General features: G+C 60.0%; 5 protein-coding genes, 2 long non-coding RNA genes and 1 other non-coding gene across 19 annotated transcripts; 2 read left to right on the forward strand and 6 right to left on the reverse strand.

The window, feature by feature from the left end:
* Positions 1–11,057: 11,057 nt before the first annotated feature.
* On the reverse strand, positions 11,058–67,591 carry CLIP2 (CAP-Gly domain containing linker protein 2). Of its 4 annotated transcripts, none has more exons than XM_051835426.2 (17): positions 67,348–67,591; positions 54,791–55,002; positions 43,180–43,736; positions 35,299–35,423; positions 33,553–33,766; positions 32,837–33,034; positions 31,995–32,098; positions 30,871–30,931; positions 25,081–25,185; positions 22,357–23,280; positions 20,880–20,937; positions 18,963–19,046; positions 18,127–18,283; positions 16,010–16,169; positions 15,450–15,632; positions 15,188–15,250; positions 11,058–12,275 (listed from the first exon to the last, which is right to left on the reverse strand). In XM_051835426.2, the coding sequence occupies exons 2-17, from the start codon at positions 54,933–54,935 to the stop codon at positions 12,264–12,266; spliced, it is 3,150 nt and encodes a 1,049-aa protein (XP_051691386.1). In that variant the 5' UTR covers positions 54,936–55,002; positions 67,348–67,591; the 3' UTR covers positions 11,058–12,263. The 4 variants fall into 4 exon arrangements, with proteins under 4 accessions (XP_051691386.1, XP_051691387.1, XP_069920620.1 ...); XM_070064519.1 differs by lacking the exon at positions 11,058–12,275 and adding an exon at positions 14,512–14,556; XM_051835427.2 differs by lacking the exon at positions 15,188–15,250.
* Positions 67,592–100,221: 32,630 nt separating this feature from the next.
* On the forward strand, positions 100,222–113,540 carry RFC2 (replication factor C subunit 2). The gene is made up of 11 exons (XM_008249083.4): positions 100,222–100,377; positions 103,143–103,212; positions 103,925–103,966; positions 104,131–104,237; positions 106,964–107,065; positions 108,140–108,240; positions 108,699–108,856; positions 108,978–109,043; positions 109,991–110,071; positions 111,230–111,343; positions 113,237–113,540. Exons 1-11 carry the CDS (start codon positions 100,247–100,249, stop codon positions 113,345–113,347), a joined length of 1,083 nt encoding a protein of 360 aa, XP_008247305.3. The 5' UTR covers positions 100,222–100,246; the 3' UTR covers positions 113,348–113,540.
* A 938-nt stretch (positions 113,541–114,478) lies between these two features.
* On the reverse strand, positions 114,479–124,206 carry LAT2 (linker for activation of T cells family member 2). 2 transcript variants are annotated; one of them, XR_007915419.2, is made up of 13 exons: positions 124,050–124,206; positions 121,270–121,386; positions 120,873–120,912; positions 120,120–120,163; positions 119,893–119,953; positions 119,649–119,686; positions 119,358–119,393; positions 119,240–119,270; positions 118,848–118,903; positions 118,489–118,551; positions 118,075–118,143; positions 117,729–117,840; positions 114,479–115,712 (listed from the first exon to the last, which is right to left on the reverse strand). It is a non-coding gene; the product is annotated as a linker for activation of T cells family member 2 (long non-coding RNA). The 2 variants fall into 2 exon arrangements; XR_007915417.2 differs by lacking the exon at positions 124,050–124,206 and adding an exon at positions 123,205–123,330.
* Positions 124,207–129,683: 5,477 nt separating this feature from the next.
* On the reverse strand, positions 129,684–155,767 carry EIF4H (eukaryotic translation initiation factor 4H). The gene is made up of 6 exons (XM_051835444.2): positions 155,635–155,767; positions 137,209–137,396; positions 135,640–135,704; positions 135,460–135,556; positions 131,225–131,362; positions 129,684–131,135 (listed from the first exon to the last, which is right to left on the reverse strand). Exons 1-6 carry the CDS (start codon positions 155,691–155,693, stop codon positions 130,996–130,998), a joined length of 687 nt encoding a protein of 228 aa, XP_051691404.1. The 5' UTR covers positions 155,694–155,767; the 3' UTR covers positions 129,684–130,995.
* MIR590 (microRNA mir-590) lies at positions 133,313–133,373 on the reverse strand. The gene has a single exon (NR_162686.1). It is a non-coding gene; the product is annotated as a microRNA mir-590 (primary transcript).
* An 83-nt stretch (positions 155,768–155,850) lies between the features above and the next one.
* On the forward strand, positions 155,851–159,057 carry LOC103345300 (uncharacterized). 2 transcript variants are annotated; one of them, XR_007915427.2, is made up of 3 exons: positions 155,851–156,108; positions 157,295–157,461; positions 158,249–159,057. It is a non-coding gene; the product is annotated as an uncharacterized lncRNA (long non-coding RNA). The 2 variants fall into 2 exon arrangements; XR_515247.4 differs by having other exon boundaries at positions 155,852–156,108; positions 158,840–159,057.
* A 20,130-nt stretch (positions 159,058–179,187) lies between these two features.
* On the reverse strand, positions 179,188–203,380 carry LIMK1 (LIM domain kinase 1). 4 transcript variants are annotated; one of them, XM_070064522.1, is made up of 16 exons: positions 203,132–203,380; positions 201,567–201,663; positions 194,728–194,866; positions 194,378–194,487; positions 193,014–193,220; positions 188,528–188,633; positions 188,271–188,440; positions 187,188–187,371; positions 186,649–186,735; positions 186,298–186,429; positions 184,645–184,704; positions 184,168–184,233; positions 181,841–181,997; positions 180,616–180,671; positions 180,352–180,509; positions 179,188–180,258 (listed from the first exon to the last, which is right to left on the reverse strand). In XM_070064522.1, the coding sequence occupies exons 1-16, from the start codon at positions 203,184–203,186 to the stop codon at positions 180,096–180,098; spliced, it is 1,947 nt and encodes a 648-aa protein (XP_069920623.1). In that variant the 5' UTR covers positions 203,187–203,380; the 3' UTR covers positions 179,188–180,095. The 4 variants fall into 4 exon arrangements, with proteins under 4 accessions (XP_069920623.1, XP_069920622.1, XP_008247308.3 ...); XM_070064521.1 differs by lacking the exon at positions 203,132–203,380 and adding an exon at positions 202,954–203,064; XM_008249086.4 differs by lacking the exon at positions 203,132–203,380 and adding an exon at positions 202,045–202,198.
* A 4,680-nt stretch (positions 203,381–208,060) lies between these two features.
* ELN (elastin) lies at positions 208,061–235,458 on the reverse strand. 4 transcript variants are annotated; one of them, XM_070063933.1, is made up of 37 exons: positions 235,300–235,458; positions 230,699–230,773; positions 230,240–230,269; positions 229,816–229,848; positions 227,796–227,825; positions 226,675–226,710; positions 226,267–226,359; positions 226,032–226,100; positions 225,873–225,947; positions 225,148–225,195; positions 224,466–224,537; positions 224,219–224,248; positions 223,762–223,833; positions 223,125–223,166; positions 222,726–222,785; positions 222,387–222,431; positions 220,430–220,510; positions 220,285–220,341; positions 219,707–219,817; positions 218,328–218,381; positions 217,864–217,980; positions 217,641–217,679; positions 217,244–217,330; positions 216,028–216,087; positions 215,233–215,355; positions 215,089–215,148; positions 214,455–214,586; positions 213,765–213,803; positions 212,388–212,495; positions 212,228–212,287; positions 211,937–212,014; positions 211,366–211,404; positions 211,190–211,240; positions 210,600–210,644; positions 210,213–210,242; positions 209,723–209,773; positions 208,061–209,054 (listed from the first exon to the last, which is right to left on the reverse strand). In XM_070063933.1, exons 1-37 carry the CDS (start codon positions 235,382–235,384, stop codon positions 209,011–209,013), a joined length of 2,361 nt encoding a protein of 786 aa, XP_069920034.1. In that variant the 5' UTR covers positions 235,385–235,458; the 3' UTR covers positions 208,061–209,010. The 4 variants fall into 4 exon arrangements, with proteins under 4 accessions (XP_069920034.1, XP_069920033.1, XP_069920036.1 ...); XM_070063932.1 differs by having other exon boundaries at positions 217,641–217,682; XM_070063935.1 differs by lacking the exon at positions 223,762–223,833 and having other exon boundaries at positions 217,641–217,682.
* Positions 235,459–252,510: the final 17,052 nt, after the last annotated feature.

Consider the following 252,510-nt stretch of genomic DNA (forward strand, 5'->3'; position numbering starts at 1 on the left):
CTGGTTCGAGTCCCGGCTGCTCCACTTCCAATTCAGCTTCCTGCTAATACGCCAGGGAAAACAGTGGAAGATGATCCCACACTGGGCCCCTGCTGTACGTGTGGGAAACCCACATGGGGTCCCAGGCTCCTGGCTTCAGTCTAACCCAGCCTAACTGTTGTGAGCATTTTGGAGGCAACCCAGTGAATGGAAGATATTCACTCTCACTCTCGCTCTTGCTGACACTGCCTTTCAAATAAATAAATAAATCTAAAACACACACACACACACACACACACCTGGGGCCGGCGCTGTGGCACAGTGGGTTAATGCCCTGGCCTGAAGCGCCGGCATCCCATATGGGAGACAGTTCAAGTCCCATCTGCTCCATTTCCCATCCAGCTCTCTGCTGTGGCCTGGGAAAGCAGCAGAAGATGGCCCAAGTCCTTGGGCCCCTGCACCCATGTGGGAGGCCAGGAAGAAGCTCCTGGCTCCTGGCTTCAGATCAGCGCAGCTCTGGCTGTTGCAGCCAATTGGGGAGTGAACCTTCAGATGGAAGACCTCTCTCTCTCTCTCTCTCTCTGCCTCTCCTCTCTCTGTATAACTTTGACTTTCAAATAAATAAATCTTAAAAAAAAAAAAAAAAACCAAGACCAAGAGGCTGTTCATGATGTCAATTTCAGCTCCGCCTTTTTTTTTTTTTTTTTTGAAAGGCAGAGTTACAGAGAGAGATCGCGCGCCCATGTGCAAGAGCAAGCAAGCAAGTGAGCTTTCACCTACTTGTTCACTCCCCAGTGGCTGCAACAGCTGGAGCTGGGCCAGACCAAAGCTAGGAGCCTGGAGTTTCTTCCAGGTCTCCCACATGGGTGCAGGGACCCAAGCACTTGGGCCATCTTCTACCGCTTTCCCAGGTGCATTAGCAGGGAGCTGGATGGGAAGTGGAGCAGCCGGGACTTGAACCAGTGCCCATAGGGTAATGCTGTCACTGCAGGCCACAGTGTGTTAACCTACTATGCCACAGTGCTGGCCCCTCCGTCTGGCCCAACAGCCACCCCAGCTGTTTTCAGCTCCCCTCTTGATAGGTACACATCAGAATCCGTGCTTCATGAGGGATGGAAAAGAAAAGGAACCGTGTGTCACTCTTGTCTCTGTTCTTCCCGCGTCGCCATTGTCAGCCAGCATGCTTGGTGCACACGGGAAGCGAGCAGCAAGGCAGGAAGGCTCGGGTTCCGGGCCGCTCCTAGGTTCTGACGACAGCGCTGCTGTCTTCCCGCCTTACGAGGGAGGCATGGCTTAGGCAGACGGGGAGGGAGGGGAGCTCTCAAAGCCACCAGCGACCCCCGACCTAGCACAGTCCTCCCTCCCTGTGCTCAGGGGGCTGCGCCAGAGCCCCACGGCTGCCCAATCTGTGGATGCTCAGGCCCCCACGTACCCCCTCCCGCAGACCCGCCATCGCCTCTGCATGTCCTGTAATCCCTGATGCAGTGGGAATGGCATGGAGAGTAGTTTCACTGTGGTGCACAGCGAGTGACACTGAGAACAGTTGGTACGGATGAAATTTTTTTTAAAAGTCAACATTTTTATCCATTCCTAATGAATTGAATCTTTACAGGCAAGACTGGAGGGCTCAGTGCACCTGCTCTGAGTCACTCTGAATCCCGCCCAGCCCGAGTCCACGCGCACCCTGGGTCCCTGGGACCTGGCCACCACTGGATGGGAACAGAAACACACACACGTTCTTCATCTCCACGTTCCCGCTCGTGTTCCGCCTCCTCTTGCACTTCAGGTGCAAAACACACATTCAAGATGAAATGGTTAAGAGTTGCAGGACGATGGCTGCAGATGGGCGGGGAGCAGTTGGCCTCGTGGTTAAGATGCCTGCGTCCCACAAGCTAGGGTTCGAGTCCCAGCTGCGGCTCCTAACTCCAGCTTCCTGCCGATGCACACCCTGGGAGGTAGTAGGTGATGCTTCAAGTTGTTGGAAACTGGGGCTGGCGCTGTGGCATAGCAAGCAGGTAAAGTCACCGGCTACGATTCCATGGACACTGGTTCGAGTCCCGGCTGCTCCGCTTCTGATTCAGCTCCCTGCTAATGTGCCTGGGAGGATGGTGGAAAGTGGCCCAAGTGCTTAAGCCCCTGCACCCACATGGGAGACCTGGAAAAAAAACTCTGCCTTTCAAATAAATAAATAATTCTTTAAAAAAAAAAAAAAAGACTTGCACAACAACAATGGTGGATTTTAAGCAAGGGTGATGTCCCTCATTCTGTGCACAACGCCAGATCTGAGGGACCCCGCCCACTCAGGGTCCGCCCAGGGGACCGCCCACCTCAGCATCCTCCCCGGGTCAGGGCCCACACGCCCGCTTCTACAGCCTGCCTATGTCCTCAAGCCCTCCTCTCCTGGAACCCAGAGACGCCCCCACCCCCTACCCTTACCGCCGGCTGCACCGCCCCGCCCCTGGCTGCATCGTCCCCCCAGCGACAGGACCTCCTGGTCTGTCCCCTTGCCACACGCGGGCGCTCAGTGCTCCTGCTCACAGGGGTCTAGGGGCCGCCTTCCGGGGCTGGGGGCGGCTCATCCCAGTGTTGCGTGCTCCCCGCCCACGCCCCGGCTGGCGTCGCGGAGGCTGCCATCCCATGGCGCTCCTATTGAGGTCAGGACTATTTTAATCCCGCTGCGGACCGGTGCTGGGCTGAGATCGCCTCCCGGGGTAGACACAGAGAAGAGCGAGGAGGGGCAGGTGCCTTGCCCCCCAAATCCTGTCCCAGGGGAGCCCCTCCCGCCACACACACACACACACAGAGTCGTGGGCTCCTGGAAGGAGCCTCGTTGGCACAGGCCGGGTTTCAGCAATGTGACTGCCACTGTGACAAGTGACGCCCTCTTCTGCCTCGCTCCCGGGGAGGCGTGGACCCTTGTGGTTAAGAGCACAGGTGGGGGGGGGGCGGGGGCGGGGTCAGCTTGCAAACCAGCATCCTATCATGTGAGGGGCAGTCCTGGCTGCTCCACTTCCCATCCATCTCCCTGCTAATGCGCCCTGGGAAAGCAGCAGCAGATGGCCCAGGTCCTCGGACCCCTGCACTCCCGTGGGAGAGTACAAGAGCACAGGGGGCTGTCCCAGCGCTGCCACTTGCTGGCTGTGTGACCCCTGTCAAGCGGTAAAACCTCTCTGTGCCTCTGATGTCCTGGGCTGAAGAACGGGGCTCAGAGCGGGGAGGGCCGGGGCCGCCGTGAGCCATGCAGAGACCCGGCACCTGCCGGGTGTGGGCCGGGGGCAGAGGGGACGCCATTTTCAGCACCGGGCATTTTTTCCCCAAGGTGCCCCGCAGCCCCTCAGGGCCTCCAGCCACTGAGTCGGGTGCTCATTCGTATTCTGGTCCCCAGGATTCTTTGCTTGCTACAGTCAACCTCCCCCACCTCTATCGCCACATCTGGTAACTAATACCCTTGACGGGTTTATTGGAATGAGGCCGGACCTGCACATGACTTGCTTTCTAATTAATCACCGCGTCCCTCGGCCGTCCTTGGGGACAGGCTTGGAGAGGGATGGAGGGAGGGTGCCCGTGAGGCCCAGAGAGAGGAAAGCCCTCTGCTCCCCAAACCTGTTCCATCCGTCCGTGCCAGCCAGCTCTGGGTGTGGCGAGGCCAGCCCAGGTGGTGACCACGGCGATGACGCGGCACGGCCCCTGAACTCCAGGCCAGACTCACAAATGCATCAGCCCCAAGAGCAGGTGCAGCAGAAGGCGTGGAGAGAGAGCAAAGCCGGAGGTGTTTGACCGATGATGCGAAGCTGCGGCGGGCGGTGGGAGTGGCCTCTGGGAAGGCTCAGAGGTTAGGGCGGGGCCGGAGCATGGGAGACTGAGCAGGTGCGATACAGAGGAGCGTCGTGGTCAGCTCGGATTTTTTTTTTTTTAAGGTTCATTTATTTATTTGAAAGTCAGAGAGAGAGAGCGACAGAGAGAGAGAGAGAGAGAGAGAGAGAGAGAGAGAGAGACTGTTAGTTCACTCCCCAAATGCCTGCAACAGCCAGGGCTGGACCAGGATGAAGCTAGGAGACAGGAACTCCATCCGGGTCTCCCAGGTGAGTGGCAGGGACTCAAGTACTTGAGCCATCCCCCGCTCCCTCCCACGGTGCACATTCGCAGGAAGCTGTTTTGGAAGCGGAGCAGCCGGGACTCAAACCCAGGGTGCTCCAACGTGCGGTGCAGGTGTCGAGAGCGGCGGTTTAACCCGCTGTGCCATAGTGCCAGCCCACTCAGCTCTGGGTCTGAGAGCCACGGCTTGGGTGTCCAGGGTGTGGTGTGAGAGGATTGACTTCCGAACAGGACTGCAGGGGGCGTGGGGGTCCCAGACTACCAGACCTCCGCCTGGGACCCGGGGCTGCAGGGGGTATGGGAGTCCCGGGCTAACGGACCTCTGCTGGGGATCCAAGCATCAGCGACTTCACGGTGGACAGAGCACCGGGTGGCTTCCTCCCCTCCATCCCTAACCCTAACCCGACTGCTCCCCCCACCCCCAGCACGTCTGATCTGGGCTCCTTTGCATCATTTCCCGCCATGAACATTTCCAAGGTGCTGAACCTGGTGACCCCTCCCCCACGCGGGGTGCCCTCTCTGTGGGAGGACCCTGGCTTCCCAGGGCAGGCGCCCACCCCCTTGTTCCCTGATCTCCACGGAGATGGCCCACCTCAGGGTCACAAACCACATGGGTGACTTTTCCTCCTTGGCAAGTGTGCTGGGTGGGAGGAGCCCATTTTAGCAGCTCCTGCTGCTCCCCAGTGGCCTGCACCTGCTGGCGAGGTTTCCCGGGGCGGCATCTGGGGACCCGAGGTCCCTGTGCTTCCACCTCTGGAACACCTGTCATGGCTGGGGACAGGGGAAGGGGCCGGATCTGACAGTCTCTGTCCTCAGAGCCCTGGTCCAGCCAGGGAGACCCCTGCTCCCCAGACTGTGGGACTCTGCTCAGCGGGTGGGGCCCATCCTGGCCACAGGGGCAGCCTTGGGCCCCACGCTTAATAAATCACAGCTCTCACGGCTTACCACACCGCAGTGATGGACCCAGAGGTGGGCCAATCAGAGCGCAAGGCTGCTGCACCTGTGTTGCTCCCCCAGTGATTGACCCGGAGGTGGGCCAATCAGAGCCCCCAGCTGCTGCACCTGTGTCTCTCCCCAATGGAAGAGGGTGCTGGGAGAGAGATGGGGTGGGGTAGGGCAGAAAGGGCTTGAGGCCCCCCAGAGGTGGCCTGTGGGGCCAGTGTTTGGCTCAGCAGCTGGGTTGTTACTCGGCACATCTGCATCCCACCTAGGAGAGTCCAGACTCCATCATCTCTACCCCATCCCTATCCCTATCCCTATCCCTATCCCTACCCCTACCCCTACCCCTACCCCTACCCCTACCCCTACCCCTATCCCTATCCCTATCCCTATCCCTATCCCTACCCCTACCCCTATCCCTATCCCTATCCCTATCCCTATCCCTATCCCTACCCCTACCCCTATCCCTATCCCTATCCCTATCCCTATCCCTATCCCTATCCCTATCCCTATCCCTATCTCTATATTTCCATCTTTGCCTCTGCCTCTTACCTCTACCTCTATCTCTATCTCTCGTCACTCTGCCTTTCAAATAGTAAACTTAGATGTTTAATTTTTTAAAGATTTATTTATTTATCTGACAGAATTAACAGAAAGAGAGGGGAAGGGGCAGTGTCTTCCATCCCTGGTTCACTCCCAAATGGCCGCAATGGCCGGAGCTGCGCCGATCCAAAGCCAGGAGCCAGGAGCTTCTTCCAGGTCTCCCACGCGGGTGCAGGGGCCCAAGGACTTGGGCCATCTTCCATTAGCAGGGAGCTGGATTGGACGGAAGTGGAGAAGCCAGGACATGAATTGGCACCCGTATAGAATGCTGGCATCCCAGGCGGCGGCTTTGCCTGCTGTGCCACAGCGCCGGCCCCTAGTGTGATGGTACTTGACAAAGAAATCATCTTAAATAAATGTTCATCTGGACCTTGCTCATTTGGGGCTTTTCTAGTCTGATGCATTTCCTCATTTTACATGTTCTTTTAAAAGTTTTTCGATTATATTTTTCACACCTAGTTTTCTAATTCATCCGGAGTTGATTTTCACTTACGTGGGAGGTGAGAATCTAATTTTATTCTTTTTCCATATGGACAGCTAATTGTCCTAGCACCCTTATTGAATAAATCAAAACAAAGCATAAGGTATTTGGAATATATTTACTAAACTTGCCGAAGCGCTTTACAGATTGCATTGCAACCTTAACTTAGGGACCTAATTTTTTTTTAAAGATTTGTTTGTTTGAAAAGCAAAGTGACACATACAGAGAGACAGGGAGAGGTCCTTCATCCATTGGTTCACTCTCCATATTGGACGCAATGGCTGGGGCTGAGCCAGGAGCCAGGAATTCCACCCGGGTCTCCCATGTGGGTGCAGGGACCCAAGCCCTTGGGCCGTCTTCTGCTGCTCTCCCAGGTGCATTAGCAGGGAGCTGGATCGGAAGCAGAGCAGCCAGGACTTGAACCGACACCCATATGGGATGCTAGCATTGCAGGCGGTGTCTCACCCCACTACACCACAGCACCAGCCTCGATTCTTTTTTAGAGAATTACTACTTTTCTGTTCTTTATAGGTGGGGGTAGGGGAAAGGAGGGGGGACAAGCCTGGGAAGACGCCGTCTTTCTGGAGCCGTGTGCTGCTCCTAGGTGACCCCTGCGGTGAGTGCTGCCTGCTTGGGATGAACTGCAAGCCCCTCAGCTCACCCAGAGGAGGCTCCGTACACACGAGAGGGTGCCCCCTGGAGGTGTGCAACATGGCGCCCCTGTCTGCACAGCCTTGCTGACAATGGCGCTGAACCATGGCCGGCTTTGAGCACAGAGATGGCCCTGTCCTAGTCAGGACTCCAGCAGCACAGGTGGGACCAGGGCTGTCACCTGGAGGCAGGTGCACTGCGCAACCTCCTGGCCCCCCCTCCCCACGTGTCCTGCTTCCCGTGGCTGGGGGTGTCAGAGGGGCAGGGGAGAGTCCTGTGGGAGAGAGCTGCAGCTCCCAGTGTCCTGGAGTGAGGAGTTAGTGCCTAAGGGGCACCTGCAGGGGTAGCGGCAGGGTGAGGGGAGGAAGGGGTGTGGCACCTGCCTCCCGACAGGGCACAGTGGGCTCCGGGAGAGGGAGCAGCGGGGGGAGGGCCTGACCACCCCACCTGGGGTGTGTCGTCCTGGCCTCGCACACCCGTGGGACTTTGGCCCAGGGCTGGGGTCAACCCGAGAGCATCTGTGCCCACTGAAGGCTTGGGAAGTTAAGGGGCAACCACGGAGAAAACAGTGGCTGGCGCTGTGGCGCAGCAGGTTAAGCCACTGCCTATGACACCAGCATCCCACATGGGCGCCGGTTTGAGTCCTGGCTGCTCCACTTCCGATCTGGCTCCCTGCTAATACGCCTGGGAAAACAGCAGAGGATGGCCCAAGTGCCTGGGCCTCTGCCACCATGTGGGAGACCCGGATGGAGTTCCAGGCTTCTGGCTTCTGCCTGGCCTAGCCCCTGACCTTGCAATCATTTGGGGAGCTGTGGCTCTTGAATTTGGATCAGCACAGCTCCGGCCATTGCAGCCATTTGGGGAGTGAACCAGCAGGTGGAAGACTCTCTCTCTCTCTCTCTCTCTCTCTCTCTCTCTCTCTCTAACTCTGCCTTTCAAATAAACCTAGCTAGCAAAATTTGAATGAACTTTTGTTAAAAATCAAAACTAGTTAAGAGGAAAGAAAGAAAAAGAGCAGCAGGAAGGAGACGGAAACTTCACACCGTGGAGCCGAGCCAAGGGCAAAGGCACAACGCAAAGTGGAATTCGGGAAGAAATTAAAATGAAAAAACACCCAGGGGGATGGGCCGAAAATTACTCTTCCGGGATCAAAGTGAAGCGGTTTAAAGGGAAATCAATTAAGGCAGCCAAATGCAAGTGATGTGAGAAGACAGAAGATCAAAGATGAAAAACACCAGCGTTCAGGACACAAGGAAGCAGGTGCAAAGTGGGCCACCCAGGAGGTGGTCGGGGGAGGGGCGGCGACAGAGCCCACGCCAACTTTCCAGTAAAGACGACCATGGGAACACCTGGTTTTCAAAATCACGGTTTCCAAAGACTGATTTCCCTTCATTTGAATGTAATATACATTCATCGTACTTTCATTTGAATGTAATAAATCATATTTATTTCCTTTCATTTCAAAGACAGAGATGGGGGGGGGAAGGAGCGCCCCATATGCTGGTTCACTCTCCAAATGCTGGCAAAAGCCACAGCTGGGCCTGGAGCCAGGAGCTCCATCTGGGTCTCCCTCGTGGGTGCAGGGGCCCAAGCACTTGGGCCATCTTCTGCTGCTTTCCCAGGCCATAGCAGAGAGCTGGATCGGAAGCGGAGCAGCTGGGACTCGAACCGGTGCCCATATGGGATGCCAGTGCACAGGCAGTGGGTCAACTCATTGTACCACAGTGCAGGCTCCAAACCTCTGTCTTGAAATGTTTCTTAGCACTTGGGGCGTGGGACCAAGGAGGGTGTCCCCATCTGAAGCTGGCGGGGGGAGAGATGGGAGGAGGTGGGCAGAGACCCCAGGCCCGGGAGAAGGCTGGCATCAGGAGGGGAGTGAGGGGTACAGGGAGGGGTTTCCACCGTGGCGGGCAAGTCCTGGCCTGCAGGTGGAAGGCACGCCCACTGGCCACAGATGGGCTGGAACCAGCCCAGGGTGTGTGTGTGTACCAGAACCTGTGTCCAGTGACCTGGAGCCTGGTTCTGGTCCTGGCTTGTGTGCTTTCTGTCCCCTCCCCCAAGGACGTAAAGCCGGGCCTGGACCAGACTGTGGCCTTGACTGGCAGTGGTGCGAGGGCCAAGGGCGACACCTGGTGGTGACATAGAAGCATCACAGGCAGGATTCGGTGGATCGGACCGGTTCCCGAGCTTTCCCCAGAAAGGAGATCCGGGCCACTGACGGCAGTGTCCCCTGGGGCAGGGAGAGGAAGGGGACAGGAGAGGTCCCACACCCTTGCCTATGACGCACACACCCTATGATGCTCTCGACAGCCCCAGGCCATGGCTGCTGCTGTCCCAGCTGCCGGGAAGAAGGGAAAAGCATCCTTGGGGGTGGTGTCTGGCGGAGATCCCTGACCAGGTGGGAGGCTGAACTGGAATCCAAGCCCCTAGCGGATGCAACCTTGCCTGCTCAGGTCCAGCTTGGGTGCCCGGGAGCTGCCCACCAAGGGGTGGACAGCTCGCTCCTCGCCGAGCCCACCCCGGCTCAGTCCCTACCCAGCCCCGCAGCCACAGGTGCCACCATGATATTCCCCCTGGAGGTTAAAATGGGTGATGCCCCCATTTCACAGACGAGGAAACAGGCTGGGGAGGGAAGGGCCTGGGCCGTGCCCATGGCGGAGGTGGCACCGGGTGTCAGGCACTTTCCTGGTGCTGCCTGAGGACCACAGAAGCCACCTGTCCACCAAGTCAGCCCCATCGGGTGTGAAAGGGGCTGGCAGGTGGGAACGGGATGGAGAGGAGCTCAGTTTTAGGGTGAGTGGGTCCTCAGTCCCAGCTCTCCCTCCTCTCTCTCTCTCCTCTCCCTGTGTAACTCTGACTTTCAAATAAATAAATAAATATTTATAAATAAGCTTGTTTAGGTTAACCAGGCATGGCGTGGCCCCTTCCAAACGTGATCTGACCCTGACCCTGAACCTGACCTGAGCTCACTACCAGCTCCCAGAGGCCCAGAGTGGGCAGGAGTGCCAGTCAGCCCCTGCAGATTTGCTCACTTCTAACTGGTCCGCCCGGGGGTCCCCATGTGGGCCCGGGCTGTGAGGGGGCAGCGGGCACTGGTGCATAAGGGGCAGCCCCCCTGCTGGGCTGGGGTGGGGGAGGAACCTGGGTGGAGCCTGCAGGGTCTCTGTCAGGAAGTGCTTTGATTTCGTCCACAGCTGAGGGTTGGCCACGTGAAACCTTGGGCTCAGAGCCAGAGGGGGCTGGGCGGGACCCCCCAAGGACGTCCAGAGCAGAGCCTCTGCAGCGAGCTGGGCACACACCTCCCCGGAGTCGCCCAGTCCCAGCACCCGCCCGGCACAGCCCCCCAGGCCCCGCATCCGCTCTCTGTCCTTCCACCCAGGGGCGGCCGGGGGTGGGGCTCAGGATGCGCGTGCAGGGGTCTCAGTCCGGCGACAGCCGCACAGTCGCCAATCACCGCTTTCTCCACGCCTTCCTCCCGCCACCAGCACGCTCCTCTCCACGGCTGTTGACGCCAGGGGGAGGCGACTGCTGGCCAGGGAGGCGCCACCCCCTCCCCCGCCACTCGTGCATGTGCGAGCTGGCAGCGCTATTGTCCCGCCCCCGGCCCCTGGCAGCCTCGTCTGTCCCGCGACCGGGCTCAGCCAGCACCGGGGCCACACGCGGAAAGACAGGGTGCGCCGACGGCCGCAGGCCAGGGTGGGCGCTGCTCACTCCCGTCCGGTCCGTGCTCTGTCCCCTGCGGCGCACCCGGAACCCCTGTGCACCTGCGCCCTCCCCTGTCCGCGGCAGGCCCCGAGGCTGAGCTGCACCTCCTACAGCTCCCAGGGCCTTGGCCTCTTGTAGTTTTCAGATTTATTAAAAAAAAAAAAAAAAAAAAAAAAAAAAAAGTTGGATGAACGTAAAATCGCTGCGCGCTGAACAGCTACGCACAGCGCAAGCACATCCCGCCAGGGACCCCGCGACCTTCGCGGTCATCACCGTTTAGATTCCCGTGTGCTGCTTGCTCCGGGGGCTGCGTCTGCTTCCAGAAGCGCCATCACCCCCCGCCCGAACCGGCCACCGCCTCCTCCAGGGCTCCGCCCATCCGGCCCCGCAGCCCCGCAGCCCCGCGCCGGCTCCCCGGGGCCGCCCGCGCACGCGCTCCGGAGAAAGCGCCTGATGGAGGTGCAGGTGCAGGATGCGGGGGTCCCTCTCCCCAGCAGGGAATGAGTTCCCCGGGGATGCGCGCTGGCGGTGCTCTGGCCACGCTCCCCTAGCCGCCTGTCCGTTCCCGCCAGGGTTTGAGGGAGCGGCGGAGGGAAGCAGATGCCTCAGTCACAAGCTTTATTGTCCCGGCACAGACTGGCCACACTTCAACAATTCCACCTCGGGGCGGGACGGGGACGGGGGAGGGGGGCGCTGGGGGGGGCAGCGGGGTCCAGAGAGGGCGGCAGGGGACACGTACTGGCCTCCGCCGGGGGGCCTCCGGCTGTTATAATAGTGCCTCCCGCATGTGTAGCCGGAAGGAGTCGCAGGGCTTGGCGCGGGTTAGGCCGCGGAGCGTGGCTTCTAGGCTGCTGTGATCACGCATGCGAGAACTACCAAAAGCCAGCGGGGCGGCCGGAGGACAGGAGCGCCACCTGCCTGGAGCCGGCGGTGCCCAGCAGCGGCCAGGGGATGGCGGCGAGGCCTGGGAGCCAGCCTGGCGAGGCGCTGGGTTTTCCACACGCCATGGATTCTGTTCCCAGCTGTGGGAGCCAGGGGCCCCCACACCTACAGGGCAGGAACGTGGGTGCGCAGGGGCCTGTGTGCGCCTCCCTGCCAGGCTGGGGCTGGAAGCCAAGCATGACCACCCGCAGCGTGCACCTGCCACTGGGAGGCTGCTTAGGAACATCTGGTCAACCCAAGCAGGTCGCAACTAGCCCAGCGCCCGTGTTCCGCACTCCCCTGCGGCTGCCCCTGGTCTGGGCTCCAAGCCAGGCCTCACCCAAGCTGGGGGGCGGGGGGGAGAAGGGAGGGGTTTCCAAAACTTGCCTAACACTGTGGCTCCCAGCCTTGGTGCACACCCTCTGACCAGTATCCTGGAGGGGCTGGTGTTGGGGGAGGGGAGGACCCTGTCTCCCAACACCTTGAGCCTGGGGCTCTGGGGGAGGCTCGGAGGGTGGGGACAAGGAGCCTGGCACTGCCCTGGCCCGGCGGCAGCTGTACGTCCAAAATCCTCCTCTGGGGAGGAGAGAGGCAGGAACACGCGGGGCGAGGGGCCTGGCCGGGTCTTCTCAGCCCCCCAGGCCAAGTGCAGAAGCTCCCGGGGGTCAGGCTGGGGCGCGACCGCCCTCTGTGGAAGGCTGGGCTTCAGGAAGCCTCCTGGGCCGGCAGGGGGGGCTGCGGCAGTGGTGGGCGGTGGGCGGCGCGCTTGCGTTGCGAACACTGTCTTGTCTCCAAGGCGACAGTCCTGGCCTTTGCCTGGAGGGGGCGCTGCCGGGCAGCCTGGCGGCGCTCCGATGCGGACTAGGCCACTCCTCCGTGTTCCTCAGGGTCAGTGCTTGTCCTAGAGAGAGCAGGGGTTTCATCAGCAACTGGCCCCAAGAGCCTGGGGGATGGGGACAAACAGGACGGGCAGTCAGCAAGGCACCCTGGGCGGGGGACCCGGCACGTGCCAAGGCCCTGGGGTGAGGAGCCTCCTCTGGGGGCCCGGTGAGGCGGGGAGAGTGGGGGCTACTGAGAGGAAGGGGCAGTGGGCGGGGTCCATTGGAGCCCTGGGCGCCTGCGTGGAGGCGGCGATGGAGGAGATGAGAGCTACAGATTCCAGGCCTCGATGATCGCATCTGTAATCTGGGGTCAGCCCTGTGCCTCCAGGGGCTCCCAAGGGGACAAAGCCACATGGGGTATGGACATCAGCTCTCAGGCGTTGCTGGGTGTTGCAGGGCACCCATGGGCCCCAGGCTGCTCCTGTTCCGCCCTGGCCTGAGGTCCCAACACGCCAGCAGCAGCAGGACCGAGTGGGGGAGGGAGCTGCTGGTGGACCAAGCTCCGGGGTCCTCCCTCTTTGGCAGGCAGCATCTGGGCAGTGGGGGGCTTGGAATACGATGGTGGGGGCGGGGTTTGCAGGGCCACCTGGCACCCCAGGAGATCACCTTCTCCCGCACACACAGCGGGTTCCAGAGGCTGCTTAGTGAGGACAGAAATTGCCCAGGGGTCACTAACTCAGTGAGGGGCCCTGGGAGGGCCAGGCCAACCCCAGACGAGGAGTCTTTTATTAATGTTTTTAAAAAACGGCCGGTGCTGTGGTTGTAGCAGGTGAAGCTGCCACCTGCAGTGCTGGCATCCCATGTGGGCACTGGTTCAAGTCCTGGCTGCTCCACTTCCAATCCAGCTCTCTGCTATGGCCTGGGAAAGCAGTGGAAGATGGACCAAGTCCTTGGGCCCCTGCACCCACGTGGGAGACCCAGAAGAAGCTCCTGGCTCCTGGCTTTGGACTGGCCCAGCTCTGGCTGTTGCAGCTGTTTGGGGAGTGAACCAGCGGATGGAAGACCTCTCTCTCTCTCTTTCACTCTCTCTCTCTCTCCTGCCTCTGCCTCTCTGAAACTCTGCCTTTCAAATAAACAAATAAATAATAATAATAAAAAAAAGGGCAGGCCTGTGTTTCAAAAATATCCCCGTCGGAGAAATCAAAGTGGCCTGGACAAAGGAGATGGCAAAGATGGCAGAGACCCAGCCCTGTGGGACAGCCAGGGCGCTGCACCCCACTGGCCTCCTAGCCGAGTGAGCTGGGGGAAGCCTTGGAGAAGCCACGGAACACAGAGGTGTCTGAGATACATCTGCATGGGCGCTGCACCTGCCGGGGTCGTGAGCCACGCCCTCCTCCTGGGGCGACAGGGCCTGAGGGGTTCTGGGCCAGGACACCCGCAGTTCTGCAATTATACTCAAGGGGTGAACCACACTATACGGTTCCGCAGACTTTCTAGAAGCTCATGGACAAATGGAGAGATATTTATTGTGGCGTGGACGCTTGGCCTAGGACGCTCGTGTCTCGTCACAGTGCCTGGGTCCGGCGCCAGACTCCAGCTTCTTGCTAACGAAGACCCTGGGAGGCAGCGGTGGCAGCTCAACGAACTGGGCTCCTGCCTGCCGCCCACATAGGGGACCCGGATGAAGCTCCCGGCTCTCAGCTCCAGCCTGGCCCAGCCCTGGCCACTGCGGGCATTTGGAGAGAGAAGCTGGCAATGGGGGAACTCTCCGACTCTCTCAAATAAACAGCTTCCAAAACCTGTCTACGACCTCTCATATAAATGGTTTCCAAATTTTTTTCCAACCAAAATGACCCTGTCTGTCTTTTAATGGGGCTCATGGCAAAATGCAACGTTCTAGACACTTCTTACGCCGGTCACTTTTCTCTAAGCTCTACCGGGTGCACACCCAATGCTTCTTGTCGCCTGCACCGCGACACCAGCCAAGCCCTGCACACTGCCCCCTGGTGGAGATTCAAGCCTGGCCAAGGGACACGCCCCCAACCGCGGCTGTGTCTTTTAGCAGCCAGTACGTGGAGCTCCCCGGGGACTGGACAGCTCCCTGCCTCTGGGGCAGGGCCCACCAACAGCACAAAACCCAGCAGCTCAGAGACCGTGGCGAGGAGCCCAGCTTATGCTGTGAGCCGGGAGGCAGGAAGGCAGGGCCTGGCCCCGTGCAGCCTCCCGCGGGGACCCAGCCTCTGGGCGCGTCTGCCTGTGAGCTCAGCCGTGTCAAGGGCAGATTTGGGGGGGGGGGGAATCTGCACGAGTGGGAGCCTCACATGACGGGGCTCAGGCTGTCCGCGTCCATGGCAGCTGGTGCTGTGAGGAGGTCAAGGGAAAATGGAATTAAAAGGTTGGGCGCAAAAATTCTGATATACGTGCATACTAAGGGGTCTTCAGAAACGTTATGGAAAGCACTGGTTATAAACACACCAAGCCTGGAGTTCACACCAAATTAATTTTGCACCAAATTAATCTTAAAAAAAAAAAAAGCACGCAATGCAGTCTCCCACACGGGTGGGAGGAACCCGGATTCCCGAGCCGCTACCGCTGCCTCCCAGGCCCGGCACCAGGGGTAAGCGGGGTCAGGAGCCAGAGCTGGGACAGGTCGCCTGCCCTACACTGATTTCCCAACTCCTTTTGCCCCTGCGCTGGGACGGGTGCTCCCCCACGGACGGACACGTCCACGCATGCGCACGCAGATGCTCAGGAAAGTTCTGGAAGGGCGTATACTGCCCATCCTGGTCATCATCTCCCGGCAGCGGGGCTCCTGGCGAGTGCTTTCTTGATTACACATTGGGGTGTTTCTAGAGACACACATTCCTTTATCGTAAAAGGAGGTTCCCAGGGCAGGATGAGCGCCCCCAGCGCCCGGCCCCGTGGGCAGGCTGCCCCGCGGCCCGCTCTGCTTCTATCCGGAATCCCTTTCCAAGGTGCCGGGCGCCCTCACCTCCTGCTTGTGGGCTTTGTCTTGCTGGTGGATGCCGTTGGCCGAGCCTGATGTTCCCAGGGTCTGCAAGAGGCAGGCGGAGGAGTGGGGGTCACTGTGCCAGCCGCTCCGGGCAGCAGTTCCCAGCTTGCCCACCAGAGGGCGACGTCTCCCAGACGCCCCAAGGACCCCTGCGACCTACGGCTCCCAGGGCACGGCTGCCTCCCCCATCGGACTGGGGCGCCCAGGGCACGGCTGCCACCCCCGTGGGACTGGGGCTCACCTGGGCCTTGTCGGGACAGCCCCGCAGGGCCTCCACGAGCTTCTCCCCCTGCTGCACTTGGTCCAGGGCGTCCCGCAGCGCGTCCTCCGTGCTCATCAGCTGGCGCTGCAGCCGCACGAGCTCCGACGACGCCGGGTCAATGAGCGAGTGGCGCCTCTGCTCCGCCAGCGACCGCTCCTTGTCCTGCGGGCGGGCGGGAGAGGGGCGAGGAGTGTGTGTGTGCGCACGCGCGCGAGCGTGCACCTGCTGGGGGCGGGGCTCGGTCCAGGCAGGAGACACGCAGGGCCAGGCCCCGGCGGCACACCACCTGCCGCACCGAGGGGACCCCTCCGCCCGGTGAGACACACCCCAGTCTCTGAATCCGGGACCCTCCCAGATTCCCCTCCCATCTCGGCCCAGCGCGGTGCGGTTACAGGGACGGATCCAGACCACTCGCGCTGCACCTGCCGAAGGGGGCACCCAGGGTTCCTCCGCCCGCCCACACTGCAACCTGGCTGTCCCCCGGGGTGGCTCCAAGAGGCCCCCGGAGCGGGGCGGGTGGCCCGCGGGTGCCCACGTACCAGCCCGGTCAGCTTCTCGCGCAGGCCCCGGATGTCATCTTTCAACTTCTGCTCCTTGAGCCGCCACTCGGCCTTGTGCACCTCGCGGCTCAGGTCGCGCTCGGGCCCTGGCGAGTGGCGGTTGGCCTCCAGCAGCAACACCCGCAGTTCGTTCAGGCTCCTGCGGGGAGGGGGAGAGGCAGAGAGCAGCCGCTGTCAGCGCCGCCCCCCACCCCCCGCCCCTGCGCCACGAGAGGCCACTGCACAGCACCTGCGACCCCAGCCACCCAGGAGGGGCCGGGATTTGGGCCTCTCTGAGCCTGTTTGCAATGAGAATCTATTTGCTGGGGGAAAAAAAAAGGTCGGGCCCGCCACTGTGGCTCAGCGGGTGAACACCCTGGCCTGAAGCAATGGCATCCCATATGGGCACCGGTTCGAGACCCGGCTGCTCCTCTTCCCATCCAGCTCTCTGCTATGGCCTGGGAAAGCAGTAGAAGTTGGCCCAAGTCCTTGGGCCCCTGCACCTGTGTGGGAGACCCGGAAGAAGCTCTTGGCTCCTGGCTTCGGATCGGCACAGTTCTGGCCATTGCGGCCAATTGGGGAGTGAACCATTGGATGGAAGACCTCTCTGTCTCTCTCTGCCTCTCCTCTCTGTGTAACTCTGACTTTCAAATAAGTCTTTTAAAAATAAGTTATCATAAATGTAACATATGATCCAGCTTTAAAAAAAAAGCCACCAACATGTCCACCCAAGGTCTTTCAACACCTGGTGTCTCCTGGCGGGGGGAGGGGGCAGGGCCTGGGGGAGGGGTGGGGCCTATGGAGGCCCAGAGGGTGCCGCCCACCAGAAGTGGTGGCTGCTCCCCAGCTGGAGGGGAGCAGGGGCTTCCAGGGTTTATCTGACAGCCTCTGGCTTTTAAACGCTAGCCTGGGCTTTCTTAAGCTTCCCTCAGTCCCGCCAACTATGTCTGTGGGGGTGGACGTTAGATGGACCCCTGGGATGCCCACAGCCCATGCTGTGGGGCCTGGGTGAAGCCCTGGCAACTCCCATGCTGGTCCAGCTGCCCACCGGTGCGCACGTGGGGGGGGCACAGCCGGTCCCTGCCACCCACACTGGAGGCCCAGATGGAGCCACAGGCTCCTGGCCCCGCCCCATCTGGTGCCGGCATTGGGGGAGTGAACCAGCGGGTGGATCCCTGCCTGTTTGCCTTTCAAATAAAATAAAAATAAAGAAATTTTTTAAAAATAAATTAAAAAAAAAAACACCCAACCCTGGGCCAGCATTGTGCAAGCACAGGTTAAACTACCACCTGTGAGACTGGCATCCCTTATGGGTACCGGTTCAAGTCCCAGATGCTCCACTTCTGATCCAGTTCCCTGCTATGGCCTGGGAAAGCAACAGAGGACGGCCCCAGTGCTTGGGCACCTGCTACCCACATGGGAGACCTGGAAGAAGCTCCTGGCTCCTGGCTTTGGATCGGCAAAGCTCTGGCCGTTGCGGTCAGATGGATGCGGATGGAAGACCTCTCTCTTTTTTCTCTCTCTCTTTTTTAAAAGATTTATTTATTTATGTGAAAGTCACAGTTACACAGATAGAGAAAGAGAGGCAATTGGCCATAATGGCCACAATGGCCAATTGGCCACAACAGCCGGAGCTGTGCTGATCTGAAGCCAGGAGCCCGGAGCTTCCTCTGGGTCTCCCATGTGGGTGCAGGGGCCCAAGGACCTGGGCCATCTTCCACTGCTTTCCCAGGCCACAGCAGAGAGCTGGATGGGAAATGGAGCAGCCGGGACTTGAACCAGTGCTCATATGGGATGCCGGGGCTGCAGGCAGTGGCTTTACCCACTATGCCACACGCCGGCCCCATCTCTATTCTTTCTTTCCCCGTCACTCTGCCATTCAATTAGATAATTTTTTAAAAAGATCTTTGAGAGAACTCCATGATTTTCAAGAGTGTAAACTGACCCCCAAGAGCGGGGGACAGAGGTGCTGAGAAGGCTTTGTGGTGGCTCTGCGAGGGGCGCAGGGTGCTCCCTGGAGATCCCGACGCCTGCCCCGCCAGGCCGGCCCTCCCGGGCCCCCGGCATGGGCTGAGAGCCGGTCAGGGCCCGCTGCGGGGACGCTGGCGGCGACTCACCGCTCTTTCTTGAGTAGCTCCTGGCTGATGAGGACCAGCTGGCCCGAGGCATCGTGGGTCTTCCGGGACACGGCCTCCAGCTCGGCCTCCAGGCGCCGCCGCTCCTTTAAGAGAGCCTCCACCTTCTTCTCTGCCGCTTTGCACCTGCTCTCCAGCGCTAGGCAGAGAAAGCGGGGCGGGGCTGGGAGCACGCAGGGGATCCCACCCACCACAGGGTCAGGGCCCCGGTGGGAGGCTGCTTCCCCTCCCCCGGAGGGTAGGGCTGGGTCGGGGAGGCCAGTGCCACGGACCACGGCCACGGGGCAGTCTGGAAAGCACTGTGGTCTCAGGCAGCGTGGGAAAGCAGCTGAAGCCGCGCAGGTCCCTTTCCTGAAGAGCTCAGCCTTGACCTTGGTCTCGGGGGAGTCTCAGGTCCTCTGACCTTTGTCGGGTCATAAGGCCCCCTGACCGAGACAGGGCCACTTCCCAGGAGCAGGGCAGCCTTGGGGACACGGCCACCACGGGCGGGGCCGCGTTGTCACAGAGTCGCCAACTCCAGGCCACTCCCCGCCCACAGGTGCCCCCTCTCTGAGGCTCGCTCTGGGCTATGGCCAGCGTAGTCACTCCGGGGGGCAGGCGGGCTTCGTGGAAGTGGCCACGAGGAACCAGGAGCCGGGCATGCAAGCCTGGTGCTGGGTGTGTCCCCCACCCCCGCAGCGGCCGGTGCAGGGACGGTGCAAGGGCACGGGCTGGGCTGCCATGGGGGAAGGACCCGGATGCGGGGGCTGCCCGCTCCCCGCCTGCTGGGCGCACAGGACCCGCGCGGCCCCACGTCTGCCCGGCGGGGGGACACTTACCACTTACTTGGGCCTTCAGCATCTCGGCCTGGGACGTTAAGGCTGTCACCTCTTTGTCCCTCTTGTTCAGCTTGTCCTGCAGGCCTAGGGGGACACGGCAGGGGGAGGGCGGAGGAGAAGTCATCCATGGCCTGGGGCCAGCGGGCAAGGGGCCGCCTCCCCCGCATCCCGCGAGAACCCTCCAATAGAGCCAAACATGGCCTCCAGCGTCCAGATGCGTCCTCCGGCTGTGCCTCCCTCCAGCACCCGAACTGAATTAGGGGGTCGGACAGGCCCAGGCTTTGGTTTGCGCAGGTGAAACGGGGGCGGGGCCGCAGTCGGGGGCGGGGCCGCAGTCGGGGGCGGGGCTCGGAGCTCTATGGCCGGCGGCAGGGTCTGGGCGGGGCAGGGGGGGCGGCAGGTGCTCCGTGCGACAAAGCGGGTGGCAGGGAGCCCCTGAGACGGCCCAGGAGCAGGCCACGGACGTGAACATGGACGTGGACAGGGACGACGAGACGCAGAGGAAACTCGGGGCCGCGAAGCCCCTCTTCCAGGGAAATGAGCTATTTGGCACAGCTGGAATGATGAGTGATCTGGGAGCCTGCTGCGTGTTTAAGAAACAACAAACAGAGGGGGCGCTGTTGTGACGCGGCGGGATAAGCCGCTACGTGCGACGCCGGCATCCCATATCCTGGTGTGGTTCGAGTCCCGGCTGCTCCACTCCCTGCTAATGCAACTGGGAGAGCAGAGGAAGATGTCCCAAGGGCTTGGGCCCCTGCACCCATGTTTTGATACCTGGATGGAGTTCTTGGCCCCTGGTTTAGCCTGGCCCCGCCCTGGCTTTGGAGGCCATTTGGGGAGGGAATGGATGGACTATCCATCCCTTATTGGGGTGCTCATTTGACTTCCTGATGCTTCACTTTTTTAAAAGATTTATTTATTTATTTCAAAGTCAGAATTACACATAGAGAGAAGGAGACAGAGAGAGAGAGGTCTTCCATCCACTGGTTCACCCCCCGAAAATGGCTGCAGTGGCTGGGGCTGGGCTGATCTGAAGCCAGGAGCCAGGACTCCTTCTGAGTCTCCCACGTGGGTGCAGGGGCCCAAGGACTTGGGCCATCTTCTACTGCTTCCCCAGGCCATAGCAGAGAGCTGGATCAGAAGTGGAGTAATCAGACTAGAACTGGTGCTCACATGGGAACTGGAGCCGCAGGCGGAGGCTTAGCCCACTACGCCACAGCACTGGCCCTCAGGGGCTATCTTGCCTGTGAGCTTTGTGGACAAATGTGCTCTCACCCACAGCTCATGGGGGACCCAGATTGGCTGAGCCCGGCCATTGACAGCACAGGGGATCTGACGGGCAAAGGCTGTTAACAACCTGTGATCCCAGCGGGCAACTGGCCAACCACACAGTGGCATCCCACACTGACGCAGCACTGAAATTTAGGGAGGGAACTCGGGGACCCCTTGCCCTTATACCTATTCTGAACAATCAAGTTAAAACCAAACCAACACAGCTTTACCAGCTGTGTGGCACAGCTGGTAAAACCACTGCCTGCAAAGCCGGCATCCCATATGGATGCCGGTTCGAGTCCCGGCTGCTCCACTTCCAATCCAGCTCTCTGCTATGGCCTGGAAAAGCAGTAGAAGATGGCCCAAGTGCTTGGGCCCCTGCACCCACGTGGCAGACCCAGGAGAAACTTCAGATTCCTGGCTTTGGCCTGGCCCAGCCCCAGCTGTTGTGGCCATTTTGGGGAGCGAACCAGTGGATGGAAGATCTCACCCCCCCCCTCTGTAACTCTATCAAATAAATTATGAAAATAGAATAAAAAGCACCAAGCCAATAATGAAGCCGTTGGCTCAACGCCCAGCACTCAAGGAACGCAGCAGAGCCAGCCAGCTCCGCCCCGTCCTGAGCCCCGCCCAGCTGCCACTCACCCTCCACGGTCTCCTTTATCCGTATCTGCTCCTCTGTGATGTCGTTGGGTTCAATCATCTGAAAGAGAGGAGTCCTCCACCCCGTGAGGGGGACGCCCGGCCCAGCACAGCCCCCCCACCCCACCCCGCCGGCCCTCTCCAGCCGCAAGGGGGCGCCAGTGAGGGATTCCGGGACCCGCGGGCATGGCGGCAAGGGTGGGGGGGGCCCACATCCTGCAGCAGAGGGCTGGACACCTCCTTTCCCGTCCTTGGACTAAGGAACCAGACACAGGACTCCCGGTCTCTGTAGCCCATCGGTGACACACGCGTGTCCACCAACACAGGACAGCGTGTGCATGCAGAGGGCCATTGGCCGCCTCCAGCAGGGACTTCGGTATTCTAATACTTCATTTCAGTGGAAGAGCCAGAAACCAAAGGAAAAGGACTGATGCGAGAAAAAAAAAAAAAACTTTGGCCAGGACCACCGTGAAGGCTCAGCGGAGGGGCGGCAGGCTCCCGCCTGCATCCCGCCTCCAGCCCGCGGCCGGCTAAGGTCCCACACCGTGGATCAAGGCGGCTGAACGCAGTCACCTCCCTCATCCTGCCCCTCATGCTCCTGTTCATCCATCCCAGGCCCCGCTGGGCTCAGTGAACTAAGCCCCCTCCGGGTTGCTGTGAGGCTAGGGCGCAGGGGGAAAAAAGCCTCAGACCCGTGTACTTAACTACAGGAGACCCACAATCCAGCTGTCCCTGGACCCCAGCCTCTATATCTGGGGGACACCCGGGGGCACGTGGAAGGGCGCCCGGCACCAGGCGGCAGCCCCGCCCCCAGGCAGGCTTTTCAGAGTTGCCTTGGTCGCCGGCACCCCAGGCAGTGGGGGTGACCCCGCCGGAGTCTCGGTTTGCTGATCCGTGAGTACGGACCTCGGGGGGGATTCAGGGCTGGCTTGAGAAGTGACGCCCAGAGCTGCTTTAAAGGCTGTGGGTGCGCGTGGCCAGTCCCACACTGCCTGGGTGTCGCCCCCTCTCAGAGAGAGACGGGACAGACGCTGGAGAAAACTTCTAGATCTGAGGCGCGCAATCGGTAACTGATATGGGTGGCTGTGGCCTCCACTGTGGCCAAGCCGCGCCAGGACCAGCAAAAAGGGAGACCCCAGGGCTCCCTCCACATCTGTGCCAGAGCAGCTCAACAGGACCTGTGTGGCTGAATCAGGGGCCTGGGGTCTGGGAGGAGAGCCTTGCTCTACAGAGGAGCCAGCCAGGTGGGCTCAGACTCCCTCGGGCGCCCCCAACCCCGTCCCGCCCACATACCCAGGTTCACAGAGGGGCCAGGTGTCCCCGATTTTCCCCAGGCACATTCCTGGGTGGAGTGAGGGGGTGCGTTTAGCGGGAAGCACACGGAGGGCAGCCGAGGCCCCGCCCCCGCGCCGGCCCCGCCCCCAGCCTACGTGTGTGTGCCCCGCCCCCGGGCCGGCCCCGCCCCCAGCCCGCCGCCTACGTGCGTGTGCTGGGACGAGCACAGGGACTCGACGGCCTGCAGCCTGTTCTCGGCGACCAGGAGCTTCTCCCGCAGCCTCTCGGCCTCCTGCTTGCTCTGGGCCTCGGCCCGCTGCAGCAGCTCGTAGTCCAGCATCTTCTTCTCGGCCAGCGAGATCTGCTCCTTGAGGAACTCGATGGCCTGCGCCTGGCCCCGGTACTCGGCGTCCAGCCGCTCCAGCTCCTGCACGCGCAGCTCGGCGTCGCGGCGCTGGTCCTGGGCCTCGCGCAGCTCCAGCCGGTGCTGGGCGGCCTGCGCCTCCAGCTGGGCCCGCCAGTGCTGCCGCAGCCCGGCCAGCTCGTCCTGCACCTGCTGCAGCTTCTGCCGCAGGCCCTCCTTCTCCTTCACGTGCACGGCCATCTCCAGGTCGTGCTTGGCCCGCAGGTTGCCCAGTTCCAGCTGGTGCTCCGTCCGGATGCCCTCCATCTCGCCGATCTCCTTCTGCTGCGCGCCCGGGCCCGAGTTCAGGGTGGCCTTGAGGTCCTCCAGGGACTTCTGGTGGTCCGAGGCCAGCGAGGCCAGCTTGGACTTCCAGTTGTCCATGAGCCCCATGTTCTCGCTGGTGGCCTGCTGCACCTTCTCCTTGAGGTCGGCCACCTCCTGCGCGTACCTCTCGTTGGCCGCCCGCAGCTTCTCCACCTCCGCCTGGTAGGCTTTGAGGGCTTTCTCGTACTTGTCCCGCAGGGCTCCGCTCTCCCGCTGCTGCTCCTGGCTGGCGGACAGCAGCCGCTCCCGCAGCCGCTGCGCCTCGGCCGCCTCGGGGTGGTCCGCGGGCGGCGGGCCCGAGTGTAGCAGGCATTGCTGCAGCTCCTGGATCTCGCCCCGCCGGAGGCTCAGCTCCTCCTCCAGCTGCAGCACCCGCGACTTCTCGGCCACCGTGGTCAGCTGCCGGGACACGGGGGAGGGGGGGAGAGGGACGGGGTCAAGGGTCAGGGGTCAGGGGGATGGCTCCCAGACCATTTCCAAGACAAGACTCTGAGGGCAGAGGCTCCGTCCTTGTCTGGGAAGCTCGCCATCGGTTCAGTAAACCTGGTTTTGGTTTGCAGGAATCCGGCTGAACCGAGGTCCAGATGTCTCTGTGTCTGGAGGGACCCAGTCGGTGTCTGCACGCAGCCTTCACGCACACACGTGCGGTGCTGCGCCAGTGCGCGCAGTCACCGGGCAACGCAGTGTGGAAACGGACCCAGGCATCTGTGTCCTCCCGCACGCGCACCCAGGCCAGTGTGCAGTAACTGACCACTGGTATTTCTCCCAATCGCCGTTACTGCTTGGTCAGCTTCCCCAGCAGAGCTGCAACACAGCTGGCCAGCTGTGTGGCCGTGTGTGCGCTGCACAGGAGCAGCTCAGAGTGTTCAGTGTGTGGAGGGCCCAGCTGTGTGCACTGCATGGGTGCCAGTTCAGAGTGTTCAGTGTATGGAGGGCCCAGCTGTGTGCACTGTATGGGTGTAGCTCAGAGCGTGGAGGGACCAGCTGTGTACACTGCATGGGTGTAGCTCAGAGCGTGGAGGGACCAGCTGTGTGCACTGCATGGGTGCAGCTTAGAGCATGCAGTGTGTATGGAGGGCCCAGCTGTGTGCACTGCATGGGTGTAGCTCAGAGCGTGGAGGGCCCAGCTGTGTGCACTGCACGGGTGCCGGCTCAGAGCATGCAGTGTGTATGGAGGGCCCAGCTGTGTGCGCTGCATGGGTGCCAGCTCAGAGTGTGCACAGTGTGTGTGGAGGGCCCAGCTGTGTGCACTGCATGGGCGCAGCTCAGAGCGTGGAGGGACCAGCTGTGTGCACTGCATGGGTGCAGCTTAGAGCATGCAGTGTGTATGGAGGGCCCAGCTGTGTGCACTGCACAGGTGCCGGCTCAGAGCGTGCACAATGTGTGTGGAGGGCCCAGCTGTGTTGCTGTGGAGCAGTGAGTGGAGGGCCCAGCTGTGTTGTTGTGGAGCAGTGTGTGGGGAGGGCCCAGCTGTGTTGTGGAGCAGTGTGGGGAGGGCCCAGCTGTGTTGTGGAGCAGTGAGTGGAGGGTCCAGCTGTGTTATTGTGGAGCAGTGAGTGGGGAGGGCCCAGCTGTGTTGTGGAGCAGTGAGTGGAGGGCCCAGCTGGGCCTGGATGCAGAGACTCCAAATCTCCCCTGAGATTCAGGGGCCCCCAGCCTTCAAGCACAGCCTTCCAGGGCTCCCTGACCCACTGCATCTCAACAGCCAGACCCTGAGGCTGACCACTGAGTCCTAGCTCCTGGGGACACCCCCGCTGGCTTAAAAGTCCAACCATGTCCTCAGCCCCATCCTGCCAGACCCCCCTGGGCCAGAGGAACCTGAATTGGCAGCTCCCACCCTCCCCGGCTTCTCCAGTCTCCTGGGAGGTAGGACAGGGAACGGGACACTTCGCAGAGGCCCGCAGGTCTGCCAAGGACAAACGCAGTGGCGTTGTGTGCGTGTGTGTGCATGTGTGGGGGGCACACAGGGCCTTCTCAGCCACTGGGGCCGTGAGCTGGGGAGCAAAGCCCCAGGGGACATTGACCCCCCCAACCTCTCCCAGAAGCCTCACTTGACCTTGGCACCCGAGCACCTCCCGCAGCCTCTATCTCCCTCCCTGGAGGGGTGCAAAAGGAGAGACATGGTGCCAGGAGCCGCAGGTGCAGAGCAGATGGAGAGAGAAGCCTAGGGGGGCGTTACGGGGCGGGTGCGCGCGTTACCCTGTTGTCCGCTAATTCTCTGAGCAGCCGCTCGGCCTGCGCCTTCTCCAGTAGCAGGCTCCGCTCCAGCTCCCCAATGCGCGCATGCTCCAGCTGCGTCTGGGTCTGCTCTCCCCACGACAGGACAGGGGTGGCAGGTGGGGGCAGGGGAGGGTGCGCGAGGAAGAGGAAGCCGGAGGAAGCAAGAGGAGAGGAAGAAGGAAAGAACAAAAGGGAGAGAGAAAGGAGGTGTCATCTTCCATGAGCAAAGACAGCGGGGAAATGCTCAGGGCAAGAGTCGCGGGCTGGGGGGTGGGTCCTGGCGCCCACCCCTGCCTGGCTGGTCCCTGCTGGCATGGCAGGGAGCATCCGGTTCCCCTGCCCCTCCCGGGCTGTGCCTCCCGCCGCCCTGCCCCGAGGCAGCTCAGGCAGCACAGGGCACGGTTGTCCCGGCCTCACAACACCCGCTTCACAGGCCAACAAAGGCCGGCATTCTCGGGGCGGTCAGCCTGGCATCTGAGTCGGAGGGAGGCAGGAAGGGCGCCGGCGCTCGCCCCCGTGGCACCCGGAACGGGCTGGAAACCAAATCCATCCCTGGGAGGAAACTCCTCTGATGCCCCAGGGCTCAGCAAAATGGCACAGCATCTGATCAGCCCCTGTGGCCCTGGGGGGTGGGGGGGACTGGCTCCCTGGAGGGGGGCTCCCGGGACACCCAGCTCTGAGGCTGCTCTAGTCCCGCGGACAAGACGCTGCGATATCTGCCTAGGACGGCATCCTCCCAAAGGCTTTCGCTTCTTTTAGATGTTTTCATTTATTGGAGAGGTACAGATGCTGGTTCGCTGGTTTACTCCCCCAAACGCTTGCCATGGCACGGACTGGGCCAGGGCTGCACCAGCAAAGCCATCCAGGTCATAAGCACTTGAGCCATCCCCGCTGCCTGCCAGGTTCTGCTCAAACGGGAAGCTGGGGCTTGGGCACCCACGCCAGGCACTCGGACGCGGGATGCAGGCGTCAGGACCACGAGGCTCGCTGCCCACTCTCTCTCTCTTGCTTACTTTAAGTTACCTCCAGATGACCTGGGGTGCCCAACACGGGGTTCACGCTGTGTGCGTTCCTGCTGCTCTGCTTTGCCGGGGAGGGACCAACAAGCCAGGAAAGTCTGTGCGCACCCAGACATAATTTTTTTCTCCAACTGTGCGATCTGCAGATGCAGAGCCTGCAGCTGTGGAGGACCGATGCCACGGCCAGCAGTCACGGAGGCCGGAGCTCATCCGTTCATGATGCCATAAATGCACATCACTGTCTGAGACCCAAGGGGTCTCCCAGAAGGTCACGGAGAACGGGCGTCATGCAAAAACGGGGATTTCAAATGCTTTTGTACCAAAGTAAACTTTTAATTCTATTTTTCCATAAACCTAGTTTTTTTTTTTTTTTTTTTTTTTTTTAGAAAGAGCGATCTCCTATATGTTGGTTCACTCCCCACGTGCAGTCAGGACTGGGCCAGGAAGCCAGGACCCAGGAGCCCCAGCACCTGGGCCATCTTCTGCTGCTTTCCCAGGCCATCAGCCGGGAGCCGGATCGGAAGTGGAGCAGCCGGGACTCGAACTGGCGCCCACATGGGATGCCAGCACTGCAGGCGGCTGTTTAACTGCTGTGCCACCACAGTGGCTTCCTCTTCTCTGCTTCTGATCCAGCCTCCTGCTAATGAGCGCCTTGGGAGGCAGCAGGGATGGCCCAAGTCCTTGTGTCCCTGCCACCCACATGGGAGACCTGGGTGGAGTTCCTGGCTCTTGCCTTCAGCCAGGGCCAGGCTGCTGCAGCCATATGAGACTGAATCAGCAGATGCAAGATTCTCTCCCTCCCTCTCCATCTCCCTCTCCCTCTCCCTCTATATCTGCCTTTCAAACACATAAATAAATCTCAAAAAAAAAAAAAAAGAGGCAGAGTTGGACTTGAACCCAGGCACTTCCACATGGCATGCATAGCTGCTGTGCCAAGTGCCTGCCCCTCCCCCAAGCTTTCTGAGGCGCCCTTGTACTCGCTAGAGCTACGGCCACATGCATGTCCTTTGGCCTATGAGCTCATCTCTCGAACTCTCTTGAAAGGAAAAGCAAGCCCCGTGCGCCTGTGCTGAAAAGCAGCCTCACTCGGTCTGTTCCAGAAAAGTACAGGCGGGCGACGGTCACTCCGCCCCACCTTCCTCTCCCAGGGCCATGGTCACAGCAGCTCGGGCAAGAACAGGCTTCCAGCTGCACGTTGTCAAAGATGCCCCCGCCCCGGGCCTCTCTCCATTACTCCTGGCCTCCTCGTCGGTGAGCTGGGTCTCGGCGGTGGGGGTCTCAGGGGAACCCAGGGCTTGCTTAGTTGATACAAATTCAATCCCAGGGGCTGGCGCAGTGGTGAAGTGGGATAAGCCTCCACCTGCAGTGCCAGCATCCCATATGGGCGCCGGTTTGAGTCCCAGCTGCTCCACTTCCGATCCTGCTCCCTGCTATGGCCTGGGAGAGCAGTAGAAGATGGCCCAAGTGCTTGGGCCCCTGCACCCGCATGGGAGACCAGGAAGAAGCTCCTGGCTCCTGGCTTCAGATCGGCCCAGCTCCAGCCATTGCAGCCATTTGGGGAGTGAACCAGAGTATGGAAGACCTCTCTCTCTCTCTCATGTTCTCTCTCTGCCTTGTAAACAAAACAGAGACAAAAACACCCTCCTGGCCTGTGACTCAGAGGCCACTGGCGAGCCGCACTGCCCTGTTCCTGCCCGTCTGGGGAGTGGGTCACCTGGGGGAGTGACACGGAGGGGGTCCTCACCCTCAAGGGCCGGTATTCTGGGGTGGGAATGAGCACAGCCAATCAACAGCGGGGACGACTCGAGGTTGGGGTTTGGGCCACGGACAGTGCCACTGGGCCAGAGTAACCAGGTGGAGTCCAATGGGACAGGAGCTCCTGTGCAAAGCATGGCTGGTGGGGAGGCACGGGAGCCCGCAGGGGCAGAGCCCGCCGTGCCTGCGGTGTGACACATCACGACCAGGGGCTTGAGCTGAGCTGGGCTGGGCAGGTGGACCACAGAGCCTGCGTGTTCCTCCAGTGCCCCGGCACTGCCCGTGTGAGTGGGCAGTGGCCAGGATCTGACACCCAGTTTTAAAAGCTTTGGTCAGGGACTAGTGTTGTAGTGCGGCAGGTTTGCCTACCACTTGCGGTGCCGGCGTCCCCTATGGGAGTGCCAGTTCGAGTCCCATCCGGCTCTTTTCTGACGCACCTGGGAAGGCAGCAGGTGGTAGCCCGAGTACTTGTGTCCCTTTCTCCCACACAGGAGAGACCAGGATGGAGCTCCAGGCTCCTTGCTCCAGCCTGACCCAAGTCTGGCTGCTGCAGGCATTTGGGGATGGAATCTCTTTCTCTCTCTATCTCTCATTCTCAATTACTCTGCCTTTCAAATACATAAATATTTGAAAGGCAGAATTACAAGGAGACAGAGAGAGGTCTTCCATCCGCTGGTTCCCTCTCCAAATGGCCATGACGGCTGGAGCTGCGCCGATCCGAAGCCAGGAGCCAGAAGCTTCTTCTGGGTCTCCCAAGCAGGTGCAGGGGCCCAGGCACTTGGGCCACCTTCTGCTGCTTTCCCAGGCACATTAGCAAGGAGCTGGATCGGAAGTGGAGTAGCTGGGACTTAAATCGGTGCCCATATGGGATGCTGGCACTGACATAAATCTAAATAATAATAATAATAAAAGCTTTGATGTCAGGGGTGTGCGGGGGGCAGGGCCTGGGGGTACAGCCATCAGCCAGTCACTGTGGCGACTAGATGGCAGCACCAGCAAGTTCAGCCCAGTGCCGCCCCCACTTCCACACAGCTCTAAAATTTTCCAATATTAAAAATTAAAAAAAAAAATTTCCAAAAAGACTATTCTGGTGTCGAAGCAGAGAAGACACTGGAGGAATAAAAGAGGCAGGAAAGGGGCCAGGTAGGGGCAGGGCCTGGCCAGTGGGTGGGGCCAGTGACAGAAAAGAGGACAACCTGTTGGGGTGGCTGATGATAGAGAGGGTGTGGCTTGGACAAGCTCCACTGGGATGGACGCGCTCCACGCCCACCCAGAGCTGCAGAATGGGGTCTTGTTTGAAACACTGTTCCGGTTAAGAGGAGGTCACAGGGCGTAGGGGTGGGCCCTGTGGCCAGCGCCGCATCTGTAAGAAGGACAGGTGCAGACACACAGGAGAAGCGGCCGAGGACCACCAGGGGGCGCCCGCAGTCCACCAGAAGCAGCGGAGGGGCAGGGCGTGGGTCACCTGCCTTCTGGCTGCCGTGCACACGGCCACAATTGGGTTTGTACAACAGTCCCAAAGCGACTGATGGAGCGTCCGTCCCCTGCCTCTCTAACTCAAGGCTGACTGGCCCTGGGGTGGGCACGTGACACAGAGCCTGCCCTCCCATTGGCTAGCCTGGGACCAATCAGGCTCTCTAGTGAGGACAGCGAGCAGGTGCAGGCCCTGGAGCCCAGGCAGGGCCAGAGATGGGAGGCGCTGAGCCAAGGGTGCAGGAGGCACGGTGGGAGGGGGAGACGGACGGACAGACCCACCTGCAGCCTGACCTGTGGCCACAGACAGGTTCACCCTGTGCAGGGGGAGGCCAGCTTGGCTCCTGGCGCTGCTTCTGGTTCTGGTTCCATGACCTGCGTGCTCTTGGGGCGTAGGCCGCTCCACAACACCCCCCCCCCCATTGGCTGGAGCTGCGGGAAGGGGTACCTTCCAGGCAACCATAGGCACCGCTCCCAGAAGCCCATGGGGGCCTGTGCAGGAAACCAGCCACAGGCAGCCCCTGGCCACCAGGGGGACTAAGAACAGGCTCCAACAGCCCAGCTCACACCCTGAGCCTGGGGCAGGGCACCCCCCACCCCCGCACACCTTTGCTGGGTGCCCCTTTTACACCATCAGAAACTACTTCCTGAGTTGAGCTCGCAAATTCCTCTCTAGGTGTGGACCACCCCCCACGCGCACCCCCACCCCGGCAGGGGTTCCCAGGGGACCTGGCTAGGCGTGCCGATTCTTACGCCCATCCTGAATCCTGCACGCTGGATCTGAGCAAGGCCAGAGGAGGCGCTGCCCGGGGCCAGGCAGGGCCAGCCCCCAGAGCGCGCAGCCAGGCTGGCCTCCTGTCCCCTACCCGCCCCCGACAGCCCCAGGGCTCCTTGAACCTTGTCATGAGCCAGGGAGCAGTGAGGGCCACACAGCAGGGAGCTGCTCCCCCCACAGCGGCCTCGTGAGCCCTCAGTCTCCATGCGGCTTGGGGAGAAGGGTGGGGGGTGCCAAGAGCTGTCCTAATGATCCCAGCACCCCAATCCCAAAGCTCGAAAAAAAGAAAAGAAAAAAAAGGTGGGTAGGATGGGCCAGCACACAGCCTCCCCTGCCCCAGGCCAGCATGTCCAGGTGTTCCCGGGCTGGGGCAGAAGTCAGGAGTCCCGGTCCCCTAGCTACAGGACTGGGCTTTGTCCCTTTGCCTCTCGAGGCCTTGGTTTCCAGCTCAACAAGCTACTCCCAGCCAAAACCGCACCTGGCATCCATGTGAAGCTAACCACCCAGACTGCCCCCGCCAGGGACACGCGTCCAGCCACACTCAGGCCTGGCCCTGCGCCCTCCCCGCCTCGGGTCCACCCTGCCCTGCACCTGGCTGCTGACCCTGGGCCCCGGAGCGGAGCCGATGCCACCTCTGACACCTGAACCACCTGTGGCTTGCCCCTGTCCCCTACCCCCAGGGTGCCCCCGTTTCTCCCTGTCACCCTCCCAGCTCCCAGCTCCCGAGGGCGGAGCCTTGACCATTACCTCCAGGTCTCCCTTGGTGATGGATTCCTCTTCCACACGGAACTGCAGGTCCTCCACCTTCCTGGGGACGGGGCGGGGGAGACAGGCGCTGAGCCGGCGCAGCCCATGGCAACAGACGGGCAAGGCCACCAGTTGGCCCGGCTGGGACCCGGGCCACGCCTGTGGGAGGATTGTCCAGCAAAGCCGACACAGGGGAGGCCCTGCCCTGCTTCCACCCTCATCCCCACCCCCACCCAACTCCCGCCTTGTGCTCGGGGCAGGACCACAGATTTAGCGCAACGTTAAACGTTTCCCTTCACCAGTGCTGCGGGGGCGGCTCTGGGGGGCCGGCGGGAGGGGAGGGTCTGCTCTCAGGCACAGGCCTCCAAGGCTCAGGGTGCCCCCGTAGCCTGTGGTGGGCATCGGGGGCTGCGCCCAGGGAGACGCGCTCCCCACACACCTGCCCTGGGGAGACACACAGGCCCGCCTCGCAGCACGGTTCCCCAGGCTGCCCTGCCTGGGGCTGATGGACAGCTCCCGGCAAACAGGCCCAGAGAGGGCCAGGGGCGCACAGCAAGTGCGGGGCGATGTGAGGACCCACACCCAGGCCCCTTCTGGACCACGGCTCCCATGACACCCTCAAGATCTGTTTTTGTGCGTCGGCCTTGGGGACGTTGCCATGGGAAGCAGCCGCGTGGGCCCCGACGGCCGTCTCCGGCAGATATAAATACCCCCGCATCTCCGAGCGAGACGGCTCAGCAGCCGGTGGGCCTCATGCCAGGCCCATGCGAGCTGCTGAGGATGGAGTCGGCTATGACCTGGGGGAGGGGAGGGCTCGGCAGGGCCTGCGTGTGCTTTGTCAGCGCCGTGTCCCACCAGGTGACCTGAGACCCCCGGTGTCTCACCAGGCCATGCCCCCATCCTGAAAGAGGTGGCTTAGTCGCCCTGCCCTGACCTTGGGCGGAAGCTCCCCGGGATGCAGGGTGGAGCCGTCTCCCACAGCCCCTGCGCCACCTAGGCAGGGCACAAGGAAATCCCGTCCCCATCACGTCCCTTCCCTGGCCCAGGCCTCAGTCTTCCCATCTCTGACAGGAGTCCAGCGCCTGCTTCCCAGGACCAGGTGAGGGTATGGGGCGGGGCCACACCTCCTCTCCTCCTCCAGCTGGTTGGACAGGTCGACCTTCTCTTTCCGCACACTCTCCACCAGCAGCCGGGCCCGCTGCAGCTTCTCCTCGGCTTCTGCAACATACTGGGCCCCAACCAAGGGCAGGACGCGGTCAGGGTCACTTCCGCCTGGGGGGGCGGGGCCTGGAAGCAGCAGCACTCAGAGGAGTGGCCACGGGGACATCAGGCCCACAGCCCCCAAAGAGCTGACACCCCAAGGCCTGCCTGCCTCCCCCATCACAGGACACATGAACTTGGCCTTATTAATCCTGGCCCCCCAGGAAGGGCTGCAGATGGGGCCACAGGGCTCTGGCATAGCAGACGTGACGATGTGAACAGCGGCCCCAAGGCTGGGAGGCGAGGGTTCCCGTCCCTGAAATCCAACCCAGGAATCTGCTTGTCCAGTGTCCTCTCCAGTATCGTGCAGACAGAGGCAAACCCTGGACACCCCCAGGGAATGGCAGGTGCCCCGCGGTGTCAGTGAGGACACGGCCCCCACGGAGGGCGGTGCAGCCACCGGGACGGCAAAGAATCTCCCATGAGCTGGAAGAAGCCTGCGCCAAGTGAGCAGGAAGGAAGCAGGTGCGAACATTTGTGGCCTGGTTCTGGAAGTCCGTGTCCTTACCCACACGCAGAGAGAAAAGTCTGGAAGGACGCGGACCAGCTGCCCCAGGGTTAAGCCCGCAGTGGAGGAGGGTGGCTGGTGCTGACCCCTGCACCACCCCAGCTTCTCCGCCCCGTGCTCGCCCCTCCGTGAGATGGGTGGGAGAGGGCGCCCTGGGCCGGGGTGGGGGGGTGGCCCGCGGCCCTGTGCACTGCCCACCTGCTCGTGCTGTGCCTTGAGCAGGGCGATCTCCTTCTCCACCTCGCAGATGTGGCTCGTGGCCTTGGCCACCTCGGCCCGCTCCAGGTCCCGCTCCGCCAGCAGCTGCTCGATGTGCTGCTGCTTCTCCTTCAGCGCCTCCTGCAAGGCCGTCGTCCCCGAGATCTTGCGGGCGTAGCGCGAGGAGGTCTCCGTGAGCTGGGCGGGGTGGGTGGGGACAGGCAGGGCTCAGGGGCCTGGGGCACTGCGGGTCGGCTCCCAGGGTCCTGCTCCTCCTCCTGCCACTGCCCCTGCCAACTCAGCCAGAGGGAAACGTGATGGAGGCGCAGAGAACTCCAGACAGGACCCCTGGGGCTCTGCTCATGAGGATACCTTGGGGCAGGAGGAGCCTCAACTCCTACACTGAGCCTGGACAGGAAGACTTCTGCCCATACCCACTCAGCACCTTCCTCTTCCTCCTTGTGCCAAGGCTCCCTGAACTCCTGTCTATGTCTGCACAACCCTCTATAACTCCCAGGGAAGAGCCTAGGCTACCAACATAGCAGTAATGTAAAGACAGCAATAATTGTAAACAGACCAATTTTCCCTATTAAAAGATACATGCTTTGGGCTTTGTTCAAAAGCCCCAATCGGAGGAATGCCTGGGACCAGAGCACCCTGGGGTCAGACTGGAACGCGTGGATCCCACCCTCCCCTCTTCCTGGCTCTGCCCTCACCAGGCCACTGCGGCTGGGCCGGCCCCCAACAGAGGAGGCCACGGAGCTGACAGAGCTGATGGAGGAACTGCTGGGGCTGTGAGTGAGCGCCGAGACACCCATGGCCATCCGCTTGGTCTTCTTGGCCTTGGCGGGGCTGGTGGATGGGAAGCCGATGCGGATGACTTTGTGGATGGGCGCGAAGAGACCAAACTTGGGTGGACACTGGAAGTACCTGGGAAAGCAGGAAGAGACGCACTGTTGTGGCCACTCAGTCTGGAGCTGGCCCCTCTCCCCCCAGACCTCCGCAGAGCCGAGCAGAGAGGAAGACACCTCCTGGGGACCCCTAGGTGTGACTCCCTGCAGGGGAATAAAGGTGAGCAGAGCCCGGGAGCCTCAGATCCCCTGCAGGAGGGGGTAATAACCACCTCTGCAGCTCACGCTAGGCCAGTCCCTTTTGCACGAATGCTCATTTCAAACCCCCCAAGTTCTCTGCATTGAAATCGAGGCTCAGCGAGGTTACGGAACTTGTTCACTGTCGCACAGCTGCCGCAGTGTGCCTGACTCTCTCAGACCCCTCAAGAGGCCCCCAGCCAGGGCTGCAGCCCACTCGCATGCCCGCCCAAGGCCTCCCCCAGCACCATGGAATCCCTCCAGCTCCCTGCACAGGGAAGCAAACGTGTGAACAGGGGGTGGGATGGGGGCTGCTGCCCACCCTGCACTTACTCTAGGCTAGAAAGAAGGTAAGAAACCCCTCTGGTCTTGGGTGCCACACGAGAAAGTCTTTTTTAAGATTTATTTTTATCTACTTAAAAGGCAGAGACAGAGAAAGAGAGAGAGAGAGGAAAGAGAGAGAGAGTGAGAGAGATCTTCAACCCAATTGATTCATTTCTCAAAACAGCCACATAGATCAGGAGCCTGGAACTCCATCTGGGTCTCCCACGTGGGGACAGGGCCCCTAAGTACCTGAGCCATCACCCGCTGCCTTCCCAGGTGCACTAGCAGGGCGCTGGATTGGAAACGGAGCAGCGGGGACCTGGGCTGGGTCTCATCACTGTGCCACAGCCACCACCCCTGGGAAGTGGCCCTGTCTGGTTCCCAAGTCACTTGAATCTGCTGCCCCCTCCTGTCTCTCCCCACCCCCAGGGGGGCTCTGCTAGGCCCAGTCTGCCCTCTCCCAGAGCAAACCCACACCCCTTCCAGGCCTGGCTCTCCCCCTACTCAGAGGTCTCCCAGCCTCAGCGGGGCAGAACATGGCCCGGGCTCGGCCAGTGTGGGCCCTCGGGCAGCCTCGCCGTGGTCCACACATGGGACAGACACGGCTCACAGACCACCCTGCTGCCCACCCATGAGGAGCCCAGCCACGGCCTCAGCCCCTCCTTGACCCAGCAACTCCAAGAGTCGGAAACCGGTGCGTGGCTGTGTGCGTGTAGCACTGATAATGTGGGGTATCGTCCAGGGGAGCCCCCGGGAGGCAGGGGCCGCAGCCCCTCCCACCCGACTCAGCCACGGGTGGCGCAGAGAAGGGAGCATGGCGAGCCTGCACGACCTTGAGCCGCGACCTCCCTGGCCTCTGCCCTCTCATCTGTAAAAGGGGCTGATAATCCCACCACTGCACCTAGCGGGCTCCTGCGAGAGAGAGCACCTGTATAATGGTTTCCGGCACAACACGCTTCCTCAGATGCTGCAGCCCCAGCCCCTGCACCCATCCCCCGCTCCCACACTCCCACCTGCCCGCTGTTGGGGGGGGGGTGAAGCCCACCGTACCTGGTGCCCGCCACCGCCCCATCGTTCTTCCCAAGGGGCTCATCCAGCTCCACGCCGCACCACTCGCCCTTGGCAAAGTCAGTCTCCCCCACGTACCGCACCACACCAGTCTTGGTCCCGCCAACCTGTAGGGCACACAGGGAGACTCAGCTCCAGAGGGTGCTTAGCCCATCCTTCCCTCCCCCGGGAAGGCGAGGCGAGGGAGGAGAGACGCCCAGTGCCTCCCAGGCCGGCCCAGGCAGGAGCACGGACACAGCCACCCCTGGGAGCTGTGTGAGCTGGGGCACGTTACCCGCCCTCTCTGGGCCACAGTGTTTGAGCTGTAGGGGGTGCTCTTGTGAGGATCTGCTCTGCCCGCAGTGTGTGGTGTGTGGTGTGGTGTGTAATCTTTTTTTTTTTTTTTTTTATTGACAGGCAGAGTGGACAGTGAGAGAGAGAGACAGAGAGAAAGGTCTTCCTTTGCCGTTGGTTCACCCTCCAATGGCCGCCACGGGCGGCGCGCTGCGGCCGGCGCACCGCGCTGATCCAAAGGCAGGAGCCAGGTGCTTCTCCTGGTCTCCCATGGGGTGCAGGGCCCAAGCACTTGGGCCATCCTCCACTGCACTCCCTGGCCACAGCAGAGAGCTGGCCTGGAAGAGGGGCAACTGGGACAGAATCCGGCGCCCCGACCAGGACTAGAACTCGGTGTGCCGGCGCCGCAAGGTGGAGGACTAGTCTAGTGAGCCGCAGCGCCGGCCCCCATTCCTTTTTTAAATTATTTGATTTTTTTTTCTATTTTATTGGAAAGGCAAAGAGCTCGGGGCGGCGTTGTGGCCCAGCGGGTTGGGCTGCCACCTGGGATCCAGCATCCCATATGGATGCTGGTTGAGTCCTGGCTGCTCCACTTCCGATCCAGCTGCCTGCTGATGCGCCCAGGAAGACCATGGGTGACGGCCCAGGTCCCTGCCAACAACACGAGACCCGGATGGAGTCTCAGGCTCCTGGCTTTGGCTTGGTCCAGCCCTGGCCGTTACGGCTAAGGGGGGAGTGAACCAGTGGACAGAAGCTCTCCTGCGCTCTCTCTCCCCATCTCCTTTGTCATTCTGCCTTTCAAATAAATGAAGGCCAAACCCTTGTCCATCAGGAACTTTCTTGAATGACATCCTTGGTCCCTTCCCCTCCCTCTCCTCTGTCCTCTCCACGACCATGGTCACTGTCAAGTTGGTCCCACCGGCCGAGTCCTTTTTGCTCCACTATTTAAAAGAAAACTCACTTACTTATTGGAAAGGCAGAGTGACAGAGGAGGGGAGAGCTGGGCAGAGACACAGATCTTCCATCTGCTGGTTCATTCCCCGAATGGGCAAAACAGCCAAAGCTGGGGCAGGCTCGGGCAGGAGCCTGGAACTCCATCCGGGTCTCCCGCATGGGTGGCGGGGGCCCAAGCACGGGAGCCAGCCCCTGCTGCCTCCCAGGTGCACATGAGTGGACGCTGGAGTCAGCAGCGGAGCGGGGACCTGAACCCCGGCACCAGGCAGAAGATGCGGGCGCCCCGAGCGGCGGCGTAGCTGGCCGTGCTGTGCCACCCACCGCTGTTTGCTGTATTTTCTGAGGGTCCCTTAACTTCCTCTCCTGACGCTTCGGTGGAGTTTATTTCTGTAATCACATCTTTTTTTTTTTTTAATTTCCCAGAGCTTTTTGTTCACTGAATATTCATGTTCTCATGAATATTCACATTTCCATGAATATTCATAGCCACCTATCCAGCAGCGTTTTGCTCATATTTAATGCTTGTATTGCTTCTTTTATTTCTCAAGAGGATGGGCCATTTTCTCCAGAGAAGTTTCTAGAAATCTTCCTGGGAGGGGAGATGGGAGTATAGCCCACCTGGAGCATCTCAAGCCAAAATGTCAGCATCAGGGTAGTCGCCAGACAGACAGGGGAGTGGGGGGGTGGCAAAAAATACTTTTTTTAAAATTGGAAACAGGCCGGCGCCGCGGCTCAATAGGCTAATCCTCTGCCTGCGGCGCTGGCACCCGGGGTTCTAGTCCTGGTCGGGGTGCCGGATGCTGTCCCGGTTGCCCCTCTTCCAGGCCAGCTCTCTGCTGTGGCCAGGGAGTACAGTGGAGGATGGCCCAAGTACTTGGGCCCTGTACCCCATGGGAGACCAGGATAAACACCTGGCTCCTGCCATCGGATCAGCGCAGCGCGCCGGCCGCAGTGGCCACTGGGGGATGAACCAATGGAAAAGGAAGACCTTTCTCTCTGTCTCTCTCTCTCTCACTGTCCACTCTGCCTGTCAAAAAAATAAATAAAAATTTTAAAAAATATTAAAATTGAAAACAAAAAATGTAGTTAAGAGGAAAAGGAAGAGAACTTCCATCTGCTTGTTTATCTCTAAATGTCCACAGTAGCCCAGCCTGGGCCAGGCCAAAGCCAGGAGCTTAGTCCTGCTCTCCCACGTGCACGGCGCAGACCCAAGCACCTGGGCCAGCGCCTGCCGCCTCCCAGGGTCTGCACCGACAGGAAGAGGAAGCAGAGCCGGGACTCAAATCCAGGGCACAGGTGTCCCAAGAAGCATCTCAGCCACTGCGCCCAACAACCGGCCCCGAAAGAATCATCAACCAGTCCCCTGCTCCGCCCCCGACGCCAGCCGGGCTCCAGAGGCTGCCGCGGGCTGGCCCGGGTCTCTGCGGCTTCTCTGGGGAACGCCAGCTGCTGCCCGTGGACCTGGCTTCGGTGTGTTCCTGGCTCTGACACGGCTGCCGCCCCCAACCCTTCTCTTTGTCCTTCAGGACTTAGGAGCTTTAAAAAAAAATGCACAAACCCCCTTTCCCCCGCTTGTCACTCCAGTGCAAGCTCAGGAGGGGCTGAGGGTAAACACGCCCGTCTACGGAACCCAAACATGACTTTCTTTTTTCCCCAAATGTCTCTCTGAAAGGCAGAGAGACACACAGAGAGCGAGCAAGATCTTCCATCCGCTGGGTCACTCCCCAAAGGCTACAACAGCCATGGCTGGGTCAGGCTGAAGCCTGGAGCCAGGAACTCCACCCGGTCTCCCGCGTGGGTACAGCAGCGGGAGGCTGGAAGCGGAGCAGCCAGAACTCAGCACTAAGCACTCCAATACAGGAAGTGTGCATCTCATGCAGAATCTTTTTTTTTTTTTTTTTTTTTTTTGACAGGTAGTTATAGACAGTGAGAGAGAGACAGAGAGAAAGGTCTTCCTTCCATTGGTTCACCCCCCAAATGGCTGCCACAGCCGGAACTGCGCTGATCTGAAGCCAGGAGCCAGGTGCTTCTTCCTGGTCCCCCATGCGGGTGCAGGGGCCCTAATACTTGGGCCATCCTCCACTGCCTTCCCAGGCCACAGCAGAGAGCTGGACCGGAAGAGGAGTAACCAGGACTAGAACCCGGCACCCATGTGGCATGCCAGTACCCCAGGTGGAGGATTAACCAAGTGAGCCACATTGCCGGCCTCACACAGAATCTTAACAACTGCATCTCTCTCTTTTTTTTTTTATGATTATTTATTTGGAAGGCTGAGTTACAGAGAGGCAGAGACAGAGAGAGAGAGAGAGGTCTTCCATTCGCTGGTTCACTCCCCAATTGGCCTCAAAGGCTGGAGCTGTGCCAGTCCGAAGCCAGGAGCCAGGAGCTTCTTCCAGGTCTCCCACGCAGGTGCAGGGGCCCAAGGATTTGGGCCATCTTCTACTGCTTTCCTAGGCCATAGCAGAGAGCTGGATCGGAGGTGGAGCAGCTGGGACTCGAACCGGTGCCCACATGGGATGCCAGCACTGCAGATGGCAGCTTTACCCGCTATGCCACAGCGCTGGCCCAAATCATTGCATCTTAACACCTGCCCCTAAATGTTTCTTTCTCAATGTCACTCTCTCCTGTCACCCCCACTGCACACTTCATATGGCCTGGAAGAGACCAGCCCCCTAATGAAAACCAGCTCCATTCCATCTCTTTAAAAAAAATTATTTATTTGTTTGAAAGGTAGATTGATAGAGAAAGAGACATCTTCCATCTGCTGGTTCACTCCCCAAATGGTGGCAACAGTCAGACTGAAGCCAGGAGCCAGAAGCTTCTTCCAGGTCTCCCATGTGCATGGCAGGGACGCAAGCACTTAGGCCATCGTCCACTGCTTTCCCAGGCATATTAGCAGGGAGCTGGATCAGAAGCGGAGCAGCCAGGACTCAAGCTGGTGCTCATATGGGATGCTGGAGTCGTGGGCAGCAGCTTAACCCGCTATGCCACAGCACTGGCCCTTACTCCCATCATCCCTTTAAGGACTGTGTGCCAGGCAGTTCCATGAGGTGGGCGCTACTGCCCCAAGTGGGTTAGAATGGACTGAAGTTTAGAGTGGTTAATGAGTGGAAGAACTCACAGGGCCTCGCTCCTTGCTACAGCTGCCGCCTCCTCCACACCAGCCGGGCCGCCTCCACCTGCGGCTCCTCCCCTCGGGTGTGTGTGTGGGGGTCTCAGGTGAGCCCCTCCCCCCCAGCCTCAGGAAGGAAGCTCCTCCCTTCCTTCTCTAGCCCCCTCACCCCCCATTAGCAGGAGTGTTAGACACAAGTGACCATGCACCAGCTAGATGGTGGCATGGGATGGGCTCAGGTCAGGGCTTGCACTCCCTGGGTTTGGCCCACACATCATCCAGCATGTCAGCCTGCTTGGGGGCCGGCGCCCTGGTGCAGCAGGGAAAGCTTCTACCCACAGCACCGGCATCCCATATGGGCGCTGGTTCGAGTCCCGGCTGCTCCACTTCTGGTCCAGCTCCCCGCTAACATGCCTGGGAGAACAGCAGGTAGTGGCCCAAATACTTGGGCTCCTGCCCCCAACGCGGGAGACCAGGGGTGGGGTTCTCAGCTGTTGGCTTTGGCCTGGCCCAGCCCTGCCTGTTGTGGCCATCTGGGGAGTGAACCAGCAGATGGAAGATCTGTCTGTCACTATGCCTTTCAAATAAATAAATAAATGCTGTTTTCTACTTGCTCACCTCTCCCTCCCTCCAAATCTTTTCACTGTCCCCTAGTTTCGCCTTTTCCAGAATGTCAGAGTGGGAATCGAAGAGAAAGGTAACTTTTCCGGAGTGGCGTCTTGCACTCAGTAATAAGCATTCAAGTTTCCTTCGATGACTGAAACTCGACCGTCTGCACCCTCCGGACACCCTGGCCACTTCCAGGTCCTGACAGCTCTGAACAGAGTTGCTCTAAGCACCTGTGTGCAGACGCAGCTTTGGACTCCTGTGAGTCCACACCAAGGAGCACGACGCTGGATCACACGGCGGGAGGGTGTGCAGCTTGGTTACAACACGAAAACTGCCAAACAGGGCGGATGGTCAGCCCGGCAGTTAAGATGCCCGGGACCTGCACATGGGTTCCCGGATTGGAGCCCCAGCTCCGGTTCTCGGCTCCAGCTTCCTGCTAATGATGACCCTAGGAGGCGGCAGTGATGGCTCAAGTACTCATGGGAAACCAGGATGGAGTGCCAGCTCCCGGCTTCAGCCTGGCGCCACCCTGGCCATCCTGGGCATTGGCACCAGTGGATGGGAGACCAGTAGTGGGCTGTCTCTCTGCCTCTCAAAATGCATTCGAAGAAAAGACTCTGCCGAGCTGTCTCCCAAATGGCTGTCCTGTTTTGACCGCAGCCAGCAATGAACGTGGCTTCCTGGCACTCTGCGCGCGCACCAGCGCCTGATGCTTCACTGCTGAGGACTCCAGCCCCAGGCATCCCCGAGTGTGTCCCCTGCCCCCACAGCGCGCCAGGCCCCGCCCCTCCGCTTGGCCACTATCTTGGGGGCTGGACTCTCTCCCGGTGAACCCCCTCCCATCCCAGGTCTCACAAAGCAACAGCAGGGGCAGGTAGAAGTCCCTGGTTTCTCCGGGGAAGTAAAACCAGTGACTCACTGGAGACAAACAACAAACGCAAAGGCCTCAGATCAGGGTCCAGCCCTGACCTCAGATAGCGCTGGGGAGTTCCCAGCCCTGCCTGCCAGCAGGTCGGCCCAGGGCAGGTTTCTGGAATGTTCTCTCAGGCCACTCTCTTCGGGATGTTTCTGTGGCTTCCAAGGAACAGAGCCCACGGAGGTGGAGCCCCTCTGCTCCCCCCTCCTCCAGGAAGGAGCCCCTCAGGTACACCCCGCTGCCTCACCTGACCCCGCGTCCTTCCTGGGACGGGGCACGGCAGAGGCACGGCAGAGGATACCTGCACCCCACGCCCCACTGAGCCACTACTTCTGGGGCACTGGACCTACAACACCTGCCAGAGCTCCGTGTGCACCTCCGCCATCTCTCTGTGTCACCTGTCAGCTGGGGATGCATCCTGGGGCACTGCTCAGAGCCACCAGGGGCCACTCTCGCCCCTTCTCTGTCCCTTGTTAATCATGTGCCATCATGCCCCATGGCCAACTGCAGCTGATAAGACTCTGCCAGGCCCCTCTCTGACTGTTGGGCACACAGCAGGTGTGGGATGCAGAGGGCGTGTTCTGGGCAGGTAGGCAGAATCTCAGAGCCCCCACCCAGCTTTGCCCGGGAGGTGCTGTGTGCCCTCTCTGAGCCTCCCTGTGCTCATCTGGGTGGTGAGCGGCAGGGCCTGGGTCTCTGAGTCTGGACTGGCTCTCCCTGGTCCACAACCCTGGGGTGCAGCTGCTTTCCTGGCCTCTCCTCCCCAGCACCAGGTTCTCAACTCGTCCTCTACGTGGCCAGCCCTGATCCTGATGCTCCAGGATTCCCGTCTGGAATGTTCTAGCTCCTCCACAGCCTAACTCCTGGTTGGTTCTGGAGTCTGTCACATCAGAGGCTTGGAGATGGCCCTTCAAATCCCAGACACCACGCCCGTTTTGCTCAGGTTGACAAGTGACGCAGTACCGGCCAGGCGGGGGCTGCTCCACAAAGTTTGAGCAGCAGGAGGCTGGAGGCAAGCTCCCCGGACAGGAAGGCGCAGGGGACCACCAGGCCAGCCTCCTTCCTGGACGCCGCCCCAGCTGCCTTTTTTTTTTTTTTTTTTTTTTGACAGGCAGAGTGGACAGTGAGAGAGAGACAGAGAGAAAGGTCTTCCTTTGCCGTTGATTCACCCTCCAATGGCCGCCGCGGCCAGCGCGCTGCGGCCCGCGCACCGCGCTGATCCGATGGCAGGAGCCAGGTGCTTCTCCTGGTCTCCCATGGGGTGCAGGGCCCAAGCACTTGGGCCATCCTCCACTGCACTCCCTGGCCACAGTAGAGAGCTGGCCTGGAAGAGGGGCAACGGGGAAAGAATCTGGCGTCCTGACCGGGACTAGAACCTGGTGTGCCGGCGCCGCAAGGTGGAGGATTAGCCTAGTGAGCCGCAGCGCCGGCCCCCAGCTGCCTTTTGATACCTCCGGAGTCCACTTCCGTCTCCACTACCCCAGCTCCCCTGGTGTGGTCCTGCTCCAGCTCCCCCTGGCTGTTGACCCGGCCTGGGCGTGGTGCTGCTGAGTGGGCATCCTCCCAGCCCCTAGGCCTGGCCACGACCACACAGCAACCCATCCCCCCAGGCCTGGCCACGCAAACCAAATGCCCCGTCCCAGACATGGCCACTCCCATCCACCGCCCACCCAGGCCTGGCCTTGCCCACCCAGCGCCCTGCCCCATGCATGGCCACGCCCGCCCCACGCCCGCCCCACGCCCGCCCCAGGCCTGGCCACGCCCACTCTACACCACTGCCCAGGCTTGGCCACGTCCATCCAGCGCCCCGCCCCCAGGTATGGCCACGCCCACCAAACACCCCACCCCTATGCTGTCCACACCCAGCCCCAGGCCTGACCACGCCCACCCAGCGGCCTGCCCCTATGTTGGCCACACCCAGCACCCCGCCCCCAGGCAGGACCCCACCCCACCCCGGCCTGGCCACGCCCCAGCGCCCGCCCCCGCAGGCCGAACTCACCAGCACGCGGTCGCCCAGGCGCAGGTCCTTGTCGCCGCGCTTCACCGAGCCGCTGTCCGAGAGGTTGGAGCCGGACTCGTTGCCAGTCTTGACCGAGCTGTTGAGGACGCTCTCCCGCAGCGGGATGACACGGCCGCCCAGCGGCGGTGTGGCCGTGCCCGCGTGCAGGGACAGGTTCTGCGCCGTGAGCGACTCCACCGAGTGTGCGTCGCTGCCGGAGCCGTCGGCCGCCGGCTGGCGCGTGAGCTTGGACGGCCGCGTGAAGATGCCCTGCAGCGCCGGGCACTCAAAGTAGCGCACGCCGCCCACCGCGCCGTCGTTCTTGCCCACCGGCTCGTCCAGCACGACGCCCGCCCACTGGCCCGGCGCGAACTGCGTCTCGCCCAGGTACTGCACCACGCCCGGCTTCACGCCGTTCACCCACACGCGCTCGCCCACCACCAGGTCGCCCGGGAAGTCATCGCCCACCTCGGCCGCCTTCGGGCCCGGCTTCTCGGCGGGGGCGGGGGCCGCGGGGGCCGGCGCGGGGCCGGACGCCTGCTTGTGCAGCGGCGAGCCTGCGGACAAGGAGAGGACGCGGTCAGTGCCGGGGAACTGGAGCCAGGCGGGCAGGCGGCGCGACTGCAGGCGGCGGGGGGAGCCCCTTCTGGGCCCCAAACATCCCCCTCCCCCCCAACCTGCCCTGCTCTTCTGGAAGCTTCCAAGCTTAGAGAAAGCCCTTGGACCCCTGCCGTCCACGGGGGAGACCTGGGTGCAGGGGCCTGGCTTCTGGCTTCACGGCTGTTGTGGCTATCTGGGGTGTGAACCAACGGATGGAAGAGCTCTGTTTTTCAAATAAATAAGTAAACTTAAAATTTTTTTGTTTAAGATTAGAGAGGCGCTTCTTCAAATACAATGGCTTTCCCCTCAAAATCCAGGCCGAGACCACAGGCTGCCACCTGCACACTCCAGCGTGCTAACCCGAGATCGCTGCGGCCCTAGCCAGGACCCAGCTGTGCTGGGAGGGTCCCTGCACCTCAACCCTTGCCCCAAACAGCTCCAGGCCTGTCCCTCGCCAGGCAGGGACAGCCACAGTCCCAGGCATTGAGGGGTCAGGAAAGTACAGGAGAATCCACTCCCCACGGACGCCTCTGCCCTGGCCTGGCCTTAGGGGCCTTGCTCAGCAGAACTGCGGGGGGGGGGGGGAGGGGATGACGAGCTACGCATACAGAATGAAGGGGCGCAGCTGGCCCTAGGTCCCTGATGATGGAGTCACCCGGTCCTGGGGCCCACACAGGAGCTACTGTGCCCATCCCGTGTCCTGGACTCCCTTCCCAACAGACCAAACATCCGGTGGAGGATCCTCCGCTCCGGATGCCAGCGGGTCGGTGACACGGAGAGCGGGATGACCAGCGGCCACGGCCACGCCCCCTGAGAGCTGCCTGTTTCCGGTCCTCTCCGCCAGCTCCCACCAGCAGCCCCTGGGCCCCGAGCCAGGGTGGATACTCTGAGGGGCTCCAGGAAGCTGGCGCCAGTTCACAAGGACAGAGCTTCAGGGGTGGCCCAGAAAGGGGGTGCTCCCCCTGGGGGGCCTGGAGAGCCAGTGTGGGAGGCGCTGACTGCGGGACCACAGCCTTGCACTGCGGCTCTGTGCTGAGCTCAACAGCCAGTAGCTCCCCACGAGTCTCATCTGATGAGCAGCCTGAGGCTCCCAGACGGTGGGCAGCAGAGCCAGAGGCCCCTCCCTGGCTGCGGGTGCAGACCACTCCCGTTCATGCAACATACGGGTGCTGAGCACGGGCCCCAAAACCCGGATCGTGTAGACTGCGGCTGGCCAGTTCCCTGTATCACTAACAGCTTCTACGGGGATCTGGGACACCACGCGCCCAGCCCACCCACGCACTGCACATGCCCCGCCCCTGCCCCATCACGCACACACCCCCGCATGCGTCCACGCCAGCCCTGACTGCTCTCAAAGACTCCGACTCCCCTTTCCTTAGGGAAAGCCGCTCAGAGAAGCAGCTGACGGGGAGGAAGTCACAGAGCAGGTGCTGCCCCCCACCCCCGGCCCCTTCCTCCCCTCCCCGGGGGGGGGGGGGAGGCAGCCAGGGAGCCCCAGCGTCACCCTCAACAGCAGCTAGGGTTGTGACGGGCAAGGGCTCATCCAGGAATTGATGGAAAATGCGTGTTAAAAAACTACGCGTGGGTTTTGACATTCGTCTGCACCAAAATAAACATGCTTTGCAAAATTTATTTATTTTCATGTCCTTATGTGAACAAAGGCAGAGAAACAGAGAGACATAGGGAGATCTTTCACCTGCTGGTTCCCCCAACTCCCAGATGCCCACAACAGCTGGGGCTCAAGCCAGGAGCCAGGAAGTCCACCAGGTCTCCCACGTGGGTGGCAGGGACCCAGGCACTTTGGCCATCACCCGCCACCTGCCCCCACACTGGAACTTATGGAGCCCAGTAAGAAAGAGCAGGAGGGAGGCCCAGGGAGGGGACAGGGGCCCCACTGCTGCCCAGCTGTCCCTGCCCAGGTAATCTTCTTTGCCCCACCAAGCCCCTTCTGGGAGGAGGTGGGGTCACAGGTCCAGGGACCAGCTGTTTGCGACAGCTGCCAAAATCCAGGGCCCAAGCCTGGGCCCCGTGTGTGGCTGCTGGGACTTGTTTTTCCTCTTTTATAGTGGTGCCCTCGGCTGCCCCCGCCTCCTGGGGACAGCGTCAGGTTCCCCAGGCACGCCGGGAGGCCAGCCGCAGCTGCCGAGGCTGGACGATCCCCGACAGGGCCCCCGGTCCTCCAGGGGGCCAGGTGCAGCATGCTGGCCAGGCCTGGCGTATCCCCCCACAGGCCCATGCCCGTGCCTCAGTCTCCCCCTGTGCCTGGTCCTCCCACTCTGCACGTCCCACCTCACCCCAGGGGAGCCAGTGTGTGGTGGTCAGAGCCAGCCATGCCCTCCTCCAGCCAGGCTCAGGCAGGCCCAGCGACATAGACCTACTGGACAAGCAGCTGAGCCTTTTCCCAGACAGGGTCCACGTCCAGGGAACGCAAAGGCACAAAGGGATTTATCGCTGGTCTCAAGTTCAAAGCAGAACTTCGATGAGAAGGGCTAAGGGGCCTGGGGGAGGTGGCAGCAGCTGGGGGCCAGGCCGACAGCAGGTGGGGGCTCCCCGGGGGTGGGGGTGGGAGGACCCAGACATAAAGGCATTCTCCTCTCCACTCGTGGGTACTTGGGTCCTGCCCCGCCCAGGGAAGCGGGGACAACAGACTGCCTCCTTGGCTGTCCATCTCAGCCAGCAGGGACCCCCAACTCACTGACCCTGTGTTGGATGCTGGAGACCAGAGGCCAGAGGAGGGATGACAGAGGCAAGGGGGGGACACTCGGGACCAGCAGCCATGTTCCACACCCAGCTCAGAAAGGAACGGAGAGCCACAAGGCCCAGGCACGGGAGAGGGAGGGCTCAGACTTGAACGCCCCGCATGGTCCAGCTCCGTCGCCCCCTCGGAGAAGCCTTCGCCCCACTGCCGTCACCTTCCACCTCCGTCCTCTGCTCTTTATCCCGACTCTGGATCCTGTCTGCCTCCCCCGATGCACACGGAAGCCCGAGCCCTTTCTCGGTCTGTAGCGTCCCGAGGGGCACCAGGCGCTCACTGCAAGCCGGCCTGCTCAGGGCAGGCTCTGATGTCCAAGTGAGAGCCGCAGGGCCGTCCCCTGCCCGTGGTCTTCCCTACTGTCCTTAGCCCTCCCCACCACGGTTCTCGGACAGAGAGAGCCCCTCCGTGTCCCGCCCCGTGCTGCATCTCACAGCCACTGCAGAAAAATTCGAAGACATGAGTCACTGCTGTTTTTAAGAAGCAAAGCGCCTCACCCAAACCTAATCCCAGTGTGTGCTGGGGTGAGCCTTCCAGGCCTGACGCTGCACATGTGTGCTGGGCCCCCACGGCTCACGTGTGGGGACCCTGATCCCCAGACAGCAGGGCTGGGGGCGGGGGTGTGGGTCACCAGGGCTCCTGACCGAGCTGCTGTCACTGTCACAGGAGTGGCTCTGTTGTCAGAGTGCATTTAGCCTCCTCTCAGTTTTTAAATTTGCAATTGGTATTTATTTGAAAAGCAGAGAGAACACACACACATACACACACACACACAGATCTTCCACGTGCTGGCTCATTCCTCCAGATGCCTGCAACAGCTGGGGCTGAGCCAGGCTGAAGCCAGGAGCCCAGAACTCGATCTGGGTCTCCCATGGGGGCGGCAGGAACCCAAGCACTTGGGCTGTCACCTGCTGCTTCCCAGGGTGCGTATGAGCAGAGAGCTAGAATTGGAAGCAGAGCCGGGACTCGAACCCAGGCTCTGTCATATGGGATGTAGGTGTCAGCTGCTGCACCCATCGCCTCCACTGGCCCTCTGCCTGCCGCCATGTCGCGACACAGCCCAGATGCCAGCATGTGCAGGACACGGCCACCGCCTGCCGGTTACCCAGCCGGCTGTACCGCCAGGGCAGTGGCACCACGCAGGCACAAGGACAAATGCTGGGTACTTAGCAAACACACAGAAGGGAGGAGATGCAGGCCGGCGCCGCGGCTCACTAGGCTAATCCTCCGCCTAGCGGCGCCGGCACACCGGGTTCTAGTCCCGGTCGGGGCGCTGGATTCTGTCCCGGTTGCCCTTCTTCCAGGCCAGCTCTCTGCTGTGGCCAGGGAGTGCAGTGGAGGATGGCCCAGGTGCTTGGGCCCTGCACCCCATGGGAGACCAGGAAAAGCACCTGGCTCCTGGCTCCTGCCATCGGATCAGCGCGGTGCGCTGGCCACAGTGCGCCGGCCGCGGCGGCCATTGGAGGGTGAACCAACGGCAAAGGAAGACCTTTCTCTCTGTCTCTCTCTCTCACTGTCCACTCTGCCTGTCAAAAAAAAAAAAAAAAAAAAAAAAAAAGAAGGGAGGAGATGCAAGCCCATGCCCTATTGGTGTGGTGGAGATCCATCAGGCTCTCTCCACCAGCAAGAACCTGCCTCCCAGACACCCTGGTCCCCCACTCCGACCCCTCCTGCTCACCAAGCAGACACGCTCTGTCTACTTCCCTCTCCACCCGTGTGTCCTGGGCAGGGTGGAGCTGGCAAAGGCTCACTCACTGGCTATCCGGGAGCAAAGCCCAACGAAGCCTTGCCTTGCGGTGTGAGTCGGTTTCCATGGGGTCAATTCCCCCACCACCACCACGGCCAAGTTCAAGTTGCCAACATTCTGCTGCTGGCCACGGCATTAAAAAGAAAACTACGTTTCCACCATTGAGAAAATAACCTCAGAAACTCAGACCTTGGGAAAGCTCAGGAGCAGCCAACAGCGGTGTTTTCCCGGGATCTCACTAGAGGCTAAGCAGGTTAAGCGCTACCGGGAATGCCCAACGTTGAAGGTCACGGCCTCAGTCTGCTTTGTGCTGCTGTACTAGGGAAGGCACCGACGCGAGAGGCTGGGAAGCCGCACCCCATGGCCCCGAGCCCCAGCGAGGGCCTCTGTGCCACATAAAGGCGTGATGGTGGGCAGGGCTGCCATCTGTGAGGCCGGCACCCCCTACCAGAGCGCCCGTTCGAGTCCCAGCCTCTCTGTCATTTTCAGTCTGGCTCCCTGCTGGGGGAGCGGCGGAAGGTGGCCCAGGGGCTCGGGCCCCTGCACCCACGGGGGAGACCCGGATGGAGTCGCAGGCACCTGGCTTCAGCAGGGCAAATCCCTGGCTCCTAGAGCCATTTGGGGAGTGGACCAGCAGACGGAAGATCTCTCCCTCCATCTCTGTGACTCTGCCTCTCAAATAATTTTTTTTTTTAATGGGGAAAGCAAAAAAGAACGTGGAGTTCAAGTGTCCCCACATCCAGCAAGGAAGATGCCCGGGCCTGGGACAAACAGGAACTGTTACCAAGGACCCAGGGGACAACTTGTCACAAACGGAGGAGTGCGATGACCTCTGCCCTCTGCCCTCTGCCCCTGTGACCTCCGAGACTGAAAACAAGTGTCCCATGCTAGAACCTGGTCCCCCGGGGAGGCGATGGCCTCCCTCGCTGTCCATGGAGCACCGCTCTGCAAGAGCAGGTGGAAAAAGCAACCCGCCGGCTCTCTCTTGGCTTAAGCAACAGCAGCTCCAACCAAGTCAAGGGCGCTCGACCCTACAGGACTTGTCAGGGCCTCTGCTGTGCAAGCCTGTGCCACGACTAAGGAGGGGCTGCAAACTAGGAGACCACGCAACGGAGCATCCAACCCAGACACCCCTGGGAGGGAGGCGAGCGCTCAGCCCACATAGCCAGAAACCAGGCCCGGCCCAGCGAAGCGCCAAGTGCAGGCTTTTCCAGCAATTTCTGCCCGGCGTCCAGACAGGCTCCAACCCCCTCACCCCACAGCCCTCCCTGGCTTCCCCCCAACCCCTGCCCTGCAGGGCTCCCTCCTGCTCCGGCTTGCACAGCCGCCTCCGCGGACAGGAACACGAGCCCCAGGAGGCGGGCCCACGTGGACGCCCCTGTCCACCCTCGAGGCCCGGGACTGCGCTGTGTCCTGGCCACAGCTGCCTTCCTCTCCCCGTGGCCACTCCTAAATGCCCTGCCCCCACCCCCAGCCCCCTCTCTCTCCCCACTAAATGTTCAGAGGCAGACATGACCACAGACTCAGGGAAGGAGTCTCCTTAGCAACCCTCAGAAGGTCCCCCGCACCCAAGCCTGCCCTCCCACAGCACCTGCTGGTAGGCCCCGCCCAGCTCACCTGGACCAAGGCAGGGCGGGGCCCCTCAGAATCTCACTGGGCCCCCCACGGACGCTGCCTCTACACTGTCACCCTGCACGCCGGGTGGACCCGAACCCAGGACTGCTCCGTTCAGCCCAGCCCAGCCCAGCCCCCTCCCTGAGTCACACAGGAACCTGGTAACCTTCTCCCACCAGGCAGACCTAGCGCAGGGACCCCGAGGGAACGGGGATGTGCAGCAGGGCTTACCCTGGAAAGCGCAGAGCCAGCTCCCCATGGAGGAGCCCACGGCATGGAGGCGGCCACAGGCACAGAGAAGGCTACTGGGCAGGCGCCGGCCCCCCGCCCCGGGTCGATAGAGCCGACGTCAGGAGCGTGAGGGAGGCCGCCCGTGCCCCCCCCCCCCCGCGCGCGCCCCCTCCCCCGCTGCCCGGCCGCGGAGCAGCTCAGCTTCCCCGTCCTCATACCATTAAAAAGTTTAGGATGTGGTTAGGGCGGGAGCCGGAGAAGCTGCCCTTGAAGGGAGGAAGTTGACCTTGGCCGCTTGTGGAGGAGGCGGGGGTCCCGGTCCTGCCCAGACGTGCACAGCACCCCCCTGCCTGTTACATGACATGGGGGTGCGATCGGAGGCCTATGGAGGCATCTGCGCATCCCGTGGTGGAGAGGGGCTGGGCCCAGGACTCCAGCCCAGTTCCACGGGCCCTCCAGGCTGGCACGCAGGTCTAGAGCACCCACAGGTGGGGACGGCCAGTGGACGAGGGATTATACTGTGGCAAACACCTGCCCCCTCCAACCTGAGTGGTTCCACAGCCCTGCCTGGGGGGCCTCCCAGACACACTAGCCTGGGTCCCCAGCATGAGGCGAGGCCGCAGAGGATTCTGGGGCAGGTGCAAGCAACCTGACCAGAACAGGAAGCCCTGGCCCTGTTCTACCTGCCGGGGGCACTGGCTGAGAGTGCAGAGCTGGGATTGGACTCAGCTCCCGGAGGCGGCCCCCTCCTGGGGGGTAGCAGGTGCCCTGAGCCAGCTGCAGAGCTGTGGAGCCCACTTAATATGAGTCGCAGCCGTGCCCCACCCCGGCCCCATGACCCCAGGCAGCACGGTGGGAAGGGTGCCTGCTGTGCCGGCTTGTTAATGAGGAGAAAGACAAGGAGACCTGGGTTGTGCCCCAGTGGGTGTCAAACCCTGTGCTGCCCAACGGGGACAGCCCCAGGGGATGACCACAGGGGAATGGAGGGGCAGGACAGAGGGGGCGTGACAGTGGCCCCAAGAGTCCCCACCCAGGGAAGGCGTGGGCCCACTGGGCACAGACCAATACAACCCGGGACAGTGTCACACCCTGCCTGACCCCACTGCAGGCTGCTCTGAGCCCCCTCCCCTCAGCAGCTCCCCATCCCCTGGAGGGCCTGGCTCCGGTGCTGGCCCCTGCCCACTGAGCCCACTTTGTAGTCCTGACACGTCCTCCTCGCCTGATGTTCCCCTAAGCGCTGCTGCCAGGCCAGTCCCTGCCCCTGGGCCCCGCCTCCCCAGCAGCCCAGGGGTTGCTCTGCCTCCTGCACTGGTTGTTCCGCCCAGGCCTCTGCACACCACCACGGGGCCCAGACCACCCTCCCGTCCACCTGCTCTGAGCACCTCCCCCTTCCACCAGGGACGGCCTCCTGCTGGGAGACTCCCTGGAACCCCCTCTCCCACAACACAGGGCGGGCAGCAGGGGCACCCGTCCAGGCCCGTCCCTTGCCAGACCCCCTGCCCGGATACTGAGCTCACACTTTGGGAGGCAGCCAGGGCGTCAATTCCCACAGCACATGCCAGCTCGCTCTGCCCACCACGGTGCCCTGGCGGCCCTCACACAGGCCAGTCTCTAGGGCGGAGCGGGGGGCGGGGCAGCCCTAGAGAGCAGGCAGGGGAGGGGGCTCCCACCTGCTCCTGCCCCTTCTCCAGAGTTTCCTGCCACTCAAGACCCCGGAGAGGGAACAAAGCTGCCCTGGGCAGCCGGGCTCTCTCCCTGTCCCTTGCTCCTGCCGCCATCCCCTCCCCCAGCCTAGGGTGTCTGGCTCTGACCCGCAGAGGCGACAGCGGCGGATGCCAGAGGGGGTGGGAGGACAGCGGCTACCCAGCAGCAGGCTTTTGCTGCCATGGTCCCCAGAGTGGGGCGTGGGGCGTGGCTCCACAATCAATCAGCCATTTGTGGGAGGAGGGGCACCTCCTCTCTCCGGAACAGCCCTCTGGGTTGCTGGGTCGGGAGCCTGGGAGGCGGGCCACCCAGCTCGAACCCTCATCCCAGAGCAGAGGGCCACTCACCTGGTGGCCCAGTCCCTGGGTAGGGGGGACAATGGGGCAAGCAGGCGTTTCTCATTCACTCATCTCCCTGAGGCCAGGTGAGGTTCAGAAAGGTTGGGTAACTCCCCCAGGGCCACACAGCAGGGGCAGGAAAGCCAGAATCCAGGCCTCTCTTGATCAGGGAGCAGATAAGGAGGAAAGAACCCAACAGGTACCCATGAGGTTCTCTCTCTGAAGGTCACCCCAGTCCTGAGGGTGGGCCTGGCTGGTGTCCTGCTCCAGGCTCTAGGCGCCTCCCACTGCAGTGAGCTCAGCCCACCTGGTGCCTTTGCCCAGGCTGGCCCCCCACTGCCTGCAGGTCTGCTTCCTCCTCTTCTTAGAACCTGCCACCATCTTCATGGGTGAGCGCATTCAGGCTTCTTCCAGGAAGTCTTCCCTGACTGCCACTCATGCTAGTGACAACTACTGCCGGCTTCCCCCAGCCTGGCAGTGAGCACAAACCGCCCGCCCACCACGACCTGCCCCTGCCGTCTCTCCCCACCTACCCCCTCCTCTCCATCCAGACTGGTCTCTCTCTCTCTCTCTTTTTTTAAAAAGATTTATTTATTTGAAAGGCAAATTTAGAGAGAGGTCTTCTATCTGCTGGTTCACTCCCCAATTGGCCACAACAACCGGAGCTGGGCTGATCCAAAGCCATAAGCCAGGGGCCAGGAGCTTCTTCCAGGTCTCCCACGCAGGTGCAGGGGCCCAAGCACTTGGGCCATCTTCTACTGCTTTCCCAGACCATAGCAGAGAGCTGGATCAGAAGCAGAGCAGCCAGGACTTGAACTGGAGCCCAGATGGGATGCCGGCACTACAGGCGGTGGCTTTACCTGCTACGCCACAGCGCCAGCCCCTCTCTTCTCCTTCTTAACAAACCAAAGCCGTTCCTGCCTCAGGGCCCTTGCACCACCTGCTGCCTCCACCTGGAACTTGCTCTCCCCCTGCCTGGCTTCTTCCCGTTACTTAGGAACGCCCCCCGCCCCCCGCAGGCCCTTCCCAAGAGGTCATCCCGGGCAGTGCCCATAGCCTCCCCCCGCTTCATGCGGCCTGGCTGGCCCTGCCAGAGCCAGGGTTTTGCCAGCTGCCTGTGCCCTCGGTTCCAAGGGGCCCAGGTTGTCCAGTCTCGCCTCTGTCCTTCCGCGGAACCAGGCCCGGGAAGCACGCATCTGCTGGCCGGTCTAATCAAAGCAAGGACTTGTGCCCAGAGATGTCCCTTACAGCGTTATTTATCAGCGGGAAAAATAAGACAGCATCACGGCTTTCACCGGCAGAGAGCAGGGAGGAAAACGTTTGCGCCTCTTGGTTTCAAGCCTGCCGGCACGAGCCCAAGCCTCTCACAGGCACTCGGCCTCTGCCATCAGACTGGGAATCCCACGGGGCTGGGACCACGGGCAGCATCGCCCAGAATGAGGGCCCCACGGCTGACAGCGTTGGGCAGAGCAGGCCTTTGATTTGTCTTTGTGAAATGAACAGAATGGTTCAGAGGCTGTGAAAGTGCCAGACGCATGAAGCTTTCCCGGCTACAACACGCGTGATTCCAGCAACTGGACAGCACAAAGCTGTCCTCCCCTGCATGTGCAGCATGACGGCAAATGGGCAAAGAACAGGTGTGGGGACAGTGGCCAACACGCCAGTCGGGTGGCCCTCCATCTCCCCAAGTTCCCCAGCCTTAGGCTCACCTAATCGGGGATCAAAAGCATTCGGGGGGGGGGCTGGCACTGTGGTGCAGTGGGTGAAGCCGCCACCTGCGGCGCCGGCATCCCACATGGACACCTGTTCGTGCGTAGCTGCTCCACCTCCGAGCCAGCTCTCTGCTGTGGCCTGGGAAAGCAGTGGAAGATGGCCCAAGTGCCTGGGCCCCTGCACCCACTTTAGCCTGGCCCAGCCCTGGCTGCTGCAGGCACCGTGGAGTGAACCAGCGGATGGAAGCTCTCTCACTCTCTCTGCCTTTCTGACAGATTTTCACCAAAAATGTTTTTTAAAAAGGATCAGGAAGCTTAACTTTAAAAAAGCAGTAAAGGTCGGGGACTCTGTGCAAATACTACACCGTCTCCTACAAGACCGGAGCCCTGGCCCCGGTCCCCGAGGGCCACATCCAGGGAATGGGACCAGGGGCCACAGCATCCCCGGTCGGCTTCCCCAGTACTCCACAGTGGCCAGCTGGTGCCCAATCAGCTCATAGCTTCCCAGCGGCCACGCGAGCCCCGCCTTCCGCCCACCAGCCACCCACCAGCAGGAGGACGGTGGGCAGGAGGTCAGACAAGGAAGGGTTCAAGGGCACAAGTGGCTCCACTGGCGCTGGCAGGGAACAAATGAGAAAGAGGTGGGCATGAGGCTCCCACAGGCTCGGTGACCAGGGACAGCCTCTGTGCACCCCGTTCCTCACTCCAGGGGGCCTGACAAGGGACCAGGGACGATGTGCACAGAGCCTGTTCTGTGGCTAAAGTTTCTCAAGGAATCACAGCGAGACATAAAGAAGGACTTCCAGGGATCCCTGGGGCTCCAAGCTGATCGCGGAGTGGCCTGGGGGCTCCTCCAGGTCACCCCAGCCCCACCGCAGCCTGGCCCGCACCCACCTCCCTGGGCCCCACGCACCTTCCTTGGAGCCAGTGGCTGTGGCCGCTGCTGTCACTGCCGCCGCCGCCGCTGCCCCCGAGGCCGACCCAGTGGACGTGCGGCCCACGGGGCTTGAGTGCTTCCCCCCGCGGCCGGGGGGCTTCAGACCGCTGGGCTTCTGCATGGTGGTGCCACTCAGAGGGTGGACAAGGGGTGGTGCAGGTCACCTCCTCCCCGCCATCCTGGCTCCCCTGTGGGCAGAGAACAGGAGAGACCGTGACGTCACCAGGTACATGGCTGGGCCTCCAGCACATCCTGATGCCGCCGCGGCACCCGCCGCGGGATCCTGGCGTCCCCTCCCCTGTGTCACCTCTTGTGGCTAAGGTTGCACGGCCGCTCCAGGCTGGTCCCAGGGACCCCCACCGACCCCAGCAGCCTCCAGGAGGAAGAACCTGCCCGTGCCTGGCCTTGCATGGAGGTCAAGGCCATTCTACAGTCGGGCATCCGAAGCTCACCCAAGTTCAGACACACACACACACACACACACACAGGAGTCTGGCCCCACACCACTTCCGTCCTCCCCTGCTCAGCCCTGGGGAAACATCGGGGAGACCTTGGCCTCTGGGGACAGCACCCGCTTGTTGCGGCTGACAGCATCTGCGGGGAGAAGCGAGGGCACCCGCCCTTGGGGGGAGGGGCAGAGAAGGGAGAACAGGAAGGGGCGGCCCAGTGACTCACCCAGCCTGCTGGTGGCTCGGAGGAAGAAGGGGCTGGTGACTCGGTGAGAAACTGGTCTGGGGCCACGCCGTGACACCAACAGGCCCCCTCTGGCCTGCCCCCCAACCGCCATTTAGCAAAGTCAACCCCGGCTGTGTTTCAGGGTTTCCATTTCAGCCGCCCAAGTTGAGGGTGAGGCCCCAACGGAAGGGGGCACAGTGCCAGGTAGGGCGGCTGGCAGCCCGGCTCAGGCGGGGCCCTGAGGGCGAGGCGGGCAGGCGGGCACCACCACCCCGCCCCCCCCCCCGCTACAGCTCCCCCTGGCCGCCCTCCCCAGGGCTGACCCCACTGCTGCCCACAGGGGCCTGGCAGCGCAGGTCCCGCCCACTCGCCCCAAGCGCTAGGCGTGGAGTCAGGATGGGGCCGTGGAGTGGCAAGGTCTGCACCAGGGAGCCCGGGGCAGGTCGGACTCAGCATGGCCATCACGGCAGGGGGAGGGGAGGGCATCCAGGGACCAGGACAGGCAGGGGTCTCCCAGGAGGGGACATGGCTCTCGGGGCTGACGAGGACAGACTTGGGGGTGCGATAGGACTGCTGTGACAGACAGGAAGCCAGGCTGAGGCCTGAACTGGGACAGGGAGGGGGTGGGGCTGAGGCTGCAGGAGCGGGCTGTCTGGGACATGCCAGGGGAGAGGCGACACTGAGGGGAGGGGAGCAGGAGGCAAAGGGGTGGGTGTAGCCCCTGGGGAGGACACCTGGGGGTTGGGGGAGGAGGGTAGAGGCCACAGGGCCCCCGCCTGAGGGTGACCTGACAACAGGTGGGGGCCAGGTGGGGCGGGGCGCCAGCTGCGGGGCTGGGAGCTGCCGGTGCTCCCCAGGAATCAGGACACGCAAATCCCGGGCGCCAGATCAGATGGGCACAGCGCCGAGAGGCCTGGCAGTGCCAGCTGTGGGAGGGGCCGCAGAACAATGGGTTGCTGAGGGCACAGATGCCAGGGTGCTCCGAGAGCCAGCTGCTCCCCAGCTGGGTGCTCACGGGTCCCCCAGGGTGGCGGCTGGGCTGCAGGAACAGGGCCTTCCTTCGTATCTGAAAGATTTTTCCAAGGATCTAAGGTGGGTCCTCACCTGGGCGTGGTGTAGGCCCCGCCCTGCCCCAGGAACCCGGTGTCACCCCAGTCCCACACCACGTAGCATTCAGCGGCAGGTGCGGCTGGACCCACGCTGGCACCTCACCCACTCCGGCTCCACTGCAGAGCCATGCAGCCCGGAAAGGAGTTCACTCTGTGTGCATCTGACTGTGGCTCAGGGAATCCGCAGCTCACCCCTCAGGTCCCGGATCCCCCCTGCCTCGGGCACAGGGAGGGCAGTGCTGGAAGGGGCCAGGGGCCCCTCCCTGAGAGTCCCCTGCCAGCTCTCAGATAGGAGCCAGAGCTCGGGGCCTCACACCAGCTACTCCTCAGGCCCAGGAGGGTCGGGGTGACGGCGCCTATCTGCCCCGAACCTCTGTTCTCCCGTGGTAGGCAGGGCCCTCAAAGCCCCACGCTCGCATGGCCACGGTCACCAGTGGGGATGTAAGGGAACCCCAAGAGGCACGGTGTGGGGATGGGGGCTGGCTGGGGACCTGCGTCACTCTGAGGGCACCCAGAGAGCGGGCAGCTGGGAACCAGTGTGGGGGAAGGGACGTGCCAGCCCAGGGCTCTAGGTCCACGTGGCTTCAAGGCAGGAAGAGGGCAGGAGGCGGGGAAGAAGGCAGCAGGCACAGGAGCACTGTGGGCTGGGCAGACATGTGCCAAGTGCCCCAGGCCACTCCCAGCTTCTCCGGTGCCTGTGGCTGGCACTGAGCCCAGGAGCCGGGGTGATGGATCCTCCCTGCCCGCAAGGTCATGGCCACAGGGTCCCATGCGTAAAGGAGGCGGCGGCATCTTCCTGGGTGACTGCAGGGTTCTGCACACACACACACCGCCCCACGCACAGCTGGCACGGCCCCGAGCCCTGGCAGCCACCTTCTTCCAGCCACGGCTCAAGTCACCCTTGGATCTACCTTTATTCCCATTTCACAGAGTGAGAAACTGAGGCCCAAAGCAGAGAAGGGAGTCCATCGGGGGCACAGAGCAAGTGGATCGGGCAGTGAGACTCAGCTGCCCGAACACAGCGTGGGGTGAAGGGGCCCTCCAGGCAAGAGTCAGGGGACCGGGCGACCGACCCACTCTCTTGCACCCCCGCCTCCTGGGCAGCTCCCCGCCACAGATCCAGGCCAGCGGCCTCTCCTCATGTCCCCTGCCCCAGCCTGGCCTCCAGAGCGTCCTCCCTGGGGTCAGACTCACACAGGCAACTACAGCCACGGACGATGATGCTGGGTCGACCAGTTAGCCGCAAAATCCAAACTCAGTCCCAATGTCCCCTGGCACGTTCAGTCTCACCAACGGCCTCCAGCATTGGATTTGGGGTCTTCCCCGGCCAGACACCAGCCAGCAATTCCACAGTGTCGGACACCAGCTGGCCATGCTCTAGTCCGGCTCCGCCCCAGTGAGGCACTCCAGCCCCACCCACCCTCCTACTTCAGCTGCCAATCACCAGCCCCGGGGTGGTCTTCCCTGAGCTTCTGACGAACCAGTTCGGGGAGATGAACCTGCCCAGGTGGCACACAGGTCTCAGGGGACCACGCTGCTGCGTCTACTCTGAAGATGCTCCATAAGACGCCAACGGAGAGGCACACAGGCCTAAGACAGGAGTCAGGAGCTTCTTCCAGGTCTCCCATGTGGGCGCAGGGGCCCAAGCACTTGGACCGTCTTCCACTGCTTTCCCAGGCCACAGCAGAGAGCTGGATCAGAAGTGGAGCAGCCGGGACACGAACCAGCGCCCATATGGGATGCCGGTGCTGCAGGCAGTGGCTTAAGCTGCCGTGCCACCATGCCAGCCCCCCTAAGTGTCCCATCAACACCTATGCTGAACACCAGCTCCAACCACCTTATCTCCTGGTTACACTCTCTGCAACCTTTCAGAAGCACCCTGCAGCCTCGTAGTGCACCCACCTGCTTCCCGAGGTCAGCGCCAGCACCCCGTCTCCCTCCTGCACACGCACCACCCCATGCACAGGTGCTCAGGGTGGGAGGCCAGGCCCACTGCAGTCCAAGACTGGCCCCGGACCAGCAGCAGGGACCTGGCTTAAGGAAGGGCCAGGGATGAGCCAGCCAGCAGGTCGGGGCACTGTCCCTACCTCGGTAGGGTGCCCCAGCACTGGGGAGTCGGGGGAGGGGCACACAGCGCTCCGTGGCCTGTCACTCACGGGCCCAAGCGCCAGCTGTTTCTTGTGTTGCTTCCAGAAAGACAACACCACCCTGGGCATCAAACTCTGGCTGAGTGCCAGCAACCCCCACTCCCCCCGTCGTAGCCCCAGGTCATGGCATGACCATGCCCGCTACCTAAAACGCCCTTGCTCTCGCGAAGGGCAGCTTAACCGGGACAGGTCTCCGCACGGCTTGTTCGCTCCGGGCACTCAGTACCTAGGACAGCGCCCGGCACAGCTGCAGCTTGGAAAGACCTGGCTGACGGATGAGCTGAGAGGCCCGGGCTCTGCTGCCTGCAACCTTCAGGTCGACCTGGACGCCCGCTCATCGCCTGTCGCCGCACCCCCTGGCCTGTCTCGGGAGATCTCAGGGAAGGGCAGAGGAGAGAGCTGAACGTTCCGAGTGACTCACATCCTGCTGGAAACCCTGGCCTGGAGCACACGAGGCACGGAGCGCGGCTCCGCAGGGGTGCGTCCGACCCAGGGAGGCGCAGAGTGGTGAGCTCCCCGTCACTGGGGGGAATCTAGCGGAGCCCGCAGCCTCCTCCTGGAGGGGGGTCCTTGCTCTAGGGGCAGTGCAGAAGCAACCCCCCGGGACCCAGGCACGAGCTTACACTGGCACCGACTCCAGGGCAAGGGGGTGGAGCTCTGGACCCCTGGGAGGGGGCGTGAGCACGAGAAGCAAGCTGGGGACAAGTGCTGGCTTTTGCTATTCTTGCCCGCCACACGGCCGTGACAAGGTGCCCAGGTCGCTGAGTCTGCCGACACCGCTGCCCGCCCAGGGCCGCCCCCACCTCGGGGCAGCTGTCATCACTGCCGACAGCACAGCCTAACAGCAGCCCCAGGCCCAGAAGAACGAGTCTGCTGTGAGTAGGGGACACACAGGGGCAGCAGGTGCAGGAGAGGAGCCAGCGGCCCCCCTGGGTGTCCCTGGCGGGGTCCAGAGCTAGATGCGGCCTTGTCTTCCACGGGGCCGTGGGCACCTAACATTCATCCGGCTCCAGGCGCCGGTCGGAGCACACAGGCATAAACATCACTCGTCTAATCTTCAAAGTGGCACTACGCAAGTACTTGTATGACCTCTGTGTTGCCAAGGGGCGGGGGAAACCGAGGCTCGGGGCCTTCGTCCAGGGCTATACAACGAATCTACAGCACAGCAGGGACTCGAACGCAGGTCCTCTAGCCAAGGGGTGTGTGTGTGGCTTTGAGCGGCTTCTGTGGACTCGTTCTCGGGAAAGCTCCCAGGGTGGGGGACGAGGGTGGCAACTCCAGCAGAGGCCAGGGCCACCCACGGCCCTGGGGGCCAAGGTCGTGGTGTACAGCACCCCTGCCTGCTGCTCCCCACCCCCACCCCACCAGCCAGGCACCCTCCCCGCTCCTGCACCTGCCTTGCAGCCGCCCTGAATTGGTTGTTTCTGAAGGCATTCCGGCCCCCCTCCGCCCCGTCCCACCCCGGCTGCCACCTCCAACCCCTCGCTCAGCCACAGGCCTTCTCCTCCCTCCTCCTGGCAAAGATCCATGGGACTCAGGGACTCCACCCGCTGTCCAGGGCCCGGTGGGTGCAGCTGAGCTATGCACCTCCCTGGCTGTGGGGGCTTCTCTGGGCAAGCACCAGCCCTGAAGCCACCAGACCCTTTGTGGAGGGCCCAGCTGGGCAGCAAGGACCCCCACCCCCACCCAGAAAGGGGACCAGAAGACTGAAGTCAGCTGCCCGCCAGGCCTCTCTACCCCTGCTTTATCGATGACTGTCACCACACGGTCACCCCTCCCTGCGGTGGCTGTCCCACCCCGGTGCATCGTTGTCTACAGCACAGCCACTGTGGCTACCCTCCGGCGCCGATCCAGCTGCTAGAAGGCTCCAGGTCTGACTGCCTCCACCGCATGGGTGGAACTCCCTCCCCCCGCCCCGGTGTCACTGGCTGCCCTGGGCTGCCCCCTGCCCCAATATTCTCATCGATGTGTAATCTTGTTATTCTGTGCTTGTCTCAGCAAACGACCCCGCGTCCTCTGGGGTCAGACGAAGCACACAGACCCCTCCGATGTCTTCCTCCCTCGTCCCTCTGTGCTCCCCCCCCACAGTCTGAAAGAAGCGGAGTGGAGCCAGGGAATGGGTGAATTGAATGAACGAACAGATCTGTAAAGAATAGCTCACATGACAAAGGCAGCAGCCTCCGTTACACAGGGAACAGTCTACGTTGTAGAGAGTACAGCCTGTGTTATACAGGGAACAGTCTACGTTGTAGAGGGCACAGCCTGTGTTATACAGGAAACAGTGCAGGTTGTAGAGAGTACAGCCTGTGTTATACAGGGAACAGTCTACGTTGTAGAGGGCACAGCCTGTGTTATACAGGAAACAGTGCAGGTTGTAGAGGGAACAGTCTGTGTTATACAGGGAACAGTCTACATTGTAGAGTACAGCCTGTGTTATACAGGGAACAGTCTACATTGTAGAGGCACAGCCTGTGTTATACAGGGAACAGTCTACATTGTAGAGAGTACAGCCTGTGTTATGCAGGGAACAGTCTACATTGTAGAGAGTACAGCCTGTGTTATACAGGGAACAGTCTACATTGTAGAGAGTACAGCCTGTGTTATGCAGGGAACAGTCTACATTGTAGAGGGCACAGCCTGTGTTATACAGGAAACAGTCTACATTGTAGAGAGTACAGCCTGTGTTATGCAGAAAACAGTCTACATTGTAGAGGTCACAGCCTGTGTTATACAGGGAACAGTCTACGTTGTAGAGGGCACAGCCTGTGTTATACAGGGAACAGTCTACATTGTAGAGAGTACAGCCTGTGTTATACAGGGAACAGTCTACATTGTAGAGGCACAGCCTGTGTTATACAGGGAACAGTCTACATTGTAGAGAGTACAGCCTGTGTTATGCAGGGAACAGTCTACATTGTAGAGGGCACAGCCTGTGTTATACAGGGAACAGTCTACATTGTAGAGGGCACAGCGTGTGTTATACAGGAAACAGTCTACATTGTAGAGAGTACAGCCTGTGTTATGCAGAAAACAGTCTACATTGTAGAGAGTACAGCCTGTGTTATACAGGGAACAGTCTACGTTGTAGAGGGCACAGCCTGTGTTATACAGGGAACAGTCTACATTGTAGAGGCACAGCCTGTGTTATACTGGAACAGTCTACATTGTAGAGAGTACAGCCTGTGTTATACAGGGAACAGTCTACATTGTAGAGGTCACAGCCTGTGTTATACAGGGAACAGTCTACATTGTAGAGAGCACAGCCTGTGTTATACAGGGAACAGTCTACGTTGTAGAGGGCACAGCCTGTGTTATGCAGAAAACAGTCTACATTGTAGAGGCACAGCCTGTGTTATACAGGGAACAGTCTACATTGTAGAGGTCACAGCCTGTGTTATACAGGGAACAGTCTACATTGTAGAGAGTACAGCCTGTGTTATACAGGGAACAGTCTACATTGTAGAGGTCACAGCCTGTGTTATACAGGGAACAGTCTACATTGTAGAGAGCACAGCCTGTGTTATACAGGGAACAGTCTACATTGTAGAGGCACAGCCTGTGTTATACAGGGAACAGTCTACATTGTAGAGGGCACAGCAATGTTATACAGGGAACAGTCTACATTGTAGAGGCACAGCCTGTGTTATACAGGGAACAGTCTACATTGTAGAGAGTACAGCCTGTGTTATGCAGGGAACAGTCTACATTGTAGAGGGCACAGCAATGTTATACAGGGAACAGTCTACATTGTAGAGAGTACAGCCTGTGTTATACAGGGAACAGTCTACGTTGTAGAGGGCACAGCCTGTGTTATACAGGGAACAGTCTACATTGTAGAGAGTACAGCCTGTGTTATACAGGGAACAGTCTACATTGTAGAGGTCACAGCCTGTGTTATACAGGGAACAGTCTACATTGTAGAGGCACAGCCTGTGTTATACAGGGAACAGTCTACATTGTAGAGGGCACAGCAATGTTATACAGGGAACAGTCTACATCGTAGAGGCACAGCCTGTGTTATACAGGGAACAGTCTACATTATAGAGAGTACAGCCTGTGTTATACAGGGAACAGTCTACATTGTAGAGGCACAGCCTGTGTTACACAGGGAACAGTCTACGTTGTAGAGGGCACAGCCTGTGTTATACAGGGAACAGTCTACATTGTAGAGGGCACAGCCTGTGTTATACAGGGAACAGTCTACATTGTAGAGGCACAGCCTGTGTTATACAGGGAACAGTCTACATTGTAGAGAGTACAGCCTGTGTTATACAGGGAACAGTCTACGTTGTAGAGGGAACAGCCTGTGTTATACAGGGAACAGTCTACATTGTAGAGGCACAGCCTGTGTTATACAGGGAACAGTCTACGTTGTAGAGGGCACAGCCTGTGTTACACAGGGAGCAGTCTACATTGTAGAGGCACAGCCTGTGTTAAATGGGGAACAGTCTACATTGTAGAGGACACAGCCTGTGTTATACAGGAAATAGTGTAGGTTGTAGAGGGCACAGCCTGTGTTAAACAGGGAACAGTCTATGTTGCAGAGGGCACAGCCTGTGTTATACAGGGAACAGTCTATGTTGCAGAGGTCACAGCCTAGGCTGAGGTATAAGGATGCAAGGTGAAAAAAGATCCCAGATGGCCAGTGCTACGGCTCACGAGACTAATCCTCCGCCTGCAGCGCCAGCACACTGGGTTCTAGTCCCGGTCGGGGCGCTGGATTCTGTCCCAGTTGCCCCTCTTCCAGGCCAGCTCTCTGCTGTGGCCCGGGAGTGCAGTGGAGGATGGCCCAAGTGCTTGGGCCCTGCACCACATGGGAGACCAGGAGGAAGCACCTGGCTCCTGGCTTCAGATCGGTGCAGCACGCTGGCCGTAGTGGACATTTAGGGGGTGAACCAATGGAAGGAAGACCTTTCTCTCTCTCTCTAACTCTGCCTGTCAAAAAAAAAAAAAAGTCCCAAATGCCAAACGCCACTCCCCCTCAAGGGGGGCCACCCACCCCCTCCCATGGCCTGGTGGGGACTGTGGGCCCTCTGCTGAGCCCCACCAGAGGCTCCGCCCCCTGGTATCCAGTCTACCTCACTTTCTCCCACAGCCTCAGGAAAGCCCGTATTTCTACTCCCCAGGGCACGCCCCCAGGCCACCCCTCTTGTCCAGGGCCCAGAGACTCCCAGAATGCTCCGGCTCCAAGGCGTTGGCCCAGCACAGCCCTGTTTGCTGCTGCCTCCGTGGGTTCCTCAGGATGGGGGCTGCTGTCTTCCCTCTCGGCAAAGGCTCCAGGGAGCTCCACGCAGCCCAGAAGGGAAATGGGCCGGGCCGGGCTGCAGAAAGAGCACATCAGCCAGGGGCCATCTATGGGGGAGGTTGGAAACCCAGGCGCTCCCCCATGAGCCTGCCCTTCCCTGCTCAGGAGGCCCAAGGCTGTAAAGCCATCGCCTGCAATGCCGGCATCCCCATACAGATGCTGGTTCAAGTCCCGGCTGCTCCGCTTCCAATCCAGCTCCCTGCTAGTGCACTTGGGAAAGCAGTGAAAGATGGCCAAGTGCTTGGGTCCCTGTACCCACGTGGGAGACCTGGAAGAAGCTCTGGATCTAGGCTTTAGCCTGGCCCAGCCCTGGCCATTGTGGCCATCTGGGGAGGGAACCAGCGGGTAGAAGATCTCTCTCTAGTTCTCCCTCTCTAACTCTGAGTTTCAAATAAATCTTTAAAAAGTGGTCCAAAAGGTAGAAAAGGGAAATGAATCCAGGGCAGGTGCCTCGGGCCCAGGCTAGAGCAGCAGATGAGGCCCCAGCCATGGGGCTGGACAGCCGGATGCATGGACAGGGTCCTGGGTGGCGGGCGTGCTAATGACAACCACCTGCTTCCGCTTCCGCAGGGGAACAGCTCATTGACACTGGGAGGCATGTTCTCTGAGCTCATGGGTTTTTGTTACTGTTCCTGCTGCTCCGACCCAGGCCAGGCAGCTTAGAGGCAAGGGAGAGGGGGGTGGGGGGCAGTGCTGGGGCAACCAGCGGATCCCCAGGGTCCAGGTTCCGAAGGGAGCGAGCCTCTGCCTGCACCTGCTCTCTACATCCCAAAACCTGCAGCACCAGCGCACTCCTAGCAAACCCGCCTGCAAAGGCCGGAGACCCCGGTGCCCAGCTCGGGTAACTGACCAGGGCCCCGCCTGCCCGGCACACACCCTCCATCCTCCAACCGCTGGCACCAGCTGTGCCCAGCACGGTCTACCACCGCCAGCCATGCAGACCATGGGGCCTGCCCGCACCCGCTGGGCAGATGGAGGTGGCACCCCCCCAGGCTCTCTCTGGCACCCAGAGATGGAGCGGAGCCCCGCTGGGCCAGGCTGCGTTCACCAGCCAGAGTGTGCCAGCCAGAAGGGAGAGGTGAGGCCAAGAAAAAGACCGCAGTCCAGCCAGAGGGAGACGGGGGAGAGGGCTGCCCGCCAGCTCTGTCTACTGCCCGAGTGCCCGGTTCCCTCCTCTTAACTCCCCTGTCGCTTAACCTAACTGTAGGCGGCTCCTGTTCAGTCCAACAAAATAATCCCAAAGCCACAGGACCCGAAGGTGTCGTGGTCTACGGAGGATACCAGGGGTGGCTGGTCTGGCTCTGGTTGGCATGGGATGGAAGGCGTGGCCAATGGGGGCGGGTACGTGTCAGGATTCTGTACCCGAGCGAGCCAGCAGGGCAGGCTGTCTGAAGAAAGGCACACGTGCACACGAGGTCAAATGAACTCCGGACACAGGGAGACTGCCGTGGTGGCAGGGTGGGGAGTGTGGCTTCCAGACACACAGTAGGCACTTCACAAATGCACAGAGGACAAACAGAGCAAGATCTGTGCCCCACATCGTCCCCATCTGCAAAAGCGCTGACAAGGTTATTAAAATATCCCCAAAGGAACGTTCGCGTTTAAAGTCAGAGCCGCTACTGGCACACGGTGAGCGCTCAAAATTCTTTGTCCCAAGAATGAACCCTGCTCAGGGCTCAGCAGCACAGGTAGCATGGCGAGGAGGCCAGGAGGGGACTGGGGGCGGCACAGTGGGCTGGGCTGGCCTGCCAGGTGGGCAGCAGGGGCGGCTGGGGCTGTGGGCATTGTGGCTGCCCCTCCTTCATAGGAGGCAGGACCTGGGAGGCGGCAGCCGCACCAGGCCCAAGGCAGGACTCACGGGGAGCCAGACAGGACAGAGAGAGACTACAGGGCCACTGGATATGGCAGCCCCAATGCTTTTGGGCCTCCTGCTTTCTCCCGGGGTTCACCACTCTCTCAACAACCCTAAAACACAGACACCACACCGATCGCAATTCACAGGTGTCACCTGCAGCCGCGCGACACCCCACCGCCCAAGCACTCAGCCGGTGCTGGGAAAGGATTCCTGACTCTCTGGGCTTCGGGCTCTGGGTGCGGAACTCCAGGCATCCCCTGGGCTTCCCAGGGACACACAGGGCTGTGCAGAGGCTCACCCCAGGCCTCCCCCACCTCACCCGTCCTGGCGCCTGTACCCCAACCTCACTCCCCAAGGCATCCCGTACTCAGGTGCACCTGCTGCACCGTGTAGGTGGGTCTCCACCTGGGGAGGCAGGAAAGCCAGCACCACCCCTTCACACAAGGGGACCTGCCCCCACCTCACACCCCCTGCCCTGTCACCCACTTCCTTTGCTGCCCAGGGCTCACCCCTCCCTTCTGGCCTGACACCCTTTGCCCGGGGGGCACATCCCAACAGCGAACTTCCGCCCGGTGCTCGGCACCCCCAGCTGATGGGCTGTGCTCCACTGGGGGAACCCCGCTCTCGGCTCCTGTGCACCTGCCAGCCAGGCGACAGCGGCAGCTGGATGAATGAAGGGCTCTGGTTGTTTACGCTGACAAATGGGGGGGGGGGCTCCCACGTGGTGCTCCCTGCGCCCAGCCCCACCCCACCTCCACCCGCGCCCCTCATCCCGGGACTCATGCAGAAGAGACAGGCGGGGGTCTCCGAGGTCGGGGCGCGGGGGTCACGAGGCTGCGTGTGACTGCCCCCTCCCCAAGGTGCCCCCTATGCCTGCCCTTCCCGGGGAGGGGCTGGGGCCTGCGTGGCAGTGCCCAGCGGGCACCCGCCCGGCCCCGCCTGAAGGGTCCGAGCAGGCGGCGCCCTGGAGGCCCAGCCCGGTGTCCTGGGCCGCTGCCGCCGCCCCTCCCCGGGGCGAGGACAGAAAATGCTGCCTCACCCGCCTCCAGCGCCAGCCCCGGGTTGGGGCGCGCGCAAGGCGGGGGATAGTGGTCCCCAGCTCCCCAGGCGCCTCCTGGACCCCGCACCGCCGCCAAGTTTCGCCAAAGGGCAGCGGCCAGGCGACCCCAGGCGGCGGGCTGGGGGCCTCCGCGTGCCCCGGGACGCGCCGGCTGGAGGGGGGAGGGGGCTGCAGGGCCGCGCCCACCGGGCCGCGCCCCCCCTCCGCCCCCAGCACAGAGGCTGGACCCCAATCCCGGACCGCGCAGGCGACGCCTTCGGCACGCGGCCCCGGCCCCTGCCCCTGGGAAGTTGGGGGTGCCCCGGGACGCTGCTGCCCACGCCCACCCACCCGCGCCGCCCCGGCCTTTGTTGCCCGCGCGGGCCCCGCCGGTCGCTCCTACCTTCGCCCCTGCAGCCCCCCGCGGAGCCCCGCGGCTTCGGCCCCCCGCCCGGCCAGGAGGGGGACGAGGATGCTGCGGCCGCTCCCGGAGCCGCGCTGCCCGCCGAGGTCGCCGCCGCCGCTCCAGGCGCCCGGGCCCGGAGCCCGGAGCCCCGAAGGCGGGAGCGCGGAGCGAGGGCCCCGGCCGAGCCGAGCGAGCCGAGCGCCGGCGGAGCGAGCGGCCCGGCGCCGGGAGGGAACAAAAGGGGCCGGCGCTCGGGCGGGCGCGGGAGGGCGGGGCCTGGCGCGGCGGGGCGGGGGGGGGGAAACGGGCGCGCGCGCGGGCGGCCCCACGGTTCTCAGGCCCCGGCGCCGCGCGGGACGGGGGCGGGCGGGCGGAAAAGGCGTTTTTGGCGGGAGGGTGCTCCGGTCCGCGCACATCCGCCTGGGCGCTGGCCCAAGCCGGAGAGAAAAGTGCACCTTTCGAGCTAGGCTGTGCTTACCAGGAGGTCCCAGACAGTGGGGAGATGAAGGAAGATCCTGGAGTTTCCCGGAGGAGGTGACGTTTGGGGCCGAGCAGAAAAAATGAAGAGAAGCAGGCAGGGTGGCCTGGGTGGCAGCGTCACCCCTTGAGGCCAGAGTGCGTGGGGATCCGCGACGTGGTTGTCATGGGCCAGGATTCAGACGATCCTGGACGGCGTCTGGCCCGCGCGGCGTGGGAGCCAGCTGCGGGGTCTCCTCCTGGCTGGACAGGCAGTAACCCCAAAGGCCCAGGCTGCCTCGGTGTCCCGGATAAGGCTTGGCCCTTGCGGATTGTTCCCCCAGCAGCCCCCTTCCCCTGCGTGGAGGCTGCGGCCTGCACCGGGAGGCTCCCGGTCCAGGTAGCTGTTCAGTAACGGCTGAATGAATGAAGGAATGAAGGAATGACGCCCCCCACTGCCGGGTGTCCATCGCCTTTGAGAACTGAGTTGCCTTGCTCTTTGCAGCTCCAGTGCCCCATCTGTAGCACTGGGAAGTGTTTCCATGAACCGGTGGGGGGCCCACCCTCAGGAGTTCCCCATCGGGTGGGAACAGCCACCCTTGGAGACCAGCAGGGCAGGAGGTGCCGGCCCAGGGAGGCTCAACTGCGAGGGGTCGCATGTGGGAAGGGTGGTGCTGCGGAACCAGGGAGCCGAGTGCCCTGTGTGGCTGGGACGGACAGCCTGGGTGCCAGGAGACGGACAGGACCCCACTCCTAGCACAGTGGCAAGACTCCAGCGCCTCACCTGTGAGCTGGCGGGCGACCACCTGCTGGGGTTAACGGCAGGTTGACCGCCACGTTCATCTATTCCAATAGTGCCTAGCACTCAGCATTCGAGAGCTGGGTTCCTGGGCTCCATGGCCAGCCCTGGCCCCTGACCCCAGCTTCCTGCTGGTGTAGACCCTTAGATACAGCGGTGATGGCTCAAGTGACTGCACTCCTGCCCTCCACATGGACCACCTGGATCCAGCTCCCAGCCCAGCCCCAGCCATTGTGGGCAATCGGGGAGTGAACTAGATGGGACTTCTCTCTCTTTCTCTCTCTCTCTCCCTCTCTCTCCCTCCCTCCCTCCCTCCCTCCTTCTCTTTCTCAAATAAATACATTTTTAAATGGGAAGTTTGACAACAACAAGATGTCTAAAAGGGAAAATAAAATTAAAAGGTTCAAAGTTATGGAAGTGCTTAAGTGCTTAATTCTTTGTAGTAGATTTCAATAAGATTGCACCATTTAATCATGAGTATATAACTACCTTCATTTTTTACATGGTTGTAAAACTAACAAGTTTATAAGGGAACAATGGATTATTAAAAATAATTACTCTCGGCCAGCGCCATGGCTCAATAGGCTAATCCTCCACCTAGCAGCGCTGGCACACTGGGTTCTAGTCCCGGTCGGGGCGCCCGATTCTGTCCCGGTTGTCCCTCTTCCAGGCCAGCTCTCTGCTGTGGCCTGGGAGTGCAGTGGAGGATGGCCAAGTGCTTGGGCCCTGCACCCCATGGGAGACCAGGAGAAGCACCTGGCTCCTGGCTTTGGATCAGTGCGGTGCGCTGGCCGCAGCGCACCAGCCATGGCGGCCATTGGAGAGTGAACCAACGGCAAAGGAAGACCTTTCTCTCTGTCTCTCTCTCTCACTGTCCACTCTGCCTGTCAAAAAATAATAATAATAATTACTCTCAATGAATTCAGGCAGACATTCAGAAAGGCACGTTAGCTGACTGAGCCAAAGAGCAGGCAGAGGGGTTGAAAGAATCTCAGATCGGCTGTAACCATGTTCTGCTCAACTGCACCCAATGGTCATTCCTTTTTTTTTTTTAGTCTTCCAATAGTGAGTTTTGGACATTTTCTAAATACATCTCTTTTTTTTTTTTTTGTAAAGATTTATTTATTTGAAAGGCAGCACTACAGAGAGGGGGAGAGAGAGAGAGAGAGAGAGAGAGGTCTTCCATCTGCTGGTTCACTCCCTAAATGGTTGAAACGGCCAGAGCTGCACCAACAGGGAGCCAGGAGCCAGGAGCTTCTTCCGGGTCTCCCACGTGGGTGCAGGGACCCAAGGACTTGGGCCATCTTCCACTGCTTTCCCAGGCGCATAGCAGGGAGCTGGATCAGAAGTGGAGCAGCCGGGACTCGAACTGGCGCCCACGTAGAATGCCGGCACTGCAGGTGGCAGCTTCACCCGCTGTGCGACATGCTGGCCCCTCTTTTATTGCGGTTTCCAGCCTTTCTCACTGAAACCGGATTGGACGAAGTTTGCATTCACTGCAGCTTGTGTGTGTCTATCCCTACAATGTGTCCGAATTCATCAGCCTGGGGAAAAGGAAGCATGGAAAATGCAGACGGGAATCACACAGGCTGCCTCGCAGATACAGGCGTCCTCGCCAATGAAGCCACCTCCGTGGGTCTTAGAAAAAGAAACATGGACTCTGTTCGAAGACCAAGGTCCCAGCAAGCCCTGAGCGTGGGGTGGGCCATTGGAGCTGTGGTTAGGATGATTTGGGACGCCCTTGTCCCATCCAGGAGTGGCTGCGAAGGGCCCCAGCTCCACTTCCGCTTACGTGGGGCACCCAGAGACCAACCGGAAGGGCTGCAGGGTACCAGCTAGGACGGGGGTCTGGATGCTGCAGGGGGAAGGGACCAGGCCAGCCACACCCTCTGAGAATCTGAAATCTCTAGAGACTCCCCCTGGGGAGGCATGCACACACGGACACACACGTGTGCACACGCCTGTATACACACACGTCACAGTTGCAGACACATCCCACACCTCTTCAAGCCCCTCCAGGTCTGTTGCCTCTGGAGAGGGGTCCCGCCCAGGTCAGCTGGTGCTCGGGCCCCAGGCACCTGTCGCTTCCCTTGACACCCGCAGCTCCGGAGACCAGGGGCATGACCTCGTCCGCAGACATCGCCGCGCCTGTGTGGGCTTACGGAGCTTCTCTGAAACTGCCCCCTCGTCCCAGCCCCCTTGCACGGCTGGGGAAACTGAGGCCTAAAGAGGGGGCAGGGGTTCACCTACATCACAGAGGCTGTGGGACCCCTGAGCACACCCGCTCCCACTCCTACCCTCCGATGGCCTCCCTCCTTCCTTGTCAGCGCCCCCACCCGGTGGGGGTGGGGCACGTGCCTCCTTGCTGCTGGGGTGGGGTGGGGGTTGGACAGCAAGCCTTACCTGCTGATTGGTGGCGGAGAGTGAAAAGGGCGGAGCCTTCTGCCCTAGCTGCTGTGGGGGTGGGGGAACACGGAGAAGCCAGCCAAGCTTCTATCTAGTTACGGGGTGGATGGGGTCTTTCTCCTTCTTCCTGAAGCCCAGCCTAAGGCTGTCAGACGCTGGGTTCAGCGTCTGCCTTGGGGCACACAGCCCAGCGATGGGGGTGGGGGGCCCTCCAGGATGACCTCTGCCCAGGCCTTTTGTCTCTGCAGAAAGCGCCTATGTCAGAAAGCAAAGTGCTGACACCGGCTGCGGGGACTGGAGGTGGGGGCGGAGTGGGAGGGGCCTGGACGCAGCCCCAGAGCAGGAGGGGTTTTCACAGGTGACTCGGCCCCTAGTGCCCTTCTGATTGGTTTTACCATAGGACACCCTGGGGATGGGGGTGTGTCACAGCCTTGGCATGAATGTTTTTGAGGAATCTGTAATAAGACAGAGGAACACTTGGGTCCGTGTGTCCCACGCTAACACACGTCTGAAGGTGGGCGCGGTTGGCACCGTGGTGTAGACGCTGCTTGGGACGACATCCCAGCTCCACTCTCTGTGCCTTCCTGCTAACATGCACCCTGGGCGGCAGCCGGGGACGGCTCCAGGGCTTAGGGAAACCCAGTTGGAGTTGCTGGTTCTGGCTTTGGTCTGGGTCAGCCCTGGCTGGTTGTAGGCATTTGGGGAGGGAAAGAGCAGGTGGAAGATCTCTCTCTCTCTCTCTCTCTCTCTCCCCCTCTCCCTCTCCCTCTCCCTCTCCCTCTCCCTCTCCCTCTCCCTCTCCCTCTCCCTCTCCCTCTCATTTTCCTGCAGCAGGCACAGGGGCTACTATTAGGACCAAGCAAACAAACAAAGCCAGACGCGTTTCAGCAGAAAAGACGTCTGGGTGTCAGGAGCCCTTTTTGCTGGGCAGAGCCGCTGCCGGGCTGTGGCTGTGGGCGGCTCTGGGCTGGGCGTGGCGTCACCATGGAGACAACAGCAGAGCCGGAGTCGGGCTCACTCCAGCACGTGGAGCCAGTTCCTGCGACCCGACCTTCGGTTTGTGCCTGCCCACGAGGAGTCCCCGGGCATCTGCCTGAGCGGGGTGGGGGGTGGGGTGGGGGGTGGGGTGGGGGGGGTGGGCACTGCTCCGTGCTGGGTGTGAACCTTATAAGGGAAAGGGAGATTTGATTTTTTTTTTTTTTTTTTTTGTCTCTGAGGGATGTGGGGTCTTCTCCCAAGATCCTAGGGGGAGCCTCCCCAGATTTTCCAAGAAAAATGATAAGCGGATGCCAGCCCCAGAGAACGCTAGATGGCATTTCTGGGTCCTTATTCCAGGCTAAAATTTCCAGTTTAGAACTTTTTTTTTTTTTTTAAAGATTTATTTATGTATTTGAAAGGCAGAGTTACAGAGAGGCAGAGAGATTTTCCATTGACTGATTCACTCTCCCAGATGGCCACAACAGCAGCAGCTGGCCTGATCCGATGCCAGGAGCCAGGAGCCTCCTCTAGAGAGGCAGAGACAGAGAGAGGGAGAGAGAGAGAGAGAGAGAGGTTTTCCATTTGCTGGTTCACTCCCCAAATGATCACAATGGCTAGAGCTGGGTCAATCCCAAGCCAGGGGCTTCCTCTGGGTCTCCCATGCAGGTGCAGGAACCCAAGGACTTGGGCCATCTTCTACTGTTTTTCCAGGCCACAGCAGAGAGCTGGATCGAAACTGGAGCAGACCGGACTCAAACTGGCACCCATATGGGATGCCGGCACTGCAGGCGGCAGCTTCACCCACTACACCCCCAGTTTTGAACTCTGTACCGTCAGCGTGGAAATGAATGAAGGAGGAGCCTAGGCTGTTGATTCAGACAAAGGAGCTGGCTTCTGATTGGCAGACGCCAAGGCGGGCCTGGGAGGGGGAGATCCGGAGCCTGGATCCCAGGCTGTTGGCTCCGGGTTCCTGCAGGTGGGCTGCTCAAAAGTGGGAACTTTTCTGAGGAGTCTTCAAAAAGCTCATGGAGAATTGCACATGATGAAAAAAGCATGCATGAGTTGATTTCAGGTTTCTTTTTTTTTTTCTTTTTTCTTTTTTTTTGCACCAAAGTAATCTTTCTTAAAAGGATTTATCTATTCAAAAGGCAGAGAGAGAGAGAGATCAATCTTCTATCTGCTAGTTCATGCCCCAAATGGCTGCAACAACCAGGGCTGGGCCAGACCAAAGCCAAAAGCTTGAAACCCCATCCAGGTCTCCCACACCGGTACAGGGGCCCAGGCACTTGGGCCATCTTCCGCTGCCTTTCCAGGCACATTAGCAGGGAGCTGGATCAGAAGCGGAGCAGCCGGGACTTGAACCAGCTACCCTGTATGGGATGCAGGCATCACAGGCGGTGGCTGAACCTGCTGCCCCATCACACCGGCCCCAGGCACCATCCTGGGTTGTAGGAATTCACATTGTCACCTGCTGTGGGTAGGTTCCAGCCGCCCTGGCTTGACGGGTCTCACAGCTGGTATAGTGGTGCTGTGTGGCGTCCAGTGCTGGTCCTTCTGCCCTTGGATGGTCTGGTAGCTGTGAGTGCGCAGGGGTGCCCCCCCACCCCATCCAGGACACTGCAGGTGGCACAGATCTGGGGCAGGGGCTAAGGAGCTGCAGCCTGATGAGGTGGTGCAAAATAGCAGGAGACCCCTGTCTCTGTAGTCAGGCGGACTCATTTCCGGGCCTTGCAGGCTGCCGGTGTGCTTCCTGCTGGGCTGGGAAGAGGCCTTCAGCACCTAAGGCCTGGGACCCGTGTTGTGGTGCAGCGGTTTAAGCTGCTGTCTGCAGCACCAGCATCCTTGGTTCAAATCCCGGCTGCTCCACTTCTGATCCAGCTCCCTGCTAATGCACCTGGGAAAGCAGTGGAAGAGGGCCCAAGTGCTTGGGCCCCTGCCACCCACGTAGGAGACCCAGATGGAGCTCCAGGCTCCTGGCTTTGGCCTGGCCCAGCTCCAGGTGTAGCAGCTATTTGGGGAAGGAACCCGCATATATAAGATCTCTCTCTCTCTCTCTCCCCATCACTCCCCAAGGCCCTCCCTGCCCCCCTGGGGTTCCCCGCTCGGTGAGCCCTGCTCTGGGCTGCTCAGCCTCTGCCTCCCCTTGCCTGGTGTGTGTTTTCTTAGAGTACTCAGTCTGGGGACACGGCGGCTCCACCTCCCCTGTCCCCTCTGCCCTTTCTCTAAGGCAACTTTTCCTTCTCATCGCTTGGGTCCTTCTGAGACGTCACCCCTAATTTCTCCCAAATAACAAACACTAGAAAGCAATGGGATGTGGCCAGTTTGTGATTTACAAAAGAAAAAAAAAAAGATGCTGGATAAAATAACCGGGCCGGCATCATCATTTGCTAAAGGGGAAGAGCTGCCTTGGAAATCAAAGACCCCACCCCCACCCCAAGTGAAGTCAGGAGGGCTTTCTGGAAAGTTCATGTTCATGGCAATTCTGCGCCCCCTCCTGGAACTTTGAGAACAAGTGCCCCAGGAACGCTCGCCCTGGCCCTGGCCTGCGCCCACCCTCTCTGGCTCTGTCCTGCCCACGCAAGGTAAATGGCACAATCGCCATGCTTTCCAGTCTGGCTTCTCCTGGGGCCTCTCATGTCGCTCCCCCTCTTCGTGGAGGAACGACACAGGACCCTGCGCTGTTCTTTTGTCTGCTCGGCCCTTCCCGGGTTTGCTGCTGGTTCTTCCCAGGTTGGGTGCCAACCCTTCCACCTCCGTGGAAGGGCGGCTCCCCCTGCCACTTTCCCCACTTCCGCGGGGGAGCAGCACACCGCCGGCTGGCTCTCTCGGGGGCTGCTCAGATGTTATCCGGATGTTCCCCTTAGATGTTCCTGGTGCATGTTGTCTCTCTCCTCCTTTATAGTCCTCTTCCACCAATCCCAACTCTGCTGCCCACACGCCGAGTACGCTGCTCTCCTCCAATCAGGAGCAGGATCAGCTCCTGCAGGTTATTGGTCGAACTGGAGGCAGCTGTGTAGAAGCTGTTTACTCCTCTCCCAGCGCCATATTGTGGGAGAGCAGATGCATAGAATAAGTCTTAATTCCAGTAACTTAGTCTAGTCCGAGTTGCTCCCCACACTCTCACGTACCTGTCCATCCCCTGGGACTTGGATGTCACTGTGCCCCTGGGCGTCTGGGGACTGGATGTTCTGGGAGAAGCTGGAGGTCATTTGTCCAAGCTGAGCTGCCCTTGAGCAGAGAGAATTAAGTACGAATAGGCCAGGCACCGACAGGAAAACCACTGAGCCTCTTCAATATGGCAGCCTCCTTCCTCAGCCGCCAATATTTTTTTTTTACAGAGACACACCAAGATCTCCTATTTGCTGGTTCACTCCCCCAGATGCCCACAACAGCCAGGGCCGGGCCAGGCTGAAGCCAGGAGCCCAGAACTCCATCTAGATCTCTCCCACGTGGGTGGCAGGGACCCAAGTACCTGGGCCATCACCGGCTACCTCCCCTGCACATTAGCAGGGGGCCAGAAGTAGAAGCGGATGTGGGACTTGAACCAGGAACTCTGATGTGCAATGCAGGCTTCCTAGACCAAATACCAGCCCACTCCCCCCGCCCCGCCCAGCAACCTCCTTTCTTTGCGGTTTGCCCATGCGGCTTCCTCATTCAATAACAGGCTTAGCCCAGGTGCTTGTAGGACTCCTACTCAGACTACTATTTGTCACTTTGTAAATCTTTTCCTTCCTTTCTGCCTAGGGCATGCCTGCAAAATTGCTTTGGAGGCACATCCTCAGAGGCGGGCTCTGATGGAGGTGTGGGCAGCAGGCTTTGAGCCACACTGAATTCCTCACCTGTGGGACGTAAGGGTGGCTTCCTGGAGGAGGTGAGAGCCTTCGGGAATGTCTCGGAGGATGCATGTGTGGCAGGCAGAGGGTGTCCATGGGAAGAACCCACCCATCAGAGCAGCAGGGAGCTGGGGCTGACGTGAGGGAGGCAGGCTGTGGTCAGGGACTCCTGTGGCTGGGCTCTGGAACTGGGCTTTTCCCTGAGGGCAATGGGGAGCCCTGTAGGGTTCTAGACAGATGAATTGTAGACCTAAAAGCTAGCTGTGCCATGTGGGGACCGCGTGTGACGCATGGAGGAGGCGGGACAGTCACGAAGAGAACCCTGGGAAAACAGCCCCGATGCCCGGCAGGGTGTGGGCTGAGAAAGAACACGTTTTCTCGAAGACAGGATCCTTACCCTCGGGGCCCCTGTGTCCTCTGGGGAGCAGAGGGACCCCAGCCCTGGTACGTTCGATCCTGGGGCCAGGGCTTTGCTACCTACAGCAAAGGTAGCTCTCAGCTGCCAGCCCAAAAAACCTGCAGTGGAGCAGGAACTTGGCAGAGCAATGAAGATACCAATTGGGCCGCCCACATCCCACACCCAAGTGCCTGGGTTCGAGTCCCAGTTCCATGTTCAAATCCAGCTTCCTGCTAACACCCCCCACCCACCCACCCACCCACCCAGGGAGGCAGCACGTGATGGCTCACGTCCTTGGGCTCCCAGTACCTCTATGGGAGCCCGAGCCAGCCCTGATTGGGAGATTTCTGTCTCTTTGCCTTTAGTACAAAATACAAATAAATAAATAATCGGGGAGGGGGGGACACAAGACAGCTCCCTGTGGCCCGGATGGTAAATGCCACTGCTTGGCAGGGCCAGGGACAAAGACACATTTGTTTTCACCGCGCCTGCCGCCCACTGTGAACAAATCCACACATTCTCCCCCGAGAGATGCTGCGTTAGCATCTCGTGCTCTGGGGTCAGAGGTCCCCAAAGCAAACCAGAATGGGAGGCTGGACCTGGAGGAAGACGGTGCCACAAAGAGGGACGATTCTGAGGGGTCCCGATCGGGGGCAGGGGGCGTCGTGGTCACCATGACGCCCTCTGTGCTTTGGGGAAGTCATTCTGCAAGGCAGCAGGGCCCAGCCCTCGGATGCCGAACGCACACCCCAGCCTCAGTTTCTTCGTCTGCAAAATGGGAATGACACAGTCCACCTCCACATGTCCTAAGCCGTAAGCACTCTGGTGGAGGCGTGGCCAGGACGGGCCCTGAGCCTGAGAGGGGGGCGTGGCTCCGGGGTTTGCACTCAGAGCCATTCATGTGCTCTCTCGCCCTAGTGGTCAGCTCTGAGAAGGAACTGAGCCAGGGAGGGAGGAGGCAGGGGCCCAGGACAGGCCTTCGCGTCTCTGGCAGGAGGCACAGCCCTGTGGATGTGGTGAGCGAGCTGGCTCCTGACCTGTCCAGCCTGGGGAGCCCACAGCGGTCCTAGGCTTGCCTGCGGCTTCCATGTGGCGCCCACAGGTACGGATGCAGGGAGCCGGGTGTCCACTGTGGCAGTGCTGAGGTCTGGAGCCTTGTAGAATTCCTCATTGGCATCCCATATGGGAGCTCCGGTTCAAGTCCTGGCTGCTCCACTTCGCATTCAGCTCCCTGCTAAGGCGCATGGGAAAGCAGCAGCAGGTGGCCCAAGTCCTTGGGCCCATGCTACTACCCATGTGGGAGACCCAGAAGAAGCTCCTGGCTCCTGGCTCCACCTGGTCCAGCCCTGGCTGTTGCAGGCATTTGGGAAGTGAACCAGCAGATGGAAGTCCTCTCTCTCTCCCTTGCTGCCTTTCAAAGCAATCAGTCAATCAATCCTTAGGAACAAAACCAAGCCGTGATCGAAATGCATGCTTTTCTTTAGAAAGTTCCCAGCCTCTGGGGCAGTGGGAGGTGTAGCAGCCCAGGCAGCTCTTGCAGAGACACACCAGGGGGCCAGGGCCAGGCACACAGCGGCTCTGTGCCTCAGTTTCCCCAGCAGGCTGTGCTGCTCCCTTTCCTCGTCTGTTTGGGCTCCACGCCCAGCCATCCCCACAAGGCCACCGGGTGGGTGCCTGTGGCAGCTGAGGGGACTCTGGCCATGTGCAGGGAGATCAGGTGGTGCCCACGCTGCAGCCATCCCAGGACGCCCTTCCTCTCTGTGAGTGTGGCCTCACAGCCCGCGTTGCAGACTGAAACTCAGAGTGATTCTGACTCCTCGGGAAGAACCGTCAGCCTGCAAACAGGCCGAAGGCAGGGTCCCGGCTGCCCTGGGCACTGTCGTCCCTGCTCAGGCCTGAGCTGTCCGGAGGCCTGAGCACATGAACTTCAGCTCCCGCCGAAGGCACAGTGGCTGCTCCTGGCAGCCTGGGTTGGGACTTTATTAATTTTTTTAATAATTAATTTTCATTTTTATTTGAACATCAAACAGAGTTGCAGACAGAGAAAGACATATTCCATTTGCTGGTTCAGTGCTGTAACAGCCAAGGCTGGATCAGGCCAGAGCCGGGAGGCTGGCACTGCATCTGGGTCTTCCACGGGGTTAGCAAGGAGCCCAAGCCCTGGAGCCAGCACCGGCTGCCTCCCAGAGCGCATTGGCAGGAAGCTGGATCAGAAGTGGAGGAGCTGAGACAGAGAGAGAGAGAGAGAGAGAGAGAATGAGAGAGAACTTTGCCAGCACAGTGGTGCCTCAGTGGCCACGGGGGACTGGGGGAGAGAGCAAGCCGCAGGCGTGGTCAGATGCCACGGCCCCATCTCACCCACCGCAAGGGGCGCTTGCAGGGAGTGACACCACGACAAAGAGCTGCTGTGTGTGTTCAGTACAGAGACCGGTTGGTTGGAGCGGTTTTGCTCCAGGCTGGGGTGAAGCCCGCAGATCCAGAGGCCGATGGTGCCTCTGCATACCCCTCTGCCCTCCCTCCCCTCCCCCACAGCACCAGTGTTCCTCCACTTCCTTCTTGCTCCCTTGTTTTTTTTTCCTCTACGTCTGAACAATGCTGTGCTGGGGTTTGCAGATTCCAAACCTAAATCGAAACATAAATGCAATTCCAAGCATCAGTGCACATAAATGAACCAACGCCAGGCAATCTGTGGTTTCCTTCTTACTGTTCAGCATTAGTTTTTACAACCTATTTTATTTGGAAGGCAGAGAGAGAGAGAGGAGCGCCAGCTCTTCCGTCCTCCGGTTCACTCCCCAGATGCCTGCAGCTGCCAGAGCCGGGCCAGGTGGAAGCCAAGAGCCAGGATCTCCATCTGGATCTCCCACTTGGGTGCCGGGGTCCACGAACTTGAGCGACCAGCCGCTGCCTCCCAGGGTGCACATTAGCAAGAAGCCAGACCAGAAGCGGAGCTGTGGCGGAACTGCGGTGCCCAGTGCCTGCCCCGGCCGGCGTTATCTGGGGCTCATGCCCAGGGAGGCTCCCACGGGGCGGATTCTTCTCCCTCCCCCCCCGCCTATGCCGGCTCCCGATGATGGACACGGGGGCTGTCTCCAGGCTGGGCTCCGGCTTGGTTTGGTTCTGTCTGTGTCTCGGGGAGCTCCTGGCTCGTGTTTCTCCACACTGCACCGTGTTAGTGGCCACGCCCCCTCACCTGTGTAAGACGACATCCCAGAGTTTCCCCAGGGAGGGGGCTTGCCTCCGTGGACATTCTTGTAGCAGGGTCTAAGTTCTTGGCAACACTTCGAGTGGTCAGATCTTTTTTTATTCTTTTTTAAATATTTTATTTATTTGTTTATTTATTTATCTGCTTGTTTATTTGAAGGACAGAGTTACAGAGAGAGAAAGAGAGATTCCACCTGCTGGTTCACTCCCCAGATGGTTTCAAAGGCCAGGGCTGGGCTGCACCAGGCAGAAGCCAGGAGCCAGGAGCCTCATCCAGGTCTCCCACATAAGTGCAGGAGGACCTGGGTTTAAGTCCTGGCTCTGCTCCCGATTCCAGCTCCCTCCTAACACACACCTGGGGAGGCAGCAGGTGGTGGTTCAGGTTGTTGGGTCCTGGTCACCCACATGGGAGACCTGGCTCCTGGTTCCTGGCTTTAGCATTTGGGGAATGAACTGGCAGATGGGAATTCTCTGCCTCTCTCTCTCTCACTCGCTCGCGCTCTCTCTTTCTTTTTCCCTTTCAAATAAATAAACAAAAAAATTTTAAAAATTAAATGTCTTGGGCAAATGATTATAAATCAAAGATCCAATGTATCAGTAATTAAATTTTTTTTTTTTACAGGCAGAGTGGACAGTGAGAGAGAGAGAGAGAGACAGAGAGAAAGGTCTTCCTTTGCCATTGGTTCACCCTCCAATGGCCGCCGCGGCTGGCACACCGCACTGATCCGATGGCAGGAGCCAGGTGCTTCTCCTGGTCTCCCATGGGGTGCAGGGCCCAAGCACTTGGGCCATCCTCCACTGCACTCCCTGGCCACAGCAGAGAGCTGGCCTGGAAGAGGGGCAACCGGGACAGAATCTGGCGCCCCGACCGGGACTAGAACCCGGTGTGCCGGCGCCGCTAGGCGGAGGATTAGCCTGTTGAGCCGCGGTGCCGGCCAGTAATTAAATCTTTATGTAGGGGCAGGCACTGGGGAACAGCAGGTTAAGCTGCGGCTTGGGATGCCTGCTTTCCATCACTGGAGTACCCGTTTGAGCCCCAGCTCCTCCCCTTCTGGCACAGCTCCCTGCTGATGCGCCGGGAGGCAGCAGATGCTGGCCCAAGTGCTTGGGTTCCTACCATCCGTGTTGGGAGACCAGGATGGAGTTCCAGGCACCCAGGTTCAACCTGACCTAGCCCTGATTGTTGTGGGCATTTGGGGAGTTAATCAGTAGGGAAAGATGAATCTCTCTCTCATAAAGATATATTTATTTGTTTGAAATGCAGAGTTACAGAGAGAGAGAAAGAGAGCTTGATCTTCCATCTGCTAGTTTATTCTCCAAAAGGCTGCAACAGCCAGGGCTGGACCAAGACGAAACCAGAAGCCTGAAAATCCATCTGGGTTTCTTTTTTTTTTTTGACAGGCAGAGTGGACAGTGAGAGAGAGAGACAGAGAGAAAGGCCTTCCTTTGCCGTTGGTTCACCCTCCAATGGCCGCCGCGGCCAGCGCGCTGCGGCCGGTGCACCGCGCTGATTCTATGGCAGGAGCCAGGTGCTTCTCCTGGTCTCCCATGGGGTGCAGGGCCCAAGCACCTGGGCCATCCTCCACTGCACTCCCTGGCCACAGCAGAGAGCTGGCCTGGAAGAGGGGCAACTGGGACAGTATCCGGCGCCCGGATCGGGACTAGAACCTGGGGTGCCGGTGCCGCTAGGCGGAGGATTAGCCTAGTGAGCCGCGGCGCCGGCCCTGGGTTTCTGACATGGGTGCAGGGGCCCAAGCACTCCAGCCACCTTCTGGGCTTTCCCAGGCACATCAGCAGGGAGCTGGATGGGAAGAGAAGCAGCCAGGACTCGAACTAACGGTCATGTGGGATGCCGGTGTCTCAGGCAGTGGCTTAGCCCCCAGCGCCACAATGCCCGCCCCACATGTCTTTCACGTAGATAAAAATGGAACTTAAAAATTTCATGGGAGAGGCCAGCGCTGTGGCATAGTGGGTAAAGCTTCTGCCTGCAGTGCCAGCATCCCACATGGGTGCCAGTTTGAGTCCCGGTTGCTCCCCTATAGATCCAGCTCTCTGCTGTGGCCTGGGAAAGCAGTAGAAGATGGCCCAAGTCCTTGGACCCCTGGTCCCACGCGGAAGACCCAGAAGAAGCTCCTGGCTCCTGGCTTCAGATCGGCGCAGCTCAACTTTGGCCGTTGTGGCCAATTAGGGAGTGAATCAGTGGATAGAAGACCGACCTCTCTCTCTCTCTCTCTCTCTGTCTGCCTTTCCTTCTCTGTGTAACTATGACTTTCAAATAAATAAATAAATCTTTAAAAAAAGAACCCTCCATGTGGATTTCTAAACTGTTTTCCCACCGCAATGCTCTAGACTCCACGCTCCAGGAACTTTTGAAAGTACCCGGGTACGTGGAGGAAAACAACTTAGTATGTCAGGGGTCAGTGCTCGCCACAGTTCCCAGCAACCCTGGGGCTCTTGGAAAATACCCTGTGGGGGGGCACTCGTGTACATCCGGATGGCTCTCGCGGAGCTGGGGTGGTCAGGGTGTAATGTCCACCACAGGCTGGGCTTGCGGCTAGGGAACCGCAGGGACAGGGCTCGGGGGGGGGGGGGCGGGGGATGACTGCAGCACATTCCATTAGCCTCCCCCAGCCACAGCCAGGCAGGCTGTCCTTCCGCTGGGTGCACAGCTGCCCACGCAGGTGATTCATCCCCCAGCCCCACATCTGCACCCCCTTCCTGTCCCAAGAGGCACTGCTTCCCCATTCGCTCCCCGCCGGGGTCTCCTGCCTGCGTTCGCTGCTCACCCGTGCCTGGAGCTGCAGCCCAGATGTGGCCCACGGCCATCCTTCCAGCACCCCTCATCCCGCCCTCCCCCCCATCATGCCCAGGGTGAAGCACACCCGCCGCCCCCCTCCAGGGGGACTGCTTCTAGCACATTCCCAGATGGTCCCTTTAAGCGAGGAATGCTTGACTTCCTGTTATGTTTTCCGTCAGCAGTCCCAAACCAGAACTTTTTTTCCCATAAAACTGCCTCTTCGGGTTACGGACAGACGCTGGGTCACCACTTTGCAAAGGAGGGCAATTCGGATCACTTTGGCTTGGGCACAAAATGAAAAATTCAAGTCTGCCTGGGGTTGGGGGGAGAGGAGTGGGGGGGTCTGATGCCCCCCCCCCCCCCCGCCGCCGCCCCACCTCGCTCCTGGCCCAGGAGACCTCAGTTCGAATCCCACTTCGCACTCGCAGGCTGCCTGACCCTGGAGAAACTGCCCTGCTCTCTCATCTGTAAAAATGTAGACGTGAAGAGTTGTACTACAGAGACTGAAGAACACGTTTGACCAGCTGGCTTCTGGCACAGGGAGGGCCTGGCATAAAATGTTTCCCAAACCCACTCCCGCTCAAGGTTTTATGGAGTCAGGACAGAGAGCAAGGGGCCGGCGCTGTGGCACATTGGGTGAAGCCACTGCCTGGGACGCCGGCATCCCATACTGGAGCACAGGTTCGAGTCCCGGCTGCTCTGCTTCCGATCCAGCTAATGCACCTGGGAAAGCAGCAGAGGACGGCCCAAGTCCTTGGGCCCCCGCACCCACGTGGGAGACCTGGAAGAAACTCCTGGCTCTTGGCTTCCTCCACCCCAGCCCCAGCCACTGCAGCCATTTGGGGAATGAACCAGCAGACAGAAGACCTCTCTCTCTCTCTCTGTTTCTCTCTGCTTCTTCCTCTCTCTCTGTAACTCTGCCTTTCAAATAAATAAATGTTAAAACACACACACAGAAAAAGATCAGGTGAGAGACAACACTTGAGTTCCTAAGACCAGTCGTTGAAGAAAGATTTTTAAAAGAAGCCATCAGAAAGGTGAGGGGGGAAAATACCACCTCTAAGGCTCCGAGGCGCAAGTCCAGACCCCAACCTGACTCCTCTGGAAATGCGACTACAGGAGAATCCTGTGCTGTTCTCCAGGGTTCCCACATCTTTGGAAGAAGTAGGACCTTGACAAAGAATGTGAAATATTCCTCCCACCCGTAAGAGCTCCGTCACACACAAGGAAGTTCCGATGAGTATTGAAAAAAGTTTGTAGGCGACACTCAGCATCCCAGTTAGCAGGTTAAACCGCTGCCTGCGACACCAGCATCCCACTTCAGAGCGCTTGGTTTCAGTCCCGGCTGCTCCACTCCCGATCCAACTCCCTGCTAATGCTCCTGGGGAGGCAGCAGAAGACGGCCCAGTATTTGCCACTCACGTGGCAAGACCCAGAGTTCCTGGCTTTGACCTGGCCCAGATCCAGCGTTGTAGGTGCTTGGGGAGTGAACCAGCGGATGGAAGACCTCTCTCTCTCTCTCTCTCTCTCCGTCTCTTGTCTCTTCCTCTCTCTTTCTTGCTCTGCCTTTCCTTTTTTTTTTTTTTTTTTTTTTTTTTTTTTGGACAGGCAGAGTGGATAGTGAGAGAGAGAGAGAGAGAGACAGAGAGAAAGGTCTTCCTTTGCCGTTGGTTCACCCTCCAATGGCCGCCGTGGCCAGCACGCTGCGGCCGGCGCACTGTGCTGATCTGAAGCCAGGAGCCAGGTACTTCTCCTGGTCTCCCATGGGGTGCAGGACCCAAGCACTTGGGCCATCCTCCACTGCACTCCCTGGCCACAGCAGAGAGCTGGCCTGGAAGAGGGGCAACTGGGAAAGAATCCGGCGCCCCGACCAGGACTAGAACCCGGTATGCCGGCGCCGCTAGGTGGAGGATTAGCCTATTGAACTGCGGCGCCGGCCGCTCTGCCCTTCAAATAAATAAATCTAAAAAAAAAAAAAAAAAAAAAAAGACTTTACAAAAATAAAAGAAGGAAAACGTGCTAAAAAAAATGTGACACATATTGTGGCATGAAAGAGGCCAGTCTGAAGAAGCTCCGTGCTGGTCATAGAGGGCCCCATCTACTCAATGCTCCAGCAAAGGCGACAGGAAAGACAAAGGCATCGGAACAGTACAGAGAATCTGGGGCAGAGAAACCACCCCGCGTGACACTGTAATACCCAGCACATCATGCATTCGTCAAAACCCATGGACCTGTTCATCACAATGTGAATTTTTTAATTAAAAAAATAATAATAACTTGATTTATCTGAGAGGCACCAAGACAGACAGCGAGAAAGAGAGAGCTCACACCTGCCAGGTCACTCCCCAGATGTCCACAACGGCCAAGGCTGGAGCAGCCGGAAGCCAGGGGCCAGGAGCTCCACCTGGGTCTCCCATGTGGGCGGCAGGGGCCATGCACTTGAGCCATGGTCTGCTGCCTCCCAGGGTGCGTTAATAGGACACTGGCGTCGTGATCAAAGCCAGGTGCTCTGATCTGGGACACAGGTGTCGTAACCACTGTGCCAAATGCTCACCCCGGAAAGAGTGAACCTGAACGTAAACTGTGGACTTCAGTTAACACTAATGCATCAACATTGGTTCACGGATTATGATATTTATACCGGGCTAATAAGGCAGGGAGAGGGGCAGTTGGGAACTCTAGGAACCATCTCTATAATTTCCTGCAAATCTACAAGTGTTCCGAAAACTGCAGAATGATTGTTCAATTAAATAAGGCTCTACGAATCATTCTGCAAAGTGTACTTGGAGTAAGTGTGATGAGGCGGAAAGAAAGAACGCTGTGGGGGACGAGGACCCCGGGGGATGGTCACTGAAGGGCTGGTGACCCTGGCCTCCCCGGGCCCTCTCTGGCTACAGCTTCTTCACCTTTAAAAAGAGGGCTCTGGGGCGGGCTCTGGGGTAGGCGCTGTGGCGTGGTGTCGCTGTGGCTGTGGCGCAGTGTGTCACACCCAGCCTGGGACTTCTGCCTCCCAGGTGGGCACCAGTTCCAGTCCTGGCTGCTCCGCTTCCCATCCAGCTCCTGGCAAATGCACCTGGGAAGGCAGCAGAGGCTGGCCCAAGTGCTTGGGCCCCTGCCACCCTCGTGGGAGATCCCAGTGGAGTTCCTGGCTCCTGGCTTCTGCCTGGCTCAGCTCTGGCTGTTGTGGCCATTTGGGGAATGAAGTGGATGGAAGAGTATCTCTCTGTCATCACTATGTCTTTCAAATAAATAAATAAGTATTAAAAAAAGAAAAAAGGTCAAATAAAATGAGGGCACTGGCCCAGACTGTGGCTGCACATCCCCCACCGCTGGCTGTGAACAACTTCCTTTATTGGAACATTTCAGAAGGACCGATGAGCACAAATCCTTGAGTTTCTCCAGAAACAGACCAAGGCATCCAGTTCCGTGGTTTAGTTCCAGGAACTCCCCCAGACCGTATAGAAAAATCTTTTTAAAAATTTCCCGCTTGCCGGCGCCTTGACCGGCCAAATCCCACGCGGGCGGCGACGGCAACCGAAAGACTAAACTGCCTCCAGTCCCTACCAGCTGGCGGGGGTTTCTTCCCTCCTGGGCTCGGCCTAGAAACTCATATTTTATTCATGGAAATCGAGGCCCTGGGAGGCCTCGACATAAACAGGATGTAAATATTTGGGGGGGGGGTTAGTACTGGAGCCAGGGGCCCGCAGGGCAGCTAGCACGGGGGACCCGCCCACCTCCCACCTCCGCCCCTTCTGCAGCCTGGGCAAGGGGGCTTCGGGTCTGGGAGCCCAGCGCCCCTGGAGCTTCCGGTGCATTCCATTTGCCAGGTCCTGGGGGTCCCTCACGCTCCTGCCTCGGCGTCAGATTTACGATGGACTTTTTTCTTGCCCTGCCGCCCTGCCCCTGCGCGAGCCCCAAACTCTGCCTTCTCTTCTGCCCGGTGTGACCCCCATCCCTGTGGGCCCAGGGCCCTGCAGTGTCACCCCCTGCCTCTGCAAAACCGTCCCCTCCAAACCTGGCCCCCCTAAGCCCCCTTAGCCAGCCCAGACCCCTGCTTTTACACCTGCAGGGCAGGACTGAAACCCTGTATGTCCCACACTGATAGGGTGCAGGAGCTTCTGTCTGGTTCACTATTCAGAGACTTGTAAAGTGAACGCGTGGAGGAACGGGCGAAGATGCTGCTCGGTGGGCACCGGGCCGTTGGTGCCCACCTCTGATTTGTCATCAACCCCGCTCGGACGTGTCGTGAACTTGAGTCTTGAACTTGGGTCTGGACTGTGTCTCCCAGGACTCCTCAGCCTCTGCTACAGCTCCACCAAGCTAAAGCAGTTCCTGGGGCGGCATAAATACCAGTCTGGGTCAGATTCTTAAAGGGTAGCTAGGAGTTGCAAAATTGCACCCTGTACCAGCAGCCTCGGGTAGAAGAAAACCAATGACCGCCTGGGGCTTCCCAAACAGTGTGATTAGGGATAAGTGTGTGTGCGCACGGGCTGGCGGGTGAGGGGTGAGCTCAGCTCAGAATGCTCACGGGACCCACCCTGGGGCATTCCTGAGACGTGGCAAGAACATAAAATTGGGGGAGCACCAGCCAGCCAGCCTGAACTCAGACGCCCCACCCCAGGGGAGGTGGAGGTGGCATTGACACCGTAGGTGTGGCCCCACGTTGAGAAATAATGAGATAGCTGTTGAGAAGGAATGTCAAGCTGACATCTGTGTAGTTATTTGGCGGGGGAGGGGAGCATGGAACTCCAGCCAGGTGTCCAAGGAGGTGGCAGGGGCCCAGCCCAGGCAGTCCATCAGCCGCCGCCTCCCAGGCTGCGAATCCGAAGCAGAGCTGGAAGGCGCCTCCGCGGGTTCTTTTTCAGCGCAGAACTTGTTAGCTTGCAGTCGTCAGCTCCCAAACCTGCAGAAGCCAGCCCCAACGAGGCGGGAGAGACTTCCCAGTGAGGGAGCTGGGGACCTGCAGCCTCTTCGCAGCGCGCACACACCACTCCGATCAGGATGGAAGCCCCTGTAACAAACCCTTATCCATGATGACAAGGCCTAGGTCTCCATGAAAACAAGCCAGAAAGGGCTCCAGGAAGACTGGCCTGGCCATCACAGTCACTAATGAGTAACGGCTCCCTTTGTGCCTTGGAGATGACACGATAGGACCTCGGTCCATACTGTTGCTGCTTCATGTCCGACACCAGGACATGAACTTGCCAGTTTTCCCGCGACACCAGGTGTGCCAGCGGGGAGCTGGATCAGAAGCAGAGCAGCGGGGACTAGAACCATCAGTGCCCATGTGGGATGCTGGTGTCGCAGGTGGCAGCTTCAGCCACGGTGCCACACGCCGGCCCCTGTCCCTGTGTCTCCTGATGCTTTAGGGCCTGGCCCAGACCTGGCTGTTGCAGCCATTTGGGAAATGAACCAGTGCATGGAAGATCTCTCTCTCTCTCTCTCTCTCTCTCTCCCTCTCTCCCTCTCTCCCTCTCTCCCTCTCTCCCTCTCTCTTTCAAATGAATAAATCTTAAAAAAAAAAAAAATACCTCCTTTGTACAACAGACAGGGGTAGCTAGTTCAACACTTCAGAATACAATGTAGCACTGCCTATAGGAATGTGGATTTTCCAGTGTGCAATAAGACTTCTGTGTGCTGGAAACATTTTTCTGGAAGTCACCCTGGCTCACTAGGCTAATCCTCCGCCTGCGGCGCCGGCACCCCAGGTTCTAGTTCCGGTCAGGGCACCGGATTCTGTCCCGGTTGCTCTTCTTCCAGGCCAGCTCTCTGCTGTGGCCAGGGAGTGCAGTGGAGGATGGCCCAAGTACTTGGGCCCTGCACCCCATGGGAGACCAGGAGAAGCACCTGGCTCCTGCCATCGGATCAGTGTGATGCGCCCACAGCAGCGCGCCAGCCGCGGCAGCCTTTGGAGGGTGAACCAACGGCAAAGGAAGACCTTTCTCTCTGTCTCTCTCTCTCACTGTCCACTCTGTCAAAAAAAAATTTTTTTTTTATCTTATGAGGGTTACAAATTTAAAAACCTTGTTTTCCCTCAAGTTCTTAATATACTATGCAAGTCTTATTTTTCTTTTCATAATGCTAGCAAATTTTTTTTTGACAGGCAGAGTGGACAGTGAGAGAGAGAGACAGAGAGAAAGGTCTTCCTTTGCCGTTGGTTCACCCTCCAATGGCCGCCGCGGCCGGCGCGCTGCAGCCAGCGCACCACGCTGATCCGATGGCAGGAGCCAGGTACTTTTCCTGGTCTCCCATGGGGTGCAGGGCCCAAGCACTTGGGCCATCCTCCACTGCACTCCTGGGCCACAGCAGAGAGCTGGCCTGGAAGAGGGGCAACCGGGACAGAATCCGGCACCCCGACCGGGACTAGAACCCGAGGTGCTGGCGCCACAAGGCGGAGGATTAGCCTAGTGAGCCACGGCGCCAGCCAACAATAGCTTTAAAAGTCTTCATAAGTGTAGGCAGTTGAAGGTCTTGTAAAGATCTTAAACTACGCTTACAGATTTAATACATCTTATTTCCTTTTTAATTTTTTTTTTATTATTTGAAAAGCAGAGTTAGAGAGAGAAAAATCTTCCATCTGTTTGTTCACTCCCCAGATGGCTGCAACAGCCAAGGTTGGGCCAGGCCAGAGCCAGGAACGTGTTCTGGGTCTCCCACATGGGTGCAAGTACTTGGGCCATTTTCTGCTGCCTTCTGTGTTCATTAGCTGGGAGCTGGATCTGAAGTGGAGCGGCCGGGTTTCGAACCAGTGCCCATATGGGAGGCGGGTGACGCGTTGACCTGCTACACTGCCACGCGGGCCCCTTCATTCCCTTTTTAAATATCTTAGTTATCTGACAAAGTTTCCAAGTACTCAAATGTCTTCTAAATCTAATAAACTAAATTTGTAATATGTTGAAACTCAACATCACTTAAATGTCCTAATACTGTGCTGTTAATAAACCTTGTAAGGTCTGAAGTTAAAATCACAAGTTTCACTTAATTGATTAAATTGTATCTTTTTAGAGTTATAAATCTCTCCTGTTGCGCACTGATATTCCAAAATCATCAGCTCTCCTTAATGTGTGAAATATGTAAAGATTATATGTGTTGGTGCACACAGGTCACGGCTTGGGACCCCCGCAGCCCGTATCACAGGACCTGGGTTTGAATCCTGGCTCTGCTGACACAGACCCAGGGAGGCAGCAGGACGGCTCAGGTTCCTGAACCCCCACCACCCACACGGGAGACCCGGATGGAGCTCCGGGCTCCTGGCTTCAGCCTGGCCCAGCCCTGGGTGTTGCAGGCATTTGGGGAGTGAACCAGTCAATCTCTCTCTGTGTCTGCCTTTCAAATAAATAGAAATCAATGTTTTCAAAATATCACGTATGAGTACTATGTAAAAATCCTAAGAGAAAACTGGGTTTATCTCATCATATCTGTACTTCCAAAACTCCCTCATTATTCATTCACTTAACAATTGTTGCTCCAGCTCTGCCAAGCGCCGAGCACTGGCCGAGGAACTGGCCACCTGAGGGACCAAGATGGGGCCGTTCTTATGATCATGGACTGGAACAGTCAAACAGGAACACACACATGTGACACATGCAAGCACACGTGCGTGTGAGGGGACTTCCAAAGAGTTCATGGAAAACGGAATTAGAAGATAAGTTCAGGGGCCGGCTGTGGCCCAGCGGGTAAAGCCGCCGCCTGCAGTGCCGGCATCCCATATGGGCGCTGGTTCCAGTCCCCACTGCTCCATTCCAATCCAGCTCTCTGCTATGGCCTGGGAAAGCAGAGGAAGATGGCCCAAGTCCTTGGGGCCCTGCACCCATGAGGGAGACTCAGAAGAAGCTCCTGGCTCCTGGCTTTGGATTGGCTCAGCTCCTGCTGTTGTGGCCAATTGGGGAGTGAACCATCGGATGGAAGACCTCTCTCTCTGTCTCCCCTTCTCTCTCTGTGTAACTCTGCCTTTCAAATAAATAAATCTTTAAAAAAAAAAAAAAAAAAAAAAAAAAGATAGGCCGGTGCCGTGGCTCACTAGGCTAATCCTCTGCCTGCGGCACTGGCACACCGGGTTCTAGTCCCGGTCGGGGCGCCGGATTCTGTCCCGGTTGCCAGGCCAGCTCTCTGCTGTGGCCAGGGAGTGCAGTGGAGGATGGCCCAAGTGCTTGGGCCCTGCACCCGCATGGGAGACCAGGAGAAGCATCTGGCTCCCGGCTTCGGATCAGCGCAGCGCGCACTGGCCTCAGTGACCACTGGAGGATGAACCAATGGAAAAAGGAAGACCTTTCTCTCTGTCTCTCTCTATCTCTCACTGTCCATTGGCCTGTCAAAAAACAAAAACAAGCAAAAAAAGATAAATTCATTTTGGTGCAAAAACATTTTTTTAATCTGTTCAGAGTTTTTTCATAATATGCAATTTTTGAAGACCCCACATATGCGTGAATTTCAAATTTTTTTAAGATGTATTTATTTATTTGAAAGAGTTACAGAGAAGGAGGGAGAGACAGAGAGAGAGAGAGACAGAGAGAGAGAGAGAGAGAGACCTTCCATCCACTGGTTCATTCTCCAGATGGCAGCAATGGCCAGGGCTGAGCCAGGCTGAAGCCAGGAGCTGGGAGCTTCTTCCAGGTCTCCCACGTGGGTGCAGGGGCCCAAGGACTTGGCCATCTTCCTGCTGCTCTCCCAGGCCATAGCAGAGAGCTGGGTCAGAAGTAGAGCAGCCGGGACTAGAACTGGTGCCCATATGGGACACCAGTGACACAGTCAGCAGCTTCAACCACTATACCACAACGCCAGCCCCTCGAATTTTTTGGTATCAGAATCACCTTACCCTTTAATTCTATTTTCACAGGCATTTTTTTGAAGACTCCTCTTATGAATTGGCTAATTATTTTAAAAAAATCATTAGCAGCAGCTTTTTTTTTTTTTTTTTTTGACAGGCAGAGTGGACAGTGAGAGAGAGAGACACAGAGAAAGGTCTTCCTTTGCTGTTGGTTCACCCTCCAGTGGCTGCCATGGCTGGCGCGCTGTGGCCGGTGCACCGCACTGATCCGAAGGCAGGAGCCAGGTGCTTCTCCTGGTCTCCCATGGGGTGCAGGGCCCAAGGTCCTGGGCCATCCTCCACTGCACTCCCGGGCCACAGCAGAGAGCTGGCCTGGAAGAGGGGCAACCGGGACAGAATCCGGCGCCCCGACTGGGACTAGAACCCGGTGTGCCGGCGCCGCTAGGCGGAGGATTAGCCTAGTGAGCCGCAGCGCCAGCCTCTTTTTTTTTTTTTTTTTTAAAGTGTTTATTTTTGTCTTGTTTGAAAGGCAGAGCAAGAGAAAGACAGAGAGGCCGGCGCCGCGGCTCACTAGGCTAATCCTCCGCCTTGCGGCGCTGGCACACCGGGCTCTATTCCCGGTCGGGGAACCGGATTCTGTCCCGGTTGCCCCTCTTCCAGGCCAGCTCTCTGCTGTGGCCACGGGAAGGCAGTGGAGGATGGTCCAAGTGCTTGAACCCTGCACCCCATGGGAGACCAGGCTCCATCCAGGTCTTCTGTGTGGGTGTTAGGGACCCAGATGCCGGTGTCATCATCGCCTGCTGTCCCCCAAGGCTGTGTATTAGCAGGAAGCTGGATTGGAAGCGGAGGTACCACGCACTCCAATGTGGGAGGCAGGTGTCCCAAGAGGGGAGGTAACTCCCTGTCACAATGGCACCCCCAGAAAGTCATCCTACTGACCCTCGTCGAGCTGAGCAGCCCTTACCCAGGGCCCAGCAATTCTAGTTCCAGGAATCTACACCAGGAAACGATGTCAGAATACAAGAGAAACCAACGGACCCACTCTGCGAGTTTTTATAGAACATCTACTCCATGCCAGGCAGCAGGCAGAAGCAGCTCCAACGCCCACTCGCAGGGGATTTACAGCCTGGAAAATGAAAGAAACCCGTCTATATATATATATATATATCAATTTCAAAAACAAAATGCTGGGGCTGGAGCTGCTGGCATAGCAGGTAAAGCTGCCACCTGCAGTGCAGTCATCCCATAGGGCCGCCGGTTCGAGTCCCGGCTGCTCCACTTCCTGGGTAAGCAGTGGAAGACGGCCCAAGTCCTTGGGCCCCTGCACCCACATGGGAGACCCAGAAGAAGCTCCTGGCTCCTGGCTTCGGACTGGCCCAGCGCTGGCTGTTGTGGCCATCTGGGGGGTGAACCAGTGGGTGGAAGACCTCTCTCGTTCTCTCTGCCTCTCCATCTATGTAACTCTGCTTTCTAATAAATAGGTAAATCTTAAAAAAGAAATGCTAAGTGAAAAGGACAGATTGCAGAGTTAGACACAGAATGCTGCCACTTATTAGAAGTTAGAAAAAAAAAAAAAAAAAACAGCCGGCGCCACTGCTCACTAGGCTAATCCCCCGCCTTGCGGCGCCGGCACACCGGGTTCTAGTCCCGGTCGGGGTGCCGGATTCTGTCCCGGTTGCCCCTCTTCCAGGCCAGCTCTCTGCTGTGGCCAGGGAGTGCAGTGGAGGATGGCCCAGGTGCTTGGGCCCTGCACCCCATGGGAGACCAGGAAAAGCACCTGACTCCTGGCTCCTGCCATTGGATCAGCGCGGTGCGCTGGCAGCAGCGCGCCGGCCTCGGCGGCCATTGGAGGGTGAACCAACGGCAAAGGAAGACTTTTCTCTCTGTCTCTCTCTGTCTCTCACTGTCCACTCTGCCTGTCAAAAAAAAGAAATGAGAAAAAAAAAATAGCAAACGATAGTACGTCACGGTGCAGACAACCTACATCTCATAAAAGCATGCACATCAGCAGGTGCTGGGCTCCGTCTGCCTAGCCGGTCCAGACCCCACTTCCTACTCATTGTCCCACTGCTCCGTGCCTCAGTTTACTCCTCTGCAAAGCAGGATAAGAAACGGAAGAGGAGTGTAGAAGGCATTGGCAGGATTGACAATGCTTTGTGGTTTTTTTTTTTTTTTTTGCTATAAAGGAGGTGAAATTTATTTATTTATTTATTTATTTATTTATTTATTTATTTTTTGACAGGCAGAGTGGACAGTGAGAGAGAGAGAGACAGAGAGAAAGGTCTTCCTTTGCCGTTGGTTCACCCTCCAATGACCGCTGCAGCCGGCGCACCGTGCTGATCTGAAGCCAGGAGTCAGGTACTTATATCCTGGTCTCCCATGGGGTGCAGGGCCCAAGCACTTCCACTGCCCTCCCTGGCCACAGCAGAGAGCTGGCCTGGAAGAGGGGCAACTGGGACAGAATCCGGCACCCCGACCGGGACTAGAACCTGGTGTGCCGGCGCCGCTAGGCAGAGGATTAGCCTAGTGAGCCGTGGCGCCGGCCATGAAATGTTAATATATCCTTGCAAAGTGGCTAAGGCCCGTGATGGAGTCCCAGCTCTGCTTCCAACCCAGCCTCCTCCTAATGTGAACTCTGGGAGGCAGCAGACAGGTGATGGTTCAAGTCCGTGGGTCCCTGTCACCCACGTGGGAGACCCGGATGGAGTTCTGAGCTCCTGGCGTTGGCCTGGCTCAGCCCCAGCTGTCGGGGGTGGATCTGTGAGGGCTGACGTTATTTTCAGTGTATTTGGAATAGTTCACGGTGAAAACAGTGGCGATGGGAAGAGCACAAGAACCCTCCACGCTTGCACACACCCTGCCTCCCAAAAGGCACACTGGGTCACGGAGCTGCTGCCCAGCGCCCTCCTCCTTCTCCTTGCTCTGGACAGGCTGCACGGCCCTGTGGGATCATGCTGCAGCCCCCACTCCCACCCCTTCCCCATGGGTGCAGCCTTGGTGCGCGCCAGTGTGGCCACGTGCACTCATGCATCCATTCATTCATTCAGGGAGTCTGCAGCCCTTCTCTGGGCCAGCTGCTACAGGCTGCCCGGACAGACATGGTGACCAGGACGGACAGAGTTCCTGCTCTCAGCGTCAGCCCAGAGGGGAAAAGAAACAGCACACAGGCAACCGACGGCGGCTAAGAACCACGCAGCAGTAAGCAGGGGTCTGGGGTAGAGGGCAGTGCCTCTCCCACATTAAGCCAACAGGGGTTTACATCTCAGGTCCTGGGGTCAGGGGTCAAATGTCCCTCCCGGGTAAATCTTTCCTGACCTCATGGCTGGGTGCTGCCCTATCTCGCTGGTTCCTTAACCCCCAGTCAGTCCCCTGTCTGACATAATAAAGAGAGAGAGAGAAACAGAGAGAGAGGGAGAGAGAATGCCAGTCACAGAGATGTAGAAAGATTTTCCATCCGCTGGTTCATTCCTCCAACACCCAGAACAGCCAGGGCTGGGCCAGGCCAAAAGCCAGAAGCCTGCAACTCCATCCGGGTAAACTCCATCCGGGTCCCCCAGGCACCTGAGCCATCACCTGCTGCCTCCCAGGGTTCACATTAGCTTCCAGGTGGCTCAGAAACTGAGCAGCTGGGACCTGATGCAGGCACTCGGATGTGGGACGCTGGCTTCCCATGTCACCGTTCTGTGCCAAACACCCACCTGGGGAGAAATGATTTCTAAACACCTCCCAAATTCCATCGCTCCGATCAGTGCAGGACCCAGGTGAGAAGTCAATATACTGTTGATGTTTTTAGATGTATTTTTTTTTTACCTTCACAATCAGCCTCTGAAGATCACAAATGCCAACAAACATGAGAGACACACCCTGAACAGGATGGAATAAGACAGCGTTGGAAACAATGATTGCATTACCCTTTGACAATGAAAGATTGCTAAGAATCACATGAAGTTACTCATTGAAAACAAAAAAAAAGGTGGGGGGGTTAGCAATGCAATGTAAACTAGGCAGAGAGCGTGAAATACGCTTGCTGGCTGGGCCAGTGGAGGCGGCAGTGGGTGGGGAGCAGGCGGAACACAGGCGGGTCTGAATGTACCATTCCAGTGGTACTAAGCCCAGCGGGCTAAGCCACAGCTTCTGATGCGGGCATCCCACATGGGAGGGCAGATTTGAGTCCTGGCGGTTCTGCTTCCAATCCAGCTCCGTGCTAATGTGCCTGGGAAAGCAGCGGAAAGTGGCTCAAGTCCTTGGCCCCCTGCCATCCACTTGGGAGACCAGGATGGAGTTCCTGGCTCCAGGCTTTGGGCTGGCTCAGCCTGGGCTGTTGCAGCCATGCTGGGAGTACATCAGCAGATGGCAGATCTCTATCACTCTCTCTCTGTCACTGTGCCTTTCAAACACATCTTTTTAAAAAATAAGTAAATAAGAAAAAAGTTCATTTTATTTGAAAGCCATAGTGACAGAGAGAGAACTTCCATTCCAAATGTCTGCAACAGCCTATTTGATACCACACACCTACAATTCCATCCAGATCTCCCACGTGGGTGGCAAGGACCCAAGACATTGAGCCATCACCTGCTGCCTCCCCGGGCGCGCATCAGCAGGAAGCTGGATAGGAAGTGGAGGAGCCAGGACTTGAAACCAAATGGTCTGGGGCCGGCGCTGTGGCGCAACGGGTTAAAGCCCTGGCCTGAAGTGCCGGCATCCCATATGGACACCGGTTCTAGTCCTGGCTGCTCCACTTCCAATCCAGCTCTCTGCTATGGCCTGGGAAAGCAGTAGAAGATGGCCCAAGTCCTTGGGCCCCTGCACCCATGTGGGAGACCTGGAGGAATCTCCTGGCTCCTAGCTTTGGATGGGCACAGCTCCGGCCATTGCAACCAATTGGGGAGTGAACCAGCAGATGGAAGACCTCTCTCTCTGTCTCTACCTCTCTCTGTAACTCTACCTTCCAAATTAAAATAAATAAATAAATAAATAAAAACAAAACAAAACAAATGGTCTGTGGCTGTCCCAAACAGCGTCTTAACCACTGCTCTAAATGCTGGCCCCGATTGTCCCCCCGATTGTCCCTTCCGCCGGGATTTAGTGCCTGTCCTACTTGATATTCTGTTTAGAAGCCTCTGGGTTTAGGTTAAGGAGTTTGTTGTAATAAAGTTTTTTTTTTTTTATTTTGACAGGCAGAGTGGACAGTGAGAGAGAGAGACAGAGAGAAAGGTCTTCCTTTGCCGTTGGTTCACCCTCCAATGGCCGCCGCGGCCAGCGCGCTGCGGCCGGCGCACCGCGCTGATCCGATGGCAGGAGCCAGGAGCCAGGTGCTTTTCCTGGTCTCCCATGGGGTGCAGGGCCCAAGCACCTGGGCCATCCTCCACTGCACTCCCTGGCCACAGCAGAGGGCTGGCCTGGAAGAGGGGCAACCGGGACAGAATCCGGCACCCCGACCGGGACTAGAACCCGGTGTGCTGGCGCCGCTAGGCGGAGGATTAGCCTAGTGAGCCGCGGCGCCGGCCTGTAATAAAGTTTTGGCTCCTGTCCAGCTTCAGCCTCTGCCCTGGAACTGTTTTCCCTCTAGTGAATTCCACTTCCTGGGACCTCTTTGATCTGTTCGGAGAGATTCCTCTTGCTCCTTCAAAAATGATTGAGACTTGGGGCTGGCGCTGTGGCACAGTGGGCTAAGCCTCTGCCTGCATTGCATTCCACATGGACATGTCCATTCCACATGGACACCGGTTTGAATCCGGCTGCTGCACTTCCGATCCAGCTCTCTGCTATGGCCTGGGAAAGCAGTAGAAGATGGCCCAAGTCCTTGGGCCCCTGTACCCATGTGGGAGACCCGGAAGAAGCTCCTGGCTCCTGGCTTTGGATTGGCTCAGTGCCAGCTGTTGCAATCATCTGGGGAGTGAACCGGCGGATAGAAAATTCTATCTGTCTGTCTGTCTGTCTCTCTCTGCCTCTGCCTCTCTGTAACTCTGTCTTTCAAATAAATAAATAAATCTTTTTTAAAAAAATGAGACTTCCCCAAGCCTGGCGGGGGGTGGGGGAGCACCTGGCTCCTGAGCGCCGCGTTCAATTTCCGGTTCCTCTACTACTTCGGATCCAGCTTCCTGCTAAGCGCCCCAGATGATGGCTCAAGTACTCGGGTCCCTGCTACCCACATGTGAGACCCCACATGGAGTTCTAGGCTCTTGCCTGGCCCAGCCCTGGCTGTTGTGGGCATTTGGAAGATCTCTGTCTCTGTACCTTTCAAATAAAATCATTTCTAAGGAGGCCTCTGGTAGAGTGGAATGATTGGAGAAGAACCACGGGAGGAGAGAGAACAGTCAGCCGTTCTGTTTACGGGAAGCGTTCAGCTTCTGAGCTGTGTTCTATGGATGTGGTGGGATGCACTTGGCAGGGAAGGAGGGCAGACTGGCACCACGTGGGAGCATTCCCAAGGAAAAGCCGGAAGGAACCATTCCCAGAGAAGCATGTATAAGGATCCGTGAGTGGCAATTTTAAAAACTGACAACCCTGGGCGGTGTTGTGGCGTCCTGGGGGAAGCCTGAGACGCCCGCATCACCTATGAACGCCGGTTGTGTCCCGGCTCCCTGCTAAGGGAAAGCAGCAGAGGGTGGTCCAAGTTCTTGGGCCCTTGCCACTGCCGTGGGCGACCCGGATGAAGTTCCCGGCTTCGGCCCTGGGCATTGTGGCCATCTGGAAAGTGGGCCAGCAGATGGAAAATCTCTCTCCTCTTCCTCTCTCTGTAATTCTTTCAAATAAATAATTTTTTAAAAAGTTATAAGACAGTTTCAAGGGAAAGAAACATCAAGCATTTCACCACCACCCCCAAATCGTATGAAAGGGGAAGAGAAAGGCGCCAAGGGTAGACCTTGGTAATTATGATCATTCAAACAAACGGCTCCAGAGCCTGGGTCGCGGGAGGCGTCTGCACAGCTGACACCCAGGAAGGCGACCGTGCCCCCTGCATGGAGGACCCCTCCAACCGGGCTGGCTGACTGGCGTGAGCAGCTGGCCGGTGCCGACTGAGTGCCTAGTAGGTGCAAGGAAGAAACCTGGGAGCAGGGGGCCTCCCCAGGGCATTTCCACAGAGGCCAGGCTTTCCTGGGTGGGGGAGGGGCTGGAAACGAAGCTAAAAAGAGAGACCAATGCAAATTCTGGAGCCCACACTTATTTGAATAACTAATTAGCCGCCCTGGGGATCAAGCTGCTGCCCTGACGAGGGGGTGGGAAGGAGGGGGACATCCAGCGGGGAACCCCAGCTGCTCCGCTTCTGATCCAGCTTCCTGCTAGTGTTGCCTGGGAAGGCAGCGGAAGACGGCCCACGTGCTCAGCACCGTGCGGGTCATGCGGGAGACCCGGATGCAGCTCCTGGTTCCCGGCTTCAGCCTGGCGCAGGCCTGGCTGTTGCAGCCACTCGGGAAAGGAACCAGCACATGCAAGCGTGCGCTCTATGCCACAGCACCGGCCCCGATTTTTAAGGTGCTTATTTGGGGGGCCAGCACTGTGGCATAGTAGGTTAAGTTGCCACCTGTGGTGCCAGCATCCCATATGGTTACTAGTTCAAGTCCTGACTGCTCCACTTCCGATCCAGCTCCCTGCTATGGCCTGGGAAAGCAGTGGAAGATGGCCCAAGTCCTTGGGCCCTTGCACCCACGTGGGAGACCCGGAAGATCCTGACTTCTGACTTTGGTCTGGCCCAGGCCTGGCCGTTGTGGCCATTTGGGGAGTGAACTAGCAGATGGAAGATCTCTCTATATATATAACTCTGCCTTTCAAATAAATAAAAATAAATCTTTTTTTAAAGGTTTCTTTTTTGAAAGGCACACTTAGAGAGAGAGGGAGAAACAGAGCTTCAATCACTGGTTCACTCCCCAAATGGCCCCAACAGCCAGCACTTTGCCAGACCAAAGCCAGGAACTCCATCCAGGACTTCCGAGTGGGTGGCAGTGGCCCAAGTACTTGAATTTGTTGATGTACCCTCACATGAAGATTTTCACCAATGATAAAAACATTCAGCCCAGCAGGTGAGATGCCTCCTGCCATCAGACGACCTGGTGATGATCCCAGGAGCCAGAGCCAGAGCCAGATGTGCACCCTGGGAGGCAGTGGAAGGCTCAGGTCATTGGTTGCCTGGACTGAGTTCTTGGCTCCTGTCCTGGGGGCACTTGGGGAACACACCATTGGATGAGAGCTCTTTGTCTCTCTCTCTGCCTGTCAAATACACTGAGAGAGAGAGAAAGAGAGAGAGAGAGAGAGGTCTTCCATCTGCTGGTTCACTCCCCAACTGTCCGAAACGGCTGGAGCTGCGCCAATCCTAAGCCAGGAGCCAGGAGCTCCCTCCGGGTCTCCCGCACAGGTGCAGGGGCCCAAGGACCTGGGCCATCTTCTGCTACCTTCCCAGGCCACAGCAGAGAGCTGGATCGGAAGTGGAGCAGCCGGGACTAGAACCGGCGCCCATATGGGATGCTGGCACTGCAGGCAGTGGTTTACCTGCTACGCCACAGTGCCAGCCCCCTACATCTGTTTTTTTGTTTTTTTTTTTTATTTTTTATTTATTTATTTATTTTTTAATACTAAAACATAAAAATAAAGACAGAGGAAGAAAGGGAAGATGGGAGAAACAGACACGGCGCCCTCGTGGGGAGCAACCCAGTTCCTCAAGGCTGACCCAAGCTGTTCAGGACATGGGCAGGTGGAGAGAGCCAGGCCCTGGCTCCGCCCTGGGGGCAGAAGAGAAAGAAGCCCCCCCCCCCCCCACGATGCAATAGGAGGAGGATTTTACGCAAATTCCCCAGTCCAGACTCCCCAGGCCCTTCCTAGGCCTATAAAACCCCACTGCTAGGAGCAGCCTCCGCGGGCACAAGGCGCAGCGCAGATCCTGGTGGATTTCAGTCTTTATTTTGGATTTTTAACGGCGATGATGCATTCGGGCCACGGGAGGAACATTAGAAATGCAACCCGCAACAACGCTCCAAGCATCCATTTTTCAGGATGAAAACCCTCCGACGGAGAGACGGCTTGCGTCTCCTCTCCGGCCAAACCTGGGGCGGCGCGGGGGACGAGAGCATCCCCTGGACGCCCAGCCCGGTCGGGTCCAGCTCAGACGCCAGCTCCCGCGCAGCAACCGCGGCCTCTAGCGACGGACAGCGGCCCGGGCCAAAGCCGGAGCACTCTGCGCAGGCGCAGAAAGGGGGCGCGCGCTCGCGACTTCCACTCCCGCCCGGCGTTCCCTGCGGCCAGGGGGCGGGGCCTGCGTGATGGCGTCATGGGGCGGGGCCTCGGGGCGGCGGGAAGCGGACGCGAGAGTATGGAGGTGCAGGAGAATGGTGCGGTCCAGGACGCTGCGCCTGTCGCCAGCAAGGCGTCCAGCAGCGCCGGCCACTACGAGCTGCCGTGGTGAGGGGCCCAGGCCATAGATCGGACATGAGGGCGAGGAACCGGGGGGCGGCGAGGGCCTGTTTGGGGGGGACCCCAAGGGGGAGCAGGCGGCTCCGGGGCGGCGTCGAAAATCGGCCTCTATTTCGTTCTACACTTTAATGTGGTTACCAATTCTCAATGACCCGTGTGGTTTGTACATATTTTTATTATATTATATTCTGTTGGCCTGTAGTGCAGTTAACAATAGATGTGCTGTGCATTCGATGAGAGGTAGGGCCCCGTGAAGATCTGGTACTTGAGCAAAAAGGCCCCAAATCAAGGAGCAAGCCTTGTGGCTTCGTGGAGGAGGCGGTTTCGGGCAGGGGGGGCAGCCGTGCAAAAGCTCGGAAGAGAACACTTGTCTTGTTCAAAACCCAGCTCAGGGGCCGGCGTTGCGGCAGAGTGGTTAAGCCGCCGCCAGCCCCGGCTGCTCCACTTCGGATCCGGCTCCCCGCTAACGCGCCTGGAAAAGCAGTGGAGGATGATGGCCCGAGTGCCTGGGCCCCTGCACCCATGTAGGAAATCCTGGCTCCGGCCTGGCCCAGCCCTGGGCTGCTGGCGGCCATCCGGGGAGTGAACCAGCAGATGGAAGATCTCTCTCTCTCCCCCTCTATAACTCTGCCTTTCAAATAAATAAAGTAAATCTAAGAAACAAAAACAGTTCAGTTCCTGCTGTTCCCAGCCCCTGCTTTGTCCTCTCCCTGGGCTCTTGGTTTGTAAGAGGCATTTCACAGGGGCTGACGCTGTGGCGTAGTGGGTAAAGCCGCCGCCTGCAGTGCCGACATCCTATATGGGCGCCGGTTCGGGTCCTGGCTGCTCCACTTACGATCCAGCTCTCTGCTGTGGCCTGGGAAAGCAGCAGAAGATGGCCCAAGTCTTTGGGCCCCTGCACCCACCTGGGAGACCTGGAAGAAGCTCCTGGCTCCTGCATTTGGATCAACCCAGCTCTGGCCATTGTGGCCATCTGGGGAGTGAACCAGCAAATGGAAGACTTCTCTCTCTGTCTCTCTCTAACTCTGCCTTACAAATAAATAAAATAAATCTTTTTTTTTTTAAAGGCATTTCACAAAGTTCCCAGAAAGGTGGAATGAAAGAGAAGTTTATGCTGATGCAAAAAAAAATTTTTGAAATCCATGCCATCTTTTCACAATATTTTAGGGGGAAAAGCCTTTTCTAAAAATTTATTTGGAAAGCAGAGAGACAGAGATCTCCCATCAAATAATTCACTCCCCAAATGGCCACAACGGCCAAGCCTGGGCCAGCGCTGAAGCCAGGAGCCTGGAGCTCCATCCGGGTCTCCCAGGTGGGTGCAGGGGCTGAAGCACGAGGCCCATCCTCCACTGCCTTCCCAGGCGCATGAGCAGGGAGCTGGACTGGAAGCGGAGCAGCCAGGTCTGGAACGGGATGTCTGCTGCAGGTGGCAGCTTAGTGGCCACAGCGTGGCCCCTTCACAGTCCCCTTTGAGGCCCCCGTGGAGGGGGTTTGCGGAGCTGACTCCCTGCCAGCGGGAAGGCCATTTAGAGCGAGAGTCAGGAGATGCTAGCTCTGTCTTTGCTTTCTTGAAATCTGCAGCTCCTTACACAGTGCCGGCATTGAGAAGAGGCTAAATACAAAGAAAAGAAAAAAAAAAAAAGTAGGAACAAGCATGTTCTGTTTGCTGGCCTTGGAGGAGGGCTGCGTGTGCTTCCTGCAGTGTGTGACAAGCCAGCTTTGTTGCCCGCCTGTTTTGTCTTTCTGGAGCAGAGCCAGTCCCTGTACAGGGTGCAAGCAGAGGGCAGAGGGCAGAGGAGGTGCCGATGGCCAGGTCCTCAGAGCTGGAGAAAGCCATGTTCTCCCCCCAGCACGGCCCCTCTGCCACCCCCGGCCAGGCCTGTGGTTTCTGGCTCGCCAGTCCTGCCGTGTGCTTGGCACGCATACAGCTGTGGAAACTGGCAGGCGAGCGGCCTGGCACACCCACATCTGGCTCGCCAGATGCCGTCGGTGCCGAGTGTGCCCAGTGTCTGCTGTGACGGGCAGGCCGTGTTCCCCACAGTGTCCCGTCGCTCCCGATGGCCACTTCCAGCCCGTCTCCAGAGACCACAGGTGTTTCTCTGCTGCCCAGGCACTTCCATCCAAACGCCGACTCCTCGGCCTCTTTCTGTCGACTCCGTAAAATCCTCCGGCGAAACTCTGGGCTCATCCGTTCATGCTTCCATTCACTGGTTCACTCCCCAGATCACAGCTAGAGCTGGATCAGGAGCCAGGAGCTTCTTCCAGGTCTCCCATGTGGGTGCAGGAGCCCAAGCACTTGGGCCATCTTCTACTGCTTTCCCAGGAGCATTAACAGGGAGCTGGATTGGAAGTGGAGCAGCCGGGACTCGAACCAGCGCCCACCTGGGATGCCAGCACTGCAGGCGGAGGCTTAACCTATGCCACAGCACCGGCCCCCCATGCTTTCTTTATTTGGAAGGCAGAGACCTTCCATTTGCTAGGAATGCTAGCAACAGCCAGGGCTGGGCTAGGCCAAAGCCGAGAGCCCGGAACTCCGTCCAGGTCTCACATGGGTGGCAGGGAGCACTCAAGCCATCACCTGCTACCTTCCTAGAGCGCATATTAACAGGGAGCCGCATCAGAAGCAGAGGCAGGACTCGAGCCGGACACTGCCCGTGTGGGATGTGGGTGACCGCACCCCCGGCCACCCCTGGTGGTCGCGGGCAGTGGGAAGAGCGCCATGTCTACACGTGTGTGCACTGTCTTACAAACAGGGTGGAGAAGTACAGGCCGGTGAAGCTGAATGAAATTGTGGGGAATGAAGACACGGTGAGCAGGCTGGAGGTGAGTGCCTTGAAGACCCCTGTGCTGTCCCCGTTGTGGCCTCGCCAAGCTGGAGGCGTTTGGAGGAAGACAGCCATGGTGGGGGTGTCGGGAACCAGGAACTCAGCACATGGGAGACCGGGAGCCCTGGCCACTGAAACCAGCTGCTTGCAGCACTGCCTTTGTTTTGTTTTAAGATTTATTTATTTGAAAGGCAGAGTGGCAGAACTCCCACATCCACTGGTTCACTACCCACATGGCTCAACGGCCGGGGCTGAGCCACGCTGAAGCCAGGAGCCGGGAGCCTCGTCCAGGTCTCCCACGCAAGTGCAGGGGCCCAAGGACCTGGGCCATCCTCCACTGTTTTCCCAGGCCACAGCAGAGAGCTGGATCGGAAGTGGAGCAGCCAGGACTCGAACCAGTGCCCATACGGGATGCCGGCACTGCAGGCGGTGGCTTTACCCGCTGCGCCGGAGCACCGGCCCCTATACCCCAAATGCCCACCATAGCCGGGGCGGGGCCATGCTAAGCACAGGGGCCAGGCAGTCCATGGGGGTCTCCCACATGGGTGGCAGAGACCTAGGGACCACTGCTTCCCAGGGTGTCCACCGGCAGGAAGCTGGAGGTGGGACGGAGGGCCAGGCACTCAGTGTGGGCCGCGAGCATCCTGGGCAGCGTCTACCCCACGGTGCCGGTGCTGGCCCCGGTGTGACTCACGCCTCCTCCCCGCCAGGTCTTTGCCCGAGAAGGGAACGTGCCCAACATCATAATTGCTGTGAGTATCAGGCCGGGTTTCACTTCCTGCCCCGGGCTCTCCCCCGCTGCCTCCTCTCGCTGGGGTTGGTGGGGTGGCCTGTGGGGTGGTGCGTGCCGACGCCAGGGCTGCGCTGAGCTCCTTGTGGTGCCGGCAAGCACTTACCGGAGCTCCCACTCCCCCAGGGCCCCCCGGGAACGGGCAAAACGACCAGCATCCTGTGTTTGGCCCGAGCGCTGCTGGGCCCGGCCCTTAAGGATGCTGTTCTGGAGCTCAATGCCTCGAATGACAGGTGCGTGTGGGCGGGGCTGGAGGGCAGCAGGTGCTTCGGCTGTGAGTTGTGGAGGCGGCTGTGTTCACTGCTGCGCCTGGGCTGTCTCTGCCCCCTCCTCTCACCCCGGGGGCGGGGCTGAGAGCCACTCAGAGTCACTTGTCTTAGGGTTTACTTTGGGTTTTCAATGGCACCTTTACATAATTATTAATTTTTTTTTATGACAGGCAGAGTGGATAGTGAGAGAGAGAGAAAAAGTCTTCCTTTTGCTGTTGGCTCACTCTCCAATGGCCGCCACAGCTGGCGCGCTGCGGCCGGCGCACTGCACTGATCCGATGGCAGGAGCCAGGTGCTTCTCCTGGTCTCCCATGGGGTGCAGGGCCCAAGGTCCTGGGCCATCCTCCACTGCACTCCCAGGCCACAGCAGAGAGCTGGCCTGGAAGAGGGGCAACCGGGACAGAATCCGGAGCCCCGACCGGGACTAGAACCCGGTGTGCCGGCGCCGCTAGGTGGAGGATTAGCCTATTGAGCCGCGGCGCCAGCCACATAATTATTAATTGCAGTCAAATCCACACAAACTTTTAAATTGTAACCATTTTTAAATTAAATTTTTTTTTTATTTATTTGAAAGAGAGAGTTCTCCAACCCACTGGTTCATTCCCCAAATGGCCACAACGGCCAGGGCTGGGCCAGGCTGAAGCCAGGAGCCAGGAGCTTCTTCCAGGTCTCCCACGTGGGTGCAGGAGCCCAAGGAGTTGGGCCACCTTCTACTGCTTTCCCAGGCCATAGCAGAGAGCTGGATCGGAAGTGGAGCAGCCGAGTCTGGAACCAGCGCCCATATAGGATGCCGGTACTGCAGGTGGCAGCTTAACCTGCTACACCGTAACGCCAACTTGCACATAAATCTTTAAACCCTTTTTTCAGGTCTTTTGGGTATATACCCTGAAGTACGACTGCTGGACCCTAGTAATTCTAAGTCTGATTTTTTAAAAAAATTTATTTATTTATTTGAAAGTCAGAATTAGAGAGACAAAGAGGGAAAAAGAGAGAGGGAGAGAGGTCTTCATCCACTGGTTGACTGAACGTGTCACAGCAACTGCGAATGGGCCAGGCAGGAGGCAGGAGCTGCATCTGGATCGCCCGTGTGGGTACAGGGGCCTGAGCACTTGGGCCATCCTCTGCTACTTTCCCAGGTGACCCAGCAGGGAGCTGGATCAGAGGTGGAGCAGCTGGGACTCGAACCAGTGCGCGTATGGGATGCTGGCGCTGTAGGTGGCAGATTAACCTGCTGCGACAGCACCAGCCTCTTTTAAAAAGTAGATTTACTTATCTGAAAGGCTGAATGACAGAGAAGGGAGAGATGTCCAGTGGTTTACTCCTCAAATGGCCACAACAGTCAGAGCTGGACCAGACCAAAGCCAGGAGCCAGGAGCTCCCTCCAGGCCACCCACGTGGGCAACAGGAACTCAAGTATTTGAGCTGTCACCTGCTGGCAGCCAGGCCAGCAGCAGGGAGCTGGTCGAGCAGAGCAGCTAAGGCTGTAACCAGCCTCTGATGTGGGATGGGGGCATGCCAATGGCAGCTTGACCTGCGGGGCCACCACGCCCTCCCCTGCACCTGGTGGTTCTGGGTAAGTGCCGCACTGGTTTCCACGTCGGCTGTCCACCTGTTCCATTCCCACAGACAGGCACAGGGGCTCGCAGGTCTCCACAGCCTCCCCAGCGCTCAGCCCTCTGTGGCTGTGTTCTAGGGGGTAGGCGTCCGAATGGTGGGAGGCGCTGGTTTGCCTCCGGGGTGGGGGTGGGGGGGAGAGGGCCAGGGACTGGGGGCTCGCGGGCCGCATGCAGCTGGTCCCAGAGGACCTGGCTGTGGCTCTCTGGTGTCTTCCTGCTGTGGGAGACGTGTGCGTCCCTGAGCGGGGCGGGGTCCTGGGAATGTCCCCGCACATCCCCTGTCACACGGGAGCCTTTGGGCTGTCCCTGTGTGAAGAATGGTTCCAGGAGTCAGGTACAGGTACATGCTAGCCGAGCGTGACCTCCCGCTCTTGTTAAGGTTTATTTCACGATTTGAAAGGCAGAGCGACAGATCTTCCGAACTTTGGTCAGTCCCCAAATGGCCACAATGGCTGGGGCTGGGCCAGGCGGAGGCCGGGATCTTGGGACTCCGTTCAGGTCTCCCATGTGAGTGGCTGGGGCCCGAGTACCTGGCCGTTATCCACTACTTTCCAAGGCACATTAGCAGGGAGCTGGATCGGGGCGGAGCCTGTGGGACCGGGGCCAGTGTTGTAGTATGGGTAAAAAGTATTGATTTAGTTTGAAACACATGTCCCCTTGCTGGTTCATCCCCAGATGCCTGCAACAGTCCAGACTTGGCCTAGCCAAAGCCAGCAGCCCAGTCTGGGTGTCCCTCATGGGTGGCAGGGACCCAAGGACTCTTAGCAAAGCGAGACATTCAGTTCTTATCACAAGAGAGCGTGGGATGAAGTCCTTCCTGGTGGGTGACGGACTAGGTGGAGACAGATGTATTTTTTCATCTTGGAAATTCACTGTTCACTCCCGAATGGAGCAGGTTCGCCTCGGATGATGGCCTGCGGAGCCTGTAGCCTGCCGTCTCGGCCCTGTGCTCTGCGTCCCCCGCAGGAGGGTCTAGAACGCTGCTCTCGCCCACTGCCCGGACACGCAGCTCCGAGGTCGCGTGGAGGTGACAGTGGCAGTGGCAGTGAGCCCGGCCCCGACGTGTCGTTTCAGGGGCATTGACGTCGTGAGGAATAAAATCAAGATGTTCGCCCAGCAGAAGGTCACCCTTCCCAAGGGCCGGCACAAGATCATCATCCTGGACGAGGCCGACAGGTAGAGCCGCACCACGAGCCGTCGACCTGGGCTCTGACTCCCGACTCAGACCTCTCCTGGGGCGGGGCGGGGGGGGCGGGGACTCGCCCAGCTCAGCTCGCAGGGCAGCAGGCGCGAGCTGCCGCCCGGCCTGCAGTGGACAGCTCGGGCAGCGTGCTGGACCGTCTTAACCACTTTAAAATACACAGCCCAGTGGCCTCTGAGTGCATCCTCTGAATGTCCACTGTGATGGTGTACAGCCACCACTAACACAGATGCAGAGACCGTGAGTGAGCGGTTGGAAATGCGGCAGTCATTGAAGACAGGGTGGGACATACGAGCTTGCGTTACTCCTGTGTGTTTTTACGTCGTGGAGATGATAATGCGATTCTCATGTCCTGGTTTTTCATAGTTCTATTCCACAGTAAGGGCACACGTCAGCCATCTTCATGTGCCCTTGTGGTGCATTGTGGATTAGCCTATCAGCTGACACTGATAGATGGAACACGGACGTGTTCATTTAGGACGTGCCGGGCGCTCTGCTCAATGCTGTACGTGTTCTGACTTTATTGATTTATCACAGCAACGCTCTGGAATGATCGCCATCTCAGATGGTAGCACTGAGGCCCCAGGAATTGGCCTGAGGTCCCAGCTAACGGGTGGACCACGGACCTCTGTGTTTTTTGTTTTGTTTTTAAATTTATTTATTTAGTTATTTGAAAGGCATTGTTAAAGAGAGGCAAAGGCAGAGAGAAAGAGAGAGAGGTCTTCCATCCTGTGGTTTACTCCCCACATGGTCACAATGGCCAGAGCTGAGGCAACCCGAAGCCAGGAGCCAGGAGCTTTTTCCAAGTCTCCCACATGTGTGCAGGGGCCCAAGGACTCGGGCCATCTTCCACTGCTTCCAGGCCATAGCAGGGAGCTGGATCGGAAGTGGAGCAGCCGGGACTGGAACCGGTGCCCATATGGGATGCGGCAGCTTTACCCACTGTGCCAAGATGCCGGCCCCGGGGCCTTCATTTTAATAACCACGTGATGCCCATGTCCGTCCCCTGGGTTGCACGTGCGAGGCCCTGCCCGTGTCTCTCTCCTCAGCATGACGGACGGGGCCCAGCAGGCTTTGAGGAGGACCATGGAGATCTACTCCAAGACGACTCGCTTTGCTCTGGCATGCAACGCTTCGGACAAAATCATAGGTGCGGTGAGCCCGGGGCCCAGCAGTGGCTGGGCCAAGCTCCGTGTAACCAGCTGCTTAAAATGTAGAGTTTCTGTTTGTTTCTTTTTTTGTTTTGAAAATTTATTTATTTGAAAGGCAGAGGGGACGGATGAAAACCTAGGACAGTCAGTGTGGCAGCCACAGAGAGGGAGGTGCTGTCGGCTCTAACACACTGGAGGCCAGGCGTGGGGGTCAGACCCCCCCCTCCCCCTCCCAGGGCCCTGTCATGTTCCCACCACCCAAGGGGTCCGAGGGCACTGCCTGGACCTGCTGCCACACGGTGTGCCTGCCCAGGGCTGTGCTGGGCTGTGCCGGCTGAGGCCTCTGGTCCATGGCTTGTGGGTAGACTGCAGCTCGCCCCGTTGTGCTGAGCCCCTGCCCAGCAGTGGCGCAGCCTGGGGACTCGGCGGCTCAGGGCCCCCGCCCCGTGTCGCGCAGAGCCCATCCAGTCGCGGTGCGCCGTCCTGCGCTACACCAAGCTCACAGACGCACAGATTCTCGCCAGGCTGCTGAACGTCATTGAGAAGGAGCAGGTGCCGCACACGGACGACGGCCTGGAGGCCATCATCTTCACGGCGCAGGGCGACATGCGGCAGGTGTGGGCGGTGTGGGCAGGGCGGGCGGGGCGGGGCCAGCGGGCTGGGGCAGCGCAAGGCAGCCGGGAGCTCACGCGACCGTGTTTGCCAACCCCCACCCCCCACCCTACTCCCACCCCAGGCGCTGAACAACCTGCAGTCCACCTTCTCGGGGTTCGGTTTCATCAACAGCGAGAACGTGTTCAAGGTACCAGGGCTGATTGGCGGTCTGCGCACACAGAAGGGGCAGGTGCTCCACCTCCGTGGGGGTGGGGGTGCTGGGTCTCCCACCCGCCCGCTCTGCTACCGCCTTTACCTGCACGGGGAGGTTGGAGGGCCAGGCACGTGGCCCTGCCCTGCCATGTTCCCGTGCCTGGCTTTGTGGGCGAGGGCGGCCCATGCACCCCCCTCCCCCCCAGCAGCCTCTGACCCCACACACCCGGCCTCTTCTGCACGCCCCACTTGCTGTTCCCACCCCTCCAGGGCGGGTGGCAGTGCCCAGGTGGGGGACAAGGTTCTCTCTGCCCCACACCAGCGCTATGGGGAAGGTTCTGGAAGCTGGCTGCCCAGGGCCGTGTGCAGCCCAGTTTCCCCTCACCTGGGGAGGAAGCTGGGTGGGGTTGCCCGAGCTCTCCCTGGGTGGCGGGTGGCGGGAGCCTGGGAGAAGCCTGCCCAGCCCCTGTCTTGGATGTGTGTGCACGCGTGCTTAGGAAGGGACACACGTGGGGCCCCACGGTGACGGGCAGGGTCCCACGTCATCCTGGGGCAGGCACCCACCCAGGGAGGGCAGGCGAGGGTGCTGCCTGGAGATGCTGGGGGAGGGGCCGGGCCAACGGTGCAGCCGGGGCGGAAGCAAGGCCCATGGGGGCGCTGGCGGGCAGTGGCTCTGGCCGAGGGGAGCTTCCCTGTGGGAGAGGTGGGCCCGCACGGGCTCCCCGTTCCTTCGTGGGTCTGAGCGCTGTAAGATGGTTCCCTGGGGCCTCACAGCTGCCCCCCACCCCGCGCGTGCCTGCTGCGTTGTTCACCTCTCGTGGCTGTGGCGTTGGAAGCAGCTCTCTCTGCGACTTCTCAGAGGTCAGAGGGAGAGTCCCACGCCTCAGGCGCTTTGCTCCCGCGGCCGCGCCCAGCCTGGTGTCTCCCTCATGTCTCGGCCAGGTCTGCGACGAGCCCCACCCCCTGCTGGTCAAGGAGATGATCCAGCACTGTGTGAATGCCAACATCGATGAAGCCTACAAGGTGCCCGCCCCCTGGAGCTGCGCGCTCCCCCCCCCCCCCCCCCCGCTCCAGATCCACCTGGGCCGGAGCTGTTGTATCTTACTTGAAGGGCACAGAGAGGTCGTCCATCCACTGGCTCACTCCCCCAATGCCTGCAGCAGCCAGGGCCGGGCCGGGCCAGGCCAGGCTGGAGCCCAGACCTCAGTCGGGGTCTCCATGTGGGTGGCAGGGACCCAGGCATGCAAGCCATCACCCGCCGCCTCCCCGGGTGCCCGTTAGCAGGAAGCTGGATTGGAAACGGAGGAGCCGGGACTCGAACCAGGCACTTTGAGGTGGATGCAGGCCGCGCGCCCACCCCCGAATCACACTGCCTGATTGCCGCAGGCCTGCGAGGGACAGCCGTGGCTTCCCACTGCACTTCTGTCCTCTGCAAGGGAGACTTGGCCCCCAGAAAAGCCCTGCCCCCGCCCCGCTTCCGGAGAAGCCGGCCTCTTGGGACCCCACTGTCCCCAGGCGGCCGTAAGGGGCAGGCCCAGGAGGGAGCGCCTGGCCCGCAAGCAGGTCCCAGTGGCCTCTGTCACTTGGGAGGCGGAGGTGTGAGTGGGGCCCGTGCTCATCACGGTTTCCCTACCTCGCTCCCAACAAACCCAGCTGGAGGTCACCTGGGTTTAGGGCAGGGCCTGAGCCAGCGTGAGACCGGAGTGCGAGAGAGGGAGACTGAGGCAGAGAGCCAGGCCCAAGTAGGACAGAAGGAAGCCCTCAGGGTCAGGGACGCCACGTCCTGCTCCCTGGACTTGCCCCACGGTGTCAAAGCGAGGGCAGGAAGGGAGGAGGCGATAGCCGCCCCCTCCAGGCTTTGCCTGGGACCAGGCTTGCAGGGGCACGTGGTGACCGGCAGCAGGCGGGCTGTCCCTGCGCAGGCTCAGACATTGGGCAGGCGTGGGAGGGGTCAGCCTGGAGTACATTTGCAATACATTGTGGGGAGGGGTCATGTCAATCGCCCCCCCCCCCAGGGAGGGGGATCTGGAGGGTGTGGCCCACAGGGGTCCTTGGCTCCCTTGGTGATTGCCTGGGGGTGAGCCCAGCACTCCCTGCAGGGTGGCTGACAGACGTGGCTCCGCCCCCGGGCCCTGTGGTTCCAAGTGCTCCGCACCCTCACCGCCGTGTCCTCTTGGCCAGATTCTCGCGCACCTGTGGCACCTGGGCTACTCCCCAGAAGACATCATTGGCAACATTTTCCGGGTGTGTAAAACCTTCCAGATGGCGGAGTACTTGAAGCTGGAGTTTATCAAGGTCAGTGAGGGGGGAGGGGAGGATCGCGCACCTGCAGGGGCTCACAGGCCTGGCGCCAGCCCGTGCACCCAGGGCAGGGGAGGCCCCACCCACTTCCGCACTGCAGCCTGGGCTCCCTTTGTTGAAAGTTCTGTTATGTATTCGTAAATATAATTTAGTATTGTGTTTCATTTGAAAGGCAGAGAGAGAGACACACACACACACATCTCCCATCTGGCTCCCTCCTCAGATGCGCACCACAGCCGGGGCTGGACCAGGCCAAAACCAGGAGCCAGGGGCTCAGCCTGGGTCTCCCGTGTGGCAGGGGTCCAAGTACTTGGGCTCCCAGGTTGCAGGGCAGCAGGAAGCTGGATCGGAAGCCGAGCTGGCACTTGAACCCAGGCACTGAGAGATGGGACGTGGGCTTCACAGGGGCCTAGCTGTCGTGCCAAGTGCGCCTGCTCCAGTTTCCGATCCGGGGACAGACTTTGCCAGAATGTCAGAGGAATGGAATTGTGCAGGTTCTGTCTCCTCTCGCGTAGCTTAATGCCCCTCAGGCAGTGCGGGTGGTCACCAGGGGCAGTGGCTCCGTCTTTTTTCCTGGCTGAGTAGTATTCCATGCTGGGCGTGCATTGCAGTTTACCGGCTCACCAGGTCCAGGGCAGTTGGGCCTCCAGACTTGAGAGGCTGCGAATAACGCAACCGTGAACATTTGCGTACGTGAATCAGCTCAAGCGTGAGCGGAACTTTCCGGGTCTGCTGGGTGAATTCCTAGCAGTGAGGTTGCTTAGTCAAATGGGACGTGTAGACTGAACTTCGCGAGAACTTGCCAAACTGATTTCCCAAGCGGCTGTCGGCGTGTTTTGCAATCCTGCCGGCGCAGTGAGCGTTCGAGGTGCTCCACTCGCGGCCAGCTCGGGGAGGGCTCGGCTGGGTTTTCCAAGCCCTCATCGGAGGTGGGGAAAGGTGTCTCATCCTGCCTGTAACTTGCCTGTCCCTGGTCGCCCACGGTTTTTTGTTTTTGTTTTTAGTTTTATTTATTTTATGTGAAAGGCAGAGTTCACTCCCCAAGTGGCTGTAGCAGCCAGGGCTGGGCCAGGCCAAAGCCAGGAGCCTGGGACTGCATCCGGGTCTCCCACGTGGGTGGCAGGGGCCCAAGCACTTGAGCCATCATCTGCTGCCTCCCAGGGTGTCCATGAGCAGGGAGCTGGACTGGAAGCCGAGCTGGGCCCTGAACCCAGGCACTGTGGTATGGGACGTAGCAGCCCAACCCAGTGCACCGCCCTGCCTCCCCTAACCCAGCCGTTTTTAAACTGGGTTCTCTTCCTGTTACTGAATGTTGAGAACTCTTTATATATTCTGGATACAAGTCCTTCATCAGTTATGTGTTAGAGAGTTCCTTCCAGCCTGGCTTGCTTGCCTTTTTTTTTTTTCTTTCTTTCTTTCTTTCTTTCTTTCTTTTTTTTTTTTTTTTTTTGACAGGCAGAGCTAGACAGTGAGAGAGAAAGACAGAGAGAAAGGTCTTCCTTCCATTGGTTCACCCCCCAAATGGCTGCCACGGCCGGTGCGCTGCACCGATCCAAAGCCAGGAGCCAGGTGCTTCTCCTGGTCTCCCATGGGGTGCAGGGCCCAAGCACTTGGGCCATCCTCCACTGCACTCCCGGGCCAGAGCAGAGAGCTGGCCTGGAAGAGGGGCAACCGGGACAGAATCCGGCACCCCGACCGGGACTAGAACCCGGTGTGCTGGCACCACAGGCGGAGGATTAGCCTAGTGAGCCACGACACTGACCCATGTTAGATCTTTTTGAGCAAACCATTAGTTCAGATTAAAAAAAAAACAAAAAAACAAAAAAAAACAAAACAAGAACAGCTCCCTGCCCTGCTAACCAGGCTTCCGCGGGGCTTGTTTTTCAGGAAATCGGATACACGCACATGAAAGTCGCAGAAGGTGTGAACTCTCTGCTGCAGATGGCGGGGCTGCTGGCCAGGCTGTGCCAGAAGACAATGGCCCCGGTGGCCAGTTAGAGCCAAGAGCCCCTGCGTGCTGTGTGATTGGCCTGGAGTCCCTGTCCCTGCAGTGGGGGAGCCACGGCCCTGGGGGAGGAGGCACCACCGTGGACAGGAGACCCCCAGGGTGTGTGTGTGTGTGTGTGCGCGCGCGCACGTGTGCAGGCACGTGCCCTCCCAGTTAATAAAGCCCCACTGTGTGTGTCAGCAAGGCGGTCAGGCCTGCCTCTTGTCTCTGTGCGCCCTGGCACTGCGCAGGTAGCCAAGGCAATGCGGCTGATGGTCTACACAAGCCTGCCCAGTGTTTCTCGAAGCCTGGAGGGACTGGTCGCAGGGAGAGGCTGGTCAGGACAGACTTCTCGGAACAGCTGGGACGGGTGCTTCCAGGAGCTCCTGCCGAGGGCCACTGGCACCAGCCACATTGTCACCCTTCCCGCGTGGTTACCAGGGCTCCTTGCTTTAGAATTCCCCAACGATTGTTGTTGTTGTAGTAGAAGATTGCTTTATTTGAAAGGCACAGTGGCAGAGAGAGATGGTTCGTCTGCCGGGTTCACTCCCCAAATAGCTGCAACAGCCAAGGCTGGACCAAGCCGCAGCCAGGAGCCTGGAACTCCATCCGGGTCTCCCACGTGGCCGCAGGGGCCCAACCACTTGGGCCATCTTCTGCTGCTTCCCCAGGCCATCAGCAGGGAGCTGGACTGGAGGCAGAGCTGGACTCAGACCTGCGCCCTGATACTGGCTGCTGGGTCACCGGCAGTGGCTTAACCTGCTGCACCACAGCACCACCCCTCCCTAGCGCCTTTTAAGCTCTTGTCTGAGCCCTGGGAGCAGGGAGGCAGGACCTGTGGGCTGTCCTATGATCGGTTGCCCAGGCTATAGGGGCATCCCCATGGCTCCCAGGGGACTGTTTGGGTTAGGGCCTCGGAGGGGGCGGTCAGAAGCTGCAAGGTGTATGATGCGGGCCTACTCACCCCTGGGTGCTGTCCCCATGACCCCTGGGAGGTGCAGGTGAGGAGCACCAGGCCCGGGCAGGCGTGGGGTTCCCATTGCTGCGGCAGCCGATGCAGGGCTCCTCTCTGGAGGTGACTGGAGACCCCTGAGCCTCCCCCCCGCCACACCCCTGCTCGGGCCCGAGTCATGCTAGATGCCTTTTTCTTTTTTAGTGTTCCTGTTTTATTTGAAAGGCCGAGTGACAGATCTTCCACCAGTGGTTCCCTCCCCAAATGGCCACAACAACCAGGGCGGGGGCCAGGCCAAAGCCAGGTGCCAAGGATCCATTTCCCACACGGGTAGCGGGGACCGGTACTTGGGCCACCATCGGATGCAGGTTCCGGGGTGGCTTAGCCGGCTGTGCCATGACACCAGCCCCGTGGTGGAGGCTCCTGTCTCCGTGTGAGCTGAGGTGTCAGGCCTGGAGTGACAGGTGGCCAGCACTCGGCTTCTAGGCACGTCTTCGGATGGATTTCGTAGAGAAGGGATCTGTGGCACCGCTTAGGGAAGAGGGCTGGGCTCCGGGCACAAGCTCCTGCCCGCAGCACAGCCCCGGCCGCAAACCTTGACCCTGATCTCTCGCAGGGTTTCTGGCGGAAGCAGGGCAACACCACTGCCACTGTCAGGTCAGGCTGCGGTTGGTGATGCTCGGAGGCTTTGTCCCCTGCCTGGTATTTTCACCGCGAGGCTCCACCCTCCCCACCACACAGGCACGCTACAGCCGCCTCTGCTCAGCTGTGGCCAGCTGTGTGATTGGCCCGGAAGTCCCTGTCCCTGAAATGGGGAAGCCACAGCCCCCTGGTGGAGGAGACACCACGGTGGACAGGAGACCCCCAGGGTGTATGTGTGTGTGTGTGTGTGTTTGCCCGCCTCTTGTCTTTGCGAGCCCTGGCACCCCACAAGTAGCCAAGGCGATGCGGTTGATGGCCCGCACAAGCCAAGACTTCCACTATGGCAGAGGGAAGCTGGGTGCCCCTCATGCACATGGAGGGGCCGGGCTGGTAATGCTTCATGAGACAGATCACCCTGAAATGCAGAATACTGAGTACACGTCTGCCTGTATAAATAACTGAGCTTAAGAACCATGGGGAGGAAAACCCAGCCACCAACAGGAGGAAGGGGTTTGGGAGCCAAGGCTGGGGGCGGGACACAGGGCCCAGTGTGTATGGTGTCAGACACAGGCAGGGGCGGGGGGCAGTGCGCCCTAAGTTCTGGGGGGGTCCCAGCGTCACAGGGTCTGGGTTCTCTCTGTACCAGGCGCCCGCCTCGCCTCGCCCCAGGGGTGGCTCCAATCAGGGTGGAGGTTCCACGTGCACCTGCCCGTTCCCATCTCAGATGTGGCCATGGCGGGGGCCCGAAGGTCTGTGCTTTCCTGGGCTCCGGCCCCGGGCTCCTGCGGCACAGAGGAAGAGTTCCTTATGAAGGCAACATTGGCCTTGACGGATCCTTTCTGGGGGAACCTGAGCAGCTGGTTTGGGGCCAGCATTCAGCTGTCTCCCTGTGCTCCGGCTGCAAACCAGAGTCATAATCCAGACACTTCCGCTTTGCCTTTGAAAAGCTGCCTGAGCTGGGCGGGCGCCTGACCTGGCATGAGGGCACTGGTTAGGACGCCCGCCTCCGACACAGCAGGGCACCTGGGTTCCAGCCTCCTGCCTCCAGCTGCCCGCTGGTGCACACCCAAGGAACGCTTGGGTCCCTGCCACCCACATCGGGGACCTGGGTCCTGGCTCCCAGCAGTGCTGGTGCAGACATTTGGGGAATAGATTGGTGGGGAAGGGCTTGCCCCATCTCTGCATCTCAAATAAATGGTTCATTAAAAAGAAACACTCTGTGCAGCAGTCAAGACCCTGCCTGGTGGGGCCGGCATTGCAGCGTAGTGGCTAAAGCCCTGGCCTGCAGCACTGGCATCCCACGTGGGCACCAGTTCGAGTCCCGGCTGCTCCACTTCCGATCCAGCTCCCTGTTAATGCAGCGGAAGATGGCCCAAATGCTTGGGCCCCTGCCACCTACGAGGGAGACCTGGAAGGAGCTCCTGGCTCTGAGCTGTTGAGGCCATTTGGGGAGTGAGTGAACCTATAGATAAAAGCTCTCTTGCTCTCAGCGCTCTCTCTCTCTCTCTGGCTCTGCCTTTCAAATAAAATGCAAATTTAAATTTAAAAAGGTGGAGCCTTGGCATTTAATCCATGCCTAGGTGACTGAGAACACGCAGCCAGCCTGAGATCCAGGCAAACGGCCGTCACCCCGACCATCGGGAATGACGATTGTGCGTGTTCACTGCAGCTGCACCGACCACAGGCCAACGCCTCCGACCACAGGGGCCACGGCAGCATTCAGTGCTGTGCTCAGCACATGGCCAAGTTCAAGTTCCCCTTTTCAGCAATGTCTGGAAAAGCCCGCAGGCACGGAGGACAGCTTGCAAGCTGCCCGCCCTGCGGCTTCCACCACCATCACGACCCACTCTGGGCTCAGAGAGCAGCTGGTGCTGGGGTCCTCCCGGGCTTCGCAGTGCTGGCCCGCGTCCCGCAGGCAGCAGGGGTAAGAAGCCTCGAATCCGCAGCAGGACTCCAGCAGGCCCGCCCACCTGGCCCGCCTGCCTGTGGGGCTGCCCCAACCTGGGGCTCCGTGCAGTGCCCTCTGCCTGGCTGCCTTCCCCCCCACCGAGATGGCGGAGGAAGGGAGCTCCGTAAAGGCCTCCCCTTGCCCTCGCCCCTCGCCCCTCGCCCCCTCCCCCACCACGGGACCCATCGGCAGCGAAACCCCCTGCCCGCCGCCTCGCCTGTCACATCTCTCTGTTTCCTGTCCTGCCCGTGTGTGAGTTCTAAGGAGCCAGAGACTTTCAGGGCCCTGACGCCGGCCCCAGCCCTAGCAAGTGCCCAGTGAATGCTGGTGTCCACTGGGTGCCAGGCTGTGGCCGTGGCCTGGGCAGCCACGCCTGACTGTCCCCTCTTCCGCTTGCTTTAAGTGCAACCTTAAGATGGGTGGATGTGTGAGCCTGGAGCACCAGACTGGCCTGCAGCTGGGGGGCTCCCCAGTGCCTGTGACCGCCATTGTCACAGCACGGTCCCCTCCCAGCCCCCCTGGCCTGCCTGTCCCCAGCCCGCCCTGGCTTCCTGCAGGTCCACTGCATCCCATCACAGGCAGCGAAGCGAGCACTCGGATTCTGGGAGCTTCTGCCACTTGCCCAAGTCTCACCCCAGAATTCCCCAGCTGCAGGGTCCCCCAGCCCACAGGCGGGTGATGGGGTGGCTGGAGAAGATCCCCCCCTTCTGAGAAGCAGTCTCCCACCCACACCCTGCCGAGCGCCCATGGGTGCTGCCCCCTGGGCTCCCATCATGGTCCCTCCAACGGGCTCTCTGCCCCCTCCTTGCACGGGGGGCTCGGTCCAGAGCAGCTGGAGCGGGCGCTGTACCTTCCTCCCGGGCTCGCCTAGGCTCTGGGTGCCGCGGCGTCCTGGTTCACGTAGTCGGGTTCCCCGCTGTCCTCGTCGGGACTCCCCACCGGGAGGGGAGCCGCTGCTTGCTCTGGGGAGCAGCGGGCAGACGGGAGGTCAGTGCCCCCTCCCCAGGGCCCACAGGAAATAGCCACGCTGGGTGGGAGCGGGCCGCGGTGTGCCTGTCCCGTGTCTGGAGTTTGCCTATGCCACGGAACCCGGCGCCTGCCCTGGCGGGGGAGCCCTGGCAGAGGTCACGCTGTGCTGGCGGGAGGGGCGCCCAGACCCCGCCCAGCACCCAGGCCGGCCCCTCCCAGCCACGTACCCATGAACCTCCGGGACTCCTGCCACTGGTGGATGGACGCAGAGTTCTGATAGTCCTCTGAGTCCTCGCCTGCAAGAAGGCCACGCGGGCGGGGCTGGAGGCGGGGCCTGGCCGGGTTTCAGGACCAACGCGGGGCGGGGCTGGAGGCGGGGCCTGGCCGGGTCTCAGGGCCGGCGGGGGCGGAGCTGCAGGCGGGGCCTGGCCGGGTCTCGGGGCCAGCGGGGCGGGGAGGGGAGGGGGTCGGGGCGGGGAGCGGGCAGGGAGAGATGCCCTGGGCTCCTTCCCCCTGGGAAGCTGATGGGGCTCCTCCCAGGACACCTGGGCCGTGGGGACCTTGGGTTTCACGCGTGTAGCTGAGCCCGGCCCAGCTCGCGGGCCCGGGGCCGGGGTGGGGTGGGGCAGAGGCGCGCTCACCTGACTCAGGCGTCCTCTGCTTGCAGATGAGCACGTTCTCGTAGGAACCGGCGTCGTCGTCCTCTGCCCGAGAGAGAGGCGGGGTAGGCCGGGCTGGGGGCGGGGCCTGGCTCCTCCTCCTCCCGTTGCTCTGCGCCCCTGGCCCCCGGACCGTGAGGACAGGGTCCCGGCCCCCCAACCTGGTCCTGCCTGCCGCTCCGCCCAAACCACCCAGTGCTGCAGGCGCACCCAGTCCTGTGCCCTGCACCCTCCCGGGGCCCGCAGCGCAGCCCCTGCGACCCTCCCCGGTGTCACCCGCTCCCTGTCCACCCTCCCCGGTGTCGCCTGCTCCCTGTCCACCCTCCCCGGCGTCGCCTCACCTTCCTGGGGCCGCGGAAGCTGCCCCCAGTTGCAATAGTCGGCGGTAATGGGGCGTCTGGCCAGGAAAACACAGCTCAGGCTGCCGGGCAGGCCTGCGCGGGGGCTCCGAGAGACCAGGGCTACCCCGTGGGGGCCCCCTGGGTTCTCCCCTCCCACTTCCGCCCTCTTCACTTCCCTGGACCCCTGAGCCACCCTAGGGCCATGCCTCCTTGCTGGGTGACCGAAGGGGACAGCTCTCCCCGGGCACCCCTGTAACTGGGCTGTCACAGGTGGCGCAGGTGGGGTCTTCCCCCTCCAGGGCCCCTCCCCCAGAGCAGGGCGGGACTGCGGTCCAGGGTGGGAAGGGGCGTGGCGGGGGCGGGGAGGGGGCCCGGGGGAGAAGGGCACTCACAGGGATGCGGCCTCTGACTCTGCTCTGCCCTCTGCAGGAGGAGGTGGGAGTTAGGCTGAGACCCTGGGCCTTGGGTCCTACCGCTGGCCCCAGCCCCCCACCGCCGCAGCCCACCTACCTTTGCTCGAGTCCTGGTACCTGGGGGATGCAGGTTCTGGAAGAAAAGCCAGGCTCACCACTCCCCTCTCCCCACCCCTCTGGCAACCCCAGAACCGGCCCAGGTGTTTCCAACACGCACCCACCTGTCGGGTGCTCTGGGGCCCCTCTGCAGGGGGTGTGTCTGTGCATGTGCGAGAGCCGCCCACAGCCGCTGCTCGCACCTCCCCGGGCCCCCAGGCCTCCCCTGCTCTGCACCTGCCCCAGCCCCACCCCAGCCAGGCTGGCCCGGCCCCTGCCCCGTGTCACTCACCCTCAAGGCTGGGCGAGAACTCCAGTAGCTTGTCTTTCCTGCAGGGTGGGGGCATGGGGGCTGAAGTGGGGGGGGCCGTGGAAGAGGGGTCCCGGCTGCAGCCCCACAGCCCCCTGGTGGGCCCCTAAGTTCAGCCTGGGGCCTGGCCGGGGAGTGGGGGCTGGGCCTGGGCTCAGGGTCCCCTTCCGCTTTGCTTCCTGTTGGGCACCTAAGATGGGGACGGGGGCGGGGGGCTCCGTCCTACCTTGTGGACACCTGGTCAGGGCCCGTGTCCCCCGGGGTCCTGGCCCATACCGGCCTGACCACTGCAAAGCCAAGGGCAGGAGTCAGTGGCGGTGGAGGGTGGGGGGAGCCAGCCCAGCAGCATGGCCCACCCAGGGCCTCAGGCTTGGGGGGGAGGGGAGACAGAGGGTACTTTAGTGGGGACCCAGCCAGCCCCGAGCCAGGCCCTCTGGCCCTCCAGGCACTCACAGGAATAGGTTCGGGCCACGGCAAAGCTCTGCGCGGTCTCTTGCCTGCAAACACATGGGGCTGTGCTGAGCCAGGGCCTGGCCACCCGCAGCCCGGGACACAGGGGACAGGGACAGGGAGGTGGCTGAGGAGACAGGGTGACCATGAGGAGGGGCTGCTGCCTGCGGCCTCACACCCCGTGCCCTGATGCCCGCCCCCGTTCCCTGGGCCACTCCCCCACCCCCCAGACCCTCCCCTGACCACAGGACCTGAGGGGGTCCTCTGGTCCCTGGAGATCAGCAGGGAGGTGGGGGCATCTGTGGGCTGGGCTGCAGCCCTGAGATTCTGGGGGGCCTGAGGGTGGAGGTGGCTGCTCGGGGACCCAGCCGTGATGGGGTTGGGGGTGATTCCAGCCCAGGGGCTGTCCCCTCCCTCCACCTGCCCCGCCCCATCCCCACTCCCACCCAGGGAGTGTTTGCATCCTGCTTTGTGCCAGGGTCCCTGTGCCCTCCCTCCCCTGGTGGGCACCCCAGAGGTCAGAGGTCAAGGACACAGGAGCCTGGACCCACAGGGACGCCCTTGGGCAAGGGGGCAGGGGGAGAGAGGCTGGTCCCACACAGCCCAGGCGTCCCCTGTCTCCAAGAGCCCTCATTGACCCAAGGCTGGCCGGGGCAGGACCTGGGTGAGCTCCCTCTGGCCCTCCCCCAGTGCTGGGAACCCTGTAGAGCACGGTGACGGGGAGGTGCGGATGAAGGGGACACTGAGGCGACTCACAGACTCCTCTGCTGGTAGATTTTCTCCAGCCTCTTGGGCTCTGCAAGAACAGGTCTGGGTCAGCAGGTGTCCTGGGGCCCACCTCGGCTCCCCTCTCCCCTCTGCAGGTCTCAGGCAGGACCTGGGGGCCCAAGTGCCCCGTGGTCACGGCCCCTCCCCCACCGCCATGTTGCAAGGTAGAAGCCACAGGCAGTCCTGCCCCCCAGTCCCTGCTCCCAGCCCCAGACGCCACACTGAAGCCCGCAAAACCGAAGCCCCCTCCCCATGGGCCAGACCCACTCTCCTTGGGGACAGCCACACTCCACCCCTCCAAACAGGCTGCTGGAACCACAGCCCGGGAGGCCTCAGGGCACAGGTTGCCGTGGCTCCGTCCATCCCACCCCAGGCCCCGCGTTACCTGAGTGGGAGCAGCGCACACACAGGCCGGCCGCCATCCCCAGCAGCAGCAGTAGCAGCAGGGCCGCCCCCAGGCACAGCAGCTCGGTCTGGCTGCTCATGTTCCCCACCTGGAACACTGCAGGGGGAGGGGGCCGTGAGCAGGGGCCGCCCCTCCCCCACTGCAGCCCAGCCCCACAGGGCCTTAGGGCTGCTGCCTTCTCTCCCTGCTCCTGGAACCTGCCCGATCCAGCACCCCACAGGCCCGGGGCCATCATCATGCTTGGCCCCCGGCTGCCAATCCTCCAACCTCTCTGGGCTTGGCCAATCCCAGGGTCGTCCCCGGGAGACCGCCGCATCTCACCCTGGAGCCGTGAGTCAGTGGGAACAAGTGAGTCCCGGCCCCGTGACTGGCATGCCCCGCACCAGCCAGGATGGCGCCCAGCAGGGCGCAGCTCTCCCCCGACCTGGCCTGGCCCCGCCCCCTGCCACCCCTGTCCCTGCTGTGGGCCGTGTCTGTCTCCCACTGCTGGGAGCCCCTGGTCTTGGAGGGTGGTCTCCTGGGCCAAACGCTGCCTGTGCCCCAGAGCCTCAGTGGTCTCATCTGTGAAATGGGCCTCTGCCCAGTGCTGCACTGGGGGGAGGGCCAGGTGTTGGGGGCAGCGGTGAGGATCCCATGTCAGGGTGCCTTGGTGCCGGTTCCAGCTCGGCTCCTGATTGGCCAGTGGGAGGCAGCTGGATGGCTCAAGCGGTGGGGTGCCCGCCCAATCACATGGGAGACTTGGACTGGATTTACAGCTCCTGGCTTGGCCTGGCCCAGCCCCAGCCGTTGCGGCCATCTGGGGAGTGAACCAGCAGTTGGAAGACCCTCTGTGTCCCCCTCCCTCTCCGTGTAACTCTGCCTTCCAAATAACTAAACAAAAAGCCCACAGACCTTGGGCTGCACACACACCCACGACACGCGACAGCCCCAGCCCGGCCCCGTCTGCTTGAGACGCGTGACTGTGCCGTTGGCCTTGCGTTGGTGGCCCCGGGGGCCCGGCGGCTAATCTGGCTGCCTTGCTGGGGCAGGGCCGCTTCCTGGTGCCCTGGGACGGGCAGAACCCGCCCAGCGCTGGGGCAGTTCCTCCCACTTCTGTGAGGCAGGGGGAGCGGGGACAGTCACCCCGCGGGTTTGTCATGTGAGGCCAGTGCTGAGATCCTCTGGCTGGCCCTGGGGTTTGCAGAGCAGGTGCAAATGCACGGTTCGCCTCCCCTGCCAGGTCCCACGCCGGTGCCCCGACGGCTTCCCAGCCCACTGAGGCAGCAAAGGCGGCTCAGAGAGGTGCATGTTGCGCCCAGGGTCACACAGCGAGCAAGGCACAGAGCTGAAGATCAGACCATGACAGGCGACCCCAAACGCCAGGCTCCTTCACCCCCTTTTTATGTGGAGTTTAAAAACTACATGCAGTATTTTAAAGAGAGAGGCTAGCTTGGGCCTGGCGCTGGCTGTGGTACAGCAGGGTAAAGCCGCCGTCTGCAGTGCCGACATCCCCTATGAGTGTGGGTTCGAGTCCCGGCTGCTACACTTCCTATCCAGCTCTCTGCTAATGCGCCTGGGAAAGCAGCAGAAGTGCCTGGGGCCCTGCACCCATGTGGGAGAGGCTAGCTTGGGCCTGGCGCTGGCTGTGGTACAGCAGGGTAAAGCCGCCGTCTGCAGTGCCGGCATCCACTATGAGTGTGGGTTCGAGTCCCGGCTGCTACACTTCCTATCCAGCTCTCTGCTAATGCGCCTGGGAAAGCAGCCAAGTGCCTGGGGCCCTGCACCCATGTGGGAGACCCGGATGAAGCTCCTGGCTTCAGCCTGACCCAGCCTTTCTCTCTGTCTCTCTCCCTTCCTCCAACATCTACCTTTCAAATAAAGAAATCGAGAGAGAGAGAGAGAGAGAGAGAGAGAGAGAATCTTAAGGACACTCACACGCTTGATCTATCTCCTCGGAGTCTCTCCCTCTCTGTTTCTCGGCCGCGGAACAGGGTGGGGGTGGCGGGAGAGGGGGTGGCCCAGTGGCCCTGAGCGGGCCCCAGGGGGCAGGCAGGGCGAGGTGGGGCGGGGCCAGAGGCCGCCACCGAGGGGAGGCTCTGCAGGCCGAAATAGCACAACGGGAAGTGGGCAGTTTTCTTATGAAAAAGGTTTGCACAAGGCCCATGTGGGAGCGCCCTTGGGCGACCGGAGCCCCCCGCCCCAGGAGGACCCTTGGGGACCGTTCTGTCTCATCTGCTGCAGTTGGGGACACTGAGGCTGAGGGGGGCAGAGGGAGAGAGGCCACCCCGGCTTGGAGTCCTGGGCGCTGCCCTGGGGGCCCGAGCTCTAGCTCTGATGGTCTCGGGCCTCCCCTAGGCTAGCGGCGGTGCTGTGAGGGCCAGGGAAAGTGGAGGGCGGCACGGGGGGTCTGGACCCCCCGGGCCTGGGTGGGAGGACAGATGAGGGGGAGAAGCAGGGGCCAGCGAGGGCCACCTGTCCACAGACACCCACCCCCGGCCCCCGCCCCAGCCAGCGCCAGGGACGGCTCCTTCCACCCGGCCTGGGCCCACGCTGGGGAGGTCGAGAGACCCATTTTACAGAAGAAAAAAGTGAGGCTCCAGGCAGGCCCTGGGTGGCTGCTGGCCTGGGCTCCCACCCGCCCCTCACGGATCTCAGGCAAGGGGAGGGTGAGGCTGGGATCTTCCCAGGGCTGAGGATGGAGCCCCTCCCTGGCCGCCCCAGCCACCAGCTGCTCCTGTGGGGTCTGCTGGGGGCTCCGGGCACCCCTGGGGAAGGCTCACCTGAGACTCAGGGGCTGCTCTCCGCGGCCGGCGCATCCCGAGCCCACGCACCTGCCCCGGGGGTCGCCAGCGCCGCGCGCACACACACACACTAGCAGGCAGCGGGCGAGGAGATGTGGCAGCTTCCTGTTCCCCCTCACACATCCGCCGCACTGCCGGACAGGCTCGGGGACGAACAGGGGGTGACAGAGAGCCGCGGGGGCGGGGACAGGCGCGCAGGGACCAGAGAGACACGGCCGCCACACACACACACACACACCCTGACATGGTGACACACACAGAGGCGGGCAGGGGAGGCACAGACGGGGCTGGCGCTGTGGCGCGGCGGGTTAGGCTGCTGCCTGTGACGCTGGCACCCCACCTCTGAGCACCAGTTCGAGTCCCAGCTGCTCCATTTGCGATCCAGCTCCCTGCTCGTGCACCTGGGAGGCAGGGCCAGCTCCAGTGCTTGGGCCCCTGCCCCTCATGTGGGGGCCCCGGATGGAATTCTGCCACCTGGCTTTGCTCTGGGTCTTGGGGGCATCTGGGGAGTGAAGAGACACACACAGAGGACACGGGGCACAGGTGACCAGGGACAGAGATGCCCCAGGGACTGGTAAGGAGATGGACGGAGGGGCCGACAGCCAGGGGCGCTAGCGGCGACAGCAAGAGCCCCCACCTGGGAGCTGGGGCCCTTCCCCACCTGGCACAGGTGAGACTCCTGGAGGGCAGGGACAGCGAGGACAGCACAGGGCACAGGACACTGGCCCGCACCTGCCCAGCGGCGGCCCCACCAGGTGTACAGCGTGGCTGGGATCACCTCCCCCCTCCCTTGCACGGGTGACCCCGGAGCTCCGGAAGCCCTGGCAACCCGGGAGAGGCCGGCCGCTGCAGGTCCAGGAAACCACAGGGAGGGGCCGGTGGGCTGGCCCGAGACCATGGGTCTGGGGGTGGCAGACACTGCCCGGGAAGCCAGGAGAGCAGGGCTCCGTGTGTTCCAGGAGCCAGGACCCTTCGGGCCTGGGATCTGCCCTTAGGGACCCCATCTCGACCCTAGCTCAGGGCTGGGCTCAGCCTTTGTCCCCGCGGCGGACCTGGCCTGCCCGCTTCTGCCCCCTGGTGGGAGAAGACGGGTAGCACAGCTCAGGAGCCGGCTCTGGAAACCCCTGTGGGTGCGGGTGTTGGGAGCTGGGCTGCCCTCATCTACTCAAGCCAGCGCCACTTGACTCCCAGTCTGGGCGTGGCATTGCCACACGGCTGGTCCCCTGGAGCAGTGCCCAGGGGCAGGACCACAGTACAGGCCAGAGGACAGATCCAGTGGCCGGAGGCTCCGCCCTTTTGAATGATTTTACATCCCCCCTTCCCCCCAGCTCTACTTTATTTCTAGGCCTCACTGCCAGTCAGTTGTCAAGTAGAAAGTCAACTTAAAAGCAAATCTAGGCAGGGGGCTGGGGTCGCGGAGCAGCGAGCTAAGCCTCCACCTGCAGCACCGCCATCCCACATGGGCGCTGGTTCAAGTCCCGGCCGCTCCACTGCCAGTCCAGCTCCTTGCTAATGTGCCTGGGAAAGCAGTGGAAGATGGCCCAAATGGATGGAAGACTCTCTCTCTGCCTCTCTGTAACTCTGCCTTTCAAATAAATAAATCTAAAAAATAAAAAATAAGGGGGCTGGCACCGTGGCTCACTTGGTTAATCCTCTGCCTGCGGCGTCGGCATCCCATATGGGCGCCGGGTGCTAGTCCCGGTTGCTCCTCTTCCAGTCCAGCTCTCTGCTGTGGCCCAGGAAGGCAATGAAGGATGGCCCAAGTGCTTGGGCACCTGCACCTGCATGGGAGACCAGGAAGAAGCTCCTGGCTCCTGGCTTCAGATCGGCATAGCTCCGGCTGCGGCGGCCGTTTGGGGAGTGACCCAACGGAAGGAAGACCTGTCTCTCTCTCTCTCACTGCCTGTAACTCTGTCAAATAAATCAATAAAAATCTTAAAAAAAAAATTAAAAAATAAAAAATAAAAAACAAAAAAGCAAGACACCAAGCGTGTAAGGGAAGAGTTTTGAGAACCTGCATCCCAGGTGTCAGGATCTCGTGGGTTTTCATTCTATCTGAGAGGCAGAGAGATGCGCTGGGCTACTCCCCAGATGTCGCAACAACCAGGGCTGGGCCGGGCCAAGCCACTTAGTCCAGAACTCGGTCTGGGTGTCCCATGGGGGCAGCAGAGATCTGGTCCCTGAGTCATTGCCTGCTGCCTCCCGGGCTGTGCACAACCCGGGACTTTTTTTTTTTAAGCCATTCACCCCCCCCCCCCATTTTAAAAAAGATTTTATTTATTTATTCGAAAGGTGGAATTGCAGAGAGAGAGAGAGAGAGAGAGAGAGAGAGGTTTTTCATCCACTTGTTCACTCCCCAAATGTCCATCAGAACTGGGCCAATTCAAAGCCAGGAGCCAGGAGCCAGGAGCTTCTTCCAGGTCTCCCCCATGGGTGCAGGGGTCCAAGGACTCAGGCCATCATCATCATGCTGCTTTCCCAGGCCACAGCAGAGAGCTGGGTCTAAGTGGAGCAGCTGGGATTTGAACCAGCGCCCATACGGGATGCTGGCGCTGCAGGTGGCAGTTTTACCCATTACACCACAGTGCTGGCCCCAGAATGCAGGCTTCTTAACCACTGTGCCCAATGCTTGCCCTTGGTTAGCTTTCTGTTTAATTTTATAAAAAACCTATTTCAGGGCCGGTGCTGTAGCATAGCAGGTAGAGCCGCCGCCTGCAGTGCTGGCATCCTATATGGGCGCCGGTTCGAGTCCCAGCTGCTCCACTTCCGATCCAGCTGTCTGGGAAAGCCGTAGAAGATGGCCCAAGACCTTGGGCCCCTGCACTTGCGTGCAAGACCTGGAGGAAGCTCCTGGCTCCTGATCAGCACAGCTCCAGCCGTTTCGGCCAATTGGGGAGTGAACCAGTGGGTGGAAGACCTCTCTTTCTCTCTCTGCCCCTCCTTCTTTCTCTGTGTAACTCTGACTTTATACACACACACACACACACACACACACACACGCCTTGCTAGGTAGGAAGTCAGAAATGTGCTTATGTGTGTGTGACAAAGGCCTAAGGAACTGACTTCTAGGTCCAGCATCCTCATCTCAAAGTCATCCCGATAACCTTCCAGGTGCAGCCCAGTATCTGCACTTCAAATGTCCCCTGGGATCCTTCCAGGGAGTCCTGCCCCTTCTACCCGATAACCATCATTCCTCTAAGGCAGGGCGACGCCAGCCAGGCTTCCCCTGTCTGATAACGGGGGGGGGGGGGGCACCCAAAAAAGAATTTTTCATATTTACACCCAACAAGTCCTTTGTTCCAGGAGGAGAGAGGGGGATGGGAGGCAAGACCCAGCCCCTTAAAAACCCCAGCCTAAATGTAAACCGGGCTCTCTCTCTCAGGCTCTGTCTGGAGAGGCGCCCATCGTTCTTACAGATGTCCCTACCCTAATAAACCTTGCTACTTCACTTTCCACTACTCTCTGTCTCATGCCTGAATTCTTTCTTGTGCAAAGACAAGGACCCTTTTGCTTCTCCGGTAACAGATCTATCTATACATTTCATTTTAATGTTTTTTGTTTGTTTGTTTTAATCTTTCACCCACTGGTTCACTCCCCAGATAGCCTCAATGGCTGGGCCTGGGTCAGGCTGAAGCCAGGAGCTTCTTCCGGGTCTCCCACATGGGTGCAGAAGCCCAAGCACTTGGGCCATCTTCCACTGCTTTCCCAGGCTCTTAGCAAGGAGCTGGATGGGAGTGCGGTGTGTATGGGACGTCCAGCGATTCCAAGGAAGCTTGGGCTATTTATACAGCCTCTGGCCGGGCAAGCTGCTTTCCCCCTTCCCCGTGACAGCCAGGAAGGAAGGAGCTCATAACACCCACCCTGTCTCCCACAGGGACCCAAAAACCAGTCAGGGCAGCAAGCTGTTTCCCGCGCTGGGTCCGAGCACCAGCGTGTGTGCCTTGGTGAGACGGCCATCAGGAAGTTGTACTCCAGGTTCACGGTCATCAGAGCCCAGCACCCCTCCCCTGCCCCCAGATAGACACCTCCTGGCCTCACTGCCCTTCCTGTCTCCTGCCCTGGAGACCTCCACGAAGCACCAAGGTATCACGGAGTCACCAGCCTTCCAGGAGGTGGCCGCCGCCATCCTGTTTGGGAGGGTCAGCCGGGAGTCCCGTCTTCGCCCTGGTGATCCAGCTCCCCGCTAATGCGCCCGAAGGCGCCCGAAGGCGGCCCCTGCCACCCACGTGGGAGACCTGGATGGAATGCTGGGCTCTTGGCTTTGGCCTGGCCCAGCCCTGGCTGTTGCAGCCACTTGGGGGAGCGAACCAGCGAATGGAAGCTCTCTCTCACTCTGCTTTTCAAAGGAATACATTAAAAAAAAAAAAAAAAAAAAAAAAAAGACACCAAGAGAGGACTATGTGGGACCTTGAGTCCCAACGCCCCCTTCAGTTCCACGTCCCTGCCTCCCTGCCCAGAGCCGCTCCCCTGGGGGCCCACCCTCTCCCAGGCAGGGCGTGTCTGTGACAGCTCCCCAGGGTCACTCGGCCGCCAGCGGCACGGCGAGCACGCCAGAGGCCCGTGGAAGACAGGACTTGACGCTTCCGGTACACAGGGAACCTGGACCCCTGGCGTTTTCTCCGCATGCGCGGCCACGAGCTTAGCGGAGACCCGCGCGCAGAATGCTGGGGCGGGCAGGGCCGCCAGCTGCGCGTGTCTCCCACACTGGAACAGCTCGGAGGTGAAGTCAGTGACGTCAGCGCCTCCACACCCACGGGGCCCCTGCTTGCCAACAGGGCTCCTGGGGCTGGGGCTGGAAGCCTCCTTAGCAAACAAGCGGACCAGAGAGGTTCTCCAGGGCCTCACGGGAACTGTGCCTGCCTGCCCACCTCAGTGTTAACAGGGTGGCCAGCACCCTTCCCCCCACCCCCAGGGAGCTCTGTGTGGGCCAAGCCTACAGCTCCTAGGCTGCTGTCCTCTTCAAAACTCTTGAAGCTCCGCCCAGAGGCGGAGCCCAGTGGCTGCAGCGGGAAGGACTCCCACACTCACCCGCACTTGCCCCTGCGCAGAGCCCTGCACACAGCGCAGAGCCCTCACATAGCGCGCCCTGCCCCACACCCCTGGGAGCTCCTAGACCTGTTGCATTCTTTCAAGGCAGAGCCGGGTAGGTGTCGCTGCTACCTCGTCCTGTCCAGCTCCCTACTGCGCTGGGAGGCCACAGTGATGGCTCGAGTAGCCGAGTCCCTGCCACCCAGCTGGGGAGAGCCGGGCCAAGCCTGTCCATTTCCGGGATGAACCAGGACACAAGACCCGCCACCGCCCTTTCAGAACGACAGGGAGACAGCGCTGCCACCTGCTGGCGTGCTCCCCCTGTGTAGGCGGCAGCCAGGGCGGGGCCAGGACGAAGCCAGGAGTCAGGGCTCCATCTGCACCGCCCACGTGCTCAGCAGAGCGCCAGGCATCTGAGCCAGACCAGCAGGAAGTGACCCCAGGCAGCGGAGGCTCGGGCTGTGGGGTGGGGTGCCCAGGTCCCCCCGCTGTCGGCACTGACCTGTGACTGGGGAACCCGCCAGCGAGGTGATGCCCACGCCCTGGGCAGCTACAGAGAACTCGGAAAGAGAGACAAGCGTGAAATATTACGTAAGGTTTTCTTTTATTTAAAAGATCATTCACAAAATACCATATCCATAGATTTCCTTTCTGTCCTAGAGCTGAATGTGGTGAGTGTCTGGAATTCCATTCTTACATTAAAAGTCAGCCGCGCTGCCCGGGAGTTTGGAGGATTTGCTCTGTCTATCGTTTCCACATTGAGGATGTGAGTAGGTCGTCGGGAGGCATCGGGTCGGATCACAACCACGCAATGCATGTCTGTCTTAAGTTGAGTATTGGTGTTACACAAATGGTTCTCGTCTGGAAGCGGGGGGTGGCAGGAGGAGGGAGTGAGTTCTGTAAATTGCTGAGACCTGGCAACAACGGCAGAGAGAAGCCGCGGCCGGAGCAGGGCCCCGCACTGCCGGGGACCCCCGCCCGCGCCCACGGGAGCAGAGCGAGGCGCGGGCGCTGGGCACTCTCGTGTTCACGGCCAGGTGCGCCGGCTCCAGAGCCTCTGCCTCGGCCCTGCTCCCGGGGACGAGCTCCACGCTGCACACGGGCACACAATGTCCCCGAAACTCGGTCACCCCCGGTCAGCGGAGGTTCGCCGGCTCGGCCTGGCAGACCTTTCTTTGAATCCACCGAGGGAAATAAAGTGCTCGGGGCGGTGGGCGGCCCGGGCTTCTCTCTGCTCTCACGCAGGAGCATGGGGGAGGGACGCGGGGACACGGGCGCTGGCCAGCACCGGCACCGGCACCCCCGGGAGCGTGCGGTGGTCGACACAGACTGCTCCCTGATATCCCACGCGCTCCACCAGCCTCACCCTCCCCGCAGCAGGGGCGGGGTGGGGGCATCGGCGCCCAGCAGACAAGCCGCTGCCTCGCTCGCCGCTCTTCCGGGCGCCACAGCAATACAGAACTCGACATGCAGGCTGGAGAAGCACTGAGGAGCTCAAAGGCACCGCCGGAGGCCGGCCAGTGTCTAAAAGAAAGAGAGCGAGCCGCGGGGGAGTGGGAGGGGGAGGAGCACCTGAGCCTGGCCACGCCCACCCCGGAAAGCCCAGTGCTAGAAGCAAAATGGGGGGGGGGGACAGGACAGGAGGAGGGCGGGGCAGGGGCGGCAGGAAAAGAAAAGGCATGGAGCAGGCATGGAGCTACAGCAAAGCCAAGAATGTACTAAAACCACTTGTCAACAGCTGACATGCATTCGCAAGCTCCACGCTTCCGGGGCCGGGAGTGGGGCGCGGGGTGCGGGCAGGGAGCTGCAGGGCCGTGGGGCCGGGGCCGGGGCCTGCCGTGCCACTGCCGCCGCCACCTCCTCGCGCCGCGCCGCCCCCGGGCCCTCCCACGCAAGCTCATTCTTGCTCCTTGTGGACCACTTCCTCTCTGGGCCTGGCTCCCCCGAAGATAGCAGAGTTGGGATTGGCGACTTGGTTGAGGGGCGTGGCGACTGTCCGAGGTTTAAGCTGGAGCCGGGGTCTCTGTGCTCTTTCCTCTGCGGGAGGAGAGAGATGAGGTTTGCACCGAGTGCAGCACCCCCCCCAGGCCCCGCCCACCCAGGCGGCCGCGGCAGTCACCCCGTACCTTCTGTGGGTTCTCTGAAGTCCATGTTGGGGCCGCGCAGCGGGGGGCCGTCTCTGAAGCGACTTCCCATCGGGGGGCCTGCTCGCCGGTCCCCAGGGCGGCTGCCCCCCCTGCCTCCTAGGAAGTCATCCCTGAAGCCTGCGGAAGAAAAGGCCCTGAAGGCCTCTGCCAGCCAGCCCCCGCCCCACCGCCCCGGCCCTCCCGCCCGTATCTGACGGGACTTTTCAAATAAAGAAGAGTCAGAACTTTGGAGAAAAAGAAAAGCTGTTTAGATTCCCAGCCTGCAGGGGGAGAAAAAATAGGGGGGGGGGGGGACCAGCCAATCCACTCTCCAGAGACTACGATCTTGGCTTGAAGCAAAACCCAAGTCCCAGCAGGCTTTGCTCTGTCTCCCAAGTCCCGCATCGATCTACACAGCTACGCAGGCTTAGCCTGAAACTCCCAAGTATTTAGCAATCAGAGCACAGAAAGCAATGGAGACAGAGCAGCCACGCGAACTCGCTGCCGGGTGACCCCACCCCCACCCCCACCCCCACCCCGCGGTCTCTGCCGTGACTCCGGTCAGTGTGGTCACTGTAAGGGCGGGCACAGCACCCGGGGACCTGAGGGCTCCGGCGGCTCCTGGAAGCCTCTGCCTGTCAAGCAGGGTGTTAAGGACCTTAGAGGGGTTGAACCCTGTGCTCAACTCCGTCTAAGTAGGTGGGGACGCAGCCATCCAGCTGAAAGGACAGCGACCAGCAAGTGGGCTTGTTTCCCGCAGGGGCCTAGGCCCTCAGCAAGCCCCAGGAAGCGCCCGCACCAACAGTCCCGGCATCCACAGGCCGCCAGGCTGGGATATGCAGGTGGGGTCACGGGGAGGGGTGCTGGCTCCCAGCTGAGACGGAGAAGGGCCACCGTGCTGTCCTGTCTCAGCCCCGGCCCTGGCCCGGCCCACGCGTCCTTCCATGAGCTACCGGCTGCCGGCTTTCTCGCCCTCTCAATGCCAACTCCACTGTTGTTGGGCGTCCCCAGGCTCAAGCAGGCGACACACGGCTGTGGAGGCAGCTCTGCTCCGGCCCAGGTCACACTGCCACCGCCACCAGCACCACCGGCAACAGGGCAGGCTCGAGACAGAAACCCACGAAACGAGGTGACGAGCACGCTGAGATGGGGCACGCAGGAAGGCAGCCCTGCGTGGCTCCCAGAGCAGCGGCTCCGTGTCCTGGCTGACTTTTCGGAACGCAGCTCCGCCCGTGGCGAGCGCTCTCAGTTTTCAGAGGGCAGCAAGGAGGCCGCACACAGATCAAGGATCTGAAACCCAGCCCGGGGCTTGATCACAGCAAGCGGCAGAGCCGGCTCTCCATGGCCCTGCCCGGGGCGTTCGCCCCTAGCTGCAGACTCAGCCAACATCCAACCTCCCGTGCCCCTGCACTCAGCTAACGTGAGCCAGGCCTGTCCGCGGAAGGCACGCCCGCGGAAGGCACGCCGTCTTCAGATGCAACGACCACATCTCTGCCCACGGTGCTCAGCCCTGCACGGTGAGGCCACTCCACACAATGGCTGCTTCGTGCACACTGCACGACACGGCAGAGACGGAAGTCAGCGTGCAGGAAACACCTAGGCAAGTCCTCTCTGCGGGCACTTCCGGTGGGGCGAAGCGGGGTCCCGCGGGAAGAGCCAGGCTCGACACCGCTAAGGAGCTTCCAGCCGGCTTTCCAATAGAGCGAGAGCACCTGCTGTCTGTGAGGACCCCCGTCCGCGCCAAGGCACGGGCCATTTCCGGTGGGAGGGCATTTTCCTCTGCTTGCCTCTGTGTAGTTCTCTATGATAAGCATGTACCATTTTTAAAAACAGCCCAAGGACCCATTTCTGCAAGGAGTGCATGTAGCATGGATTACAAACGAGCACATGGGCCTCACACAGGGCCTGGGCAGCCATGGCCACGGTCACTGGCCACTAAGGGCCCAGCCAAGCCAACAGCGGGGAGGCGCTGGGCACTCAGGTAACACCTGTTCCGACGGCCCCTACAAACACAACTGGCAGGTCAGCTGCCTACCAGCAGCGCGTGGCTCGGCCTGGCGGAGACGTCGCGGCAGGTTTCCATCAGAGACGAGCTTATACATAAAACGACAGGCTCACCGGCTCGTACTGCACTTTTATGAATAAGCTCATTTCCGACTGGCTTAGGACTGCTACACTTAGGTCAGTCAGCAGTCATCTGTGGAGCTACAGCAGTGCTGGAACTGAGTTTCATAAATTCCACACCCGAGACACCTGCACCAGTCCCTACATGCTAACCCCTCGTTCTGCGCGAGTTCTCTGATGCGGGGCGTGGGGGTGACTGTGTGGTGAGCTGTGGAAGCTGCTATACACATATTTAAAGATTTATTTATTTGAAAGAGTTACACAGAGAGAGAAGGAGAGGCAGAGAGGCAGAGAGGGAGGGAGGGAGAGAGGGAGGGAGGGAGGGAGGGAGGAAGGGAGAGGGGTGTCCTCCAACCGCCAGTTCACTCCCCAGGTGGCTGCAATGGCCACAGCTGAGCCAATACAAAGCCAGGAGCCAGGAGCTTCTTCTGGGCCTCCCACGCAGGTGCAGGGGCCCAAGGACATGAGCCATCTTCTACTGCTTTCCCGGGCCACAGGAGGGAGCTGGATCAGAAGTGGAGCAGCCAGGACTGGAACCGTGCCCACATGGGATGCCGGTGCTGCAGGCGGCAGCTTCACGCCACAGCGCCGGCCCCTGAGGCTGCTGTATCTTACGCAGGCAGAGTGGACCACATCCAAATTGCTTGAGATTTTGGAATATTTGCAAATACATCACGAGATACCTCTGCAACTGACTCAAGTCTGAACAGGAAACTCATTTACGTCTCAGGTCCAGCTCAGAGCCCCAGCCTGAAGGCAACCGTATCCAGTGCTCTCCGCATGCACGCACGTAGCCTGAGGAATCTCCCACTGCGGCGCTGGGTCTGCGCACCGAGCTCCAGGTTCTGCGCAGGGGCACTCGGCCTGCGGAGCGGGGAGGGCACAGCCTCCACATGTGTGAGACAGGAAACAGACCTGTGCTCCCTTCTCCACTTTGCTGCTAGAACTGATCTCTCCATCACATATATGAATATTTTCATTACTGAAGAACAAGGCTGGCGTTGGGGCGCTGAAGGTTAGACCTCTGCCTGTGGCGCCAACACCCACATGGGCACCGGTTTGAGTCCCAGCTGCTCCACTTCTGATCCAGCTCTCTGCTAACGCACCTGGGAAAGCAATGGAAGATGGCCCAAGTACCTGGCCCCTGGCACCCATGTGGGAGACCTGGATGGAGTTGCAGGCTCCTGGCTTTGGCCTGGCCCCGCACTGTGTGCTGGTCATTTGGGGGAGTGAACCAGGGGATGGAAGACCAACCTCTTTCTCCCTTTCTGCAACTCTGCCTTTCAAATACATAAAAATAAATGAGAGAGAGAGAGAGAGAAAGAGAGAGAGAGAGAGAGAGAAAGAAAGCAATGGGGACCCTTCAAAGCGGAGGGCTGGCAGGCAGACTGGCCTCTGGAGCTGGGACGCCCAGGGCTCTACGGGGGCTGGCTGAGAAAGTGAGGGTAAACCGTATCACGTCCACCATGTTCCACTTGCTGGAGCCGCACACTCCTCAGGGGGAAAAAAGGCCATCAAGGACCGTCTTTTCCCAAAGAGGAGCCCCAGTGAGGAGGCTTTCTGGAAGGTTCCAGAACCTCCACGCTGGGTTACTTCTAGCAGGAACGGGACCGCTCTTTCTGCCACATAACAGCAGCAAGGAGTGTCCCTGGGCTAGGGCCTGAAAAGACCGAGGCTGGCCAGGGCAGGCTGACACATGGCGACACAGGGCCACAGCAAGCAGGCTTCTCGGACGCCCGGGGCAAGTGTGCCCGTGACAGGAACTAGGGGAGCCCGGGCAGCCGGGCAGCGGCAGCGGTGACACTGTAAGCACTGACCCCAGAGCTGAAGTCAGCCCGGGAATCCCAGCCACCTCTTGATTCTCAGAGCCACCCATGCTGGGGATACACGAGACAGAGTGCAGGTCGCGCTGCTACCGGGGGGCGGGAGGCGCACGTGACGGGCGGCCCGGGCAGACCTCCTCGGAGGCCTCGCTGACACCAGGGAGACCCCAGCTGGCAGAGGCAGCGTGTCGTCTACGATCGCACGCACACAGTCCCGAGCCCACCGGAACCGCTCAGGCCCCCGCGAGCAGAGCGTGCGTTCGCGTGCAGCTTAGGAGAGCCAATCACCTCTGTCGTCTGGTCCACCTCTCCTGAATCCAAAGCCACCTTTGTCCTGTTTTCTGCCTTCGGCAATGTCCACGCGAAGTGACCGGTCACCCAACAGCTAACGACAAGGGGAAAAGAGTGTCAGTAGTGGCGGAAGAGCAAAGCTAACAGCTACCGGGCCTCAAAGCTCGGGACACTTACGGCACCGTCATACGTCAGGGCTTCCTTAAGGGAGTCCACCTCGTCGAATTCTACATAGCAGAACCCTGGAAGAGAAGACAGGTGACTCCGGGTGAGAGGCGCCATCCTGCTGCCCCTCAGACGCAGGGGCCGGTGGAGCCCACAGTAGCACACCCCTCTCGAGATCCGGGCCCTGCCTGCGCCTCCTCGCGCTCGGCTGTCTGCCCGGCACACAGGCACCCAGGGAGCGGCCTCCCCCAGCGCGAACCCTCCCCGGGTCTGAGGAGACAGGATCTAGGGAGAGCTTTGACGCGCCTCTTCACTCTCTACCTTTGTTCCACAAAGCTGAACACGGCACCCCCAGCAACCAGGGAGTCTTCCCCGGGTGCTACTGCCCAGACACAGGGCCCAGGTCCACGCGTGCCCCTTCCTCACCGCCTGCAGTCCAAGCTTGGTTCTGTCCTCCCCACCCCCACGGCCGTCTCAGCATGTCCTCGTCCTGTGCAGCAGTCACACTCCATCTTCAAGACCAAGCTTTGCCCGCACTCACGCCTGTGTCCCCCTCGGTCCCCAAGTCCATCCAGTGAGGACAGCAGCGGAGAAAGTCACTCCAAGCTCAGAGGCCATGACGGCCCCAGCCACACGCCTCGCACTCTGCAGAACTCCAGACCCTCTGAGTGAAAGGCTACCAGCGCAGCCCGAGGCTGCCTCGCCTGCCCAGACCGCCAGTCCACGGCTGTGGCCCTCAGCCTCATCCACGTTGCTCGTGGTCCTGTGGTTCTAAAGTCAGAGGCAGGAATTCCGCCCATCCCCAAGCCCACTCGGGGCAGCAGCACCTGCGACCAGCGTAAGCTACCACCCTTGACCTTGGCCCCAAGTGCCTCGGCACTGGCCCTGGCAGGAAACCCCGGAGGCAGGGCACCGCTGACCTGACCCTTCACTCCTGCTCCTCCCTGGGGCTCGCACTCTATCTGGAACTTGAGCCACGGTGCTCCAGCACCCGCTGGGAACTCCTGCTGAAGGCCAGGCTGTGTGAGGAGCGCCTGGTGGGAGGTCTGTAGGTCCCTGGGGCCCGCTCTCGGAAGCAGCTCTCCCACCACCGCCCAGCTCAGCCTGAGCGTTCTTCTGCACCTGCTCTGCTGTGGCCTCCACCAGATGCGGGCTAGTGGGGCTGCCTGCGCCAGGTCCTGGGCTGACATGACCCTTCTCCCACCCAAGAAGCTGCTCTGTGGTGCTGTGCTTAAAGTAAAAGAGCTGGCAAATATGCCCATCTATCTTCTGGGCTTCGCAGAACCTCGATTACAGGAGAAGCACCAGGGAAACGCGCGTGGCAGCTGGCAGACTGGCCGCACAGCCCCAGGGCCCCCTCTGGTCTGCCCTGGGCCGTGCCCTTCCCGGGCCAGTCTCTAGGCCACGCGGATTCTGCAAACGCCTTCTCCCCACAGGAACGAAGACCCCAGTTACAGTTCTGTTTATTTCAGCTGCTCGGACCATGCTAGTACCTACACTCCCACGACTGCAGCCCACACACACACCTGCGGTGCCCTCCCACCCCCAGACCTTTCTGGTAACAGATCCCCCCGCACTCACCTTTAAACTTGTCTGTGTCTTTGTCTCTGACTAGCCGTACACTCCTTATGCTGAGATCCTTAAAGATAGCGTCTATGTCGCCCTGCACCGTGTTAAAAGGTAGATTTCCTACATATGCCGTGTAGGGGGGCTCTGTGGGCAGCTCCTTCTGGCTACGGGACCCATGGCCGCCAGCACTGCCGCGGGACCTAGGAGGGGACACAGACAGCATTTGAGACGGGCCTCTTCCGCACAGCTCCTGGCACATGGGGCCCTGTTCGGTGGGGACAGAGAGGCACATAGCACACTTCTGGAAAGTCGGAGCCAAACACAAGCGGTCCGGTCCCCATCGCTTAGCACCCGCACCTCGCTCACACCTAACTACGCATCCACCTCCCTGGCCCACGCTTGCAGGAACACAGAGGCCGACTGTGAGGCGGCCCCACGTGGGACTCCCGGGGGCCGAGGTGCACCACGACTTTGTATAACTGCCTCTCAGGGTCCTGCCGACGCTGTGACGGAACCGTTCCTCGTGCCGCAGGGCCCTGCGCAGCCCGCCCCCTGTCCTGCGGCCGCTTCCCAGCGAGCCCCACGGCCTGCTCCTGAGGCTGTATTCTGTGAGGCTGGGTTAACACCGATGCAGCCCCTGAGGTCTTGACGGTGACGGGGACACGTGTGTACAGTAGTGACTGCCATCACCCCAGCCACAACCTCAGCTTGTTTAAATCATTACATCATCAAAAGAAAGGCCACTGCTAGGCACCTGTGCAAACCCAAGGGGCGCCCAGGCCTGGGCGCGGCCCTGGTGACAGGCCACACACCAACACCGAGGGATGCCAGGACAGCTGTTCTTTCTGCTTAATTCCGCCATGAATCCATATGGCTCCAAACACAACAGCTATGTAAGTAAACAGGCAGGTGGGCACACACACAGGCGCGTGCCTTTGCGGCGGCTGAAGGAGCCCTGCAGTGAGACCTAGCGCTCCCAGGCAGCACCGCCCAGCTCACCAACGCGCCCAAAGCCGGCAAGGAGGGATCTTGGGAAACGAGGTATTCACACGACCTCACACGATCACCCTACAAGTGATCTGCCTCAAGCAGGACCAACAGGCCCTTCTCCCGTGAAAATAGCCATCTGTTAGCAGCGGCAGCCGGTAACTAGACAAACCCACACTGCTGGCTTCCTGTTTGGCCACAGACTTTTCAGCTACGCCCCAGTCACAAAAGAAAAACGAGGCAGAGGGACTAACAGATGTGACAACTGACGCTCTGTGACAAACCACTGCACAGGTGCCACCTTAGGAGAGTCCTCAGGCTCAGGAAATGCTTAGAGGAGTTGGGAGTAGGGGCTGGTGTGGTGGAGCAGAGGGCAAGCACTGCCCACGACACCTGCATCCCATGAGCCCTGGTTCCATCCTGGCTGCTCTGCTTTCCAGCCAGCTCCCTGCTAACACTCCTGGGAAGGCAGAAGGTAGCCTAGGCCCCAGGGCCCCTGCCACTCATGTGGGAGACCCACATGGAACTCCTGGCTCCTGACTTCTGCCTGGCCCATCCTTGGCTGTTGCAGCCATTTGGGGGAGTGAATCGGGGGGAGGATCTCTTTCTATCACTCTGCCTTTCAAATACATAAATAAATACATTTCTTTTTAAAAAAATATTTATTCACTTATTTATTTGAAAGTCAGAATTACAAACAGAGGAGAGGCAGAGAGAGGTGTTCCATCGATGGTTCACTCCCCAATTGGCCGCAATGGCCAGAGCTGCGTCGATCTGAAGCCAGGAGCCAGGAGCTTCTTCCAGGTCTCTCACGTGGGTGCAGGGGCCCAAGGACTTGGGCCATCTTCCACTGCTTTCCCAGGCCACAGCAGAGAGCTGGATCGGAAGAGGAGCAGCTGGGACTAGAACTGGTGCCCATATGGGATGCCAGCGCTTCAGGCCAGGGTGTTAACCCACTGCGCCACAGTGCTGGCCCCAATAAATTTCAAAAAGTAGTTGCACGTGAAGTGGCAGGTCAGCACAGGCGTGTGCTGCATGTATGAGTATGGAATCATACTGAAGGCAGAGTGTGACGAAGCACCACTTTGTGAACCTCCCATGTTCACTCTTCATCTCTCAATTCCACCACAGATCGGAAAATGCTCACAACAAACATTTATTTAGGAGGGAAAAACATTTCAAAAAGGTCTTTTTAAAATTTATTTGAAAGGTAATATGCAGAGAGAGGGAGGGAGGGAGGGAGGGAGGGAGAGAGAAAGAGGGAGAGAGATCTTCCAAATGCTGCTTTACTCCCCAAATGGCCCCAGTGACCAGGCTGGGCCAGACCAAAGCCAGGAAGCAGGAGCCTCTCCCAGGTGTCTCACATTGAGTGGGTGCAGGGGCCCCAGCACTTGAGCTTGAGCCATCTTCTACTGCTTTCCCAGGTGCATTAGCAGGGAGCTGGATGAGAAGTGGAGGAGCTGGGACTTGAACCAGTGCCCCGTGTGGGATGCCCAAGGAGCTGCTCCAGTGCTCTCCCCAAGGACTTCGAAGGCAACGGGGCTTTCTGGTTGAGCACTGCTACAACTACTAAGAAGGAAGTTCTCTCTGTTCTCGGAGATAAATTCCAGGTAGCTCACATAGCTCACCAAAAACATCATTCCTGAAGACATTTTTCTAAAGCAGGACCCAACCGGGATGCTTCCCCAGAGCAACTTCACCTTCACTGACTGAGAATTCTGCCACCTCCTAGGGGGAAGTCCCTGCCGCTGTCCCGGCACTAGAAACGTGGCTTTACTTGGAACCGCGCTGCCAGGCTCCCAGCCTCCCCAGAGCCCTGCTAGCACGCGTGCCTTCTCTTCTTTTCAATACCCTTTCGCCCACGTGATCTGGCTCCTATCCCTACAGCCACCAATCCTGAAATATTTTCAACAAGGTGCTCTTTGGGACTGGGCAGGGAAGTCACGACAGAGGTGACCTGTAGGAAGAAGAGCACCTTCAGCCCGTGTCTTCGCCTTGCCTGATGAGAAGACAGCCTGCGCTCCGCAGCTCACAGAGCGGCCGGCACGCCAGACTGCAGCCCTCCTGCTCCACTCTCCCGAGCCCCCAGGGCACAGCTGCAGGCAGACAGCACCAGGCCCCCTCTGTGCCCTGTTCTTTCCCACACAAACACACCTATGGTAGAGCTGAGTTCACGAATCAGGCAACGTAACAAGTAACGAATGGAACCGCGCCACAGCAGCGCAGTCTCAGCAGGCTGGCTGTGGCCCCGGGAGGGGATGACGGGAGCCAGGCTCAGGCTGCCCTTGGGGGACCCGCCTGGAGGATCACCCAGCCAGGATGGTGTCAGGAGGGAGTGGCAGACAAAGGGATGACTCACAGCCCAGGAAGGAAGGACACCACGAGCTTTCATCATGCTACTCGGAATGGCCTATAATTTAAAACTTACTATTTCTTTCTGGAATTTTCCATTTCCTATTTTGGACAGCAGCTGACTACATATTTGAAACCCTGGAGAGCAAGACCCTGGATAAGGTGTGCAGGGGGACTATTGCATATATGTGTGTAAAAAAGCAAAAAGCTACAGTGATTAAAAAAAAAAAGGTGAGGGTGAGGAAGGAGACAGGCTGAGCTGGTTCCCAGGTGTCTGATCTGTCTGATGAGCGGGCGGGGAAACAGAGGCAGGAAGGATGGCCCAGGACCCATTCATCACCTGTGCAGACACTTCTGGAGAGCAATGAGGGCAGGTGACCTCTGCCCTGTACAAGAAGGGGACAAATGATGTGACTAAGATGATGGAGGCGCCAAAAAATGTAGGACACGGCGGGGGCTCTGGCCTTAGGACAGACAGAAAAATCTGGTTCTGGCAGTTTTTGAAGAGTTGGCTAAACATCCAGAGGCAGCAGTCAGCAGCCCCCGGGGGCCGTGGTCCGGGAGCCTGGAGACCTCAGCCACCAGCCTGCGACCACAGCACAGTGGGTCTGGGGCGTCTAGGTGGGCGGGATGCACAGGAACACTCAGGAAGCGTCCACGGTGCACCAGCAACCTGCAACCAGGGTGGGGGCCCCACAGAGGACACAAGCATTTGCTCCCCAAAAGTCAGACCACTTCCAGTTAAAACCCCTGAGATACCTTTGGCAACAGACTCAAGCTTGGGTGGGGGTGGGGGCGACGATGTTCTCTAAACACACATGCAGTATTACACATCAGAATCTGCACACGGGGAGAAGGGATTCGCTCCCTGTCCGTCTGCTGTGGGAACTCTGCCCAATCGCTTCTCTACCTCAGTTTTCATGGCCGTTATTTTATAAATATTTCACATCTTGACTTCATAAAGATGTTTAATTGACTATAAAAGCACTTCCAAAATACCGAGTGCCATATAAAAGTTTAATAACAGTTTCTGTAATGTGCACAGTAGCCTGAACAGCCTCGAAGCCACGTGGAGCAGGGGCACACGAGGGCGGGCAGGGCCCCTCCCCACCAGGCACAGCAGAGACCTGCGCCGCGAGCCCCGGACTCCGTCACCTGGCACCACCGGGCACGGAGCGCTCCGCTCAGAGCCACGCCTTACTGCCCACCAGGGACGGCCCACGGACGCGTCTGGGACAACCTAACAGTTTTACAGTGCTAAATCACACCGCGGTCATTTAGGGAACCCAGCCTCTCGTGGTTTTTTTTTTTTTTTTTTTTCAGACTGACCACTGTTCTTCACTCAACTCCACCAGTATCTGAATGTGAGTGATGGTCAGTGTACACACGCCCGAGACCCACTCTCGCCCAAGGAGCCAACAATTCAACCGAGTGGATCTAGACTTGTGGACAGGAGAAATCCCACCCCAAGTGGAGGCTCCGGGCTTCAGAGAAGCAGGGCAGTGCTATGGGGCGCGTTCCAGAGCAACAGGCACACAGGGACTCCGCGTCAGCACGAAGGCGCGGGAGGAGACCAGGGGAAGGGGCTACAGGAGGAGGAAAGGGAGAGAGGGTATCAGCACTGGCCTTGGCTCAGGGCTCCAGACGCCTGCCAAGGTAGCCACATGCTGAGCGATCCAGGGGAACCAGAAACCACGGAGGCAGGCTGCTGTCACTCATTCAGGACACCCTAAGACCCCAAAGACCCCAAGCCCGGAGGAGGGTGACCCCTCTTTCGGGTCATCTGGCGCAGTAGGTGATCTCCCTCTAATACCTCCAGGCGAAAACAGAGTTTCCCGAGGGCCGGATCAACAACTGGTCACCCGCATGCAGGGGCAGAGACGGCAGACAGCCCCCAGCGGGCACTGCTGATGTATGGTACTGTGCTAGAGTCCCCCAGAAAAGCAGTTAAGACAGACTTTGTAAGAGCCAAAGCATGCTTTTAACAACAACACTACAAGGAAACAGCGCCGCAACAAAGTGACTACGGAGAAAGGAGGGCTGCTTTGTGCAGTACCAGGTTGAAACATTTTATGCTACCTATTAGCATCCTACATTAACATGCTACTATTTATAATAACTGAGCCAATACTGATACAGTGTATTTTAAAATATTTATCCCCTTTCCCTACCTGAAAGGCAGAGTGACAGAGAGGGACCTGGGGAAGGCCGAAGCCAGGAGCCAGGAGCTCCATCCAGGCCTCCCACAAGGGTGGCAGGGGCCCAAGCACTTGAACCATCACGTGCAGTCTCCCAGCCACATTAGGAGGAAGATGGACTGGAAGCGCCAGGTACCTGGGACTCAAACCAGCACTGGATGTGGGCAACCCAAGTGACATCTTAACCTGCTACACCAATGCTGCCTTCATGTTACTAACTAAAGTTCACAGATTATTCTTATTTTTTATTAGAGGGAGAGACAGAAAGATATTCCGTCCACTAGTTCATTCCCAAATGGCCACAACTGCCAGGGCTACGCCAGGTGCCTCCTCTGGGTCTCCCACACCGGTGCAGGGGTCCAAAGACCTGGGCCATCCTCTGCTGCTTTCCCAGATGCATTAGCAGGGAGCTGGATAGGAAGTAAACGGGCAGATCTCAAACCGGCACCCATATGAGATGCTTGTACTGCAGTGTCAGCTTAACCCTCTACCCTACAGTGCCAGTTCAAGTTCACAGACTACTTATGCTCCCACCCGCTGGTTAACTCCCCAAATGCCAGCAACTAGGCAGGCTGAAGCCACTAGCTAGAAACTCAATCAAGGGGCTGGCATTGTGGCGCAGTGGGTTAAGACACCACTTGCAACACCAACATCCCATATTAGTGCTGGTTCAAGTCCAGGCTGCTCCACTTCCAACCCAGCTCCTTCTAATGTGACTGAGAAGTCAGCAGAAGATGGTCCCTGCCATCCACTGGGAGACCTGCTACAGGTTCCTGGCTCCAGCCTAGCCCAACCCCAGCTGTTGCGGCCATTTAGGGTGTGAGCCAATGGATGGGAGATCTCTGTCTCTCTGCTTATAATCTTAAAAACATATGTATGTGTTTTTTTTTTTTTAAGATTTATCTATTTTTATTTAAAAGGCAGCATTACAAAGAGGTAGAGACAGAGACAGAGACAGAGGTAGAGACAGAGAGAGAGACAGAGAGAGAGAGAGAGAGAGAATAGAGAGAGGTCCTCTATCTGCTAGTTCACTCCCCAGATGGCCACAATAGCTGGAGCTGGGCCAATCCAGAGCCAGGTGCTTCTCCTGGGTCTCCAATGTGGGTGCAGGGGCCCAAGGACTTGGGCCACCCTCTACTGCTTTCCCAGGCCATAGCAGAGAGCTGGATTGGAAGTGGAACGGCTGGGACTTGAACCAGCACCTGTATAAGAAGCCAGTACTTGGGGCCCGCGCTGTGGCTCACTTGGTTAATCCTCTGCCTGCGGTGCCGGCATCCCATATGGGCACTGGGTTTTTGTCCCGGCTGGGGCGCCAGATTTCTGTCCCGGTTGCCCCTCTTCTAGTCCAGCTCTCTGCTGTGGCCCGGGAAGGCAGTGGAGGAAGGCTCAAGTGTGTGGGCCCTGCACCCGCGTGGGAGACCAGGAAGAAGCACCTGGCTCCTGGCTTTGGATTGGCGCAGCACCGGCCGTAGCGGCCATTTGGGGAGTGAACCAACAGAAGGAAGACCTTTCTGTTTCTCTCTCACACTGTCTGTAACTCCACCTGTCAAAGAAAAAAAGAAAAAAAAGAAAAAGAAGCCAGTACTGAAGGCAGCAGCTCAGCTTTACCTGATAAGCTATGACGCAGGCCCCACGTATGTATCTCTTTAAAAAAAAAAAAAAAAAAAAAGAGGGCTGGTATAAACCCACAGCCTATGATACAGTTATCCCATATGGGCACTGGTTCAACTTCTGGCTGCTCCATTTCCAATCCAGCTCCCTGCTAATGGCCTGGGAAAAGCAGAACATGGCCCAAGTGGCTGGGCCTCTGCCACCCACATGGGAGACCTGGATGGGGCTCCGGGCTCCTGGCTCTGGCCTGGCCCAGCACTGGCCATTTTGACTATCTAGGGAATGAACCAGTGGGTGGAAGATCTAATTCTTTCAAATAAATAAATAAATCTTAAAAAACAAACCAATCAACCTCAGGCCAGTCTCCCTCGTGGGTACTTGGGTCACTGCCAGCTGCCTCCCTCGGTGCACGTTAGCAGGAGCTGGAATCCAGAGCAGAGCCGTGGCTTACACCCAGGCGCGCCTCTACAGGGTGCAGGCGTCCTAACCTCCATCTTCAGTGCTGTGGCGAATACCTGCCAGGAATTTAGTTCTGAAAGCTCACTGAGGACTGGAGGCATCGTGGCGCGGCAGGTGAAGCCGCTGCTTGGGGCACCTGCAGCTCGTATCAGAGTTCAAGTCCCAGCTAGTGCTTCTGATCCAGTTTCCTGGAGGGAGCAGATGACGGCCCAAGCATTTGGGCCCCTGCCACCCATAAGGCAGACCCAGGTGCAGCTCCTGGCTCCGGCTTGGTCCAGCCCCGGCTGTTACGGGTTTTGGGGAATGAACCAGTGGATAGAAGATCTCTCTCTCCCTCCTTGTCTTTCAAATATCATCTTAAAAAAAAAAAAAAAAAAAAGAGCGAGCATTTGATATGATCTACGAGTATCTTACAACTATACAATGCATTCAAAAATTTTCCACTTCTAGGTAAACTGCAAATCCAAAGGCATTCCCTCGTAGTTAATAGTTCTTCTCTCATTGCAGATTGGAGAAACTGTTAAAACTTAGTTTATGAAAAAAACTGTATTCACTGACACCTGGTTTGTTGCTATAAGGTTTAATTTATAGTTACCTCACACATGATGGCGACAATAATTACATGGAGGAAATAAGAGAACCAGGAAAAAAGTCACCCCCTACCCACTAAAAAACAAGAACAGGAAGACAGAGGAACCTAGTAAGACACTGTGTAGCTCGGTGACTAAATGCACACGCACACCCTGTCTGGTGCCAAGTGGCTGTAGCAAACATGGACTGGGCTGTTGTCACACCAGGGAACCTGCTTTTCAGATGGGACAATGACACTGTGATCATGTTTTTTAAAGATTTATTTTTTTATTTGAGAAGCAGAGTTGGGGGGTGGGAGAGGGGGAGCAGGGGAGGGAGAGAGAGGGAGAGGGAGGGAGAGAGAGAGAGAGAGAGAGAGAGAGAGAGAGAGAGGGAGAGAGGGAGGGAGGGAAGAAAAGAAGGAGGGAGGGAGAGACACAGTGAGTGAGGTCTTCTATCTCCTGGTTCATTCTTCAAATGGCTGCAAAAATGGAGCTGGGCCGATCCAAAGCCAGGAGCTTCTTCCGGGTCTCCCGTGTGGGCACAAGGCCCCAAGCACTTGGGCCGTCTTCCAGCAGCTTTCCCAGGCCACAGCAGAGAGCTGGATTGGAAGTGGGACAGCCAGGACTTGAACCGGTGCCCATATTGGAATGTTGGCTACATCACGGCACTGGCCTCAGTGGTCATTTTTTTTTTTTTAAAGATTTAGTTATTTACTTATTTGAAAGAGTTACACAGAGAGAGAGAGAGAGGTTTTCCATCCACTGGTTCACTCCCCAATTGGCTGCATCAGCCAGAGCTGTATCGATCTGAAGCCAGGAGCTTCTTCCGGGTATTCCATGCAGGTACAGGGGTCCAAGGACTTGGGCCATCTTCCACTGCTTTCCCAGGCCATAGCAGAGAGCTGGATCGGAAGTGGAGCAGCCAGGTCTCGAACTGGAGCCCATATAGGATGCCAGCCCTGCAGGCAGCGGCTTAACCTGCTACACCACAGCGTTGGCCCCAGCAATCATGTTTTTAAGAGGTAATCTTTGGAATTCGTACTGTTTTCAGATGAAACGACAATGACTTCAAAGATTTGCTTTAAAAGAATCTCAAAAGGCCAGCACTGAGGCACAACGGGTTAAGCTACAACCTGCAATGCCACCACCCCATTTTGGAGTGCTGGTTTGAGTCCTGGCTGCTCCACTTCCAACCCAGCTCCCTGCTACTGCACTTGGGAAGGCGCCAGAAGATGGCCCAAGTGCTGGGGCCCCGTCACTCATGTGAGACACCAGCGTTTCAGACTCCTGACTTTCGCTTGAATTAGCCCCAGTCCTTAGGGCCATTTGGGGAGTGAACCAACAGATGCCTTTCAGATAAATAAATCTGGAAGAAAAAAAAAAAAGAAGAAGAAGAAGAAGAATCCCAAGCATGTGGAGGGAAGTTGAGTGAAGGAAAGGGGCTTGGAAGGAGTGAGTTACCACTTTTTAACAAGTCAAGACTGGGGACAATGGAACAGGGACTAGGTATTAGGAAAAGTTGGTTTTTAAAATAAAGCCCTTACTGTGGCATAGCAGGTAAAGCCACTACCTGCAGTGCCAGCATCCCATATGGGCGCCGGTTCGAGTCTCGGCTGCTCTGATCCAGCTCTCTGCTGTGGCCTGGGAAAGCAGTAGAAGATGGTGCAAGTCCTGGGGCCCCTGCACCCACGTGGGAGACCCAGAAGAAGCTCCAGGCTCCTGGCTTCGGATCGGTGCAGCTCCGGCCATTGTGGTCAACTGGAGAGTGAACCAGCAGATGGAAGACCTCTCTCTCTGTAACTCCAACCTTCAAATAAATAAATAAATCTTAAAAAAAAAAAAAAAAAAAAAGCCCTTACCTGTTAGGACCTCATCCTCCAGTGTTAAAAGCACTCAAGACAGAGTGGCTGGGCCTGGCTTCAAATATTCTAGCCCCCACACCCCCCGAGAGGGAGGAGGAAGACATATTTAACAGGAACAGTCAACATGTTTGCAGTTACAGCTGGGCCATGAATGAGCGCTGGTTAACGGGCACTGAGCTGCTGTCGGGAACAATGACAGAGTTCTGGAAACCCACGGCGACAGTTACACAATGCTGAATGTACTTACCGCCACTGCGCTATTTGTACACCTAAACAACTGAACTTGAGGGGCAGTAGAGCAAAAAAAAGGGGGGGGGGGGAGGCTGCACTGGTAAATTTCCTGTTACGTCTATTTTGCCACAATTAAACAAAATGAAACTAGGTGAAGGCGGCATGGGCATTCCCTATACTAATCTCTAACTCTTTCTGTGTATGAAAATGTTCAGAGTAAGCTTGTTAGGTAAAATAAGCAACCAGAAATTCCAGCCCAACTTAGACCCCACTGACACTCCTCTATTAACAGGAAGCCATTTAGCTCAATCACATGGATCAGATCAAAGAACTCGGGGGTGGGGTGGGGTGGGGGGCAATTCTGCCAATGTTCAGTCTCCGAAACAGCACTAGGATGTACTTCTTCTGCTACTAATCCCACCCTCAGGGCTACAGCATGTTCCCCGTCTTTGTGCTACCTCCTAGGGCGCACAGGAAGTGGTGGCAGGACTTGATCCCCGGAATCCAAAGAGGCAACTTAGCCCCCTGCCCACCAAAGCCCGCTCCTAAGTCTTCTCCATCTGAGGCTGCGCACTCCCTAAAGGCCGTGCCAGCCAGACTCCTACCTATTTCACAGGCTCAGGGTCGCTGATGTCCTTAAGGTACAGTCCCCAGAACTGATCAAACTACTTCATAATCCCACACGTATCACAGCAAAGTCCTACCCTCATCTTGCAATCTAGGCACTGGCACCAAACTCCATATCCAGTGCTTTAGAAACATGTGTCGGCAGCATTTTTAGAAAAGGCACAGAAAAAAAGGTTCTTCAATTAAGAACATTCGTAGTAAGATAGTAAAACATTATGTATTTTTCTTTTAAAAAATTTATATTTATTTAAAAGGTAGAGTGATGGAGACAAAGACAGATTTTCCATCCATTGGCTCAATCCCCTAAATGCCTGTGATAGCCAGGGCAGGGTCAGGTGGGTCTCGTGCACAGGTGACAGGGGCCCAAGTAACTTGGGCCGTCATTTGCTGCCTTCCCAGGTACATTAGCTGGGGGCTAGATTGCAAGAGGCGGCGGCGGGTGGTGGTGTGGCACCATGGTGTAGTGGGTAAAGCCATTGCTTGCAGTGCAGACATCCCATATGGGTGTCCCGGCTGCTCCACTTCCCATCCAGCTCTCTGCTATGGCCTGGGAAGGTAGCAGAAGGGGCCTCTGCACTCACATAGGAAACCTGGAAGAAAATCCTGGCTCCAGATTGGCACAGCTCCAGCCGTTGTGGCCATTTGGGGAGTGAACCAGCGGATGGAAGACCTCTCTCTCTGCCTCTCAAATAAAGAAATAAATCTTTAAAAGGGGGGGGGGGCAGTGCTGTGGCATAGCAGGTAAGGCCCCCGCCCGCAGTGCCAGCATCCCATATGGGTGCCAGTTTGAGTCTTGGATGCTCCACTTCCAATCCAACTCTCTGCTATGGCCTGGGAAAGCAGTATAAGATGGCCCAAGTGCTTGGGCCCCTGCACTCGTGTGGGAGACCCAGAAGAAGTTCCTGGCTTCGGATTGGCACACCTCCAGTTGTTGAGGTCGATTGGGGAGTGAACCGGTGGAAGACCTCTCTCTCTCTCTCCTTCTATCTCTGTGTAACTCGGACTTTCAAATAAATAAATAAATAAATAAATCTTTAAAAGAAAAAAAAAAGAGGAGGCAGGGCTCGAAATGACACTCAAATATGGGATGTCTACAACCCAGATGCGAGAGACCCACCCCTTTTACATCCTGACTCACCCTTAGCACTCCATGGCAGCAAGAGAGTGGTGTGCACACAGCCGCGCCGCCTACATGGCGTGCCAGCTCTATTCAGGAGAAGTGCTTATGTGCTGAGCTACAGGGCCAACCAGTTGCTCTTTCCCCCATAAACTGATGATGAACTATGAACTATGATTACTCAGCTTGGGTTCTTGAAAATGAAGTGAGCCTGTGGTTCCAAAGAAAACAACCTAACATTGATGTTGATCGTAAAATTCAAGCTTTTGGGGCCCACATTAAGGCATGGTGGGTTAAGCCACAACCCCAACACTAGCATCCCAAATGGATGCCAGTTCAAGTCCTGGCTGCTCCACTTCTGATCCCCCTCCCTGCTGGTGCTCCTGGGAAGGCAGCAGAAGATGGTCCAAGTCCTTGGAACCCTGCCACCCAGGTAGGAGACCACAATGTGTCTCTTGACTTCAGCCTGGCCCAGCCCCAGATTTATTTATTTGAAAGTCAGAGTTACACAGAGAGAAAAGGAGGGGCAGAGAGAGAGGTCTTCCATCTGCTGGTTCACTCCCTAATTGGCCGTAATGGCTGGAGCTGCGCAGATCTGAAGCCAGGAGCCAGGAGCTTCTTCCTGGTCTCCTATGTGTGTGCAGGAGCCCAAGGATTTGGGCCATCTTCTACTGCTTTCTCAGGCCATAGCAGAGAGCTGGATGGGAAGTGGAGCAGCCAGGACACAAACTGGCACCCATATTGGATGTCGGCACCGCAGGCAGTGGCTCTACCTGCTAAGCCACAGCGCCGGCCCCAAAATTAAACCTTAAAAAAAAAAGAAAACCAAAAGGGGCCCGGCGCTGTGGCGCAGTGGGTTAACACCCTGGCATGAAGCGCTGGCATCCCCTATGGGCACCTGGCTGCTCTACTTCCTGTCCAGCTCTCTGCTGTGGCCTGGGAAAGCAGTAGAAGATGGCCCAAGTTCATGGGCTCCTGCACCCACGTGGAAGACCCGGAGGAAGCACCTGGCTCCTGGCTTCGGATCGGCACAGCTCCGGCCGTTGCAGCCATCTAGGGAGTGAACCAGCAGATGGAAGATCTCTCTCTGTCTCTGCCTCTCCTCTCTGTGTAACTCTGACTTTCAAATAAATAAATAAATCTTTAAAAAAAAAAACCCTCAAGTATATATATATATATATATATATATATATATATATATATATATATATAAAATAAAACCACACACAAATATCAGAAAACACAGAGCCCCAACACGAGCTCGGCAGGCTTCTGTCGCTCCGACTTCTCAGGCCCTGGAGGGTCACCGAGCGGATTTCGCCACACGTACGACGCGGCCTGGAAGGCTGCACACTAAGCACCTGGGCGATCTGCTTAACGCCGGGAGCTGCATTCTGCACATCACAAATGCCTGTTACAAAGACACACGGCAGGGAAGCGTCCACTCAAAACATGAGACAGTCGGGCTTCAACGCGAGAGGCTGCAGGCAAGGTTTCAGGGACTCCGCAGCTCCACGATTATGAAAAGACTTGAACATACGCCTCTCTTCCAAGCATCTATCCATGCAAGCCTGGCTTTTCTTCCCAAATGTGTCCCAATCAATCACACTCCAAGAGTGAAGGCAGAAGCAGGCCTAAGAAACCAGCCCTGTTGGCCGGCGCCGCGGCTCACTAGGCTAATCCTCTGCCTTGCGGCGCTGGCACACCAGGTTCTAGTGCCGGTCGGGGCGCCGGATTCTGTCCAGGTTGCCCCTCTTCCAGGCCAGCTCTCTGCTGTGGCCCGGGAGTGCAGTGGAGGATGGCCCAAGTGCCTGGGCCCTGCACCCCGTGGGAGACCAGGAGAAGCACCTGGCTCCTGCCACCGGATCAGCGTGGTGTGCCGGCCGCGTGACCATTGGAGGGTGAACCAACGGCAAAAGAAGACCTTCCTCTCTGTCTCTCTCACTGTCCACTCTGCCTATAAAAAAATAAAAAGAAAGAAAGAAACCAGCCCTGCGCGAGCGGGCCGGCCTCTAGGAGCCTCCCATAAGGGAACTGGACACTGATTGGCGCCACAGTGTGCAGGACATGGGGCGGGCAGCGGGGCATCAACACACCTGGCGCACAAAGCAGGGCCTGAGCGAGACAGAAAACTCTGGAAACCACAACCTGGGGAAAACGCCGCAGGCCCATGGATGGTGAACTTGAGAAGGAAGGCTGAGCCGTCCCTGCTGCCCGTCAGCTCCGGCAAATCCACACACTCCACTGTACACATGGTGCCCAGGCCAAGAAGCGAGCGGTTCTCAGAGAGGCCAGAGTGTGGTCTGGGGCAGACGCCCACTGAGACACTGTGCTCTGGGTTCCCCGAGCTTCTCTGAAGACCCCTGAGACCACACCGCCTCCCCAGAACACAGGGCACCCCACTTAGTTGCCAACAGAAGCGTAATGTGAGGAACCAGCCTGGCAACCTCAGAAGTGTATTCAATACCCCAAACAGACTCCGGAACAAATCGATCGTCGGCAAGAACTACCTACTCCCTGCGCGCTGACGGTGCTCTGGTCACACAGGAGACACAGCTGCTCTGCTGGCTCACTTCAGTCACTTCCAGTGAACTCTCCCTGCTGTCAGGAAGCCAAAGGGGGGGGGGGTGAGGGGGCGGTATTTTAAGAGATGGGGGAGCCATGAATCCGGAGCTCCCAGTTCTGCAGCATTTCCTGTGCTAGGGTGCCGAGACTTCCGACCCATCTCCATAGTCCCACCTCGCCTACTCTCCACGCGGAGGGTGCCTGAGAGGCAGGGGAGGCGGCCCCGGGCCACACTGCTGACAGGCCGCCCGCTGCACAGCCCGAGCTGACCCAGACTGCTTTTGGTGGATTGTCCGGGAAACCTGGCGGAGGAGAGTGGTCTGGGATCCAGCAACAGGACACGGAGGAGACAAGGATGACGGGATCAGAGAGGCTCGGGGCCCTAGACTGAGCTTGCTGGGGTCCCAGGATCGTGGAAACAGCTGTACTTTACTTTTTTTTTTTTTTTTTTTTTTGACAGGCAGAGTGGACAGTGAGAGAGAGAGACAGAGAGGAAGGTCTTCCTTTTGCCATTGGTCACCCTCCAATGGCCGCTGTGGCTGGCGCACTGCGCTGATCCGAAGGCAGGAGCCAGGTGCTTCTCCTGGTCTCCCATGGGGTGCAGGGCCCAGGCACTTGGGCCATCCTCCACTGCACTCCCGGGCCACAGCAGAGAGCTGGCCTGGAAGAGGGGCAACCAGGACAGAATCCGGTGCCCTGACCGGGACTAGAACCCGGTGTGCCGGCGCCGCAAGCGGAGGATTAGCCTAGTGAGCCGCAGCACCGGCCACAGCTGTACTTTTCAAACACTGCTCTCCTTCCAGTTGGACCTCTCCAGATATGTTGAGAGCGCGAAGGAAGAATGGCGGCGACAAAGGGCGTGGGGGAGGGGCCTACTGCTGAATGGCCACAGTGTTGGTTTTATCAGAGGAGGAATTAGAGACTGGGGTGGAGGCCAAGGAGGCAGAACAGGAACACACTCCAGATCACTGGGCGGTACACCCAACCATGACCAACTTCATGGTTTCTCCATCTCACCACCACCAGGCCAAAAAGAGAAAAAAATACGCTCAGAAGCCTAGAGAGGGGCCAGGCTTTGGTCCGACAAAGCTCCGAGGTCTCCGCCTTCCGGGACCCGGTTTCTGCCACCCCAATCCCTGCTTCACCCCCAGTCCCAGTCTCATGCTCAGGACTGTCGGGGTTTGTTGAGCCCACCCAAGGCTGCTGCCATTGCTAATGTAAGACTGGCATCACTTCCAAGGGCACATGAGAAACCGGAACCGAGACGGGCAGCTCAACGGCAGAGAAAGCCCACCATGCCCCACAGAGGGGCGGGGTCCGCAGCTGACTGCGCTCAGGGCCACCACGCAGCCCCTGGCTTTCTCACGCCGATGGCAACTTTACGCCTTGCTAGACAAGGCGCGCGCGCGCGCGTGTGTGTGTGGTATGTGTGCATTGTATGTGTGTGCGTTGTTCAGCACTGCTTTTGGGCAAGTGCACCGGTTAACAAACACAGGTACAAAATGCACATTTATTAACATCCATGCTCTCAGAGGACAACTGCCCACTGCAGGCTTGCTACTCCTTCTGCCGGTCACCAGGGGCTCAGAGTGAAGTTCTACCCAGGCTCGGGGGGAAATGGCTTCCCAGCCCCCTGACTAAGCAACGGAGGTCAGCTCCCCGCGGTGGTCGCTCTCCGGCGCTGTCCAGCACGGAGACGGTCGCTGATGCTGTGGAGGACCCGGCCCGCGAGCCCGTCACCTCACCCCGTCTCAGAGACACTGCCTGCTGAGGTAAAGGGTGCCGATGCCGGGGCGGCCAGCTTTCGCAGGGACCATGCCGCTCCCCACGAGGTCTTGTTCCCCAAACCAGACGCCAACACACAAACCCACCAACAGGTGAGAAAAACTGCCTTTAGGAAACTGAGCACCACTTCCGGTGTACTCTTAGGGACTGTGAAGCCAAGTGGAAAAGCGCCACAGCTGGAGGGGCTGCTCACGGGGGAGCTCTGCAGCAGGGAGCCTGAGCGATGGGAGGCTCCGGCAGCGCCGGGCGCACCTGCTAACGCTTCCATTTGCTTTCTGCCATCTGAAATGAGTAGCATCTGAAAAGGGTCCGCTTGTGGCCACTTTAAAGTCCCTTTTTTGCTCAAGGTGTTCCCAACTGTCAAAATCTGACAGGCACTTAAGAGTCTCACATCATGGAAGAACTGGCAAGCTGGTCTCAATAGAAGTTAAAAAATACATATACAGGGCACTGGCGCTGTGGCACAGCGGGTAAAGCCACCGCCTACAGTGTCCGCATCCCATATGGGCACCGGTTCAAGTCCTGGCTGCTCCACTTCCGATCCAGCTCCCTGCTATGGCCTGGGAAAGCCGTGGAAGATGGCCCAAGTCCTTGGGCCCCTGCACCTGCAGGAGAGACTTGGAAGAAGCTCCTGGCTTCGGATGGGCCCAGCTCTGGCCATTGTGGCCATTTGTGGAGTGAACCAGTGGATGGAAGACCTCTCTCTCTCCCTCTCTGTAACTCTTTCAAATAAATGAATAAATTTTTTAAAAAATACACACAGAAGTGCACCGGTAGGCTCAGTGTAACATAACCATCCTACTGCAGTCTCAGGGCACCTAACATCTTGTATTACACTGAATCATTGTGAAATTTATTTTCCTGGGTACTTCTGACTGTTGACTGAAACTAGGGAAAACAACACCACCACCACCAAACTCTAGCTACTCAATTTCAAGATGACCTAAGTACAAATCTGACGTCAGGAAACCTCCCCCAAAGGCAATACATTTTACGTGCGACCCAATGTCTACTTGTGGGTTTTATTTTTTTTTTATTAGCAAATAAAATATTCTTTGAAATTCCAGGTGGCTCCACCTGCTCCACTTTCACCGGTCCCAAAAAAAAAAAAAAAAAAAAAAAACAAGCCTCGGATCCTTTCCCAAACCCAGGTCTTACAGGCGGCCGTTCTTCACCCAACAAAGACACTTTCTGGACAGCAACCCCGGAGGCCCGCCCCCCACCCCCCAGTGGGTACCACTGTGGTGTCATCCCGGGAAAGCCACTCTTACCCTGGGAGAACAGGGAGGCCGGGTGTGTCCTTGACGGACAGCAAGAGGCGTGGGCCGGGGGCTGGGGGGTGGGAAGCCACCTGCATTTACCCGGTTCAAATCCCAGAGCGGGATCCTGGAATGATGCACCCGAGCCCCTCTGTCTTAAAACAAGGCGCTTCAATGATTAAGCCAGTCCTCTGCATTCGACCGGGAATCCAAACGCGCCCGGACGCACGACTCGTCCCCCGCCCCCCCCCCCCCAGGTCGGGAGGCGAAAACAAAATATTCTGCCAAGCAGGCGCACGCGGCACGTGTTCCGACCCCGCAAAGGGAGAGCTCGCAGGCAAAGGCCGCCGTGTGTTTGTTCCCGTTCACCGCTCCATCCTGCGCTCCGGCCGCCACCATCCCCGCCGCGCTCGCCGCTCCCTCCTGGGCCCAGACCTCGCCCGGGCGGCCGGCCCCAGGGCGCAGGGGCCCGGCAGCCCGCAGCCCGCAGCCGAGGCCGCGGCCCGCACCCCGCGCCCCGCCGCAGGAGGATGGGGCTTGGGGCAGGACACGGGCACCCGGGCACCGCGGCGGCCGGGCCCCCACGAGCTGGACCCCGGGAGCCTAACCGCCGCGGCCCCCTGCCCGAGCGCGCCATTTCCAGGCCCCGGCCGTCCAGGGCGCCCGCCCCAGGCCTCCGCGGGCCCAAGCCTCCGGCCGCCCCGGGTGTGGACGCGGGGAGGTCGCCGCCCCGGGCCGCCGCCGCCCCGCCACCCTCCCCAGGCCTCCGCCCGGCTCCCGCGCCCGGCAGGGGCCCGCGCACGCCCGCCTCACCCTCTGCCGCCGCCGAAGCTGCTGTAGGCCCGATCGTCGTAGGTATCGAAGTCCGCCATTTGCCGTCTCCGCTCCGAGAGGAACCAGGGTGAGCGAGGAAGGACCCCGCAATATAACTCCCCCCCGCCCCGCCGCCGGGGCTGTCCGCCGCGCCGCCTGATCGCAAATCGTACGCACGCACGCACGCGCACGCGCGCGCGCACGTACGCCGCCGCGCCGCGCCCGGCCTGGGCCGACAGGCCGCTGCTGGCCCGGCGCGCTCTGCGGCCCACGTGGGACGGCGGCGCGTAGGCCGCGCGCGCGCGCATGGCCGGCCGCGCGGACCCATTGTGTGCTGGCCCGGAGGCTGCGCCCCGCCCTCCGGTGCGCGCCGGTGCCCCCCACACCCCCGGGAGCCTCCGGCAGCGGCTGCCCGTCCGCGTCCGCCGGCGCGGGTGCTGTCCCCGGCCCGCTGCGCTTTCGCACCTCTTCCGGGTAACCCCCGAGTCCGAGCCACCTTGGCTGGAGCGGGGCGCTTGCTGGGACGGCTCGAGGGCGGAGGGCCAGGGCTGGTGGTGGGGGGGGGGGGTGCACCCTCGCCGAGCCCTGGGAGGGATGTGGGCGTCGGGGCCCCTGGCTTTGGCCCGGTGCCTTTGACGTCTGCACCAGGCTGAAGCCATGGGCCAGCAACTCTGGTTCTCCCACGTGGGGCGCGAGGACCGTCTTTTAAAGATTTATTTATTTTAAAGGCAGAGATACGGAGAAAGAAGGGAGAGAGAGACCCAAATGACTGCAATGGCCAAAGCCAGGAGCCTCCTCCAGGCTTCCCACGTGGGTAGCAGGGACCCAAGCACTTGGGCCATCCTCCATTGCCTTCCCAGATGCACCCACAGGGAGCTGGATCGGAAGTGAAGCTACCGGGATTCGCACCGGTGCCAACTCGATTCTCTGATCCACGGGACCCGGAGAGCTCCCATCTCTCAGTGCTGTGAAAACTGAAATAAGTGTTTGTAAAATTCCCGGCACGCCGGTCTGGAGCACCAGCAGGGTGCTGGCAGCCTTGTGGGGTGCATGCGTGGATCATTTCCAGATCTGCTCTACGGTCAAGGAGCCTCCTGGGTGGAGGGAGCGGGCTTTGAACTGTTAGCACCTGGCTAAGACACGGGCCAGGGGTTTCCTTTCTGCCTGCATGGTTCAAACTTGGCCCTTTCCTCCACATACCTGTCCCATCGCTCCGTGGGTGCATTGAATGAAAACCTCACTGTTTGTGCTCACACGTTTGTCGTCGGTCCGAAGTCGCTGAGACCAGAGGTGCAGGTTTTTGGCACAGTAGGGAAGATGCCACTCAGCACACCTGCGACCGTATCGAATGCCCGGGTTCCAGCTCTAGCGCCAGCTCTCTGCTAATGCACACTCTGGGAGGCAGCAGGCGATGGCTCATGCGCTTGGGTCCCTGCTGCCCACGTCGGAGACCCGGATGAGTTCCAGGCCCTTGGCTTCTGCCTGGCCCAGTCCAGGCTGTTGCAGGCTTTTGGGGGAGTCAGTAGATAAAAAGATTGCTCTCGCTCTCACCCTCTCTCTCTCTCTCTGCCTTTGCAGTACAATGAAAATAAATAAACTAATTCAAATGCAGCTGTTACTGGTTTAGGTCCTTACTGTACTTTTTATTGTTGTCTTACAGTGTACTAGTTACAGAAGGCTTTCGCTGTAGGACCGTATGTCGTGTGACAGTGGCACCAGGCTCACACACCTTGAGCTTTGTGCGGATGTCCTGAGATGTTGGCAGAGTGAAGTGGCCGTTGGACGCATTCTGTCATTAGGCTACATGTGACTGTTGTGTGACCTCAAGTGAGTTGCTCAGTCTCTCAGTTCTTTGCAAGATGGGAATAATGGTCACGGTGATACTCATTTTCAGTTTCTACAATCATTTGAAATACACTGTGTTGAGATGAAGATCAACCATTTGCATTTTTTTTTTTAAGATAATTTATTTGAAGGAGTTACAGAGAGGCAGAGAGAGAGAGAGAGATCTTCCATCCGCTGGTTCACTTCCCAGGTGGCCACAATGGCCAGGGCTGGGCCAGACCAGAGCCAGGAGCTTCTGGTCTCCCACATGGGTGCAGGAGCCTAAGCACTCGGGCCATCTTCCACCGCTTTCCTCAGCCGTTAGCAGGGAGCTGGATCAGAGGAGGAGCAGCCAGGACTCAAACCAGCTTCCATATGGGTTGCTGGCCCCACAGGTGGAGGCTTAACTTTCCACACCACAACAGCGGCCCCATCAACTTAATATTTTATGTATGGGGCCGGGTTGTGGCACAGCAGGTTAAGACTTCATCTGCAGTGCCGGCATCTCCTATGGGTCCTGTCTCAAGTCCCAGCTGCTCCACTTCTGATCCAGCTCCCTGCTATGCACCTAGGAAAGCAGATGGCCCAAGTCCTTGGGGTCCCCACATCCACGTGGGAGACCTGGATGCAGTTCCAGGTTCCTGGCTTCCGACTGGCCCAGCCCCAGCCGTTGTAGTCATTTGGGAGTGAACCAGCAGATAGAAGATGTCTCTCCCTTTCTTTCTGTAACTCTGCCTTTGAAATAAATAAATACATCTTAAAACATATTTATTCATTATTTATTTGAAAGAGTTACAGAAAGAGAGGCAGAGAGAGAGAGAAGTCTTCCATCTGCTGGTTCACTCCTTCAAATGGCCACAACAGCAGAGCTGGGCTGAACTGAAGCCAGGAACCAGGAGCTTCTTCTAGGTCTCCCATGTGGGTGGAGGGGTCCAAGGGCTTGGGCCATCTTCTATTGTTTTCCCAGGCCATAGCAGAGAGCTGAGTCGGAAGTGGAGGAACCGGGACTCAAACAGGTGCGCATATGGGATGCCGGCATTGCAGGCAGCGGCTTTGCCTACTATGCCACAATGCCGGTCCCAATGAAAAAACAATATTTTTTAAAAACAATATTTTCTTCTTCTACTAATCTGCTTGCAGCTCCCACATTCTCCCCTCCCCTATGATTTTTTTTAAATGTTTGTGTATTTCTTTGAAAGAGGGACCCAGAGCAAAACAGAGATCCTCCATTCACTGGCTCATTCCCCACATGCCTGAAACAGCTGGGGCTAGACCAGGAGAAGGCAAGAGCCAGGAACTCCATCTGGCTCTCCTGTGTGAGTGGCAGGGGCTTGAGTACTTAATGACAGTTCAAGTCCCAGCCGCTCCTCTTCCGATCCAGCTCTCTGCTACGGCCTGGGAGAGCAGTAGAAGATGGCCCAAGTTCTTGGGCCCCTGCACCCACGCGAGAGACCCGGGAGAAGCTCCTGGCTCCTGGCTTCAGATCAGCGCAGCTCCGGCCATTGGGGAGTGAACCAGCAGATGCAAGACCCCTCTCTCTCTGCCTCTCCTCTCTCTGTGTTACTCTGACTTTCAAATAAATAATTTAAAAAAATAAAATTATTTAATTTTCGTGAGTTTTCATTTACGTTTCAGAAGCCACGTGTGGGCAGCCAGCGTCCACACTGGACAGCATCACCCGTGGCCTCGGCAGGCGTGGGCACCTACGTTCCAGCCCAGCCCTTGCTGGGAAGTCCGTGGTCTGGGTGGTGGTTAGGTTGTTAGCACGTGGGTTGGCCCGGGTGCCACTAGACCCACAGTGCTGGACAGCTGGCCGGCTGGCGCCAAGGCTGGGCCACAGGGAGAGCCCCAGGGCTCTGCATTCATTGATTGGGGGCACAGGGCACCCAGTTGAGAAGGATCAGGGACACTTGGAGTGATGGGACCCCAGAGGGCGTTTCAGCCTTAAGAAAGGCAGAGACAGACAGATGGACAGAGGCTGCATCCACTGGTTCACTCCCCGAACGCCTCAAGTGGCCAGGTCGAAGCCAGGAGCTGGGAACTTGATCCAGGCCTCCCAGGCAGGGGGCAGGGATCTGAGGGTTTGAGCCATCATCATCATCCCTCCCACAGTGCGCATGTGCAGGAAACTGGACCTGGGAGCGTAGCCGGGACTCTGCTATGGAATGAGAGTATCCTTACTGGCATCTTAGCTGCTGTCTCACAAAGTCTATTTGTAACGCAAGCTCTGTGCACCCTGTGCAGGATTCCAAAGTCATGCGTGGGTTTATGGGAAAATGCCGGTTACCTCCACATGCTGGGCCCCAGGCCACCACATCCCTCTTGCCAAGGGCGGTGACCACCACTGGTGTCTGGAAGGCCACGTGATTCCTGCTGTCATTCCCCGCGGTGGGGGGGGTGCTGCCTGGGGGGGATCTCAGCGGGAGGGCCGTCACAGGGCTGCAGCGAGGGGCCCCGCCCCATGCTGTTAGCCGAAATCATCAGAGCATTTGGGAAACAGGCGGTCAGGAGGTCTGAGCGGACTGCTCTGATGTGGGTGAGCGGGGAGTCAAATCCCACCACCTGCCCTGCCGATTCAACATGGCTGAAGACTCGGCACACCCACTCCCCAAGGTGCAGCTAAGCCTTGCTTCCCATCATGCACCGGACACTGTGTGACACCTTCCTGCGGACTAAGTCGTGTGCTGCTCTCCCACCTCAAACCCTGCCCATTGAGCACCACCCCTTATCTTACAGAAGGGACGATCCCGGCCGGGGTGGGCACCACGTCTGAGTGTGCACTGTCTCTTCGCCTTTCAATAAGTCCTGTTTTTCTGCTCACCTCTCTGAGTCACCCAATTATACCCCTACGCATGAGAGGGGCGGGGGGAGTTCATTGTCATCCCGGAGGGTTCATTTTGTTCACAGAGCGAACTCAGGGGTCCCAGAAGTGAGGTTGGCCATGCTATTGACCAACTACCAACTACCAGCCTCCCGATGGCTCCAGCCTGGGGACTGGGATTTATTCCCGGCCAGTGTCTCCATAAACGCCTGGCATCGCATGGGTGACGCACTTCAGGCTGGGACACCCCTTGGATAAGGGGGTCACAGTATATGAGGCAGGATGTTGGACATTAGCCTATGTGTACGAGAGGCTGGAGTTCCGAAACATGGGACTTTTGTGTGGTTGAATGAGGGAAGAGAAGTAGAAACGAGCCTTGGAAGCAGACCAGCGTCTGCACCGGGGAGTCTGGCCATGTCCCACGACCGTGTTGGGTGGGCCCCAGCCATCTCCTGGGGGGCAGCTTGGGAAACTTCCCTGCCTTGCGCCAGGGAGGGCTTTTGATCTCAGTTACATGGTGCTGATAGGCTCCAGGGAGGAATGGCGCTAATTCCAGGCCTGGAAAGCCCTCCGCCCAGTAAGATCCCGGAGAGGGAGCAGACAGGAGAAAAAGGTGGGTCCCTCCCGTCTGTGGACACTCTGCTCTGAATGTCGACTGGGCTCTCAGTCCCTCATGGAGAGCCCCCGTGGACCACCACGGCAGGTGGGGTCTCCGCTGTGCTGACTGCTCCTCTCTGTCTGCCCTGAGAGGCCGTCCTTGTACCAGGGCGAGGACCTGCGATCCGGCCAGCCCTGGTCACATCAGGAGACTGGTAACTGTGGGGAGGGGCTGGCTGGTGGGGGGATAGGACGGGGGAGGGGGCACCTGGGAGAGTCGTGGAGGGTAGAGGTGGCTCTGTAGAGACACATCAGGAAGTGCCGGCTCTGAAGTCAACTCTCGTTCATGCATTATTTTTTTTTTTATAGGCAGAGTGGACAGTGAGAGAGAGACAGAGAGAAAGGTCTTCCTTTGCCGTTGGTTCACCCTCCAATGGCCGCCGCGGCCGTTGCGCTGCCACCGACGCACCGCACTGATCCGATGGCAGGAGCCAGGTACTTCTCCTGGTTTCCCATGGGGTGCAGGGCCCAAGCACCTGGGCCATCCTCCACTGCACTCCCTGGCCACAGCAGAGAGCTGGCCTGGAAGAGGGGCAACCGGGACAGAATCCGGCGCCCCGATTGGGACTAGAACCCGGTGTGCCGGCGCTGCAAGGCAGAGGATTAGCCTAGTGAGCCGCGGTGCCGGCCCTGTTCATGGATTATTGTATCTGATGCAGCAAGGCTTAGAATGCTATTTCTGTTCTTAAAAATGGAGCTGGCGTTGTGACGTCACCTGTGACACCAGCATCCCATATGGGTGCTGATTGGAGCCCCAGCTGCTCCGCTTCCAATCCAGCTCCCCTCTAATGCACCTGGGGAAAGCAAGGGAAGATGGCCCAAGTGCTTGGGCCTTTGCCACTCGTATGGGAGACCCAGATGTAGCTCCTGGCTCCTGGCTTAGGCCTGGCCCATTGCAGCCACCTGGAGAGTGAACCACTGGATGGAAGATCTCTGTGACTCTGACTTTCAAGTAAATGAATATATCTTTTTTTTTTTTTTTTTTTTTTGACAGGCAGAGTGGAGAGAGAGAGAGAGACAGAGAGAAAGGTCTTCCTTTTGTCGTTGGTTCACCCTCCAATGGCCGCCGCGGCTGGCGCGCTGTGGCCGGTGCACCGTGCTGATCCGAAGGCAGGAGCCAGGTGCTTCTCCTGGTCTCCCATGGGGTGCAGGGCCCAAGCACCTGGGCCATCCTCCACTGCACTCCCGGGCCACAGCAGAGAGCTTGCCTGGAAGAAGGGCAACCGGGACAGAATCCGGCGCCCCGACCGGGACTAGAACCCGGTGTGTTGGCGCCGCAAGGCGGAGGATTAGCCTAGTGAGCCACGGCGCCGGCTTGAATATATCTTTAATAATAAAAAATGTACTTGACAAGCAGTGCTGGTTCACTCCTCAAACGCCTAAGGTGGATGGGTTGCGGCAGGCGAGGCCAGGCAGAAGGCCTGGGGTCTCGTTCCGGAAGAACCCAACCACCTGAGGCATCACTGCTGCCTCCCAGGGTCTGCTTTAGCCGGCAGCTGGCATTGGGAGCAAAGCCAGGACATGGACCCACACGCTGTAGTATCGGACATCCTAACAGGTGTGTAACCCCTCCGCTAAACACCTACCCTTGGTCCAATGGGATTGAGATCAAAGTTGTCAAAAGACAAAGCAGTTTAGAGGTCTTGGTTGGTTTTGTGATTCTAGGACCAGGCAGCACTTAATTCCCTAAAACAAAATGAGCGTTCTAGTGGGCTGAGAAGAAGAGGTTGGTTTTAGAAGTAGATAGGTTGATGCAGAAACAAAGGGTGATTGGGCATTTCAAAGGGACATTCCTTGTAAGGGGGACGGGGACAGCAATAGAACAATATTGATGGGGCTGTCATAAGCCTCTGCTTGAGACTCTGGCATCCCATACGGGAGCTTGTTCAAGTCCCAGGTGCTCTGCTTCTGATCCAGCTCCCTGCTGATGCACCTGGGAAAGCAGCAGCACATGGCCCAAGTACTCAGGCACCTGCTACACCACAGCACCAGCCAGCCCTAAAAAAAAAAAAAAAAAAAAAAAAACTTGTGCCAAGACAAACTCACCTTTCTTTATTTTATTTGAAAGGCAGAGAGACAGAAATGGTCCATTTGCTGGTTCAACTCCCCAGATACCCCCAACAATGGAGGCTGGGCCAGGCTGAAGCCAGGAGGAACTGGCAATTCCATCCGGGTCTCCCAGCAGGAGGCAAGGACCCAAGCACTTGAGCCATCTAGGGCGGGCACTAGTAGGAACCTACCATCAGGAGTGGAGCTGGGACTTGAACCCAGGCACTCTGATGTGAGATGCAGACATCCCAATGCCCTAATTGTGGTGCCCAACAACCCACAATCCCATTTCCCATTGTCCCAGTACCCAGGCATTTGTATTTGAATTGTGCTTGCTTTTCCCATTGGACGGGCTCAGAGGTTGCCAAAATGAGCCACGTTAAACAGCCACTGTCCAGGGTGATACAAAATCCAGCAAATTCATATAAAAGGTGCCCCAGTGGAATAATCTCTGAACTTTTTTTTTCTTTTCTTAAACATTTCTTTCTAGTCAAAAGCTAGGACCAAAAAGCCGGGCAGGATTGAAGGGGGTTGAGAGTGGAGGATTTGTGAAAGGCTCTGAACTCAAGGCTGGGAGAGGACCCAACAGAGCACAGGGCTGGGCTGCAGGAGGATCCTGGTGCCCAGCCCCCACTTTAAGTCTTTCTTTCTGGTGGCTGGCATTGTGGTGCAGCAGGTTAAGCTGCTGCCCGCGGCACTGGCATCCCATATGAGCACGGACTCCAGTCCCAGCTGCTCCACTTCTGATCCAGCTCCCTGCTAATACACCTGGGAAAGCAGCAGAAGATGATCCAAAAGCTTGGGCCCCTACACCTACGTGGGAGACCCGGATGGAGCTGCAGCCACCTGGGGCGTGAACCAACAGATGCAAGATCTCTCTGGCTCTCCTCTCTCTGTGACTCTGCCTTTCAAATAAATAAGTTCTTTTAAAAAAAAAAAAAAGTTGCTTTTTGGCACTGGACTTCTGCTCTGGTAGCTCAAGTTCCCCCCTCCAAGGGGAAAGTTCACACATTGGTGTGAAGAGGGCGCCAGGGAGTTGGGGCAAAACTGGGAGTGTGCACGGAGATGATCAGAAACAGCAAGGGGCTGCCTGGAGGTGCAGCCCCTCCCCAGGGTCCTTCAGGGGCCATCGCTGTCAACCCAGACGCAGAAACTGGGGAAGCAAAAAAGACTTTAGCTGGGGTCTTAGGAATTGCAGTGCGTGAGCCGCAGTTAGATGGTCTCGGATTCAGTGTTCGCAGAGGGCGCGAAGAGTGGGAGCGTCCACAGGCCACTGGATGTTGAGGAAGAGGGGCTGGGACCCATAGAAGATAAAGACGGTATACAGAGAACAGAAGCAAAGCAAGAGTGAGACCACCTTCGATCGGTATCTTGAGGCAGCAGGTGCAATGCGAGTGTCAAGTCGCCTGGTCGTGCGAGATGCCCTTAGCCAATGGGTGGGGCGGAGGTGGCAAAGTCCAGGCCGGATCGCCGCCGCCTGCCCCTGGCGCTTCCGCAGAGCTCTCTCGCTGTTGCCTACCTTTAATTTGCAAATTCCTGAGCTGCCGCGGACAGGGGCTGGAGTGATGGCCATCTGTATTTAGAAAACCTGGTGACTCTGGGGCTGCAGGTCTCGCCGCATTTGGTCTCGGAAGTCAACGTCTGGTGCTGCGCCCCTGGCCAGCCCCATTCCCATCCTGCGTCCCCCGTCTCCCACGAGGGTGCTGGCCTCCCACTAGCCTTCTCCTACTCCCCAGTCCTTTGTCACCTGCCATTGTACGCGCTGCCCCCAATTCCCAGAATACCCTTCTCCCTTTCCCGTCCATTGGCTGACGAGGTAAAGGTCTCGCTGCGCGTGGATCATCTTTGCTGCCGTGTGGTGTGCACCGGAATCTCTCCTACACCCGGGAGAGGCCAGCCTTCCCGGCGCAGCAAGCAACCTGCTGCCCCTCAGTTAACCAGATGGCTGGTTCTTCCCAGCAAAATGTGCGCGACTACCCAAGGAGGCCGCTGATTGGCTCTCCTTGGGTCACGTGGGCACTGCCTGCACCAATCAGCGCGCCCAGGGGGCGGACACTGGAATCTGCCACGCCTGGGTCCTGTAATACACTACATGTTGATTGGTATATTACATGATGGGATGGAACAGGAGAGCTGGCAGTTTCCCAAGAGAAACAGAGATTCTAGGAAGATAAAAACCAATAAAACCAATAGGTACTTGGCCTTAAAGATGGCATTTGGTGTAGCCTGAGAGCCATAGTTCACTGTGGTCTCAAAAAGAGCTTGCAGACATCTAGAAATTCTAAAACGTTCTTGTGAAGCCTTCCCTCCCTCCCTTCTAAGAATGCATACCCCAGAAGGCAACAGGTGATGGCTCAAGGACTTGGGTCCCTGCCTCCACATTGCAGACTGGGATGGAGTTCCTTGCTCAAGACTTCCGCCTTGCCCAGACCTGGCTGTTGTGGACATTTGTGGAGTGATCCAGCAGGTAGAAGATCTCTCTGTGTTTTTGAATAAATAAAAATCCATTAATTTTTTTTTTTCAAAAGAAGCACTTGTTCCATGGGGTCTCCGGAAGCTTAGTGCCCCCTCCCCCATTGGATGCCCCTGAGGGCCCCTAGGGAGGGTCCAGCTCCACTTTGTCCCTTGCCACCTCTTGCTTTGCTCTACTGCTTTGGACAAGCATCCTTGTTCCTTGATTTTGCTTCAGTTTTCTCTGTCCTGTTCATCCCCAGATGTAGATCCTCCCAGTCTACACAGCACGGCTCACATAAAACACTCTGCCCTGGGTAGCCAACTCTAATGCTTAAGGTTGAACTAAAACTGAGATGGAGAAATAGGAAGACAGGTGTCAGGTACCAGAATCCTAGGGCCCACCCAGGGACCTCCCCTTGGCCCTGTCCTGCCGTGGGTTGGTCCTCATTTAGGTGAGCCCCTCTTTGCTTAATCTCCTTCCTCCCTGTGGACCCCGCGCTCTCCCAGGGGGAAATCGTTGTCAAAAGCAAACAAGCAAACTAACGCCTCCACCACCAAGCTCTCTGAAGAGCAGGAAACCACCCTCTGCCGGCCCCATGGTCTCCCCAGTAATGGGCCTGCTGGCTTTAAAAAGTCAGAGACAGAATGGTGGGAACCATGTTTTGGAGTTTGAGAGAATGAACAGACAAGACAAGCAAACAGCCCTTGTGCCTTGAAGGGAGCCTGGTTTGGCAATCAAAACAACAGAATAGCTATAAACTTTTTTTTTGAGGCGATTAGGGAAGCTTGAGTGTAGACTAGATATTGGGTAATATTATGAATTATAACAATTTCTAGTTTACTTTTGTATTTGAGAGAGCAAACTCCTATCTGCTGGCTCACTCCTCAGATGCCCACAGAGCCAGGGGCTGGGTTGAGGGATCAAAGCCAGTAGCTGGGAACTCAACCCAGGTCTCCCAAGTGGGTGGTAGGGAGCAGCTATTATTTGAGTCATGGCTGCTGGAGCCGGAGCTGGGAATTGTACCAGGCACGCGGACGTGGGCTGCTAGGGGACACATCTGACTGCTGTGTCTAGTTCCCTGAGTCTCCGGGCTGACGCTGTGGTTGGTGCAGCAGGTTGCATTACCAAGAAGCCGAATCAGAAACTGAGTGACCGGGGATGCCCGCCGAGCGAGCTGGTTCACTCCCCAAGCAGCCGGGGCTGAGCCGGCTCAGTCAAGAGCAGGGTCTTAATCTCAAATGCTTTGAGGGTCAAAGCTGCCGGCGGGAGGAGCGCTGAGCCCCTCCTGAAGCAAACAGCAGCCCTTTGGGACACCAGTTGTTCCCCTCGCAAAGATGGAAGTGCCCATGGGTCCAGCGAATTTCTCAAGCGAAGTCAGAATCCTTTCTCTGTAGTTTAGAGTTGTGTAAAGACAAAATCACAACAAGCCAAGATTTGGACACTGATTCTAGAACCAACCAGCAGCAAGGAACAAGAAAGTGACGCAACACCCAACTCCACCGTGCGGCCAGGTCATATTTATAGCCAGGGAAGCGGAAGTGACGGACAGAGAGCGGAAGTGAGGTAAGCGATGGTCTGATTGGTTACACCGGGTCAAATGGCCGCTTGTGATTGGCTGAGACTCGGGGGGCCGGTTCTAATAAGTCACTCCTTGTTTCTACATCAAGTTAGGTTACAGTTCACTGTGCAGAAACCTTGAAGCCAAAATGAAAGTGTACGGAGGGTGCTTTGGACCGCACCTACCATACTGGTGGCTTATTTCAAAGCAAAGCAAAGCATAACCCTGTGGAAGGCCGACGAAGCGCGCCTGAAGCCTGGGCCTGAGGCAGGCAGTGACGTAATAATGCAGGGGCAGCGAGGGCAGCGGACCTCAGGCCGCTGGGCAGCCTGTGGGACCTGTGACCCTGCAAGTTGAGAAGGAGGGAGGGCAGAGTCCAGGGCAGCTCCCTGGTGTCTGGTGTGGGCTACAGGATGGGTACAGAGGACACGCAGGCGTCCAGGCCGCGAAGGAGGAGCAGGATGCTGGGCAGTACCTGCCCGGGGACCTGGCCACGGCTCCGCGGAGTTGTGACGTTCCCCGGGGTGTCCTGCTGGAGGTTCACGGGGCGGGAGAGGGCGGAGGGCAGACTGTGGGTGGTGGTGGTGGGTTGGGACGCGGAGGGAAGCCAAGGCCATTGCGGTTCGGTGAGTCAAGGCGTCTCAACTTTGTGTCTCATCCCACATGGGTAAACAGGTGGGGCCTAATACAGAACCCCGAGGCCTCCTCTAGGGCCTGCCCTCCAGTCCAGCTGACCCAGTTGTGGGGCCAGTGGAACTGGGCCAACCCAGATCCTTCTGTCCTGACCTCCATCTGGGACCTTAGAGACCCAAGTCGGGGCTGGAATGCAGGCGTCGCTGCCCTGGGCTTTGTGAAGTGAGCCCGCGGCTGTTGGCCGCTGCTCCTTCCTGGCTAAGGGAAGGGATAATGACCTTGATTGAGCTGTGCGCTGTCACGTCTGTCTATTAGATCACAATGTTATCCCCCTTTTGCACTTGTAAAGTGTTTGCTGGCCAAGAGGTTCTCAGAAAATAAAGTGAAAACCAAAAGCAAATGATGGGTTTAGTTAGGAAATGTCAGAAGCAGGGCGGTGCTGGGACGCAGGGGGTTACACTGTTGCCTGCAGCACTGGCATCCCACATGGACGCTGGTTCCGGTCCTGACTGCTCCACTTTTGACCCAGCCCCCTGCTGGTGTGCCTGGGAAAGCAGTGGAAGATGGCGCTAGTGCTTGGGCTTCTGCACCCATGGGGGAGACCCAGATAAAGCTGCTGGCTCCTGGGTTCAGCCTGGCCCAACCCTGACTGTTGCGGCTGTTTGAGGAGTGAACCAGTGGATGGAAGAGCTTGCTCACTCTCAAAAACTCTGCCTTTCAGTAAATAAATATTTTTAAGACTTATTTTTTATTTATTTGGAAGACAAAGAGTTACAGAGACACAGAGGCAGAAAGACAGGTCTTCTATCCGCTGGTTCACTCCCCAAATGGCTGCAACGGCCAGAGCTGATCCAGGAGCCAGCAGCTTCATCCGGGTCACTCATGTGGTGGCAGAAGTCCAAGCACTTGGGCTACCCTCTGCTGTTTTCCCAGGCCGTTAGCAGGGCGCTGAACCGGAAGTGAAGCTGCCAGGACACGAACTGGAGCTCGTACGGGATGCTGGCTTCGCAGCAGCGGCTCAACCCGCTACTCCACAGCACTGGCCCTGACGCAGATAACAATGTGGCTGAAGTGGACATCCCCCATACGCCCTCAGCAAGTGGATTTAATACCAGGTTGATGCAGTGAGAGCATTAGCGAACTGGAAGACAGGTTTGAGGAAGCAGAGCTGGAATGATGACCGTGAAGTTAGGAGACACAGACGGTAGAGCAAGCATACTCAACACTTGTCGAAGTTTCCAGAAGAATACAGAGAGGATGGGACAGGTAATATTTGAATAGGCAATGACAAAGAATTTTCCAAAACTATTGGGTCTTGAGTCTAAAAAAACTGAACACTAAGAATCCTAAGCAGAGGGACTGGCACTGTGGCATAGCGGGTTAAAGCTCCGGCCTGCAGTGCCGGCATCCCACATGGGCGCCGGTTCGAGTCCCGGCTGCTCCACTTCCCATCCAGCTCTCTCCTATGGTCTGGGAAAGCAGTAGAAGACGGCCCAAGTGCTTGGGCCCCTGCACCCACGTGGGAGAGGCAGATGGAGTTCTGGGCTCCTGTCTTTGGCCAGGGTGGCCATTTGGGGAGTGAACCAAGGGATGGAAGATCTCTGTCCCTCCCTCCTTCTCTATTCTACCTACCAAATAAATACATAATGAATAAATAAGTAAACCTTTTAACAAAGAACAGAACATGTATACTCCATAGAAGTGCCTGTAAAACAAGCGCCAGTGGGATGTTTTACATCCCGAGCCGCTGGGTGCACCTGCAGTCCAAGAGTGAGGCTGAGCAAAGTGTCCATCCCCCATGCATCAGTCCCGCTTCCCTTAGGGCCCGACCTGGCTGGGCTCAGCTCTCCCCCACTGCTGTCCTCGGGATTTTTTTTCCTCCTCTTTGAATCTGCACACAAAACGGCCAGTGTAACATCTTCCAACCCAGAGGCCAAGAGCACATTTCTGGGTCGCCATCGATTAAATGCCCAACTGCAGATCTGATGGTTTCAGTAAAAATAAGGACAATGGTGGTGGCAGTGTCCGTAGAAAAGCGACAACAGAGATGGGTGGGAAATGCCAGGACACACTCTCACCCCACCCTCCGAAAGCTGGCAGTGCATGTACCTGTGTCTGTTACGTACAAGACTCAGCTGCATACTGCATGCACTTTATGATTATTGTTTTTTGCAGTAGGTATGAATGGATTTGTAGGGCAGAGAGAAAGAGCAGTTACATTCTCATTCACTCCCCAAACGTCCACCCAGCCAGGCCTGGGGAGCCAGGAGCTGGGAACCCCCATCTGGGTCTCCCCCGTGGGTGACAGGAACCCAGATACCTGAGCCATCAGCTGCTGCCTCCCAGCATGCACAGCAGCAGGGAGCTGGAGCCAGGAGCCGCGCCGGGATTCAAACCCAGGCCACTCTGACACAGGGTGCGGGCGCCCCAAGTGGCATCTTTTTTTTTTTTTTTTTTTTTTTTGACAGGTAGAGTCATAGAGAGAAACAGAGAGAAAGGTTTTCCTTCCATTGGTTCACTCCCCATATGGCTGCTACGGCTGGCACTGTGCCTAACTGAAGCCAGGAGCCAGGTGCTTCCTCCTGGTCTCCCATGCAGGTGCAGGGCCCAAGCACTTGGGCCATCCTCCACTGCCTTCCCGGGCCACAGCAGAGAGCTGGCCTGGAAGAGGGGCAACCAGGACAGAATCCGGCGCCCATATGGGATGCTGGCGCCGCAGGTGGAGGATTAACCCAGTGAGCCATGGCGCCAGCCCCTTCAAGCGGCATCTTTTAACTGCCGTGCCAAATGCCCGCCCCAGCTAGGCACACGTCAAAATAAGAAAGAAGGAGACTGAGTGGTGAGAACGGATGGGACGGAGCTTCCAGACCAGAGCAGTCGCCACAGGGAGTGCCCGCGACGTGGCCATCACCAGTATTTACCAGTACTGGAAAAATACTCTTGACTTGGTACTGGCAGATCTGAGCTTCTGCAGGTAGAATTTGAAGCATTTTACCAAGAAGTTTTGGACCCACCCCAGAAGGAAACAGAGCATGGATTGCCCTGGCTGTGACCACTCAGCAGCTTGCGAGAGAAATTCACTCTAAAGGAAGGAAATTGTATAATTTTTCAGAACCGTATGAATTTGTACGAGACATCTGGCTCTGCTATGAAGTCTCCCGAAAAGCCCTGGACATTTGATTTTGTCTTTAAATGGTATTTTTGCCGTAGAAACGACCATTAGAGTAATTTATGACCCCAACGAAAACATAGCTCGATTGTATTACAGAGCACCGTCTCGGCTTGCCAAAATTTTATGATTTGGAAAAGGTAATGCCTTCTTTAGATGTGTGCTTCCAGAAACCTTTCTGATTTATAAGGCCGGGTTGTAGGCTGATAATATCCACTGAAAAATAAGTACTTCCGTCTCCAGGCCCTCTGAGCCCCAACAGAGGGGGCGGCTGCTCATGTCTCCACAGCGTGCGTGTGCCTAGTGCTTGGAATCGTCACGTGTCAGTCACACTTCTATAATGGCTAAGGCACGTGAGGTTAGATTTTGCTAATGTAATTCCGTTTTGAAGTAACTGTGTCCACAAAGTATTCTTGTTAAAGGAGACTTGTACGTTATTTGACTTATGACTCAACTCCAGCATAATAAATCCCAGGTACTAAATGCTTTTAATACTACAGCGCCACAGGGCGGCGGGGTGGGGGTGGGGAACCTGCACAAACCACTGACTGCACACAGAGGTTTCTCTTTATAGGGAAATACTTAATTCTGATATTTGAAGGCTAGGTACCATCTCTTTTTTTAAATTAATTTATTTGAAAGGCAGAGTTACAGAGAGAGAGGGGGAGACAGAGAGAGAAAGAGAGAGAGAGAGAGAGAGAGAGAGAGAGAAGAGAGGTCTTCCATCTGCTGGTTCGCCCCCCAAATGGCCACAACAGCTGGGCCAGGCCGAAGCCAGGAGCCAGGAGTTTCATCCAGGTCTCCCATGCACGTGCAGGGGCCCAAGGACTTGGATCATCTTCCGCTGCTTGCCTAGGTGCATTAGCAGAGAGCTGGTTGGGAAATGGAGCGGCCGGGACTCAAACCGGGGCCTGTATGGGAGGCCATGGTTTAACCCTCTATGCTACAGTGCCGGCCCCTTGGTGCTATTTTATAATGCTTAATGTAAGTGACCAACTTGCCAGGTTTCCTATAAAAGTGGAAGCTACTATAAGCATGGCAGCCATAGAAATGATGTACTGAGCAACCTGGACATTAGTATTTTTATAACTATTTGAAATGTTGTCTGGCCGGCGCCGCGGCTCAATAGGCTAATCCTCTGCCTGCGGCGCCGGCACCCCGAGTTCTAGTCCTGGTCAGGGCACCGGATTCTGTCCCGGCTGCCCCTCTTCCTGTCCAGCTCTCTGCTGTGGCCCAGGAGGGCAGTGGAGGATGGCCCAAGTCCTTGGGCCCTGCACCCACATGGAAGACCAAGAAGCACCTGGCTCCTGGCTTCGGATCAGCACGGTGCACTGGCCGCAGCACGCTGGCCGCAGCGGCCATTGTGGGATGAACCAACAGAAAAAGGAAGACCTTTCTCTCTGTCTCTCTCTCTCACTGTCCACTCTGCCTGTCCAAAAAAAAAAAAAAAAAAAAAATTGTTGTCTACAACGCTCACATGATTGTCTCAGGAGGTGAAGAAAAAGCACCGGCCAAGATTCAGCCACACTGTCACGACAGGAGGGCCGGCGCCGCGGCTCACTAGGCTAATCCTCCGCCTAGCGGCGCCGGCACACCGGGTTCTAGTCCCCGTCGGGGCTCCGGATTCTGTCCCGGTTGCCCCTCTTCCAGGCCAGCCCTCTGCTGTGGCCCGGGAAGGCAGTGGAGGATGGCCCAGGTGCTTGGGCCCTGCACCCCATGGGAGACCAGGAAAAGCACCTGGATCCTGGCTCCTGCCATCGGATCAGCGCAGTGCGCCGGCCGTAGCGCGGCGGCCATTGGAGGGTGAACCAACGGCAAAGGAAGACCTTTTTCTCCGTCTCTCTCTCTCACTGTCCACTCTGCCTGTCAAAAAAAAAAAAAAAAAAAAAAAAAAAAAACACTGTCACGACAGGAACCAACCAACAAGGGACAGCTGGGAGCGGCCTCAGGCTGACGGAGGACAGGACGTTGTGGGGGAAGACGGGAAGACTGAACATTTATTTCCCCGAAGGTCAGAAAAAGTGCGAGGTGGGCGGGCCTGTGGCACAGTGGGTGTACCTGCTGTGCTGCTCGGGCTCCTCTGGGCTTTGGATCCAGCTCCCTGCTAAATGTGCCTGGGAGATGATGTCCTGAGTGCTTGGGCCCCTGCCACCCACGTGGGAGACCCAGAAGAAGCTCCTGGCTCCTGGCTTCCGATCAGCCCAGCTCTGGCCAATCTGGGGAGTGAACCAGCAGATAGAATTCTGTTTCTTAAAATAAATAAATAAATAAATAAATAAATAAATAAATAAATAAATAAAAATAAAGATGGCTCTCCCAAGAGCTTGCCGCCAGACACACAGATGCCAGCACAAATCCCGAAGGGTTCGGGCATCACAGAGTATGCGCCAGGAGTTCTCCAACAGATGCTGGGCTTTGCCTGCCGATGGGCCACCACGGTTCCAGACGAGGTAGAACTTTGTTGGAGCCACCACGCTAAGCTACTGTGGTCGTGGACGATGTATGACTGGCAATCCAGCATCCTGCCAGCCAGTCCTTTTCTTCTCCTCCCCCAAGAGAGTTTTCTTTTCTTTTTTTTTTTTTTTTTTTTTTTTTTTTGACAGGCAGAGTGGACAGTGAGAGAGAGAGACAGAGAGAGAAAGGTCTTCCTTTGCCGTTGGTTCACCCTCCAATGGCCGCCGCTGCAGCCGGCGCACCGCGCTGATCCGATGGCAGGAGCCAGGATCCAGGTGCTTTTCCTGGTCTCCCATGGGGTGCAGGGCCCAAGCACCTGGGCCATCCTCCACTGCACTCCCTGGCCATAGCAGAGAGCTGGCCTGGAAGAGGGGCAACCGGGACAGAATCCGGCGCCCCAACCGGGACTAGAACCCGGTGTGCCGGCGCCGCAAGGTGGAGGATTAGCCTATTGAGCCACGGCGCCGGCCCTTCTTTCTTTCTTTTTTTAATCAGATCTTGCAAGGCAAAGAAATCAACCCGCTTTGCGTCGGCCAAGCCATATTTGGTTCCTGGATTGCCACCGACAGATAGCACTTCACAGCTCCAAATGCCAGGCTGAAGTTGTCACACAAAAAGGCACTGACTTCTGCACACCAGTGGTCCCACGGTCAAGTGTTGGGTCAGAGACCAGCAGACCGAGTACCCACACTGGGCACCACAACTGCACAAACCACGGGTGTTTCAACCGCAGCAGCTACTCCGGTGCTCCTCCCGCGACACAGGTTCACAGTACAGATGCCTGCCTCGCAGCCACCTGCTGCAAAAGCATCCATTCCTGCTATGCCAGAATGTTCGGAACGTTCAGAAGAATCGTCATTAACTGGGTCCCAAAACATGCTTATGGCTACTCATACGGTGTCTTCACAAAATCCTGTCAATGCACCAGACACACTGGAAATGTGAAGATGATGATGACGATGTGTTATCTAACTTCATGTATGTAACGTGGATACTTGGTCTTATTTTTTTTAAGGATTTATTTGAAAGAGTCATAGAGAGAGGCAGAGACACAGAGAGGTCTTCCATCCGCTGGTTCAGTCCCCAATTGGCCGCAATGGCCGGAGCTGCGCTGATCCGAAGCCAGGAGCCAGGAGCTTCTTCTGTGTCTCCCACGTGGGTGCAGGGGCCCAAGGACTTGGGCCATCTCCTACTGCTTTCCCAGGCCATAGCAGAGCTGGATCGGAAGTGGAGCAGCCAGGACTTGAATTGGCACCCATATGGGATGCCGGCGCTGCAGGCTGGGGCTTTAACCTGCTGCGCCACAGCGCTGGCCCCCCACATACTTGGTCTTGAATCCAGTATGTACTGAAATTTAATGAGTGTGATGTTCTCAAGTTGTGTTGGAGAAAACTTATATAGTATTTCATAAGTAAATAGAGTTTTCAACTGAAATGGTGGATTTTCTTTAATAGGATTAGTAATGGGTTTTCATCAGCCTGTAAGTATAAAAAGAAATGTTGTTTATTCATTAAAAAAAAAAAAAGGAAACACGTGTCCTTACAGAGATGTGTGATACCCCAAACAAAACCAGAAACAACCAAAATCTGCAGCAGCAGCAGCAGAGTGCATACAGCAGGATAGGCATCAGCACTAAATAGAGAACCTGAGGCCGGCGCTGTGGCATGGTGGTTAAGGTGCCACCTGAGAAGCCAGCATCCCACATACGTGCAGGTTCGAGTCCCAGCTGCTCCACTTCCGATCCAGCTCCCTGCTAGGGCCCCTGGGAAAGCAGCAGAAGATGGCCCAAGTGCTTGGGCCGCTGCCACTCACGTGGGAGACCTGGATGGAGTTCTGGCTTCCAGCTGTGGCAGCTCTTTGAGAGAGTGAACCCAAGGATGGAAGATCCCTCTCTGTAACTCTGCCTTTCAGATAAATAAATAAATTGGTAGGAAAAAAATAATGCATAGGCCGATGAATGTCACAAGGCTATTTCTGACAGGCAAATTGAGAGCATTCGCTAAAGTCTTCTGCATTGTCGAGGGAAGGCTAGAAACATACCACGTTGTCCTCATTTTTAGCTGCCACTCAAAATGAGTCTTTTATGATACCCAAAGCCATGTCCTTTTAACTATTACAAATAATCCATGCAAGCCTGCATTCTGCTGATCATATTTAATGTGTTGCCCTTATAATAATATTGAATTTGATGTCTGTGTTTTCTGAAATGCATAAATAATTAAGGCTCTTTTTTGTTAAACCAGAAAAAGACTGTTGGCACTTTCTTCTTTTCTCCAGCTGTACATAGTACATTTAATTCCAAGTATATTTTATTTATTCTTTTTTTCTGTTTATTTATTTGAAAGGTAGAGTTACAGAGACAGAGAGGGAGAGACACACACAGAGAGAGATCTTCTACGTGCTGGCTCATAGCTACCAACAGCTGCAACAGCCAGGGCTGTGCCAGGCCAAAGCCAGCAGCTCCAAACTGATCTCCCCCATGGGTGGGTGGCAGGGACCCAGGGACCTGGGCCACCTTCTCTTAACTCCACAAGTCCTCAAATAAACACGGTAGAGTGGGTCATTTCTGAACGTGTTGCAGAGCTACAGAGAAAAAAGAATTAGCCTGGGACTTGAGATTCTCCGCTCAGGTCATGGCCAGGGGAGCGAAGAAGCCAAATCAGCCACCTGCTCCCGGTCTAACAAATGACCTGCACACCTGGTGACTTGAAGTACCAACAAGCATTTCTCTCCCACAGCTTCTGAGGGCGTGGATCCAGGGCTGGCTTTGCTGGGCGGCTCTGGCTCTAGGGCTCTCCTAAGCCTCCAGCTGAGATCCTGGCTGGGGCCGCAGTGGGCCGAAGGCTGGGCTGGGCCCAGAGCTACCTGAGAGGCCCAGGCACTCAGGGCAGGTCTCTTTTTCCTGGAGCTCTATCAGGTTTTGCTCCCTGCATTCTGGAGATTTATTTATTTATTTGAAAGAGTTACAGAGAGAGAGAGAGAGAGGTCTTCCATCTGCTGGCTCACTCCCCAATTGGCCGCAATGGCTGGAATGTGCTGATCCAAAGGGAGGAGCCAGGTGCTTCTCCTGGTCTCCCATGGGGTGCAGGGCCCAAGCACTTGGGCCATCCTCCACTGCACTCCTGGGCCACAGCAGAGAGCTGGCCTGGAAGAGGAGCAACTGGGACTAGAACCGGCGCCCACATGGGCTGCTGGCACTGCAGGCAGTGGCTTTACCAGCTACGCCACAGCGCAGGCCCCAGGTATTAAGTCTTGAGGTGGGCGTTTAGCCTAGTGGTTAGGATGCCTGCATCCTACAGCGGAGCTGAGAACCTGGGTTTGAGTCCCCGACCCCAGCTTCCTGCCAGTGCACACCCTGGGAGGCAGCAATGATGGCTCAAATCATCGGGTTCCTGCCACCCGCGTGGGCGACCTGGACTGAGTTCCCAGCTCCTGGCTTCAGGCCTGGCTGGTGTGGAGTGTGAGCCAGGAGACAGGAACGCCCTCTGCCTCTCAAATACACAAATGAAAAGCGGAACGTTTCTCTCCTCTGAGTTTCCTTCCTTGACGTGAAAGCATCCACGATGCTGATGAGTTCACTATGGAAGTCTCTCCCTGGAGTCTGCAGTGGAAGCCTGAATGGCAACCCGACGTGGCTCAAGGGCGGCCTTGGCTGTGGCTGTGGCCTAGCCGCAGGGGTGGGCTGTGCGGGGTTCCGGGGTCCCAGGTGCTCTCTGTGCGACTCAGGGGTGGGCTGTGCAGTGTTACGGGGTCCCAGGCGCACTCAGTGCGCCACAGGGGTGGGCTGTGCGGGGTTATGGGGTTCCAGGCATGCTCAGTGCGCCACAGGGGTGGGTCGGGCTAGGTCGCCGGGTCCCAGGTGCTCTCCATGTGCCGCAGGGGTGTGTTGTGCGGGGTCACTGGGTCCCAGGTGCGCTCCGTGCGCCGCTGGGATGGACTGTGGACTGCGCGGGGTCACGGGGTCCCAGGCGCACTCAGTGCGCCACAGGGGTGGACTGGGCGGGGTTACGGGGTTCCAGGCGTGCTCAGTGCGCCACAGGGGTGGGTCGGTCTAGGTCGCCGGGTCCCAGGTGCTCTCCATGTGCCGCAGGGGTGGGTTGTGAAGGGTCACGGGGTCCCAGGTACGCTCCGTGCGCCGGAGGGATGGACTGTGGACTGCGCGGGGTCACTGGGTTCCAGGCGCGCTCCATGTGCCGCAGGGGTGGGCTGTGCGGGGTCACGGGGTTCCAGGCGCGCTCCGTGCGCCGCAGGGGTGGGCTGTGCGGGGTCACGGGGTTCCAGGCGTGCTCCTTGTGCCGTAGGGGTGGGCTGTTCGGGATTTCGTGGTCCCAGACGCGCTCCGTGCGCCGCAGGGGTGGGCTGTGAGAGGTCACAGGGTCCCAGGCGCGCTCCGTGCGCCGCAGGGGTGGGCTGTGCGGGGTCACGGGGTTCCAGGCGCGCTCCGTGCGCCGCAGGGGTGGGCTGTGCGGGGTCACGGGGTCCCAGGCGCGCTCCCAAAACCACACTTCCTCTTCCCAGACCTCGGTGCCGGCGGTAGGGAAGCAGAGGGCGAAAGGGGAGGGACTTCCTCCCGCTCGCCTGCGCTGACGGACAGGCAGGAAGTCCGCACCTGCCCCTCCCTTCCTGGGAAACGCAGCCCATCAGCCATCCCAGAGCTGGGTCCGGGGGCGACCCCAGCGGGCCCTCCGGGTCCTGGTATTCGCGTCCAGTGTGGCCCCCTACACTGATCAACAGAACTGGGGGAAGCGATGAGGGGACCTCCCAATCTGGGTTACAGACGACAGCGGCGTTTCTGCTCGGATGCGCAGCTGCCCTGTGGTCTCACCTGGACGATGCTTGCCGCCGGCCAGCATCGGCTTGCTGACCGCGCGCCCCGGCAAGGGGCCCGGACCTGGATCCTCCAGCCGGAGTCGGACCCGCTGCGCACAGCAGCCCCGGGCAGTAACTCAGCACTCTGCAGAGACCCCAGACCCTACCCAAGCTGCTCCCAAATCTTTGATAAACATTCGGGCGATGAGAATTCAAGCTCAGGGATACCTTGTCATGCAACACCAGGGACACTCTCTCCGTGGGGTGGCGGCCCGTCCCTGCAGTCCCCCACCACCACCCAGTGGGCCCCTCGGCATCCACGTTTTGCCACCCCAGGGATTTCCCACACTTGTAGGACCAAGCCCTGCAGTAAATCCACTCTGAGCACATGGAGAATAAATGCAGCACAGCCACGCCGCCTCTGGACGTGAACCCTGGGCTGAGGTCAGGTGCTCTCGTGCCCTCCACGACCCCGGTCTGCCCCCCCGACTCCTTGGGGGGTGGCAAACAGCTTGGCACAGCTAAGTCAACGCTTGGGATGCCCACACATCGCTGATACGCACCCCGGGAGGCAGCAGGTGCCGGTCCCTGCCACCCACGTGAGAGACCCAGATAGAGTTCCTGGCTCCTGGCTTTTGTCTGGTTCAGCCCCAACCACTGCAGCTGAAGTAGGCAGGCATACAGGTTAAAATTGATCAGATTTGTGAACCGGAAGACCACGCCTTCGCCACGCCCCTGTGTGACCTCATTCCCCTACCTGGCCACACCTGGGTGCCCACGAGCCAATCAGGTTAATTAACCACTCCTCTTTGGAAGTGGGTTAAAAGCCGGGCTACGGGCCGGCGCCGCGGCTCACTAGGCTAATCCTCCGCCTAGCGGTGCCGGCACACCGGGTTCTAGCATTTCTAGGGAACTTGAAAAGGCCACATTTCAGTGTAAATTTAAGGGGGTCTTCTCCGATTTCACAGCCACCTGGGGAGTGAACCAGCCGATGGAAGACTTCTACCATTTTCACATAGATAAAAATCAAACCACTTCAAGAAAAGCAACCAAACGTACCACTCCTTTCTGGATCACTTCCCCGCCCCCTCCCCACCCCCATTCATGGCACCGCAGGACCCGCGTGGGGAGCACAGAATTTATTTCGCTGTTCCCAGCCTGGGTTTTGTTCTTGGACGGCATGGTTCCCGGATGGAAGCGAGCGTCCCCCGGGGGGGGGCCTGTCCGGAATGTTCTCCAGGCTCAAAGTGCACGGAGAAGGCTTCACAGTTTTAATACTTCCGAGACGCTCAACTGAGGCAAAGTGACAAAATGGCCCTCCCGCCGGAAAAAAAATAAACCCCCTAAGCCCCCGGCAGCTGCTGCTGCTGCAGCCGTTATGAAAAAATAATACAAACTCTTCTTAAAAAATAGATTACACAGAAAGAACCCAGAGGACAGGGCCGCGCGGGGAGAGGGGTAGGGGCCTCCGGGGGATGAACCTCAGGGGCGGGGCTGCTGGTGGACAAGCCCCGCCCCCAGGGCCTGGCCGCTCCCTCCCGCGCCCCCCACCTCCCTCCAGGGACCCCGCTTCACCCTGAGGCCTGGTACCTGCTTCCCACGAAAGTGGCTTTGATACAGAAACGAAAAAGGCCCAAAGCAGGAGGGGGTGGGGTGGGAGTGCTGCCTGGCCAGGGGGCGTTCCCGTTTCGCCCCCAGACCCCTCCCTGCTGCGGAGGAGGCCACCCACCGCGATACGCAGGCCTCTCCTCCCAGCCCAGCCTCGGAGGAGCTGGGTCGGGCGCAGAGCGCAGTTAGGCCAGGACGACCCCCGGCCCATGCAGGGAGAAGCTAGGGCGGCCCCACCAAGGCAGAGGTAAGGCGGGGCGGGGCGGGGGGCAGGCGGGCGTGAGGTCTGTGGCTGGCAGGGAGAAGGCAGGGCAGGGCCTGGCTCGGGGCAGAGGGGAGCTGCACACGGGGCCGCCTCCTCGGAGAGATCTGGGGTGGGCGTACTGCCTGGCGGCGGGGGCAGGGGCAGCTGGGTGTGCCGGGCTCAGTCAGGGACCTCGGGGTGGGCAGGCAGTCCGCTCTCGCCGCGCCGGTATGTTTCCCAGAATCCCCTGTCCAGCTGCTCCAGCTGCGCGCCCAGGGGCAGGTGGCCCGCCAAGTGCATGCGCAGGGTCTCCAGCCACTGTTCCAGCTTCGTGAAGGAGGGCCTGGGATGACAGACAGGGCGGCCGCTGGGGCGGGCTCTGCGGGGGGCGGCGCCAGGCCGAGGCCCCGCCCCCACCGCCACCCCCAGGCCTTACCTCTTCTCGGGGTCCAGGTCGCAGCAGCGCACAGTGATGGGGAAGAAGCTCGGGGGGCAGTTCGGGGGGCAGTAGCGGTCTAGGAAGCCTCGCACGTTGAGGCCGAAGTCCATGGTGCGGGGCAGGTAGTCGGGGTCCGCGTTCACGCGCCCGATGATCTGTGCGGCCAGGCGCGGTGGTTAGGCTACCGGGCTCCCGGCCCAGGAAGGGGGTCTGCAGGGGGTCCCCAGGAGCCTCCCCGGCTTGCAGCAGCCCGGGACCTACCTCACACAGGACGATCCCAAAGGAAAACACGTCTACTTTCTCGTCGTAGCTGCGGCCTGCAGGAGGGGACGGAGCGTCAGCCAGGGTGGCAGGCCAGGGCCCAGGGTGGCCAGGCCAGGGGAGGTGGGGACACGCCTCACGGGGCTCCGGGTGCAGGCTCCAAGTGGCACTCTGGGAGGTGGGGGGACTCTTGGTCTAGCTTGGCTGTGACCAGCTGCAGGTCTCCACGGAGGTCACGGACTCAGCGCTGGCCGTGAAACACAACTGGCTCCGGTCCCAGGAACCCTGCCACTGTCACCCTCCGGACAAAGGGGTCTTTGCAGATGGAAGGAGCTGTGATCAGCCCAGGGTGTGGGGGGGGGAGCTACTGCGGCACCACCTGCAAAGCTGGCATGCCATATACATCCACTTCCAATCCAGCTCTCCGCTAATGCACCTGCGAAAGCAGTGGAAGATGGCCTAAGGCCTTGGGCCCCTGCACCCCCGCGGGAGACCCGGAAGAAGCTCCTGGCTGTTGTGGCCATGTGGGGAGTGAACCAGCAGATGGAAGATCTCTCTCTGCCTCTCCCTCCTTGTAATTCTTTTTTTTTTTTTTTTTTTTTTTTAAGATTTATTTATTTATTTGAAAGAGTTACACAGAGAGAGGGAGAGGCAGAGAGAGAGGGGTCTTCCATCTGATGATTCACTCCCCAGTTGGCCATAACGGCCGGAGCTGTGCCGATCTGAAGCCAGGAGCCAGGAGCTTTCTCTGTGTCTCCCACATGGGTGCAGAGGCCCAAGAGTTTGGGTCACCTTCTACTGCTTTCCCAGGCCACAGCAGAGAGCTGGATCAGAAGTGGAGCAGCCGGGACTCGAACTGGCACCCACATGGGATGCCGGTGCTTCAGGCCAGGGCGTTAACCCACTGTGCCACAGTGCCGGCCCCTATAATTCTGCCTTTCAAATCAATAAATAAATCTTAAAAACAACAATAACAACAACAAAAAACAGTGTGGCCAGGCAGGGGAGGCCACGGCTGCCCCAGAAATTCAGTACAAGCCGGAGCTGGGAGAGGCAGGGGGCGGCGTCTCCCTGGAGCTTCTGGAAGGAGTGTGGTTTGGTCTGGCTGCTGGGAGCGAGGCTGCACTTCTGAACCCCGGGGCGACAGGGAAATTGGTTATGGAATCGCAGAGTGTGTGGCCTGTGCCACTGTGCCCAGGCCCCGCCCCCAGGGGAGGGGCCTCACCATTGATCATCTCGGGCGCCATCCAGTACGGGTTGCCCACCACGGTGTAGCGCTTCTTGCGGTCCGGCTTCTTGAGGCTGCGCAGGTCCTCGGCCTGATTCTTCTCATCCACCATGAGCCGTGCCAGCCCGAAGTCGGCCACCACCACGTTCTTGTTCTGGGGACAGGGCAGGCAGAGGCGCGCTGGGCCACAGCCCTGACACTGCCCGCCAAGCCTGCTTCCAGCTGCGATCTGACCTGGAGGCTGGCACAGGGTGGGGACCCCTTCGGGCCCTGGCCTGCTCGTGCTTCCTCCACCTTCCCAGGCCCGGCAGGGGGCACACCCACGGGCCACGGAGCCCTGGCACCTGCGAGCCGGGAGTGGGGGCACTGGAGCAGCCCCCGCTCGGATCCCTGGGACCTGTGAGCATGCCATCTTCCGTGGACACATGCAGAGGCCACTGAGGGTCTTGGCAGACAGGGGCCAGCCGGGATTAGCCCTGGCCAGAGGGAGCTGGAGGACCCACAGCCAGGGACCAGCCAGCGGCTGGAACTCCGCATGGAGACCCCGTCCTAGGTGTGGTGGGTCACGCATTTTACCTTTCTGCCAACCACCTGGTGACGTGGGTGCTATTTTTAATCCCCACGCGACAGAGAAGGCGACCCATGCCCAGAGAGGCTAAGGAAGCCACCCAAGGCTACCCAGCTGGTCAGGGGCAGGGCTGGGATCCCACGCCGGGCCTCTGCAGCGTGGGGTCTGAGGGCACCCCAGGGCCCCGCCCAGACCTCTCTGTACAGGATGAGGCACTGACTGCTGGCTCAGCCCAGCCAGACAGAACCCTGGGAGATGAGGCCAGGGGGCTGAACAAGTGCTCTGTGGGTCCTGGGGCTGACTCCAAGCCCCAGGGTGGGCTGCTGTTGCGTGGGCACCAGGAGGATGAGTGGGGGGGGGCCTAGCCAGGTGGGGGTTAGGAGCTGGCTCTTCTGCAAGGGAGGTCCGGAGCTGCTTGTGGCAGTGACACACGGGAACGCGGCCGGCCTGCTTTGGCCGCGGGGGCTGTCGGGCTGTGATCCCACGTGGCAGCTGGGTCAGGGGGTCCTGGGCCATCCTCTCCACACCGGGCAGTGCTTCTAAGAGGCCAATGTCCCTTGGGGACTGTGCGAGAGCCGGTCCTGCCCCACCCCTTCCAGAAGATGGGGGGGCGGGGCTCCAGGGCAGGCACTGGACACTCAGAGCCAGCGCTCTGGCTGTGAGGGATGGCTTTGGGGACTGGAGGGCTCATGGCTCCGGACTCTCAAGGGGTGGAGGTTGTGAGGGTCCGGGCTGGGCCTGCAGGGACTCCCTTCCGGGCAGTGTGCAGGCACCCACTGGGAGGCCTGGGAGACCCAGCCTCGCCCACCGCTCACTGCCTGCAGGCCACCACCCACAGCCTGCAGGCTCCCAGAGCTTTCTGACCGCCACCTGGACTCACCCCGTGCTGAGCTTCCTGTCTCAGGGCCTTTGCACGTGCTACTCCCTTCCCTTGCAACTCCCTGTACTGCCCTCCCCGCCACGCTGGGTCTCATGGCCCTGAACTGTGGTGAATAACAGTGTCCCCGCCCCCACTTCCCATCAGCAGTGAGCTCACTCAGAAAGGGGCCTTTGCCTATGGGGCCCCGGGGGTCCAGACGGCCGCGGGAACAACGGGGAGGCAGAGGCAGGAGCGGTGTGGGGGGTGCATTGCCAGCAGCCGGCACCGAGGTGAGCGACACGTGGGCCCAGAGCTGCCAGAAGGAACCAGCCTGGCCACCCCTTAGCTGTTGACCCGAGCTCTCATAGCTCCTCCTCCTGTGGTTGAAGCTGTCGGGTCCGCGGGACTTGAGGCCGGCAGCCCTGGGACCGAATCTGCCCCCTCCCAGGCTGGGTGAGGCGACTCCTGCCCCCTTGAGCACCACCTCTCAGACCCGGCTCTCTGCCTCCACCCCCCAGATCTGCCTCTTGCAGGAAGCCTGCCCTGACCACACCAGCCCACACACTACATCCTCCGCACACTCTGGCCCAGCCCAAGGCCACCTTGCCCTGGGCTGTGCTCTGTGAGGCTACGTTCCTGGGCCCTTACAGCCGACGTGTCTCTAGGCACCCTCCCCCGGGAACAACCCAGGGTGCTGACGGCCCTGAGGGTCACAGCCACAGTGTGAGTCCACCGCAGAACCAGGGCTTGAACCCAGGTCCACCCACCTTTGACCTTGAGCTGCTTCCCCATAGGCTCTCCCCAGGTTGCAGCTGCGGGGCCACCCAGGGGCCCCCGGGTCAGGGATGGCTCCTTGGCTCCTGCCGACGACCCCACCCCGGCCCGGCAGCGGCTCACCTCTCGGACCAGGCAGTTGTGCGAGTTGAGGTCCCGGTGGATGATATTCATGGAGTGCAGGTAGGCCTGGGAGGGAGAGGGCACAAAAGTCGGGGGGGGCAGCCACGCCGAGGGGCCCCTCCCCAGTGAGCTGTGGCCCTGTCCAAAGCTGCCTTGTGGGTTGCTTTGTTCGTTTTTAAAAAATTCACTCCAGAGGTGGAGAGACACAGAGCTTCCCCTCCCCCCTATCCACTGGTTCAATCCCTAGCTGGGCCGGGGCCGGGGCAGGGGCTGGGAGTTGAGAACTCCATCCAGGTCTCCCATGTGGGTGGCAGGGACCCAAGTGTGGCCTGCAGGGGTGCACATTAGCAGGAAGCTGGAGCCAGGGGGCGGAGCCAGGCGCTCACCCATCCTAACCATTAGGCTAATGCCTGCCCGCCCGTGGAAGCTCAGGACAGCACAGCCTTCGCGAGTGGGGCTGGGCCCCGGCCCACTCACCATCCCTGATGCGATGTCCTTGGCGAAGCTGACCCTCTGACTCCACGGGTACTGGCTGTCCTGGGGGTGCAGAGAGAATGGCCAGGACGGAGCCCGGGGAGCCCCCGTGGCCGGGAGTGGTGTGAGAGACAGGTGTAAGGGGCAGGTATCCCCACGCCCTCCTGTGCCCTTGGCCATCTGCCTCTAGGGGGCGAGTGTGAGCAGCTCCAGGCACCCTTGACCTCCAGTCAGGTTTCCTCGAGAGTCCCCAGCCAGCACTCCCCCCCCCCCAGTGTAAGACCCTCCCGTGGCCTTTGGCCTCTGTGGGGGGGGCACGGCACCTGCACCCCTAGGACACCCACACCTGGGGCCCTCAACTCCCTCATCTGCCAAGGGGCAGAACCCATGAAATCTCCTGGTGGCTTCCAGAGGGCATAATGCCGTCATAATGCCTAGGGCAAGGGCAAAGTCAAGGTGGTGCCAATGGCTGGTGTGACCTCCTGTCGTCTGAGGGACAAGGACAAGGGAGAGAGGTGTGCATGTGCTTAGGACAGACAACATCCCCCCCCCCCCCCAATATTTTTGATCCATAGTTGGCCGGATCCAAGTACTGGCTAGTACTTGTCCTCCACAAATCCACTGCCTTTCAAGTTTTGCAACGGGAACAGGCAGAGGGGAGGGCCTGGTGACGTCACTCCTGCAGAACAGGGCTCCGGGCACAAGCCATCCTTCTCTGATCCCCTCCCCTGGCAACGGGAGGGAACAAGGAGGAGCCGGCAGGAACAGGACCCCTCATGAGAAGCGACAACCCTTGGGAGCCCACAGGAGTCGAGGTCTCTCTGGGTCTCAGGGTGGGGCCAGGCCTTGTCCCACGGGATGAGTGACGGACGGCTCCGGCCAACCATTTGTTTTTCTGCGTGTAGATCTGCATGTTCAGCCAGACCCTCAAACTGACACATCTTACGGCCCGTGTTTGTTTTTTTTTTTTTTTTTTTTTTTTTTTTTTACAGGCAGAGTGGATAGTGAGAGAGAGAGACAGAGAGAAAGGTCTTCCTTTGCCGTTGGTTCACCCTCCAATGGCCGCCGCAGCCGGCGCGCTGCGGCCGGCGCACCGCGCTGATCCAATGGCAGGAGCCAGGAGCCAGGTGCTTTTCCTGGTCTCCCATGGGGTGCAGGGCCCAAGGACTTGGGCCATCCTCCACTGCACTCCCTGGCCACAGCAGAGAGCTGGCCTGGAAGAGGGGTAACCGGGACAGAATCCGGCGCCCCAACCGGGACTAGAACCTGGTGTGCCGGCGCCGCAAGGCGGAGGATTAGCCTAGTGAGCCGCGGCGCTGGCTACGGCCCGTGTTTAAACAGTGAAAATAATTTTGCTTTGCAGCAAATCAAGTAAAGGCCCCCGCGTGGGCTGTAACTGCCAAGGTGCCTGTCTCACCAGGTGTTCTGCCCACAGCAGGTGCAGCCAGCTCGGGCTTCTCCAGGTCAGGCCTGAGGCCCACTGGATGGCTAACCCCACACAGTCCGTGCGTCCCCTTGGCGACACTGCTGGCTTCTCTGTGGCCCAGGCTTCTCCCGGCTTGCAACGGAGTGGGCAGCTCCCCCGCCCGGCTCAGAGGCAGGGCCTCTGGGACCCCAGGGCAGAGCTCCAGAGACCCGGGCTGCCAGGGCACTCACCATGCTCTTGATGAGGGCCCGCAGGGTGCCGCCCTTGATGTACTCCGTGATGAAGTTGAGCCTCTTGTCCTTGTACAGCACCCCGATGAACTTGAGCACGTTGGGGTGCTCCAGGCAGCGCATAACCTTGACCTGACAGGGGACACACAGGCTGGGCCCAGCCGGGGTCTCCTCCTGCCTCCCGCATCCCAGCAGGGGCCACACCCAGTCCCAGAGACTGTGCCCCAGTGCCCCCGGTGCCCCGGTCCCTTGGCCCCCACCACCCCTGGCTGGGGCCGCCATACTCTTGGCCAGGGCTGCTCCCCTCCCCTCCCCCAGCAGGCGCAGGGCCCCCGGCCTGGCGCCACCGACCTCCTTGAGGAACGTCCTCTGGGTGTCCTCATCGAAGCGGATCAACTCCTTCATCACCATCACCTCGCCCGTCTCCCGGTGTGTCACCTGTGTGGGGGACAGTGCAGCGGTGGCACATCTCAGGGCAGGCGTGGGCTCTGGGGAGCCCCACCCCCACCCTGGGACTGCTGGGGAGATGAGAGGCGCTGTGGGGCTCTTCTGGGTGGGGAGCCCCCACCCCTGGACAGTCAAGGACACTGAGCCCAGCACGGCCCGAGGCCACCCAGCCGGCAGGGAAGGGGGCTGCGGGTGCTTGGGTTCAGTTCTCCTGGCTCTGCCCCCTGGAGTTGGGACAGCAGCTCAGCCAGGGACCAGGGACAGCTGGTGACACAGGCAGGTGATGCCAGGGCCAGGATGGCTCCTGTCCCGGCTTGGGGCGGGTAAGCACCTGGATATCAGCAGGCTCAGACCCTGGGGACAGGACTGCGGGGTCAGCCTCCCGTCCCCCTGCTGGGCTCCAGGAGGCCCCTGGAGCCCCGGCCCGGCTGCCCGCCCCGTACCTTGATGGCCTGGCCGAAGCAGCCTTTACCCAGCACCTCGCCGTGGATGAGGTCGGACGGCCGGAAGATGCGGTGCGGCCGGCAGACCGCACGCAGGGACTCCGAGCGGCCCAGGTCCCTGTGCTGGGAGGCAGGCGAGCCCAGTGAGCCGGCCCCCGGGGACCTGTCGATGCTGCAGCTCCTCCTGGGGAGACACGGAGTGCCCAGTGCCACGGGGTGGGGGTGGGGGGCAGGCTCCGCCCCTTCCTCCTGCCAGACCCTCTCCCTGCCCCAACCCTGTCTGGGAGGGGGTGGCACAGCTCTGCCCTCCAGGACAGTGTCGTGGCTGCTTGCTTGTCCCACCCTCGCGCCGGCCCCAGCCCTGCTCCACCCTCCTGTCTGAGGCCCACCACAGGGCTTGGTGCCCCTGGTGGAATGTTTGGCCTCGGCCTCCTGTGCCTGGTGGCCCTAGGTTGGACGCTGCCTCCCAATGCATGGGGACAGAGGCAGACACCTTGTCTGACATAGAAACGCCACACAGAGGCAGCCCTACATGGCGGCCTGCGCTCCAGGCAAACGCAGGCAGGAGGAGGGAGAGGGTCTCTAACCTCACTGTGTCTCAGGCTGTCACCCCAGAAGGCCCCACAGTTGGGGAGAGGTCAGGACTGCCCCTGGGTTCTTCCTCATGTCCCTCTGCCTCCTCCCCAGGTTCAACAAGCTGGGGGACCCTTGGCACACTGCTGCCTGAACCAGTGCACTGTCTCTGGCCTCGAGTGTCCCACCCCATGCCCCCTCCGCACAAGGAACCAGAGTGGTGTCTGTGAGACCTGTCACTTTGCTGCCACACCGCCGGTGGAGGGGCTGCCACGGACGGGACCCCGTCCCCAGCCACACCCTTCACCCTGACCCCGTCGCCGGCTGCTCCCTGAAGCCAGGACGTGGGTCCTCCCTGGACACCTCTGCAATTCTCTCAGCTTCCTGCTTCTCAGTACCTGTCCTCTCCCCCGTCCCTGGCATCCCCGGGGAGGCCATGACCAGGTCCCACGGCCCTAAGGCCCAGCACCGCGGCTGTGCCTGGAGACACCGAGACACAGGTTCACTTACAGCACGGGTTTCTGCCGGGGGGAGCTGCCCGCCTCCCCGCCGGGAGTGTGTGCAGCTGGGGAGCCCAAGGGGCTGGGCTCAGGCCCCAGCCCGTGGCCCAGCGAGTCGTGGGGGTCATGTTCGAGCGTCAGCTGAAGCAGGCGGCTGGTTTCCTGGATCAACAGGTCAATCTGGGGAGAGCAGGAGCGGGGACAGGTGAGACCTGGGCGGGGGGGGGACGACCACCCCCAACCCGGCCCCTGCCCCGGGCCCCCTACCTCATCCAGGGGCACATTCCGGATGGGAGTGCCATTGATCTCCAGGATCCGGTCTCCCACGTGGATGGAGTTCTTCACATCTGGGCTCATGCAGCCTGGGTCCAGTCTGCAGGCAGAGAGCAGTGATCACACCCATGTCCGCCCTGATCCCCTGGAGCCCCGACAGGAAACCAAAGCCAGGCGGACCAGATGGGGCCAGGTGGCAACTCTCCAGGTCTCTGGTGGGATGAACTCTGCAATCAATTACTGATGTCTGCCGTGGGCGAGAACAGGAGGCAGCTGGCTTGCCGGAAGGCACTTGTCACTCTGTGCAGGAGGTTCAGCTGCTCCCATTCAACACAAGGTCACTTCCACCAGGGAGGACAGACCAATCCTTCTAACTGCCTGCCATGCTCCGGGCGGAGACTGGCCCAGGACAAGGCTGCACTGGCAGGCGGGCAGGGGTGCGGTTGGGGGTGGGTTGCAACTTGCCCAGAGCCCCAGCTACAGGGTGCAGCTGGCGACGGTGCCCTGGGGTACATGATGCTAAGCTAGCTCACAGACTGGCCCGTGTGCCACCCTCACTTGCTGCTTTTCTGTCTCGGGCGTGAATTATCTGGTTTTCATTCTGTCTCAAGGAAGCCTTTGCAGGAATGTCCTGGGGTTGGGGGGAGAGTGTGGGAGCTTTAAGAGAAACAGATGCGTGGAAACTTCCCTAGGCAGAGTCTTCTCACCGGGGGGCGGGAGGGGGGGAGCCCATGGGGACAGCAGGAAGCGTGGGGCCAGATCTCGGTGGGTTCACAGCCACCGTGCAGTCGCGGATCACCGGCAAGGAATGCTAAGGTTGCCTGGCTGTCGGGGCCCAGGGCATCTGCAGACCAGATGGGGGCCGGCACTGTGGCATAGCAGGTAAAGCCACCGCCTGCAGTGCCAGCATCCCACATGGGCGCCGGTTCGAGTCCCAGCTGCTCCTCTTCTGATCCAGCTCTCTGCTATGGCCTGTGAAGATGGACCAGGTCTTTGGGCCCCTGCACCCATGTTGAAGATCTGGAAGAAGCTCCTGGCTCCTGGCTTCGGATCAGCCGAAGCCATCTGGGGAGTGAACTAGCAGATGGAAGACCTCTCTCTCTGCCTTTCAAATAAATAATTTTTTTTTAAAAGCTCACAGATGGCTTACTGATTACAAAGGGTTGAAAATCCTTTAGGGTTGAGAAAAATGAACCAAGGAACTGAGGCTACCCTCCCCGATGGAGGGCGCGCTGATGTCACGCGGCTCCTGGCAAGACAGCCCCTACATGCGCAGGATCGGGCTAAGAGGCAGCGGCTCAGTCTACCGCCAGCGGACACGGAGGAAGGCCGCGGACAGACGTCCAGCTTCACCACTGACCCGGATACTCAAGGTCACGGAGGGCAAAGCTGAGCAACCGCTGGAGACCCAGAGAGGCTGCGGAGCTGCAGAGGCGCTGAGGACGAAGCACAAGGCTGGAGCTGCCTGGATGGGGACCGGGGACCCTGCCACGGAGGGAGAGGACAGCCGCAACCGGCAAAGCCTAAACGCGGAGTGGCAGCTCCATAACAGTATCCATGCCAGGTCTCCTAAATGTGAAGTTACGTAAGAGCATGCCCTGGACTTTAGCAGACCATCTACAGCATTTGCAGGGTGTGTGTATGTGTGCGGGGTATTCGTATCTGTCTACACAGTCACCCGCTACCCAAGGACACTGCTGTCAGTGACAGGCTGTGTGTGACAGTGGTCCCGGAAGATAACCCCCCAGGACACATGCGCACCGTCTTAGCAGGCCAGTCGGCTCTGTGACCTGAATGCTGATGACGTCACCTGAAGACACGCTTCGATCCACCATGCCTGATCCTGTCTGGTGGGAGACCCCCATCCCCATGCCCAGACAGGGCAGTTTCTTTCTTTTTTAAAGATTTATTTGTTTTACTTGAAGGCAGAGTTACAGAGTGGCAGAGGCAGAAAGAGAGGGAGGGAGGTCTTCCATCCACTGGTTCACTCCCCAGATGGCCACAACGGCCGGAGCTGGGCTGATCCAAAGCCAGGAGCCAGGAGAAGCTTCCTGGTCACCCATGCGGTGCAGGGGCCCAAAGACCTGGGCCATGTTCCCAGGCCATAGCGGAGAGCTGGATCAGAAGAGCAGCAGCTGGGGCTCGAACTGGTGCCCATATGGGATGCTGGCACTGCAGGTGGTGGCTTTACCTGCTATGCTACAGCGCCGGCCCCAATGGCAAAGTTTAAACTTCGTGAACCCAGGCTGGAGTTGCACAGGTCATCAGCGCATGTACCATTTTAGCCCAATTCTCTATCAAGTTCAAGACGAAATGTTGGAAACCAGACTATAGGAGGCCTTTGGCGGCCACGGCTTCCCTTGGAGGCAGCCTTAGGCATCCACCCTGCTAAGGCCGCCAGGGCCGAGGGTCCTAATGCCCTAATGGATGGAACCTTCCTGGATGAAGACTCAAAGGGGTCCACCACGTCCAGTGTGCCTTTGGGCTCCTGACAGACAACCGCTGGACCACCAGATGTGGCCCCACTGCGGTGGGCAGCCCCCCGCAGCTCCTCCTTGCCTCGGCTGGGCTCTCCTGCAGGAGCCCTGCACGGGGGTGGGGGGGTGGGGGGGTGGGGGGGGGTGGCTTCCTGTCTGCGCACGCGCAAGGCGGCTGTGGCAGATAGAGCGTCCAGCCCACTGTCCCACCTTCCGTCTGACTTCTCGCCAGGGCCCAGGTGTGCTGCCTGGTTACCTGGCAGGCGTGTGAGAAACCTCGGCTCGATGCAGCGCCCATGAGTCAGGGCATTTGCATCTGGGGGTGCCAGTGAAGGCGCAGGACAAAGGTAGGTTTCCGCATCTCGCGCTATCCAGGCGGAGCCCGGTCCACGGAGGGCACAGGAGCTGCTTGGTCGGTCACACGGAGCGCTTGCGACCTGGCCAGCTCTCGTCTCCACCCCTGCCGGCACCTCGGGTCTCCTACACGCATTAGAATCCTCGTCAGAACCGCCTGCCTCTTCCACCCTCATCCTTGAAGGGTGTTCTCATAGAGAATTCTGGGTGAAATACATTTGATTGGTGCGCTGACAACAGCACCTCCGGGGCCCGCGCGCTGGCACAGCCGGTTAAGTTGCTGCCTGCCACACCGGCATCCCATGTGAGTGCCGGTTCAAATCCCCGCTGCTCCACTTCCAGCCCAGCTCCCTGCTGATGTGCCTGGGAAGGCAGCAGAGGATGGCCCAAGTGCTTGGGCCCCTGCACCCACGTGGGAGACCCGGATGAAACTCTTGAGCTCCTGGCTTCCACCTGGCCATTGTGGGCATTTGGGGAGTGAACCAGCAGACGGAAGATCTCTTTCTCACTTGTTCTCGCTCTCTCTCTCCCTAGCTCTGCCTTTCAAATAAATAAATAAATAAATAAATCCTTTTTTTTTTTTTTTAAAGAAGAAATTAGCATCTGATTTCTGGCTCCCACTGTTTGAGAATTCACCAGTCAATCTTTGAAGGCAGTTTCTTCCCCTATGGTTGCTTTGAAAGTCTTTTGTTTTGCCGTGAGTGGAGTCCTTGATGGCTCTGCCTCTGTCTGAGACCCGCAGGGTCAGCCAGCCTGCCTCCCAGGGCTGCCTCTCTCTGGGTCCCCCTCGGTCCTCCCCCCGGGACTGCAGGCTTGTGAGGGCCAGGAGCCCTCCCTCCGGCCCCCGCGTGTCCGTGTCTGAACCTCTCCCACAGCTTGCACCTTGCTGTCCGCTTGGCTTCTCGCAGGCTGTCCCCGGCACCCCTCTTACCATGATGTTTCTGTTTCTTGTTATTCGACAGACTTCGTTGACGGGGTTCTAGTCGCTTCTTTTCTTTCCCAAACCTTGTTTGTCCTTTATTTGTTTTAAGGCTAATTTTTTAGGAGACTCCCAGCACCTGGAGGTTTTGCAGGTCTCGCTTGGCCTTCTCCCCTCCATCACGGGGCCTGTCTGCCCCCCCCCCCCCCCCGCCCAGGGACTACTGACTACACCACTGCTCATCTGCCCGGGGCCTCTCATTGAAGCAAACGCAGTGGAGCCCACAGGTGGGCTCTCCCCAGGGTGCCCTGCCAAACGTCTCTGAGTTTGCCTGAGGTTTTCTGAGGCACCAGGCAGATGGCTGTGGCTTGGAGACCCGAGTGGATTTGATTCCTCCCCGGCTCCTCCATCTGGGTTCCCATCAGCCCAACTTTGTAGGGTCTGCCTCTCATCCACCCTGCTCCCGAGGCCCCCTGGCTTCCCGGGGGCCCACCAGGCTCAGCCCGGAAGCAAAGCCCAGGCTGCCCCAATCTGGCTTAGCCCTGGGCTTCCTCCTTCCTGACCTGTGTACTCGCTGCCCCTCGCACCGCACCTGGTTTTATCTGGCGTTTGATGGTTTTTCATAGGCAGGACCTCCCACACCAGGGACCTGGTATCTCCGTTACTGGAGCTGGCCCTGCCACCCCCCGGGGGTCTCGCCACCTGCCATGGCCACCCGCCAGCCACTCACCCCTGGACGCGCACGGTGTGGGAGTGCTCCGTGCCGCAGCCCGGTGGGCCGAGAGGGGGGTCGATGGACACCGAGAGGCCACGTTTGCCATGCGCCGAGGCCGGGATGGACACAAGCGTGACCGTATGGGGCAGGTGGGAGCCGGGGGAGTCGGGCAGGATGTGTTCAATGACGGGGGTCACCACGTTCTGGTAGTAGCAGTGCCCGCTGCAAGAGCCGGTGACAGGGAAACAGTGTCAGGACAGTGTCAGCAGCTCCTCCCCGCCCCCCCACGCCTCCCCGGGGGACTCAGCCGATGGGCGGGGCTGAGAGCAGCTCCTCCCCTCCCTGCCCCCCCTCCCCTGGGGGACTTAGCTGATGGGCGGGGCTGAGAGCAGCTCCTCCCCTCTCCTCCCCCCTCCTCCCCTGGGGGACTTAGCTGATGGGCAGGGCTGAGAGCAGCTCCCCCTCCCCCAACTTCTCCCCAGAGGGACTTAGCTGATGGGCAGCCCCCCCCCACTCCTCCCCTGGGGGACTTAGTTGATGGGCGGGGCTGAGAGCAGCTCCCCCCTTCCTCCTATGGGGACTTAGCTGATGGGCGGGGCTGAGAGTAGGAAGTGAGCACCCCCCCCACCCCGCTCTGGGGTCAGTCCAGTCTCTGGGATGATGTCCAGTCAGGGAGGAAGTTCTAAGTGCTGAGTAGGGGAGGCTCTCCCGGGTCCTGGGGGAGGGATGTCCTCGAAGCAGGAAGCAGGAAGCAGAAGCACCTAGATTATGCGCGAGCCCTGCCCCCTGCCGCTGTTTGCTGAGATGACTCAGGTGGGGGCAGGATGACTCAGGTGGGGGCGGCCGCCAACAGGACAGCCACATGCTGTCAGTCACCCACCCTCGCACCCAGGAAGGGCACCAGAGGCTGGAGGCGACTCGGGTGGCCAATGATTCGATCGCTGCTGACTACACAGCAACACCACAGTGAAAACTCTGCCTGCCCAGGGCGCTGTGGAGGGAGGGGCCGGACCCCAGCCCCAGCACAGCGCCTTCCCGACTTCCGCGAGTCACTCAGCGAAACCTGACAAGGTTGTCGGGGACTGGCTGCCGGGCAGCGCCAGTGGCCTGGGGACCCCGGACACGCGGCAGGTGTCTGGCCTGAGGATGGCTTTGTTGGGGACCGTCCTTAATGGGTCCATGCTGGCTTTGGTGGGCGATACCAGCCAATGCATGCGCCAGAAAGCCGGGCGAGGGCTGCGGCGGCCTCCATGGGACCCCGAGCTCATTTCTACAGTGTGGGGAGAGGGTGGCACGCACGCTTGCCCCTCCAACCTCACCCCGTGGGAAGGGCAGGGGCCCCGGGGGCGGGCCCCGGGAGGGCAGCTTGCGACATTCACCAGTACAGCTTGGAGTGCTCCACCAGCGTGTAGGTGTCCCCGTCGCCGATGAAGGTCCCACACGTCCGACAGATGAAGCACTCGGGGTGATACTTCAGCTCCCCGGCCACCTGGGAGAGGCACGGCCCCATCAGCAGCCGCTTCGGCCTGCACGGAGCTGGTGCCATGGACAGGGATGGGGGAGGCCAGCCATAGACAGCACGGGGTGGGGTGGGGGGGTGGGAGGGGCTCCCAGGGGCAAGGGGGAGAGGCTGGGCAGCCACACCCTTGAGCGCCCTTGCACAGGCACACAAGCGCCCGAAAGCACCGGAGGGGCTGTGGGCGGGGCTGCGGGCAGGGCGGGGCCTCACCATGACCAGCCCCTTGGTGATGTGCTCGGAGCACCCGTGGCAGGATTCGCCGTAGCGGGCCCAGTAGTCTTTCTTGCAGAACAGCTGCCCATCCTTCTCGTAGTACTGGTGCGAAAGGGAGGCACTGCATTCACAGCACCTGCGTGGAGAGGGCGTGGCTGAAATGTGGGCCCGCCCCCCCCACACATCTGGGCCTGGCCACAGTCCAGAGGCACCTGGGCAAGATTGAGGTAAAGGTACGCTCTCTGGGCAGGAGCAGCCTGTGCTGGGAGCACGGGGCTTGGCCAGTGGAGGCAGGGATGGAGTCGTGGCCGCTCAGCAGGGGGCCTTCGTGCAGTGCACGACCCGCACAACTCCCCACCGTGCTTCTGCACTCGGAGGGTCTGGCCCACTGGCTAGCTCCACAGGTGAGGGGTGGTTCTCATCTCAGCCCCGTCTCTTGCTTGCCATGCAAGGCAAATGTCCCAGAGAGGGCAGGCACCGAGCTCCTGGTCACCAGTCAGCAGAGGGAGGGGCGGAAGCTGGGAGCCCAGGATGCAGGGGGTGGGGTGGGGTGGAGCAAACGGCAGGCTTCCCTCCCCCGTCCCCTGTCCCCCCCCCCAGACACAGGTGGGCATCCGCTCAATATGAACCCGCCAGGATCACGGTCAAGAACCCAGGCCCCAGCTGGGCACCCCGCTTTCCTTCCAAGAGAGGTAGCATCAGGTCCAAGGTCAGGGGACCCCTGCCCCTGGGGTCCTACCAGAAGGCCCGGCAGAGGTGGGAGGGCTGAAGTGACCTCTGGCCTCTAGGTGGTACACAGGAGCTGCACCTGCCTGCCTGGCTTCTCCCCCAAGCAGACCCCGCCGTAGGGTGGGGTCCAGCAGTTCAGCTGGGTGGGGGCGGTCGGCAAATGCCAATATGGGGGAGGGGAATCCTGTGAGCTCGCAGGGGCATGTGCCTCACGGGGTTCTGGACTGTCTGGGCCACAGCAAGGCCATGCAGAGAACAGCCCAGATCTGCTGCGGGTCACATGGTGACAGGAGCACTGGGCTTGATGGGCAGCAGTGCGGGAGGGAGGGAGGGAGGGAGGGAGACAGGAGGATGGGGACCTGGGGAGCCTGCCCCCCACCCCACCCCCACGACTGCAGCTTGCTCCAGGCCTGGGGGTTAATATAGTGGACCTGGGGGGTGGGCAGTGGGGGGTGGAGGGCAGCAGCGAGACAGTGGGTGGGACACTGTCCCTTTAAGAGGATCCACTCAGTTCCCCCATTGTCTGGGAGCCCTGAGGGGCGGGGCTGGGGCTGGAGTGGGAGGGGGAAGCAGCTTCGGAAGCCTGTGGGTGGGGGGTGGTCCAGCAAGGGGGCCTGCAGAGCCTCCCCGCCCCCTTCATGGAGTGGGTGGAGTGGGCGCATCAGGGCCAGGACAGGGCTGTGACGTCAGGGCCACAGCCCAGGGCAGGGGGCGGGCACCTCCGGGTAGGGGAGGAGTCAGGGCGGGGAGGTCCCCGGGGGCACTAACTTAACCCCAGAGGGCCTCCCCTAGGTCCCGTCCTCTTGGCCACCATGGAGGCTCCAGGTGGTCACACCAGGGGCCCAAGGGTCCCCCCTCTCTGGCGGATGGGGGGTTCGGGGGGGGGGCAGCCGCCTCCCTCCCTCCCGGCTGAAGATGCTCTTTACCCGCCCAGAAACTCCTCCCCCGCTCCCAGAAAACACTCATCACTCGCTGTGACTCACCAGAGGGCTGGGGGGGCAGCGGTGAGCTCTCCCCGGCCCCACGCGTCCCTGCCTTGAAGCCCCCGCTCCCCGCCCCTTTGCAGCCACCACCACCAGCCTGCATCTGCCCCTGCCCACAGGCTAGGCAGCCACCAAGCTGGGCCCTGGAGAGACCCCAGCCAGGGCCGGGCCTGCTCCATGCTGCTCCGGCCCTGGCACCCCCAGAGTGGCTGCAGGAGCCAGGGACCTCTGCGGATGGGAGGCACCCATCAGCCCTCCTAAGGAGTGGCCCCTGTCCTCACAAAGGGTGCCAAGAGGGGTGTGGCCAGGTGGAGGAACTCCTAGGGAAAGGTGTTGCCTGGACCCCTGTACAGACTCCTGGGGGCGAGGTGGGCGGGAGGGGGGAGGTTAACAGCAGCAGCATCCAATCACAGGCTGGAACCCAGTCCTCTCAGGGTGCCCTCTGCACAGGGCCCAACCCCTGGTCTCCAGGGAAGAAGCAAGTGGGGCAGCCAGGCTCCCGGGGCAGCTGCACCGGCAGGGCCGGAAGCCCCGGCAGCTCCCCCTATAGCTGGCCACTGTGAACACAGTTTCAGTTCTGCCTCCCAGCCAGAGCCCAGGTGGGTCTGCCCCTCGCTGGGCCTCCAGCCCCAGGCCTCGCTCAGGGTGGGTAGGGGAGCCCAGCCTCATGCCCGGGGCAGGCTTTCCACTTACTTAGGCCTTCGGAGGCCATGTCTTCTCCGCAAGGCTGAAGCCAGCAGCATCCTCCCAGGCCCACGGCAGCGCAGGGTGGCCTGACGGGTGCTTCCCTGTCCTGCTCAAGGGGCTCGGGATTGGAGGCTGCAGAGGGTGGGGCCAGTGTGGCCACACCACTGGGGAGGAGAACCCCGCAGTGTGGGTGCGAGAGGCCTTGGTCTGAGCCTGCAACAGGAAGCAGCTAGGGCTCTAGTACTCTGCTAGGGCTTCAGTAGTCATGGGGACAGAGGGATCTGACCCGGGCAGGGAGGTGGGGAGGGAGGGAGGGATCCAGGCTCTGACCCGGGCAGGGAGGTGGGGAGGGAGGGATCCAGGCTCTGACTGGGCAGGGAGGTGAGGAGGGAGGGATCCAGACTCTGACCCGGGCAGGGAGGTGAGGAGGGAGGGATCCAGGCTCTGTCTGGGCGGGGAGGTGGGGAGGGAGGGATCCAGGCTCTGACCTGGGCAGGGAGGTGGGGAGGGAGGGATCCAGGCTCTGACCCCAGCACCAGGCCCTCGGTCGTGTACACCTCCAGAAAGGCTCCTCGCATTCTGCCCTGACAGAGGCACCATGGGCCAGGGCCTTTCTGGGGACAGGGACAGGGCCAAGTTCAAAAGCAGCTGCCTCTTCCTCCGCAGCCCCTTGGGGAATGCAGTCTGACTTCCCAGGGACAGCTTGTCCTCCTTGCTGGCTCCGAGCCGGCCAGCTGCACGTTCAGCCCTCCTTACTCACCAGGGCCGGCCCACCCAGCCTTGGGGGAGCTGCTAGGCCGAGTGGCAGCCTGGCACCCTCTGGGCCTGCCCATAATCTTTCGGGAGGTGGGGCCCCCTCCCTGCACCTGCCCTGCTCAGTGCTCCTGAGTCCAGTCCCTCCCCACAGGCCAGGTGTCAGGAGATGCCTTCCACAGCCCGCTGAGCCCTCTGTTCTCTGGCCAGGCTCCCTCCAGACACCCACCTACCTGGCCCGGCTGACGGCTCTAGCCCACGGGCAGCCTCGCTGTGCCGAGCACCCTCTCGCCCCAGGGCCTTTGCATGTGCTCACCCTCTGGAGCCTTTGCTTCCTTCCGCTCTGTGCTTAAGGCGCTCAGTGGCCCCTGGCCCTGCATCTGCTGACTGCCTGGCCAGTCTGCTACAAGGCCAGGGCCCTGTGTAGCCAGGGGCTGAGCTTAGTCCTCACTCTACTCCTCACTCCCAGGGAGACTGGGCAGACCCTTGTGTGTAAAATCCCCTGTGTGTGCGGGGGGGGGCTGGTATTTGGCAGGTGCCCCCGGATGGCCTGTGAGTGACTGACCCAGGGACCTATGAGGCTCCACCTGAACAGTCCCCGGAGCACAGGGGCCTATGCAGGCCTCGTCAGCTCCCTCCTGCCCAAGCACCCGCAGGGGGCCAGGAACCAAGGCCTCAGCGATACAACACGGGCTGGGCTGAGCCCGGCCTTAGAGCCCAGGGCCAGTTGCTGGCCCCCTGCCATGGCGCTGCGATGCTTCCAGAGGGAAACTGGACAGGGCCCGGAGCTCTGAGGGGCCGGCCCCGCTGCCGGCACCTCCTGCCCGGGCAAGCAGCGCCCTTCCACTCCGAGCGGCTTTGCTGACTGTTGTGGAGGGAACATTGGCTTCACCCAGCTTCTGGGGGTTGGTGGGCCGGGAACACGGCGCAAGCCGCAGTCTGGGGAGATGACCAGGCCAGGGCAGCCCAAGCGTGCCTTCTCCCTGTGTCCCCCGCCATCTGGGGCCTCACCCAAGGCAGGTGGCTCCCATGGCTGTACTCCCAGCCTGCACCCCTGTCGCCTACACCCCTTCTCCCTCCCCACCCTAGCCCAGGGCCCTCTAAGTTCTTCCCTGGGTTTCTCTCACACAGCTGCTGTCCGAGTGCCAGTTCCGAGGGTGCGTTCTCTCCCCACTTCCTCCCTGCATGGGGTCCTTCCCCCCCACCCAGCAGCCAGCACTGCCACCATGGCTCCCTCCCACCCTGCCTCCCCCAGAGCCAACAGCCCAGCCCATCAGCCTGTACCCCTCACCCTGCAGCTGCTGCAACCTCCAGCCACCCCCACCCCCAAACCCCACCCAGTGCCTGGCATCTCTGGGCCTGCATTTTCCCTGCAAATGCAGTGCCTCAGGCCGTTATGGCGAGCGCTGAGTGACCAAACAGTCAGAGGGCTCGGCAAATGGCAGCTATCACTACCAAGACAGGCTGTGGGTGTTCCACCTGGCGCCGTGGCAGAGCGGGTTAATCTGCAGCTGCCTGTGATGCCGGCACCCCATGCGGGTGCCAGTTCGAATGCCAGCTGCTCTACTTTAAAAAAAAAAAAATTTGAGAGGCAGAGTGACAGAAAGAGGGAGAGACAGAGAGAGAGGTCTTCCATCTGCTGGTTCACTCCCCAGATGGCAGCAACGCTGTAGGCTGTAGCGGGGCCAGGAGCCAGGAGCTTCTTCTGGGTCTCCTATGCGAGTGTAGGGGCCCGAGGGCTTGGGCCATCTTCCACTGCTTTCCCAGGCCATAGCGGAGAGCTGGGTCGGAAGTGGAGCAACCGGGACTCGAACTGGTGCCCATATGGGATGCCGGCACTGCAGGCGGCGGCTCTACCCACTACACCACAGCACTGACTCCTGCTCCATTTCTTTCCTTTTTTTTTTTTTTTTTTGACAGGCAGAGTGGACAGTGAGAGAGAGAGACAGAGAGAAAGGTCTTCCTTTGCCGTTGGTTCACCCTCCAATGGCCGGCGCACCGCGCTGATCCGATGGCAGGAGCCAGGAGCTAGGTGCTTTTCCTGGTCTCCCATGGGGTGCAGGGCCCAAGCACCTGGGCCATCCTCCACTGCACTCCCTGGCCACAGCAGAGAGCTGGCCTGGAAGAGGGGCAACCGGGACAGAATCCGGCGCCCCAACCGGGACTAGAACCCAGTGTGCCGGCGCCGCTAGGCGGAGGATTAGCCTAGTGAGCCGCGGCGCCGGCCCCCTGCTCCATTTCTGATTCAGCTCCCTGCTAATGTGCTTGGGAGAGCAGTGGGAGATGGCCCAAGTGCTTGGGCCCCTGCACCCACGTGAGACACTCGAATAGAGTTCCTGGCTCTCGACTTCGGCCTGCTCCTTGTGGCCATCTGGGGAGTAAACTAGCGGATGGATGAAAAAGAACTTTCCTCTCCCCCTTCTCTGTCTGTAAATCTTCTAGATAAATACAATACATCCTTTAAAGAAAATGAGTGAACGGATCTTCCTGGCTCCAGGACCCACTGCAGCCGCGCAATGCTGCGACCCGGGGTGGGGGGAATGACCTAAGTCTAAGCGCTCTGCACCGGCTACACAGAGGTCAGGGGTGGGACTTCCCACTCACAGCCTCGCGGTGTCCCGGATTTCACAGATTTCAGACGCACCATCTGCCCTTGCCCAAATCCCAGGCACCCTCAGCCGCCATCCTAGGTCACACCTTGGGACCTCAGGATCCCTGGACCATGGCGCCCGGCCCCTCCCCGCCCAGCCACACCAGGGGGGCTGGCACTCTTCAGCAGCCAGAGGTTCTCATCATTCAGGGCCCTTTTAGGGCAACCCTAACGCTGCCTCCTCCTGCCCACACCCTCGGGCTCCCAGGAAGGTCTCCCTTCTGAGCACCCGAGGCAGAAGCCCAGGGTGCACGCCGCCTGCCTCTGGGGGCCTCATGGGGCCCCCACCTGGGCATCTCACCCGCTGGCTGAAATCCAACCCGCCTCATCCGTAGGTCTGGAATAAGGTCCTGGGTGTCAGTACAGGGACGCTGGTGGACAGGGAGCCATCAGCTGCACCTTCCTCCTTCATGGCCCGCTCCCTGCCCCACCCCCACCCCTCCTGCTGCTACCCGGAAGTCCTTCCCACTCAGGAAATCTCGAAGGCCTTGGACCCCTCAGCCTACCCAGAGCTTTCCCCACACCTGGCATCCATCTCAGGAGGGCCCCCCCCCGGGGTGGGGGATGGGGCTGCAGAGTCGCCAGGGGCTCTACCCCTATCGGCAGCCACGGCCCCAGCCCACTCCCCTCCTGCCCATGGGTGTGTGCAGGCTGGGGCTGGCCTCCCCGGGCTGTCAGCCTGGGGCCCACTGGCAGTGGCTTGGTTCCTCTCCCCTGGGAGCATGAGCACCCAGAGGTGGAGGCACGGGGCCTTCCAGCCCCCTGCCCCGCCTAAGTGCCAGCAGGCCGGGGTCCCCCAGCCATGCATTCAGGCGACGGCAGAGTGGAAATGTAAAAAATTGCTCTCTAAATGACAGGGCAAACAACGCCTTCCCCAGCGTTTCCCGGGCCTGGGGTGTCTGAAGTCACTCAGAGGCGACTTAGCGTGCACAGGACCGCACAGGTCACAGGCTGATTCCTGGCCCCTCTGGCAGGCCTGGCTCCGGGCCACACGGTCCCTGGGGCCGCCCGACCCCTTGCCCAGCCCGGCCTACCTGAAGCAGTCCGAATGCCAGTCCGCGCTCAGGGCCTGGAGGTACTGGTCGTCACAGATGCTCTGGCCGCAGCTCGCACACACGGGCAGCTCGCTTCCTGCACGGGCGGAGAGGGGATCAGGATGTGCGCTGAGACATGGGAGAGCCCGCGTGCACCTGTGCAGATCCTTGTAGACTTGTGCACGCTTGCCCAGCTCCGGGGTGAGACGAGCGGTGAAAACAGCGCACCGGGGCTGAGTCCGGCAGAGACACTGGCACCCTTACCCAGGGTCTCCGGCCCAGCCCCCTGCAAGAGCACCCTTCAACTCGGGGTGAGGCAAGGTGAACGGGGAGAAAAGTCAGCAGTGGCATTTAGATACGGCAGCGCTGAGCCTCTTGTCACAGCTCCCCCCCACCAATCCTTCCCTGCCTACCCAGGGAGAAGGGCTGAGAAGAACCCCGTGAAGGCAGGGACTGGACAGGGCAGTGCTGGTCCTACCCAGATCTCGGCTCTGCCTGGCTGGCCACCAGGCATGCTTAGTCATCCCCAGGACCTGGCACCTCTGGAGCTGGTGGGCCCTGGAAGATGTCCCAGGCCTGACACCCCTCCCCCCATTTACAGATGGGGAGCTGGAGCCCCGGGGTGGGGGTAGGGGGTGCACCTTGCCAGGTGGCACACACAGGCTCCAAGGCCACGGCCTGGCCCCCTGTGAGCACCCAAGCAGCAGGGGCTAGGGTGTGGGGGAAGAGGGGAGCCCGGGGGAGGGCTGGCAGAGCCAGGATCTGCCTTGGGAGCAGGTGCACCCGGGGTGATGGTACAAGGAGAGAAACTCGGGGATGGAGACGCCAGGCCCTGTCCACGTGGACGCCTGCCAGGGAGGTGGGGGGCGGGCTTTGAACCCTAACCACTATGCAGCCAGAGGCCTTGGTCCTCAATGAGGGGGAGGGATTTAAGGGCGGCTAGGTCGCCAGCCATCCTCCCAGCCAAGACTGTGGCCCGCATGGGGCTTGGCGCAGTCGGAGGGAGACGGGTTGGGGGTCCCACAGAGTGGGCCTTTCTGGTCCTCAGGGCATGTCTCGGCTTTCTGCCCGTCAGCCCCCCACCCCGACTCTACAGCAGGGAAACTAAGGCCCAGGGGGTCAGTTTCGGGCTCAAGGTCATGGAGGTGGCCAGGCGCGGGGGCAGCCACTCTAGACCCAGGGAGCGGCTTCCCCCCGCCGCTCTTTCTTCCCAGGCAGGGCCGAAGAGCGGCTCAGCGGTGGCCCCAGGGCGAGGCCCCGGGGGACAGAGCAGAGGCCGGTGCCGGGCCTGGGCCTCCTCGGTGGGGGGTGACCAGCGGTCGGGGCGGGGGAAGAGGTAAGGGAGCAGGGACCCTCAGCCGTCTGGAGCGCAGCCCACCCAGCCCACTGAGGGGAAAGCAGGCGGGACGGCGGCAGGGAGGGGCCTGAGGGCTGCGCCGGGACGAGCTCATCCCCCTGGAGACAGGGGCGCGGCCTCCCGGCAGCCCCGGCCCTGCGCCCCGCGCCCCCCGCCCCCCGCCCACGCGCCCCGCAGCACCCGCGCCCGCGCCCCGCGGCCCGCGCACCTTCCTCTCCCATACGTTCTTCCCTCCAGGTGCAACAAAGTAGCGTCAACCTCATGCACTCGGCGGGGGGCGGGGCCCGGCGGGGCCGGGGCAGGGGGCGGCCGGGCCCGCGAGCTCGCCCACCCGCCGCCGGCCCGGGGAGGCGGAGGCGGGGAGCGCGGGCCGGGCCGGAGGCTCGGGGCTCGCGGCGCCGCCGCGCCGCCTCTCGGACACCGGTTGGGACACCGGCCCCGCGCCGCGGCGGCCCGGGGAGCGCGCGGAGGGGCGGGCCGAGGCGGGGCCTCCGAGCTGCGGCACGGGGCGGGGCCGCGGGCTGGCGGTGGAACTGCCCTGCGCGGCCCCGCCCCTCGGCGGCGGCCCCGCCCCCTGCGGCCCGGCGGCGGCGCTGCGAGCCTGCGCGGCCCCGCCCCCAGTGGCGGCCCCGCCCCTCGGCGGCGGCCGCGCCCCGCCCCGCCCTGCCTGTCCTTTCATTCATCCCGGGTGGGCGACAGCTGTCGCTGGACGCGGCGAGGCTGCGCAGCGGGTCAGGGCTGCACAGCCCAGATGGGGCGGCCCGGGGAAGGGAGGGTGTAGAAGCCCAGAGAAGGGGCTGCGGGCTCCCCACAAGGAGCCCCTCTGTTGCAAGCCAGCTGGAGGCCGGGAGCGCAGAGCTGAGCTGGGGGAGGCCTGGGCGACCCGAGCTCGCTGATCCCATCCACTCTGGAAGGCAATGGCCCCGGGTGGCGGGTCCTTCCAGGCTGCCCAGGGCGTCCGGACAGTGGACAACACTGTCTCCCCTCGTCTCTCCTCCCACTTGGTCCTCATTGCCCAGGAAGCTGTGAGCCACCCAGCCCCAGGGCACCCAGCCGACAAGAGGCAGAACTAGGCCAGGCCCAGGCTCCACCCTGCCGCTGTAGGCAGGGCCTCAGGACAGCGTGGACATCACCCCGGATGTAAAACCATGGCCTGGGCAGGCAAGAAAATATCGACGTTTTGATTTCGAATACGATAGAGGCGAGACTTTTTTAGTGCTGACAGTGAGATGGATGCTGGGTCTGTTGGTCGGGTGGCGCTGGGGTCTCTTAAAGTCCCAAAGAAGCTGCACATGAACATGTCACTCGTTTGTTGCTTTTGCACAGATGCTTCAGAAAGTTGGTGGGAAACAGAGTTCAAAAGTATGTTTAGGGGCTGGCGCTGTGGCATAGTGGGTAAAGCCATGGCCTGCAGCGCCAGCATCCCACATGGGCACCAGTTCGAGTCCTGGCTGCTCCACTTCCGATCCAGCTCCCTGCTAATGCGCCTGGGAAAGCAACAGAGGATGGCTGGAGTGTTTATGCACCTGCTCTCCACGTGGGAGACTCAGAAGAAGCTCCTGGCTCCTGGCTTCAGCCTGGCCCAGCCCTGGCCGTTGTGGCCATTTGGGGAGTGAATCAGCATTGGCGGATTGAAGATCTCTGTTTCTGTCTCTCCCTCTCTCTCTGTAACTCTGCCTTTCAAATAAATAAATAAATATTGTTTAAAAAAATGTACGTTTATTTTGGTACAAATATATCTTGAAATCTAGGCATATAAAAGGATTTTCAGCAAATTCATGGAAAATGCATATGATGAAAAAAAAACTGCATGAATTTCAACATCTTTTTTTGCATCAAAATAAACATCTTTTAATTCCACTTTTGTGACATTTTGGAAGTTCCCTTGTGTGTGTGTGTGTCAGGCAGGACACAGAAGGAGAATTTGGTGGAGTAATTTAGGGGTGTTTAACAGCAGGGATGAATTGGGCTAAGACAAGGGAGAGCAACGGGGGCAGGCACCATCGCAGGGTGTCCCTGCTTCCCCATCACCCCTCAGAGCCCCTGAGCGTGTGGTCCAAGTCCCTTCTGTCTAAATCCACACATCTGACTTTGCTCCTGGTTTCTTCTTTGTCCTTATTCCTTCCCTCCATGGCCACCTTTGTTTAAATCGATGCAGCTCCTGCTGTCCTAAGATTGATTTGTTTGAAAGGTGGGAGAGTGAGAGCGCAAGCAAGAAATCTTCCATCTGCTGGTTCCTTTTCCAAACACCTGCCAAGAGTCCCATCCAGGGCCAGAACCCAGAGCCAGGAACACGATCCGGGTCTGTTACTTGAGCCACCGCTGCTGCCTCCCTGGGTTTGCCTCCGCAGGAAGCCGCAGGTCTTCCATCCGCTGGTTCACTCCCCAACTGGCTGCAACGGCCTGAGCTGCGCCGATCCACAGCCAGGAGCCAGGAGCTTCTTCCGGAGGTCTCCCACATGGGTGCAGGAGCCCCAGGACTTGGGCCGTCTTCTACTGCTTCTTAGCCAGCTACGCAGCAGCACCCGCCCCTCTCCCAGCCTTCTTCTTTCTGTTTTTGTGACTTTGATAACTGTCGCAACCTCATCAATGTGCGGCGATACGGTGTGTGTTCTATTTTGCTTTGTCACCAAAGTCCCTTCATGTTGTGGCAAGGGACAGGATTTCTTTCCAGGCCATCCCTTCAGCCATGAGGGCTGTTCATACCTCCGGGCTATGGTGAATTCCACTGTGTGCAAATCTGTCTCTGAGACGTGCTTTCAATTCTTCTGGACTTACACTAAGAAGTGGGGTTGCGACATCACGTGCTAGCTCTATTTTTTTTTTTTTTTTTTTGACAGGCACAGTGGACAGTGAGAGAGAGAGACAGAGAGAAAGGTCTTCCTTTTGCCGTTGGTTCACCCCTCAATGGCCGCTGCGGCCGGCGCACTGCGCTGATCCGATGGCAGGAGCCAGGTGCTTCTCCTGGTCTCCCACACGGGTGCAGGGCCCAAGCACTTGGGCCATCCTCCACTGCACTCCTGGGACACAGCAGAGAGCTGGCCTGGAAGAGGAGCAGCCAGGACAGAATCCAGTGCCCCGACTGGGAATAGAACCCGGTGTGCCGGTGCTGCAGGCGGAGGATTAGCCTAGTGAGCCACAGTGCCGGCCTGGTGAATGTTTATATCGTGACACAGGGCTGGAGCTTGTCAGCTGCGTTCTCTCTTCCGTAAGGTTTTGGTCTTACGTCCTCTTCACCTCCTCATCCGGGTAATTCCACCATCGAGTACGCTGAACCATGGTTGCAGTCCAGGAATCAGTCCCTCTCGGAGTGTATAATCCTTTTTCCTATGTTACTGAATTGGGTTTTGCTGGGATATCGTGGAGGAGTTTTGCACCCAGTGCTCCTCCGGGAGACCCGAGTGCAGTTTTCCTGCGTCCTTGTCTGGTTTTGGTCTTTGGGTAAGGCTGGCCTCGGGGAATGAGATTGGAGGTGTTTCCTCCTCCGCAGCTTTTTGGGTGGGCTGCAGGAGGACTGGTGTTAATTCTTTACGTGTTTGGCAGGAATTCTCCGGGGGAGCCATCTGGTCCTGGGCTTTTCTTTCTTGGGAGAGTTTTTATGACGGATTCAACTCCTTACTCGGTATTGATTTGTTCAGCCGCCCCAGTGCCTGCTCCGTGAGTCAGTCTTGGTAGGTTGTGTGTTTCTAGGAATTTGCCTCTTTGAGCTAGATCTCCCAGGTATTCTCAGCTCTGCCCCTCTCCGGCCGGGCCCCCTGACCTCTCCTCCCACCCATTCTTGGCCTGAGTCACCTCCCCCTTCTTTCTGTCCTCTGCCCAACTCCTTCGGGCACCGCAGGCTCCCGGTACACCTGACATCCCAAGAAACCTCCCTCCCCACCCTATCCCTGGCCACACACGTTAGGTTTCTCCATGTGCCCCTGGCTGTGGGGTCTGAGCCTCGTGGGACCCAGGGGCATGCTGGATGTTGTAGGGAGGGAAACCCAGCACCTGGTTCTGGGAGCATGGTCTGGGGTGGTGGTGGTGGTGGGGGCTGGGCCCTAGTGGATTTCTGCTCTCAAGGGAAGGGGGCGGCTCCCTGGGAATGGGTGCCTCTAGGTGTGGCCACAGCACCAGCCCCATTTCCTACCCTGTAGAAAGAAGCGAGGGCACTGGGGGTCAGGTCACTATCCGCGACACCCATATCCTTGCCTCTCTCCCAGAGTGCTGAGTTCAAGTCCCGCCTGCTCTGTTTCCAATCCAGCTCCCCGCTACTGTGTCCTGAGAGGTCGCTGATGATGGCTCAAGTGTCTGGGTCCCTGCCACCCATGTGGGAGACCCAGGTGGAGTTCCAGGCTCCTGGTTTTGGCCTGGCCCAGCTCTGATGGTTGTGGGCGTCTGGGGAGTGAACCAGCAGATTGAAGAGCTCTCTCTCGCTCTCTCTCTGCCCTTGAAGTAGAAGAAAATAAACATTAAAAGAAAGAGACGTGGGTGTGGGTGTGGGTGTGGGTGTGGGAAGAACTGGGCTGCCCTTGACCATTGGCCGTGTTCTCGGCAGGTGGTTCTTCAAGGCCAAGGCTGTGGTCCTGGTGGAAGGGTCATTTCTGACCATGCCGGCTGCACCCTGGGTTCCGAGGCTGCCCACAGGTGCCATGCTCAGGGCCTTGGGTCCAGGGGAAGGTGCCGTGCAGCGGGCCAGGCCCCGCTTCCTCTCGCGGGCGCTTTCATTGCTAAAGGATGAACCGAGCCACGAACCACCAGAGGCGGCCGGCCGCAGGTGCTTAGGGTCGGCGTGGGTTCTGCTCTCCACACAACCTGGCTACCCCATAAAGGCAGCCCAGGGTGCGCAGGGCCATGTGGCTGGGGCGCAGGCTCAGGAGTGGGAGGCAGACAGCAAAGCAAGAAAGAGACCACAGCCATTTCCTTTCAAAGGTTTTCCTTTATTAGCTTTTTCTGAAGCAGTTAATTCTCTTCTTATATATTTTTTTTAAAAAGAGTATATTTCTTCCGGAGTTATACCACAGTGATTAAAATGAGTTCTTTTTTTTCTCCTAGGAAGATACTTCCCCAGATTAAAAAAAAAAAAAAAAAAACTTGCAATGAACCACAAAAACAAAACCCAAAGAGGACTTCGACAATCAAACATCATCCCCAAATATCCAGGACAAAAAATAAAATATTTATTGTTCTATCACAGCGAGACACAAAGAGACGGGTGGGGCTGGGGCAGGGCATGCTGGGAGTACAGTGGCTCGAGCGAGGGACCGGGCATACAGTACTGCGTGTGGGAGACCCAGGTCGGGGGAGACTCCAGCCGCCCCAGGCGCACCGCCCCGCGCACCCTGGGCTGCCTTGATGGGGTAGCCAGGTTGGGGGTGGGTGTGCCCAGCCAGCTAGTGGCAATGGGCACCCAACTGGGGACAAGGACGGATGGACAGACCAATGGACGGATGGATGGACGGATGGATGGTTCCACGAGAGCAAGGGAGCTATTCCCCAGCTCTTCTAACCCAAAGGCGACCCGGACGTGGGATCAGCCATTGGTGGTGTGGTGGGGAGTGGGGGGGTGGGGGGTGGGGGGAGACGGGGATGGCATGGCCGAATCCAGCTTTGAGGCTTAAGGTGAGTGGGAACCAACTGGACCACAGCCAGGGTGGACCCTGGTGGGCAGGGGGGGGGCGGGGCTGCCCAGGGAGTGTCGGCACCATCTTCAGAGGAGCCCCAGGGTTGGGGTCCCCCCCCGGGGGGCTGCCCTTCCCTCCTCCCTCCCCCCCTAAAAGATGAAAGCACCAGCGCGTACGTAGCACCATGTTCCCCTGGAGATGGACACTGTGTGAGAGGGAGCTCCTGGGTGGGAAGGGGCTAGGGCCGGGGGGCTGAGCCCACCCACCCGCCCGTCCCTGGCCTCTGAAGTCGGCGGGGGGGGGGCTTCTGCGCTCCGTTCCCATGCCCTGTGGGTTCCCAAGGCCGCCCAGCCGGCCCTGCCCGGCCCCTCCCGGGGTTGGGGATGAGGAGGGGGTTTGGGGAAGGGGTCACAAAGGGTTTACATTCTCCACCAAGCAGTAGCACCAACGTTGATGAGGTCGCAAGTCAGGGGTCCCGGGAGGCTCACTTCCTCTTCCGGCCACAAGATTTCCCCAGGCAAGCCCCACCTGGGAGGGAGGGTGGGAGCAGGGCCTCAGATTTCCAGGATGGAGGGGGGGAGGCTCAGAGGCTGGGGAGGGACCCAGCCTGGACAAGGGACACCCCCCCCCGGCCCCGCCCTCGAACTCTGAGTTCACTGCTTCTGGGATCCCTGCAGAGAGGGGCCCAGGGCAGTGCCCATCCCCCACCCAGGAAGTAGGGCAAGTTGGGGGTGGTGACAGTGTTTGCAAGGGTGGCCCCCTTAGGGAGAAGGGTGAGCCGGCACCGGTCAAGGAAACCGAGGCCCAGAGAGAGGGAGAGAGACTCTTAGCCACATAGCCAGTGGTCTAGCCAGGACTGCAGAAAGGGGGACTCGGGTTTGAGCGCCCTGCCTCCGGGAAGGACATGTGGCTCACTACCGCCACCTGGTGGCAGTGAGCTGACGAGCGGGGCATCTAGCGGCTGAAGCCCAGCGTGGGTGGCTGGAAAGCCCCGCGCTGAGACCACAGGCGTTGGCTGTTGGCTGGTGCCAGGCCCCTGCCCTCCCCACCCCCGGCCTTAGCTGTCTCATAAGTGGGGTGTAAGCTGGGGGCATCCAGCTCTCCAGAACTTCCCCACTCCCTCCGAGGCCCAGGGCTGGGGGACCCTACCCCCACGCCTCGCCTCTGCCTCTTCCAGGGGCTTGGATTCAACTCACCTTGATATCCAAGTGCTCCCAGAGCCCCTCCGTAAGGCTTGGGGGGTTTGCCTGTGGAGGGGAGGGCAGCCGTGGGCAGGGGCCCGCCCACTATGGTTCGGAACCCACGCACTGCCTGGTCTCAGCCTGGTCCATCTGGGCATACCCTCCCCTGCCTGGCCCCTGCCCGCCCACTTGCCCTGATGGCTCATCCTTTTCATGGTTCACGGCCATTTGCAAGGTCAGTCTCTTCAGGCAGATTCCAAGCCCCAGGTACCCAAGTCTGTCCTGCTCTCAGTGCCTCCTGAAGAGCCAGGCTGGGAGCCCCAGGAATCAGGGCCCAGGACCCCTGGCCCCATACCCCAGGGTTGAACGTCCAGCTCCAACAGCTCCCCCCGGGGCTCCATCCAGGACCAGCCCACAACCACCACCCACGGCCACGGCCACAGCCACGGTCACAGCCATGGCCATGCCCCTCCGGGCCTGGGATGCCTTCTTATTTCACACTCACCACCGACTCCCAGGCCCCCAGCACCGCCACCTGCAAGGCAAGGGGAGAGGCTGTGAGCATGCGCCCCCATGCCCCTGTCTACCAAGCCCCCCAGCACGGCATGGGCCCAGCCCCAAGCCAGGGTAAGCAGGCTACTATTTAGAGTCCTTGGCTCAGTGTGTGACCTTGGAGCAGCCCCTGGTCCCCCCCCCCATCCCTGTCTGCCTCCTGGGGAACCGTGTGGTGAAGCTACCTGTCCCCTGGGAGCTTTAAGAAACACGAAATGAGTCTCAGACCCTGAGGTCGTGGGCCCCACCCCTGGGTGCTGGCTCAGCCATTCTGGGCAGGAGATGGGGGGGGAGTGGCCAGGGCTGAGGTCGGGGCCAGGGGCAGTGAGCCTGGGCGTACCTGGGTAAATGGGAGACAGTCCGAAGCCAGGGCGCGCTGCGACTCCTGCGGGGGAGGGGAGCCAGTGGAGTGGGGACCAGGCCTCCCGCTGGCCCCATCACCCCCGCTGGGCCCAGCACTGGCCTCTCTGAGCCTCTGTCTGGACCCCAGCCCCCTACTGGGCTCAGGGCAGCTTGCTTCCTCTCTCTTTTAATTCGAGAGGCAGACAGACAGACAGAGAGCTCCTATTTGGATCACTCTCACTCCCCAAATGCCTACAACAGCTAGAGCTGTACCAGGTTGAAGGCAGGAGCCGGGAACTCCATCTGGGTCTCCCACATGGGCTGCAGGGACCCAAGCACTTGGGCTGTTACCTGCTGCCTCCCAGGGTCTGCACCTGCAGGAAGCTGGCACTGGGAACAGAGCCGGGATTTGAACCCAGGCGCTCTGATATGGGCAGTTCCGGCTGCTAGGTTGAATGCTTTCTTAACAAAGTCTGTCAGCACCTAGCACTGGGCGTGGCGACCTGTGTAGCCTCAGCTCTGAGCTCCACCTGGCCCGGCCCCAACCCTGGCGTCTCCTGAGGGTTGCAAGGTGGAGTTGGCTCCTACCTCCTGGGAATGGCCTGGTGCCTCCAAGGACGCCTCCAAGGCCAGCAGCACCTGGAGAGAGGGTGGATGGCGGTCAGGACAAGGCCCAGTGGAAGGGCGCTGACTTCCCCTTTAGGTTCTGGGGTCAGGGACATTCGGGGCCCCGCAGGGGTGGGAGGGGCTGGGGGTGGACTCACCGTATTTGGCTGCCTTAGCAGCTGCAGCTGGAGACACACCTGGAGAAAGGGATGCAGAGGCACTGAGGAGTGTCCCCTGGTGCCCAGAGCCAGGCCCTGGCTTCTCCCCCACCCACCTTGAGCCAGCTGCCCCGCTAAGCCGTGCTGGCCCCACCCCGCCACGCCTTCATCCACCCATCTCTCCAAGAGTCTTTATGGAGCTCTACTATGTGTCTGCTCTTGGGGGTGCACACGGAGTGGGGTGAGGTAGAGAGGGGGCCTGGTTTTAGGTCAGGTGAGCACTCGAGGGAGAGGGGGCGGAGTCAGCACATGGCCCGCCTCCATGGTGGAGATGTTGAGAGAGAGATTTATTTACTCTCCTTTTCTGGACAAGGGGCCTAACTGCTGGGATCCCGGTCGCCTTGCACCTGCCAGCCGGGCTCAGGTGGATCGAGAGAGCAAAGAGAGGGAGGCGTATGACCCTGGCTAGCTTGTGCTGGCCACCCTGAAGGCTGGAGGCAGAGGGGGTGGGAAAGGGAGGTCCTGAGCCCGACTCTGGCTCACTCACTCACTGCTTTGGGAGCAGCCTCACCTCCAAAGGCCCCGGCTCCTGGGATGGCTCCACCAGCCCCGAGCCCAGCAGCTCCGAGCCCTCCAGGTCCCCCTAGGCCTGCGGAGAGAGCCATGTGTCAGCTCCCGCTGGTTGGAGTGTGTGGAAGGGGCAGGTGTCACCCTCCACCCACCCCACTCCGACCCAGGCAGAACAGGGGCTCCCTGGAGGGCCCTGGACAGGTCTGGAAATCCAAGTCTTTGACACTTGGAAGAGGATCCCCCCAAGCCTCGGGTCTAGCGGCCTCCCCCTCCCCAACCCTGCAGTACCCACCAAACTGGGAAGCTTTGGCTGCCGCTTTGGCTGCGGCAGCGGCTGCAGCAGGTCCAGCATCTGGGGACAGAGAGGGAGCTCAGGGAGGGGTGCTCCACAGGGCTCAGGACCCTCCCTCTCCCCCCTCCCAGCCACGCCCACCCTGGGGGTTCCAACTCACCTACTGCACCTGGGACACCTGCTCCACCCAGCCCCCCAGGCACGCCGAGACCCCCGGGCACGCCGAGACCCCCGGGCACGCCGAGAGCTCCAGGCACGCCTCCCGCTCCTGTGGAGAGAGGGTGGAAGGATGGAGGGACACCCAGCCCCAGAGCAGGGGCGCCGCCCAGGAGGTCCTTTCTAGAACACCTGGCTGTGCCCTTGGCAATCAGGCAAGGGCCATCTCCCTTAGGCCTTGGCCTTCCCGTCCCTAACACAGGAAGGCGTGGACCCCTGTCTCAGGGTCCGATGGCTTTTCCCAGGCGCATCAGCAAGGAGCTGGCTCAGAAGTGGAGCAGCTGGGTCTCGAATCGGCGCCCATGGGATGCTAGTGACGTAAGTGGAGGCTTAGCCCACTATGGCATAGTACCAGTCCCCTTTGCTGCTATTGTAAAAAAAATTGTTTGAAAGGCAGAATAACAGAGAGCAAGCCAGTAAGAGAGAGAGAGAGAGAGAGAGAGAGATCTTCCACCCCATGGTTTACTCCCCAGATGCCCACAGCAGCTGGGGGGTGGATCAGGCAGAAGCCAGGAGCTCAAAACTCCATCCAGGTCTCTCATGGGGGTGCCAGGGACCCAAGCATTTGAGCCGTCACCTGCTGCGTCCCAGGATGTGCCGTAGGAAGAAGCCGGTGGGAAGTGGAGTGGGGATTTGAACCCGGGCACTCCGACACGAAGTCCTTTAATTGCTGCACAAAACTGCTGCGCTGCCATTCAGCCCATTTGTTGGGCATTGCAAGGGGAAAGCTAGGACTTTCACCACCCCCATTTTGCAGACGGGAAAACTGAGGCAGAGCAGAGCACGTGCTGGAGGCCGGCTCCGGAGCCAGCACCCTCAGCCTCTCCGCTGTGCCGCACCACGTAGCCTCCCTGAAAAAGTGGCTGCTGAGTCAGGCCCGGCCCAGCAGCCAGCAAGGAAGGGCAGAGGGGGCCGCGGGTTCCCGGCCACTGGGGGCGGGGGCTGAGAAAGCCCGGGGTTTTTCCGAAGTGGAAACTGGCCCCAAGTGGACCAGCCAGGCTGCTTGGCAGACCCCTGGAATGTGGGGCCGGGCGGGTGCGGAGCTGGCCAGGCGGGGCCGCCAGAGTGCCACGTCCCTGGGCTGGCTCAGCCCCGGCTGTCTGGAAGGCGGGCAGCAGGGGCCAAGGGCGTGGCGGGGAGGCAGGGGCCCCTTCTGGGGTTCTCAGCAGGGTGCAGCTGCTCCCCTGGGGGTCTGCAGAGGCACCACAGGCATTTAGCAGCAGCAGCCAGTCTGTGACGGCCCTACAAGTGGACTTTCCCTGTCCTGACCAAGCCTGCCGGTGCCCAAGGTGACCGCGGGAGGCGGGGATGCTGCACTCACCGTATTTCGCTGCCTTAGCTGCAGCCAGGGACCCAGGCACTGGAAGGGGGAAAGGAAACAGAGCAGGGTCAGCGGCTGAGCTCTGGGCCTTGGGGTTCTGCTGCCTCCTCCAGGGAGCCCTGCCTGATTTCCTCAGCCTCCGTTGCTTCCTCCAGTCCCTGATCCCGTGACTGCTCCGTCGGGAGCTGCCAGAGACGGAGTCCTTCTCCCTCACTCGAGCTTCCTCATTCTACCCAGCCTTTCCTGTCCCCTCTAGAAGGAGCCTGCCTGAGGTTGGGTGGGGCCCGGTAACCACGTGGTGAAGAGTTGCAGGTCCTAGTGGTCCCTTTGCCACGGGGCATCGCCGAAGAGGTACTAGACCAGTTTACCCTGGCCCTAGGGACCCCCCAGCCTTCTTCCCTGCCTGGCAGATGGGCTTTTGCGGAGTTTGGAGCCTGGTCACCCCTCCACCAGGGAGGGAGACACTCTGGAATCTGGCATTTGGGGGTCCCCTGGCCCATCCTCCCCCCGCCCCCAGTCTGTTAGCCCACGTGTCTCTGAGTACTCAGGGAAAGCTAATGGGGAATTCACTGTGCACCCCTGGGTGGTAAAGGGGACCAGTGGAGGCGATGCTGTGGGAGGAGCAGGGGTACTCCGGGTACTCCTGTACTCAGGGTACGGTCTCCGCCCAGGCCCAAGAAGGCCCCTCACCTGCACCTGCCCCGAAGCCAGGCACGCCAGCACCAACTCCAAGCCCAGGCACACCAGCACCAACTCCAAGCCCAGGCACGCCAGCACCAACTCCAAGCCCAGGCACACCAGCACCAAGCCCGGCAGCGGCCCCTACAGAGAGCGGGGGGCAGTGGGGTGGCATCCGCAGAAAGGGAGCCCACCCTGTGGAGGTGGCCTCTGCTAGGAGCCCCGAGGGGAGGGGCCCAGGCGGGAGCAGCCAGCAGCTTCCTCCACGCCTTTGCACCCGGCTCCACGCTAGGCCAGCTCCATCCCTGTTCTCCATGCCCACACAGTCCGGCCCCGCTCCCCTCTGGCCCCAGGCTGGCAGTGGAGCCCACTGTGGACGCCACCTCCCTCTCTCAGTGTCTCTCATGCCCTTGGGCAGCTTTTGCAACTGTGATGCCCAAGGGAAGGGCCGCTGGTCGGTGGGGGAGACCCAGGACTCAAATCTGGTCTCTCTGCACCACGCGTGTGCTTCCGACCCCTCTGCCTGCTGCCTTGGGGGTGTCTTATGAGGCTCGGGTGAATCCTTGGGGCCCGCTGCAGTCTGGGGGTGCCGGGGCAGCCCTGGGCTTGGTGGGGGAGGAGGCGGAGAGGCAGAAAGGGCACTCACGGTACTGAGCCTTGGCAGCTGCCTTCGCAGCAGACTTGGCCGCAGCTGGGGTCCCCACTCCTGGAGGGAGAGAGGGCGCTCACGGACGGGATCCAACAGAGAGGATCCAGGGGTCCCTCAAGCCCGCCCGCCCCCGCGGCTCACCAGGAACTCCTGCCACCCCAGGGCCGATGCCGCCAGGGACAACGCCAGGAACTCCGCCGATCCCAGGGCCGACACCGGGAACCCCGACGACTCCGGGAACCCCGCCGACACCAGGGCCTAACCCTGCAGAAGTGAGAACAGTCAGTCCCTAAGCAAGGCCCAGCCAGTGAGGGCGAAGCTGACAGGCGGAGCACAGGGCTGGGAGCCGGGAGATGGGGTTCTCATGACAGCCCTGGCCCAGACTCGCTGTGTGACCTTGAACCTGCTACTTGGCCTTGATGAGCTTCAGCGTTTTCATACCTAATCCCGAGCAGGTGCAGTTTCAGATGCTACTAACTTTGAGAGGGGCAGGGACCCCCTGGAGACTTCGAGAGGGGGCAGGTGGCAGGGGTATGTAGGAAAGGGGTTTTGCCAGGCAGTCGGGCCTGGGTTCGAATCCTTTAAGTGGTGTGGTTGTGGGCGAGGTAAATAAGCTGTAGGGGCCTCAGTTTGTACACCTATAAAATGGGAATAGTAACGCCAGCTTCCCAAGATTGGTGTGGCTGTGAGCTGGGGGGCAGGGTCAGTGAGACTGGGAGGCAGCAGGGGCTTGGGGGGTGTGCAGAGGATTCTTCTCACCCTGTAACCATAATCATGCTCCCAACAGCGCCCCCAGTCACACCCCTACATGTGCCCCAGAGTGGTAAGGAAGGCCCACGCCCAGAATGTGGCAGACCTCAGAGCCTGGGACACAGAAAACGGTGCTCTGGTACCAGGGCTGGGAGCAGGTGCACTGGGGGGCAGGGCATCACTTACCAAACTGAGCAGCTTTGGCGGCTGCTTTGGCGGCGGCGGCAGCTGCCGGGGTCCCAGCACCTGGAGGGGAGAGGAAAGGGGGTGCTGTGGAAAGCCCTCCCAGAAGCCATCCTTAGGGAGCTGGCCCCTCCCGGAAGTCCCTCCTCAGGCACATGCGGAAGAAGGAGGTGTGTGGAGGCGAGCCTGGGGCAGGCAGCCTGGGGGCTCCATGCCCAGCTCTGGGGGACACCGCCTGGCTCCTGGCCACCTCCTTGGGCTCAGTGCAGATGCAGCTCTGAGCCTGTGAAATCCCAGCCCTGAGCTATGGCAGGCGGGAAGCTGTGGTTGGAGAGGACTTGATGATCTCGTCCTAAAACCCGTCTAGAAGCCCCGGGGAGCCAGGGGCAGGTGATCAGAGCAGTGGTTTAAGATGCTGCTTGTGATGCATCTCACATCAGAGGGCCTGGGTTCGAGTCCAGCCTCTGCTTCCTATTGCAGTATTTTTGCTAATGCACACCCTGGGAGGCAGTAATGACAGCTCAAGTACTTGGGTTCCTGCTACCTACGTGGGAGACCCAGATGGAGTTAGTTCTGGGGTCTTGGTTTGGCCTGGCCCAGTCCTGGCTGTTGCAGGCATTTAGGGGAATTAATAAGTGGATGGAAGATTCCTCTGTCTCTGTCTCTGTCTGTCTGTCTCCTCCCCTCCCCCCACTTTTGAATAAAAACCAAGGATTGGATGGGGAAGCTTCGTGCTTAGGATGCTGTCATTTCAAGAATCCTAACAGAGGCAAGGCTTGGAAGGGGGGATTTTCTTCCAGAAAGAAAGAATGCCGAAGGAAATTTTTCTGATGGGGACCATAAAAACCAAGCAAGTGTGTCCCTGGGTGTCACGGTCACTTAATTTCATCATCCCTTTGCCATCTGATAGGTGGAGAAGCAAAGAGTGATGGGTCTTCCACTTGGTAAGAAACCAGAAAGGACCCTTGGGAAAAGGAAACGCCCCCACACCCCAAACTGGGCAGTGCAGGGCTCCCACAGGCTCACCCTTGGAGCCCCCCCGCCAGGACAGAGACGGGCAGCAGGTCCCCACGGAGGGCCCGCCCTCCGCTCCAGGGGAGACTGTACACCCTGTGCCCCATCTCTGGACTCAGTCTTCCTGTCTGGGAAATGGGTCAAACTCTAGAGCCCCTTCTGGGAGACGAAGCACACTGGTCTCCACTTTGGGGCTGTAGCTCACCTGGAAGGCCTCCGACGCCCGGCACCCCTGGTACTGCACCTGCTGCGCCTGGCACCAGCCCTCCCAGGGCTCCAGCTCCTGCAGCACCTAGAGGGGGGCAGTAAATCATGTCCAGTCCTGCCTCTCCCAATGCCCCTCCACCTCTAGGGGGCGCTGGGGGTGGGGGCAGGAACAGCAGGGCTGGGGCTCGGGCGGGAAGCAAGGTGCCAGCAACCTTAATGGGATGACTGCATGGGCAGAGCGGTGGAGCGTGGCTTTGGAAAACAGGAGACGGGGACCGGAGACTTGTGACCCCGCCCGGGTCCCTTGGCTGCTGGATGCCTGCACTGGGGAGCTGCTCTAAGCTGGGACCCACAGACAGCAGGGTCTGGAGTGTGGGCAGGGGTGGGACACTCACCGTACTTAGCAGCTTTGGCTGCAGCTGCTGCCTGGGCTGCTGCTAAGAGGAAACATAGGGACCCTCAGAAACCTTGCTTGGAGCTCCTTGGGGCAGGGCCTATAATGCCCCGCCCCCATCCAGCCCCCCCCCCGCCCCCGGCCCGCACCAACACAGAGCCAGATAGAAGAGGCGTTCCCCACCCCTCCCTCTGGCGTGTTCCCCAGATAGAACTAAGGCTCACGGGAAATGCCAGCTCCAGGGACTCCACCAACTCCAGGTGCGACGCCGTAGCCAGGAAAGCCCCCAGCACCCACCCCATAGGTGGGAATGCCTCCCACGCCTACTCCGGCTCTGGCTCCTGGAGGGAGAGAGAATCGGGTGGAAAGGACCTTCATGAGCGAGGTTGGGAGGGCTCAGAGGTGGGGTGGGCTAGCCAACAAGGGTCCTCCGAGCCTGGTCTAGGGCAGGACACCATGTGATGCTGGGACCAGCTCTTGTTGGATACGGGGAGCCTGGGGGCAAGTCTCGTATCCCCAGCCAGGCGGGGGCCATCCTGGGACCTGTGGCCTCGTGGGGGTGGCGTAGTCCTTGGGCCCTCCAGGTCCCCACCCCTGCCCCCTGCTCTGGGTGGCTGCACACGGGCACCGTCAGTGCAGACAAGGGAAGGGCAGAACGGGTGGGCAGAGCTCACAGTGCGGCACTCACCATACTTGGCCGCCTTGGCGGCTGCTTTAGCTGCTGCAGCTGGTGACACAGCCCCTGCAGAGACCCAGGGGATACTCAGGGTGGGATGGAGGGGAGACCCTCGGCCCAGCCACCTGTCTGTCACCTGTCTTCCTTCTATCCACAGAGCTGACACAGAGTTGTCCACTCCTCCACTCACTGGCTCCTGTCTCCAACCACTGTCTGACTCACTTCTATGTCTGTTATTTGTCTGTCATCCCCGGACCTCAACACACCCACCCAACCATCTAACTCTGCCCAGCTACCCATCCACTTACCCAGCCATCTGCCCCTCTGCCCATTCACCCAGCCATTTGCATAGTGATCCACGTGGACACTTACCTGACCACCCAGCTGTCCATCTGCCCACCCATCCACCCATCTACCCATCTATTTATCATTTACTGAGCACCTACTCAGCTAAGGGCTAAGAAACAGAGATGAAAGACGGTTACTGCCCCTATCCAACCATCTATGCAACTACCCAGCCATCTATCAGTCTATCCAACAATCTCTCCAACTATCCAACCATCTATCCACATACCTATCTATCCATATGCCCAACCATCTCTCCAACTACCCATCCATCCATCCATATACCCAGCCATCTATCCATCTATCCAACTATCTACTTTGCATTTGCCAGTGCACTCTTCCACTCATTCATCTGTTCATCTGCTCTCCCAACACTGTGTCTGTCTGTCCGTCCATAGATCCATTGATCCATCAATCTATTCATGCATTCAACCATGCCTCCATCCATCCATTCGCCCATCCACACCCCCATCCATCCATCCCCTATCCCCCCACCTAATCCCTTATCCAATTCCCCACTGGCCTATCCATCTGCCTTTCCACCTACCCATTCATCTACCCACTTAACTTTATTTATCATCTAACACCCGTCTGCCCCTCCCTCCCTCCATCTATGTGTCCATCCATCCTTTTATCTGTCCATCTACCCATCCACACACCAACCCACTTCCTCATCCATAAATTTGCCTACTCATCCACAGGGACACTCAGCTGACCACCCAGCTGTCCATCTGCCTACCCACCCATCCATTCACCGCTCCCTGAGCGGCTACTCAGCTAAGAGCTCAGAAACATGGAGATGACAAAGGCAGAGCTCCTGCCCCTAGGAGCCCACTGGCAGCCAGGAGGTCAAATGCAGAGGATGACACAGGTTGTAGCTAATCAGAGATTGTTATGGCCAAGGGAGTGTATGGCCAGGGATATGGACAGAGGGATGAGGTGCCAGAGAATCCAGAGATCTTTGCAAGTCTCTCTCTCTCTCTCTCTCTCTCTCTCTCTCTCTCTCTCACACACACACACACACACACACACACTGCCCAGCTCACCTGGTACACCTGCAATGCCTGGGACCCCAACACCTGGGATCCCAGCACCTGGAATCCCGGCACCCGGGACTACAGCTCCTGGTCCGCCAGGCACTAAGCCTCCAGCAGCCCCTGTGGAAGGAGAAGGACCGAATGTCCTGGCCTGAACCCTGCAGTGCTTCAGGAGGAGTGACGGCTGGGCGGGACTGCCGGCGAGGCGGCCTTGCATGGATGCAACTGGTCAGAAGCAGGGAGGGGCTCGGAGAGTCCCGAGAGCTGGGGGCTCTGGCTCCGTGGCTCTGTCTAAAGCACACTCGGAACTCTGCTGCTGGGCCTCCAGGCCCTGATGCAGCAGACGCCTTATAGGGGCAGCCTTTGGTGGGGGAGGGAGTGGGAGGAGCAGGTGCCCCCTCCACCTGCTGAGCCAGCTCGCTGGCATCCCAGGTAGGGGACAGCCAGAATGGACGAAGGCGAGGAGGCAGGAAGAGCACGTGTTTGGGGAGCAAGACAGGGAGGCTCTGCAGGTGGACAAGGGCAAAGTGAAGCCAGCCTCACCGGCCTGGCATCTCCAGGGCCCGGATCTCTGGGCTTGCACTCACCATACTTGGCTGCCTTCGCGGCTGCAGCAGCAGCAGCAGCAGAGGGAGCTCCGGCCCCTGGAAAGGCAGGCACGGCGAGTGAGGTCCTTGCCACGTGGCCTCGGGGTGGGGGACTCCTACCCTGCCCTGCCCTGACCGACGCTACCTGCAATGCCTCCAATCCCAGGAACTGCACCGGGAACGCCGCCCACGCCAACACCGGGGATGACTCCGGCTCCTGCAGCACCTGCCATGGTGGGGGGGGGGGTGCTCAATGTGGCTCCCCTGAGGCCAGACAGGACGGCCACTGGGCTGTAGGCATTTTTTAGCTGGCACAAAGCCATGGAGGAAGGATCCCCAGATGTCTGTGGCTGGGCCTGCTTGGGAAGGCACCCCGTTCCTGCCTCCCTCCCCCTCGCCTGGCCCCCGTTCTCTGATTGGCCCCCAGAGTGTCCATTTCAACACGCTCATTAAAGATGACTTGCATGTTTTTGGACAAATCCCGTTCTGATCGCTGCCACATATTGAGAAACCACAAGCGGCCGCTGGCCGGGCCAAAGGGGCCCCCGAAGGAATGTTCAAGCCTTCCTCTCCCTGTGTTCCGAGGACCCGGCCAAGTCTGTAATCCAAGCGCCTGGCCGCCTGGCGCTGCCCACTCTCCACTCCTGCATTCCAGCCAGCCCCTCCAGTCCCGGCCTGGCCAAGGAGCCCCAGCGCCTGGGAGCCTCGGGGGGAGGGGCTCTGGGGACAGGGGCCTGGCTCAGTGCTGCTGCAGCCACCGCCTGTCCCATCCTGGAGGCAGGAAGGGCCCCCTTGGGGCTGACCCCGAGCCAGGCGGGGTTGCCCTGATGCCCACTCCTCCCACTGCACAGACAGGGGACAATCACGCTGCACCCACAGTTGTGCTATCCAAGGGGCTGTGGGCTCCAGGCAGTTTCAAGTTTTTATGGGACACATTAAATTGATACATCACTATTAAGTTTTTAAAACGCTCGTATATATGCCACCTAAAATTATCTCTGTAACCGCTGCGGAATGCACGCCTCTACCCAGGCTCCGCCTTCCTGTCCTAACCACAGCTGCGCCTGTATTTGGAGGCTTGAAGCAAATGTCACTGTCTCTGTGTAGCTTTCCCCAGGTAGAAGCTGTAAGAAGCTCTTTCTCCAGCAGAGCTCTCCCTGCCCTGGACCCCAGAGCTGGAGGAGGGAGGGAGGGAGGGAGGGAGGGAGGGAGGGAGGGAGGGAGGTGGGAGCGGGATGGAGGGAAGGGGGGAGGGAGGATGAAGGGTGGATGGACAGAGGGATGGGAAAAGTTCCGTGGGGGGATGGGAGAGATGAATGGGAGGATGGAGGAAGGGAGAGGATGGATGGAGGGAGGGGCGGATACATGGGTGGATAGATGGGTGGGTGGATGGATGGATGGATCCATGGGTGGATGGATGGATATATGGGTGGATGGGTGGATACATGGATGGATAGATGGGTGGGTGGATGGGTGGATACATGGATGGATGGATGGATCCATGGATGGACAGATGGATACATGGATGGATGGATGGATCCATGGGTGGATGGGTGGATACATGGATGGATGGATGGGTGGGTGGATGGGTGGATACATGGGTGGATGGATGGATCCATGGGTGGATGATGGATACATGGATGGATAGATGGGTGGATGGATGGATGGATGGATACATGGGTGGATGGATGGATATATGGGTGGATGGGTGGATCCATGGGTGGATGATGGATACATGGATGGATAGATGGGTGGGTGGATGGGTGGATACATGGATGGATGGATGGATCCATGGATGGATGGATGGATACATGGATGGATGGATGGATCCATGGGTGGATGGGTGGATACATGGATGGATGGATGGATACATGGGTAGATGGGTGGATGCATGGGTGGATGGTCGATGGATAGATGGATGGAGGGGATGGATCCATGGGTGGGTGGATGGATGGATGGTACATGGATGGATGGATGGATGGAGGAAGGGAGGGATGGTGTTGAAAAGCTCCATAAACGAGGGTCAGCTGTCTGCGAGGCAGGTTCTCAGCCATAATAGGGCTGCAGAAGTTGGGGACGGCAGAGGGATCAGAGGTACTCACCATACTTAGCTGCTTTGGCTGCCGCTGCAGCCTGGGGGCCAACTCCTGGGGTGAGGGAGAAAGGAGAGGCGGGGGGGGGGAGACTCAGACAACAGTGCTCCTGCATCCCCAGCCCACCCGTGCCAGCCCCGAGTGAGCCACCCATTGCCGTAAGTTGTGGGCAGGGGCTTCCCAGGAGGCAGAGAGCCACTCCCGATCCAGATCCTTCTCCAGGGTCAGACCGGGGTCTGGGTGAGGGGAGCCTGCCTGCTTCCTGGAGGGAGCCAGGTAATCCAGACCATCTCTAGAGCCTGGGTCATCGGCTCTTCTTTAGCCACAGGTGGGTGAGGCTTTCCTTACCTGTGCCTGTCGGGTAGCCGGCCTTGCCCCCTGCACCTGCCACTCCGCCGGGGCCATAGCCTGTGACAGAGGCGCTCAGGGTCATCCGTGCAGGCCCGACCGCTGCTGCCTTCCCCCTGCCCTGCTGCCCTGAGCCTCTCCTTGTCACACCCCTGCCCCCCCCCCCCCCCCCCGCAAAGAGGGAAAAGAAACAGCAGGGGGCTGCTCCCACTGGGCAGATGGACACAGAAGCTCAGGGCAGGAAACAGGGCTTGCCTAAGGCTTTGCGTTAAGCGGGAGGGTTTGGAGAGAGAACCAGGCTGCGCGGGGTGGGGGGTGGGGGCTGGGGCCACAGCGCCCCCACCAGGCCCCTGAAGCAGGGAAGGTCTGGAAGCCAGGCACCAGGAGGGCTGGGCTCACCGTAGGGCAGTTTCCCAGTGCTGTAGGGCAGTCCGTAGCCACCTGTAGAGAGGGCAGGGGTTCAGGGGTGCCTCATCGCCGCCCCGTACCTTGCTGGGTCTCCCCCCACAGGTGCTGAGCCTGAGACCCCTCCCAGGGGCCTGAGCGCGCAGCTCACAGGAGAGCAGAGGGCCTGAGGACACCAGTCTCCTAACAGTTCAGGCCACCCCATGGGCCGGGGGTCTGAGTGTCTTTCTCCTGTCCCCTCCCCCGCCAGGCAGCACCTGGTTGTGCTGAGTGAGGGAGCAGGGGAGGGGGTGCCAGTGGGCGATGTCATGTCGAGACAGTCTTGCCAGTCAGTTATGTCTTCCCAGCTGCACCAATGCCTGCCCGTCAGGGCTATGGATCTTTGTGGGCGAGTGCGTGTATGTGCGTGTGCATGGGAACATGCGTTCAGGTGTGCTTGTATGTACTGTGTCCATGTACGCATGTGTGTGCACGCGTGCATGTGAGTAGACCCCTGACCTCCCTGGTCTCCTTGGCTAAGACGAGATGTGGCTTCCATACCCAGGTTTCCTGATCCCCACTTGTGCCGTCCTAAGCCCCGCCTCTGACTGACCCTGCCCCCCGGGTGCCTCCTGCAGCCCCCCTGACTTACCGGGCAGCTTGGGGGCCTTGATGGGGTACCCCAGAGGGACTCCAGGCTGCTGGCCCCCAAAGGGCCCGACCCCTGCGGGAACCAAGGGAGCAGCCTCAGAGCCCAGCTCCTGGGGCCCGCAGCTCCCGCTTCTTAAGCCTTCCACCTGACCCTGCAGCTTCTGCTCCAACCAGATGAGCTCCCTGCCCTCAAAGCATCCGGCCTGGAGGCCTTCCCAGTCTCTGTCTTGGGTCAGCTGAGCACTCCCCAACAACAGGCCACTTCCGCCAGGAAGCTGCGGGGCTTTCTCTGTCCAGGGGACTTGGGCTCCCCGTGGGCCTGCAGTCCTGGCAGCCCTTGGCAGAGACTGGTAGCTTTTCTGGGTCATGTGGGCTGTTTTGCAGGTAGGAGACAAGGGACAAGGGCTCCTGCCTGTTGCTCCTCCCACCTACAGGGGGGTGGGGGCTGTCGTGCTCACCTGGGATTCCGGCGAAAGCTCCTCCAGCACCTGGAAGGACAAAGAACCAGCTGGCGCCAGGGGCTCAGGATGTGGCACATGGCGGCATGGAGGGGCCAGTGCTCCTGGGGCCCCTGGCTCACGCTGCCCTGACACGGGCTCTGGGGTCTCTGGTCAGTGTCTGTCCATCGTGGCCAGCAGGGCCAAGGCTGGGACACACCAGGTGCCCACCCAGAGGGCTCCCAGCCCAGCCCAGCCCGCTGCATACCTGGGGCCTTGGGCTTCACTCCTGCGCCAGTGGGAACGCCAGGGAGCACTCCAACTCCAGGAAAGCGAGCTCCTGGGGGGAGCAGAGGGGAGTCGGACAGTGAGGGCTTGGAGGGCCCGCGGGGAGTCGCACAGCTGACTTCCCTCAGCACTGATTGTCCAGGACAGGCAGGGCGGGCTAGCCTGTCTGCCACCCCCCACCCCCACCCCGCCCCGCCCTGCACACTGGGGCTCGGCCAGGAGTGGGAGATGGGGCCCAATTGTCAGCGAATCTCGCACCGTGGCCTGAATCTGGGCTTTTTGGGGAATTCAGGAGGTCATATGTTGGGTGGGGCGGCTGGGGAGGGTGTCGCTCTGAGGGGTCCCCTGTGGGGCAGGCTCGCTGGGGCGGGGTAGGGTGCTCCCCGGTGACTCACAGCATTTGGGAAACAGCTGGCCACACTGGGGACTCATTCTGTCCTCCGGGACCCGCCTCAGGGTTTGAGCCCGGGGTCAGGGCTTGGGTGGGGCTGGGGGAAGCTGCCCTTTGTCGGGGGGGGGGGGGCGGCAGTGACTGGGACTTGATGTCCATTTAGCCTGGGTGCTGGGGCCTTGGGAAGCACTGCTGGCCAGGGCCCGTGGCCTCTGGTGGCCTCTGGTGCAGGGAGGGTGGGGACAGGGCTCCAGGAGGTCCCCCTTCTCACCTGTGCCTGGAAGCACTCCTCCTGGGTACACACCTGGGAGCCCCACACCTGCAGCCGGAGGAAGAAGGAGGCTCAGCCCCCAGGGACCCCTGCCCAGCCCTTCCTGCGCAGACAGCGTGGGGGCAGCCAGGGACACGCGTGGGGTGGCCACGGCTCCCCTCCACCAAGTGCCCCCCACCTCCCCGAGTCATCTGCCAGCCCTTCCCGCGTGTGGATCTCTCTCTGTCTCCTGGAGCCTGTTTACACGGCCCCGGCCAGCCCACCTCCAGCTAACGGCTTCCAGATGTCCCCTCCCCGCTGTGTGGACCCAAGCAGCCTTTTGTTGAACCTGAAGTCACTTCCTAAAGGGCTTGGCGCAAATGAGCACCAGATGCAGGAGCGGGAGACCATGCCGTGACCAGCTGGGGGCTGTCCACCCCGACTCTGTGTCCCGTGCCTCGGTTTCCCCACCTTCCTGCCCCAGGGCCTGTCTCTGGGGGCAGGGGAGGGGTGCCTTTTTTTTTTTTTCTGCTCCAAGATCCTGGGAGAAGGGAGTGGCAGCCAGAGCCTTCCGTCCCCATTCCACAGATGCAAGTATGGTGTTTTGGGCCTGGCCATTCCCCACCCCCCGCTGCTACCGCCCCAGGGCCTGTCCTCCCCACCCCCATGCCCTCCACCTGCAGTGGCCAGGGAGGCTCTGTCCCTTCCTGGCCTTTGCCCTCCCACCCCGAGGATTCTGCACTGACCCGGCACTTTCCCCGGTTTCGCTCCAGCTCCGACTCCAACTCCGACTCCCGCCCCCGGCTGAGGCACCACGGCACCTGATAGGGAAGTGAGCTCATCACACATGGCTCCCCCAGGGCCTGCAGCCTACCCCCTGGGGAACTCAGGTTTGACCACCATACCTGTGGACACTCCCAAGCCACCAACACCAGCCACGCCACCAAGTCCTCCGACACCACCCAGCCCAGCACCTGCAGAGCCGGGGCGGGGGAGGGGCGGGGAGATTAACAGAGCCCTGGGATCCAGCCCAGCCACTAGGCAGAGTGCTCTGGGACCTCTGCCTCCTGCCAGCTGCCCCCCCCCCAATGACCCCCCAGGGTGGGAGATGAGGGTCCTGCCCCAAACAGCACCACCTACCAGCCTTGGCAGCTTTATAAGCTGCGGCAGCACCTGCGGCTCCACCAGGCACCAGGGCTCCCGGGAAGGCACCTCCCGGGAAGGCACCAAGCCCTGCAGGAGGAAAGAGCGGGTGAGGCCCTGGCAGCTGCACAGGGGGAGGGTCCCGAGCCCCTGCCCCACTGGGGAAGCACACTGGGGCCAGATTCATTGCAGCAGATGGCTGCGTGCAGCCTGACACGGCCCCCAGAGGGCTGCCTCCCTCCAGTCCTCATCCCATAGAACTCCCCAGTCTCTGCCTGGGACAGCTCACGGCCCGTACCCCCTGACTGCATGTCCCCCACCCCACATTGGGCAGCCGCTCTGAGCTGGCCTTGGGGGCTGCCTCCCGGAGGGATGCCTTGCCTCAGTGCCGATGCCAGTACTAACCTGCGCCGGGACCGACCCCCCCGAGTCCTCCAGGGCCTGCGGGAAGACACAAACACAGGTAAGGAGAAGCTGGTGTGCACCTGCTCTCTGGGCCCGGGGTGAGGAGGGACTCATGGAGTGGGGGCAGGAACCTGATAGCTCGGCCACCAGGGGCCCGAGTGTGCCCCTAAGCCTTGGCTGCTCAGACCATGATGAACAGAAGAGTAGCCCCGGCTTCCTGAGTAGCTACTGCGTGTAGCTCCCTAACCAGCCTGGGCCAGGCCTGTGTTTCCCAGGCCAGCTCTGCTCCCTCCTGCTACCTCCAGGCAGGTGCACCCAGACTCCGACCCTCCCCTGCACCTATATCCGGGAGCCCTGTCTGGCCCCCACCGTCTGTCTGCCCTTCCGTGCAGCCTGCCCTAAAGTCCTTGCTTCAAGGATGAGTAGACACACGGGTGCCTCTGGCTCCCTCCTTGCCACATCTGGGCCCGATCACAGCCTCTTTCCCTCTGGGAAAGCCCGGGCCCGGAGTGCTGGGCCATCAGGTTGGAGTTTGCATCCACACCAGGTTTGTTAGTGTGAATCTCTCCTGCAAATGCCAGGGTGCTGAGCCCCAGCTGCAGGTGCTCTCTCTCTCTCTGGGGGACTGGCCTGGAACACGGGGCCTGCTGGGCACTCCCCGCAGGGGCCACCTGGCTTCCCGTGGGCGGGTAGGGTCCCCTCCTACTCATTTCCTACCTGTGCGGCCTGGGCTCTGGGAATCTCAGCCAGCCCCTCTGTAAGAGGGGTCTCTAACCCCAGATGCGCTGCTGCAGGCAGGACCCCAGGAGGGTCCTGTTCTCCCCAGCACTGCTGCCCTGGCCCTTCCTGGCCCTGTTATGGCTTCTCAGAGCCAGGCTTCTTTGCCCAGCTCCCAAATGGCAGGGGACTCACTCAGGTCTTTCCTGTCCACAGGGAGACAGGGGAGAGAGGGCGTGGGCTGAACAGGAGGAGAGAGGAGGCTGGGACAGGGATGGGGGCCAGATCAGGCCTTGCAGGGTTGGGGAGGAGGAGGCAGCCCCTCAGAGGTCCTCTGCCCCTTTGCCACCATCCCAGGGGGTGACCAGCTCCACCTGCGCCTGGCCCACCTCCTTCCGACTCACCTGCCCCAAAGGCCCCTGGAATCGCAGCACCTGGAAAGGAAGGGAAAGGGGAGGAGCTAATCTTACCTGCCGGGACCCAGAGCTCTGGGTTCAGATCCCCCACAGTCCTTAGCCACTCTCCATGGGCCCGAGCCGGTCACGTGGCCGCCTTGTGTCCCCTCCCTTCTTGGGAACCAGCGAGCTTGTGAGCAGAAAGCACCCACTACGTGCAACAGGCCAGGACGCACAGTGGGTGCCCGCCGGCTGCTTCCCGCCCTTGCCCACACCCCTCTCGGTGGGCGGCTGCCTCCAGCTGGCACAGGGGTGTGGGTAGTGCAGGCGCCCAGCTGCCTGGCCCCCTACTGAGAGCCAAGGCAGGGCGGGGCCAGCCCGAGGCGCCCATGGGGAACAGCAGCTGCCAGGCCACCCACCCTCTATCGCTGAGGGATTAATTGTTCCCAAGCATGACACTCACTGCCTGTGCCCCATTCCATCCTGCCTGGGCAGGCCCGGATAACCTCCCCCCAGCCCCCAGCCCGGATGAGGGGCTTTGTGGGGGGGCCCTCAGGCTGAAAGATGATCTCAGCAAGGTCATGGAAGCCAGCCCCCTGCCTGGGGACAGCACCCTCTTCATCAGAAAATGCCCTGCCTTTAGTCCTTCTTCACTCTGAGCTGGAAGTTCTTCCCGAAGTCTAACTTAGATCTTCCGTTAAGAAAAACTTGATGCTAGCAACCATCTCAGTGGAATCCGTTCTCCCTCTGATGTTTAAGCACAACCAGCCCTGGGTCCCCCAGTGCGACTGGGACCAATCTGCGAGCCCTCCAGCTGTGCAGCCATGACCTCCACAGTCGGGATCTTTGAGGCTTTGCCCAGGCGTCCAGCCACAGCTCTGCCCACCAAGCCCTTCCCTGTGTCCCCTCCACTCCCCGCCCCTCACCATCAGAGGCTCCGCTGGGAGCCCGCACTCTGTAGGAAGCCAGGGTGCTGGTTCCAGCAGCAAGAGCAGTGCGCCCCAAGGACTCCCAGCCTTGCAGACCCTGGCCCGGGGACCCAGCTCTCAGCCTCCCCCGCGGCCCCAGCCCTGGGGTTTCACAACCCAGATGGGCTCTCATCGGGCCGGAGAATCTGGGTCTCTCAGATTCATTTGCGCTTGGATCATCGGCCATCAGGATTTCGTAAGAGCTGTTGGACATGCAAACTATGTCCCAGAGCCTGGGGCTTCGGAGCCAGGGCGCACAGCGTGGGGCGGGGGCGCCGAGCCCACACGGGCTACAGCTCACGTAGAGAGGGGGCCGTGTGTCTGGCCAGAGACGCCACCTGCTCCTTGGCCACCAGGGCTTCCCTCTCCTTCCCGGGGTATGCCCCCTGCAGCTTAGCGGGGTCCCTGGTGGCAGATCCCAGCACCGTGGGCGAGGCCAGGCTAGCTCCAGCCACACCTTCTTACTGGAAAACACCATGGACTGGACACAGCTGGAAGGGGATTGGGGCCAGGGTCAGCACTCAGCCTGGACTTGGGGCTTGGCTGAGGTCGGGGTTCAGCCTGAAACCAGGGCTGAAATAAAACAGCTTGGATTGACATCAAGGTCAAGGCTGCCTGGGGTCTTGGCCTGGGGTTAGACAGGGCTTGGGCTTGGGCTGGGGCCAAGGGTCAGGGGATGATCCGGGTGGAGTCTGGGGACTGCCATCTCCCTCTGAGCCCCTAAGTATCATTAGAGAGGCACAGAGACCATGAGACCCTCACTCCCCATCTCTGTCTGAGGCCTAGGACGAAGCAGCAGCAGGTGTACCTGGGGGCCCTGGGACAGTGCTCAGATGTTCCCCACAGCAAGATGAACCCAGCCACCTCCAGCCGGTGTCCCTGGCTGCCACCTGCTGATACCTGGGGCTGTCTCTGCCCACACCTCCCTTCCTTGCTCCTGCCAGCTGGGTCCCTGGCTGGGCCCACACCTTCTGCTCTGTCGGCCTCTCTCAGTGCTCCGAGGCCTCAGGTCTTACCTGGCCAGGCCTTACCTGGCTGGCTCTCTCCCGGCAGGGTCTTACCTGGCTTGGGTGGTTTGCCTCCAGGCCCCAGCGCTGCAGAGGAAAGAGATGGTGGTGAACACGGAGCTGCAGCTCCCCGGTCTTCCCACGTAGCTACCCTGCCCCCTCCCCCCTTGCAAGGGGCTGTAGATCTTAGGTCCCAGGGCTGCAAGGCGGGGGCCTGTGCCCCAAACACGGACTGCGGTTGGCCCTAGCCCAGCCAGCCCCAGGTTCTCAGTCTCAAAGCAGGACAGGGACACACGCTGGCTTGGCACACAGGTGCTGGGGCTCAGACAACTCCCCCCAGGGCACGCTCGGTGTGTGAAATGCAGGACACCCCCCCACCCCACTGCTGGAGGCTTGGGCCTCTGGGGGTCTCAGGTCTGCGGATGTGTGCGGGCTGGGAGCACACCCAGACCCCTTCAAGTTGGGATGTTGAGCTCACCTCCTCCTCCCAGGCCTCCGAGACCAGCTCCTGTGTTGAGAGATGGCAAGAAAGAACGAGAGGAGAAGGAGGAGGAGAGAGAGAAATCAGTATCGTTGGCAGCAAACCTGCCCCTCCATCCACATCCCATTATCAGGAACCTCAGCTCCATGCCTTCCAGGGGGTCCTAACTCTGCGAACCTCCGTCTGTACATGTGTTCTCTCTCTCTCTCTCTCTCTCTCTCTCTCTCTCTCTCTCTCTCCAGAATTTGCTTCAAGTGCAACTGACAGTGCCAAGACCATGCCCGCCTCCCAACAGCCTCTCGATTGCTATGTCTCATCTTCCAGAAAACACGCCGCCCAGGAGTGTCACGTGACGTGGAAGGTGTTTTCGAGGGGGCTTGGCTGGGTGCATGAGCGTCCCGCATCTTTGCAGGGTTAGAATGTGTCATCAGGACCACGGGCCCCGGTCTGCCTTACCTGGATAAAAGACCCCTCCAGGAACTCCTCCGGGAACTCCTCCCAGAACCCCACCAGGCACAGCCCCCGGGACCCCTGGGAACAAGCAGAAGGAATCCTCTGTTAGCTACAGCCCAGACGGGGCTCCAACAAGCCGTAGTGGCTGCTCACCAAGTATTTTCTCCCAAGGACCCAACAAGGCAGGAGGAGCAGGGTTCACTCTGCTGGTGCTGTCCCCCGGGGGGAATCAGGCTGAGAGGATTTGGAGGCGGGGGTGGAGGGGGGCACACAGCTGCAGCAAGCTGGAACCTGGGTTCGAATCCAGGCCAGTCCTGAGTCTGATGGTGGTGGTGGGGGAGGGGTGTCTTCAGCCGGGGAGAGGGCTCCTGCTCAGGGCTGGGTATGAGCACTGGACAGCGAGCAGCAGGGGCAGGGGTCAGCGTGGCGGGAGGGCAGGCCGGGTCGCAAGCATGAGTGGCCAGGACATGGCAGGTGCTGCCAACAGGGCCGCCGTTCCCACACTCTGAGGAGCTGTGCGTGAGCTCAGTGCCCTTGGCCGCCGCCGGGCAGCCGAGCCTGGGCGGGGCGCTGGCCGTCTGACACCCGGCTGTCTTGGGAGGCGCCGGGGCCCCAGAGGGGGGACACCGTGAATGAGCGAAGTGCATAGTTTATTTCCTAACTCACTGGCCAGGGCAGGCGAACATCCTGGCCAAGGTCACGAGTTCAGATCCACGCATCAGTGAAGCTGTCCCTGCGGAGATGCTGGCCCCACACCCAGCCAGGCCTGCGCCGCTGTCATGGCAACAGACAAGGCCTAGATCCATCCCAGAAGGCTCCTGACCTTGACCTTGCCCCACAGAGGGGCTGGCAGGCGCGCGCAGGGTGGGGTTGGAGCCTGAAGTCGGGCAGCCATGCAGGGCGCCCAGTGGGGGGCCCATGCAGCCAGATGGCCAGCGAGGTTACACACAGGGCTGGGCTATCACCAGGCTGTCATGGCCACCGCCTCCCAGGGCCCAGCCCCCCTCCCATCCCCCAGGGACTGAGGTGTGTGCTGCCAAGTTCACATGTGGCCTGCCTTGGCAGGTGGCGAGAGCAGGGGGCTCGGGCCAGAGCCCTCGGACTTCTATTCCTGGCTCTGCCACCTTTTACCACCTGTGTGACCTTGGGCCAGTCACTTAGCCTCTCTGAGCCTGATTTTTTTTTTTTCTCCAGAGTGAGGCTGAACATCAGGTTGTGTCCCCTCCTGCCCCTGGCATGTGCATGGTTTCTATTTGTTCTTACATCATTGCACAGTACATGGCCCAGGGCCAAGTATACAGTAGGTGCTCAATAAATGGTGCTGATAGTGGGCGGCAGGCAGGTTGCCTGTGGACCCAGGTCTGGCCTGTTCCATCCCATCCCCACCTGCCCTAGGGCTCTGCCCGCTTTGGGTTTGTCAAGCCCTCCAGCCTGGGGCTCTGCCCGCCTGGACCCCGGCTGCGGCCAGCCCCCCTCCAGAGAAAGACTTCTCTTCTCCCAGCTCAGTGAGTCAGATCCCGACAGTGCCCGCCAGCTCCACGCCCGCGCCGTGACAGCCCTGGAAATGGGAGCTTTGCGTGCCTGTTTCGAAGCTGAGTGACTGCACAGGACCCCGTCTGTGCGTTCCAGGCCAGGAGAGCCCCACCCGGCAGGAGCTGTCCAAGCCCCTCCCCCCTCCAGCCACCCTGGACCCCTGGCGTGAGTGGGAATGCCCCCCGCTGCTCCCGCAGTCCCGCCTGTGCGCCTCAGCTCAGCCCCAATCTCCCTGCTGCTTCCTCTGAGCTCCCTGTGCCGTTCGCTGGCCGGGAGCGGCCGGCCTGGAACGCGCTTGTCTTGTTTTATGTGGGTTTGGCTCGTTCCGCCACCAGTCCAGGGGTGGGACTTGTCTCTTGCCTCTCACAGCCACAATCCTCCACTCCCCCAACAATCTTCCGCACGCCTCTCTCATGCTTCTGCTTGCAGACCTGTCGCGACGGGGAACTCAGTACCTGGCAATGCTGTGAGCTCTGTCTTCAGAGAGCGCTTCCTCCCGTGGAGGTGGAATCTGCCTCTCCGTTTGTCTGCTTCTCTCTGCCCCAGCCCCTCCTCTCATCCACCGACACCCCCCAACATCGACCTATGTTTCAAGGTCTAACGTAAAGGTCACTTCCACCAGGAAGCCCTCCTGGGTTTCCTGGGGCGGGGGGGGGGGGCGCCTTCCGGCCACCCCGTCTCCTTTCCTGTTGGCTTCCTTTATCACACATATTTACAGCCACCCCAGCCAACAGACAAAACACAGAGTGAATAACCCCAGGGAGAATTCAACTTTGGAGATGTCTACTACTAGTTCCCCGGGATCCAGCCGTCCGAGTTACAAATTCTGAATAAGAGAATTTTTTTTTTTTAAAGAGCATTCCCACGGTCCTCTGATTTGATGCATTTTTGGCAGGCGTGACATTGCTGGAACCTTCCGCCGGCCCCTGGAGGTGCTCAGGTTTGCAGCCAGAGAGATGAAGCGCCTGGCTCGGGACCTGCGGCTCAGCCCAGTCACAGGCAGGTCCCTCTCTCTGCCTGGGGGCCCTGGGCTCCCACTTCAAAGACCTGGGAGAAGCATGTTTGGGATGGCGCTGCGGGCCAGCGGGCCATAGCAGCAGCGGCTCTGCCCAGCCAGTGTCCAGGGGGCCAGTTTGGCAAGATAAGCTGTGTGTTGCTTGCATGGAGAACAGCCTGCCAAAGACTTTTCAAAAGCAGTGCGTCCAGCGACGTCGGGTGGCATATTTGCTTTCCTGCCAGATGCCCGGGGTGTGGGGGAGGGAGGGGGAGGGTGTTCAAACCCTAAAGCAGCGCTTGTCGGCACTGGCGGGTCATCCATCACCGGGGCAGCCATGCTGGATCCCCTCCCCCCAGCGCAAATCAAACAGGAATTCTGCGGGGTGAGGGTTTGGGGTGGGAACATGGCCAGGGTCAGAATTACTCGGATTTCCCCAGGTATGGACTCCCCCGACCCCAGGACAGCTAGGGCGGGGGGTGGTGGTGGTGGTGGTGGTGGCTGGGAGTGTGTAATTAGGGTCCCTCCAACATCCTTGACCTCATGGGACATTGGTAGTCCCAGTGCACAGACCCCCCCTCGTCCAATCATTGGCCCCATATTTAAAGCCCAGTTTATCCAGCCCCACGGGGTGGAGCTGAGGTTTATCTTCACGGAGAATGACGCAGGTTTGAGGCGGCCCTTCCCTGCGTGTCGTACCCGGCTCCCCAGTGCCCATGTCCGTTTAGCCGCGGCAGATGGGGCTGGTGGATGCTCCCCCCAGCCTGCCTCCGTCTCCTCACTTGGAAAACGCAGATGCTAATTCCCAAGTCTCGGGTCCCTGTGACCCTTTGCTGCTGGCTCACAGCGGCAGCAGTGTCTGGGGACAGGGGCAAGCAGGTGTTTGGGGGTTGTCCTGGACATGGGGGAGGGCACTGGCCTGCAACCCTCAGCCCCCCCCCCCATCCAGGTCCAGGAGTGGACCCCGCACAAGGAAGCTCCGGCTCCCAGCAGCCGAGCCGGCTGGACAATGTCACAGAAGCAGCTGCTGCTCCCGGCCCGCCGTCTGGCTCCGGGCCCGGGGACGGGACGCACCCTGCTCCGCCCTGCAGCCCCAGAGCCCCCCGACTCCAGGTCTGCTGAACGGGCCTCCACCCAGGCCGCCCTCTGCTCTCTCTCCCCACGGCCAGATTCACCTGGTCCCTGCCGGTAGCCCCCTGGAGGCACTGGGTCAGGACCCATCGAGATGGCCCAGCCGTGCCCTGGGGCCCACAGCAGCCCCTGCCACTGTCTGCACTCCATCTGCCAGGAGGCGGACCCCTTTCCCGGCTGCCCGCCGCCCCTGGGAGCGCCCATCTCACAGGCGCACACTCACAGGTGCAGCGACAGCCCTGGAACCAGCCCTTCCACGTGTGTGTGACTCCCCCCCTGCCCCCACCATGGCTACCTGCTCAGGAGTGACAGGCAGAGCTTCCCAGGAGCCCCTACCCCGCCTCACTGCTCCGTGACACGTGTGAGCACATGTACACCTGTGCGACAGCACGCGGCACACTCATCCGCACAGTCACTTGCATGCATGCATGCAGGGGTCACAGCATCCCATCACCAACGTCATCCTGCCCGACTTCCCGGGGGACAAGGGACCTGCTGAGGTCACACAGCTCCCAGCGGGCGGCTGAGTGGTCTCAAAGCCACGTCCCTTGTCCCCAGGGTCCACAGGTGTGCAAACGGCTGGTGCCTGCAGAGCGAGGGGGGTCCCGCCAAGCTCTTCCCAGCGGGTCCTGGTCCCTCCCTCCATGGGGAGGGGGTTTTGGCCAGAGCGGAGTGGCACAGCCTGGACGCTCGGTTGGGACCAGCCTGGGTTGTGGGGGTCTCTGCTTGACAGGTTCTTCTGCAGTACAAGGGGCAACGCTGGGGACCCGGTGGCCGAGGGGCTCCTGGAAGCCCCAGGGGCCAAGAGACTGGCTCCGTCAGTCCAGCCACCTGGCTAAGGGAGCCGCGGGCTCGCGAGGACAGACACCGGGGGCAGGGACAGGCAGGGGGCGGCGCGCAGCGGAGCGGCGGTGCCGAGGGGGCTGGGGACGCGGGGGGCCCTTACCTCCAGGCTGCGAGGGGTGCAGAAGCGACAGCAGGAGCAGCAGGAGTCCGGGCCGTGGGGCCGCCGCTGCCGTCACACCCGCCATCTCTGGGAGAAATGCCCCAGCCTGCTCTCCACGCCTCGTTTTATCCCCAAAGCGTAACTGCCGCCTGGTCGGCTGCGAGGGCGGGCGGGGGGGGGGGGGGCGGGAGGAGGGGGAGGCTGGGGGAGGGGGCCAGGGGAGGGGGCAGTTACGAAAGGGCCGGGCTCGAGCCTCCCGGGCTGGGCCTGCCTGGGCTGGGCTGAGGGCTTTTTCCCTACACACACATACACACACACACACACGCACACGCACACACGCACACTCTTTCCCCATCTCCTTCCCCTGTGCCTGTTCTAGAGGCTGGCTCTGTTCCCGCCAGAAAGTGTGAGGGGGCCTCTGCCAGGACAACCCTCGGGGAGAGAGGAAGCAGGAGGGAGGGCCAGGCAGCCCGGCCAAAAAATCCCGGCCCCAGCCAAGGCCTGAGTGGCCAGGCCCCCGCCCCTCCGGCTGGGCCCCGGGCCCAGCGTGGGGACACAGGCCAGCTGTCCCGCGCCTCGCCCCCACCCCAGGCCTCCAGACTCCCCAGCACCCCCAGGCCTGGCCAGAGACGGGCCCTGCCCAGAGCTGGGGTGGGGTGGGGGGTGGGGGTGGAGGAGGCGGCACCGGACAAGGCCTAGGGGTCCGGTGCCAAGGTCTGCGGAGGTCAAAGGGGCTGTGGGCAGAATGTTCTGGAAGGTGAGATGGGGGCAGCTGGAGGGTGGTCCGGGGGACCCTGGCCCACTCCGGGGCTCCATTCTGCATGAAATGAAGTCCTGCCTGAGTTCCTGCCTGAAGTCCAGGGGAGGGTACGGGATGTGCTGGTGGGGGAAGGTTGGGGCTATTGTCCACCCAGGCCAGGGGCTGCAGGCAGGGGAGAAACCTGGGAGTGCAGGCCGTGTTGACGCTGTCCCCTGGGGCACCTGGGGACCCTGACACGCTCAGCTGCACAGTCCAAGTCGGCCCTGTTGCCAGCGCCACACAGGCTGCAGCCCAAGACACCCGTGAGTCCAGGGACGTGGGAGCCCTGTGCAGACAGACAGGCAGCCCCGCCTCGCCCCTTGGCCACCACCTGTCTCCAGCAAGGCTGAGCCCCAGACCAGGCCTGGGAGCCCCTACATGTCTTGTTCTCCCTGGGAATGCCTGGGGGACTGCCATTCCCCCAGTGGCCAGGAGGGGGCGACCTGCACTGAGACAGCCCAGATGGCGATCCAGCTGAACTCTCAGCCTGGGTGCCACACTAGGAGCAGCTGGGACAAGATGGGGACCCTAGGGGCTTGGGGAGATGTGGGGGGTGTGGAGCTGGGGAGTCCCGTTTCTCCTCACCTCTGCAAGTGGGGCAGAAATAGGGGAGCCGGGAGAGAAGCTGGGCCAGTGAGAGGTCAGTTAAGACCATGGAAGCCGTGGGCTCAGAGGGGTGAGTGCGATGTCCCCCCCAACACACACACACCAGGAGCTCTGGGGCTGGCCGGGGGTGGAGCGGTCGATGGCAGGCCATTGACCCAGAGCTCGATTCTGTCTCTAGAATCTTCTAGAAGGGCCACTTGTCCATTTGCGGACTCTCAAAGGGTGTTACCTTCCCTACCTGGGAGGCTGCTGGCAGAGATAAATAAAATGCGTCGGCCTCGCTCTGCACCTGTCCGGTCCCCGGGGCCGACACCGCCATTGCGAGCCCCGCTCCCACTCCCAGAGAAGAGGTCAGCCAGCTCTGCAGGGGCTCACCCTGGGACCCTGCACGGTCCCTCCCTTCCCCCCACCCCCGGGACTCTGACAGCGGCGGCCGCGGCTTTTCGCTCGGTGGCGGAATAGGCTAGGGGTGGCTCTTTGAAGCTGTGCTTGAGCAGCAAGTGTGGGTTTATTTGCAGGGTGCTTTGGGAGGGGGTGGCTGATGGAACTTTGGAGGGGCTAAAGGACCCTAGGTCAGTGCTCAGGGCCAGGGTCTGAGGCTTGAACCTGGGATGTTCCTGTTGGAGCAGGGCACAGGAGGGGAGGAGAGAGAAGCATCTGTGTGCCTACACTCCCCCCCCGCCCCGAGGAAGTGGGGAGGGAGAAGGTGTGGGGGGCAGCTGGGCCCCACTCTTCTTGGGGCAGTGACGTGCGCAGGAACCGGCTCTCAGACTCGCAAACCGCAGTCTGCTTGGGCTTTATTAATTCCAGGACCAGGAGGGAGGCTGGAGCCAGCGGGAGAGGGCTCTGCTGTGGGGGATCCAGGCATGGTGCTGATGCTGGGGGCACTTGCGGGGAAAGTCTTGAGGCTGCAGGGCCAGACCTCTCCCCTCCAGAGCCAGGGCCCCTCCCAGCCCGGCCCCCACCCCCGTCTCTCCCCCGCACTCGTACCCATGGCACCAGCCTCGCTCTCTTGTCTCGGATGAGGCTCTGGGCACCCCCTCACACAAAGGTCCTCGACTCGGAACAAAACATGTCGTGGTTTCTCGTGTGCCCCAGAGCCCAGTGCGTGCAGCCCAGGATGTGAGGCTGCGTCGTGCCGCAACCTCTGCTTGCTCACTCACTCATTCATTCACTCACTCATTCATTCATTGTTTTGTGCATCCCGCAGCTTGCTCAGTAGCCCTCAATGTCATAGGGAGAAAGGCCCTTCGAAGTACAACCTCCGAGGCCTTGTGTCACCCAGCTGCCTCCTCCTCCGGGATGGCCCCCTTCCTGTGGCTCCCCGGCGCCCACCCAGCCCTGTCCTGGACCTCGCTGGTGAGGTTGGCCAGGCCCAGCTCCCCCTGTGCCCCAGCGTCCTTGTCCCTGTAAACTCCCCGTGCCTCCCGAGTGTGGACCCCCACTTTGGTGGAGCTGGGCTATCCCAGAAACAGTTTGAGGGCCTTCCCCGTCATCTGGGAACGTGGGGGCACCTAGCACGGAAGTGCCTTCTTCCCGGGGTTGGGACAGAGGCTGCTGGTCTGATGAACGCCCCTGGGGTGTGGTTTCTGGTTCCTTCCTTGTCTGCACCTGTTCCCATCATGCACCTAGTGCAGGAGATGCTGCCACATGGGGCCTTGGACCGATGAGAGGGATGGACGGGCTGCAGGGCCGGCCGGGGAAGAGTCGGCGTCAGCCAGATTGGAGACCGCTGTCATGCCTGGATGGTGCCGGGCAGCCGGCAATCATTCACACCTTAGTGTGAGCGAGGGTCAACCCCGAAGAAAATAGGATCCAGGGCACACGGATAGGAGAGCGTGAATTTCTCATATGGACCGAACTGAGGCTTGGGAAAGGTGGATCCAGGGCACAGGGAGGGACCCCCATGCGTGCCTCCCCTCCCCTCCCCCCATCCATCTGCCCCAGCTGCGGGCATTGAGGCCAGACCCTTGCCGGCCACTGCTTTTAAAATCTCTCGTAGCCACGTAAGAGGGCACGTAAGTAAAATGAATCGAAGTCATGTCAGAGTAACGCAATCTGTCTAAGCAGTATTGCAGCCTGCCGTCAGTGTGGGCACGGGCTGCACTGGCCACTCCGAGGGCTTGGGAGGGACATGGCCCATGGCTCTTATAGGGGGCAGCACCCCAGGGCACCGGGGAGGAGGAGGATGACTCAGTTTAAAATGAGTGAGGAAGGACCGTGGGGACACCCCCGGGCAGATCCTGCTCCCTCCAGTAGGCTCAAGGTGGGACCGGCTGGAGTCCACTCGCGAAGGGCGGAGCAGGAGGGACATCTTCAGGGGCGGGAGGGAAAGTCCCACGGGAGAGGCCTGGCCCTTGTGCTGGTGACCGAGCCAGAGAGGGCGGCCACCGACCTCGGTTACCCTGGTGGCACCGGCCCAGAGCCAGCAGTTCAGCCGGAAGTGGACCAGGGCCTCCGGCCGCTTGGCCCTCGGCACTACACGTAGCTGGGCGTCCCTTGAGCAGACGGCGGCGGATCAGGTGGGCACAGGTGGCCGACCCCCGTGCAGGTAAAGGGGTGGGAAGCCACAGTGTCCTGCGCTGGGTCTCGCTGCCTGGCCCAGGGTCAGCCAGGAGCAGAGCAGACGTGGGCATTGGGTGGGGGCGGGGCTGGGAGTGTGCACAGGTGCAGGCTGGGGGTGGGGGGGTGGGGAGTGGTCAGGGCATGTCAGAGGTCATGGCATGTCAGAGGTCATGACCGTGACATCAACGATAATTAGCCCCAGCAAGCTACATCCCCTGCGGGGACATCGGGTGGACATTTGGCTCTACAGCTAAGCCGCTGCTTGGGACGCCAGCATCCCATCCGGGAGAGCCTGGGTTCGAGTCCTGGCTCTGCTCTGGATTCCAGCTCCCTGCTGATGCGCACCCTGGGAGGCAGCAGGTGGTGGCTCAAGTACTTGGGTCCCTGCCACCCACCTGGGAGTCCCAGATGGAGCTCCCCAGCTTCTGGCTTCAACCTGGCCCAGCCTCAGCTGTTGTAGGCATTTGGGGGTGGGAGGGAGCCAGCAAAGAGGCGCTCTCCTCATTCTCTGTCTTTAAATGAAAAGGATGGAAAATTCGTGTCCTGGAAGGGTCTGGTATGCAGCACGTGCTCATGCAAGGGTCTGGTATACAGCAAGTGCTCAACTGCAGGCTGGGCTGCACGGCTCCATCTCAGGCAAGGGGAACGGACGGCTGAGGCACCGGGGTACAGGGGGCGGGCCCAGGAGGGAGCCCCTGCTGGCCCCCCACGCGCCCTGAGTCTGACCCAGCCCGAGGTGTTTGTGTGTCTTGAGTCATTTGTCAGTCTGGGTCCTGGGCCGGTGGGAGCCGGGGGGCGGGTGGGTGTCCTAGATGGGCAGACGGGGTTGTCTGGGGGCAGGAGAGGGAACGTCCCCCCCCGACCCCCCTCCCGGGGCGGGGGCCCTTGGGACCCTGGACGGACGGGTCCAGAACACACGTCTCATTTGCTGGCACTTGACAGTTAACGAAGTGCAACTGCATCTTTGCTGGGGTTTATTCTGATCCTTGTGTATAAACAGGGGTTAGGAGCCCTGTCTCCGCGCCTGGCCGGCTCTCTGGGTGGCTGCTTGGGAGCGCTTCCCTTTGATTCTAAGCTCCTGTCACTCTGGGCTGAGGCAGTGAATTCCAACCCAGTTACGGGACCTCTCGCCGCACTCCCTCCTCCATCCTGGAGACAGGAGGGGGCCCCTCCTTTGAGCCAGACTGTCCCTGTGCACCCCAAGCCTGCTTGAGCTGCGGGAGCCCAGATTGGGCTGAGCCTGGGGACATTTCCCGTTCTCTCCTTCTCAGCAGATTTTCCCTTTGGGGTCTCCTGCCCCTGTGGGCCGCTAGCTCGCAACTCAGGGCCAAGTTCTGCCTCCTACCCTGACCCTGGGAAGTTCAAGAGGGGAGGGTTCCAGGCTAGACCGGCAAGGATACTCCTGACTTCCTAAACCATCTGCTCTGCAGGGGTGCAAGCCGAGTCTTGAAGAAGCAAGTTCGCCCAAAGGCACTGTGGTCAGCAGCCCCCCCCCGGGGGGGTTCCACTTCCTCTCCCCCCCCCACCCCCCAGGTTCAGCAGGGTCTCTCCTCCTCGGGAGCCAGGCACACGGTAGGGCCTGGAGCTGAGCTGGGGTGAGGAGCCGCCGGGCAGAGCGGCTGTGTTCCCCCGCCCTTGCACCCTTATCTCCTGGCCTCCCCCAGCCTGCCGTGCCCAGGAGCCCTTCCAAGAGCCTGAGCCGGGAGCTGCGGGGCGGGCAGCGGGCGGGGAGCTCTCTTCCTCCTGGGTTTTGCCGGTCTCCATCGCCACACCACGTTTCTCGGCTCCCCGCCCTGGGCAGAGCCCTCCACCCATGCCCGGAACCCTCAGCTGGCCTGATCCCTACGGCGCCAGGCGGGTCCCACGGGCGGCCAGGGCAGCTGCCAGGATGCTGGGTGGGAGGCTGCTGCGGCTGGGTCAGGGGCTCCTGCTGGGCCTGGGGTTATCCACATTGCTGAGTAGGCTGCTGGGGGGTGGGGCTGAGGCCCAGGCAGGGAGCAGCCCTGGGCTCCCAGCTCGGAAGGATCAGATCCTCCGGACAGGCAATCAGGGAGGCTTCCTGGAAGAGTTGAAGCCAGAGCCCAGACTGGTTTCCTTCTCTCACTGGGAGCTGCGTGCTGGCTGCAGGCAGCCCTGATCTTTGCCCTTCAGCCCACGCACGCACGCACGTGCAGCGGCTGCCGAGGCGGCGGCTTTGCTCCCGGAGCAAAGATCCCGGCTGTTCCCGCCCTCCCCAACCACAGCCGGCTCCCGACTCTGGCCCTTCCATGCTCTCCAGCACTTTTCAAATGTGAGGTTGTGACCCGTTAGTGGAGTGTGAAATCAGTTTAGTAGGTCAAGAATAGCATTAAAAAATTTCTTTATTTATTTCAAAAGTCAGAGTTACAGAGCGAGGCACAGAGAGAGAGAGATTTTCCATCTACTGGTTCACTCCCCAGATGGCTGTAGCCACCAGGGCTAAGCTGGGCTGAAGCCAGGAGCCAGGAGCTCTCTCGGGGTCTCCCACGTGGGTGCAGGGGCCCAAGCTCCACTGCTTTCCCAGGTGCATTACCAGGGATCTGGATCGGAAGTGGAACAGCCAGGATTCGAACTGGCGCCCATGTGGGATGCCAGCACTGCAGGCTGGGGTTTAACCTGCTGCACCACAGCGCCAGCCCCCAGGCATAGCATTTTAAGAGGATGCAGAGTGCATTGCCATGGAATGGGGTGGGACAGACTAGAATAGAATGGGTCTGACTTATGATGGCTCCGCTGTATTGAGATTGCACAACCTCTCGGCTTGATGACGTATGTAGCACAAACCGGACTCCATGTTTCGAGTTCTGAGCCTCTCCTGGGCTAGCACTAGGTGCCCTGATGGCCCCTGACAGTAGTGGGCAGTGGCGGGCAGCCCTGTGGTCACTGGCACCCTAGGGTGTGGATTGAGGGCACATTCAACTGAATGGGTGGGTCAGGGTGGAGCCCATGCAAGAGAGTGCAATGCAAGTGACCAGATTCAGCACTGGATCCTGTGCCTCTGGTCACGGGTGGTGGGAGAGAGAGAGAGAGAGAGAAAGAGAGAGAGAGAGAGAGAGAGAGAGAGAGAATCTTCCACTTGCCGGTTCACTCCCCAGATGGCCGCAATGGCCAGCCAAAGCCGGAGCCTGGAGCTCCACCCAGGTCACCCACATGGATGCAGGGACCTAAAAACTTGGACCATCATCTGCTGCTTTTCCACACACATTAGCAGGGAGCTGGATTGAGCTAGGATTCGGGCAGGTGCGATGCCAACATCCCAGACGGGGACTTAACCAGCTGCACCCCAACGCTGGCCCAGTAACACTTGCCTTTGAAAACCCCACCCCACCCCACCCCACTTTTCAGACTGGTAACCTGAGGCCTGGAGAGATGAAGCGACTTTCCCAAAGTCCCACAGGCGAGAAACGGCAGAATCGGGACGGACAGGTGCACCTCACTCCAAGTCCAGCACCTGCTCACTGGGCGGGTGGGGCCTGGGGTGAAGAGGGGAGGAGGGAGACGGGGAAGGGAGGCACAGAGAGCCTCTTGGACTGGCCCTTAGCGCCAGCCCCCCACCCTCTCCCTGCTGCCTCTGCTCTCTGTAACCTGGAGGGAGATGCAGGGCGGGAGGGGGAGACACCAGGTCTGTCTTGGGAAGAGGAGGCAGAACTGCCTACATCCTGGCCTTTCTCTCTCTGGGGGTCGGGAGTCTCCATGTCCACACCAGGATCGCCTTGGAGCTGCCTTGGCCTCTCCCTGTCCCCAGCCTCCATCACAGCCAGGGGACCAGAACACACAGCAGGGAGGTGGCAGAAACCGAATGGACCTGTGGCTGTCTCTGGTTGTCTCCTTCTCTCCATCCCTCAGCCCCTCTGCCCGGCCATCTCTCGCTGTTTCCCACCCATCCCTATGCATTCCGGCCTGCGCCTCTCTCTGCACCCTGGGGTTCACTCTTGCAGGGTCAGCTCCCCTGGTTGGCTTTTGGCTGCTTTTCCAATGCAGCCCAGGTTCTTCCAGGCGCATGAGAATGTGGAGGCATGGAGGGGTGGTCTCCATGCCCCCCCACCCCACTACCCTGGGACCACACAGTCCCTCGTGCTCCTCCACGCTTAAAATCACCAGGGCATGAGCTGGTGCTGTGGCATAGCAGGTAAAGCCATCGCCTATAGCGCTGGCATCCCATATGGGAGTTGGTTTGAGTCCTGGCTACTCCACTTCTGATCCAGCTCCCTACTAATGCACCTGGGAAAGCAGTAGAAGATGGCCCAGGTGCTTGGGCCCCTGCACCCATGTGAGAGACCTGGAAGAAGCTCCTGGTTTCAGATTGACTCAGCTCCGGCCACTGTGGCCATTTGGGGAGTGGACCAGTGGATGGAAGACCTTTCTCTCTGTCTCTCCCTCTCTCTCTTAATGAATTAAAATGAAATCACCAGGCTGGATGGACCCTCTACGCCTGACAGAGCAGGACTCTGGGGCCAGATGTGTTAGCAAGGAGCTGGATTGGAAGTGGAGCAGCCTGGACTCAAACTGGTATCCATCTGGATACAGCTTTTACCCACTGTGCCACGACGCCAGTCTTGATTTTTTTCAGTGAGGTTCTCTTGCGCTGTGTGTTCTGCTGGGCTATGATTTCTGTGACTGTGACCCCCACAATCCAAGACGAGGTGAGGGCAGCCTCTTCCTCCAGCCCTCGGTGGGAGCGCTCTGGTCTGGATTTCGGACTTCTGGGAGGATGAGATCGGAAGCCTTTGTTGTTAATTACAGTCACCGGGGCAGGCTGTGAAAGCACTCACTCCATTTGGAACTCTTTGAATTTTTATTTGTTTATTTCCACTTTATTAGAAGGGCAGAGAGAGAGAGAGAGAGAGAGAGAGAGAGAGAGAGAATTTTTAATTGGCTCATTTACTCCCAATTGCCCACAACAGCCAGGGATGGGCCAGGCTAAAGCCAAGAGCCTGGAACTCCATCCAGGTCTCCCACATGCGTGCAGGGGTCCAAGGACCTGGACCATCTTCTGCTGCTTTCCCAGGCACATTAGCAGGGAGCTGGGTTGGGAGTGGAGCAGCTGGGACTCGAACCAGTGCTCCGATGTTGGATGCCGGCTTAGCCCACCGTGTCACGACGCAGGCTCTTTAATGTTGTATTCTGATGGAACAAAGTCCTTGATTTGAACAAAGTCCAGTCTCCCAATGTTGTCCCTGGTGGCTAGAGCTGTGTCTGTGCCATGGTGAGGATCTGTCCACCTAGTGGTGGGGAGGCCTCTTCGGTTTCCTTTGCATTCACCCTTCACGTGCGGCGTGGGACTTGCCCGGGCACAGAGCACTTGCGAGCTTGGCACGTGTGGGGCTCAGCTTGCCCGCCTGTGGCCGCCCCAGGAAACACTGGAAGGAACTCTTCCCTCCTGGGTCACCAGCCGCACAGCCTCTTTCGACGGCCCCAGCCTTTCCTCCAGGCCCTGGAACTGACAGAAGCTGTGAGCTGCCTGTGGTTTTCCGAGGCTGAGAGCTGGTTCCAAAGCCTGCCAGGATTCAGGCAGCCCGTTAGGGGCCTCCATGCCCTCTCCGTATCCCAGGGTGGGACAAGCCCCCCTGCTCGTGTAACTCTGGGGGTCCCCAGACTGGGATTAGGAATCTCCAAGGAACCTCCTGACCGGTTCCTGCCCGAGAATAGCCAGGCTTAGCAGGTGGGAAGCTTGTAGTAGATTAGTAATGTCTGCCTGGGAGCAAGAGGTGGGGGTTGTGCCTTTAATAACCTGGGTCTAGTGTAAGTCCCTTATCTCATTAGGATTAATCCAATGTAGAGTGTAAATGTCGTGGGTTTTTTTTTTTTAAGATTTGTTTTATTTACTTGAAAGGCAGAGTTACAGACAGAGGGAGAGAGAGAGAGAGAGAAGTCTTCCATCCGCTGGTTCACTCCCAAGATGGCCACAATGGCTGGAGCTGCACTGATCTGAAGCCAGGAGCCAGGAGCTTCCTCTGGATCTCCCACGTGGGTGCAAGGGCCCTCCGTTGCTTTTCCCAGGTGCTTTAGCAGAGAGATGGATCAGAAATGGAGAGCCAGGACTCGAACCGGCACCTATATGGGATGCTGGTGCTGCGGATGGCTTTTTACTCACTGCGCCACAGCGCTGGCCCCCACAAACTTTTTGAAGTACCCTGTAAAGGAAGTGCTCCACCACTATTTGCTGCTTCTCTGTCAAATGGATAATGCCTGAGCTTCCAAATCATCTTTGTTAATATCTGAGAGCCATAGCACAGGACATGTAGGGGCCAGCGTCGTGTTGTAGCAAGCAAAGCCATTGCTGGGTTGCCGCCTGGCACCCCACATGGTCCACTCCCGATCCAGCTCCCCGCTACTGCACCTGGGAAAGCAGCAGAGGACGGCCCAAGTGCTAGGGCCCCTGCACCATGTGGGAGACCCAGAGGAAGCTCCTGGCTTTGACCTGGCCCAGCCCTGGCCATTGTGGTCATTTGGGGAGTGAACCAGCGATGGAAGACCTCTCTCTCTCTCTGTAAGTCTGGCTTCAAATAAATAAATAAATCTTAAAAGGAGGGTGTCCACAGATGAGTTATGCAGATAAATGGGGGGAACACACTGAAAGCCAGCTAAGCAGACCGGGGGACTCTTGGGTCTTCAGGGGCCACCGTTGATGGCAAGCCCCCCATTTCTGCCCTGCTTCTCTGTTGCTGAGCTGGCTTTGGGGCCTGCCACCTTTCCCAGACTCTTTCTCTGTCTCTCTCTTCCCATGTTCCACTGTGGTGAAAGCCAAGATCCCCTCCCACTGCCCAGTCCCCACGGCTCTACTTCCAGTCTTCTGCTCTGGCCTCAGTTTCCCTATGTGCTTGTTCAGAATAGCTGCTCACGAAATGTCAGCCCTGGCTCTCCCTGAACACCTGCTTGCTTGCCTGGTGCGCTGGCCTCGGGGCCGCTGCAAGAGACCGGGGCGAGGTGGGGGTGCTGGGGAGAGAGAGCTCTGCTCTGCACCCCCGCCAGGAGCCCGACACTCAGGCCAGACTCAGGAGGGACCCACGGGCCCTCGCTTTCAGCCTCCTGGTTTGTCCCCATCAGCAAAGCCCTTCTTTGTCTTCTAGGAGCAAAGAGTCTGGGTTTGCCTATTTCCTGGACCTGGCAAGCTGGGGAGAGGCCGTGCAGGCTCGGCGGGAGCAGAGGGGCTCCAGGAAGGGGCCCCCATCCCGCTGCTGGGCCCCCATGCCGCCGAGGCCCGCGTCCTAGGCTTTCATCCTGTCCACCGCCCTGGCTGGGCCCCCGCCAAGCCCTCGCCGGCCAGCGAGCGCCAAGCCCCGGCCGTGCCAGGCTCAGCAGAGGCGCCCGGCCAAGAACAGCAGAGCCGTTCTCAGGAAAGCTGGGAGATTAGGCCGGCGGGGACTCAGGTAGCGGCCCCCTGCCCCAGCCTGGGGACGTCGTGGCTGCGCACGGACGGACGTGCGTCACCAGCTGGGGACAACGTGGGGACACCGTGCAGCCTGGGCCAGCTTCGGGGGGTACGGGGAGTAGAGGCCACGAGCCTCCTGACCCTGTTCCTAGTAGAACCAGCTCTCATGACCCCGAGCTCCATCCAGCCCAGCCCAGCCCAGCCCAGCCCAGGCTGAGTTCTGAACCCTCTGTAGATGGCACACTGTGTGACACTGACCTTGGACCTGTCTCAGGCCCTGGCATACCCGGGCTTCCCTGGAAGAGTAGGGTGGGGAGGGTGTGTGCGTGGATGCTGCTGGGGTCATCCCCGTGTTCAGCGGGGCTGGCGTGGCGGGGCTGGTCGTGGGGTGGGGGTGGTTGTGGTTATAGTGCCCTCTTGCCTGTACCCGCTGAGAGGCCGGGGGTCCCAGCGTGGCTCAGGGAGGAGTCTCTGAGGCCCCCACCCTGAGACTTCTTGCCCCCTCCCCCTGCCCAGGGGCTTCTGCGGCTCGTTCCCCCACTCCTGTCCTGTACAACGAAATCCAAGCCCTGTTTCTGGGCGCTCTGGCCCTGGGACGTCTCCTCTGACCGCAGGCTGAGCTGAGAGTCCCTTCCGGCTCCCCTTAGCTGCTACTTCTTCCTTTGGGGGACACCCCCTCCCCCGGTCCTCCCCTCTTCCTCCCACCTCCTCTCTCTCCTACTCTCCAGTCTCTGTCTCCTGCCCCCATGCGGATCGCTTTGCCCCCTGAGCAGTGTGTCACTGGCTGGGCCCCACTAGAGCAGGTGGCCGGCCAACCTGGCCTGGACCCCCGTCTGGGCGGCCCCTAGCCCCCTCCCTGCGGCCCAGCGGCCAGGGGCGTCTGCAGGGATGCTGACTCACTTGTTATTTTGGGCTCCCCTTGGGCCTGGGGAGCTCTGGGGCCTCAGACCTGTTTAGACGGCTGGGCCGGACGTGACCGATTCCAGGCCCTCGGGCCTGCACTGGGCTGGGTGAGAGGCAGGCCAAGGCAAACGTGCTGGAGGAGCGGCAGGCCTTGCGGGGCTGGGGAGCCAAGGGGCCGCCCGGCGTCTCTCCTGGACTCCTTTGGCCCACCTTAGGGGCCCCTGCTGAGCCCTTGACGCTGAAGGCAGCTGTGCCAGGCCCTGTCGTCTGCTGAACCCCGGGTCCCTGGCTGATCAGAGGGAGCCAAGTCCCCTGTGGCGTTCCTCAACCCACCCTTTGCCCTGCCTTGCCGACATGCACCTGTGCCCCTCGTGGCAGGGGGTATGGGGCCCGGAGACAGGGGGAGGGGGACTGGCCCACCCCAGCCTGAGTCTCTGATCCCCAGTAGATGCCCGCTTTGAGATGTTGCTCGGCCAAGTCCAAGTGTCCCCTTCTGGGCAGCTCCTGGCCTCCCGCGGACCCTGACTGTCCTGGGGCGTGAAGCCAGCCCCTGGCCCTGCCCTGAGCATAGCGGATGCAGCCCTCCAGGCAGGGAACAGAGGGACCTCGGGTCTCAGGGGCCACGGGCCTCACCCTCCAGCTCCTGGACTCCTCTCCCTGACCGCATCTGTCCTCAGCTCCTGCCCTGGGCCCCAGCCCAGGACTGAAGAAGACATACAAATCTCGAAGCTGTGGCTGTGTCCACCACGTCTAAATCGAAAACAGACGACGGCCAGAGTGCTGCTATGGTTCGCCTCTGCAGGGCAGGCGAGGAGCCTGTGGCTGGGGACTGGGGCCAGCTGCCCACCTCCGCCCCTGAGAGCTTCCAGCCCCTCCAGGCTGGCCCCGTGTGCACAGACCTGCTGCCCGCTCTGGCGGCTCCCATGGCTGGCACATTCGGAAGTGGCTGGTGGGCTGGGTTCATGGTACCCGCCGACCTCAGGCTGGGGCCAGGGGTACCCAGACCCGCCGCCTGGGTGCATGGTGGGTGGCCGAGGGAGGTTGGGGGCTGCAGCTGCAGAAGTGCCAGATCAGGGACACCCTCACTCCCTGGGGAGCCAGGGGAGACCGTTCCACCCCAGAGATGTTTCTGGACCTCCTGGGAGCTGGTCACGGTGGCATAAGAACAGGGACCCACATGGGACTGGAGGAAGCTGGAGGGAAGGGGGCTGTGACTGGTCTCTGTGCCCGGAGCTGGGAGAAGGAGGAGCGCCCAGGCTGGGGGGAGACCGCAGGAGCAGAGGCCGGGATGTCCCTGGTATCCTGGGGTATAGGCGTGGTGCTTGTGTTTCTGTGTCCGGGACTTAAAAAGACACGGCGTGGTCAGCAGGGCCAGGGACCGAGTAGGGGTGACCTCTGTGGCTTGCAATTCCTTCCCCCCGAGATCCTGGCCTCCCACCAGTTGGGAGAGCTGTTCCCACTGGTTTCCCAGGCAGGTGGCGGAGGGGGTGGCTTCGCCGGGGCCCGGGGACACGGCTGGCACGCGCAGCCCGCTGCTCCGGCAGCTGCCCAAGTATGCGGCCGGCTGCTCTCCGCGTTCCCAGAGCGCGCACCAAGGAAAACAGGGAATGCTTTCGGGATGACACAGTCTCCAGCCAGAGCTGTGCGGGCCCGTGGGAGGCGACAGGACTGCCTGCAGGGTCCAGGAGCTCCGCCGAGGGCACGCAGGCCCCTGCCTCGTGGCGGACGGCTGCCGACACCCAGCTACAAGCAGCCGCGGGGGTGGGAGCTGGTGCGCTGCCGTGTGGTGTCCCCTTACTGTGTCCCCTCACACGTGGGTGGTCAGAGGCAGCTCCTCCCATGTGCGCAGCTGACGCCCTGGCTCGGTTTCCTGTCTAGGATACTCAGCTGGTCCATCTCTCTGTCCCTTGGGGACAATGGCTGTGACGCTGCCTACGTGGGTCCTTAGCCTCTGACCTTGGCCCTGGTGGATCTTTCCCTGGTTGGTGCATCCTACCAGGCACCAGCAAGTGTGTCCCCTGTCCTGTGCTTGTGGCCGAGGCTGTGTGGCCAGCCATGTCCTCCAGTGGTTTGTCACAGCATAGAGGGCACACCCGGGGCATTGGTCATCCCTGAGCCCAGGGCTGGGCCAGGGGGACAGCGGCAGGTGCCAGGAATGTGTTGGGGGGGCAGGGGGAGATCATGCTGTTTCCTGTCAGTGCAGGGCCACTTTGCAAACCTTGCACGTGGGGATTCTAGAACCTCAGTGACCCAAGCTGGAGGTCTGAGACACCCCCACCACCACCACCAGGAGGACACATCTGAGGCCTTCTAGAACAGGGCGGGCTCACAGGGGTGCTGAGTCTTGTAACCAAGAGGCTGGGTGAGGTGGAGGCTGCCCTGTGTTGCAGAGACTGGAGGGACTCTGCAGGAAGGCACGTACGCAGCGGGTTTTGAAGATCAAATAGGAGTTGGCCAGCAGAGCAAAGTGAGGAAGGGCCAAGGTGATGAGTGTACAAAGGTCCGGAGGTGGCCAGAACCGGTGGGCACACTGAGCGGAGTGCAGAGGGCTCAGGAGGCTGCACTTGAATGGCCGTGAGGGGCCACAAAGGAGGGGACATGGGCAGGCGGTGACCCTGAGGGTCAAATTCAGAAGAATGGGGAGCTGGCACTGTGGCATAGCGGGTAAAGCCACCGTCTGCAGTGCTGGCATCCCACATGGGCACCAGTTCATGTCCCGGATGCTCCACTTCCGATCCAGCTCTCTGCTATGGCCTGGGAAAGCAGAAGATGGCGCAAGTCCTTGGGCCCCTGCACCCACATGGGAACCCAGAAGAAGCTCCTGGCTCCTGGCTTCGGATTGGCCCAGCTCTGGCCATTGCAGCCATATGGGGAGTGCACCTGCAGATGGAAGACCTCTCTGTCTGTCTCTCCCTCTCTCTGTAACTCTGCCTCTTGAATAAATAAATAAATCTTTAAAAAAATTGGGGAGAGTAGATGTGGTCAGCCAGGGGACAGAGCAGGTGGCTGGGCTCCGGGGAGGCAAGGGGATTCAGGGCAACCATGGGGCAGGTTTGCCCTGAGCGAGAAGCAGAGCTGGGCAGAGCTCCAATGAGGAGGGCACAGAGGGGGTCTTGCGGGAGCGACAGCCGACTGTGGTGTGGAGGTGGCCGTGCGGGGGCGATGGAAGGGTCCACACAGGCTGGGGCGAGGGCGAGCTGGGCCCAGCCCTGGGTCTTGCACTTCCGTCCCAGGTGGACCCGATGCCTGCGGGTCCCAGCGTCTCCGGCTGGTACAGGGGAGTGGGGAGCCGCAGTGCCCGCCCCCTGCTGTTTACATGGCTTGCATACTTCTGGGTTCTTATCTGTGAGGGTCTGTCCTGCGTGCCCACCTTGCCAGGTGCTCCCATCACTGCTTCCCTCATAAATCAGGCAGCCGCTCCCCAACACCTCCCTCCTCCTGCCACCCCACCCTGGCTCCCACCCAGTTCGGGAGGCAGACGGGGGCCCCGGGGGCTCCTGTCTTCCCAGGAGCTCCTGTCTCTGCAGAGCCGGTGACCCGGTGTAGAGGTCTCCCCTGAAAGTGGGGGAGGCATCCCCTTCTGTGTGAGGTCGGCAGAATGGGGCACAGGTCCCAGCTCCGGGGAGGGCCCCCAGGGCCTCACAGAGTGGACATGGAGCAACCCAGATAGCAAAGGACAAGGGGAAGAAGGACAGCTGGAGGGTGGTGTGTGACCACCCCGGCCCCGGGGCCTGGCACAGACCCAGGGCTTGGGCAACAAGCATGATTTTTGGGACAGCCTGGGTGTCGAAGGCTGCATCTCCGTCCATGTCTATCCTGCTCTTGTTGGAATCTCGGGTGGACAAGGCCCCTCTCCATGCCTGTGAGGTGGCCGTGGGTCTCCAGTGCCTGCCCTGAGCGTGCTTTCCCACGGTGTGTGCCTGGGAAGGCAGGAGCGGGCCCAGGGGATCCTGGGAGCCACCCTCTAGGTTCTCGCTCTCCAGCTGCCCCCCTCCAGGGGTCAGGGGCATAGAGACCCGGCCCCCGGGGTTCTCCCCGTGGCAGGCTCCTGGGAACATTGGGAGTGGGTGTGGGGGAGGGGTGGTCCAGGGCACAGGCTGCACTGAACAAAATAGAACGTAGTAAAAGGCACTGCAGCCTGAGGGATCCAGGACACGCAAGCGTACACACACCGAAGCCTCTGTGTGCACTGGGCTGGAGGCAGGGCTGAGGGAAGCGGGAGCGAGGGTGGGAGGGAGCAGGTGTGGGCAGGGAGGGGGCAGCCCCGAGGAGGGGCTACAGGGCCCAGCTGGGTCCTGCACGAGGGTCGGGGTGTTGTCCACACAGACGCTTTCTGGTGGTGAGAATTCACGTCCCACTCCCTGTGGGCTCGCAGAGGATGTGTGTGTCCCCCTGCAAATCATGGGCCCTGCGGCTGAGAACCTCGGCCCTGCAGGTGCACCTCGCCATGTGCGCCCTGAGTGACAGCATGAGGCTCATGGAAAGTCGTATTGAGAAAAAGCAAGCCCAGATTTCAAAACTTTGCACCAAAAGAAACTTTATTTATTTTTTATTTTACTTGAAAGGCGGAGAGAGAGAGAGAGAGAGAGAGAGAGAGAGAGAATCTTTTATTTGTTGGTTCATATCCCAAATGTCCACAACACCAGGGGCTGGGTCACGAGAGCTCCATCCGTGTCCCTGTGTGGGCGGCAGGGACCCACGTACTTGAGCCACCCCCTGCCACCTCCCAGGGAGCATGTTAGCAGGGAGCTGGTATCAGAGCAGAGAAGCCGGGACTTGAGCCAGGCGCTCTGGAGTGGGGTGCTATCTAAGCCACCACACCCAATGCCCGCCCCGCTCACCTGTTAATTCCAGACTCCATGGACTCTTGTGGTATCCTTATGTGTGTGTGTCTGTGTACCTGTGTAAATCTCTGTGTGCACCTGTGTCTGTGTATCTGTGTACCTGT

This window comes from Oryctolagus cuniculus, chromosome 19, assembly GCF_964237555.1.
Source record: "Oryctolagus cuniculus chromosome 19, mOryCun1.1, whole genome shotgun sequence".
Lineage (NCBI taxonomy): Eukaryota > Metazoa > Chordata > Mammalia > Lagomorpha > Leporidae > Oryctolagus > Oryctolagus cuniculus.

Bases quoted from the DNA above. Each gene is read 5' to 3' on its own strand.
- CLIP2 (XM_070064519.1), bottom strand. From the start codon at position 54,935: ATGCAGAAGCCCAGCGGTCTGAAGCCCCCCGGCCGCGGGGGGAAGCAC. The intron at 33,035-33,552 runs GTGAGGGCAGAG...CACCCCGCCCAG, and splicing joins GGCCCAGCCGCAGTGGCCTG to CTCACGGAGACCTCCTCGCG. The intron at 25,186-30,870 runs GTAATGGTCAAG...TGGGGAGAGCAG, and splicing joins TCACCAAGGGAGACCTGGAG to ACCCAGACGCAGCTGGAGCA.
- RFC2 (XM_008249083.4), top strand. From the start codon at position 100,247: ATGGGGCGGGGCCTCGGGGCGGCGGGAAGCGGACGCGAGAGTATGGAG. The intron at 108,241-108,698 runs GTGCGGTGAGCC...CGTGTCGCGCAG, and splicing joins CGCTTCGGACAAAATCATAG to AGCCCATCCAGTCGCGGTGC. The intron at 108,857-108,977 runs GTGTGGGCGGTG...CTCCCACCCCAG, and splicing joins CGCAGGGCGACATGCGGCAG to GCGCTGAACAACCTGCAGTC.
- EIF4H (XM_051835444.2), bottom strand. From the start codon at position 155,693: ATGGCGGACTTCGATACCTACGACGATCGGGCCTACAGCAGCTTCGGC. The intron at 137,397-155,634 runs GTGAGGCGGGCG...GTCCCCTCCTAG, and splicing joins AGCTTCGGCGGCGGCAGAGG to GTCCCGCGGCAGTGCTGGCG. The intron at 131,136-131,224 runs GTACGGGGTGAC...CTCCTCCCGCAG, and splicing joins CTTCAGAGAACCCACAGAAG to AGGAAAGAGCACAGAGACCC.
- LIMK1 (XM_070064521.1), bottom strand. From the start codon at position 203,017: ATGAGCTCGTCCCGGCGCAGCCCTCAGGCCCCTCCCTGCCGCCGTCCC. The intron at 188,441-188,527 runs GTAGGGGGCCCG...TGCTCTCCCCAG, and splicing joins GGAATGTGCCCCTGGATGAG to ATTGACCTGTTGATCCAGGA. The intron at 180,259-180,351 runs GTAAGGCCTGGG...CTGTCATCCCAG, and splicing joins GACCTGGACCCCGAGAAGAG to GCCCTCCTTCACGAAGCTGG.
- ELN (XM_070063932.1), bottom strand. From the start codon at position 235,384: ATGGCGGGTGTGACGGCAGCGGCGGCCCCACGGCCCGGACTCCTGCTG. The intron at 211,241-211,365 runs GTGAGTCCACCC...CCCTCTCTCCAG, and splicing joins TGCTAAGGCAGCCAAATACG to GTGCTGCTGGCCTTGGAGGC. The intron at 209,055-209,722 runs GTGAGTTGAATC...CCTCCCTCCCAG, and splicing joins GGGAGCACTTGGATATCAAG to GTGGGGCTTGCCTGGGGAAA.